The sequence below is a fragment of the Microcebus murinus genome, chromosome 12 (genome assembly GCF_040939455.1).
Source record: "Microcebus murinus isolate Inina chromosome 12, M.murinus_Inina_mat1.0, whole genome shotgun sequence".
Lineage (NCBI taxonomy): Eukaryota > Metazoa > Chordata > Mammalia > Primates > Cheirogaleidae > Microcebus > Microcebus murinus.
The window spans coordinates 4,448,662-4,732,865 of NC_134115.1; the positions used below are offsets into that span (position 1 = coordinate 4,448,662).

The window sequence follows — 284,204 nt, forward strand, 5'->3', positions numbered from 1 at the left end:
CTTGAGCCCAGGAGTTTGAGGTTGCTGTGAGCTAGGCTGCCACCACAACACTCTAGCCCCGCCCACAGAGTGAGACTCTGTCTCAAAATAAAATAAAATAAAATAATAAAATAAAGCAGGAACATGAGACTTTCACGGACACTATAGATGAATGTTTAAACTTTTTAAAAAGGGTAAGAACTTATTCTAAAATTACTCTGTGGAGCTTGTAGGGCTCGCTAACCCATCTGCCTGGACCCACTGTCTGCACAGCCATCCCAACCCGGCGCAAACTCTTCTCCCTGCGCCTGTCTGGAATCTGGCTCGCTCAGCCTTCTGTGAGGACAGGGCGGCGCGGTGCAGGCGAGGGCCAGGCGACACTCAGTGGGGGCTCAGAACTCCCAAGAGCCCTCGGTCTGGGAGGCCATGGACACCGAGGCACAGATGCCACTGCAGGGCTTCCCAGGCTCTGCCACAGGGAGGGCTCGTTCCTGGGCCAGGTCCTTCGCCCGAGCCCGGCTGGCTCCTGCCATGTGGGCCTAAAGTGGCCCAGCAGGTTCTCCAGGTGGCTGGGGAGCTGAGCTCCGTGCAGGTCGGGAACAGCTAGTTCCTAGCAGTGTCCTGGAGGGCTGTGCTCACGGTCCAGGCTCAGCAAGCGGTGGGAACCTGGCAAGGTGGGCTTGTCCTTCCTGTGTCCCCAGGTGTGACCTAGAGCATGCCAGAGGAAAAGGAAAGTCACCCTCTCCCTGCAAGACAAGGAGAAGCTCGAGGAAAAGCCAGAGGCTCTCTCCTTCTGCCCTTCTCAGGAGGGGAGGCGCTTCAGAGGGACCCCACCTGAGGAGGAGTCTGGACAGGTGAGACACCCCAGTAGTACCCCTACAATTACATTTGGAGGGAAGACTGCCTCGCCCAGTTGTTTGCGTGGCTGTCTGAGGCAGGGCCCCCCCAACCAGGATCTCTGCAGGGGGTCGCAGGAACCTGTGGTCCTGATGGTCCTGCCCGTGGCCTCGTGTCCAGGTGCTATGACCCACACTCCCGGGACTCCTGGACTACCCACTCCCCAGTGCTGAGATAATAAATCCTGATGAGTCTTTAACATTTCCAGTCAGCTGGTCAAATTTCACGCCTGGTCATTACGCTAAAATTCAGCTGTGTCCTAGAGCAAAATTCAGAGTCGGTGCAGTTTCCATCGCCTGCTTTTCAACAGCCTTGGCTCCTCCCCCGAGGCCCGTGCCATCGCCGTGTGTCTCGCCCCTGCCTGCAAGGGCTGCCCGTGTGCGGTGGCTCATGTGGGTCCTGCCCCGGCTTTCTGAGCCCGGCCATTGGCACTTGTGCCCAACAAGCCACGCGTGCTGGGGAACAGTAATCGGGCTCAATTCACAGCCCTTCCCATTCCCACATCTGGAAATCAGAAATCAGCCAAACGAACTCCCCAACTGGAAGGCGACTCTGGAAGAAGGGCTCCGGTTGGGCTCTGCAGCCCGGCGCAGCACCCAAGGGTGCAGGAAGGACAGCGTGCTCTCCCTCTTACTCCTGGCTGCTGGCTGTGTCAGAGGATGGCAGCAGTCTCCAGCCCCCACGCCCTCTCCTCTTCTCCCAGCTGCTAACCCTAAAAGCCGCTTTCCCTTGCTTGCCTTCCTCAGTAGGAAGAAAGAACCAACAGTGGTTGACATGTCCTGTGCTTTCAGGCTTGCTGTCACTCACAACGTCCTGTTTCCCAGAGCAACCTATGAAGGAGGTGATAGTGCCATCCTGGTGAGCAGGTGGGGCCCAGAGAAGGTAGCTGCCCTCCCAAGGCCACACAGCTTGTCTCCCAGTGAGCGTTCAGTCTCCAGCCAGCCTGATGCAAGCTGGGCCTTAAGCCAAGGCCCTTGGAATTCAGGGCAAATGCTCTTGTTTTGGAAACTGGCATCTCTACAGGGCTGTGTGCCACGGGGCAGGGGAACAGCACTGCGGCTCCCCGAGGCCCACGAGCAGAGCCCCACGTGGGGTACCACACGGGAGGGGCACACACGGAAGCCACCCCACATCGGCCTGGGGCCCTGACGAAGCTGCCCAGCCTGCTCGTCCCTGCAGCCCACCCTGGGGAGCCAGCAGTGGGCAGGCTCGTGGAGAGGGCGGGGGGAGGACCTCCGACGCTCCTCAGGCGCCCAGATGTCCCACGGAAGCACCAGGAGGGCGAGCTGCCGCAGCTGCTGGTGACCACAGGCGTCAGAGCCCCGTTCTGGGGATTCTTGGGCACCCCCCGCCCTGTTTTCTTCGTGCACTGTCAGCAGGAAGGGGAGGGGTCAGCTCCTCTTAAAGCCTTTCAAAAGTCTGCTCAAGAATCCCCTCTGTCCATATCAAGTTCCTCTCCCAACCCCCACTCCCAACACCTTGGGGTGCAAGTAAGTGGCAGTTTCATGGGCAATACCTCAGAGGGACATTTGTACTTGGACTTGCAGAGTCTTAAGGCCAAGCAATGGCGCCTGGACCACAGTGCTGGAGGTGTTTGTTGGCTGTGCAGGGACAGGTCCCTGGGGTCTGGGCGCCACTAAAGAACAGTGTGAAAGCAAGAAGAAAGCCACTCGGCGTCCTCCTTTCCAGACACTGCAGGGAGCTCTGCTAGCAGCTGCGAGACAAAGGAGAGGGCCTGGCCTGGGCAGTGCAGGTGGACGGTCACAAAGCCCCCACTTCTTACCAGGTGGCCTGCAGGACACCATGCTCAACTGCCCCACTCGGACACAGCCACCACTCCCCTCGTTGCAGCCCTGGCGGGGCCAGCGCAGCCATGGGGGGAGCAGGGTCGCCGGCCAACCCGCTGCTCTCCCATTGGCAGCATGAGCTGAGAGTGAGACTCCAAAACTGCAGGACACAGCGCAGAAGCTGCCCAACAGAGGGCTCTGGGTGGCTGCTAATCACTGCATGCTGATCATCTCACGCCCCCCCAACCCCCACACACGAATGGGGAACCTAAGGCTGGCAGCAGCAAATGACACTGTCAGTGCCCAGATAGCAGCTCTAAGCCCGGCGGACACACCCCGGCCCACTGGGCCCCTGAGGGTGGCTTCCAGATGGCCCCCCACCAGGTGTCAGCTGCCTCTGCTTTCCTGAGGATCTTCAGCAAAGGGGGCAGATGACCAGGCTGTGTTGTACGGCCTGTGGAGTGCTCAGGGCCTCCCTCTCTCAGGCTGCAGTCTGCTGCCCTTGACTCCTCTCCTGGCCAAGCAGCGTGAACAACAGCGAGGGCTCAGGGCCCTGCAGGAGGCGATGCTGGCAGCTCGGGCTGAATGCCACAATTGCATCCCTTTGTGCTCTCAATTAGCTGAGGAAGTGGCTGCCTCCAGAGGGCAGGAGGCGAGGAGGAGGAGCTGTTTTCCCTCTTGTTTTTGTGGTTGGTTGAGAGCAAGCTGCCCTGGGAGGAAGCCACGCCACAGACAGGCACCATGTCCCTCCTGGGAGAGCTACTGCTTCTGGGCTGCCCTCCATCCCAAACCTCGACACCAGGCCCCAGCCCGTCCATACTTTGCGGGACCCCAGCGGCACTCCAGGACTGTCCTAGGGCCAGACAAGACGGCGTCCTCTGCCGAACGCGGGGGCGGTTCCCCGTTAGCACGCTGTCCAGATGTGCGAATACAGCTCTGAGAGCCCTTTGCTGATGCGACAAACATCAGGCTTGGTGTAAGGAAGTGATAAATGGGGACGATGACAAGGAGAGGCCCCTCCAGGTCTGCTGCAGCTGTGCCATGGTGTCTGACCTCGAGGCAGGGCAGCGCCTCTTGCTGGCCCGCCCAGACCAAGGGGAGAAGCCGCACCTTCCTCGTGCGTGCCGCCGGCCGTAGAGGAAAGAGAACAGCCAGAAGGAGCACTGGCTTCTCTCTGAGCTGCAAGCCGTCTCCCGGGAGGTGGCCTGTCTGCACGCTGGCCCTGGGCAGTGTGCACCCAGGTCTTCTGCCCTTCACACGTCCCCCGGGCTGTGTCCTCTGGTCCCCGCCATCGGTGGAATGCTGTGTGCAAAGCACCTTGGCGTGCACCAGGGGAAGAGCACCAACTTGACTCTCAAAGGAAATGCTCGTGAGAGCATTTTGGATTTCGAATTTTTGGATTAGGGATGCTCAGCCAGTAAGTATAGTGCAAATATTTCAAAATCCAAAAAAAATTCAAAATCGGATCCCTAAACATTTTGGATAGGAGAGGCTTAACCTGTAGCAGGGCATTTATATTATGATCCAAAATATGGGTTTTTCAAAAACATAGTATATGAATATGAGGTTATTTATATGTATGTATGTAAGCCCACCTTAACCAACCCATACTCACAGATACACATAATTTAAAATTATTTTAAAATACCTGTAGGAATCCATACCAGTTAAATCCTGACAACAGAGGGAGAATGATCCAAATAGGTATGAATGAATTTGGACTTCTCTTTGATTATATTTTTCTGCATTGTATCAGCTTGTAATAAAAAAATAAGAAAAATAATAAAGTAAAATAATAATAATAAAATCGAATAAAACAATGCCTATAAAGAATGAGAGAAAGAGAATGCAGAATAGGTGGGCCTGGGGACCTGTGAACCTTCAAAGTTATCTGCAAAATCTCACATATTTATACATACACATATTTTTCTTTTTTCAGAAGAGGTTCTGGTAGCTTTTATCAATTCTTAAGAGTGATCCAAGGACCAAAAAAGATTAGAAACACTAATGTATACTATGTTTTCTAGAAGTTTGACCACAGAGAAAAATAGACACAGGAACTTACTTGAAGGGAAGAGCACATCTGAAAGCTATATGTAAAATTGGGATAAATACCAGATGAGGCTGCAGTTCCTTCCTGAAAAATTCTGTATTAATCTAAATCAAGGAAACTGGGCATTTTCATATGCAATCGACCATGTTTTCTAGCAGCAAATCTGATTTGAGTCTCACATCTCACTGATAGTTTTGCTGAGTATGGAATTGTAGGATGCAGATCTTTTCCCCTCACTGTATGGAAGACATAATTCCACTGGTGTCTGATTCCCAGTCCTGTTGTGCAAGAGTCTGAGTTTATGCTTATCTTAAATGCTTTGCATATGACTTATTTTTTCTCTCTCTTTTTATGGATGTCTTTAGTATCTTCTTTTAATCCCTGGTATTCCGAGTTTCCTGATAATATGCATTAAGGTGGGTCTTTTTGTCCACCATTGTGCTAAACACTTGGTGGCTCTCTCAATCTGGAATCTTCTGTCCTTCCATTGTGGTAAATGTCTGCAATAACTTCCTCACCTCTCTGTTTTCTCTTTCTGAAACCCCTCTTTTGTCAGATATATCTCCTTGATTAGTCCTTTAATTTTCTTCTTATATATTCTTTGTCTTTCTGTTCCGTTTTCTGGAAAATTTCCTTGACACGATTTTCCAAACTCTTATTGAGTTGTTTGACTTCTGCCACATATTTTTGATTTCCAAGAGCTCTTTCACATATTCTAAAAGTTCTCTTTTTAATATCTCATTATCATCTCATGGATATTTCTTTGATTTTTTATCATGTTTGAGTTGTTCTTTGTTTTCTGCATTGTACTTCTTTCCCTGAGTTCCTTTTTTTCTGTTGGTTGTGGCTTGTTTGTTTGTTTGCTTGTTCACTTCTGGTTTTCCTGATAGAGGCTTTCCTCAGCTGTCCGGTGTCTGGGGCCCTCCGTCTCACTTCAGGCCCTGATGGCAGGGTGGTCGCTCAGTGCGGGGCAGTGGAGCTTGTCATCGGGTGCTTTGCCAGAGGCTGATGAGCGGGTACCCGGATCTCACTGGGCTCCCACCAATGTCAATGTGTAGGCCTTTTCTCTTTAGTTTCTCAGTTTCACAAAAGAAGAGTCCTTTAGCACTCTGCCTAAAAGGGCATAACCTAGCGGCAGCATTCCCAAAGTGAGCGGGCACAGAGGGCTGAGTGGGAGGAGTCTCACTATTTGCAGAGCTGATTCTACTTACTTTGCCTGCTCTCAGTCTGGGTTCTCTGTCCTCAGCTCTGACTACAATCTCCAAGTTCAGAGGTTCCCGTGTCAATCTCCCCGGAGTAACTCCCCTGCTTTCTACAGGGTGGGTGTGTCATACCTGCCCTTAGGGTTCCCTGGTGCTTCTGATTCCAGGTCCCCTGCGGTTCTGTGTGATCAGTGTTGCAGCTATAAACTGTGTCTCCAAAGGTCTCTGACCCTTTCCCGTTGAGAAGTGAGGACCTATGGACCCTTCAATCTGGCAGCCTTGTGACCGTCTCAACCAATAAACTATGGTAAAAGTGAGGCAGTGTGACTCCTGGGGCAAGGGCCAGAAAAGGCCATGTGGCTGCACCTGGCTTGGCGCGCTCCCTCCGAGCTCTCAGCACCGCGCTGTGAGGAAGCCCACCACGCGGAGAGGCCACGTGGAACAAGTGCTCTGGCTGGCAGTTCCAGCCGAGCCCAGCCTTTGCATCTCCCAGCTGGGGCTCCCGACACGGTGGCGCAGACACACGCCAGCCCTGCTCTGCCCTGCCTGAATTCCTGACCCACAGAAGCCGTGAGGATGATAAAATGACTGTGACGCCCTTCTCATTTGGGTTGGTTTGCTGTGCAGCAACAGTAACTGGAACAACTATGGTTTCCTTTTCGTTATACCATTACTCATACCAACCTCCCCCCCACACACACACACTTGCTGGCACACAGGTTTTAGTTAGTACCTGGCTCTGCTAAGCCATGTACTTTCTTTTTTTTTTTTTTTTTTGAGACAGAGTCTCACTCTGTCACCCAGGCTAGAGTGAGTGCTATGGCGTCAGCCTAGCTCACAGCAACCTCAAACTCCTGGGCTCAAGCAATCCTCCTGCCTCAGCCTCCCAAGTAGCTGGGACTACAGGCATGCGCCACCAGGCCTGGCTAATTTTTTCTATATATATATTAGTTGGCCAATTAATTTCTTTCTACTTATAGTAGAGACGGGGTCTCACTGCTGCTCAGGCTGGTTTTGAACTCCTGACCTTGAGCAATCCACCCACCTCGGCCTCCCAGAGAGCTAGGATTACAGGCGTGAGCCACCACACCCAGCCGCCAAGTACTTTCTATTGATATTTTTTTCCAAAATTTTGTTGACATGTCTGACCTGCTGTTGTCCACATCTCATTGCACTGATACCTCATTTTCTCCTCACTTGCTATAACTTTATGAAGATTCAGAGGAGGAGCCAAATTAAAATGTTCCAAATTAAAATCACCTCAGGTAAACTGAGGCAATAACTGTGAAACACCAGGGCTGTCCTTGGCCTCAGTGGAGCACTGCCACATCTGTGCAGTCATCCTGAGCCCAGGGTGAGGGGCGGGATTCGCCTTCTGTGGCTTCGTGTGCAGGGGTAGTATCAAGAACAAGGGGGAGGCTGGGCACGGTGGCTCAGGCCTGTAATCCTAGCTCTCTGGGAGGCTGAGGAGGGCGGATTGCTCAAGGTCAGGAGTTCGAAACCAGCCTGAGCAAGAGCGAGACCCCGTCTCTACTATAAATAGAAAGAACTTAATTGGCCAACTAATATATAGAGAAAAAATTAGCCAGGCATGGTGGCACATGCCTGTAGTCCCAGTTACTCTGGAGGATGAGGCAGGAGGATCGCTTGAGCCCAAGAGATTGAGGTTGCTGTGAGCTAGGCTGATGCCACAGTACTCGCTCTAGCCTGGGCAACAGAGTGAGACTCTGTCTCAAAAAAAAAGAACAAGGGGGAGGCTTTCTGCATTCATCTCCACGGCGCTTGGAGCTCACCACTCATTTAAAATGATAGCCTGATCCAAAATGAGGCAAGTAAGCCCTCCAAAGAAAAAGATCTCTTAGAGGAAAGTCACTCAGTCCCCCAAGAGGCAGGGCTGGGTCCTGCTGTGGTGGGGCAGCTGGGCCCGCGGAGACTCACACCTGCCGTGGGAAGCAGTGCTCCCGGTGCAGCCATGGTGCAGCCCACGCATGCCCCAAGAAGTGTGGGTGCTTATGGTGGCTTTCCACCAATGGCGAATCTGGTCAACTGGTTGCAGTTGCGAGCTCAGGCTAGGAACAGGTCAAGCCCCAGGTTTGATACTGCTTAGCTGCGTCCACCAACCTGGCAGCCCGTCAGATTCTGCTCTGCTGTGCGTGAGTCAGCAAGACCTGTCAGGGCTCCTGGGAAAACAAGTCCGCACACATCCCCTCCAACAGTGCCAGCACCTTGCAGAAGAGAGAAAGCACATCCACAGTGGTTTGCAGTCACTTAGGGTGCCCAGTGCAAAGAACTGCTACATGCCCTCAACGACTGGCTTGAGCACCATGCACAGTCCCCTAGGAAGCAAGAGAATAAAGACAAAGCCCAGCCAAGGACAAAGGCCTCCGGGCTCTCAGCTGCTGCAGCCACTCCCATGCTGGGTAGAAGAAGGTAGTGCCCTTCCGGGGACAGGCTGCCCTCTCTGGGCCTCCAAGAGCTAGAATAGTGCTTGACGACCTAAGGTGGCACTACCCTACCCACCCTGTCTGGGCTTACCTCCCAGGAGTCAGCGCCTGGGGTCCAGGGCTGCTGTCTGCCCTGGGAGATGCGGCCAGCCCTCCACCACGGGGCGTTCTTCCCAAGAACATGCATCACATGCCTTTCCCAAGGGCAGGCGTGGGTCTCCAGTATAGTGCTCTGATAATGGAATCAGTACGGCATGAAGAGATGAGTGGGTGACCCACTCTAAGATCGCCCAGTATTTCATTGTGAATATTTCTAATGTCTAGAAAAGTGGAAAGAATTGCACAGTGAACCCTATAACCTGGATGCCACTGTGAACATTTTGCTATACCTGTTTTCTCTCAAATCTATCTATCCACCCATCAGTCAACCATGCTTTGTACTCATTTGAAAGAGACAGACAGACAGACATACGGGCCTCCAGCCTTCAGCACATGGGCATAATCATCATTAACTCAGCTCAACATTTCCTTATGATTCTTTTTTATCTTTGATAACACGTACGTAGCACAGCAGGACCATGTTATGATCTGTGTATGTCCAGGAGATCTGCTCCACCCTTCCTGCCGCCATGAACAGGTGAGCCCTGCATCCCCCCGGGGGAGCCCTGAAACCCCAGGAGTGGTGCTGAGTAGAATAGCACAGCCCAGTGGTCTGTGGAGGGGGATGCCACACCTCCCTCGGGGCCAGGCCTGGAACACAGGGTCATGTGACGCAGGAAGGCACCACTTTCCCAGCCTCTACATTCTCATCTTTAAGGAGGAGCTGAGGACATTCCACCAGCTTGTCTGTGTCGTCGAAGGTGGCTACGAGACCTCATGAGCTAGCACAGGTGGAAGTGCTTTAAACTGTGCAGTCCTAAGGGATTAATAACCAGAATTTATAAGGAGCTCAAACAATTCAATAGGAAAAAATAAAATAATCCAATTAAAAATGGGCAAAAGATCTGAACAGACATTTCCCAAAAGAAATCATACAGATGGCCAACAGGTATTAATATGTGAAAAATACTCAACATCATTAGTCATCAGAGAAATGCAAATCAAAACTACAATGAGATAACCAGGGTGAGATCATCTCACCCTGGTTAAAATACAAAAGATAGGCAATACTGAGTGCTAGTGAGGATGTGGAAAAAGGGGAGTCCTTGTACACTGTTGGTGAGAATGTAAATTAGAATGTAAACCAGTATGGAAAACAGGATTGAGGTTCTTTAAAAAACTGAAAATAGAACTACCATATGGCCCAGCAAAAACAAAGGACATCAGCATATCAAAAAGACATCTATACTCCCATGTTTATCGCAGCACTATTCCCAATAGCCAAAATATGGAATCAACCTAAGCACCCATCAATGGATGAATGGATAAAGAATGATAGACAGTGGAATATTATTCAGCCATAAAAAAGAATAAAATCCTGTCATTTGCAACAACGTGGATGGAACTGGAGAATATTATTGTAAGTGAAATAAGCCAAGCACAGAAAGACAAATTTCACATGTTCTCATTCATGTGTGGGAGGTAAAAATTAAAACAATTGATTTCATGGAGACAGAGGGTAGAATTATGGTTACCCGAGGCTGGGAAGGGTAGCAGGTTGGGAGGAGGATAAAGTGGGGATGGTTAATGGGTGCAAAAATATAGTTAGATTGTTAGAATGAACAACATTTGACAGCATAACAAAGCAACTATAGTCAATAATAAATTATGACATACTTTAAAATAACTTAAGAAATGGAATTGTAATGTTTTTAATACAAAGAAATGATAAATGCTTGAGGTGACAGATACCCCAATTACCCTTATTTGATCATTACACATTGTATGCCTGTATCAAAACATCACATGTACCCCATAAATATATACAACTATTACATACCCATAATAATTAAACATTTTAAATTTAAAAATAAAATAAACTGTGCAGGGTCCTATAAATGGCAATTTCTGAAATAGAAAACTGGGCTGTTACCCATCAAGGCCAGAGAAGGACTCTTGGATGGGTGGGCCGAGGCCAAATGACACCCCGAGCCTGTTGCGAGGCTAGTGGACAGAAGGGGAAGGAGTGCTTGGAGGGAGAGGCTGCGTGTCCGAGGCAAAGCTGCCTCCAGCCTACAAGGGGCTGCACCCACCATGCTGACAGCTGACATCCGGAACCCACTGAGGCTCTGGGCTGTGCCCAGGCAGGGCTGGCTTCATCCTGCCGAAACCCAAGGAGCCATGGATGTGCCCCAGGGGACGGTGGGGCAGAAGGGTAATCAAGGGTATGTTCCTGCCTCCTCGGCTGCAGAGGGGGAAGAGGGTGCCTCCACCCACAAAGTCCCTTCTCTCTTCCTTACAAGACTGAGCCATGTAGGCAAGACATGGTCTCCCCATCTTGGCTCTAAGGGGGCTTTCTGGTTGTAATGAGTCCCCCAGGAGCAGCCACTGTGGGTGCCTGGCCACATCAGTCCTGACACTGCCTCCATGGCCCATCACTCTCATTTGGAAGGGAGCTGACACCTGGAGAAGCCACCCTTGGCAAGCAGTGGACGGGCCAAGAGGGCCAACATGGCAGCTGCCCTCGGCTCAGCTCCCACACCCCGCACCCCGGTGCCAAAGCTGCAACCTGCTGTGTTCTTCCTTCCCCCTCCCTCCCTGGCCAGGACTTTCTGGGGCGAGCTCCCAAATAAACCATTTGCAGCCATGTTCTTTCTCTGGTTCTGCTTTGGGGAGAGTCCACGCAAGATGCACATGCTGAGCTACCAGGGGAAGCACCTTCTGCGCACAGGAGGCTGCCCTTGGTCCCCGCCTTTCCCTGAGCACACTCTCAGAGCTCCAGCCAGTCCGGTATGGCATGTCATCCCTGAATGTCAGAAACTAGGGTGGACAGTGTGGACAGGCTCACTTGACAGCCATCCCTGACCCTCCAGCCAGCCCCCAGGACTGCAGAGACCCAGAGCTCTCCTGCCCCAGCTCTGACCATGGCTCGTGTCTTCCCAGTCAGAGAGGTGCACACGGGCTTGATTCAAAGCTAAGTGACACGAGAAGAGACATGGCCAATGTGCCCACTCTGCTGGGACCTTGGGTCTGCCATCCACAGCTCCAGATGGGTGGCCTCCTGCACCCACGACATAGGTGGGGTGACCACAGGGACACAGGGACACGTGGCCACAGCTGTTCCTGGAAGTTCAGCCACTCACTGTTGCCTGATTGGGCAAGTGAGTAAATCTCTCTATGAGCCAAAGTTTTCTCATCTGACACGGTGGGAAAGGCAATGCTAAGTTCACGGGGGTAATCGGGGATCAAGTTCCCTAGCACAGGCTTCCTGATTAGTTAGTGATGTCCAAATGCCAGCCCCTGTTTCTCTACATGATGGATTCTCCTTTTCCACCCTCTTTTGAATTGCTTCTCGTCTGTGTTTTCTGGCTTCACACTGCTGTTAGGAGGTGTCACCGCTTCCTGTGCAACGCCTGGGCACATGCACTGGCAGGCGGCCTCAGGCTCACAGCAGCCGGCCCTGCGGGTGCAGTCAGACACCGTCCTGCCTCCTCCCCAAGCGATGCCTGTAGGACTCTGGGCGTGGGGGGCTGCTCCCTCTCCAGTGGCCTCTGGAAAGCAGCACTCCCCTCCACCCTCCAGACCAGGGAGAAAGACGCCCCGCTGGCCTTGTTTTGGAGGGAGTAATTAGCTCACCATTGTAAGAGCCTTGAAAGTGAACCACTCTGTGGGTGTTGACAGTCTGGACACTGGGACCACGGAGCAGAGGCAGTGGGCTCCCCAAAAGCTCACTCCCCTGGAACCTCCTGCAGCTCTCCCAGCTTCACTCCGCTGCTGCGGGAAAAGGTCTCAGACTAGCGTCTGTGCCCACAGAGGTGCAGCGTGAAGGGCCGCCACACTCACAAGGGACCAGCGCCAGGAGGGGCTCCCAGGTACTCCCCACCGGGAAGTGCCCACCGTGAGATTTCGGTCTCTAAGCCTGCATTTCCACGCGGGCCACAGTGGAGAAGGCGCCGGCACGGTGCATCCCGCCTTCGCCCCGCACGGAGCTCTGCCTGCCTGGGCCCTGTGGCGGGTCTTCCGCTCTGCGCCTCCTCAGACTCGGGCTTCGGCCCCACGCCGGGATGGATGGGACCTCCTGCCTCCCTCTTGTGGGACGGTCTGCTCCTTTCTTCCTCACAGGCGGCCTGCCGCTCCGTGCTCCCTGCTCCCTGCTCCCGAGCCCCAGGATGCAGATGCTGAGCCGAGGCCACCCAGGGCCCTGAACTTGGGCCTCCTTTTCCTTAGGAGAAGCCCCGAAGCCCCGCCCTGCTGCCCTCTGTCCCTCCACAGCCTGCGCAGGCTCCGCTGGGCCACCGCCTCGCACCGCAGGGCTGGGCTTCCAGGAGCTGAGACCACGGGAGGGCAAACCGGCCCTGCAGCCCTGCCTGGATGTGCTGCCCTGCCGGCACACGGGAGCAGGCCGAGCTGGGACGGCGAGCCTAAGGTGAACGGGACAAGGACACTGGGCTGAGTGGACTCTTCCCCTGGGCTGTCCTCCCCTGTCTCTTCCTTCCCTCACCTGAGAAGTGCCCGTGACCTTCACACCCCTGATGACAGACAGAACCATTGGCCTCCAGCAAGTGGGGTTTTAACCAAGCACTGGGGGCTTCCCAGTGGGGAGTGCCGCCAGGCAGTGGTCCCCAGAGCCAGCCCCCACCCCAGCTCAGCCCACCCAGCTCAGGCTGCTGTGAGGCATAGGGGCTTAACAGCAGTCCAGGGCTTAGACAGGGAGCCCCCACCTCCCAGCTGGAGGAGCAAATCAGAATTGGGGCCACATTAAAGCCATCCCCCACAGGGGCCCTATAATCGCAGCCCTGCGGCTGCTGCCTAGTGACACCTCAGGCCCACTGCTCAGAATTGTCTGGCCAAGGCTACAAGTTTGCATATTTACTCAGTTTAACTCCGGTTTTATGATTCCCACATCTTGGGAGAAGACAGAAGGGAAGAAAAGTAGGCACAATCCAACCTCCCAACACCACCAGCATTGCCGGCCAGAGCTTGAGAAAGCGCGTCCGTTCTCCTGGAAGGGGCAGAGCGCCTTCCACAGCCGGCTGGCTCTGCACGGGCGCAGCTGTAGAAGGAATTTGTTTTCCATGAAAGACGTTAGCCAATGCCATCATAAATGTGGAATCCATAGTCCCACAACATGTCAAAGGATTCTGAAGAAAACCTTCACTCCTGTGAGCCACGTTGAAGTCTAATTTCCTAAACATTCGAATGAAGCTGGCTGGCTGGGAGCCCCTCTGTCCTGCGCAGATTCAAACATCCCAACATGGTGTTTGTGCAATAGAAACTGAGAACCAACCCCACACACGGAGCAGATAAAAGGATGTGCCCAAGATTTTCTTGTAGCTCAAAATAAATCCACAGGCATGCTTTCGGATTCCATCTCTAGAGGATTTTAGCCCAATTTTTCAAAGAGCCTCCTAATCTATTTATGAAAATTGGGTATTTGTAGCCACCAAATTTAGTAAAATCCATCTAAGTATGGCAGGTACAAATATGCGGATCACAGCACACAGCCAGGCCGACGGTTAAGCAAATGTGGAGCCTGTCGATGCCTCAATTTCAAATCCCCTCTTGGACATGAAGACCCATAATAAAGTCATGGAAGATGTCAGAAATCTAATTGGTGGATTCCAATGTCAGGTATGACTACTTCTAAAATCATACTCCAGTCATTGTGTACCCTCTGGCGTTTTGCGTGTTTCTCTTCCTGTTGTTTTGCAGTGAAAGCGTGGCCATCTGCTGCCTGTGATGTCTGCGTGGGCGTGCCAGAGCTGAATGTGGTGGGTCCATCAGCCGTCCGATCCTGACCAGGCTGGAGTCACATTTTCACGCGTGGAGGGGGGAGACGTGGCCCCTCTGTGGAAATACATACACAAAACATTCCATGACATGTCTTCACTTCAAGTTTGCAAGTTTAACACTAATATGAAAATTCATCTTGACTTTGGCCTTCTCCTGGGGTGATCTGATTTTTCTCTGTAGCTCTAAATAACCACATTCCCCAAGAACACAGGCAACTAAATTATTAATTGTATGAAACTTCCTGGCTCATTTATTCTCTTCCTGCAGGTATGATCATTGATGAAAACAAACATAACTGCTGAAGTGACACTGCTCCGGCCACCAGATGCAGGACAGAGCAGGTTTAAAGAAGGACAAACACATGGAAAACAGGCCCCGTTGCCTCCCCCTCCCCCCCGCACTCCCCCAGTGCAGAGCGCCGGCTTGGCATCAGCAGCTCTTGAGAACTTTTTTCTTCTAAGAATGAGTAAGAAGATGCTAAGAGCTTGGAAGCTAAGAGCTGCTCTACTCAGAGTGTTTGTAGAGTCTGTTCAGGCTGCTATGACAAAATCCCACAGACTCAGTGGCTTATAAACAACAGAAAGTGTTTTTTACAGTTCTAGAAGCTGGGAAGTCCCAGATCAAGGCACTGGTGAACTCAGTGTCTGGTGAGGGCCCCTTCCTCGTAGACGATATCTTTTCACTGAGTCCTCACAGGATGGAAGGGCTGAAGCAACTTTCTGGGGTCTCTTTTATAAAGGAACTAATCCCATTCATGAGAGTTCCACCCTCATGACTTAACTAACCACTTCCCAGAGGGCCACCTCCCAGCACCATCACTTTGTGGGTGAAGATTCCATCATATGAATTGGGGGGCACAGTCATACTACTGCAGCAGTTGGTCTCAGCCCTGTCTTCTTCTGTCATCTTGTGAAAACAGAAAGAAATGCATAGCACCATGTTACTCCAAGTAAAGACACATGTCTCTCCCACTCACTTATTATACCAGCTAGACTCTGCAAAGACAAGGAAAATGAACAGGCAGACCTGTCTCCAAGGTGTCCATAGGCATATCAGCCAAGACAAGTTAACACCTATGAAAACAATTCTCAACTCTCTGTGAATTAATAGGATAAAAGTCTGCTTCCCCCCATCCCAGTAGAGAGTGTCTGCTCTGTGCAGATACTCAGGGACCCAAGCTCTGCCTTTCCAGTGGCTTTGCCCCACTGGGGGCCTCAGAGATCCCCAGGCCTTCTTTTGCCTGTCCAACAGACAAGGGTAGGAGAAACCTGAAGGAAGACACTGAAGATTTAGGGACCAGTCTCTTCCACCCACATTCCATGACTCTATGCCAGGACCACAGTGAGCAGTAGCAGAGGCTGGGCACCGTGGTGCCCATGAGGGAAGGAGTAAACACAGATGCTCGTGATGTGTAGGGCTCACACACTCACAGGGTTCTAGCCACCCCCAGATCAGGAAACAGAAGTCATTTTTCTACTTAGAGTGCTCCAAGTTAGGACCTGGTCTTATCACCAAAGTCCCCTTCATGACCAGAGAGGAGCCCACAGCTGGAGGTTTGCAGCCAACATTTATGTTCTTTCATTAGAACTCCAAATCCAAGGACATCTTTCAACCACTTAGTTTTATTCTGAAAATTTTCTTTAGCAAATACAATTTTTTTCAAACACACTTAACCAGAACAGAACAAAGTTAAAGCACCCCCCTCAGGTAGACCTAATCATTTAGTAATTGAAGCTCTTTGTGGCTAATGTGTAATCTTTTGCAGACCAAATGTAAATAGTCAAAATTACTTCCCAGATGTCCAGACGACCCTGTAGGTCCTTAGCCCCTTTTCTCTTATTTATACTGCTTTCTGGTTGGAAGGGGAGAAAAATAAACGAGGAGTCCAGATGTCCCTGTGTGCTGAGCAGTGGGTGAGGGGCCATGGGACGTGTCTCAGCCCTGCTTTCAGTGTTACCAGAAACAAGAGAGCCACATCCAAAACCCTCAGAAGTTGACACCTAAATGGCAGTGAGCACAACAGATACTTAATTTATAAAGTAAGGTACATGGTCCAATCTTTGGAAGAACCATCATTGAGCTAGGAAGTCTCTGCCTGCAGTCTGAGATTCAATAACACAACAACGGTCTCCTCTTTATTCCTGTGGACCTGTGCAGGGTGCAATGACTAAGTAAAAAAAAAAAAAATCCCAAAACTCAGTGGCTGAAAACAACAACAATCACTTTTCATCTCTTATGGTTCCAGTGGGTTATGAATTCCAGCAAGGCTCACCTGGCATTTCTGGCCGGGATCCCTGGGGGGCCGGGGCTGCAGTCTCTCCTGCCGGCCACTCGGTGCTGGCTGGCGGCCACCCCTCGAGGCTGCCTGAGTGTGCTCACAGCATGTCAGTGGCTGCCCCCAAAGTGAGCAAACCAAGAGAGAGCAGCCCAGTGACATCTATGACCTCTGTCACCTTCCATGACACAGCTTCAAGCCATACAATGTGGCCTCCATCACAGTCTGCTGGGAGAGGCAGGTCTCAGGGGAGGGGACAGGGACCCCCACCTCTCAGTGGAGGAGTGTCGAGCCACACTGGGAGAGAAGCTGGTGAGAGGGTTTGTATTCTGGAATGCTGTCTTTTGAAAGCACAATCTTCCCCAGGGCCAAGCACGCAAATGTTGGCCCCCAAACTCATCAAAGCCTGAAAGAATCTCAGCTGGGAAAGGCGACCTCACCGGCTAGCTCACAAGCCAGAGGGTACGGGAAAGGAGACAGGGACTGAGCCTGGCTGCTTCCGGGACCCCTTGCCCACCACTCTGCTAGAGAGTTCTCAGCTCTCATGCTGCTGTCTCAGCTGACCCCTGAATGTCAGCCCTCGCTGAGCAGGGGCAACAACCCCTGGCCCCCCGGGACCCACCCAACACCCTCATCCCACCTGCAGCTGGGGTCGGGTACCCGAGGCACAGTGCTGGGTGCCCATAGGGCACCTTTAAAGGAAGAGAAAAAATGAACTGCAGAGACTTAGAGAGTTGAAACTTTTGCAGGGCAGAGAGAGGCTGCAACACAGCAGCAGGCTCAGGGCCAGCTGGAAGCAAGTGTGCACGTCCACCGAGGCCCTTTGGCCCTCAATCAGGCCCAGGTGCCTCCCCCATGACTGAGACTGCCCACAGGGACGGTGGAGAAATTACTTCCCGAAACAGATCTCTGACCATGGGCCTCTGAAGACCTTTGGAGCAATTTCAGGACTGTGGTGGCCAAGAACCCACCCCACCTCTGCCCCAGGAAGAGGGCTCTGCTCTTGGCTGTAAGAATGCCACCCAAGCATTTATGAAGTCTTGAAAGACAGCAGGCTCCTGCCACCAGCTCCCCCCTCGCTCCCCCTCCTTCCCCCTCTTCCTCCACCATCCCACTGCACTTATGAAATATATTATGGATGGGGCCACCGGGTATGGCACCAAGAGTCTAAGGACCTGCAGCCGGGGTAACTATCATTAACATGAAGATCATGGACATCAAGACAAGCCCTCTGCTCTCTGACCCCACCCTGCAATAAGAGTTGCAAGCCTGTCTGGGTCAGGAGGGGAGGGGAGTCTCGTCCTGATACAGTGAACGGCAGGAGCCCTGGGTAGAGACTTGCTCAGTCTCTTCTCGCTGCAATGCCTCATGGGCCCTCAAGACCAGGCGCTCCCACTGATGGGCTGCTGTCCAGCAGTGAGGCGCAGGCATGTGCTGGCTGACCAGAGCTTGCTCTGGGAACACTGTGTCAGGGAGTCCCCATCCTGGGCCAGGGAGCCAGGACGGGCAGCTCCCCTCCACCCCTGCCTCGTGCCCTGCTCTTTGCTGCTCGCTGACCTGGTCACAGGCCCTTCTGTACCAAGGGGACCCACAGTGTCTCAGGAACTCTGCCCCAAGCAGGCCCCTGCCACTGAGGAGGCTGTGGAATGGGTCCCCACTCTCAAAGCATCCTGATACTGGCTATCAACACTGAGTCTGGCTTTTTCATACAAATTGAACCCAGGCTCACGTTCCTGCAATGCCAGATTGAAGGCACAGCCACCGAGCCCTTCAAACTCACCTCCTGGGGGGCCAGGAATGTTCTCCATCCTGTGATCCTGGCACAGAGGCAGGGCCACCCCCAGGCTATGACCCAGAGACTCTTCCTGCTATGGCTGGGAAGGCTCCTCCGGCCACCAGGACCCAGGGCCGGAGAGGGCTGGACCACCTGCCTGTTCACACTTGGTGGCTGGGGTCGTGGAGGCCGGTCGTGGAGGCCAGCCGCAGGCCTGTGGGGAGCACTTGGGGGGCGAGGTCCTAGGGAGGGTCTGGATGTGAGGTGGCCGGCCACTGACTGTCCTTGCGGCCCTGCAGAGACTCCCCCCTCAGACTCGCATCCGTCTCCAATCCCCTCCTCCTGTTCCTCCTGGAGACCACGCCGGAGAGGGCCGGACACCCTGCTGCCCTAGCATCCCGTCACCCACACGGAGCCAGAGCCTGTCGGTCGAGGGAGGAGGCAGAGGACGGGAGACAGAAGTGAGGGTTTGCACCCCACCAGGACAGCAGATCCGGCACCTTCCAGGAAGGCAGCTGACCGTAGTGGGTGCTGGCATTTCAACAATGGGCCTTTGGTGCTTCCCAGAAGCCCAGGGTGGCAATGGTGGCACAGAGTGGCCCCAGAAAGCATCTGTCTGTGAGGGGGTCCCCACTGGGCAGGCCCCAGGGGCCAAGGCGTATGGTCTGTGCTCCTCCATGTGAAGTGATGTTGCCTGTTGGATGTGTTCCCTCCCAGCCCCCACGCTCACCAAAGCCTGAAGAAGTAGAAGCCTGACGTCCCTTGTCACCCACACACAGCCATGGTCAGAAGGCAGGGCCCTGGGGCCAGCAGGGGCAAAGCTGGGTTCCCTCAGGGCTCCCGGGGCAGAGGCTGCAGCCACTGTGGAGGGGGCAGGCCTGGGTCTCAGGGTGCTCCAGGCCCATCCTCACTCCTCCAGAGCCAGGATGGGGACCAAAAGAGCCAGGATAGCAGGGACAGGGGAGCGGCTGGGGAGGAGGAAGGAAAAGACAGAGGGGCGGACAGCAGCAGCTGCTCTTTGACTGAAGCCTCCAGAGAAAGCATCTCAGGCAGCCAGATGGAATGTCCGCAGCCGGCCTCAGAAGCAATTCTCCCCCACCCAGGCTTGGACGGGTCCCCTGTGCAGCAGGCACGGGCCAGGCCGACCTAGGACATTCAGTACAAATGTAGGGCTGCTGGCTCGTCCTAAAAAAAGACTCCAGCTGTTGGCCACAGGGCTGCTTAGAAAGCAAGGCTTGCCTGGGACAGGAAAGGAGCCCCAGGCTGCGGGGAACCAAGCGGACGTCCAGCAAGGCCTGTTTCCCGGTGAGAGCTGCCTGCACCAGCCAGGACAGCTGCCGGAAGGCAGCCCCACCACCCCGGAGCAGTTGTTTCTGAAACCCCCATTTCCTTTCCCCATATCTTGACCCCCTTCTGGTCCTGACAAGGGTCCTTGGGCCACACAGGCAGGGTAGCATGGGGCACCTTCCCTCATTCTTAAAGCGAGAGTCACAGGCCTTGAGGAGTGGGCTGAGGCCCGGAGCTGCGCTGCAGGGACCAGGCAGGCAGGGACAGAAAGGCATTCCCCAGCACAGCTGCGGACGCTGCTGCGCAAGGCAGGGAGCTCACGCTCCCGGCCAGCATGAGTGCAGCACTGTGAGAGGACAGGAGGAAGGGCTGAAGACACTTCAGAAAGCAAAACCAGCTAACTCGAGACTTCCTGTTCCGCGCTGCCATCCCGTGATGAGGATGCGCCTGTGGGTGCTCCCGGGTCCTCCCGAGGACTGTCCCGGTGGACGTCGTTCCTCTGGCCCACGCTGTCTGTGCACAATGTACAAAGCACTGACGCGCTCACTGGGCAACGATGGATGCTCGCGGAGTCGCCGGCAGGGCAGCACTGTCCTAAGCAATCGCGCCGCATTCTCTTCTTGAAACCACGCAGTGACCCTAGGAGGTGAGCACAGCTCTTGTTGTCCCCCCTACTCACAGGAGGACACTGAGGCACAGAGAAGTGACATAGCTTGTCCCAGGCCAGGTGGCCTGGCTCAAGACCCTGTGTCCTGCACCTTACTGTTGTGGGCCAGCCAGTGAGCTCTTGAGGCCCAGGGCTCCTCACCTTTCAGATGGCCACGGGGTGAGGTGGGCCTAGGCCTGGCGCTGCGCCTGGCGCAGGACTCACCCCGCAGGGCAGGGATTCCTTCTGGACGGCGAGAGCCTGTCCTGGGAGTCTGCACGCCAGTCGGGGAGGACAGATCTGCAGACAGCAAACTATAGAGTCCTGCAAGACGCAGGCTGTGAGGACGAAAGCGCCAGTAGGGCGGGGCCTTGGGCAGGAGGCAGGTCTCATGGGTGGCTGCCTGGAGAGGTGAGATGTGAGGCTGACCAGAGGCCGCCGGGCGACTGGCAGACACGGAGAAGGGAGGGCAGAGGGCACAGCAGGGGCCTGGGCTTCTGGGGCCAACTCCCAGGGGCACCTCTGCTAGAGGGCTGTCTGAGGCTTGGGCAGCACCCAGGGCCAGTGGGTGAGTCACCTGGATTGTCAGTAACAGAGCTGAAGAGTTGACACACAGCCCACAGAAGGAGACACAAAGGAAGCCCCCCTGAGGCACGTACCTGTGGGGAAGAGGCCTCTGGTCCCACCCCAGGTGGCCCCTGGTGCCTGCCTGGCCACAGGCCGTGGTTAAGACTGGCCTGGACTCTCGGTGTCCACCCAGGCAGATGCAGAGCTGACACCTCCAGGGCTCCGCGGCTGCACCTGAGTGCAGGAAGCCCGTGTGTGCGCAGGCAGGTGTCGAGGCAGGGACACTGGAGGCTGCAGGCCCCTCTGAAGACATTGCACAGAACAAGCCTGAAACACAGCGCTGATTTTTAATCTCATCTGGAGCTGAGTCATGTCCCCATCCTCCAGTGAGAATCCCAGCCTCGTGGAAGAACAATATCGCCCAGTCCAAACCATCTCTACTGGAGCTGAAGGAAGACTGAGTGGCCAGTGAAGGCCAAGGTACACCTGAGACAGGCTTCACCCAGGGGTGCTGGCCCAGCCACACGGATAGGTCTCGTAAGATCTGTGCTAACCCAGGGGAGGACAGGGCAGACACCTGGCCCTCAACACAAACACACCCAGACGCAGCCCCAGACACTCAACCCCAGACAGGCACACCCTAGACACACAGCCCCTAGACAAACATACTTCCAGACCACAGCCTCGAGACAGCCTGGTGCACAGCGGTCAGAGGCAGGGCAGGAACCCACAGGCTGCCCATGGAGAATTTTCCCACTATGTTCAGGGAGCGTCGAAAAGCACTGGAATCCCCTCCCCAGCTCCTAGGGCTGCCACAGGTACAACAGAACCTCTAGATGATCAAGAGTGAGCATCTGCCAGTGCAGACCTGACTTCCTCCAAATCTTGATCATTTATTGTTAATATGTGTTTAAACTCTGAGGAAAAAAAGCCTGTTTTCTCTAATGAAGAGTATTGGCACTAACTAGGGATTTAAAAATATCTACCTCGGGGACCTATCTGGATTAGGGAGCTAATTAGCATAAAGGTAACAGCCAGATACTTGCTGGGAAGGCAGAGACATCCTGTCACTCAGGGAAGAGGCCACAGATTCCAGGAGCCCCACAGCTGGGCATGCCCAGCAAGTCTCTCCGGATGGAGTAGGGGACTTCTGGAGCCCAGGAGAAGTTTGGTTCCCAGAGGGCAGGAAGGACCCTCTGCCCTTGCCCAGGAGGGTTGTGGCAAGTGTCTGTGGAATGAGAGCGGGGCCCTGATGGCAGAAGTGGAGCCGTTCCCAGAAGGCCAGCGTGGGTTTTCAAGCTCCAATAAGGTGCTGGGGCTCCACAGAGCAGGTGAGTGATTGCCAAGAGCCGACGGATAGTTAGAAATCTATCATTGTGTTTCTTTAATTCTTGGTCCAAAATGTGTATCATTTGTCATCTAGGGTCATCAGAGTTTAGTTTGTTGTTGATTTAAAGAACGCACATCCAAGGGTGGGGAAGCATGTTAAATTTCTCTGCCTGGGTGAGTCAGATAAAAGAATATCTGAGTGGGCCCCCCATTGTGCATCCAGGGGCCACGGTTCACCCTTGGACAGCTCGTGCACACTCCACGCACGGCCATGCAGCTACTGGGTGAGAAACAGTCGATGCAGAGCACTGGCCACGGAGATCCAAGTCTATAAACAAAAGGTGGCTGGCGGGGGTGGAGGACTGCCTTGGTTCCTGCACGGGGTAGCTGGTGCTGTTTACAGACCATCAGAGGGGAGCGGCGGTTGGTTGACATTGGAACCAAGCCACAGTGGCCTTGCAGAACTTCTCTGGACACACGTGGTCTGCATGTCAAATGCACAGTGGAACGAGGGCACTGCAGAGGGCTCGAGCCATGGCTGGACCTTGAAATGCTTGGCGCTGATCAAAATCCCAGAACCTTTCTTTCTGATGGTGTTCTTTCAAAAGACACTGCCCACAAACACCAGTTCCCTCCAGCCTCAGGCCCTCCTGGGGTAGATGCAGAGGAAAAGCGAAGCTGAGACCCTCTGGCCACCCACAGGCACCCTCGCCTGGCATGAGCCACCTGCATTTTATCTTACCCCAAAGTGGTGGGTAGACTGGACATCTGGGCAGGACCCAGGCCACGGTGGGCCGTGTCCAAGCCGCCCGTTCAAGCCAGCCCCGCCGGCTCCGTTGCGCCTGCCCTGCAGCGGGCTCTGGTGGCGCCCCTCCTGCTTCTCCATGGAGTTGCAGTCCTTAGGTTGTTTTCTGAAGAAAGTTCTATCTGTTCTATCCAGCAAGGTGCCGTCTGAATATCGACCCCAGCAACTTCTCCCACACTCTTCTTTCCCACAACAAATAGTAACAAAGGAAACAATTTCTTTTCTGGGCTGAGAATGGAAAAGGGAGATATCGTCTCCTGAGCTTGTTTAAATTTATTTCCTTTGTTCTATTCATAACATGCCAAGTGACTAACGACAAGGTAGAGCCCAGCTTTAATGGGAAATTAAGGTGGGGCGGGAGAGTTTCCCAGTGTAATTGTGGCATTTGGGCATTATACAGCTTTTAAAGAAGTTGAGGCTGCTGGAAAGTTTGTTGCTATTTTGGTAAGTGGCTTTGTGGCCTGGCTCGCCATGGGACAGTGCTCACCCCGCTGTGAGCATAATTCCCAAGGCTGCTCTGGAACACTCTGGGCTTTGTCCTCCCATTTCTTAGCATGTGATCAAAGGAAGATTTGACCTTGAGTTTGCAAACCCACTGTCTATATCAGTGCTCAGCTTTAAGTTCTGTCTTTGCAAACTCTCCCCATAGACTAGATAAAGACAAATTTATGTTACTATTTCGCTGCTGGTATATCTTATGTATGATTCAACCCACTTTTTTCTATTAGAACTGTTGTTGCAAAAGATGAATTAGAAAATATTTGCAATGTCCTCTGATCTTGATGAGCAGTGCAGTATCTCAGAGATTGAATACTATAGCATTTCATTTTGTCTTAAAGAATAATGGCCAACAAACATATGAAAAAATACTCAACATCTCTAATCATCAGGGAAATGCGAATCAAAATTACAATGAGATATCACTTAACTCCAGTGAGAATGGCCCTTATCAGAAAGTCCCCAAACAATAAATGTTGTTTGGCTTGAATGCGGAGAGAGAGGAACACTCCTACACTGCTGGAGGGACTGCAAACTAGTGCAACCTCTGTGGAAAGCAATATGGAGATACCTCAAAGGGATACAAGTAGATCTACCATTTGATCCAGCAATTCCACTACTGGGCATCTACCCAAAAGATCAAAAGTCGCTTTATGAAAAAGACACCTGTACTCGAATGTTTATAGCAGCACAATTCACAATTGCAAAACTGTGGAAACAATCCAAGTGCCCATCAATTCATGAGTGGATTAATAAAATGTGGTATATGTATACCATGGAGTACCACTCAGCTTGAAGAAACAGTGGTGATACAGCACCTCTTGTATTTTCCTGGATAGAGCTGGAACCCATTCTACTAAGTGAAGTATCTCAAGAATGGAAAAACCATCACCACATGTACTCACCAGCAAATTGGTATTAACAGATTAACACCTAAGTGGACACATAGGAGTAACATTTATTGGGGGTTGGGCAGGTGGGAGGGGGGAGGAGGGGATGGGTGTATACAAACATAATGAGTGAGATGTGCAACATTTGGGGGATGGACACACTTGAAGCTCTTACTCAAGGAGGGAGGGAGGGCATGGGCAATATTATGTAACTTTAACACTTGTACCCCCATAATATGTTAAAATTATGGCAGTGATGCACACAGCCAGTGATCCACAACACGCACAGCCAGGCTGGGAGAGCCCAAGGACGTGCCCTATCTTAGGGGGGCTTGCAAAGGCTGTGGCAACACAGTGCCACATTGGCCCCTGCAACCACAGACATGGCTGACCCCGCAGTCCTAGAGGCCTGAAGTTGGAAGTCCAGGGGTCACAGGCCGAGCTCCCTCGGACTAGGGCAGACTTTTCCCTGCCTCCTCGGCCTCTGCTGTGGCCGGCGGCCTGGCACTGCCTGGCTGGTAGGTGCCTCCCTGCAGGCTCTGCCTTTCTGCCCGCGGCCGCTTCCCTGCACGTCTGCCTTTTTCTTTTCTTATAAAGGCACCAGTCATTGGATTAGGGGCCACGCCAACGACCTCGACTTAACTTGATTACCTCTGCTGACACCCTATTTCCAAACAAGGTCGTATGCGCTGGCCCCTGGGATGCCAGCACATCTTTGGAAGGGGCACAATTCGACCCCTAACCACAGGGAGCCCGCTGGCACTACCTGGCCAAGGAGGTGATTGGCTTCCAAGACCCGCTGGGCGGCATGGGGTCCACACCAGTCTCTGAGACAAAGGCCGCCTCCTGAGGGTGTGACGGAGAGCAGGCGTGCAAGTTCCCATGGAAGGGCCTCTCAGCCCTGCCCATGGACGCAACTCCGAGCAGAAGGGAGGCCCTTCCAAAGCCTCCTCGCCTGGCGTCAGGTGCACCCCTCTGGGGCTGGGCCTGCTCCAAGTCCTCCCGCAGCATCACGCACAACCCTGGAGATATGGGTGCTCCGTCCTCACAGCCATTCTGGGCCTGATGAGGTCTCCGGGTGTCACCTGTCAGTGGCCAGAGAGGCCTGGGTGTGGCCAAGGCTGCCCTGCTGCGTGTCTGGGGGGAGGGGGCTGGGCCTGGGCGGGCCCTCCACTGCAGCACGGCCCCCAGGCGCTTAGTTCAGGAATGGAGCCACTGCCCATGTCCTCAGGGGCCCACTTCACCAGCGACCTTCTTTGTCTGGCTTCCTCCAGAAACAACTCCGGTGCCACACAGCGGTGAAGCGGTGACCCAGGAGGCCTGGGAAGGAGAGGGAGCCCACGAGGGCCGCTGCGGGGCGCCTCCTGTGTGGGCAACTCTGCTCTGTCCTGCGGGCAGCTGGGGTAGATGCTGCCTCAGAGCCATCCCACAGAGGGGAGAGGCGGGATCGATCCGCCCCCCACCGCTCTCCTGCAAGCAAGGCAGCTCTCCAGGTGCTACTTCCAGCACTGCAGGCAGGCACAGCCAAGGTGTGTCCTCCGGAGAAAGGGAGCCACGGGCGACAGGTGAGCGCCCAGGAGGCACAGGCAGGGAGGTCCCGCCTGGCCATTACCACACCCCAAATCAGCCTGCAGCCTGGGCTTGCCTGGACCATTACTGCACCCCAGTAATGCAGTGTTGATTTGGGGTGCAGTGATGTTCCAGGCAAGACCTCCCTGCCTGTGCCCCCTGGGCACTCACCTGCCTCCCTGCGGCTCCATCTCCCTGCGGAACGCCCTGGCTGTGCCTGCGAGAGCTGCCTCAGTCACAGAGGGCTGGGTGGTGGACAAATGCCCTCCTCTCGTCTCAGCCCACTGCAGCCCGGGCTTGCCTGGACCTCACTGCATCCCAAACCACCCGCAGCCTGCTGTGCTTCCACCAGGTGACAGGCTGAGCTGACCCCTCACAGAGCACTCTAGGGAATAAAGGACTAAAGGCCCCACTGCTGGGAGCCCTCTCCCCCAGCGCACTGTCCTGGCCCCTCCCAGGCAGCCTGCACCCAGGACTGGTCCACCTGGGGGTGGAAAGGCCTGTTCTCTCAGCCCAGCTCTGGACACTTCTGCAGGACCACCCAGGCTCCGGTACCCATGAGGCCGGTTGTGGCTCCACATCTCCCTGGGCTGCCCTGCCCCCTCCTCCTCCCTTCCACAGGCGTTAATCCCAAGAGTGCCCCCAGCCCAAGCATCTCCCCATCAGGGTAGGTGTCCCCGGGAATGCCGCCCACAAGATACTGCTGCATCACGTTCCCCAGGCCAGAGTGCTTGCCAAGCATTTCACTGCTCGTGCCACCCCCTCCCCCAGCCCTTTCTGCGATAGAGGTTTACACAAATCTTTAAACAAACTTTGCATGGGATCAACATGGTTGGAATTCTCTCAAGGTTTGCCGGTGTTCTGCTTGCAATTCCGAAAGGCTTCTAGCAGAAAACATTCCATTTCCTTGTAAAACAGAATGATTTCCCTTTCTACGAGCTGCTAATAAGCACATGCAGACCTGGATGTCAGCCACGAATTAGGGGGACAGAGGAGTTTGCTCGCAAAGCCCCACTCAGCTGGGCCTTGGAGACCTGCATGCTGTGGGGTTTCCAAGCTTGGACTCTCAAAGACCTTGAAGCAAATGCCACCTCTACCAGGTACAAACCAGAAGTCATATCCTGAGCAAGTGAGGAGTCCAGAGTGTCCAAGGGCTGCATGTCCAATCAGGCACCAGTGCAGGTCTGTGAGTGGTCACTTGCTGCTAGCCAGCACCTCCCTGTTCTCATTCCGACTCCTCTGTGCCAGGCCAACGAGACATTTTCAGAGGGTTCTGGAAGCCCCAGTCACAGGCTGCCCAGCCCAGCAGCCTCTCAGGTGCACTTGGAGATTCTGGCACATGAACTCTGTCCCAGCCTCCTCAGGAGGGTGGTGACCCAGGGTCCCTGGCTGAGAGGTGGAGCCATCAGCTATGCCCCTGGAGCTGGCCAAGGGGGAGGGTGCCCACAGCCGCTCAGAGAAAGCAGCCCTCGTCCCCTCCGTTCAGGCACACTGCCACTGGGCTGCCCCAGCCCTGGGCTGTGAGCTCCCTGGTTTGACACCCTGCTGTTTCAAAGGGGGGGGGGAGGAGCACAGTGGGAGGAGGAGCCCGGCCCTGCTGGGAATAGCCCTCCCTTCCAGGAAATTCTCATTCACCCAGTTAGGGGCAAGAGCACCCCAAATGTATAAAGATGTTAAAATTCATACGTGTGGGGAAAGGCAGCTGGCTTCGGGCCCCTTCACATGGCCTGCACGCCTGTCGCAGGCCACGTCACGCCCCGAGTCTCACTTGGCATCACAGCCCAGCAGCCGCACAGCCGCTGACGGGAGAGCTGAAGGCAGCCCCTCCTGCCCCGGCTCAGCCTGTGGCTCGCTTCCCAGCTGAGCAGACACAGGGACGTGTGGGCAAGGACACCACGTGGAGGCCCAGGAGCATGGTAGAGGGCATGTGCTCCTGGCCAGGCTCCTCCTCCCTCCCCTGGCTGGACGGTTGGTCCTTCAGGTTAGCTTAGGAGAGCAGTAGGGTCCTAGTCGACAAAGCAACATTGTTTCTGAGATCTGGCACATGGGACAAGGATCCCCTCCGTAGGACACTCTCAGTAGCTGCATTTTCCATCAGTTTGCAGTTTGAGGTTTGCCTGGTCAACACGTCAGAGACCTTCTTCTTTCCAGTATCTTGATACTGCCTGTAACTTGGGACAGTGGCACCAAGCCGAGAGCCATTTCTGCAGAATGGGCATGGGAACCAGTAAGTTAGAGCTTCTTCAAAGGGCCACACACAACCTGGCCACCCAAGAATGCTCTGAGTAAGCAAAATAGTGAGTACAAATGTCAATGCCTCAAAACTGCCGTGTGCCGGGGAGTCGCTAAGGGACCATTGCACACCTTCCTCCCTGCCTGAGTCCATTAACGCAGACAGAACCAAATACCGTAGACTGGGTGCCGCATACACAGCAGAAATGCATCTCTCACAGATCTGGAGGCTGCGAGGTCCAAGATCAAGGCCTCCGTGCGTTCCGTGTCTGGTAGGGCCACTCTCTGCTCCTACAGTGGCACCTGGCTGCTGTATTCTCTGGGGAGCAAATGAGGCTGCATGAAGCCTCTTTCAGGAAGGCCTAATCCCATGCCCTCATGACCTAATTGCCTGCTAAGGGCCCCGCCTCGTACTACCTTTGCATTGGGGACTGAGATTCAACATGGACTTTTGGAGGTGACAGAGGCATTCAGACCACAGGATACAACTAGGGAAAGGAATGCCCAGTGGAGGCAGGGTGGCCACTGCAGACCCCCCGTGGGGACAGCGCTCAGCTGAGCTGTGAGGGCAAGGCCACCTTCAAAACTCCAGAACTGCGAGAAATAACCGTTCTTTACAAATTCCCTAGTCTCCGGTATTTTGTTACAGCAGCACAAGAAAACTAAGACACTCACCAAACATCCATTGTTTTCGACCACTGCCCCGCCTGACCCTGTGTTTGTCCTAGCCTCTGGAGGGCTTTCCCCGCGAATGCTTTCCAACAACCTGGCAAACTTTACCCGCTGGGAGGGGAAAGTGGGGAATCCCACCTTGGGCCCTGCCCCTCTTAGTGCAAGGAGCCCTGGGCCCCAGGCTCTCTGCCCTGGGAAACGAGGCGGAAAGCAGGGTGTCTCTGCGGACACAGGCCTGTCTGCCTCACACTGCACATGGCACGGGTGGAGAAGGGGCGCATTCATTCTCCTGCGCCAGACGGGAAAGTCAGTGCATTCTCCCTTTCTTCCACATGCTGGCTTTGGAGAGCTTTGTTACTTAAAACAACAACAAGGACAAAAACAGATGCAAAAGATTGAATTGCAGATTAGCCAGCCTTAGCTGGCGCACTGCTCGTCCAGCTTGGGTAGAGCAGTTTTGTTTGAGGAATTTAGACTTTAAAAGATGTTTTCACAGAAGGGAACCTTCTTTATCTACTAGATGGTCAGTGATTTTTCTAGAGCTGAGAGCTTAGAGGGAAAAAAACCAGAAACAGAGCCAAGTCCAAGAGCAGGAGCAACAGGAGGCTGTCCCAGAAGGTAGTCTCGGCCCTTTGCCTGCTGCCATCTGGTTCCTTATTGTTGACTCTTAAAATTACAAAAACAATGCCTGTTGCTGGAACAACTGACATGGTACCCATGCATGGGGAGCACTTCTGAGTCGCATGCGCCTGGCCCACCCGTCCTGCAGCATCCTGCCCTCTGTTATGTGCACTTGCACAGCTCAGAGGTCATCTTAGGGACAGGCCACCATGGGCACTGGTTGGGAACCTGCTGTGTCTTTGTAACTTAACATTTCCCGGGCATTCCTCCAGATCAATACTCACAGATCTAGCTCATTCCCGTTGGAAGCTACAGAATGGGTGAATATTCCACAGAACTGATGTCCCATCATTTTTCCAGCTATTCTCCTGCCTGGGAACATTCAAAGTGCCCTGTTGTATGCCACCTTTATACAGAGCTGCGGCACACGCGCTGTGCTTATATTCCTACACACCCCATCAGTGCGCTTATTTCTAAAGGATACATTGCTGCTGAGTCAAAGTGTCCAGGCATTTTACATCACCACAAAACCAGCCAGGGCACCTGCTGCTGCCTTCTCTGTGGCTCACAGTCCCAGCAGTGATGCGGGAGTGTGGTGTTCCCTTGCAAGCTGACACCGCTGAGTGTGTCAATCTGTAAACACTGGACCAATCTCACAGGTAGAAAATATACTTCATTGTGACTTAGATCCTCATTTCCCTGATTCCTAGTGGAATTGAGCATATTTTTATATAATCCTAGCAACTGAAGTGGCCTCTCCTTCCACTTTTGTAATCTTTGCCCATTTTTCTTTTTATATTTTGTATTTATTTGTAAAACTATTTGAGTATTGTAGACACCAACCTTCTGTCTCTCACAGGGGTTGCAAAATGTTTTCTCCAGTTTTTCCTTATTCATTTCACTTCTTGCCAAACAGAAACATTTAATTTTTATGTAGCAAATTTGTCATTTGCACAAGTCAAAATTTGTCACCTTTCAAGATGTCCTTTCTACTTTCTGGTCTATGTTGAAGGGCAACTCCCCACCCAAATCACACAAATAGATGCCTAAAATTGCACCTATCATTGCCAGAGCTGCGTGTTTGTATAGGTGGGTCCCCAGGCTTCCTAATGCTCCTTGTCCCCATGAAAAAGCTGCCGCAGGGCTGACCTGGGCAAGGCAGCAGACCTTGGGCCACTCTGGATGCACATTCAGCATTTTTCTTTTTCTTGGTCTTAATTCCAACAGTGGGGTTCACCGATCCTTGGCCTGAGAACACTTCTATCTGTGTCCAAAGAGTCCAAGGGATGCCGCTCTTCTTTCTGGCAAATTTCTGAATTTGAAAAAGAAACTGCCTAAAAGGGAAAAGCTAAGTCTGGGGACACTCATCCCCCAAGGAAAGCTGCCGGAGACCTTGGGGAAGCCAGTGTGTTGGCGGGCACCAGCGCGGGTGCCTCGGTCCACGCCCCCGCCCCTCTGACCACACCCAGTGCTCACCATGACCCCACAGGACAGCAGCTCTCTGCAGGACAGAAGACGGGGACAGGGACGCAGAAGGAAGTTCATGTGGACTGAGCTCACTCTGTGCCAGACAGCGCAAGTCAGATAAGATGCTCCACTGGGCTGTTCTCAGAATAACCCAACACCCGGGTGACTCCATCCCAATTTCACAAGCAGAAATCAAGGTTAGTGAGCTCACCCAGCTGGTTAGCAGACCCTGGTTAGCTCACCCAGGTGGCAGAGACTCTCAGTTTCCCCTGACCCCAAGGTCCTGGTACCCAGCCTCCTATACTCTGGCCCTGCCCTGGTCTCTACCTCTCCCTGGGACGCCGGGTTACTGCATGGCAGCATTCAGACCCAGGGAAGGACTCGCTCTATGTGCCCAAGCCGGTCAGCTCGGAGGAATGTAGCAGGCCCCTCATACTGCACCTGCCCTGCAGGGAAGGCAGAGCAGGGCAGGGCAGGTGCTACCCAGAGAGCTGGGCCTGTGGCCAGCGGGGCCGGTGCTCCTCCCTGGGTTTCTTACGTGTGAGGTGTGAGGTCCAGATGCCGACTCTCCCAAGCTCTGATCTCCTTCAGGACAGCTTGCCCCAGTGGGCACGGCATATGTCACCCCAAACCTTCCATCCGATGATGGCTCAGCCCGCCTCTAGGCAACTGAATCCAGGTGCATATTCCAAGTGTTGGCTGCTCTGGCCCCAGAACGAGCTCAACGTCCCCTTCCTGGAGGAGCCGTCCCTGCCTCCACGGTGTGTGTTCTTGCACTGTGGCCGGAGACTCTTTCCCATACTGGGGGCATTTTGTAATTATGAGCTTACTTCTAGGGTCACCTGGCAAGGGTGCTATTCTCAGCCCACAGGTCCGTCCCCCACGAAGGCAGCCTCTGCCCCTTGCAGTGGGCACATGTAACGCCAGGGACACCTTCACTGAAGCCCCAACCTGCACCACCGCCAAAGCCCAGGCTACTCGGACCACGGTCAGCAGGACATCAAATGCCAACACCCAGGCCTGTCGGTGTCCCTGGCACCTAGAGGACGCTGTCTGCTCTGAGAGGCAATGGAAGGAGGACGGTTTCCCTTTCAGGGCTCCACAGTCAGCAGCTGATCCAAAAGATAACACCGGGAGCTGTTTTCCTTCCCTGGGTGTGTCACAGCTCACTCTCTACCCTCGCTCTCTACTCCTGACACCTTGCAGTTCTCCTCGGGCAGAGTCAGAGCTGGGGTCCACGCTCTGCTTCTCCACTCCTCAGGGAGGGTCTGTTGGCCTACAGGTCACACCCTATGGCCGCAGGCACCTCCACACCCACCTGAGCAGAATGTTCCCAGATTTCACAAGCAACGTGAGTGAGCTGAGAAGTCAGCGCTGGTGGCAGCAGCCCGACTGGCACTAGCGGTGCAGTCCTGCAGGAAGCTGGGGCCGCACTGCCTGCAGCGGGAGCCCTGCCCATCAGTGAGGCTGAAGGCATTGCTTGTCCAAGAGGGGAGCCCCTCGTGAGCCAGAAATGTCCCAGCAAGGGAGAGACAGGGGACCCGGTCAGCAGGGGACAGAGCCTTCCTGCTGCTGACCTTGGCCGGGGAGCAGCCCCTGGGCTCCCTCTCTCCTCCAGCCAGGGACTCTCTGACTCGGGCTGCGCTGGGAGCTGCCTGAGGCCATGCCCCTTCCTCCAAGCCTGATGGAAATGCAGGGCTTCCGGCCGTGCTTGCTGAAGGCCGGCTGGGGAGATGGCGCCTGGGCAGGCACAGCACAGAGCTACGTGGATGCCACGAGAGCAGAGAGTCCGTGGAAGACAGGCACACCAGGCAGGCCCAGCCTGGAGGCCACCTGCACTCCTCGGGCTACCCAGTGGTCTGGTTAGTACCAGAGACATCAGCACAAGGCCAGGCCCAGACGTAACCTGGAAGGTGCCCAGGAGAGGGTCCCACCCCCCTGAGGGAGGCACCAGCCTTCACTGCACAGACCCTGGGGGAGGCCACAGCACCCATCTGGTCTCCGTGCAGCCGTCGGCAGCCCTGTGCTCACACGTGGGCCCCAGTGGCCCTCGTCAAAGATACTAAGAGCTTCCAGACAGCAATAAGCAAACATCACACCACACACAGGCTGCAGGCAGGAAGACTCCCTGGACATCCATGACGCAGTCAGCTCCATGAGAACCCCATCGGGGACACCTGGCGGCCTGGCGCTGAGGGGGGTGCTCGTGCCTGTCTTTTCAATGACGCCAGAAGGACACGGTCCAACGGCCCACCCGCTCTCGTTGCCATGGGCCTTCCTGGCCTCTCTCCCGTCACCTCTGTCTCCCTCCGGCCCTCCCAGGGCCTGCTTCAGGCCTCCCTCCACCCTCAACTTTTGGTTCTTTGCTCTAGAGAATCTGACAACTTTAGAAAGAAGGAGAAACCTGTCCCCAAACTAAGCCCTTCTGTGCAGCTCCCGTGCGGCACCGAGAGGAACGTGCCAGGCCTACGCAGGCACTCTCAGGAGCTCCAACGCCGGAGCAGCAAAGCCAGGGAGCCCTGCAGCGCCGGGGCTGACACAGAGCAGAGGCGGCAGCCCTTTGTCTCTAGCGGCCTGGCAGCTGCACAGCGGGACGGGCCCATCAGCCGGGCCACACACTCACCACATCCAGCAAGGCTCTGCTGGAAGCTGGCAGGGGCTGCAGCCAAGCAGGTAGGAAGTGTGGGCCTGCAACAGCCCCTGAACTGTCGAAAGGCGAATAGAAAACCAGTGAGTGGTGGAATTAGGCAGAAAAGCCAACATTTTGCTTTAAGCTAAAACAACGCCTATTAATGACAACCCTAGAAAAGGCCGATTTATTATTGTTCTCTGTGTTCCGGTTTGAACCACAGTGGGAAGGCAGTCGGAGATAGGCGCAGAATCTCTGTTGCTCTGGGCTCCACTGGCCACGCAGTGGCAACGTCTCAGAACCTCCAAGTCAACCAGACTTCAAAGGAGGTGGCCTGCTGCACCCGCCTAAGGCCTGGCTCTGGTGGCCAAGGGCCTTCCCAGCCAAACCGATCACAGCACAAGCCTGCTCCAGTGCACTCCAGCCAGACCCATCTCCTCGCCTAGCCCAGAAGAGAGTGGCTGTGCAGGCAGCGCCAGGTCCAGTTCCGGAGCAGCACTCGCATCCAGCCAGAGGGACGCCATGACCTGCACGCCGCCTCTGGGCGTTCCTGAGCCCCTCCGCCCTGGGCCCCTCCGCCCTGGACCACGGCCACAGACAGGCACCCGCCTCCTCGGCTAGACTCAGCACCCTGAGGGCGGAGCCCCGCTGGTCCATCTCGGACCCCACATTGCCAGCCCCATCCCAGCCTGGCGAGTCTGCAGGGTGACTGCATCGGCCCATCTGCAGCCCCCAGAGGGATCCCGGAAAACAAGTCTGAGTCGCCCTTGAGAACGTTCATTCCAGAATGTTTCAAGGAGGTTGTCTGTGCTCCCGCTCTGTAAATGGAAAGCCTCTCAACAACTACAAAGGAATGCAGTTGCACTCGAGCCCAGCAGCGCCCCCTAGAGACAGGCCTGCTGCACCTCGAGGCTGCACTCTGCTCAGCCCGCATCCTGCCTCGCCCCTCCTCCACCTCCTTGCAGAGCACTAACTCCTCCACCAGGGGCATTAGGGGAGGTGACCCTCAGATTCATCCCTTTTCAGCCTAGGAAGCATTCCTCAACATCTGAAAAACAAGAAGATAGAATGAGATTTCTGCATTGCCCGTTTGGTTTTTTTAAATTTATCTCCATAGCATTTGGGGAACTGGGCTCTGGATGCACCCCACAGAACATGTCAGCTTGAATGGGGCACAGCCTCCTCCCACAGGGATTCTTAGTCCCGATGAAGAAATGTCCATGGGCCATCAGAACCCAGGTCACAAAACCCCTCAGGTAGGTTCGGGTCACAGAAAATGGGAGCTGAATGGCTGGAGAGTGTGAGGCTAGGGTCACAGAGTGACCTAGAGTGCTTGGTGAAGACTAGGACCAGGTGAGCTCTGAGGTCTCCTCTGCACCCCGAAACCACAGTTATCAGGAGCCATGCCACAGGTTGCTCACCTTTGAACCCCCAAGCGTTGGCAACTCTATGCCTTGAGCGAGGCAGCCTAGGGCAAACGCAGAGCAGGGTCCCCAAACCTGTCCATCAGACTGTGCAGCGTGGCCCCTCCTGCCTGGCGGGCGTGGTCAGCCCCCCAGCCCAGGGCTCCCCGGCGAGGCACTCTCTGGTGAGTAATGCCACTAGGGCAGCGGCCCCACGGGAGGCCCACGGGCAGGGGACTAACTAAGCACCTCTTGCTGGGAGCCGCCTTCTTTACTTTTCTGGAGGGCAGGCAGGGCCTTGGAGGAGGGCAGGCTGGCAGGCAGCGCAGCCCTTACCGCCACAGGCTGCGGCAGCACACTCTGTCCAGAAGTAGTAACAGCTCTAGGGAAGAGGGAGTCACTGCCGCTAAGAAACCAAGGGCGCTCAGTGCTCCCTGCCCCAGACCAGCTGGCCGCGGGGAGCCGAGGGCCTGCTGAAGCGGCCTTCAGTGGGGATCCCTTCAGTGGGGATCCCAGCTGCTCCCCCTCCCACCACCCCACCCCCACCCCTGCCGTTCCAGCCAGTCTGCTGCTTTACTGGGCAGAGCAAGGCGGCTCTGGAGACAGGGGCTGAGGGGCTAAGAGCCCAGTGGGCCACATATGGTTTTCCGGCACTTTCTCAACCCCGTCCACTGCTGGAAAGAGCTTCCCAATGTTGCTGAGCCTGCCAGAAAGTGCTGAAATGCAGGAGGGAGGGAGTCCTAAACACCAAGACAGAGGCAGCCGGGAAGGCTGCAAGCTGTGTTTACGGGGAACAAGAACAGCAAGGTAAACTGCGACCCAGAGCAGAGATAAAAATAACAGCAGTACAGCAGGTCCTGCCAAAACAAGCCTAATCGCCACCAAGCCCTGGGGCCAGAACCCAGGCAGGGAGGACAGGGCAGCTCATACAATCTCTCTCCCTCTCCCTCCCCCTGGCCCTGCAGACATCTGAGAAGTTCAGTCCGGACACACAACTCCCCAAGCCCTGTAGACAGTTCCAGATGAGCTTTAGAACTGCAACAAAGCAATGCCCCAGGACCCTTGCCGATGCCTGGAGGTGTGCACCAGCTGGCGACCTTGAGCCAGTCACTTCACCATGGGCCCCTCAGTATCCTGTCCTTCCCTGGATGGAAAATGACACCCAACCCTTGGGGTCCTGGCAAGTGAGAAACACCCATGTCAGGGCGTCCAACTCTTAGCTCTGCTTCTGAGCTGCCCTTTGCTTACGGAGACGCTCAGGGTGCGAGGCCAGGCTCAGCCCCACCCAGCTCTGTTGGCGCAGCCCCACCCTACCAGCGAGTGCATGCAGGGCATGACAACACCCGCAGCCGAGGCCGGTGCTGTTGCAAAGCCTGGGTCAGCTGCCCTGAGGGCCACGGATTCTCATTCCAGTTGCCAAGTAGAACCTTGGTAGAATACTTGGTAGAACCAAGTGTTGGTTCTACCATTGGTTCTACGAGAGGATTTAGCAGAATTAGGGCTCGTGTTTCAACAGCTATATATGTGTACGTATATTTAGTTGCTTTCTGGCTCACAACACAGTTTTCCCAAAGCCACTTGTAACTGGCTGAAGAGCAAGGCCACCCATGTGTCTAGAATACTCAGAGAGGTCCCTTGACTATTTGGGGACAGGCTCTCCTTTTGTTTTCCAACGTAAAAAAAATGACACCTTGCCATGTACCCAGAAAACCCAGAAGATGGAGCTTCCCTGTCACCTGGCAGAAGCCAGCAATGGCTCTGCTTCCCCACCCTCGACCACACTGCCCAGGGCTGCCTGGAGCCCCTGAGGCCACTTGCTGTGCTTCCTGGCAACCCTCAGACCCTTCTCCCAGGAGACTTGCGGGTGATCGTGCTCAGAAACGCACGTTCCCCTGAGAGCCAGTGGGGAGAGAAACGGGTCCACGTGGCCTCCAGATTGCCACCCCACTGTGGGCCTGGGTGGTCAGTGCCGCTGCAGGACTCCCAGGCTGGTGGGGAGCACAGGCGCGAGTCCCGCAGGGGCTGGGAGGGGAAACCCTCCGGTGAAGCTGCAGCCGAAGGCCCAGCCATGAGGCAGGAAACAGAACATGGTGCACCTTCCAAGTGGGGGAAGAAACTCCGTCACTAAGCATCTCCCTGGGCAAGGCCCTTTGCTGTGCGCACAGCCTTCACGTGTCTCGTCTCAGTCCCTGCAACGGCCGGAGCGCATCGTCTCGTGCACCGAAGAGCGGGCGCCACGGCCGCTTAGCGGGCAGCAGGGGGAGCGGGGTGCCAGGGCGCCGCCTTCCCACAGGTGAGGCCTGGAGCCCGTCCCTGCTCCGCGAGGGCAGACCCCAGCCGGGGAGGTGTCCTCCTGTGCAGCTGCTGGCACCTGCGCGGACGACGGTGTTCCCGCTGAGGCCCGTGGGGCGGCACCCCAGAGTCTGCGCTCCGCTGCCAGACCCTGGCCCCGGGCAGGTGAGAGAGGCTTCCAGAGAACACTGAGAGCTGAGGTTCTCCTTCAGGAACGGCTAACCTGTGCAAGACCAAGCAAGAGAATGGAAGTCACCAACTCGCAGCTCAGAGCAGAACATGCTGAGCACGGCTGCTCGTCCACCACCTCACACGGGGCCGCGAGGCCGACGCGCCCATGAGCAGCCGTTTAGCAGGGACCAGGCATTCCGGCCACTACCCTTTGGGTACTAGTTTGTTTATTTGAAGTAATTTGCAGACCTGAAAAAATAAATAAATAAGGTAAGTGCTAGGGACAGAGAATGCTTGCAGAAAAATAGTTGTGTTCAATACTTACCCATGGATAAAGCAGCAGCCGTGTGGATCCTTCACCTTTGAAGCAGGGTCCTCTCCTCGCGTCTTTTTCAGGCCGAGGCCGGCCTCTGTGTAAGGGACAGAAGCAAGTGAAAGGGCTTGGGCCTCCTTTGCCTCTGCGCCAAAACCAGAGGGAGAGATTCAGAGGCAGGTGTCACCGGCATCATCCAGGCGCTCCAGGGCCCCTCAGGCCATGCGGGGAAGGGGCGGGGAGCCAGCCCGCCCGGTTTCTCCGCGCTCACTCTCAAGGCGGCTGCAGGCTTGCTAGGGTGTTTGCGCAGGACACGCAGGGCCATCAGCACTGCACGCTGCCCTCCCCCCGACACCTCCCCACTCTCCGGAAGAGCAAAGCGGCTCCCGTTTTTTCACACATTCTTGACCTTCTGAGGCTGAGGCAGCCCTGGGAGTCCAGCAACACAGAGAGCTCGGGCTCACAGCAGCAGGCGCGAACGTGTGTGCGTGCGCTCGTCTGCCTGTTGCAGGGAGCAGCTGCTGGAACAGGGACCTTGGGAAACTGGTGTCCCACAGTTTCCCTCTCCCAGCCTGGGAGAGGCTTTAAGGGCCCATTGGCTTCAATCCTCAGTTCACAAGCAAGAACGCCTCTGGCCGGTCTCTGGAAGCTCTGAGCACCACAGCAGGGCCGGCCAACGAGCCGTCAGATCTGAGTCGACAGTGCGCTGGGCACCTTTGGCCATGCCGGCACTGTGTGAGGGCAGTCTTCCTAAGGACACGGACACTAGAGCTCAGAGAGGCGTTGAAGAGCTGAGATCACAGCGGGAAGCGGGGAAGGTCGGGAACTCAAAATACAGTCCCCACCCCCATGCTGGCTCTTACTCAGAGCTCTGGCCAAGGCCAGAGGCCAGCGAGGTCCTGTCTCATCGTGCAGTGGCACCCACCACTCCACCACTGCAGGTCCAATCCACAGCGGACAGACCCCTCTCCTCCCAGGGTCAGCCTGCAACTAGAGCTCAAGCTTCCGTTGGGTTCGGTGTGAGTTCAGGATGAGTCCCAGGCTCCAGAGAGCAGGAATTTCCCACAGAGCTGCACCTGAGTGGAAGCGCACTCAGGGGTCGCAGTTCCTCTGTCCCCCGGATGCCCCAGGGGACTCACTGGAAAGGCCGTGGCCACAGCCTCCCACGTGTGCAGGCAGCTCCCGGCAATCTGTGGGCACATTAGAGGCGGACCCTGAGGTCGAGGTCTCTGGTCAAAGTTCCCTAGGAAGACCTGCCCACCTCAGGCACCCTGGCTTTCTCTCTGGTAGGTTCTTCCCCAGCCCCAGGAGGAAGCCCTGGAAGACCCCAGGCTTAGCCCCGCCCCACTGCCACTCTCGCTAGGCTGCACCTGTCCCTGCCACAGCTGGGTAAAGGGGCTTGCTGCAGGGGAAGGTACCTGCTGGCGGCCCTGCAGGGGCCAATGCTCTGCGTGTTCGGAGAACTGCTTGGCTGGTTGCAGGGGCCTGGGACCTCTCCTCTTCCTTTTGAGTAAAAAAAGAAAGAAAGAAATTCGTGTTGCTTCTCATAAAATATAAAGTCTTCAAACTGCGCAGTGTCTATGCCCCATTCCCACCTGGGCCTCGGCAAAGGTGTTGATGAGGGTGTTGGTGGCACAGGCGGGGCGGCGAGGAAAGGGCAAGTCCTACCCAGTTCTCATAACATGGATCAAGCCCATCTTGTTACTCCCACAGTTCTGCCTCTGACTCTTCCTCTGAGTGCTCAGCATGCAACCACTGGGGACTGAGTGGCAGGAAGCTCCGAATGTAAGCCCAATATGCACGATGCTCCAAAGAACATGGCATTCTTCCACCAGCTGGGCACCAGCGTGAGCCCGCCCCAGGAACCGTGTCAGGTGCAAGGTATTCCAAGTTAAACTCTGTCTCTCTCCTTGCAGAGCTGTCAGGCTGGTACAGATATCCCTAATGTATAATAAGAGTTGTGAGGGAGATGGGGAGGGGGCACATGGAGACATGGGAAGGATGCTTGGATCCCCAGTGACACAACAGGGACATGCCAGTCCAAGCCATCCGAAAGCAAAAGGGGCAGGGGTGTTGACCAGGTACGAAACATCATGGTGCCAGAGTCATGGGCGTGGTACAGAAGACAGGACAGTGACAGCAGGACCAATGGGAAGCCCCAGGCCAGCACTCAGGAGCAGGAGCGCCCGCATCGTAGGTGTGGAGGAGAGAGGGGGGTCTTGGAGACACCACTGCAGCAGTGAAGGCAGGGTTGAGGATGGCAGAGCGGCTAGGGACAGCTCTGCGAACCCCCAGCCTGCCCCTCCCCTCTCCCTCTCTCTCTGTCTCACTCTTCCCATGTCCCCCACTCCACTCAGCCATGGAAGACTCTCGCCTGCAGCCCCTCCTACTGCAGGAGTGTGCGAGCATAGGTTCCGGGCTGGGCAGCGCAAAGGCAACGCCATGGAGGCTCAGCATCGGTGCCCCACACCTGGGCTCCCTGCAGACCCACCCTTCGGAGAGGACTGAGGTGACTAGGAGCAGACCTAGAGGATGTCCCCAGGTGGTAACAGTCCTCGAGCCTGTTTATGAGCTCCAACTGCCTGCGTTCTGCACTATTTTTAAAGCTCTAAGCTCCGTCCTAGCCAATCACCCCCATCCTGCCTGTGCCCTGGGACACTCAAGCCTCTCAACACGACGTCGGTCCATTTGTGCTGCTGTACCTGAAACTGCGTAATTTACAAAGAATAGAAATGTATTTCTGGATGTTCTGGAGGCAGGTCTGGCGCCTGATGAGGGCTGCTCTCTGCTTCCAAAAGAGCGCCTTGTTGCGGCCCCTCGCATGGCGGGAGCAGGGAAAGGCAGCGCAGGGACGAACGGTGGCCAAGCTCTCCCGTAGCTGCATTTGCTCACTCACAACAGCAGAGCCCTCACCCCCGACACCTCCCGCAGGGCCTCCTCCCAGCGCTGCTGCACTGGGGGCTAAGCGTCCCACACATGGCTGTTAGGGGACGCGTTCAGACCACCGCCCAGGCCCATCTAGTAGCTCAGCAGCTGTCCTCTGAGCTGCAGTGACCGCTGTCTAGTGCCTACGATGACAGCTCCACGGAGGATGAGGCGGGGCACACCCCCGGCTCCCATTTTAATCCCTGCCCCCCCTCCTGCACCTCATTCCATTTGCGCTGCATGCTGATGCTGACCTCGGATAGACAGCACAGGGGCTGGGGACCAGACAGGCAGCAAGCAGGGCTTCCCCAGGCCTCACCCCAGCCGCCAGTCCTGAAGCTGAGGAATGGGCTTGCCTATTTGGGAGGCGGTCCGCTTCCCCATCACCATAATCGGGATGCGGGTGGGGGCTCAGGGTGGACAGGGGGCTCCAGGTGGTCAAGCTTTTGCTCCGGCAGAGGCTGTTGCTTCTCCGGCTGCCACAGGCCTCTCCAGCCTCTGAAGCCCCACGGGTGGGGAGTTGTTTCTCTCCACTCTTCCTTGTGCCTTTGCAGAGGCTGCGCGTGCCTGGGGGCTTGGGGCCACATGAAAAGAGAAGTGCTGCCTGGCCTGCTCAACTTTGACCTGTGAGGGCACTGTGGGTGTCCACACCACCTACTGGGACCCCACACCCTTGGTCAGCCCGAGCTAACGGTTTGATGACATGTGGGCCAACCACCAAGTCCCTGGACTTTACCTTGGTCATTGTTTTGGGCTTGCAGAGCTAGGACAAATCACTCAAGTGATTTGTGGAAATCCGAGGACAGAAAATGAGGACACCATGGTTTTAAGTGGGTCTTCTGATAGCTGAGCCTAACCCACAATCTTTCCTCCTTCCTGGAATGTTAGCATCAAATTCCTGCTCAGTGCGAGGAGTTCCATGAATTGCTTTGCTGCCATGAATCACTCTAGGGAAATTTAATATTGCTGCAAACGAGGGTATTTTCTCCAAAGTGTGTCTGTTTGTTTCTTTCTTTTCTTTTAATTTTGCTTTTAACTGTTGTACTGGTGTTGTTCCTTAGAATTCTATTTTCCTGAAGCTTATCATAATAAAAATTCAACAAATTTTAAATTATTCTCCTGAATCTTCCCACTCAGGGAAGACTGGATGTGAGCGAGTGTCCCTAGACCATCATTACAGGGTGGGGACGGCAAAAGACACAGTGTCAAAAGTCAGAATCAATTCAAACAACCATGTTGCATCACTGCTGGGCTTGCAAACCTCAAACCAAAGCAAACTCTGAATGCTGAAAAAACGAACCATGAAACGCGGCAGCAAATCCCACCTCCTCTCAAGGCAACAAAGAAAAGCCACATCAATGGCTTGGCATGAGAGAAAGACGGCCAGTGGCTATGGGTTCAGAGACCCACTTTGAAAGGGAAAAGCTTTGACGTCCTTTTGGCAAGTGCTCCCATAACTGACTACCTGTCGGCCTCGGCTTCCAGACAGCAGGCACAGGCTTTTCCTGGATCTCATCGATCTGCGGCCCCATCCAGAGGCCAGAGAGACCAGCAAATGCGTCTGCTCCTTATAACAGGAAGCCATGACCAGCAATGACAAAAAGAGCTGCGCCTGAAACAAAAGATTGTATTACAGGAAAATTAGGCCAAGGTCCAGACGTCACAGGCAGGTAGAGAGCCCTCTTCCCCACCCGTCCTCCCTGCTGCTTCCTTCCTCTGAAGAATTCCAGACTCCGGGGCCAACCTGCCTTAGTCTGGCCCCGGCAGGGCCTCTGCTGGACCACTGCTGGGGGCAGCCCAGGGCCCAGACGGTCCTTGCTCTCCGTGGGAATGAGGATCCTGTGGTTGTGGGGAGAAACCCAGTCCTGACTAGACCTGGGCCTCCTGGCAAAAAGCGACTTCACCCCTCTGAGCCCATTTTCTCATCTGCAAAATGAAGAATAAGTAACAACTATTCTTCCTTCCCACTAAGAATCTGTGAGTTGACTGAACTTGGGAAATGTCATTGAAGGGGAAGGCTTTATGGACAAAAATCAATGATTCAGTGGCCTTTGGGGTTTTACTCCACAGCTGCCTGTGGGGATGGAAGACTGCCAGTATTCTAAAGGGACAAGGCTCCAGACCAAGCAGGGGACTGGACCGGACACAAAGCCAGCCCACCACCCCTGTTCACATTGGAAGGACCCCCCTCCAGACACTGCCACCCTCTGTGTGTAGGGTCACCCCCAGGAATGCTAAGATGGGACCCAGCCCAGGGCCCACAGGTTGACCCCTCTGGCACCTCCATGCCCAGCCCCCAAGCCCCCTCCAGGCAGATGCCCATGCACTAAGATGTTCCCCTGTAAGCAGAGCCACAGACTCAGAAGTTCCGAACAATACCTATTTATGAGCTCACAGTTCTGGGGGTCAGAAGTCAGGCTGGCTCCACCAGCTCCTCTGCTTATTGGGGTCTCCAAAGCCTGAACCCGGCTGCCGGCGGCAGGGTTCTCTTATCTGAGGCTCTGGGGAAGAATTCACTTCCAAGCTCGTGCATGCTGCTGACAGAATTCAGTTCCTTGCACCTTTGGAAATTGGGTCCCTGTTCCCTTACCAGCTATCAGCAGAGGGCCATGCTCAGTTGCTACAGACCACCCTCATTCCTTGCTTAGAGGCCCCTCTCTCTGCAGAGCCAGCAGTGGCGTGTTCAGTCCTTCAAACATCTGGAATCTCTCTCTATCCCTCTTCCCCAAGCCTCCAGTCTCTGCTTTCCAAATGTCCAAGTGATCAGATTTGGCCCGTGCTGAGCAACTCTGTATTTTCAGGCCAAGTGATCAGTAACCTGAATAACATCTACAAAATCCCACAGTCCCATAATCCAGTGAGCAACACCAGGTGGTGGTGTTCAGGGGCCCACAGTAGAATTCTGCCTTCTGATGAGATGCCTGCTGGGACGCCACCAGGAAGAGTCTGACAGTTGCACCTGTCAGCTGTACTTCCAGGTGAGAGGCCAGCAGACGGCAACACGTGCAGGTCTGACCAGCTGCTGCGGCCCTGCTCAGAGGGGGGTGCCTGTCCCAGATCAGGACGGGGAAGGGGCTTGAGGGCTTGGGGGGGTCCTCCCGAGATATGTACAGGATTTCTACCACTGGAAAATTGTTCATCGCTTGCATGGCTTTGTGGAGTCCCCATGCCCTTCATGTAACCTTCACAAGTTTGCAGCCTGACAGCTCAGTCTCAAGGTCCAAACACCCCTCCTTTTCACTGAGAAGACAATTCTGCCACACAATTCGGCACTCCCTGAAAGACACAGAAAACACATAGGTTGTCTCCTTTCTGCAGCACATTCTGCCACCCACCTCTGGTCATGTTTCTCAGGATGATGCAGCTTCTGAGATGTTAGTTATAACTCATTTTCCTCCTTCTGAGAAAGAGCCCAAGAGGCCTGGGCCCATTCTGTTCTCCTGGAAACACTGTGTTCTGTTCCGAAGCTGAGACGAGACTGCTCGGGGGAATTGCCTTATCGAAGGGCCTTATCCCAGCTACCTGACTGTTTCAGGCACATACAGCCTTGCGCCAGCCTTTTACTGTGCCACTTGCCTGAGGACTGTCTCAGGGTGGTGGCAGGTGACCCCACCTCCTCCCGCCCTGCCCCTCCACCTGCCCCAGTGAGTGCACAGCTGGGGCACTTGTCCTTTCCACCTGAGAGGAACACGCAGCTGGCCTCTGTCAGATACGCGGGGATTCCGGGAGAAGCAGGAAGGTGGAAAAGGAAGCCCAGAGAAGCCCCTGCCAGTGCTCTCTCCTGGCCAAGGCCCGGGACACAGCCGTGGCCTGGGGCGAGCCCAAAGCAGCCATCTCTCCAGGATGCCTCCAATCAGGGGCCTTCCTGTCACCCTGAAGCCTAGACCAGACATCCCTAAAAGTGGGGGTCTCAGCAGGTGAAGGTGTAGGACTGCCTGAGGAAAGGGATGTGGGGCTCAGGAGCAAGAGTTGGGGGAGGACAGAGCACAGGACCCTGATGGAGAGAGTGCCACGTCCCACCTTGGCCACGGGCTGTGATGCACCCTTGCTGACATCCTGCCTCGTCATCGCCCACACCACAGCTGTGGCTGCTCGGCCACACGCCCGCTTCAGAGGTGAGGACCCGACGCCTGGGCAGGGACATGTAGCAAGCAAAGGCACACTTGGCTCTGCCCTGGGCCAGGTGGCTCGACCTGCACAAGCAGTCAGGCCTGGGGCTCCCGGAGACAGCCCTCTGCCCGGAGCGCAGCAGTGCGAGCAGGAGCTCCCCCACAGTGGCAGGGAGGGAGCGCAGGAGCTCGCTCCGTCTCTTGGTGGCTTGCTGGCCTGGCTGTTTGGCTCCTTGCTTGGAAATTCACAAGCAGGGCAGATGCGACGGAGTGACCGCAGACAGAAAGCAATTCCACACAAACAGCTTTTATTGCAGAAGAGAAGGGAGCTCTACAAAGCGAGAGTGTGTTCCAGAGAGGAACCGGTCAGTCTCCACAAGTGGAGAAAGACGCTGAGAAAGTCCTCCTCACGTTCCTGCTCTTTGCCGTTGTTAGCTTTGTTGTCCTGGATTTCCTGCAGTCTCTTCCCCAGCCTCTCCACCCCTAGGAACCGGCCTGCCTCTGCCACCTGCAGATTTGGTCCCTGCCTAACAGGAGAGGGAGGAGGGAGAGGCAAGGCAAGGAAGGGGGGCAGGATGTGGGTGGGGGAAGTGGACTTTGGCACACGGTTGGAAGCCACTGGAGTGTCCAGGAGGGAAGCACAGCCACAGTCTGGGACGGCGTGGACTGGAGAGAAATCAGAAAAATGGAAACAAATGGGAGATGGAGAGAAGGAGAAAGGCAGAGGACACTTATGATGCTAAAATGTCACTGAATGCAATCTGCAACATATTTCTAAGTTTGCTTGTGGGAATCTTATAAAATTAGTCATTGGAATGGGAAATCGTGTCCCTGGCATTCAGCTTTTTCATTTCAATCCTCATTGTGTTTTTTAGGTGGGATGAGAGGTGAGGATGGGCCTGAGGATTCGGAGCCCTGGGCCTCATCCCAGCACTGTCGGGACCTTCCAGGCAGGCAAGGGCCAGTGGGGACTGTGTGCCTGCCACTGCACCTGGCACAGCATGGGCTCTCGGGGATTGTCAGCTGAATTAATGAGTGATGAATAAACACATGTTTGAACCATGAGGGAGCAACTTGTGTCCCATCCCTGAAGCCCAGCAGCCCAAGCAGTGCCTTCCTCAACCACCGTGAGCTTACAGAGCTTTGAAGGTGCAAAGCCATGCACTCTGGTACAGCCACCGCCCCCAGAATCCAGACTGCTCCAAGCAGCCTTCACCTGTGCAGGAGATCTTGCACACTCTTATTTGCCAACAGAAGTGAAATTATCTGGCAATTTTATCCTAGATGATAAAGAAAAACAAATTGAGCTAGACTTAAACATAGGGCTACTTAAAAGACCAAGTGCAAGTTTGCCCTATAATAGAAATCAAAGCCATGTCACCACTCCAGACATCCGTGGTCCCCAGCTGGTCCCACATGCCAGCTCAGCCACCTGGTCAGCAGCTGCTGGCAGCTCAGGCACGCCTGCAGGCTCATGCCTCACTGCCCCAGTTGAGTATAGTCTCTCCACGGTGGTGTGGAAGGACAGCTCCCTTCTGACCTCTATGGGGACACACCCAAGCGAGGAGCACAGGGGCTGATATCTGGGAAAACCAACAGAAAACCACAAGAATCTCAAAAAAAAAAAAAAAAAGCAGAAATGCATATCTGCTCATGGAGCTGTGCTCACACGCCTTGCCACGTCTAACAGCCTTGCTTTTCCTCTGGAAAATTCACTTTCCACTTTTTCTCAAGTGGCTCCTTGTAAGCCTCAAGAGCAATACACATTGTGCTATTGAGGCTAATGGTTTAATAAAATGTATAACACAGAGAATTACTGCCTTAAAAACAAAATAGATCTCAGATCATTTTGTCCTGTCATCTTACCAGGCGAGGAACAAGGAGACCTCAGCTCCCCGTGTGGGCAAGGTGGGGCGAGACGGGGACCGCCTGACCCTCCAAGCTGCTCCCATTGTCATTTCTGTATTCACTTCATCTTCACAAACAGTTGCTTTGCCAGTGTAAATTTCTATAGCAATGATCAAATGCAAAACTTCTTCAAGTAAAAAGCAAACATGCTTGACTTTGATGGCTCTGAGGTGGCATAGGCTTGTTTTAGACATGTGACACTTACACTTAAAATCCTAAAAACAGCAGGCATCTATCTTGTTTGGTGAAGTGCACAAGAGTCCCTAACTGGACCACAGGCTAGAATGTGCATTGTCACCCTGGCCCCGGAGCTTGATGAGGCAGTGAAAAGCCCTGTCCTTCAAGGTCATTCAGTTACATGGGAGCTACCATAGCATACAATGCAAAGGAGCAGGAAACTAACCCTAATTCAGGGTGTGGCCAATACAGCTTCATACAGACTGCTGTATGTGTATGTATCTTACACAATATTTACACCCCAGAGTGAAAACAAAAGGTGGTTAAGAAATACACCAAAAGATGCCCATGGTCAGTTACAGATGCTTTTACTTTCTTCTTTAATGTTTTTGTATTTTACAAGTTTTCTACAACAAAAGCATATAACTTATAAATATAAAAGTTATCTTATGAAAGTAGCCTTCTTTCCAAAATAACCCTGCAAGCACAGCAATACCTGGGAGCGCCCGGCAATAGGTGTTGGCCCTGGAACCAGACTGCCCAGGTCCAAATCCACTAGTTCGCTTGGAGTTCTGTGGTCTTGAGCAAATGCTTTCATTAGCTTTTAAGTGTTATTGTCATTTATTAACATTCATTCAGCACTTTCTAGATGCAGGGCACTGGGCTCAACAGTCTGCATGGGTCACCTCAACACAGGTGTAGTAATAATTAGCATGTACTCAGGGCTTAGATATGCATTATCACAGAGAATTGTTGAAAGTATCAAATGCCATAATGTGTTCATAAATACTGTACATTTTATTACCTGCTCTCCAGGTTAGTCCATTTTAATAGCATTAAATATCCATTCATCAAAAAAAATTTTTTTGCACAACCTTTGGGCCTGGCGCTGTGTCCAAGCATGCATGTTTTCACCCCATGAATTCTCTTAGCCCCTGGGGCTCCAACAGGTGGCCTCACAGCAAGCTCTAATCAGAGGAAGGCAAAGGCTGCCAACTTAATGTTCTACAAAGGCCACCCGGCCGGCAGGAAGGTCTGCCTGCTGCTCTGTGCAATGTTCTGCTGAATTTATTCATTTAAGGGTACATTTTAAAGTAATTATGCCCTCTTTGTGTTTATAATAGCATGTTGTGGCAAACGGTCATTTTGCCAGTGGCAGACTGGTATAGCTAGGCCCACCCCAAGACTCCACCTTAATCAGAAAACCTCAAGGTTTTGAGCAACTAATAGGCAAAACTTGGGTACAAACACAGCTGAATTATTTCACTGGGTTTCTGTCTCATCAAGGGGTAGATGTTTTTAAGAGCTGATAAATGGGAAACAGGATGCTTTCATTGCAAGAAGAGTAATTAAGCTCTTACAGTTTTCCTGTTGTCTTGTGAAAGCTTCCACAATTTGGAGACAATTTAAAAAGTGGCACTCAAAGCAAATCAGCCACCCCCAGGACGGCTGACAAATCTGCAGAATGTTACTTAGAAAAACTGTACCCCATCCCTCTTTTGCCAGAAGGCTCTTGGTGTACTTAGCAGCTTAGCTGACAGCACAAGGGCCCACGTGCGTGTGTGCTGCAGAAAGCAGCTACCGTCAGGCACAGGGAGTGAAAGCAAGACATATTGGTCTAATAAAAAAAGATGGATTCCCTTGGATGTTTTTATCTAGACCATTCTTAAAGAAAGTCTGAGCTTAAAAGATTTTAAATCATTTCCTTCTACAAGCTATAAGTCTTTAAATGGCATTGTGAATAGCAACGGTCCTCGTAACTGATGTGGGCAGAGAACACTCGAAACAGTAGATAGCAGATGCCAGGCCCCCACAATTGCTCACGCCTATTTATATAGACGCTGTCTTCCAATCTCTACTCAGATCTTCCAAGTTCTATCTCTGCCATGACAGAATGATGACTCACACTTAACTGCAGTCATCAGTGTCATATTTGATATTAATACCTTTGTAACATTGCTTTGTGTCAGAGCATTGAAGAGGAAAAAGTTCCTGAGAGCAGGAGCAGCCTGCCACCACCCTCAGGGACCACAAAGGGCAGGGCCTGCAGAAGGCAGCTCATTGTGCAGGACTGCACTGTGGCCTCCTGCAAGCTGTTCAGATAAGCAGCTGTCAGAGAAGGGAAACCAAGGGAAGGGAGGGGCTGGGGCTACGGGGGGAGGGGAGGCAGAGGTCACTGTTACTGGCTGGAGAGCAAGCCTGTAGCTGCTGCACTGAAGTCTTATCTCAAGTATGCTCCCGTTTTGCAAGTATGAAATCCTCCTAAAAGGAGAGAACTGGAGCTGGCCTCAAGTTCTACCCTACCACTGCCGCTGCCCTCCCCCTCTGCCCGCGCAGAGGAGCCTGTAATTCTTGCTCAACAGGAAGAGGGAACAGGTGCCATCAGTTCCACAGAGTTCCCGCAGTCCTCTGAAACCCTGCTCTCCACCTCCCCTGAAACAAGGATCCCCTACCCTCAATAAAGAGCCTAAGTTTGTTTCAAAAAGTTTATTGTAAAAGTCAAAGCTTCGACAGCAGCATCCTTTAGAAAACGAAGCATTGCCCAGATCCATTTTGAAAAAGCAGCGCAGTCTGCTGAGTGCGTCTCGGCTCCTGCAACTGTTCCAAGTCCAGGCGCTGCGCCTTTCCCCTCCTTCCTGCCGGCGCAGGCTGCTGAGTCACGCCTGCCTGCCGACACTCTGAGCTTCCCGGCCCTGCGGCCAATGTCCCGCCTCAGCCTTCCGGGCCGAGCAGCCGCTCCGGACACTTGCGAGTCCTCAGTTCCGGCCAGCCGGGCCCTGCCGCCGCCAGCCCCCTCCGTGGAAGGCCGCACCACCTCGCTCCAGGCGCCCCTCGCCTGCCAGTCTCCACGCCGCGCGGGCGCCCTCCGAGGGCCCCTCCATAGAGCCAGCCGCGCACTAGGCGCCCGAGCGCCACCACGTCGATCAGACCAAGGTCCCCGCAGGGCTGTCACTCGGGGAGGGTGATGCTAGGCACCCAGTCGTTGACGCTGCGACTCTCCTCACAGAACAGGCTGAGCTTCTCCAAGGCTGGGTCCTTCCACGTGTCCTCATTGGGGTTCTGAGGGGAGAGAGCAGGGGTCAGTCTGGCTGGCTGCGGGCCAGGCAGGGACGACTCCAGGGCGGAGGCCGGGGCGGGGAGGCACTCACCGAGATGAGGATGCAGTGCAGGTCGCCGGGCGCGCCTGCCTCGTCGCCAGCGTCCACGATGGCAGCCAGCCGCTGCACATCGCCCACGCGCACGATGTCGATGTCGTTCTCACAGCAGAACGCCTGGATCAGGGTGAAATGGATCTGCAGCGCAATGTCGCCCTCGTCCTCCTCGTCGGCGGCCAGCACGCAGAAGGTCACGTTGTCAGGGTCCCTGAGCAGGCGGGAGTGGGCCAAGGTCAGAACCAGCAAGCTGAGGTCTGCTGCCACCACCGCCTGGTCTCCCCGTCGTTCTCCCCGCCCCAATCGCCCAGCTCAGGCCGCGTCTATACTCACACGTTCAGGACTTTGGCTGACTCGTACACGCCGGCGGTGAGGCAACCCTGGCGCTGTGCTGACAGCAGCAGCTCGTGCAGCGCTTTACCGGCACCCTGCATCCTGCGGACGAGCCAGCGTCAGGTGGGGGCCGGCCGGGCGGCGCGGCGGAGACCCCAGCCCCAACGACCGGGACGCACCCTCGACTCCCCAACTCCAACCCGCACCCCAGCTCCAACACACCGCCCGCAGCGCTGGCTCCCCAACCCGACCTGCCGCCCGCACCCCCGGGCTCTGCTCGCACCCTGCGGGCTCCCCCTTCGGGGGCCTGCGGGCTCCGAAGCCGCCGCCGGACCAGCCGCACTGTCCCCGCCGGCAGACCCACCTGGCAGTGCTTTCCGGAACTGTATCCTGGCTGCGGACTTCTTCCAGAGTCATGGTGCGGTAGGCGAGCGGCAAGTTATCCACGAGCGGAGAGCGCGGAGCGGCGGCGAGCGCACGCGGACGAACGGAGAGCGGCCCGGCGCGCCCACCACCTGCGAGTGCACTCGGGCGCCGCCGCGCGCCCTTATATAGGCCGGCGGGCGCGGCGCCGCCAGCTGGCGCGAGCTGCCAGCCCATTGGCCGGCACCCGCTTTCTGATGCAAATGAGAGGGAGAGCCGCGGCTCGTGCCAGAAGGCCGCGTGGGGCGGGGTGCGGGGGATCACAATGCCTCAAATCTGCCGCTTTGTCGGGGCGTTGCCAGGCAGACTGGGGCCTGCAGATTTCATCTAGCCTTTCTTTTTTTTGAAGTCCGTAAAAGGAAAAAGTTAAAAAAAAGAAAGAAAGAAAAAGACCTTGTTTTCTAATACGCTGCGGCAATTTGTGAAATGCACCTTTAGAGAATCTAAAAAATTGTTTCTGCATTTATTTTTATTGCTATATTTCTATTTTTTCTTTTCCTTCTAATTTAAAGTCTATGAGACTGTTGCATTGAAGCCGGAAACTCAAGTAAAAACAGGCAGCCCCACTTTGGGGCTTGCAAAAGGCAGTGGACACAGCCCCAGCGCACGGGGCTCCTGCCCTGCACACCCAACGCCCTTCGGGTCGGCGCGGGACCGTCCTAGCCCTGCTCCCCGCGGCGGGCGCCGGGGCGGGTGGCGGGGCGAGCAGATTGCGGCCGGCTCGCGCGGCTCGTTTGCATTTCTATGGAGGGCGCACAATAGCGGAGGTCTGGCGTGTGGCGGTTTGCTGCAGGGACAATCGAGGCTTTCTCTTCATAGCAACACTGTCCACCTGCCGCGGGGAGGGGCGGGCAGGGCTCCCAGCGCCTGGGGGTCGCCAGGTTGCGCGACGCGTGGGGTCGGGGCGGCGCGCGGCCCCTGGGGCGCGCCCCTGCACTGGCCCGCTACGCAGTTCGGTTCCGCCGGTTCCTCGCACCAGTGCCGAACAGCCGCTCGAGCTGGGAGGCAGAGGGGCTGGGGCACTGTCTGCGCGGCGGGTGCCCTCCCGCCCGGCCCCCGGGCTTTGGCACGGAGCTTGGGGACGCGGCCGGGAATCCCTCTCCCCGCGCGCCACCTACGGGCCGGCTGGAAAGGTCCTGGCCCCTCTCCACCCCCGCCTGGCACACACCTTCCATTGGGCTGGCGGGGCGGGGTCAGGTCGGCGGCGGCCCGGCGGGACCCGAGCCGGTCGAGCCGCGGGTCAGTGGGAACCCGGGCAAGCGCCGCGAGACGCGCCGGAGCCTCCCGGGAGGGGAGGAGACCCCTGCCCGAGCTGATGAAGTGAGCCCGGGTGTCTCGCGCTGGTCCGCACACGCTAACCACCCAAGTGCGCGCGCAGAGCGCTCGTCTCCAGCAGAACGGCGGTCTGGGAGAGCTCCGGGGCCTGCGGACTCCAGGCTGCCGCAGTCCGCGACGGCCGGCACTTTCCGAGGCTCGCTCACCGAGCGCGGCACTTTGGCGACGGCCTCTTTCTGTGCTAGGCGGAAACGCTCGCTGGGGACACTTTATCGCTCCCTGTTCTGGGCGAAGCCTGGGAGGCGGCCAGGCCGTGGGCCGGCGGGTTCGCGGGGAGCCCGGCCCTGCCGCGAGGCTGGAGCGTCAGTGCGAAAGCAGACAGACGGCTTGTTTCCCCTCCGGCCTTCTGCAGGTGCGTGCTGCACGTACCTGCACTTCTGCGCTCGTCGAGGGGACGTTTCGCTCCACCGCGCTTGCAGGCGCACGTCTGCCCCAGTGAGGACCGGGCGCCTCGCCCTCGGCGGCCCCAGCTGGCCCGACTCCGGAGGCCTTGCGGCTGCGAACGACCCCGAAACCCCAGGTGCGTCGCGGGGCCAGGCGGCAGTATGCCCCGCTGGTTTGCTAGTTTCCTTCCTTCCTTTCTCGGTGTGTAAAATGATGCGGTGCCTTGATTGGATGAAATATGTTCATTTTTAAGTGATTGAGACTTAGGTATTGCTGCTTTTAAAGTATTAAATATTTCTTAAAATGGATGAGTTCCAGGTCCCCAGGAAATGTTGGGAATTAGACTTGTTAGAGGGTACCGTGTGTGCTGCCTCAGTGGTGCACGCAGGGAAGCTCCTGACTTCACCACAATGCAGTATTTCAATGTAACAAAGTTGCACGTGTCCCCCCTGAATATACACCAATAAAAAATAAATGAGGAAAAAATACGAGACATCTTAGCACCCTGTCCTCTCCAATTTATAACACTAGTAATCTGTTCACACACTAGGCCACAGAGCACAGGGTCCAGGTCTAATGCCTCAGCCCTCCTCCCAGAGGAAGGCCGCCACTGGGTAGTCCTGGCTTGGGGGTGAGGGTCATTTCCAGTCCCCTCTGAATCAGCCTAGACCAGGAGGGATGGTTGGCAGCCCCTGGGGCTGTTTCACTTTGCTCACATGGTTACGGCATTCAGTCTCAGGAAAGCTCGTCTCTGACTTAAGACATGGCCTCACGTGGCTTTGTCAGGTCATTGCCAACAGCCCCAAGCCCACAGCTCTGTCACGGAGAGCTGCTTTATCCGGAGGCAGGGCAGGCCTGCCAGACCTACCACCACCCTGAAGTCCAGACAAATGCCAAAGCTGCTGGGTCTGGAAGACCCCTGTCAAGGAGTGGGCCATGCCCCTCTGAAAGACATTTGACAACACGGAATGCCCCACTGCCAGAGCTGTCCCAGCTCTCCCAAACTGCATTCAGCAAGGGACCTGGCCTGCTTTGTGCCACAAGCCACAGGTGGCTATGATATGGCCCTGAGCTCCCTGTGACTGCACCCTTAAACCTTCCCCTGATCCTTCATAATGCAGGTGACAATGACTTTCTTAAAGGGCAATTCTCAGATATGCTCTATTTTAAAACCTTTTGGAAATGTTTATAGTTTAACTGGTTTTTAGCACATGATCTGAAATGTACTTCTCACTCACTCTCATGGCTTGGCTAGGACATTGGTGGGGATATACCCTTCATTTGAGTATGGAAGGAAATAGGTTTTAAGTAAGCTATAAGCTTTATGACACATTCCTTGTTGCAGTTTCTCAAATTATTTACATCTGGAGAGTGCACAGACATCGCCATCCAATAGCAGGTGCGTACCCCGTCATGGCCACACAAGCAGTGTGCACTATGTACATACGTACAATCCACTAGGACCAACCTGAGGCTACAGGATGCAAACAGGTAGCGCACGAGCCCCATACTCATTGCAGGTGGGGTTTCTTTAGCCTATAAAGCATCTTAAGAAAAGCCATATCCATTGCTACCTTTCAAAATCAGCAAAGTTCATATAAAAATCTAGATTTCCAGCTTCTCTGGGGAAATGGGAAGATTTGGCCAACGTGTGCCTACAGTTTCCTGCCACAGTAACCATCAGCGGGGGTGGGGGGCTTGGTAACCCACACTGGAACTGCTCTTCCCTTCATCACAGTCCCCACCAAACCCAACTGAGGACACTTGGCTGCTCTGCTCATTTACTGAAGTAAGCTGAAGTTTGAAACACAAAATAAAGGGGCCAGGCTCCTAATGATGAGATGGAAGAGGCTAAGCACCGTTTGCCTCCCAGATTGAGCTGGACAGCCTCTCCTATGTCAGCAAGGGCTCTCGGAGCAGTCGGGCCAGCCCCTTCCCAGATGACCCCATGTTGTGTCACTACTGCCCACTTTGTCCAGCACCTTGTCAAGGCAGAGCAAGTCTCCTCAGGGTCCTGTGTTTCAAGAAGAGTGTTAGGGTTGGGTTTGTTTTCTTTTTTTCCAAAAAACTCATGGATGATGGGTGGGCATCGAAGAGTCAGTGACAATGGTACATTAACTCAAAAAAGAAACTAAATCTTGATTCAGGACACAAACGTATCACTTAAAATCCAGCAAGGGAATCTCAAATGCCAAGGGCACCGTCCCATTGGCCGTCACCACCACCGTGCCCTCCCCGTCCCCCAGGGTGAAAGGCGGCTCTATCGGTGGGGAGGCTTCACATGACAGGAACAGCAAGCTCATGAAGGGCCCGCCCGGTAGCAAAAGCCAGACGTCTGTGGTCAGACCCCTCGTGAAGAGACTTTCTAGAAGGCACAGTTATTCCTGGGTGAGCACTTACATAGCATGAGAGAGGGGAATGTTATCTCAGGGAAAGTAATGGGAGGGCACACGCTGTTCATACACTTGGTTCTTTCTCCATCAACAGTAGGAAAGGATTTGTGGCACCTGTCACAGTCTAGATAGTGACAGGCGACAGCCCTCACTATAGCTGAAAACCCGTGACAAATCAAAGATGTGCTGTTTTCAAAGATGTGCAGCCTGACCATGTACCCAAGTCTCCTGGGCCTTGGTTTCCCTACTTAGGAAATGAAGACACTGCCCTTTGCCCCTCATGAACCTCATAGGGGTTTTCTGAAGGTTGCTCCTGGTCACCATGTGTCCCACAGATGGGGTTTGGCTTGGTGGGCAGTGTCTTAAACCACTTACAAATTCAGGTCTGACTTGTTTCTGTGTGTGAGGGAGAATGGATGACATCCATTCTGCATGTCACCCTAGGCACGTCCCAAATGTCACACCAGGCTTTCTGGCACGTGCATCCTGTGCATGGTCACTGCAGGCATTTGAGTTTGGAGTAAATGTTCTTTTTCTTGTGCAGAGGTGCTGTGGCTGCCCTTCTGAAAATGTTAACGTGCAGCATATCACAGAGTAACAGACCCATAGAACTTCCAAACTGAAGCCTTTCTTTTATGTTCTGAAAGATAAATTAAACTGAGTATATTAAACCCCGCCTGCCGAAAAAGAAAATATGACGTGGGAGGTTGAACTTAGCAGGGCAGGGCTCAAAGCTGGATTTAGCTGCTTGCTAACTTTGACCTTTAGAAAAAAGTTAGTGCATGATTTAAAGCATGAGATAAAAAGAATCCATGCTTTTCAACCACTTAAATCCACATTAATTAAGCTCTCTAAAGGAAGGGCATTTAAAACTGTATATGACAAGGAAATATTTATTGCAGCACTTCTTATAATAGTGAAAAACTAGAAACCATAAAAGGAACTAAGGTTAACTCATGGTGTAGCCACGATGGAACATGCCACCAGAGCGGAGGTTTTGAAGAGTGTCATGGCATGGTGATGCCTCATGACATAATGTGAAAAAAGCAACATACAAAACTGTGGAATTCTAGTTTTGCAAAACCTTTTAGTGCACATGAATGTCACTATATAAAGTAACAAAATAGAAACAGTGATTACATCTTGAAATGATGAGATTATAGATGCTGTTTTATTTTCTTCACTATGCTTTTCTGCAATTAAACATTCTCTGATTCAATTGTATATAACACAAACTGAAACTCCTTAAGTATAGTAACCTCAGTGCCAGAAGTCCTCGATCTGATTGCCATTTAGTGCACTGTGCCGAGCAATTTTTGACCATATGGTAAGAGATCCAGAAGCCAGACGCCTGTGGGGCTTCCTCTGGGAGAGGGAGTAGCCAGAGTTTGACCTTTGGTTCCTGAGCTCACATCTTGCCTTGGACGCTAGGCTGTTCCCGTGACTGAGTGAAAATCGTCATAACTGCTCTCGGAAGTCAGCTCTGGCATGACTGGGATCGAGTCGCAGGCAGCGTGCTGGAGGCACTGAAGGAAGGCCAGGGGCCAAGAGCGAGGGCCCAGCCCCTGGAGCGAGCGCACTTGTGCACAGACAGAGGCTGGCCGAGCCCGAGGGGATGCGCGTACACCCCAGCCTGTAGCAGCGGGAATTCTCTTTCACTCGCTTCTTGGTGAAAATTCCAACTTTCCAGAAATGAATTACAGCAATAATGCAGGAAAATTATTTCCATTGTCTACATAATCCATCAGGGAATTCTAAAATTTCAAAATACTTAAATATACTCAACCGATTTTTGAGACTTGTAGATGTGATTTGGTTTTTCAGTGTTCAAATTTCGTCCATTTGAGAAGGCTGGGGCAACGATTGAGTGCCCCAATGTTGGCAGTATTATTGTTATTATTTCATTTACCAGACTTTTCTAGGGCTTGTCGTGTGCCGGCACTAGTCCAGGCGCTTTGAAAACGTTGTCTAATCCTCCTAGCAGCCCTGTTAGGTGGGTGCAGATGGAAACTTGGGCATGGAGGGGCTAAAACCCCACCCAGGGTGGGGTTCTGAACTCCTCCCAGGGCCAAGAGCGAAGGCATGACTTCACTGTAAAGCCTTTCCTACAGCCTTGGGGACAAACCAGTTGGCCACTAAGGACAAGGAGGTCATCCAAATGAAAAGAAGATTTGAAACCCTTTGGTTTCTCCTCAGGGGCCCTGACGCCGGTGCGGTCCCGGATAGCATGGTTGCAGGGCGACATCTGGTGGCCACGAGAATATCACCTCCAGATGTAAACAGCCCCTGCAAGGTGGCTGGCATCCTCAACTCTCCAAGGCCTCTGAGTGCTGCCCCTTCGGCCTGTTCCTAGTGAGCCTGAGGCCCTCGTCACAGCGTGTTGGTACACGGAAGCAGCAGGCAGTGGCCTCAGACCCCATTCTGCAGTTGAGCCAGCCTCTGGGAAGTCAGGCAGGGTTTGGCAGTCACAGGGCAGTGTGAACTACCAACAACACGGGACAGTTATGTGCCGGCTGTATTCCCCAGGCCCACTTTAAAGATGAGAATGCTGAGTTTCCCTCTAACATCAGGATTACAAAGTGGGCGTGGGCAGATGGGCTCGGCCAGGCAGCAGCACCAGGACCAGGACGAGCCAGAGCGGGGAGCAGGGCTGCCCCCGAGCCGGGCCACGGGGACACAGACATTGCCCTGCACACGGCACGCCCAGCGGGCTTTCTGATGGCACTTTTATGGCTGCAAATTGGGCCAGATTCAGCAGAAGTAGCACAGTGACCCCTGCAGGAGACTTTTGTGGCAGGTGCTCAGGTCATGTGAGGCGGCAATCTGAGGCTGAGGCCAGCTGGCAGCTGCGACAAGCCCTGGCCACCCCCGAGGAGGCCAGCCTGCCAGCCCCCGGCTTCACTAGCAGGGCAGTGGGCGGGACAGTCTGCAGCCCTGGTGGAGGTAAAAGCCAGAGTCCCATCCACAACTTCTTGGTCATTTCCTGAATACCGGAAGGTTTCCCTTGGGAACACGGGGCCTCCCCACTTGGAATTGTGTGGCTCACTCAGGAAGTCTCCTTGTAACTCAGGGGTATGACATTGTGAGGGGACTCTCCCATGATGTTGGTCTGAATACACACATTTACATTTCACACAGTAGCGTTAACTCAAAGTTCTGGAAGCCTGTCGGGAAGTACCAATTTCTACCCTGACACCCACAGACATACCTGGCCTGACCATGCCCCTCTGTCTGCGTCAGGGCAGAGCACAGCAACGGGAGCGTGAGCCCGCCACCTCCCGCCGAGGCCTCTGTGGGCAGCACCGTCCCGGCACCCCCAGCTCAGCCTGGGGCCCCAAGGACCACGCTGCCAGGCAGAGCCTCCCAGGCAGCGCTAAAACCACCCACCCAAGCAGGGTGTGGGACGCACAGGCAGAACAGCCTATATTTCTGGAACTACAGAGAAGATGAGATCAAGTTTTAAATTATACATTCCAGGTCATTTTTGTAAAACGTGGAAATATTCCAGAAACAGCAGAAACACCGTGTGTGAACCACACACACCTGACCCTGATTCAATCCCCACCCCTCCCCGACACCCTGCCTCTGAGGAGCCAGGGACAGCTGCGGGTCAGGGGCACCACCTTCTGGTCACTTCGTGGTTTGTGGGCTGAGCAGGTGAGTCTGGGCCTCCCCTTTGTGTGCGGGCGCGTGAGCCGCGCCGCCCCGACTGCGTGCAAACCCGCAGGCCACAGCTCAGTGGAGCTGCAGTGGAGCACGAGGGACAGTGTCCCTGTCACAGCCTTCCTCCTTGAGCAACAGTGTGGGCTGTAATTTTCCACCCGAATGCAGACTGGGACCAAGGTTCCCTGGGTCGAGCAGGTCCTTTTCTGACGCCATTTTCTTTCTTTGTGCCATTGAAAACACTGAAACATTTGACAATAAAAATGACGCCAACTGAGCACTTCTGCGCAGTGCCTGCACACTCTCACCTCACTGTCACAGCAGCCCCGTGAGGTGGCACTCACGTCATTACATTTCGGCTAATGGGGAAACCGAGGCTCACAGGGCAAGCAGTTTGCCAAGGTCCCAGCAAGCAGGGTCAGGACAGTCCTGCATGCTCACTGCCCAGGCCCCCCCCACTGCAGCATGGCCAAACCTCAAAGGCAGAAGAACCTGTGTGAGTGGACAAGCTGGGCGCCCGTTGGCTCGCTCACCAGACGAGCACGCCATGCCGGTCGGCGTCACGCCACGCGGGGCCTTGTGCTGTGACACGCTGACCCAAGGCTGCAGTGCCGGGAGACGGCCGAGCTGACGATTCGTGCGGCAGGCCCGAGGCTGGCAGTCCAGTGGCCTGTGCAGGTGCCAGGTGCGGGGCTCCCTGGGGTCACTGCTCCCTCAGTCCCAGCTGAGACACTTTGTTATGGCAGCCCTAGGAGACAAGTACAGCCCCTAAGAGACTTTATGGTCATTTTAAAACATGCCCAGAATTTCTTGACATGATTTCCAACAAAAGGCGGAGTTGAGTTCTCCTCCCCTTAAACTTGCGCCTGAGCACTGGGGTGCAAGTGGTGCCGCCTGCCTTCCGAGGCCAGGTCAAAGGGCAGCAGGCTGGCTCTCTCAGGCCTCACCTGGGATCCAGCCACCATGTTCTGAGGAAGCCCAGGCCACATGGGGAGGCCACGTGTTCAGACCAACAGCTCAGCTCAAGTTCTGCCAAAGGCAGCTCTGACCCCCACATGGGAGTGGGGAAGCGTGGCGGGGACTCACCTGCTACGGGAGGGCCCCAAAGCCCGCACAGGTCACAAGCAAATCACAGCACTGGGTTTGGCGATGTTTGTTATGCAGCCGTGGAGCCATGGAGAGCTTTTTAGTCTTTTTACCCGAATTTTAGTCTTTTTTCCCCTGACTTTTATTTTTATTTCTGCATATTATGGGGCTACAAATTTTAAGGTTTCAATAAATGTCCTTTCCCCCCCTCCTCCCACAAGTCTGAATTTCCCCTGACTTTTTAAACATAGGGGATACAGTTATAATAACTATTTTAATGCTTTTGCCTGCTAACTCCAACATAGGGGTCAGTTCTGGGTCAGATTCCATTGATTGGCTATTCACCTTGTTATGGGTCATATTTTCTACTTCTTCGCATGCTGGTAATTTTCTACTCAATGTCAAAAATTTGAATTTTACCTCACTGGGTGCTGGATTATTTCTGTATTCTTACAAATATTTTTTAACTTTGTTCTGGAATTAAGATTCTTATAAACAGTTCAATCCTTTCAGGTCTTGTTAGGGACCAGAACAGACTGCATCCTGAGACTAACTGCTCCCTGCCCCTGGGCCAAGGCCCTTCTAAGTAGTCAGGGCCCCACAGATGACTTTGGCCAGCCTGGCTGGTGGGAACGGGTGCGATTCCAGCCCTCTGTGAGTCCCCAGTACTGCTGCCTCTAACCCTCTGGTGGTTCCTTCACAGCCCTGGGTGGTCCCCACACACAGGCACTGATGGGCCCTGCTTCATACTGGGGGGCCTCTGAGGGGCCCCGGCTCTCCTCTCTCTGCAGCCCTGTTCTCTGTGGTGCTCTGCCCTGGGCAGTGCACCGCCTGGGACTCTCAGGCACTCAGCACCAGCACCCCAATCCCAGCAGAGGACCCCGCTCCACTGGGCTCCCCTTTGTGCCACAGCCTGGAAAGTCTGCCGATAGTCAGCTGGGGCTTTGTAGGCCCAGTCTCAGTTGTCCCTGCCCCTCTCAGGGGTCACTGTCCTTCCCTCTCTGATGTCCAATGTCAGGAAAACCGTTAATTCATATAGACTGGTTTGGGTTTGTAGTGGCTCCAAGTGGAAAGGCAAATACGGTCTCTGTTACACCTTCTTGGCTAAAAGTGGGAGTATTGGACAAGGGCTTACCTCCAGCCGCCCTCTTCTAACACGTCTTCTCCAGAAGCACAGGGTGTGTCTGCTTCGCGTGTGCAGCCCCCGTAGAGCCTGCGCCCGTCCGTGCGGCCCCCGGAGAGCCTGCGCCCGTCTGTGCGGCCCCCGGAGAGCCTGCGCCCGTCCGTGCGGCCCCGTAGAGCCTGCGCCCGTCCGTGCGGCCCCCGGAGAGCCTGCGCCCGTCCGTGCGGCCCCCGGAGAGCCTGCGCCCGTCCGTGCGGCCCCCGGAGAGCCTGCGCCCGTCCGTGCGGCCCCCGGAGAGCCTGCGCCCGTCCGTGCGGCCCCCGGAGAGCCTGCGCCCGTCTGTGCAGCCCCGGAGAGCCTGCGCCCATGCTTTGCACAAACGCTGTGATCAGTAAGTGCTTGTAATTAATTCACTCACTGAGTGGAAAGAAATGGTGTCTCTTTGCTGAAGACTGGGGAAATAAGGAAGATGAAATATTTTCCAGCTTTTCCAACAGTAGACCATTGAAATATGGCTTTTATAAATAAAACAGTGCATAATTTTGTTTTAGACCCTTTTTTATTTTTGAGACAGAGTCTCACTCTGTCACCTGGGTAGAGCACAGTGGTATCACCATAGCTCACAGCAACCTCAAACTCCTGGGCTGAGCCTCCTGAGGAGCTGGCACTACAGGCGCCACCACAACGCCCTGCTAATTTTTCTGGTTTTAGTAGAGGTGAGGTCTCTTTCTTGCTCAGGCTGGTCTCGAATTCCGGTACTCAAGAAGTCCTCCTGGCTCAGGCTCCAAAATGCTAGGAATACAGGCGTGAGCCACCATGTCCGACCTATTTTAGAACTTTTTAATGTTTTTAACAGTGAGTGCATGTTAAACATTAAAAAAAGCAAACGTTGTCTAACCACTTATGCTATAGGACTGGATAGGTCAGACTACCTAAAATGCTACTTCAACCTAGGAATTCATTTCTAAGGAAACGGGATATTGTATTCATTAATAAATTTGTGTATTTATCTGACACCTATTTGGTGAGGACATCCACGTGCCCAGCCACCATTAGCACTAGCATTTGCCACAGCATGCTGGCTCCCTCTGGGGCCTGGGACCTGCTGCCATGACCCAGCAGGTGCGCCAATGCCACGGCCAGGGCAGCCCGCTCTGGGGTGGGCTGACGGTGCAAGGCCCAGCACACGCCTGCCCCACTGAAGATGGTCCGGATGGGGGCAAGGAAGGCTTCCACTCAACACCCAAGGCACCAATATCCAATGCACACAAACACACAGGCCAACGCAGACCTTAATTCTCAGAAACCCCATCAATTCAATGGGTAAATGATCATTTTTGAACAAATGGTGTTAAAACAATTGGTTGCAAACTAATTTCTGCTACCTGAGAAACAGAAAAAGCCAACACAGTAGTTTCTCAGCTGTCTTCTGCTGATTGGGCTGCAGTCATAACCCCCACCCCTCCCCAGCCCCCCGGATGGAGGGAGTGGGTAGGCCTCAGGGCCTGCCTCGCCTTGCCTTCTGGTGCCGGCCGCTCTCTCCAGAGAGGGAGTAAATGCACTTTGCACTTCTTTCTGTCCTAAACTCCGAGATCTCAGCTTCGTCCGACTTCAAACCCTAACAATTACAGCTATGGCCATGGTGACTAGACTATATACAGTCGTTAGAATTCTCTGCATTGTATGCTTAAAATTGTTGAGTTTTATTGTGTATTATACCCCAGTAAAACAGACCAAATATATGCAAGAAAATAAGTATTTTTAAAGCATATTCCTAATTTAGGAGCACTAAATTGAAACTTGAAAGGAGGGTGATACTTTGTGGATCATATTAAATTTCAAATGTTCAAGTGTTAAGGAATCAGTAATTTAGGGCTGCTGCGCTACAGACACAAACACAAATGAGGGCACAGCACCATCTAGTGGTCAAATTACACATTTACACTGTCATTCTGGCTCAACCACAACCAAGTGGCATTTACCCTACAAGTCCCAAACATAGTCTGTTTAACCACTTCTGTAAGAGCGTTGACTGTAGTCGACAGCCACAGAAGAACGCGCACAGCGACTTTAGCTGACAGCCGTGATATGACTTTTCTAATTTGTCATTTATTAAAATAGAATTGCGAACATTTAAACATAACGTAATGAAAACATATGTGTATATGTTACCTGTTCTGATTTACATGACAAGTAAAGCTGCCTGTAAAGTGAAACAAGCTGTCAGTGCTTTCAAGCCTTCCTCATCACACAGGAGCAAACCGGACCCGTCGTCAACGCAGAGCACAAGCTACCGCGGACGGTGAGCGCCGGCTGTGGGCGAGGTGTCGGCCTGCGAGCGCCGCACGGAAGTGGTCAAAGATATTAATGTGATACACAGCATGAAAGGCCAGAGGAAAAAATTCACTCAATCACTAAAAGTAATTTTATAACATTTAATACCTATTCGTGATAAAAATTTGAGAAACCTAAAAAGGAGACAGTGTTATCCACCTTTGAACAACAACCAAAATCTACTTTAAAAACATTTCCAAAGCCGGGCGCGGTGGCTCACGCCTGTAATCCTAGCTCTCTGGGAGGCCGAGGCGGGCGGATTGCTCGAGGTCAGGAGTTCGAAACCAGCCTGAGCAAGAGCGAGACCCCGTCTCTACTATAAATAGAAACAAATTAATTGGCCAACTAATATATATATAAAATTAGCCGGGCATGGTGGTGCATGCCTGTAGTCCTAGCTACTCAGGAGACTGAGGCAGCAGGATCGCTTGAGCCCAGGAGTTTGAGGTTGCTGTGAGCTAGGCTGACGCCACGGCACTCACTCTAGCCTGGGCAACAAGTGAGACTCTGTCTCAAAAAAAAAAAAAAAAAAACATTTCCAGTTTAGCTAGAAACAAACAAAAAAATTGCTTGCTGTCAGCATTATTATTTAACACTTTTCTGGAAGTTTCATCTGATTCAAATGATTAATCACAGGGCATACATACATTCAGCTTTCCAAAGAGGCAGTGCCCCTTTCAAAACTCTCTTGAAAGATAAAACATATGCATGGACTGAATTGTGTCCCCTCCCGAAACTCATATGCTGAAGCCTTACCTCCAGTGGAATGGCTTTTGGAGTGATTAGCGTTAGATGAGGTCGTGACGGTGGGGCACCCTGATGGGACCAGTGCCCTTGTAAGAAGACGAAGAGATGAGGGCTCAGGCGGGCTCTCCACTCTACCCTCCACACGGGGACACAGTGAGACGGCAGCTGTCTGCGACCCAGGAGGAGGGCCCTCACCAGGAACCAGCCCGGCAACCCTGCCGGCACCTTGATCTTGGACTTCCGGCCTCCAGAATTAAGAAATCAATTTCTGTTGTTTAAGCCACCCAATGTGGTATTTTGTTGTGGCAGTGTGAGCAGGCTAATTCAAAATACTGCAGCTGTGAAACTATGTATCCCATTCATGATGGCTAAAATTTTACTGTCTTAATTCAGAAATTTTTCCCAAAATTGTTTTCTTATTTTAATCAGATACATGTTTTACAAGTTGATTCCATAAATTTAGATTGTGTTGATATGTCCATATCAATATTATTTTTAAAGTTCTACTAATATGCCATGTCTGAAAATGTTCAACTATTTATAACTATACAGTAAAAACAAGTACAGATTCTGATGGCATTTTCTAATGTTTTTTTCATTTCTATTATCAATACCCTTCAAGAAATTTTCCCCACGAGTATATGTCAAATGCTTTATTATATGTAACTGACTCATAATGTTATTTTAAGTTTTCTCATTGATAAGTACAAATTTTTTATATTTGAACTGTGAATGTTACCAGAGTAAAATATGTATTCAGTATTTTCAACTGTTAATGACTACTAAGGTTTGAATACTTTTCCCCTCCAAAACTCATGTGGAAATTTAATCCCCAATGTGGCAGTACTAAAAGATGAGGACTTTAAGAGTTGGTTGGGTCATAAGGACTCTGTCTTTAATAGATTAATCCATTCATGAATTAATTAATTCATTCATGGATTAACAGGTTATCATGGGAATGGGTTTTGTGGTTTTATAAGAAGAGAAAGAGAGACCTCAGCTAACACACTCAGCCCCTGGCCATGTGATGCTCTGCAGTCCCCGCCAGTAAGAAGGCTTTTACCAGATTTAGCCCCTGGACCTTGGACTTCTCAGCCTCCATAAGTGTAAGATATAAATTCCTTTTCTTTATAAGCTATACAGTTTCAGGTATTCTGTTATAAGCAACAGAAAATGGACTAAGATAAGACTTTAAAGTAACATTTGTATCCAACATTTATGTCATTAACAACAAAAATAAGCCACTCGTCCTTCTTGAAATTAGCAAGTTATTAACATTTCATTCTAGAAATAGATATCTGTTTCATTGTAAGGTATTGCAGCTTATCATTTTTTGTACTTATTAAAAATTCGTTGAAAACTCTCCTTTAGAAACATAAATCTTTTCTCGAAGCATTCAAAAATGTCAAGTATTCTATCAGTTGCATTTTTTTTTCTTAAAAAGAGGCCTTCTGAAACCCTCTTCCTGTTACTCCCTTTGGGCCAACTGCTCTCCAGGCTGCTGCCCGTGCAACCTCAGGGTACCAGGTGATTGGGGGCATGCTTTTTACCTTGATCTAATGTCCATCCCTTCCTTGGTTTATTCCTTTATTTTGCTGGAGCACATTCAATAGCAGCTTTTTAGGAAAAGGTACAAAGTTCCCTTTGTAAAGAACTCCTCAGGAACTCACATGACCGGAAATATATTTCCGCCCCACACACACCCCCCACTGAGGTGCTCACCTTTCTAGGTCTAGGGTCTAAGTGAGACATCAACTTCCCGTAGTCCTAGGAAGGCATTTCCTCATTGCCTTCCAGCTTCCTGTGTTGCTGTTAGGAAGATATTTAGTCTTTAGCTTGGGTCCCATTTTTCTTACTGCACGATCTTAGGATCTTTCTCTATCTCAATGTTTTGACAATTCACGATTGTGCTTTAGTGAGGGTCTTTTGTCTTTCATTTTGTGGGAGACTCAGTGGATTCTTTCAAACTGGAAACTCAAGTCCTTCTATTCTAGGAATTTTAAAGTGTAATTTTTTTGGTGATTTCCTCTTCTCTGTTGCCTCTGATTTCTACTAGCAGGGTTCCTTTGTCAAGATGTCAAACTTCCTAAATTAAACCTCTTATGTTCTTCTCTTTCTCTGCTAGTTTCTATCTCATCTTCTTTTAAAGTCTGTTTTCTGGGGAGTATCTCTTGCTCTTCTTCCAGTATTTCCACTAATATTTTCATTTCTACATTCATATTTTTTTGGTTTCCAAAACCTGTTTTCATCCTAAGAATATTCTTTTTTGTATTTCCCTGCTTTTATTTCCTAGGGCAATATCTCCCTTTATTTCTTTAAGGCTACAAATCATAGTTATCAGGAAATTTTTATTTTTATTTTTTTTCTCCTTTTTCCCTTTTTTCTCTTTCTCTTGAGTTTGATGTCTGTTTCTTTTGTTAGAAGCTTGCTTTCTTTGAATGCCTGGATCTTGGCTGTCTGGGTTCCGAAAGGGAAACTGAAGCGCTGACAGGGTCTGGGGACTGGTCAGGTGCCTCCAGGGTGGGCGTCCCTGAGGGTGCCTGGCAGCCACCGGGCGGTTTCACCCGGAACGGTCTTTTCTCTTGGGTTTCTCTGGAGAAAGCCAAGGGTCTGCCCCGCAGGCCGAGCTGCCGAGCCTTGCCCGGACGCGGCCTGTCCCGCCCTTCCTCAGAGCGTGGGTTTAGTTTCCCTTCCCCTCTCAGTCTTCTGTGACTGTGGGTAGAAACGGAGGCCAGTCTGCCCCTTTGAGTCCATGCTTTGAATAACTTGCAGCACTTTACAATGAAATAATTCGTCTTTCCTGAAATGAAAATTTCTTAATTTCAAGAAAAGAGAATGGCTTACTTTTGTTGTTAGTAAGCCAATGTTGGATGCAAGGGTTACTCAAAAGCTGTATCATAAAAGGTTGAAAGTGGTAAATACTTATTTTATCAGAATGGGCAGTGGTAAAGTTCATGGTTGAAATAAAGAAAATTCATAATCATCCATGAGAAATCATGACAATATTGTTACTCAGTTACATACAATAAAGCATTTGGAAAAACGCTTATCAAATGATATTAATAAATGAAGTTTGCATTTAGAAGATACTTTCACAACTTAAGTTTTACTGTGTAGTTAAAATAATTTGGAATTTTCATGCATAATACATTTAATAGAACTTTAAAATAATAGTATTTATATGAGCATATCACTATAGTCCAAATTTATGGAATCAGTTTGTTATAAAATATATATCTGACTAAAATAAGAAAACAATTCTGGATAAATATATACAGGAAGACAGTAAAAGTTCAGTTAAAACTAATGAATCTTTAACTCTTTAGCATAAAAATTGTAAGAATTTACTTAAAACGTGAAATCCAAGATTTTTAAGATAAGTTAATCATTTCCTGATACTATAACATATCTGATATTATCACATTGGGGATTAAATGAAAAAAAATAAGATATCTGAAACAATATAGCACACTTTATTGTCAGTGCACGTAAAACATGGGTTTCCGTGAGAAATATTTACATGCATACATTGTGTGGTTTTGTCCAGGTGGTGCAGCCTAATATTCCAGAGGAAACATGGCTTTCCATCCAGAAGGTGGAAAAATTTAGTTTGGCTTGTTCCCAGCCACAACACTGGATTTATTTATTTATGAAAAATGCAATAAAACCTATAAATCAGCTAACTTTATTTCTTTTCTCAATAAACTTTATTTTTTCAACCACATATAAAATAAGCCTCAGAGAGGATTAAACAGTATGTGCAGAAAAAAGAAATCAATATAAAGAAAAATTGAAAACTCTTTGGGTGACAGGGTGGTTCTGCAAGGGCAGTTTGGGAGCCTGGGCTTTGCAGACAGAACGTGGGAAGTGGGAGTCATTAAATGTTGGAAAATGAAAACTTTTCTAGAGATTGGGCTTTACTTGAAGAAAATTTAAATTGTTAGAGCTAATAATAGATTAATAGAGGAATGGCAAAAGTGGCTGAACATAAAAGGCAAAGTGAAGATATTCATGAAAATGACAGAAGCTATCACAGCACTAAAGGACTATGATATTCCAGTTGAAACAAAGCAAAGTGAAATATCAACCCCAAGAGAAAAACAGTTAGGTTGTCTGAATAAATTTTACAAAAACTGTATGTGTTGTATGACATTAATAATAAAAGTAGAGAATACATTGAACTAAAAGTTCTTTCCAGTAACTGAATCATAAAATTTGGCCAAATGACATATTGTCTGTTGGATGTGAAGACAAATTAATAAAATTAAGCTAACTTCATAAACCTTTTATTCCAAAAAGCAATCTCCACTGACCTGGCCGGTCAGCTGGGAGCAGGGTCAGAAGAGCTGAGCTTTGTTGGACCCACCGCAGCTAGTCCAACAGAATCTGGGCGCGGTCCCGCCTCGTGAGCAGCGCCTCACAGTCAGAAGTCTCTCCAACGGCCATCTGTTTAATGGGTGCCATGGCCATCTGGTAAGGCCACAGTCATGACAAAGTACCTGAAGTTTCCTACTTTCAATCAGGGCTCAGACGTGGGCCCCATTTAGGATTACCTGGAGCAAACCACAGATCGCGCCAATCATTTCAAAACTTCATCTGATGACTCAAACATTCTCAGAATGTTTTGCTGAATGATTTACACTACTGATTTCATCACTCAACACAATTTTTTATGTAGAGTTTAGTTTATTTAGAAGATAAAAAGGAATATGCTTTTACCTTTGCATTTCTGTATTGATCTATGCATCCTGCGTTTCCGTGAGGGTCATCATACGTGGCAAACACCAGACTTCTGTAGTCCTGTCTCCTGCCAGCCCCTTGCAGTTGGAGGTGGCCAAGAACCATCTCCTAATACCTCCTCCGGAGGAAATGCTGATGGCAGGAAGAGCATGTGAGTGTGGCTCTTTAGTTGTAAGCCAGAGAAATGAATCTGTTGAACTTAGAACAAACAAAAAATATAGGAAGACTATTCAGTAGAGCATAGTGATGGAATAGCAGGCAGCTAGGCCTTGAGAAGCTTGGAACCCCCAGCAGAGTGGCCACTTCAGCCGGCTCTTCAGAACCTCCTGCAGGGCAGCTCGCTTCTTGCCCCTTTGCATTTGGCTGTCTCAGCTCAGGAAGCAAATTCCTGAGAAAGACTCAGACTGGCCAGCTGAATGCGGTGCCCACTCCCATGGTTAGAGGGCCTGAGTGCTCTGAGCCTGTGCTGGCAACAGGGTGCTTCTCTTGCCCAAGGAAGGGTAAAGGGATGCTGAGCTTGCAGTCCAGGGAAGGCCCAAGTTTGCATGGCCCTGGGGGAACAGAGTCAGGGCTTGGCCCACAGATGGTCGAGAATTGTGGCCGGGACTATCATATAAACCCAGGACCCTAGAAAGGCTACACATTCAGTGGCAGCAGATACCATTAATAGAAAAATTCACTCACTGCTAAAAGGTGATGGCAAGAAAACATGGCACAGATCAGCGGAGGTAACAAGGCCCTCAGGCCAACAGAGCCTGCTGTCGGCCACCCCGAGGCTGGCTGGTGGCTTGTCCCTGCTGTCGCTGAGAGCTCCTTCTGACCATGGCGTCCAAGGTAACAGATGAGAAGTTCCTTCCTTGGTCCTCTGTGAGTGGCTGGCTGTCAGCGCGTGGCCCCTACCACTCTCTCTTCCCTCGGCCTCCCAGATGCCCCACTTCTCAGAAGCCACCGTTCCCTGTGTGATCATCACCCAGGAGGTGCTGCGTGGGGCAGAGGCCTGGTGCCTGCCAAGGACAGAGTCCTGTGGGGACACCCAGCACTCCGGGAGGGCCAGGGCTGCCTGGGACAGACCAGAGGCTATTCTGCCAGAGGCTTCTCCGCACATGCGCAAAGGTGTGTTAAGGGGAGGGAGTGTGGGTGGTGGGCCTGCCTTGGGGACCCTGACAGTGCGTGGTGCCAATAATCCGATTGCCATGTCTTGTCATCACCAGTGCTCGTCCCAACATCCCTTTCTACATCAAGGTGTGATGTGGCCGACATCCATTGCATCAGGACTGAGCAATGTCAGAAGACAAGTTAGACAACAAATATATAATACTTCTAATAATTAAACTATTCACTTTTTGGAGGAATAAGAACCTAATTTCATATATTAAATGAAAGGCAGCAGGCCCATGAATAATGCAACACAGGTGATAATGAACAACAGGATTTCACTGGAGAGGTGGCAGAGTCCCTGATTGTTCTGTTTAGCTGTGTAACTAACATTTTCATGCTTTCTAAAAATGTTGATTATTGTAACAGCCCTTAAGCAAGTAACTACAGTGGAAAGAAACTGTCCCAGAAGAGGCTGTCAGAAATATGAGCAAGTTGATCTGGAATTTAAACATGGTGGCAGACAACAGTGTGGTCAGTCCTTAGCCAGCCTCCTTTCTGGGGAACAAAACAGAATTTAGTCAAGTGGAAAAGACAATTTATTAAAGTGATACCTGTGAACTGAAAGAATTCTGTAACTGTGACACCCAAGTCCTACCCAGCCCTTCTCAAAGCCTGCGTCTGGCTCCCAAGGCCCTTTGCAGTTTCCCTGTAACTCTCAGCAGGCCGGCCATGTTGGAAGGGCAAGAGCTACGCTGCACGTTCGCATTTGAGGCCGGCCGACATGAGAGCTCTGGGGATGCTGAATTTCCTCAGGAGAGGAGGCCAGAGGGAGAAAAAGTCCTCCCGGGGAGGGTTAATGGAGCCACTTCCTCGTGGCCGCGGCCTTGGCGACAGCCGTGGGAGCCGGGCTGGGAGGAAGGTGCACCTCTGGACCCGGCCCTGGCAGGCCTGGCCATGAAAAACATGGAAACAAGCCAACGTTCACACCCAGTAAATGCGTAAGCAGATTGCAGGGCATCCCCACAGCCAAAGCCTGTTTGGCAGAGTGCCAGAGATACCACACTAAAGTGACATGTGCTGGACCATTCAGTATGTGGAATGTGTCTGTTAGCAAGTCGAGAGTTTTAGTCTCGATTTCGTAAGAGCATCAGATAGAGCCTTTACACCTGATTTTCAACTGTGTGCACACGCTGCATGTACAGGACTCCAGGAAACAGAAAGGAAGTTTGGGGTTTATTGGGCACTTGTTTCTAATGCTCATGTTGCATCTGTATACTGATGCATTAGAACTGACGTGTCCTCGCTTTCTCACAAATCTTGGTGGCCCAGTCCTCACTCACCACCACCGTTGTCCCAGAGTCCCTTCCACCTCAGGGCCTTTGCACATGCTGTTCCCTCCACCAGAGCCCCGCCTCTGCCCCCACTCTCTTCCACACACACCTCGTCTAGCCAATGCCTCTCCTCCCTCTAGAATTCAGAATTCACTGGCTCAGAGTTTTCCCTGCCTTCCCAGATGAGGTCAAACCCCTTGCAGAACAATCTCATGGCCCCCCGTACTTTTCTTTCAAAGCACTCTAGTGATGACAGCATCATGTGACTTAAATAATGAATCGCATTGCTCGGTGTGCCCTTCCCTCACAAGAACGGAAGCTCCAGATGGCAGGTGTCTCGCCTGTCTTGCTCACCCAGAGCCAGCACAGTGCCTGGGACACAGTAGGAAATAAGTAAATAATGTTGGATAAATGAGTGAGTTAACTGGCTGACTTGAACAGCAAAAGCATTACGGGGTACTAACACCTGGTAAAGGGAGCACTCCTCAGTTCTAAACTCAGAGTAGCTGAAGCTGTGAATTTGACAGTGTTTTGACTATTTGGTGCCCACTTCATGTGGGATTTACTCCAAGGACAGGGGAGGGGCCAGAGATAACAAACTCAGGTAGAGAAAACCTGCCAAGTGCTGCCTGTGGATTGGAAGGATGCAGCCAGCCCAACTCTCCTCCCCAAAGCCCAGAGGCTGCGGGAGGTTTCACTGTTAGCACCAGAGGCCAGAGCATGCCTCTACTGAGGGCAGGCTGTGCCCACAGGCTTTTAGTGAGGTTGCATTCCATTGAATCTATGTCCATGCATGTTATCACAACGGTCTGAATGTTTGTGCCCACCCTCAGATCATATGTTGAAACCCTACCCCTCAATGTGGTGGTATTAGGCAGAGGCCACTGGGGGGAGGGCTATTGGGTCATAAGGGTGGATAGAATCAGTGTCCTTATAAGGAGGCCCCAGAGAGCTAGCTAGCTCCCCACTCTCTGCTGTGCAAGGACGCGGCAAGAGGGCAAAGTCCGGACACCAGGTCGTGGCCCTCACCAGGCACCAAATCTGCCAACACCTGCATCTTGGAATTCCCAGCATCCAGAACTGGGAGAAATGAATTTTTGTTGTTTAAGCCACCTGGTCTATGCTATTCTATTATAGCAGCCCAAAGTGACTAATACATACCGAACTACATGAGGGCAAAATGATGGGATGCCGGGCGCCGCTTCAATGTGAACAGATACCCGCAGGAAAAAATGAATTTCGACTCCTGCCCCACACACGGAGACAGGTATGGGATGAATTATAGACCCCAAATAAAAACTAAAGCTATAAAACTTCTAGAGGAGAACATAGACTGCATTCATTATTTTGGTGTAGACAAAGACTTCTTAGGGAAAAGCAAAAACCACAAAAGAAAAAATTGTTAAATTAGCCTTCATCAAAATGTAAAATTACTGTCTGTTAAAAGACATCACTAAGAGAATGAGCAGGCACCACCTACTGGGAGAAAACATCTGCAAGAGTTGAGTCTCATTATTTCTGGTAGTTATGTTCTATAAAGTACCTCAAACGCCAATTTCGTGAACACTGAACCGTTGTCCTTAGGGGAGCTAAGGTTCTTACGAGCCTCTGGTGATAACTTTGTCATCAGCCATCAACACATAACCTTGTTTCATGTGTGTTTCTGTTTGCAGACACTTCATTTACTCTTCCTTGCTGACGCACTGCCATCACGCACACGGCCCACAGCACCGTCTAGGGCTCACACCTGAACACAGTGCCTGTGGCGCCCGTGTTTTCTCCAGAAGGCTCGTGACAGCCTTCTTGCACTTCGGAAGCCCGGACCGCACGCCAGCACAACGCTGCAGCTACTGCAGACTGTGAAATCCCCACACCGCGCACCGACACACGAAAGGCGCCACGCTAACCAGGCCGTGTAAAGGACACTTGCTTTCCGTGTGACAGCCGAAAGAAGGCAGTCGCCCGCCCAGCTTCAGCTGGGGACTCACGCGTGTCAGCTGACCCACATTGTTTTGGCTCCGTGTATGTCCACAAATGCCCACTAAATTGCCAGAGCATCGATTGGGGGCTACAAATAAACTGCATCAAGTAGGCAAATCTGGAAATACGGCATACACGGTAATGAGGACCAACTGCATATGACAAAGGGTGGGCATCAAGAACATGTAAAGAAATTGTACAACTCTAAGGAAAGACACCAATTTTTTAAGTGGACAAAAGATTTCAACAACATGATTTCTCATCAGGAAAATGCAAATTTAACCATATCACGGTACTACCACACACCCACTAGAGTGGCCAAGATGTAAATGACTGACAACACGAACTGTTGGTGGGTTTGCTGAGTATGCCTAGAACTCTCATACGCTGTTAGCAGGGATGGGAAATGGCCATTGCTCTCAGAAAATGTTCCAGTAATTTCTTACACAAGTAAATATTGCTTGGAGTAAATCCCACTCCTAGGTCTTTACCCAAGAAACGTGAAAGCACTCACACACACACACACGCACGCACACACGCACGAACACACGCGCACACATGCGCACACACACGTGCACACACACGTACACACATGCACACGCGCACACACGCACACAGACTTATACTAGAAAGTTCACAGCACCTTTATGCACAGTAGCCCCAAACTGGAAACAGCCCAGGTTGGGAACAACTTGTGATTCCATGACCTGGTGCCCTGGCAACTCACGTGTGGCCCAGTTTAAGCACATAGGAGGACAAAGTGGGGAAATCCTGGGTCACAACAGGAGTCTGATCTGAGGGGACACATCCCTCCGTAGAGTCAGAAGGCCCCGCACCAACGCAGCACCCTCTATGTTTGGACAATACCCCACATCCGCCTGCCTCCCGCTGGCCTTCCTGGGTTGGGATGCCCACCTGCCCCTGGTCCTGGAGCCCTCTGCCTCAGTCACTCCTCAAATCCCAGACATCCTTCCACGACCACCAGCAACCTGCTGACCCTAGGCCACCTCTGACTCACCGGTCAAAGTCCATGCAGGGTGGCTTGTCCTAATCACGTCTGTCCGCACAGTTGTTGTTTCCTTGGTTCTGTTTTGCTTCCTTTTAACTAACAGTCACTGAGCACATTGCAGGCCGCACACTCCAATCTAAACACTTCAAGTGTATTTCCTTGTTTAATCCTCCCACCACCTGCAACTTGGTGTTAGGGTTCTTATCTTACAAAGGAGGAAACTGAGGCAAAGAGAGGAGAGGCACCTGCCACCAGGTCGCCAGCGGTTTCGCGAAGATTCACAGCTAAGTCGGGGAGGGAGGAGCAGCAGGTGCCTGAAGGGAAGGGAGAAGGTGCTGCCGTGCCCGGGTGGGGCAGAAGCCAGCCCACCTGGAAGGCTTGCCAGGAGCAGAGCAGGTGACGTGCCCGAGTGGAGGAGGAACAACACAGAATGAACCATTCCATTCTGCGCTGTGGAAACCCCAGCGTTTTCCGGGGCGCTGTGACCAAGCGCGCCAAGGCGCTAAGCAGAAGCAAAGAGCCAGGAACGGCGGTGGCTGGAGCGGCCAGATCTGAGTGCTCACTGAGTACTCACAGCCAGAACACACGTCCCTGGAAGTAGCTGGAAGCAGTTCCAAAGCAGGGGTGAAGGTCGCAGAGCAAAGTACTCAGTGAAAAACCTCCTGAATGATTAACATGGAGAAAGCCTTGCTCAGCCCGCCACATCCCAAACCCCAAACGACTTGCAACGGTTCCATGCTGTTTCACCATCTCCAAAGACCAAAGAAGGGAGCAGCCTCAAGGCTCAAAGAACAAAGCCAAAATTTACTTGGCCCTGAGTTCCAATTATTTTTCAGGCATTGAGCAGGGGAGGGGAAATAAATACACTTAACTTCCCTTTATATTTTAGAGGAAATAAGCTTTCGAGGAAGTTACTAAGGCCTGAGATAGGAGCGCATCAAGTAGGGAAACAGCTGTTTAGGTCCCATGCTATAGAAAGAACTGAAATCCTTTAAAAGGAAATCCTTTTAAAGTAATAACCCTTAAAAAGACTTGCATCTATTCCAATTTAAAATATAGAAAAGAACATGTAACTTTTTTAAAAAACACACAATAACAAGCGTTGGCGACGATGTAGAGTAGCTGGAACCTTCATACAACACTGATAGGAATGTTAAATAGTGCAGCCACTTTGGAAAACAGCTTGGTAGTTTCTTTAAAAAGTTAAATATAAACTTATCACATGACCCAGGAATCTCACTCTTAGGAATTCACCCCAGACAAATGAAAACATTCATCCACACAAAGATTTGTACATGTATGTTCAGAGCAACATTATTTATACTATTATTTATAATAGCCAAAATGTGGAAACAGCCTAATGTTCATCAAACTGATGAATGGATAAGTAAAATCTGTCATATTCCAATAACTGAATATTATTCAATAATAAAAAGAAATAGAACTACTGGCACATGTGACCACAAAGACGAACGACAAAACACTGCCTAAGTGAAAGAAGCCAGGTGCAAACGGCACGTGCGCACTCATACCCCACGTCCAGAGACAGGTGTCCGCAGAGACCCAGCGCCGGAGCGCCGGGCGGCGCGTGGCGTGGAGGTGGCAGCTGCAGCAAGAGGGCGAGCTGTGTTTGGCGTGATGGAAGCGTTCTCAAGCTGAACTGTGGTGACAGTCGTCCAGCTCCATATATTTACTAAAATGTATTTAATTGTACACATTAATGGATGTATTTTACGGTACATAAATTATAACTCAGTAAAGCTGTTTTTGAGAGAAAGAAGCGACTGCACAGAGGACCGAGGAGTGAGGAATGGAGCACTCAGCAAGCAGTGTTGGGGAGATTGACTGTTGAGGGGACGAAATCATCGTCAATTCTGACTGATACTGCACAGGCTAAAATAGACCCGGCTTCATATTAGCCAAACCATAACCACCACCAAGAAAAAATGGTTCATAGGTAACGAATTCCAATGCCAGGAAAAGACTCTAAGTACAAAAGCAATGAGAAAAACCACAAAGGAAAGGTTGTGCTGATATTTGACCATGGAAAAGGCCCATACTTATCTGTACACCAAAAAAAAAAATCAATTAAAGTTAGAAGATAAAGAACAAACCAAAAATATATTTTTGCTACAAATGTGCGGGCCTCACGTCTTTGAAGTCTGTCTGTAGGGCTCAGCGAGGACAATGCTGACACTGGCCAGCTTCCCGGCCCAGCCCTCGGGTCCCGCAGGGACTGACTTCCTCAGCTCCTGTTTCGCGCAGGGGCCCCTGTTGTGCCCAGTGTCCTGAGAAGGGCGCTGGTGGTGGCTCAGTGGCTGCGACTGCACAGCCCGAGTGCAGGGGCGAAACTAGCCTGGCCCAGCAGGGCCACCGCCTCATGGAGGGACGCAGACAGACACGTGCCCAGCAGCCGTGCAGGCAGAACCAGCTTCGGGGTAGGGAGCTGTCTCCCCGATAGGGAAGGGCTCGAGCAAATACCAGTTTTTACTTTAGCTTGAATTTGTTTTTAATATTCTATCTAAGAGCAGGGAAGAGAAGGAAGGGAGCCGGCGAGCCGTGGAGAGGCGCGAGGGCCAGCACGCGGGGCTAAGGCAGAAGCCAAGAGGCGCCAGCAGGCCCAGCTGGCACAAAAGCGCGTCACTGAGACCTGCGGGAGCGCTCCTACTCCCCTGCCGTCCCCAGAGCCGCTGGGGTCTGCTGTCCTTCCCGGCCACGGAAGCGCCATCTCCCTCCCGCTGCACGGCCCGGGACCCACACAGCCCAGCGCCCGCCCAGCGCCGCACCCCAACCCAGCGGCCAGCACCGGACACCAGGCCACTCCCCCTGCCCCAGGGGCCATCCCCAGACCACGCCACGCAGGGCCGCGCCCCGACCCAGCGGCCAGCACCGGGCACCAGGCCACTCCGCCGGCCCCGGGCGCCATCCCCAGACCACGCCACGCAGGGCCGCGCCCCGACCCAGCGGCCAGCACCGGACACCAGGCCACTCCCCCTGCCCCAGGGGCCATCCCCAGACCACGCCACGCAGGGCCGCGCCCCGACCCAGCGGCCAGCACCGGGCACCAGGCCACTCCCCCTGCCCCAGGCGCCGACCCCAGACCACGCCACGCAGGGCCGCGCCCCGACCCAGCGGCCAGCACCGGACACCAGGCCACTCCCCCTGCCCCAGGCACCATCCCCAGACCACGCCACGCAGGGCCGCGCCCCGACCCAGCGGCCAGCACCGGACACCAGGCCACTCCCCCTGCCCCAGGCACCATCCCCAGACCACGCCACGCAGGGCCGCGCCCCGACCCAGCGGCCAGCACCGGACACCAGGCCACTCCGCCTGCCCCAGGCACCATCCCCAGACCACGCCACGCAGGGCCGCGCCCCGACCCAGCGGCCAGCACCGGACACCAGGCCACTCCCCCTGCCCCAGGCACCATCCCCAGACCACGCCACGCAGGGCCGCGCCCCGACCCAGCGGCCAGCACCGGGCACCAGGCCACTCCCCCTGCCCCAGGCGCCGACCCCAGACCACGCCACGCAGGGCCGCGCCCCGACCCAGCGGCCAGCACCGGACACCAGGCCACTCCCCCTGCCCCAGGCACCATCCCCAGACCACGCCACGCAGGGCCGCGCCCCGACCCAGCGGCCAGCACCGGGCACCAGGCCACTCCCCCTGCCCCAGGGGCCATCCCCAGACCACGCCACGCAGGGCTCTGTCCATCCACGGACACCAGCCCACCTTTCCTGGCACCCAGGTCCTCGCACCGCACGCCTTCCTGCAGTCTCGCCCGGTCGCGGGGTCCTCCTGCGTGACCCCGGATTAACACAGACACTGCCCCACACTCACTCACCCCACACTCACCCCACACTCACCCCACACTTACTCACCCCACACTCACCCCACACTCACTCACCACACACTCACCACACACTCACCCCACACTCACTCACCCCACACTCACTCACCCCACACTCACCCCACACTCACTCACCCCACACTCACCCCACACTCACTCACCACACACTCACCACACACTCACCCCACACTCACCCCACACTCACCGCACACTCACTCACCACACACTCACCCCACACTCACCCCACACTCACCCCACACTCACTCACCCCACACTCACCCCACACTCACCCCACACTCACCCCACACTCACTCACCACACACTCACCCCACACTCACCCCACACTCACCCCACACTCACTCACCCCACACTCACCCCACACTCACCCCACACTCACCCCACACTCACCGCACACTCACTCACCACACACTCACCCCACACTCACCCCACACTCACCCCACACTCACTCACCCCACACTCACCCCACACTCACCGCACACTCACTCACCACACACTCACCCCACACTCACCCCACACTCACCCCACACTCACCCCACACTCACTCACCACACACTCACCCCACACTCACCCCACACTCACCCCACACTCACTCACCACACACTCACCCCACACTCACCCCACACTCACCCCACACTCACTCACCACACACTCACCCCACACTCACTCACCACACACTCACCCCACACTCACCCCACACTCACCCCACACTCACTCACCTCACACTCACCCCACACTCACCCCACACTCACCCCACACTCACTCACCACACACTCACTGCACACTCACTCACCACACACTCACCCCACACTCACCCCACACTCACCCCACACTCACTCACCCCACACTCACCCCACACTCACCCCACACTCACCCCACACTCACTCACCACACACTCACCCCACACTCACTCACCACACACTCACCCCACACTCACCCCACACTCACCCCACACTCACTCACCACACACTCACCCCACACTCACCCCACACTCACCCCACACTCACTCACCACACACTCACCCCACACTCACTCACCACACACTCACCCCACACTCACCCCACACTCACCCCACACTCACTCACCTCACACTCACCCCACACTCACCCCACACTCACCCCACACTCACTCACCACACACTCACCCCACACTCACCCCACACTCACCCCACACTCACTCACCACACACTCACCCCACACTCACTCACCACACACTCACCCCACACTCACCCCACACTCACCCCACACTCACTCACCACACACTCACCCCACACTCACCCCACACTCACCCCACACTCACTCACCACACACTCACCCCACACTCACTCACCACACACTCACCCCACACTCACCCCACACTCACCCCACACTCACTCACCTCACACTCACCCCACACTCACCCCACACTCACCCCACACTCACTCACCACACACTCACCCCACACTCACCGCACACTCACTCACCACACACTCACCGCACACTCACCCCACACTCACTCACCTCACACTCACCCCACACTCACTCACCCCACACTCACCCCACACTCACCCCACACTCACTCACCACACACTCACCGCACACTCACCCCACACTCACTCACCACACACTCACCACACACTCACCGCACACTCACTCACCACACACTCACCCCACACTCACCCCACACTCACCGCACACTCACTCACCACACACTCACCCCACACTCACCCCACACTCACCCCACACTCACCCCACACTCACCCCACACTCACCCCACACTCACTCACCACACACTCACCCCACACTCACTCACCACACACTCACCCCACACTCACCCCACACTCACCCCACACTCACTCACCTCACACTCACCCCACACTCACCCCACACTCACCCCACACTCACTCACCACACACTCACCACACACTCACTCACCACACACTCACCCCACACTCACCCCACACTCACTCACCACACACTCACCCCACACTCACCCCACACTCACTCACCCCACACTCACCACACACTCACCCCACACTCACTCACCACACACTCACCCCACACTCACTCACCACACACTCACCCCACACTCACTCACCACACACCCCACACTCACTCACCACACACCCCACACTCACTCACCACACACTCACCCCACACTCACTCACCCCACACTCACTCACCACACACTCACCACACACTCACCCCACACTCACCCCACACTCACCCCACACTCACTCACCACACACTCACCCCACACTCACCCCACACTCACTCACCACACACTCACCCCACACTCACCCCACACTCACTCACCCCACACTCACCCCACACTCACCCCACACTCACTCACCCCACAGTCACTCACCCCACACTCACCCCACACTCACTCACCCCACACTCACCCCACACTCACTCACCACACACTCACCCCACACTCACTCACCCCACACTCACCCCACACCCCACACTCACTCACCCCACACTCACCCCACACTCACTCACCCCACACCCCACACTCACTCACCCCACACTCACCCCACACTCACTCACCCCACACTCACCCTACACTCATAACCCACACTCACCACTCCCACCACACACACTGCACTCACCCCACACTCACCCCACACTCACTCACCCCACACTCACCCCACACTCATAACCCACACCTCACCACTCCCACCACACACACTGCACTCACGACTCCACCACACACACTCCACTCACCACTCACACCACCCACACTGCACTCACCACTCACACCACACACACTGCACTCACGACTCCCACCACACACACTCCACTCACCACTCACACCACACACACTGCATTCACCACTCACACCACACACACTGCACTCACCACTCACACCACCCACACTGCACTCACCACTCACACCACACACATTCCACTCACCACTCACACCACACACTCCACTCACCACTCACACCACACACACTGCACTCACCACTCACACCACACATACTCCACTCACCACTCACACCACACACACTGCACTCACCACTCACACCACACAGACTCCACTCACCACTCACACCACACACACTGCACTCACCACTCACACCACACACACTGCACTCACCACTCACACCACACACACTCCACTCACCACTCACACCACACACACTCCACTCACCACTCACACCACACACACTGCACTCACCACTCACACCACACATACTCCACTCACCACTCACACCACACACACTGCACTCACCACTCACACCACACACACTCCACTCACCACTCACACCACACACACTGCACTCACCACTCACACCACACACACTGCACTCACCACTCACACCACACACACTCCACTCACCACTCACACCACCCACACTCCACTCACCACTCACACCACCCACACTGCACTCACCACTCACACCACACACACTCCACTCACCACTCACACCACACACACTGCACTCACCACTCACACCACACACACTGCACTCACCACTCACACCACACACACTCCACTCACCACTCACACCACACACACTCCACTCACCACTCACACCACCCACACTGCACTCACCACTCACACCACACACACTGCACTCACGACTCCCACCACACACACTCCACTCACCACTCACACCACACACACTGCATTCACCACTCACACCACACACACTGCACTCACCACTCACACCACCCACACTGCACTCACCACTCACACCACACACATTCCACTCACCACTCACACCACACACTCCACTCACCACTCACACCACACACACTGCACTCACCACTCACACCACACATACTCCACTCACCACTCACACCACACACACTGCACTCACCACTCACACCACACAGACTCCACTCACCACTCACACCACACACACTGCACTCACCACTCACACCACACACACTGCACTCACCACTCACACCACACACACTGCACTCACCACTCACACCACACACATTCCACTCACCACTCACACCACACACACTCCACTCACCACTCACACCACACACACTGCACTCACCACTCACACCACACACACTGCACTCACCACTCACACCACACACACTGCACTCACCACTCACACCACACACACTCCACTCACCACTCACACCACACACACTGCACTCACCACTCACACCACACACACTGCACTCACCACTCACACCACACACACTCCACTCACCACTCACACCACACACACTCCACTCACCACTCACACCACCCACACTGCACTCACCACTCACACCACACACACTCCACTCACCACTCACACCACACACACTGCACTCACCACTCACACCACACACACTGCACTCACCACTCACACCACACACACTGCACTCACCACTCACACCACACACACTCCACTCACCACTCACACCACACACACTGCACTCACCACTCACACCACACACACTCCACTCACCACTCACACCACCCACACTGCACTCACCACTCACACCACACACTGTACTCACCACTCACACCACACACACTGCACTCACCACTCACACCACACACACTCCACTCACCACTCACACCACACATACTCCACTCACACCACACACACTGCACTCACCACTCACACCCCACACACTCCACTCACCACTCACACCACACACTGCACTCATCACTCACACCACACACTGTACTCACCACTCACACCACACACACTCCACTCACCACTCACACCACACACACTGCACTCACCACTCACACCACACACACATCACGTACTCCACTATATCATATAGGCATACCATGTCCACAAACACACATCACATACCATACATACCACATCACCACTCCACACACATTATAGGCACATTACAATTACCACACACCTCACACACAACCACACACCATACATACCATATAATCCATGCCAGACACATACCACACACCTGCCACACACACACACACACCACGCCACACACTCCAGCACAGACATTCACACACACACACACACCACACCACGCAACACACTCCAGCACAGACATTCACACACACACACACACACACACACCCACACCATGCCACACACTCCAGCACAGACATTCACACACACACACACACACCACGCCACGCCACACACTCCAGCACAGACATTCACACACACACACACACCACACACCACGCCACACACTCCAGCACAGACATTCACACACACACACACACCACACCACACACCACGCCACACACTCCAGCACAGACATTCACACACACACACACACACACACACCACACACCACGCCACACACTCCAGCACAGACATTCACACACACACACACACACCACACACCACGCCACACACTCCAGCACAGACATTCACACACACACACACACACCACACACCACGCCACACACTCCAGCACAGACATTCACACACACACACACACACCACGCCACACACTCCAGCACACACATACACACGCGCACACACACACTAGCCCACGCACTGACTCAGCGGTACCTGCTTTCCACCTTGCCAACGGTGTCGGGAAGCCGCGCGACTAGCGTGTGCCTGGAACGGGGGGCGTGGAGCGGATGAACCACGCGTCCGCTCCGGCCCGGCCCTGTGCCTCACACGCCGGCGCCAGCCCCAGGGCTCCACTCCCCACCCTGGGGCGGGAACAGCAGCAGCGTTTGGTGCCTTCGTCTTGGGTTTGAGACAGAGGGAAGAAGTGTCTTACGGGCCGGGGGGATCAAGGGCTTGGTGGAAAAGCTGTAGGCGAGTGCTGGCAGGTCCCGTAAGTCCAGAAGGCCTGTGCCTGAGAGAAATGTCCAGGACGCGGCACGCTGTCTAAGATCCAGTTCGCTTACTTATAGCGGTTAACGCTGCCCCAGGAAGCTGTGGTCCTCAAACTTGGGCACACTTGGAGGGCTCGTGAAAACATGTTTGCAGGCCCTCCCCAGAGTGTGTGACCCAGCGGGGCTGGGGCAGGCCTGAGCATGTGCGTCTCTCGGGGCTCTCAGGTGGCGCTGCAGCCCCTGGCCATGTAGCCAGAGTGAGCCGCTGCTCTAGTGCACGCTGCCCTTGCAGTCAGCAATCAAAATGTTCTCATTCAACCTGACATTCCTGAAATTTCAAACATTGATTGCAAACTCAAACTCTTCTAAATAGTTCCTTAAAATTACAAAACTAATATACCAATTATTCTTGAATGTTTTAAACAATTTAAACAGCAGGTAAAACACTTCTACGCAGCATTATAAGGATTATAAATATAATCAGTACGTGCAAAGTAAATATTTACAGAAGTGTCAATACTGTAGATCTCAACTGGCTTTTCATGGTCACTGTTCCGATTCTGATTTCTATTTCTATTATCCTTACTCTCATTTACTCCCAGGGGCACAATTTCACTACCCTGATGAGAGGGACTGGTCACAGGGTCAGAGGACAAAGCTGGAAGAAGCTGCGATTGTTCCCTGAAGCTCAGCAACTCAAGATCAGGACGCACATGGGTGCACCCTCCTGAGCAGATCCCGAGTCATTGCCCAGCTGCACAAATGGATTCCCACGGCTCTGCTTAGTGTGCGACGGCAGGAACTATCGAAGTCATAAACCCTGACCAGTTGGATTAGTGTAGAATTTTGTGACCTAGTCTTTTCTCCTACATATGTTTTTGTGGGCATCTTGTCCAGTAGTATGCCGGAGCAGCCAGCACATGCTGATTTACAAGAGCCAGTTGCTGAATTATTAGGGATCTCACAAGCTGATTATTAAACACAGCCATTATTAAAAATTAAATTATCTAAACTTAGAATTGAATGCATTGTATTAAGAACAAAGGGAAAAAATACTCAAAACGAATTGCTTCCTATTTATTTTACTAATATCTGTGCTGTTGATAGCATTGTCCTCCATTGCCTCTGCAGGATCGAAGTGCCATGTAGTGGTGCTGCTAGCCACCTGTTCCTCACTCCGAGAATGTCCAGTGACATCACTTCAGTCAGTTGGAATCAGCCACAGTGGGAGTATTTACACCACAGCAATCAGTAGGCTCTGCAAATCAGTTTCCCTCACCCAGGCAATAAGGAAACCATTACGAGTACATTAATCCTATCTTCACAAAAGAACATGCCAATAAGTCAACTTTAAAACTACAGGTCCAGAGAGTCTTTTTTGCCAAGTTGTTTTGTTTCGGTTTGTTTGCAAATGCTTGCTCAGAGTGGGAACCACCCTTGTTCTGGGTGGGTCAGTTAGAGTTACAGTCGGGGATCAGTTTGATTCACTGAAGCTGGGCCTTTTCTTCCTTGACACCATAAACACCTGCAGGAGAGACAGACAGGCCCCGAGACTGGCTTTCCATCCCACTCCACCACCGAGCAGTGGGGCAGCCTGACACAGTCTCTGCATACGTCCAAGCCTCACTTTTCCCATCTTTAAGGCGAGGATGATGCCACCCCTCGCACAGCATGCTTGGCCAGCTCGAACGCAAGAAAGAATGTGCACATTATAAGATGCTACTTAAAGTGATGATGATCTATTTAAAATCAGTGTTTTAATAGGAAAACAGATATGGGAAAGGAAAGTGCCCATTGATCACTACTGCAGTGATACTCCAGGAGGCACTGCCTGAATATGGCCAGCAAAATCATACTTAGGAATAGAGATCTGAGTGAGAAAATCAGACAGGAAATATAAAACAAACATGCAGTAATCCACCCAGGAATAAATAATCCGAGAGCTGACATTCCATGCACATGCTTGGGAACTGGCCAGGCCAATGACATCTTGCAACCACAGTAGCTATGGGTGACATGATTGGCTAAGGTTATAGAGAAGAATGAAGAGTAGACTGACATATTAAGACAGAGAAGAAGAAGGGAGAAAAGGATGAGAAAGAAAGAAAAAGAAGGTTAAAAAGGAAGAAAGAAAAATAAAGGAGGAGAAAGAGAAAGTAAAAAAATAAAAATAAAATAGCCCCATACAGAAGTTTGTGGCAGCAGTTAATACGATTGCAGTGGCATGAGAGACAGGAGGGAAATGGCAAACGGAATCACGTGTATGAGTCTCCTGAGTCCTGCGTGGCTTGGCACGCTGTTAATTTATGTAGAGCAGCTCCCGGCTGCCCCACGCAGGTGTACAAAGCACCTGCTTGAAGTTAAGGATGCGTATTCTACTTCTAATCTCTGGGTCTCCTGTGGGTCTATTTTCATCATTGGTTACTTATGTTTGTTCTTATTAGTGTTATTAATATCTTATCCCTTCCTGTGTCAGACTAAATTTGTTTACCAGACATTATATTTGAAATTATTTGTACAAATTTGAGGCCTAAAAGATTTTCATGATTTCTGTGACACTCCTGGCCAACTAGCAATCTGGAAATACTTAACTCTGCTTTCAAAAATTGAGAGTTTCTGAGCCCCTTCACGTCTCAACACCAGGATGTAGTCTATTCAAGACGGGCTTTTGTTTGTTATCTTTTGTTCCACCTTGTTTTGTCTTTGCCTCTGATTCACTATTACTCCAAGAGGAAAGCCTTTTGGGGTCCCAGTCACACACACAGGAGGTCACCACGGGCACTCCAGCTGTCCCCACATCCCTCCAGGGTGTCAAATGCACTGCTAGACTTATCAGCCACCTCCATGGCAAAGGTGACCCAAATTTCAGTCCCATGTCTTTGAATTTCTGTCTCCTCTTGCATCTCTATCCTGAAATTCCTCACTTCCAGGTAGCTCTCTGATGCTTTCAAACTAACTTTAAAAAATATTTTTTCCAGCTTTTCAACTTATCTTCAGCAAAAGAACTGAATTGAATTACCTAGCCTAACATTGCTGGAAAGTTTTAATGTTTTAAATGTCAAGGGACTATTATGAGGGAAACTCACCTACATAAAGAGATAATAAAGTTTAATTAATAAATATGTTTCATTAGTGAATATAAGTATAAATAAACTTAGTAAATGTATATAATCTGGGCTGATGGCCGAGATGTATTTATTCATTGATGCATTCATCTGGTCATTAATTAATTTATTCAACAAAAACTGTTAACCACTGCTCCATGTCACCGGGCGGGACGTGACCGTACAGCTCCTTGCCGACGCGCCTGGGGCGTTCTCCAGGGCGCAGGCTCCGGGCGCGCCGCAGCGTGCACTGAGCCCGGCGTGGCTGAGCACAGGTGTCTGTGCTAGGGTGAGCCGCCGAGGTCAGGAGAGGGGCGGGCGGGGCGGCGGGGCTGGGGCCAGGCCAGGCTCTGTCCCTGCAGGCCACGGCGGTCCCTCCTGCACTGGCGAGGGCTGCCCTGGCCTGTCCTTCCCCCACCTCAGCTAACACGCTGATGTGCCCCTGTGTGCTGGGAGCCCCTCACGGGCTCCGGGAGCACCCTCAGCTCTGCTTTCGGGATGGAGAAGGCAGCTGTCACACAGACCGGGGAGCGTGGCCGCACCGCCTTGCTCCTGGGGCCCCAAGGCTCACCTACACCGAGGACGGCAGAGCTCTCGCTTCGCTTGGGACGGCCTGTGCCCGTTTCTCTCCCATCATCGAACTCCGGGGCCAGTCAGGCCTCTGTCCCCGTCTCGAGACTGAAAGAGCTTTTCAGCCGCATCTTGTTTAATGCTGTGCTGTCACGTACTGTGCTGTCACACACACGCAGTCACGCGCTTCCACAGACACTAGAGATATGACGGCCGTATGTAGCTATGATTTGGGAGGATATAAAAACACAAATCCAGGGTTTTCTCTCCATCGCCTCATGACAAATTATATGTCACATATTTTGTGAACTGCCTTAGGCCCTTCCTGGAACGGGCAGGAGTCTTGGTCTAAGTTCCTCCAAACGCAGGCCCTGAGGCCAGGCAGGTGCTGCCAGTGTTCTGCGAGACGGTCCCGAGAGCACGCGTGAGAGACGGAGTGCTGAGCAGGCTGGACAGACACGCAGGCCGGCCGGGCTGGCCCCTGCGGCAGCTGGCCTCGGGCCCGCCACGGTGCTCTGAGGAGCTGCGTGGAGAACACCATGGCATCGTGGCGTGGGCAGTGAGCGGTGTCACTGAGTCCCCTGCCCTGTGTGTCACACCAACCTGCAGGGAAGCTCCCCAGGGGCAGGAAAAGCTCTCAAGCAAAGAGGAGTGCTTCGGGCTAGAGCCGCAGGGCTCGGGGATCAGAGGATTCGGGCGGAGCACCGACAGCCTCCGGCCTCTGGGCGCGTGAAAATAAGTGAAGGAACAAACGGTGGTGTCTAGAAATGAGCAGTTTGTTTTCAGTATGTAAGTAATGGACCGTGGTCTCCTGTCACTGCACAGCAGGCATTCCTGAGCCCCGGGCCACACCGTGCTGAGACTCCGGCTCCCAGCACAGCCGCTGTGCCAGCAGGAGCCTCGCGTGCCAGGCCGGGTTCCAGGAGCACAGGCGGCAGTCACCCTGCATGTGGCAAGCAGCGGCAAAGGGTGATGACCTCCCACAAGAGAAGACAGCTCTACCCAAGCAGGCACGGTGCCCTCCCTTCCGCTTGGCAAGGGGCGGCATGAAGAGTGGCTTTCAAAGCCTTAGAGGGTCGGGACAGGCTTCCAGTTAAAGTGGTGGGATGATCATTGGCTGCTTCTCCAAATACCCATAAAATAAGCATAAAGGACATTTATATTAGGTAAATTATATATCATTAATTCTATATTAGCCATGTGTATAAATTATGCATAATAAATACATGAATAAATTATATGTTGTATAGAATATATGTGATATACATGATATATGTCACACATTACATAGCTATGTCATTACATTACATATTATATAATAGGTGGGTATATTGTTATACTTATTTTTTGACATCTGTATTACCTGTGTGGTGCACACATGACACTAGGGATCCCATGCACCAGTGAGAAGGGACGCATTCAGTTGTGCCCACGAGCATGGGTGACTTTCACAGTGTGGTGCTGGCTGAGGGAGTGAGACACCGAGGGAGCACCGGGCCCAGGGACAGACTCGGGGACGGGCCACATGGAGCCCGGTGCCTCACACGCTCTGCCGCCCTGAGGGAGCTGCGCGGCTCATTCCCAGGAGAAACCAGAGGCAGGGACAGGCCAGGGGCTGCTTGTTCTTCTCCCAGGACTCTGGTGCTATTTGGCTTTTCAGCTTAGTACATCCATTACTTTGGTGAAAATAAACCCTGGTTTTTTAAAAAACCTAAACAAATCAACTCAGGAAGTCAAACACCAAGAGCAGGATGCCCAGGGGCAGGTGGGCCGAACTGTCTGTGTCCAGGAAGGACCCCTCAACCTCAAGAAAGGCCCAGGGAAGGCAGCCCTTGTGGGTGGGGCTAGGGTGGGGAACACCTTCCCAGGTGTGACACCAGAGCTGCAGTGGCCTGGAGGTTGTGAGGACACGAGGGCTATGTTTTCACAGGAGAGGGAGAATGATTCGAGCTCCCCCAACACACACACGAACACATATGTGAGCATGCATTTGCAGGTGCACACACACAGGGAAATGCACATAGATATGCATGTACATGTGTACACACGGGCACACACGGGCAGAGGCTCACATATGCACACATGCATACACAAGTGCACAAACACACAGACACACGCAGGCACAGGCACGTGCACATCCTGGCTGCACGGTGCTGTGCTCCAAGGAAAGCATGATGGGGAGGGGTTACAGTGACTGTGGAGAGCAAGAAGGAGGACGAGGAACTATGACCCAGGTCCCAAGGTGGGCGGGCACGGTGTGGCCCTGCCTTTCCTTCCAAGACATCATTCTTTCTGGTTCACTGAGAGGCAGCGGGGGCTCGGCGAAGGCCCAACAGCTGCAAGGGCTGCAGACCACACGGCATTTCCCTGTGGCCCTCCCCACAGGCCGTCCAGCCAACCTCAGGCCCCCTGACACCCACCCCTGCAATCCAGGAGTGCAAGGATGGAGGGGACCAGGATGGGCTGATGCCACCCTGCCCTAGCCACCTGACTTTCAGCCCCAGGTGGAGTCCTCCTTGCTCGACAGCCCACTTGACCTCAACAGCCATGAGGCCCTGAGAGTCCCGAGAAGCCTGGGCCCTGCGAGGAAAAGGCCTTGTAGCCACAGAGCCCCTCCCTCTGCCGCGGCCCACAGACACGGGTGGTCCCCACACCACCCCTGCCCACTCAGGGAAGCCCTCGGCCCCACACCCATCACCTTCCTGCAAATGCCACGCCCGGGCTCCCCACTCACACACAAGGGAGTCGCCCATTGGTGAACAGAGGAGCTGAGCCCCAAACAGTCCCCACCAGGCCACGCAGCCATCTCCCACCGCAGCTCTTCACTGAGGGCCCGTCCCTCGGGCTTTCCCCAGCACGGAGGGCCCCTTCCTGGGACGCTGCTCTCAGCCTTTGCACTGCGGAAGGGACCAAGCATGGCTGGAGAGTCTGCACAGCAGAGCCCCTAGCCAGCCAGCGTCCCCCAGGAGGGCCCGCCGGACACAGCCACGCAGTGCCTGGCCTCTGTGCAGCAAGCACGGCAGCAGCTCCGTTTACAGACGTGGAAATGGAAGGCGCAGAGGGTCAGGAATTTACCAAGAGACTGAAAAGGAGACCCTCGCCCCACTCTGCCCGCGAAGCACGCCGTCCCCCGGGGTGGGCGGGGCAGTGCCACCGGCTTGCTGCGGGCTCCGGACACCATTTCCCCTTGTTTCACGGGTGCCTCTGCTGCGGAGCACACAGCTGTCAGAGGCCAGGGGCACAGTGCTTTGCACGCTTACTGCTGGGTCCTGGCACACGGGCCTGCAGCCTGAGCCCAGTGGGCGGCTGCGCACGCGTGGGCGGGATTGCTTTGAAAGGACAGGCGAGTGCAGGGAGCAGGGCGAGTGGAGGCATTTCTGCACGCCTGCTATGCTCAGGAGCGGGGCCCTGTGAAGAGACAGGGACACCCGAGATTCCTGCTTTAGAGGAGCTTCAAGTCTTGGAGAAGGCAAGGCCTTGAGGCATGAGATAACAGCAGAAGTCACCTGACAAAAACACACCCCAACGGGACAGCTCTGCTGCCCGGTGCTCACTCCCAGGCGGGGGAGGGGCTGCCCCGTCCGCCCGCGGCTACTTGCACAGGGCCCTGTGCGTCCTGGTGCGCCCAGTTGGCTGAATCTAACCAGAAAGGCTCACCTTGTTCCAAACGGCCACATCTCTTCTAATGACCTCTCTCCAGAGGGCTCTGGGCGCTACAACTAACCACAGAACTCACGAATCGAGGGAAAACAGGCGTCCGTGTGGACCGCTCCGCCCAGGCAGGCTGCCAGTGGTTTCCATCCTGGACGTGGCCCACTGCTGTCCCAGGTGCCAGGTGAAAACGTGTGCCCAAGCCCTCTTTCCTCCCACGCACTGTGGAGGACCTTAGCACGGAAGCATGCTGTGTGCTTTCAGAGAGCAGGAATGGAATTTGTTTTTTCCTCAGTGATGAACCCTAGCCTGGAGGAATCTGCCATCTCGCACAGCCCGGCAGCCCGGCCTTTCTGGTCTCGATCACAAGCGTGCACACTCTCAGCAGAAGTCTCTGGCTGCTCCTTTGCTCTGAACACAGGAAGCAGATGCGTGTCGCGACCACGGTCAGCACGCTGCAGAGGCGCGTCCGCCCTCGGCACAGCGCGTCTTCACAGCGCGTTCCTGGTTTGGAACCTCACTGGGAACAGCCCCACCCACCAAGGCCCTGCAGCCCTCCTCCCTCCCCGCCGACCTCTGCCGGGACTCGGTGAGCCCCTGCAGCCTGCGTGGGGAGGCACACCCGCCCGGGGATCAGGCAGGCCGGGCTGGGAAATGCCCCTCCTGCTGGGGGCAGCTCAGTCTCTGCACCCCAACCTACAGGCAGACAGGAACGGGCGCCGGTACGTCGGCACTGTGCACAAGCGGAGGTAACAGGTGCAGCCCCAGGACCGGGCCCGCACAAGTCAGCCTGCAGTGGAAGTTTCTAACCGTTTTTTCTTAAACTGTTTTCCCTACTTAAAACATATATACATATACACACACACGTATATGTATGTGTTGTATACATACATGTTTATTGTGAAAAAAAGCAAAAGATAAATAAAAGAAGAGAAAGAACACTGTGTTGCCACCTCCCCTGTCTGACCACTTCTAGCAATTTGTCCACTCCCTCCTGTCTTTTCTCTGCACACAGACACACCTACATATGTGAGGGGTGTGTATGTGTCTGTCACCTTCCACATTGTCATATATAGTTACAGGTGCTATGGACATTTTTTGATCCATTAGGTCTTATTCTCCAGGGTTATTTCAAATGCCTGTAGTTTTAAGTCTACTTGGTATGAATGTGCCATCATTCATCAGCTACTCTCGAATTCCACAGCCCCTACTCCCCTCCTGGTCGTCACTCTGAGCCTCCGCCTTATGAACTCACACGGCGCCCTTGTGACTGCACCCACGACTAAGTAGTTTGCTTTGTTCTGCTCAGGACTTTTTGTTCCTTCCTCCGAAACTGCAACACCAAATTGGAAGCACAGTGCTGTCTCGAAATATTATGTACGGTCTCCTCTTCAAACCAAGCTCCTTCTCCTTCCTGTGCACTCCTCAGGGCCCGTGTGGGGGCCCGGTGACATCCCAGAGCCCCCCTCCCACTCTCTCTCCTCTGACCCCTGCATGTCAGCCCTCCTCAGAAGCCCGCATCTGTCCATGGGTTCTTCGAAGTCACCCACTGAATGACATCTCAGCCCCAGGAGGGGGAGGCCCCTTCAAGGACTTCTTTCCTTTTGTGCTGAGGAGCAATTAGCGTCTCCTCTGATGCTTCGCCTCCCCTGACATGCCAGCCATGCGAGGACTCCCTGCCAGGTGTGTGTGGGCATCGTAGGGCTGAGAGAACGAGGGGTCCCTAGGGCTCCCAGGGTCCTCCCTGCCAGCACCAAGAGTGCTTCCTCTACCTGGGGCCAAGGGAGGGTGTGGCCAGAACGCACCTCAACTCCCTAGGGACAGAAATGCGCCAGATAAGGACCATGATACCTGTCAACAGCATAACAATAGCTCGACAGAAATTGAGACATTTCAATAAAAAAATAAAAATTTTTAAAAAATTAAAAAAAGAAATTGAGACATATATCACATTTCCATTGGCCTAACAAAGATTGCAACTTTTCATCTAAAAGGAAAATTAAAACTCAGTATCTTGATTAAACATTCTGCACTTATTTCTACTCACATCCTCAATAAAACTCAGACACACACAGGGTCCTACACACACGCACACACACAGCCCTACACATATGTATGCTCAGTGTCACATACGCTGCACGCGTGAAGATGCACATGAACACCCGGAGTTGTTTCAGCAGGAGCTTAGCATGAAGAAGGTAATGCTTTGCAATCTCCAGTGTTGTTTTTAGTGCTGTCCATGTAAACTATCACAAGTTATAACCTGAGCTAACATATGCAAAATATTATGTTAACATACGTGCATATATGCCCTGTGAGAGCCGAAACCAGCCGCCCACCACGCAGGCAGGCCACACCCGTCTACAGTAGCAGGGCTTGGCTCCCCAGCTGCTGGCTTCATTAGCAGCACTCCATTATCCAAGGAGACTCCGGCCCAAGCACACAGCTTCATTATTTATGGCAGGACCTTCCCCAAAGACCTGTCAACTCTTCCAGGGGAAACACCATGAACAGTTTGCACCCCAGGATCCCAGGAACTGCTCACCTCAAACCCTGCCTTGCTGTTCTGCCAGCCAGCCCCAGCACAGCCCTACTCAGCCCTGCCTCGCATCAGATACGCAGTCCTCAACAGAGTCCGTCCTGCCGCCCCATGCACACACGCTGGGCTGGGCCCTTCCCACGCGGGCAGGAAACGCGGCTTTTCCTCCTCCCCGGTGGCGGTGGTGATATCTGGGATCTGGCATCTGTCGCCTGGATGGAACTCATGAGAGTTTACAATTATTTACAAGTTTCTTATTTTCTAATTGATAAAAATTACTTTTTAAACCATTAAACCACAATGCATAAACATTAGTTTATTAATCATAAGACAATCACCTAATGAAAATTAGGAAATTGAGTTCCTAAAACCATTAAAGAGGAGAGCTAGAAAAGAAAAATAATATAGCTATGGCATCAAAAATAAGAGAAAAAGAGACCCCATTAACTGGTAGAAAGCAATTTTTATAACTAGCTCTAAAGGCATACAGTGTGGGTGAGTCCCCGACAGCTGTTGGTAAACTCTGGACTGAGTCATTCCCAAGGCCTATTCTGCCCTCTGAGGTCACTTTCCATCTCTTCGCCCTCATAAGTTGTGTGGATTTTCCACTGTCACAACAGCTGCTGTTCCTGGAGGACCCGCGATGTACCGTGATGGCATCAGCCTCACCTCTAATCATCACGGACTGCCCCGGCAGTGCCACTGTCGTCCCAGTACACGTGCCCGGGGCCTTCTGGGTCTGACTGGCACATCTCGGAGGCAAGGCTGTCTGCATGGGCCCTGGGGTCCTCACCACCCCCAGAATGACCTCTTCAAGCCCACCGCGCAGGTTCCAAGCCACGGCTCCTCACTGAGTCAGAAGATACTGGCCTAGAGCATGCTGTGCCCATGATAGCATCGGACTTGTGACTTGTCAGCCACCTGAGATCACTGCTCTGCTATCAGCATGGCAACTGGAAAGTTCTGGGGAAACTGGCCTTAAGGTATTTCCCAGGGTAAACCATCAACCTCCTGACCAGCAGTCATGTCTCCTGCTAACGAGTCGGGCTGAGGATCTCCGCGCACGCCGGAGCCGGCGCTGCCTCGTGCTGATGGTGAAGCCACAGGGGACTTCCCGGGAATGAAGGTGAGATGATGTCACTTACATCAGGAGCAAGGAATGTGCCTGTGACACGCTGGCTCCAGCAAGCCTTTGTGCCATCGCTGTGGACTACTGGGCTTGGAGCCACAGTCCTCCCAACACCAGGGAGCCCACCCCTGTGCAGTGTGGACGGGACAGAGCCACCTCCTGGGGCTGATAAAGGAGCTCTAGTCGGACAGTAACTTTGGACCAAATGGCACTGCCAGGGCCGTGGAGGCCAGAGAGCTGGTGGGGGCAGTGACAAAGTGGACAGCACCCAGCACTGGCGGAGGGCGGTTGTGTGCCGAACGGGAAACCCTAGACAGGACTTCCAAGTACAAATGGCAACCTTCGATACCAGCATGGCTACAGGCCATCCTTATGCTGCCTGTCCTTGCCCGTGGAGACGGCGGTTGTAGTCCCCTGCCCAGGAGAGGAGACAGGCGGACCAGGACCCCCGCCACTCAGCTAGAAGGCTCTCATGAGTCTGGTGTGGTGTCTCGAAGACAGCTCAGAGGGACGGCACTGTCCTTTCCATTTTACAGACTGAGTCTCAGGGAGGTCAGACAGCTCTCAGGCCATTAGATGGAAGAATCCAGATTCAAAGGCCTTGTCTTGGATAAAATATGGACCACCCAGTTACATTCAAATTTCAGATAAACCTCAAATAAACTTTAGTGTAAATATATCCCTGAAATTTGTGCCCCAGGTCTGGCAACCCTGTTGTAGTTGATGCGTGCCCCCACCACATTTAGAGCAGGTGACCACTTAGGGTCGAGGACACCTGTGCTGGGTGCTGGCTGGGGCCAAGCTATGGGGATTCAGAGGCCCTGATTCCTGGCTACTCCCGGGACATCTGCACTCCCATGGAAAACCTGCAAAGCTCCAGCTCAGAGACAGCACTTGACAGAGAGGCTGGGAGCCCACCCCAGGAACAGCTGCCCCTCCTGGGCACCAGGTCCTGCCATATCTCAAGCATGGGCTGTGGAATCAGTTTACCATGCCTGCAGCCACTTTGGGCCCCGGAGTCATGTAGGGGACTCTGAACACTTGTGAGGATGCTGCCCCAGAGCTAATTGGAGGATGATCCTTCTTCTGACTCAACTCTGATCCAGGCATGTTCAGACACATAAGCCTGCTGTGTCCAGCAGGAAACATGGCCCCTGAGATGAAGAGAGTTGAGCCACTGGTTCTATGTACATGTATTTTTGTGTCTTGTGCTCTGATAGTAGAAGAAGCTCGGACCCACGAGGGTAAGGATGGCTCCCAGCCAGGATCAGCAGCCTGCCCAGGGGCTCCTGGAGCTGCTTTTCTGTTTCATGGATTTCCTGCTCAGTCCCATTCCTAGTAGGAGAAATTTTTTAAGAGCTAGTTACTATAGGAAGGTTTTCACTGTGTCCCCTGCCAGTGAAAATTTCAATTCCACAAAGCCCCTAACCAAAGAGATGAGCAGAAAAAAATCAAACTCTCCAGAACAACCTGTCCAGTGCAAAAAAGAACACAGAGCTGGCTTTTAGGGTCCCGGCGGTACAGGAGTGGCCTCCTGGCCGCATCTCACGGTGCCCTCAGCCCATGCTCTGGAGGAGGCAGAAAAGTGCAGTGGCCTCAGAGGCCAGCAAGACAATGGGCAGCTGTCCACGTGGCCATTCAACCCGACACTAGGAGACAGAATGGCCACCCTCTGCACCACGTCATGTCTTCTGAACCATCAGTGAAAAAATGCCAACATACATATATGTGTGTATTTATTACATACATGTAACTACTCTATGTATTATTAACATATACATCACAAAATATACATGAACATTTTTAAAGGATGAGATAACGCTGAAAGAATATTTTTAAATGTTCTGCTAAAAATCCTGGTTTAACTATTCACAATAGTCAAGATATAGAATCAACCTAAGTGCCCATCAGTAGATGAGAAAATGTGGATAAAGAACATGTGGAAATCCTGTCACTTGCAGCAACACAGGTGAACCTGGAGGTCATTACGTCAAGTGAAATAAGCCCAGCACAGAAGGACAACCCTGTGTGTCTCTCGGCGGCGGGAGCCAGGCCGCTGAGCTCCGGCGGTTGGAGAGTGGAGTGGTGGCTCCGGCGGGCCGGAGAGCGGCAGGAGGGTGGGGGAGGTCGCAGCGGGAAAGGAAGAGGAGTTCTGGGTTCTAGTGTACCTGGGGCAGCTCTAGGTGATGATAATGTTTTGTGTGTCTCAAAACAGCTAGAAGAGGGCACTGTGAACGTTCCCACCACAAAGAAATGATAAAGGTTTGAGGCAGTAGACATGCTAATCACCCTGCTTTGATCCCTACACTATATATGGGTATCAAATCGCATTTATCCCACAAATATGAACCGTTATTATGTGTCAATCAAAAATAAAAACAATACAGGTTTGAAATGCTGGTAACACGCGCTAGCTGGCTGTCCTTGAGCAGCGCGCCTGGGGCGAGATTGGGGGGAAGGCCGCAGGCCGGGCCCTCCTTCGGTTTCTTGCTCCTGCCAGGTGGGGAGGGGCCTCAGTGAGAGCCATGGACGGTGGCAGCTCTGCCGCACGCGCTGTCCCCTTGCCCCGGGAAGGGCTCGTACAGTCTGTATTCTGTGGTCCTGGTGGGGGTCTTCATAGCCCATCTGTCCCCTACATGAGGCTGGGCGTGGTCACAGGGTCGGGAAGCAAACAGGTGCTGCCTGCGGCCAGGTGTGCACACTCAGCATCAACAGAGGCCGAGCTCTGTATTTTTAGACAAAAATGAAAATGGACATGCTGACGTTTCCTCTGACCCAGCCCGCGGGGTGTGCGAAGCGCAGCGCGGGCAGCCGCGGGTCTCTGCAGCCTGGAGGACGCCGCCGCAACCCGCACGGTCAGAAGAGAAGGCAGCCTCGCCCTGGTTCCCGTGCTCCAGGGCGAGACCCCAGCGTCCTCCCCACAAACGCACCATTGACCTCCGCTCTGCCCCCTCCAAGTGACGGGAGGGAGATTTCCACATCGCTGGCGGGTGGCGGGCGCGCCCTGCGCCCCGCGCCCCGCGCCAGGCCCGGCTCCCACTGCTGCAAGGCCAACTCCCATCCTGGCTGCACAGCCCCGAGGCCCACCCTGTGGCCACAGCCACAAACATCCCTCCACAGCCTCACTGGCCTCCTCAACCCTCCGCCGTGCTCCTCCTGGCTTCTCTTCCTGTGGACAAAGCCTGCATCCCTGCTCTCAGCAGCAGCAGTGGGGCCTCTTCTTTTACGTCGTTGATTTTGCTTAAGCTCCTTGGCTTTCGTGCCCCCGCTTAGGCGCGCATCAGGGCGTTTCCTACTGTGCCGTTCCAGTGGCAGCCTGCCTCTCCCTCTTCCTGTCCTGCACGGTTGCCTCCCACACTGAGAGGGCTAACCTGTGTCACCAACGGGACATCACGAACACGGTTGTGCATGACTTCCCAGGCTAGCTCATGAAAGACGTGAAGTCTTCTGCCTCCTTCTCCCCGGGAGTCCTCAGTCCGGGGGTGCCGGCTGCCGTGCCGTGAGGGTGCTCAGGCAGCTCTGTGAGGATCTGCACACCCTACGCCACAAGCAGCACCAACTGCCCGGCGTGTGTGGGCCACTTGGGAAGTGGCCCCTCCAGCCCCATCCGCCTTCAGGTGAGGTGGCAGCCCCAGCCAGCCAGCTCACTGCCCCCAGCCTCCTGTGAGAAATCGTGAGTGCTCATTGTTTGCGATTCTAAGTTTTGGAGTTCTTGTTATACAGACACATATTGAATAATTCTGGCTTCCCAAATAAAAGGATGAAAAGTTCATATTGCAACATACATACCTACACACACCAGACATAGATTTTTGAATTGGATAGTACTAAGCGGCACGTATAAGGCACACTAGCTGCTGCGGCGACTAAAGCCTAACCCGCACACTGGACAGCTGGACAAGATGGAACTTTACTTCCCGGGCGCGTCTCCATCCATGGGGATGTCCCTGTGGCTGATGCCCCTCCAACGGGGTTCACGGCCCGCACTCCCCTGACTCGGCGCTCCGTGTCTTCAGTGCGGCTCTCTTCAAGTCAATGGGCAGATGGCAGAGACTGTGGGGAGGTCACACCCACTTCTAACCCTCTGGACCCCACTGGTCACATTCCACTGCTGAGAACCAGACACCCAGCCCCTCCCGGGTCACAGTCGGTGGGTGTGGAGGGGCGGGTGCTGGCTGGGGGCCACTGCCCAGCGAAAACTCAGTGCCACAGCATCCTTGGTGGGCAGCTACCCATGTCCACTATGTTCTGATTCTCTTGCTTTTGTCCAGTCAAAAATATATTTTGGGTGATGTGATGACAGACTTTGGAGAGGTCCTGTGACCCCTGCCTCCTGGTGTCTACTTCCTTGCACAATCCCTTCCCCTGGGATGCAGACAGCACCGGGGACTTGCTTCTAACCAACAAACCGTGGCAGAGGTGATGTGATCATACGTGATGATGTCACATAAGATTATAACTTCAGTCTTGCTGGAAGACACTCTAGCCAGCACTGAGGAAGCAAGTGGAGAAGGCCCCTGTCAACGAGCTGTGTGAGGTCTCTGGACAGCAGCCAACAGGAAACCACGGCCCTCAGCCCACCGGTGCATGGAGAGCTGAACGTTGCCAACAGCCATGTGAGTGAGGAAGCAGGTCCTTCCTCGGTCGTCCTCAGATGAGACTGCAGCCCCAGCTGACACCGTGACTGTGGAGGGCCCAGTTATGCTGTACCCAAACTCCAGACCCACAGCAAGTGTGAGCCAATAAATGTGGGTTGTTTCAGGCTGCTAAGCTGGCAGTAATATTGTTATGTATCCACCAATTACTAATACAGGCATCTTCCTGTGTCTGAGCATATCTTAGACCATTTTGTGCTGACATAAAGGAATGCCGAAGACTGAATAACTTATGAAAAAAAAGAGGTGTACTTGGCTCACGGTTCTGCAGGCTGTACAAGCATGGCACCTTCTACTGAGGGCTTTTGTGCTTCGTTGAAACACGGCAGAGAAGGTCAAAGGGAAAGTGGTTCATGGGAGGGGAGTCTTGGTTTTATAACAGCCCACTCTTGTGGAAACTAATCCAGTCCTCTAAGAACCAGTCCAGTCTCCTGAGAGCAAGGACTCACTACTGCAAAAGCGGTGCCAAGTCATTCATGAGGGTGACCCACGACCCAAACCCCTCCCACCAGGCCCACGTCCAGCACCACCACCCTGAGTAGCAGATTTGGTGGGGACAAACAAACCATATCCAAACCACAGCAGGCCATATATACCCTTCTCTAAAGCCACATGTGTCTCAGTGTAGTGGTGCCACGCCGTACCTAACTGGTGCCTGCTGATGGACATGGTGACAGCCTTTGTTATTTCCTGCCATTATAGACAACATGATGGGTGCGTTCTCGTGTGGATCTTGCAGTCCTGTGTGTGAATGTAGGAATGACTCACAGAAAGTGCCAGCCAACCGGGCTGAGCCTATAGAATTGTGACATGCAACTGCCTGAATGTCTCCCATGAGGGGCATTGCTGTGGTGGGCGGGGTTTCAGCCGTGGAGATGCTGAGGACATCCCAGATGGAGGGAGTGAGGCTGGGGCACCCAGGCCCCTCTGGGAGAAGACAGCTCAGGGCTGTCTCCGTGAGGAGGGGGATGTGCAGCTGAGCTCCACTTGGGCCCTGAACAGTTGGAAGAGGAACTGGAAACCGGAGGCCATGAGGGGTTGGAGGAAATTTTCTCAAAGTCAGAAAATTAAGAGTTAACAATCTCCCCCAGGCTCTTAACAGGTTCGGCAGGCTCAGATCCCTGTCCCTGGAGTTTGTAGAGAGGGTAGAAGCCCTCAAATGAGTCTTCTGATTTGTTTTCCTTTTATGTTCTCTCTGAAGGGATGGCCTAGGTGTATAAAAATGAAATTATTGGGTCAAAACATACATTGATACATAAAATTTCATATAAAATTCAAGTAGTACATCCACACGAGTATATATATTCAAGGAATTTTGTGAAAGGTTTTGGAACAGGAATTTTGTGAAAGGTTTTTCTTCTTGGTCGAATCCTCCGGGCGCTACACCAGTGGAGGGGCCAGTAACCCACCTGGGCGAGGGCGACACAGCCCTGGGGCCAGGGCGGCCGCGCGCGCTCCCAGCCCTGCCAGGCCCGCGCCCCGCTCCCTCTCCGGCTCTGCTCCCTCGGTGACCTGGAAGCCTGAGAAAGGGAGAAATGGTTGTGTCTTTGAACCAGCCACTTCTGCTTTTGTCTTTCAGTCTCCTCAAAAGTTACAGGTAGAAATCCTGACGGTGAATGTGTCAGCCAAAGGAAATGCCGCAGGAGCCCACACCGGCTGCGGCGAGTCACCAGCCAGTCACAGCGTGGCGGCTGGCGGAGTGGGGCCCCTAACAAAACAGACGCTGAATGGCCACTTTCCACAGGGACCCACATCTCAGCTCTGAAGTGGCGCTCCACGGGACGAGTGGGGAAACAGCCCGCCAGCGCCTGCGCGGCCCGAGCAGGAGGCCACTGGGGAGGGACGCTCAGAGACGCCGGTGCCCACTTGTGCTTCCAGCAGCGCTGCGCCCACTGCGGCACCTGCGAGCCCGTCTTTTCGCTGCCCTGTTTCTCCTTCGCTCTGCCCCTTCCCCTGCAGCTGTCCTGCACCTCCTCTGAGAGCCCTGGGCAGCCACGCCTGTGCCAGGACCCGGGCCACACCCGCTGAGACTCAGCAGATGCGGGCATTTCCTCCCAGGCCGGAAAGGGAGCCTGGCTTCCTAGACGCGCCACGGCTGACGTGAGGGCCCTGCTACACTTCACTGGACTATTTGGGGTGCAGGCGGACAGTCCCAGGTGTGGCTCCAGCACGTCTCGAGCACGCCGCCAGAGTGGATGGCCAGGGACTGTGGATCCCACCCGAACGGCACTGTTTCCTCCCTCTAGTGACTAGACAACCACATAGACACCAGCAGCCCAATGGGCTGAGATCCAAACACAAAAGCGGGGTCTTCCTTCCCAAAATAAATGTACCCCCTGCCCGGGGTCCTCTGCCCGTGGGCTCAGTGAGGTGTCCTCTCTGGCAGCTGCAGCCAAGACCGAGGCCAGGGCCAGGGTGCCTCAGTGACCCCCTCCCCGCCAGGTGCAGCCCTGGGGTGGGGAAGACTGAACAGCTAGAACAGCGCTCGCTCCTTCTCATCCGGCTCCCTCTCTCCCCTCTCTCCCGTCTGTCTCTCTATCTCCCTCTCTCTATCTCTGACTCTCTCTCCATCTCCCTCTCTCTCCCCTCCTCGTCACGTGCTCTTTTGCTCCCTGTCTCTGTCTCTCTCCCTCTCTGTCTCTGATCCCTCCACGAGGTTTCTCTGCTTGGTGCCCCAGAGTCCAGCCTTGCGCGTGGAAGCCCCAGAGCGAGTGTCCGGGGCAGGACGCAGCCTCAGAGCTCACGCAGGCCTGCGCAGGTCCAAGGGGAAGCAGCATAGGCTGCACTTCATGGTCAAAGGGATGTTGAAGAATTTGCACACGTTTTGTCCACCCTCCCAGCCGGCCCAGGGAGTTGCGGGTCCCTGGGGAGGACGTATCTTTCTGAGCCCCAAGACGTTGACATTCAAAAGCCCCCACAGCCTTCTGCTCGTGGCTGCCAGACAGAGCCCAGACTTGAGAGGACAGAACACAGCAGTCCTGCCACCACCGGCCCTCTGCAGCCCACAGAGCCCAGCAGGCAGCTTTCAACCTCCAATCTATCTGCCTGAGACCTGCGTGGAGGTGACACCCTCCAGCTGGTCTCCCCATCCTTGTCTGCTGACAGACAAGACCTTCAGGGAAAGGAATGAAAACCACATGGGTTTAGGTTGGCTGAAAAATAATGAATATGACTATGTGAAATAACACCTTTTCAGGCTGAAAGTTTGTAAAACTGTTTCCAAAAAAGTGGTTTTGCCTGCAAATATGACAACACCCTTCTCAGAGGGTCTTAACCATGACACTTAGTGGTGTCACAGAAGTGGTCTGGACACGGAGAGTCATAGCTAGTGCCGTCGCTCAATGATGCTGTCTGAGCCAGGTAAGACCTGCCCTTCAATTTCCACTCTCAGCACTAGGGCTTTTTATCCACATGCTGCTCACCTCTTAGTGACAAAATAGCTGCCAGAGCTCCAGGTATCAAACAGCATCCTAAACTGTGAGGAAGCAATAGGGAAAAGGCTTCAGGATGCTCCAGCTGATGTCTCCATGTGCAGAAAAGAATTTCCGTGGCATCCCTAGAATAATCAATGGCAAAAGAAAGGGGACTGCTACAGCTTGTTCAGACCGAGGGACTGTGGGAAGCCTACGTTCTCTGAGATCAAGAGCAGGAAAGGAAATGAGGAAAAGCCATTGAGTAGGAAGAGGACAGTGTCTTTCATGAGTGTGATCAGGGGTGGGAAGGTTCCAAATATCCAACCTGCTTCCTACTCCAGGCAGGGTCTGTGTTTGGAGTTTCTAAATAAGGTGAAATCCCAATTATCTTCAGAATTAAAGAAAGGAAGACCATGAATAAGTGAGCAACAAAGCTAATTGTAGCCCATCATTCATCCTGTATCCCATTACCTCCACTAAAATCCCAATCCCTTGCCCTATTCTTTTTAAGATCTGGTAACATAAAGAAAAATGATCTGATGAATTTCCACCCAGTAGCTACTCAACAGAACCTTGCTGATTCATCGGCTGCCCCCAGGCCTGCGTGGGGGCTGTCAGGTAGGCGGCCCCAGGCCTGCGTGGGGGCTGCCGGGTAGGCGGCCTGTGCCCCAGGCCCGCGTGGGGGCTGCCGGGTAGGCGGCCTGTGCCCCAGGCCCGAGTGGGGGCTGTCAGGTAGGCGGCCCCAGGCCTGCATGGGGGCTGCCGGGTAGGCGGCCTGTGCCCCAGGCCCGAGTGGGGGCTGCCGGGTAGGCGGCCTGTGCCCCAGGCCCGCTTGGGGGCTGCCGGGTAGGCGGCCTGTGCCCCAGGCCCGCGTGGGGGCTGTCAGGTAGGCGGCCCCAGGCCTGCGTGGGGGCTGCCGGGTAGGCGGCCCCAGGCCTGCGTGGGGGCTGCCGGGTAGGCGATCCCAGGCCCGCGTGGGGGCTGTCAGGTAGGCGGCCCCAGGCCCGCGTGGGGGCTGCCGGGTAGGCAGCCTGTGCCCCAGGCCCGCGTGGGGGCTGCCGGGTAGGCGGCCCCAGGCCTGCGTGGGGGCTGCCGGGTAGGCGGCCCCAGGCCTGTGTGGGGGCTGTCGGGTAGGCGGCCCCAGGCCTGCGTGGGGGCTGCCGGGTAGGCGATCCCAGGCCCGCGTGGGGGCTGTCAGGTAGGCGGCCCCAGGCCCGCGTGGGGGCTGCCGGGTAGGCAGCCTGTGCCCCAGGCCCGCTTGGGGGCTGCCGGGTAGGCGGCCTGTGCCCCAGGCCCGCGTGGGGGCTGCCGGGTAGGCGGCCTGTGCCCCAGGCCCGAGTGGGGGCTGTCAGGTAGGCGGCCCCAGGCCTGCGTGGGGGCTGCCGGGTAGGCGGTCCCAGGCCCGCGTGGGGGCTGTCAGGTAGGCGGCCCCAGGCCCGCGTGGGGGCTGCCGGGTAGGCAGCCTGTGCCCCAGGCCCGCGTGGGGGCTGCCGGGTAGGCGGCCCCAGGCCCGCGTGGGGGCTGTCGGGTAGGCAGCCTGTGCCCCAGGCCCGCGTGGGGGCTGCTGGGTAGGCGGCCCCAGGCCCGCGTGGGGGCTGTCGGGTAGGCAGCCTGTGCCCCAGGCCCGCGTGGGGGCTGCCGGGTAGGCGGCCTGTGCCCCAGGCCCGCGTGGGGGCTGCCGGGTAGGCGGCCCCAGGCCGGCGGCGGGCAGACAGGAAGGCAAGCCAAGGCTGACTGACCAACCTCTCCAGGAGCTCAGAGCTCGTATTTTCAGCCTCTGGTGCTGGACAAAAATTGTGCTCACTGAGTCTGTGAGTTTCACAAGCTTCGGATTTCTTTTGACCGGCAGGAGAATTTCACAACACGGTCCTGTCGGTTCCATTTCTCTGGAGAACCTTGACTGTGCAGCCCGACGCCCAGAGGCTCTGCGGTGCCGGCGGGCGTCTTCGACTCTGCCAGCCGGTGGGTCCCGCTCTGCTCTGGCCTTCGCTCCTGCCCGCACAGGGCTCAGGGCAGCCGGGGTCACGCTCAGGGCCTTCTCAGGTCTTTCTGGGCACGCGCACAGCCTCAGGCACGCGTGGCCGATGGCTCCACACTAGTAGCTTAGAACAGCACCTTCGTGTCACACGCACGTCACGATCCTCAGGTGCAGGTGGGAGGGCACGGCTGGGCGGGCTCCTGCGGGTCTCACTCCTGTGCCATCTCACGCAGCGACGGCCAGACGCCAGCGGGGGCTCCAGAGAGCCTCTCCCTGCAGCCCGGCCCCGGCACAGCGGCCTCAGGGCGCTCAGGCCTCTCGTATGGTGGCCAAGAGCGCTGGGCATGAAGGCACCACTAGGGCTGCGCTCTGGGTCGGTGCAGCCTGGAAACCTTCTGCTTCTCATGCCGCGTCCTGGGCACTTTCCTGGGACACGCCCCGGGGGCACGGAGACTGGACTGTCCGCTGGTGAGGAGAGGAGCTTCTCTTCCAGGAGGGCAGGGGCTTCTAGAGTTTGCTTCCAGGCCAGCCGCAGACGGCGTGGCCACGCCCGCCCAGGTCTGGTGAAGGGAACGAAACCCATTCCTGCCACAAGTTCCTGTTCCAGCCACGTTCCCTGCACCCTTGAGGCCACAGTTTCCAAGATGTCTTGCTTCCAAGACAGACCCAAGGCTGATTTCTCCCCCAAGGGCTTTCAATTATTTCTGTACGTTTGATAATCCAGGGAGCCCCTCCCCGCCCCTTCCTAGGTAGGACTCAGGTTAAGTTTCGCCGAGACTCAGCCAAGCACACAAAGGGGTGGCGTTCTCAGTCAAGGTCTCACTCTGGTCCCAGGTTGTGCCGTCTCCCAGCCCCACCGCACCCGTCACCACCTACAGACAATGGGGGCAGTGGCCATGCCTCAACCTGGGGACGGATGAGCCAGGACCTCACCCGTCACCCTCTCTGGGGGTCACCACCCTTCCTTGCCATCTTCTAAGCTGAGAGAGAGCCATGCCCACTTTCCAGAGGTGTAGCATTTTATCACAGCAGATATGCAGACATCGATCACACTCTCATGAGAAACAGGCGGCATTTCATGCTGTCAAGGGCAAAAAGACGTTTCTCCCCAGCGGCTGGCGTCTGGATGTAGGAGGCGCACCCATCCCTCCACTGGCACGCCCAAGGCAGGAGTTTGCTGCACGCCACCCCTTTTCCTGGGTGGCACAGAGGCTGAGGCCCCAATGGATGTCAGCACACCTTCAGTATCTTGATGATAGTCTGTTACCATGGTGATGTGTCTGTTGTCACAACAATGCCACAGAGAGCAGCCCTGCAAGGTGTGTGGGTAGGTGCTCCTGCCCAGGACAAATGGACACACGGTTCATGGGACCAGTCTACTTTTGCTTGTTTTAAATGTTGGGATACACATATGCTTTTGTTTGTTTAAAAAAAAAAAAAAAACTAGCTGAAAAGCTTTGAAAACATACCCAGATAACCAGCAGGCATTCCAGCAGGGACCGCCAGGGGGCACAATCCCTTCCCCAGGCTTGGCCTCAGCGCCCGGGCGTTCCAGCACTTGAGGCTGGAGAAGGGTGGTTCTAGATGGAACCAAGGCCCCAGCTCAGCTGGCTCTGAGCTTGCTCCCTGGGCCTCTCCCCGGCGGCCCCTCCCTCATCTGTTCACCCCACTGTCCTTCACCCCTGCAGCGTCAAAGCCTCTCTGAGCATTTGGCCCGGAGACTGAGAGCAGCCCGAGGCTGGGAAGGAGGAGGTCCGGCCCAGCGCGCAGGCCCGCTCTCCGCTGCGCCTCTCAGCCGCGAGACAGGAGGCAGCCTCCGTGCAGCCACGCGCCTTCCCCTGAGGCTCCGGGACACCCCGTCGTCCCCACCCTGCCCCCTGGCATTCTCTCCTCACATCTGGCCACCTGCGAGTGAGGAGGGAGGCGGTGAGACTCAGGCGCAGACACTCCTAGAAGTGCCAGCATCACTAAAGGCTGAGCCCTAAAGACAGGAGCCTCTCACGGGGAATGCCAGGCACCCCTGTGGGGAGGAGGCCCTCCTGGCACCATAAAAGCCGCTGTCCCAAAGCTGGCTCCGCCCTTGAGACCGACCCTGTGGCCCTTCTCAGCCCGCTCCCTGCAGAGGGACGGAGGGACGAAGAGGAAACATTCTTCCAGACCAGGTCGCGCTGTAGCAAGCAGCTAGACCGCGGGCACCAGGGCACTACAGCCCGCCGCCCGCCCAGCGCTTGGGGAGCAGCAGGTGCCTCTGGAGACTGGGGGCGGGACAGAGGGCCGCTCTCTAACATGCTGGCTGCCGCTTCACACGATCAGGCGCAAGCGAGAGCTGATAACTGCACAAGGAAAATAAAAGTGTAGAACACCTGAATACTTAGCCACAAAAAGGTGTGTTTTTTACAAACCGCCAATGGACCTATTTTCTGCTCTGAAAGCCAAAGCAATAAACTACTTCAAACTGTCATTGACAAAGGGGACAACGCCACACGTGGGAGCACCCTGGGATCTCCTCAGCCTCCAGGACTGAAGTGGGGGCACACAGAAATGGGGGCATCCAGCCAACGCCAGGGAGCGACGCTGCAATGGAGGCCCACCCTTTGTCTTTTCTGGAAGACACATGTAGAAAGTTGAGTTCTGTCTTTCTCTGTCCACTGGGTTTGTTCCAGAGCAATCTTCTGCATTCTGTCTTCGTCCGCTGCAGTGAACAGAGACGCTGCTGCCTCCAGAATAAAAAATATAGTAGGCTTTGCCACCACCCCTTCTCCCCAGGCTCCGCTTCACTCTCCTGACCTTGTCTGCCAATGGCCCCTGGCCCTAATGCCATTAGCACTCTATGAAGACACCACGGCTTTGCAAGCCACTTTACTTAATGAGGAAGGAACGCAGCTCTCTGTGTAACAAGAGCAGCTCTGCGGAACGAGCCACTCTGCTCTCGTGAAACGCTTTCAAGAACAGGCCTTTCCATTCCAATTCATTTATAGCTTTTGAAAAGTAATATAAGGACTTCAATTTTCTCTCCGAGCTAAGGCTCTCTGTGGTTGAAGAGGGAAGGGCTGGGGGTGGACAGACTGTTTGCGAAACATTGTTATACCATGGGGCAAGAATATTGGGAGGGTTTCCTGCTTGTGTCTCACTGTTGCTTTTGTGTCACCCGCCTCCAGCACCAGAGAAAACAGCAATTTTCCTGCACTGGGCATTAAAAAAAGCTTTCAAATACAGTGTTCCATACTGAAACCCTGTCCATATTAAGTCTGGTTGATGCACATTCGTTCTTCTTTTTGGCTGCTACAGTCTCCTGTGAGTTCACTGAATGTGATGGTTTGAACAGATTGTGGCAACAGATGGAAAAAGTAACCACCTGATTTTGACATGACACTGAGGAATAGCTTTGATGAACAATAATTAGAAGAAGCCATACACAGCCAGAGAAGATACTATCAAAACAGGGAGAATTACTGTAGGTCAGAAGAGGCTCAAACACAGAATGGGGGAAAAATAAAACTCCCATAAAAAGGTGTGGAAAATGAATTCTAAAATAGAAAAGGCACCTGTTTCAAAGGCTGGCTGTCCTTCTACGAGACTGCCTGTTAATTTTCAACCTTGAGGTTCCCGAGGAATCTTTGGGTTAGGCATAGTAACCATTCCTGTAAAGCCGAAACCCTATAAGATGATGCAGGCGGCGGGTCAGGCACATCCGCGTGCCGTCACAATGCCGGCAGCGCGGAGACTGAGGACGCCCAGAGTGTCGCAGTCCTCGCGGGCGGCGGGCGGCGGGTGCTTCGCTGCACTAGTCACCTCTGTCCTCAGGTGGTGCTTGCTGGATTCGTTTTGCTTCTTTTGAATCCTTTCAACGCAGCACGGTGAAATCTGAACCCGTGAATGGTGTTTAGCCCAGTGCATGGCCCGCAGCGAGCACTCGGCTGAAATAAAGTGTCCTTTAGTCGTCATTAGGGACCTGCAGTGGGGTGACTGCCCTGGCAACCGTCAGTGAAGGGATGTAGGGCATCCAAAACCCTGGCAGACCCCGGGAAAGCCCGCTGCCTCGGTGCTCGTGGCGCGAGGGTCTGGACCGAGGCTGGGGGGAGGCGCCGGGCGCAGGGAGAGGACGCCTCCCGGCAGAAGCTGCCGTGCCTCTGGACCTGGGTGAGCTGGGAGCCCGCACTCTGGTTTTCAAAGCGCGATGGAGGCTTATAGCTAAGAAAACAGACCTCCAGTTTCCCTAGCAGGCAAACGGTTTCGGTCATTAAGTAGTATTAGGTGCATTTAATTTATTTAATTATAAACACAACAGGAATGAGACCACGTTATATCTAAAGGAGAACACATGGAAGACAAGAAAACATGTGGAGGCACCCTTCTTCCCAAGTGGTCCAGCTGCTCTGGTGGGTGCGTGGGGCTGGCATGGGCTCCCTCAGGGACACAGGACCACGAGGCGCGGTGTCCACCGTGACTCTGAGCCGTGGCAGCTGCTGTCTCGGAAGCCCAGGGGCAGCCAGGGGAAGGGGACAGGCGTGTGAGGCGTGTGCAGCCGGGCCGGGAGGGGCTTGCTCCCGGCTCCAAGCAGCCAGCCTCCATGACATGAGTACCCCGTGGGACGAGGGGACGCCTCATCTCAGAGCAAAGTGCACACCCGGCCCAGGGACAAAGAAGCTAAGGGAGACCTGGTTGTTGCTGGGGCGGCCGCAGGCCTGGCCACTACCCACCCCAGCAGGCCAGCAGGCCAGCAGGACGTGAGAGCTGCAGCAGCTGGAGGGCCTGCCCCGCCTCCGAGCATAAAAGGAAGGTTCCTGTGCTTCACCTCTGCCTCCCAAATGGCATGGTCCCTGCCACCCCTGAACAGCGTGGGGGTTCCATCGCAGCCCACCAGACCACCCTTCCACAGTGCAGCGGTGCCCAGCCTGGGGCCAGTCCTGGCACACCGACAGCAAGCCCGCGGTCTTCAGCCCGCACGGTGCTCCCTCACACAGCCAGGGCCGGGAGCATTCCCCAGGCGAAACACACCTGCAGCCTCCAAGGCAGAGGGAGGTTGCCCTAGACCATTTGTGCTGCTATAACAGAATACCTGAGACCGGGTAATGTGTAAATAACAGAAATTCCCTCTCACAGTTCTGGAGGCTGGAAAGTTCAAGATCAAGCATCTGCCAGTTTCCCTGTGTGGCGAGGGCTGCTCTCTTTCTTCCAAGGCGGTGCCTTTTTGCTGCCTCCTCTATAGCGGAAGGCAGAACGGCAAAAGGGACGAACACTGCGTCCTCCCACGGCAGGGATGCAGGGAGTGAACCCGCTACTTCAAGCCTTATTTTAAGGGCCCGAATCCACCCATGAGAGCTTGGCCCTCATGCACTTGATCACCCCTTGATGTCTACATCTCTTCATACTATCACATTGGCAATTAAGTTTCAACATATAAATCTGGGGACACATTCAGACCATAGTACAGGCCAAGCTCTGTTAATTTAGCCACCTAAATAAGTCAATTCAGATCTTCATTCTTAAAAATGAACAGACAACAAAGAATTCCTGGACAATTGGGAGAATTGTCCATAAGGAAAGAGAAGAACAGCTGACCATGAAGAAAACTTTGATAATGTGAGGAACAGAAGAGAATGTCATGGAAATTCTAACTCATTTCCTTAGACATCAGAGAAGGTATTGAAGCCATACAAAGAACCAACCACTATTTAAAATATTAAGCCTTTAAGGGCATGTGTGCTGATGTCTGCAGTCAGAACGTGCTTTTAAAAATGAGATGAATTAATGGCTGGCTGCACAGATGGCCAGAGGAACAGATGTGATAAAGCAAGTGTGACAACATGCTAGGGGTGGAATTAGCGTTGTCCAAGTGCTAACCCTCCGATCCTTGCAACATTCTGTTTGGAAATTTTCATAGTAAAATGTTGGGGAGGGAGGGATAAGCGATTAGGAGAATGGGAGAAGAGATGACAGCAGTTAAAAAAGTTTCAACAACATTTTGTGGTTCTGACTTAGCAGGCCCCAGGGAGCTAAGAGGCTGCAGGGCAGAAGTCAGGCACAAAGATGGTCTTGCACAGCACCCAGGGAAGGCTCAGGAACTGGAGCCTATGATGGTGGAGGTGAGGTGGAGACCAAAAAGGGGGAACAGGATGGAAATCTATGCAGCCATACACTTCCTTGTCCACCCCTTATCTTGTACAGCCAAGTGTGGGCTGTTGCTTTCTGTCCTCAAAGATGTCAGGGACAAGGGAGAACAGGGACAGGGGTCTGGAAGGAAAAGTCTATCTCAGTGGACAAAGAAACCCTCTAGGCCCAGCCCCAACTCAGCCTGAGGACGGGGTGGCCAGGCTAATCCCCACTCCCACTACCGTCTCCAGAAAGGAGATCAGAGAGCTGTTTCCCAGGGAAAAGTTCAGTCAGGGAGAGAAGACTTATTGATACAGAAGGTCAAGGTCCCAAAGAATTACGTGGTCCCTATTCAAGCACTCTGCAGTGGTGTTAGCAATGACCAAGCGGTCATCAGTGGCTCCTGCTTGGTTTTGCGTGTGCAGCCTCAGGTCACCATGAAGGAAACCTCATAGCTGAAAGGGAGAAACAAACCAATCCATTCAGAAGAAATACAGAAAACCAGAGAACTAAAAAATTTCCCAAAAACTAAAATCAAGATCCTCAGAGGAAAGAGATACTACTGTTTCCATGAAATAAAAGTAAGATACTGTAAATAAGAAAACTTTTGAGAACAACAACAAAAAATCCTGTTGGACATTAAAATTAGCAGAAATAAGGACATTAATGAAAGTATTAGAAGAAGCGAGGGAATCTAAACATTGAACAAAAAGACCAAAAGACAGATAATAGCTAAGAAATAGGCTAGAAAATTAAAGGATCAATTCATGAAGACCAACATCTGAATGACAGACAGGAGTTACAAAAAGAAAAAAATCAGAGAAAAGGAAATTATTAAAGAATGATGAGACCGGGTGTGGTGGCTCACGCCTGTAATCCTAGCACTGTGGGAGCCTGAGGCGGGCGGATTGCTCGAGGTCAGGAGTTCGAAACCAGCCTGAGCAAGAGTGAGACCCTGTCTCTACTATAAATAGAAAGAAATTAATTGGCCAACTGATATATATATATAAAATTAGCCGGGCATGGTGGCGCATGCCTGTAGTCCCAGCTACTTGGGTGGCTGAGGCAGAAGGATTGCTTGAGCCCAGGAGTTTGAGGTTGCTGTGAGCTAGGCTGACGCCACGGCACTCACTCTAGCCTGGGCAACAAAGTGAGATGGAAAGAAAGAGAAAGAAAAGAAAGGAAAGAAAGGAAGGAAGGAAGGAAGGAAGGAAGGAAGGAAGGAAGGAAGGAAGGAAGGAAGGAAGGAAGGAAGAAAGAAAGAAAGAAAGAAAGAAAGAAAGAAAGAAAGAAAGAAAGAAAGAAAGAAAGAAAGAAAGGAGGGAGGGAGGGAGGGAGGGAGGGAGGGAGGGAGGGAGGGAGGGAGGGAGGGAGGGAGGGAGGGAGGCTGAAAAACCACCCATATCAAGGTGTATCCTGAAACTTCAGAGCACCAGAGACAAAGAGAAGATCCTAAAAGATCCGGAGAGGACAGAGGTCACCAGCCAAGGTCTGAGAGCCCAACTGGGCCAGGCTTCTCCACAGCAGCCTGCTGGAGACAAGCAATGCTGTCCCAGCCCCAGCCTGGGACTGTGCGCCATGGAAACGAGGGCGTCAACCAAGAAAGGCAAGAGGGCGAGTCTAGTCCAACCAGGAGGGGACAGCGTCCTGGCCCTGTCAAGAATGCAGCAAGAAGGCAGTCAGCTCTGAGAAGAAACGGGGTCACGGAAGACCTCGGCGTTATGGTGGAGGTTTGTGCCAAGAAGGAAAATGCATTAGAAATCCCAGGAAGACAAACATGAAAACAGCAAAGCTGTGGTCCAACTATGAAGCAAACCAAGCGGCAGCATGATTTTGGGGAAACTGACGAATGATAAGAACAGAGTCTGCTTGTTCTGGCGTTGGGGGCACTGGTCAGTGGCTCAGGACGCACTCCTTCCCTGGAGTTTCTGTCACACTGCTCATTGTGCAGGGAATGACAGTTGTCAAGTTAATATCATGAAAACACTCTCCTGGGTTGTTCTGTTTTTTTAAATCAATCTATGTGGATTACAATATAGAATATTCAAAATGTAAAAAGTAACACCTTGACAAGGGGCTGACGGGAAAGGGGAGGTGGAACCGGCGGTGGGGGGATTTGTTCTCCTGTTACTTGGCGGGTAACTCTGCAGCCCCCTCGACTGGGACGTGGGGCGCCGGGTCCACATTCTCCCGGGTGTGTCTGTCGCTGTCTCCGGATTAGACGAGGGCCGAGCAGAACAAAAAGGGAAAGAAGAGAGGAGCTGGGCCCTCCCCGGCTGCCTGCTTGACTGGGGCGTGGGTCTTGTGCTCAGACTCGGCCAGTCGCGCCCGCCTCCCAGGTCTCCCGCTGGCAGAGGCAGACGTGGGGCTTCTCGGCCCCACAGCCACGTGAGCCGCCCTCATAACACGTCTCTGTCCAGATAGACGGACAGACAGGGCAGACACATGTCGCCTGCTGGCTCTGCTCCCTGGAGAACGCTGCCACAGTGGGGGTGAAGTGAAACTGCCTATAGCGAGGGGGGAAATAAACCCTCAGGCTGGGCATTTGACAGTATACAGGCAGCAACAAAAACCTAACCCCAGCATGACTGACCCTTGAACAACATGGACTTGAATTGTGTGGGTCCGCTTGTATCTGGATCTTTTTCAACCAAGTGGGGATCAGACATCAGTATTCGCCAGGCGCGGCACCGAGTGCGGAACACGCAGCGTCTGCAGGGCGCGAGTACTCGAGGATTTTGTATTCTGGGGGTCCCGGCATCAGTGCCCATATATTAAAAGGGAACATGAGATGTGGGGCCAAGCAGGTGCTCAATCCTGATTTCTCATCTGTCGTCTAATGCTGACAAATCAGGAAATAGAGATATAAGTACCTCATTTTAGAGTTACAGACATGATTGCCAGAATCAAAAATGGTTTCTCTGGGGGTTGGAATAGGAAGTAGGGAGGGAAATATTTTCTTAAATGTACTTCTATACTGTTAGATATTTTTTACCTGTGCACATGGTATTGTAATAATGGCTTAAAATTATTTTTAAAAGAATGAAGTAGAGCTGCATACATGCATAAAGGGTGCCCCTGAGATTGCAGAGTGACATTTAAACTGTACACTGCCACTTTTAAAATGCACAACAGAGAGATGAGAAGGGAGAGAGAGAGGAGGGAGCGACTCTGAGCAACACCTACGGACCCAGCCAGCCGTTAGAAGACTACACGCATATTCACATGTTCCAGGGGACAGTCCTGGAATAAACAGCATCAAGGCACTAAGACTGCCCCAGACGTGGGAGGAACAAATGTCGTTTTGTTTTCTTCTGTTTCTTTTTTTGACTACTTTTGATATGTTTACATAATAATTTTAAAACATAAATAAACTTCCATGTTGTAGAGTGCTTTCTGTTGAAACTGAGGTCTTTACTAGTGTCTCCTTCTGATTAATATTGTCTTTATACTCTTGTATTTTGCCACAATTATAGAAACTATACCTTTATTTTGGTTAAAACTCAATCTTTGCAAACATACTCTGTTTCAAAATGATTTTGGTTCTGTTGAATAAAGGAATAGTTGAGTGCTTTGCAAGCAAGCACAGAGTGCTGGCCTTGAAGAGGGCTGTCCCGGTCCCTGAGGAAGGATGTGGACATGTGTTTTACTTCTGTCAGCAAGCCCAGAGTTCTCAGAACAGAGTCTTTCATTTAGGCTACTCCATACAATAACTTTTCAAAATCGAATCCTATCCAGACAGGAATGATCGTTGTCCATGGGCGTGTTCTCCTTCAAAGCCACCATATCCTTTACCGTGTCCGAGAACACAGCGAGCAAAGCTCAGTGACGCCAGAGACGAAGGCTGCCTCGTGCCAGATGCCTGAGGGTAACAGACAGAGGAAAGAGAAAGCCGTAGGGGCGTAAGAATGGCAATGGGGCCCTTGCATGTCTCTTTAAAGCGTCCAACTCTTCACACTCTCGAATCCCTGAATGATCAAAGGGGAGTCAGAGTCACTGGGTTCCCCCATCCCAGCTCCAAGGCACCCTCCCTGCCAACAAGGAACGTGGTGGCGGAGGCAGGCGGGCCGGCCTGCAGCTCCCAGGGGGCTCCCTCAGAGCCGGGTCAGCATCGCCACTGTGTCTGGGCACAGCCCTGGCACGCTGCACACAGCACAGCCTCTTACTGCATCCTGGAAGTCATGGAAAGCATTAAAACGTATGTAGAGAGACTCTTATGAAGTTCCAACGCTGGGGTCAAAATCCTTCTCAGAAAGGGCACAGCCAGTGAAGAATAAACACAACCGGCCTGACCCTGTTTTCTCCCCTGTGAAACCAGGCAGCACACCTGCCCTGCACATTTCTGTCAGCAAAGGCAAGCCCTGGTGTTGCTGGGGACAGAACTCAGCCTGCAGGCAGCGCCGGCCCATGGGGAATGCTCCCGGGGTAGTTTCGATATGTTCGACACAGCTCGGTGAAGAACGGGCTCTCCCACCCCGGAGCAGGCCTCTGGTGAAAGTTGAACACACCAACATTTTTAATACATATACTTTCCTTTACTTGTTTGCATTTTTGTAGTTTTCAATGGAGGGATAAGTTACACATATTTGCACACAAAGTTCAGAGCTCAGTGAATTTTGACATAAGCTGTGTGGAGTTCATTCTTTGTCACTGCTGAGTAGCATTCCATTGTGTGAATACACCACGACTTATTTACCATTCTACTACTGATGGACACTTGGACTGTTTCTAGTTTGGAGTCACAACAAATGAAGCCGCCAAGAGCATTCTTGCCTATGTCTTTTGGTGAACATACACACTTAATTTTGTGCATTATACCCAGAAGACAAATTGCTAGGGTATACATCAGATCTATATTTAGCTTTAGTAGTACTGCTCTGTATTTTTCTAAAGCAGCTATACCATTTTATACTCCCACAAACAATGTATGAGAATTCTAGTTGCTCTATGTCCTTGCCAACACTTGTTATTTGCAAATGTTAGACATTCTACTGGGTGGACAATTTTCCATTTACATGTATAATAGCACTAGTTACACTAGAGTGTGTATGGCAGTCTCCTAATAGTCTATTAATATCTACTTTTCCCTTCCTTAACATAAAGGACTTTTCCCTGGTTACACAGTCATGCAGCTAGCAACCATATCTCCAAACCTCCCTTGCATGTGGGTCCATGACTAAGTTCTGGTCCATGCTATGAATCAGGAGTGACATGTGCCACTTCCTGGCCTACAGGATCTATTGATCATGCTCTTCCTCTTTCCATCCAGGTGGAGGATGGCAAAGCTGCCTACCAATCCTGGTCTACCTGCCTACATCTGGAATGTTACATAACAAATAAATAAGCTTCTGTCTGCTTGAACCACTGCAGGTGGTTCTTCATTATGGCAGGAACCCTGCCCCGAAAGGAGCACACTGCTATTGCTCGTTTGCCCTCTGGCTCTAACACACCTGGGCATGTGTTGTTTTTGTCTTCTCAGCACCCATCTGTCCATTAGGGAACCCGGTTCTGTGGTTCTGTGAGCTTTGGGACCATTGCCACAGGCACAGACATGTGGCCCAGGTCTGACCAGGCATGGTTCCTCATCCCTGTCTGGAATTATGGATCCACGGATCCATAATTGGCACGATGTTCAATAGAGGCATCAACATCCTCCCGTGAGGCTTGCAACAGGGAGAGAAAGAGTCTTTGTCATCATGGCAGAGTTTGGCTGCCAGCAGCATTATGGCAGAGAGAATGAAACCAATGCCCAAACAGAGCCAGAGCTAACCAGAGAGAAAGAGGGAAGGACAGAGAGAGGAGGGGAGAGGAAGACCTAGCAATGCCATCTGATGCCCTGGATCTAACTGTACCTGGAGCACCTTTAGATGCAAGTGAGCCAATAATTTGAGCTGAATTTCTGTCACTTGCAACCAAGAGTCCTGTCTCTTTCATTAATGCAATAAACCTGTTTGAGGGCAATTTTATATTTGAATACAAGCACTGTGTGAGATGCTGGGGATACGAAATCCCCTTCTTTAAAAATAGTAATTCTTACTCTGATAGACCTTGGAGGGTCCATCCAGATGGAATGGGTGGGAAGAACAGAATTAATTTTTTACCACTAACCTCTGACTGAAATGAAGCATTTCCTTCAAGTATCTACGTAGGCAACAGACACAGCTATGTTAGCAGTACATGTGGACTTGTTCCCAGTAGAAATCGCAGCAACTCTCACACTGCATCTCATTTGTCACCGACCTTAAAATATCAGGTAGCTTATCACGACTTTGAAACAACTAGTTATTAAACTTGCTGCTAGAGTGTATTATTCAATGTGTAAAAAAGCAGCAAATGGATCACATTTTAAAATATCTTGGCAATTGGATTTCAGTATAATTGGTTTCCTTTCTAATCCCATATTTGACTCAAAATGTAGACCAGAGAAGAAAGAAAAATATGAACAAATAATTGCATTATTTCTTCAAAATAGAGTATATTATTCAATGTGTAAAAAAGCAGCAAATGGATCATATTTTAAAATATTTTGGTAATTGGATTTCAATATAATTGGTTTCCTTTCTAATCCCATATTTGACTCAAAATGTAGACCAGAGAAGAAAGAAAACTATGAAGAAATAATTGTAGTGGAAGCTGGTGTAGGCTCCAAAGAAGAGCCGTGTAAGGTGACATCATCATCACAGAGTGGGGAGGGAGGCTCTTGGCTCTGCCCAGGGTACGTGGGTGGGTGAGGGAGGAAACCATGTGTGGGCAGAAACTTACCATGTGAGGGTGTTTGCCAATAAGCCAGGGGTGCAGGGAGATCCCATGGCTCTGGCAGCTGGTGGCAGGTCGGAAAGGTGCCACTGGGGCAGGCCATTCGGGCAGGCACCAGCACGGACTACATCGATGGTCAGACAAGGCAGCACACCAGCGCCCTGTTCTGCTGACAAGCCTGGGCTCTATCTCTGGAATATTTACCCTCTGTCTGACAAGGGGTGGCTTGATAATCCAAGCTGCAGGCTCAGTGACAGGAAATGCTGCAGTAAGAGTGTGCAAGAGGACTAGATTATACCCTTTGCCAGAGCTAGTCAGTACTTAGAGGCTTGACAGCTGAAACACTGTGCAGGGGGCACAGAACAATGATAACAGCTCAGCAAGGCCTTCTGTTATATGCTACTGCCAATGTGACCCCAAATTTCCAAATGCAGCTTTTAGGAAAAGAGCCCTGCGTGCCTCGTGGGGGTCACAGTGACAGCAAGGACACAGGAGAGTGCTGAGGTCAACTGGAGGCCTCAGAGTCCTCAAAATCCTTGGTGTCCTCCCTCTTCCAGCTGAAAGACCATGACAGGGAGGGTGCCTGCTAGAGACCAACTGGGGAAGACCCTTTATTTTGGAGAGGCCAGCCAGGAAGGCGAGCCTGGGTACCCACACTCCTAGCATCCTTTTCCAGGGTGGGGAAGGGACAGGGACGACTGGATGGGGGTGGTAGTCCTGGTGTGGTACCAGCAGTCACTGCACAGTAGGAGTGGAGGTGCCATCCCACCCACACCTCTGCAGAGCACCTTGTAGTCACATTCAAAGGCCATCTCCCTAGACCTCCCCTGGAAGGTTCTGGCAGCCCCCAAGAAGGCCCCATTTCTCCACTCACTGTGCCAACCTCTCTCTAGGGTTAGCCCGGACACCCTACCCACAGCTACACATGAAGAGCAACAGGCCAGCTCTTTCCGAAGCCAGTTCCTTCCTCCACTGCTTACGTGGTCCCCACTGGGATGATCCGGAAAGTGCCCCGGCCCACCACATGCATGTGTTCCTTGCACACTGCCACTGCGGGCAGAAGCCGAGGACCAGCGTCTCTCCCCACGCCTGCCTGGCCTACCTTTGAAGCTGGGTGTTGCTTGCGTCACGTGAGCTGCCACAGGGAGTCTCTTTCCCATGCGGGACTCAGACACTGTCTGCTCAGTCACCAGGCTCACCTGGAGAGGATGTTGGCATTCTGGGCGGGGAAATGTAGAGAATCTTTATAAAACATGACCTCAGTGTCCAAACACTCGGCATTTCTGGGGAAAGATGAAGACAAATCGGTCAATATGATGGATACTTTGATATGCTTGACATTAAAATAGGAGGGGAGTCAGTGGGCGAGACGTGAAGCAAGGTTGGGCTCATTTTGGTGTCTTGCATGTGTGTGTGAAACGTTCCACGATAAGACACAAAACAACCGCAGCAACGAAGAGAGAGAGACCAGGTCACTCTGGCGGGCCTGGGCAATGATGCTTGTTGAGAGGGGGAACAGGGAGAGCAGCTTTTTGGAAGTTTCATTTAATTCTCTCCCACCCCCTTGGTACAAATTAGGAAACAGGCTAGAGAGATTTGGGATTCTTGAAGGTCATGAAGCCAGAAGTGTGGGCTCCAGGACATCTGTGCCTTGTCTCCTCTCTGTCCTGGGCTGCCCTCCACCATGTTCAGAGCTCGTGGCTCTAACAGCCAGTCCCGCTTCTGCTGCTGGTCCCCTCCCGCATGTTCCTGAGGTGGCCCCAGGCCTGTCTAGACACTGGCCCTGGAGGGCATTCTCCTGCAGGGACCGGCTCCTTGGCAGAAAGATCTGTCAGAAAGCGCTCAGAGCAGGCAGAAATCCACTTTCTCATCTAATTTCCACCATTCTGTCCTCCTTCTGCCCTTCATAACCCCACAGGGTAATCCTTCTTCCCTGGACAGCTTTGCAAATATTTGGGTTCTGCCGTCTGGGCTCCCACATCGATTTTCCAGGCTGAAGCTCCAGCATGTCAGCTTCCCTCCCACACCATGCTGGTGGCTGCCTCAGACACCAGCCAAGGGCATGATATTCTAGTTGTGCCTGACTGGTGAGGAATAAAGCAGAGTCCCTCCATCTGGGCGACACTTGTATTTATAGAGCCTGAGTATGTACCCTTCCTCAGGGTATGGGATGCAGTGAAATCAGCCCTGCCCTAATCCCTTTCTGCTACGGTTTAATTCAAATGGGATGTGGAACATGGATTCATGGACTCCTACAGTTGGAAAAGACATCTCCTCCACGCTGTTTCCCGGAATAGTCGCCAGGACTGAACGCGGAGCACACAGCGCTGCAGCTTTACTGCCCATTCTCTCCCGTGCTCCCGAAACTCTGGCCACCCCATGGCCGCCCTGTCCTCACGCTGGGGAGGGCAGGGAGCTGAGGCCCCAGACTACTTCGGAAGAGTCAGAGCCAAGAGCGAAGTGGAGTCTACCAGACTCTAGGCCCAAACCCCTCAGTGGTGAGTCATGACCGCTATGCAGCAGAGGGAGAAGGGGCAAGCTCCACGCCTACCCCCCTTGACACCAGCTTTGCCATCCATCCTTGTTACGCCCAAGCCCTGTTCTCAGAGCCCTGACAGGGAGCTCTGTAGCTCAGGGGCCTTTGATCATTTAGGAACTGCTTCATTTGTAAGCTCAGGCTCTCAGTAGCTAGTGGCAGCAGGGCCCCACCCCTGCCTCCAAGGGCCATCTGTAGCCCAGAGAGCTATCACCTGGCCTGCCAGGGGCTCTGCACATTAGGGGGAATCCTGGCTGGTTCTGTCAGGTACTATGTCCCTTTCTTGGGACTGGCCTGAGGACCTGCCTTGTCACTGCATGAGCCCATCATTCCCCCTCTGGGCAGAAGGGAGGTGGCTTGGATGGAGCAACACCACCTTTGAGAGTCCTCAGCTCCTCTAACCCACCAGACAGTAACAAATATGTCTCACCAGGGGCTGTATTGGGGGATGCTCTGCCATCTACAGTGGAAATGGACAAACATTCAGCAAAGTATTGGCATGGGAGTGCAGAAACATCAGACTGGAAGAGGTGCCTGCCCACCTCATTCTGGGAAAACAGGAGAGGCCTGGATTGGAATGTTCTAGATGTGCCGGACTGGTGTTCCTCACCCATTCGGCAGCCAGTGTCCTGGGTGCCTGCATGCTTTGCCCACTGGTCAGATCTCCAGGGGAGCTGGCTCCAGGGCCTGGGGGTGCAGAAACCTTGGGGATTTGGGGGATGCCTGGAAAGGGTCGGGTGTGTCCAGGCCCCCAGAAGGGGCAGCTGGTCCATTAAGAGGTTGTGAGGGAAGGAGTGGCAGGGCACGTCTTGGTCTTGGGGACCAGTGCTTGACCCAGCCGGGGCAGGGGACAGCCTCCAGGCTCTGCACTCGGGCCTGCTGGAGGGAGAAGGTAGGCAGTGGGGAGAAAACTCGGAAGGAAAAGCGGGGAAGGGAGAGGGAGGCGAGGGGGAGGGGAAGAGGGTTGGGAAGGTGAAAGAAGGGGAGGAAAAAGGGAGGGAAAGCGAGGCTGGGCGAGGGGAGGAGGGAGGTGAGCAGGCGGGGTGGGGGTGAGGAGGAGGGAGAAAGGGGAGGGACCAGGGAAGGGAAGAGCAGGAGGGGAGGCGGAGGGGGAAGAGGAGGAGGCGGGAAGGGAGGGAGCGGAGGAGGGGCCTGCGCGCCCGCCCCGCGCCCTCAGTCCCCGCGCCGGCCTCCGCGCCCTCGCGCGCCGCAGCATCCCCGCCGCCGAGCCTGCCTGCCGCCCCCTCCCCGCGCCGTCCGCCTCTGCCGTCGCCGCCATTCCTGGCGCCCGAGACGCGCTCCAGGTAAGCGGCAGGGCTGGCGCGGCAGGGAGGGCGACGGGGGCTGCAGGTGCTCGTGCGGGGTGGGGGCGGCTGGGGCCCTCCGCGGAGCCCCCTCTGCGCACCCGCGGCCCTACCGGGAGCCCCCTTCTGGGACTCCCCTCAGGACCCCTGGGACTCCTCCCTGGTCCCTCTCTGGACCTTCCCTGGAACGCCTCCGGGAGCCACCTACCCTGGCCTTTCCTCGGACGCCCTGGACTCCTCCCCATCCCTCCCGACCTCCTCGCCTTCCCGGTTCGTGCAGGTGGCTCCTCTGGACGCGGGGGTGTGGGGCGCGCAGCAGGCGCGGCCGGGAGGCGGCGGCGCACTCGGCCAGGCCCCGCCGCGCCCGGCCCGCCCGGTCAGGCTCCGCTAGGTCAGGCCCGGCTAGGTCAGGCCCGGCTCCGGCCAGCCCGCTGCGGCAGGGCCCCGCCGGCTTCTATTTTGGGCGCGGAGGCAGCTGCCCCCGTGCGCTGGACCTGGCGCGGCGCACTCAGACAGGTGGGGCAGGTCGGGCCACAGCAGTCAGGTCGTCGGTCGCCTTGGCTGTGAGTACTACAGTCCTCAGTTTCCTGTAGGGTTTTGGCTGCATCATTCTAGAACAGCCCAGGAGAAGCACAAGCCTTAGCCTGGGCTGCACCTGTTGCAGCCGCCTGGTGAGCTGCAAGGGGCTGGACTACTGGGGCTTTGCCAATAAAAACATGTAAAGGGGAGTTGAATTCGCGGTTGTCCTTTTTGTTTATTTGACTTAGTATTTTGGGGAGTGGGTGGGTGGGTGGGTGAATGGGAGTCTGTAGGTGGGCAGTTCGCTTCAAGTGAGGCCTGTTGTCGAGGGCTGCGGGCCCGGCCCTGCATTTTGGGGCGTTTGCCACATGAAGTTGCTCTGCTTCTGTTTTGAAAACCTGGCTGTGTTGAGCACATCCCAGGCTCCTGGGTGGCCAGGCCTCCGAAGGCCAAGCTGGACCTGGGGCCTGTGGCCAAGCGTCTCACCCTGCTGTCTTTTCAAATCCACCAGACGCCACTGAATGGAAGTTTCCTTTTCAGGGTACGAAGTGACACCTGTGGCCTGTCACCTTATATGTGTCCCAGGCCTGGGGCCTGCCTCCTGGCTGCCCAGGCAAGGTTACTTGGGAATGTTTACTATGTCCCAGAAATGGGTAGCTTTGGCTAGTGCAGGGGCAGGACTTTGGTAGAGATAATAATGCCCGATTGTCATTTTGACGGTTGGTGTCTGTGCATATCATGTCTTGGTGACTGTCTGCGGGAAGAAGAAAGACGCTTGCTCTGAGTACCCTGCCAGGCAGGATGGAATGGAAGGGTGTTGGACACACCAGTGTGTTTCTGTGGGCAAAGACTGCCTTTCCTGAAGGCCAGCCCTTTGGACTGATAAAAGTGTCTGGAGTACACAAAGCAAGCAAAATAAATAGAGAAATAAAATGCATCTCTGGCACCAGGGCAACCCTGGGGTCCCTCCCGCACGTGGTGTTGCAAGACCTCAAGCTGGCATGGGAGCCAGGGTTCGTTCTGCCTCCCTGTGATGGCCTTTTCTGTCTGTCTGCCCATCTGCACTGTGAAAAAAGCCACTGAGTTCCTCTGTCTCCCGACTCGTAACCAGCCCAGCCTCCTGACTAGCACACACAATCTGCTGAAAATGCAACCTTGCACAGACCCCTCCCTGAGTGGCTGGGGTCCTGCCCACCCTGGGCTGAGATTTGGGGCGCAAGGCCAGTGGCTATGTTGCACTAACTGTCCAGGGATCCTGGGGCCACGGAGATGTCCTTGGTGACATCATCCTCCTGTGGACAGTCCACTCAGAGACTGTCCGAGGTAGATGTTATCTGGAGCTGCCTTCCTCATGCCAGGCGGGTGTATCTAGGCAGATGCTTGGGAGTGCATGCTAATGGCCGCCTTTGAGTGAAGAGGGAGGGAACATCTATCTGCTGGTGCCAGTACATCAGCAAAATCAATAATGCATTGCTAAGATCAATGGTTTTCTCCATCTTCTGTGCTTCTGGAGGGAGCCTGCTGAGGCCTCTTGCCTCTCCCTCTGGGTTCCATTTCTGGTGCGGAGGGAGGCATGAGTGGGTCCAGGAGAGAGGCAGCAGACTCCCCTCCTGACTCCCTGGAGCCAGAGCTCCTGAGGCTGGAGCTGGGACACGTGTCCTCTCCCCCTCTGTCTCCGGAGTGTCCCCACTGTCCCTGAATTAGGCCTGCCTAGCCACTGCTAGCTTTGGAAGGGAGTTCTTTTCCTGATTGTTTTGCAATTTACAGGGACCTCCCTGCTGCATGTTAAGAATTTGCTTGCTTAAAAGAACTTTTGGGGAATATATATAGAAAAAATTAGCTGGGCATGGTGTCACATGCCTGTAGTCCCAGCTATTCGGGAGGCTGAGGCAGGAGGATCGCTTGAGCCCAGGAGATTGAGGTTGCTATGAGCTAGGCTGATGCCACGGCACTCACTCTAGCCTGGGCAACAAAGCCAGACTCTGTGTCAAAAAAAAAAAAAAAAAAAAAAGAACTCCTGGGAAGGTGCAGTGGCTCAGGAAAACTGGGGCTTCCTGTATGCCCAGGTCCCCAGTTCACAGGCTCTTCTGGGAATGACAGTGGTGGCCTGTTAGCCATCCAGGCATGAGGGTGCCCATGGGGGTGAAGCTGGCTGAGTAAATATGTAGAAATGACTGTGTCATCGGCTAACTGTCAAGGGTGTTTCTGGGAGAAAGACTGCCTGCAGTTTCCTACTGGAGCAGTTTTAGAAGGGAAGTGGCAGAGGCCCCGGGGAGGCTTCCCTTTGGCCCTGTCCGCCCTATGCTTGGGGGTGTACCTCCTGCAGCTCCCACCGTGCCATCCCCATCCAGGGCCTGGGGCTGTCCCCAGAGAGCTGGGCCGGTGGGGGAGGGCTGGGTCCCCTATGTGCCACGGAGGAGTGTGCTAGGGACTCGGCATGACTCCTCCATTGAGAGGTGACGCAGGAAGGTGGAGATTTATTAGGAGGAAGTATCTGCTGATTCAGTCAGGTTGAATCACCGCCTTCCCTGGAACCTGGGGTGGGGCTTTTCAGCAGGCCAGTTAAAGTGATCTCTGGGGTAAGCAAATGGGCTGCTTTAATTCTCTACCCAGCTTGTCCGCCCCTCCCTGAGTGCATTGCATTTACCTGGAGGTGCTGCACCAGGGGCCACCAGCATCCTGCTGCTGCTCCCAAGGCACGGACAACAGTCTAAGGGTGCAGAACCCGACAGCCACCTTCCTACAGGGCCTGTGTGAGGCGGGGGCGGGGGGCGGTGCATGCGGGCCCTGTTATTTGGTCTAAAAGTCTCAGATGCTGCCCATGAAAGCGATCATTACCCCCCTCCCCTGGGTTTTACTGCGTGGCACCCTGAGATGGTGGGCTTTGGGCAAAGCCTGACCCAGACCTCCCAGTCAGAGCAGCATTTGATCCAACAATCAGTCTTCTCAGAATTATGCTATTTATGAGACAGTTGGACGTTTGTTGAGTAAATTATTTTAAAGAATTCCTTAATCACATCAATGGCGCTATGTTAAAGCGATCTTTGCCCTTTAGTGGTAGATGCTGTGTGTTCGCAGGTGAAGTGGCAAGATGTGTGGGAGCTCCCTCAGATCGGCGTGAGTGGGGGTGTGGGGGTGGGCAGGGGTTGGGATCGTGTGTGAGCGGACAGTTTGGGGCCCGGGTGAGAGTGCCTGGGTTCATTATTCTGTTCTGGCCACTTCTGTGTGCTTGAAATTCTCCATAATAGACATTTAATAATCGTCTAAGAACTCCAATTCTTCCCCCACACACGCTATTGGATCTGTTATCATGAAACAGCACAGAGGTTTATTTTAAAAGCTGTGCCGATATAGTAAGTGAAAACATCACTCCTTAGTGCAGAAAGTATAGAAAGGTCCCATTTACACACACACACACACACACACACACACACACACATGTAAGTGCTCATGCATGGGAACCCGTCTGGGTGGACACACGCCTCGGATCCCCCAGAGCCTTGCGGGGCCGCGCCAGTGGCGGGCGCAGCCCCATGGCGGCAGCAGGGAGGAGGGCGCGGGAGGGCAAGCGCAGGGAACCTGCACTTTTGCTCCCTCTTCTGTATGGTTTGTCTCTGTTACAAAGGAATTATTTTTGTAATTTTGAAGTTAATTTTTAAAAAGGGATCTCCATTAAGTAATATAATATCCTGAGGCATTTTAAATAGAATCTGATTAGAGAAAGTCTTGTTCCTAGACAATAACGAATGAATCGGCTCACATGAGGCGACCGCCAAGTCAATAGTTATTTTTTTATTTTTTTATTTTTTTTTGAGACAGAGTCTCGCTTGTTGCCCAGGCTAGAGTGAGTGCCGTGGCGTCAGCCTAGCTCACAGCAACCTCAAACTCCTGGGCTCAAGCAATCCTTCTGCCTCAGCCTCCCGAGTAGCTGGGACTACAGGCATGTGCCACCATGCCCGGCTAATTTTACATATATATATTAGTTGGCCAATTAATTTGTTTCTATTTATAGTAGAGACGGGGTCTTGCTCTTGCTCAGGCTGGTTTCGAACTCCTGACCTCGAGCAATCCACCCGCCTCGGCCTCCCAGAGTGCTAGGATTACAGGCTTGAGCCACCGCGCCCGGCCCAAGTCAATAGTTATTGACCCGCTGAACGTGTGCTTTGTGACCACGGAAAGACAGAAATCGGCACCTGCCCTCAGCCACAGAGGGAGACCCCGGAGACGGGGTCGCTGCACAGTCCGGCGACAGAAGGCCAACCCGGAGGCTCATGCGCTGAGGCAGGCACAGCCTGGGCTGAGCAGCCCCTTCGCCCTGACCTAGGCTGGGGCTCGGTCCATGCGTTTTTAGGGGTGCCTTTGTTTTCTCTTCCCGTTTAGAACAGGACGTGTTAAGTAACTGGTGCTATGATAACAAAAAAGCATAAAAATGGTATATAGCATAGAAGTCTGCAAAGTAAAAAATTGCCTAGAATTATAATTTTCTTTTTGTATTTTCCTGACCAAAACAATAGAGTTGCTAGGACAGAATATGACTTGCTTGGATCTAGAGCTTGAGTGTGTGGCGCTTGGATGTGTGAGTGTTTTGATTTGGGGTGAGGGACAGTGAGCATGCGCCTGGCCTCCCCACCCCCTCTGTGCGTGGGACCTTCCGTTCCCAGTGTGCCCCGGACGTGGCGAGGGCACAGCCTGGCACGGCTCTGCCCCCCACGTCCGCAAGGGCGGCGGTGTGTGCTGGTGCCGCAGTGCTGCCGCCGCCTGCCTCGCCCGGCCCAGAGCTGCGTGAGTGCGTCCTGGTCCGGTCCGCTCCTCGCACCCGCTCCCCAGCCGCCTTCCTGCAGGGCCTCAGGGCTCTGCTCCTGGGTGTCCCGCGTCCTGGCTTCTTGACCTGAAGGAACTGGTTACCTAAAGGGCCCTTTCACCTCTCAACTCCGTCCACTTGGTGGCGTGTCACGGATTTCCCCTGAGAATGTTTGTTGAGTGGCTGTGAAGGCTGAAGGCAGGGACGGGGGACAGAGGCCTGCCCTCGGGGGGCTGCGGTGGCGGAGGTGTGTGGGGAGGTGGTGCTGCTCCACTCAGGGCTTCTGGAGGCAGGTGGCCTGTGCACGCACGTGGACAGTGGCGGGGGGGAGGTGGGCAGCCCGTTCTGGGCAGATGGAGCCTTTGAGGACTGTCGGAGCAATAGGTGTCTGGGATGGCCCCAGGTTCTTGGCTCAGGCAACGGGAGGGTGGAGGCACCGTCACCCCAAGATGGGGTATGGCAGGGGTGCAGTCTGCGGGTACAGGGGTGGCATGGCTGTCAAGGTGGTACAGCCAGACGGACGTCCCTGGGGAGGAGGCCGGATAAATGAGTCTGGATGGCGGGGCGGGGGCGGGGCAGTCGGGCTGAGGCTCTAAACCTGGCAGTTGTCAGTGTAGAGGAGACATTTTGAAGGGTGGAGTTGGGTCTCCCAGGGCACCTGGGAGATGGAGAACAGAAGAGGCCCGAGGACTGGGCCAAGGGACCAAGAAGATTCGGAGCGAGGTGGGAGGAAGGCTGGGGCGTCCTGGGGGCGGCACTGGACATGCATCGGAGGGCAGGGCGTTGGGGAGGCCACGTGGGTGAGGACGGAGGCTGCCCTTGAGTCCAGGCGAGGCCACGCAAGGTCCCCGGTGACTTCTCCGGCCGCTAGCCAGCGGTGGGCCAGGTCGAAGCAGAGGAGGAGGCCTCTGAGGGAAGGAAGGAGAGGAACCTGGGGCAGCAGGAACTGATAACTTTTTCGAGAATTTTGCTATGAAGAGACGTGGAGAGGTGTGGGGGCTCGAGGGCAGACGGGCTGGGAGAGGCCGGTGTTTCGGGTTTGCTCGGAGAGAAGGGCAGAGCTCGAGGGCGGGAGCTGGAGGTGAGGAGGAGGAGCCTGCCCCGCCCCTGTGGGTAGTGGGCTTCTGCCCCTGCCCGCAGGTCCCTGGAGGGCTTTTGTTCACGGGCAGTGTGTGCTGTCTCCGCTTGGCCCAGGCTGGCTCAACATTCCTTCCTACACCTCAGTGCTCCAACCCCTCCTGGCAGTCACTGATCTGTTTAGATCAGGTTATTATAGATTAAATTTGTTTCTTTAAGAGTTTCAGAGTGGAAGCCTATTTTACATTTGCTCCTCAACTTACGATGGGGTCACATCCCAATAAACCCGTTGTTAAGTTGAAAATATCCTAAGTCAAAAATACATTTAATACACCTACCTACCTAACATCACAGCTTAGCCTAGCCTACTTTAAACATGCTCAGAACATTATATTAGCCTGCAGCTGGGCAAAGTCAACTAAGACAAAGCCTGTTTTATAACAAAGTGTTGAATATTGTTTAATTTATTGAATACTGAAGTGAAAAACAGAATGGTTGTATGGGTACTGGGAGTACGATTTATACTGGATTCGTATTTGTCCTCATACCACGGTAAAGTCAAAACATTGTAAGTTGAACCATTGCAAACCGGGACCGTCTGTATACTCTTGTTGTGTCTGGCTTCTTTCACTCTGCATAGTGTTTTTGAGAGTCTTACATTTAGGTGTGTATATTAGTACTTCCTGTCTTTTTATTGCTGAATGGTATTTCATTGTATGGATGAATCATGGTTTATGTATCCATTCATCTGTTGGTGGATGTTTGGGTTGTTTCCTCTTCGTGGTTACTGTGAATTAGGGTGCTGCGAGCTAAAACCAAACAACAAAAAGACAAACAACCAGCTAAAACAGAGGTAAGTATATCACCAGATAAAATATACAGACTGCCAGCAAGCATGTGAATAGATGCTCAAGATCATTAGTCATTAGGGAAATGCAAATCAAAACCACCTCACACCCCAATAGAGTGGCTTTAATCCAAAAAATGGAAAATAACATGTGTTGGTCAGGATTTGAGAGATTGGAACCCTCATACTCTGCTGATGGAAATGTAAAATGGTGCAGCTGTTTTGGAAAATAGTTTGGAGATTCCTCAAAAAGTTAAACATAGAATTATCATATGACCCAACAAGTCCACTCCTAGGTATAAAAGAATTGAAAGCAGGGACTTAAAAACTTATGCACAACTATTCATAGTAGCACTATTCACAGTAGCCAAAAGGTGACCCAAATGTCCACGTATGGATGAATGAGTAAGCAAAATGTGGAATATCCATACATTGAATATTATTCAGCCATAAAAAGAAACAAAGCACCGATACCTGCTACAGTGTAGACGAACCTTAGAAACGTTATGCCAGGTGGAGATAGCCAGGCACAAGGACCACCTTTCGCATGACTGTTCATAGGAAAAGTTTGGGATAGGCAAATCCTTACTGACAGCTAGCACACTAGTGGTTGCCAAGGGCTTGGGAGATGGGGGGATGGGATGTGACTTGATACCTATGGGGTTTGCTTTTGAAGTGGCGAAAGTGTTCTGGAACTAGATAGTGGTGGTGGTTGCATAACATTGAGAATGTACAAATGCCATAGAATTGTACACTTTAAAATGGTAAGTTTTATCTTACGAGTATTTTACCACAATAAAAAATGATATAAAAGTGTTATGCACATTCATAGGCAAATCTTAGTGTGGGCCTATGTTTTTGTTTCTCATGGGTAACTACAAGTGGAATTGCAGGGTTTTATGGTAAGTATGTGTAACTTCATAAAAAACTGGCAAGCTGATTTTTAGAGCAGTCGTATCATTTTACATTGCCACTACTAACGCATGAGAATTGCGGTTGGTTCACATCCATGCCAGCACTTGCTGTTGTCAGTCTATTTAATTTTAGCTATTCTAGTAGGAATGTTGTAGTGCTGTTATTGAGGTTCTAGTTGAGAATTTTTTCATGTTCTTATTAGCTGTGTGTATAGTCTTTTGTATATATTCATTTGTAAAATATCTGTTCAAATTTTTTTTCACTTTTTACTTGGGTTATTTATCTTATATTTGAGTTGTCAGCGTTCTTTACATATTCTGGATTCTGATCTTTTGTCAAATATTTGTATTGCAAATATTTTCTCTCAATCTATAGCTTGCCTTTTAATTTTATTAATTATATTATTCAAAGGGCAACTTTGTAATTTTGAATATTTCCAGTTCATCAGTTGTCTTAATGGTTTATGCTTTTTGTGTCCTATTTAAAAAATCTTTGTCTAACCCATAGTCATAAAGATTTTCTCCTATGTTTTTCTCTGAAAATGTTATAGTTGTAGCTTCTTTGTCAAGATCTATTATCCATTTTGAGTTAATTTTTAACTGGAAAGAGCGAAGGATTGAGGTTGATTGTTTTGCATGAGGCTATCCAATTGTTACAACATCATTTAAAAAAAAAAGAGCCTATTCTTTCCATTGACTTATCTTGCACCATGTTTGTAAAGTAATTGGCCATGTCTGTGTGGCTTTGTTTTGGATTCTGTTGAGTTCGATTATGGCTCATTCCTTTATGGGCTATTCCCAGTGCTTGATGACGTGCTGTGTAGTAACTCTTGAAGTCAGGTAGTGTGACAGTTTTGCTGCACTTTCAAAATCATATTGTCGATTCTAGATCCTTTGCATTTTCATATATACTTAAAATCAATTTGTCAGTTTCTACACAAAGCCTGCTTGCATTTTGACTGAGATTATGTTAATTCATAGATCACTTTGAGGAAAATTGAGATAACAATATTGAGTCTCTTGACCAATGAACATGGAATATATCTCCATCTATTTTCATTTTCCTTAATTTCTTTTAGCAGTGTTTTATAGTTTGAGTGTGCAGGTCTTGTACATATTTTATCAAATTTATTCATAAGTATTTCCTATTTTGAATGTTATGATAAATAGATTCTTAAAAATTTTACTTTCCAATTGTTTATTGCTAGGATATAGAAATACACATAATTTTTTATATTTTTTGTTTACCCTGTGAATTTTCTAAAGTTACTTACCTGACTGGCTTATTTTGTAGAACCTTGAGATCCACATACATAATTCTGGTGATTATGAATAAAGACCACTTTACATCTTTCTTTCCAATTAGAATGGCTTTTATTTCTTTTTCTTTTTCTATTTCCCTGTCTCAGACTTTGAGTGTAATTTTTAACAGAAGTGGTGAAAGTGGAAATTCTTGCCTATTTTCAATCTTAGTAAGGAAGAATTTAAAGTTTTTAAATTAAGTATGATGTTAGGTGAAGATTTTATGTGGATGCTCTTTATCAGGTCAAGGAAGTTTTCTAATTTGCTGAGATTTTTTATCATTATGGCTGTTGAATTTCCTCATGTACTTTTCTGTATCTATTAGGATGATCATGTGGATTTTTCTTTTTTGTTTGTAAATACAGTGAATTATACTGACTAACTTTTGCATGTTAAATCAGCCTTGCATTTCTGGCATGGATCCCACTTGGTCATGATGTATCCTCCCTTTTATGTATTGCTGGATTCGATTTGCTGTGATTTTAAGGATATTTGTAACTCTATTCATGAGGGCTATTGTTTTCTTGTAATAATTTTGGTTTTGGTATCAAGAGTAATGTTAGCCCCACACAATGATTTGGGAGGTATTTCCTCTTCATTTATTATTATTTTAAAAGTTTGTGTAGGATTTGTATTTTTTTTTTCTTAAATGTTTCTTAGAATTTACTATTAAAGCTATCTGGGCCTGGAGTTTTCTTAATGGGAAGACTTTTACTTATGATTTCAATTTCTTTTTTTTTTTTTTTTTTGAGACAGAGTCTCACTTTGTTGTCCAGGCTAGAGTGAGTGCCGTGGCGTCAGCCTAGCTCACAGCAACCTCAAACTCCTGGGCTCAAGCAATCCTTCTGCCTCAGCCTCCCGAGTAACCGGGACTACAGACATGTGCCACCATGCCTGGCTAATTTTTTCTATATATATATATATTAGTTGGCCAATTAATTTCTTTCTATTTATACTAGAGATGGGGTCTTGCTCTTGCTCAGGCTGGTTTCGAACTCCTGACCTAGAGCAATCCACCCACTTTGGCCTCCCAGAGTGCTAGGATTACAGGTGTGAGCCACTGTGCCCGGCCTACTTATGAATTCAATTTCTTAACATAAGGTTAAGATTTTGTTCGTTTGTTTTTTAGTGACAGGGTCTTGCTGTGTTGCCCGGGCTGGAGCACAATGCCACAGTCATAGCTTACTGCAGCCTCAAATTCCTGGCTTCAAGCCATCCTCCCACCTCAGCCTCCCAGACAGGCGTGAGCCACTGTGACTGGCCAAGATTTTCTATTTCTGCTTGAGTCAGTTCTGGTAATTTATGTGATTTATTGAGGTATAATTTATATACAGTAGAATCCACCCTGTTAAATGTACTCTTCTGTGAGTTTTGGTAAATGTGTTGTAAAGGAAAATAAAAATCTCAGGTGCACCCCCGGACCAGCATTGGTCCACAGCCTGTTAGGGGACTGGGCCATGGAACTCCCCACCCCATCAAACCAGTTCCTAGTGCCAATAGGCTGGCGTCCCATACAATCCCCCTTCCAGATGAACAGCTGTTCCTAACGCTGTGCATCCGCTGATCCCCGGGAAAGGGTAGCAGGCCCTAGGCATCGGCAAGGACTGCCCACAGATAAGGAAATTCCTTACTGTCCATAAAGAAGGACCTGCAAATTGTAACTTTACTTTCTAGGCTAAGTCTTCCCTAAACTAAAGTCTGTTCAATTCCCCACTAATAATGTTGATTACTAGTTTAGTATCCCAGGTGCAGAACAGACAAGACAGGATCAATCGTTCTTCCACCCACCCAGGGACATCTATTGAATACATAATCGATACTCCTTTCACTCCCTTTTCTTCTTCTAACATTCACCTTATCTTAGGTATGATGCAGAGTTCCAGGGTCTTATAAGAATGCAGCCTGTTTGCCTCACTGCCCACCCCTCCTTTTTCTGTGTGCCTCCTCTTAAAAACCAAAGTTCCCAAATCCCTTTCGAAACAACAGTCACGGACCCACAGATCCCTCTGTGGTTTGTGTTTTTCCCAGGTGTGTCCTCAAAATTTGGACCTCTGTTGATTGAGATCTTAGCCGCCTCAGTCACTAATTTTGGGTTGTCAGCGTATAGGCATGCGACCATCACCAGATCGAGATGTGGAAGATTTTCATAGTGCCAGGAAATCCTCTTGTGCCCTTTGTAGTAAGTCCTTTCCCCCCTACTTGGCAACCATGGATCTGTTTTCCAACCCTATAGGCTTTTTCAGAATGTCATATGAACGGAATTGTGCAGTTTGTAGCTTGAATCTTGCTTCTTCCACTCAGCGGAATTGTGCAGGTGTTTGAGCAGTAAATAAAGCAGTATGTTTAGGGAGAGACTCCAGCACTTCTGGATGATGAATTGGAAAGGAAGATGGAGACGGGGGCAGTTACGGGACAGGAACGCTATGATGATATTCATGGTGGCCTCGTCATGAATGATATGCCAGGCACTTTCCACCCATCTCATGGAACCCTGACTGGGTCAGTTCTTCCCCTGTTACAGCTGAGGACATTGGGGACAGAGAGAATAAGAAACTTATTCTTGGGACCACTCGGGCAGGAAGTGGTTTGAGCCCAGGAGTTGTGGTCTCACGCTCCCTTCCCAGCATTTAGAGCATGCACCGCAGGGTGGCAGATGGTCAGGGTGTTTCAAAGATTTTAAAGATGTGGATACCCTTTGGCCACTAAAGTCCAAATGAACTAGAAATGTAGTTTATCTGAAAGAATCGTGAATGTAATGAAGCATTTATGGAAAAGAGTATTTCTCAGTCTTTATAAATAGAAAATCCATATACAACCTGAGCAACACCTGATGGAGAAGTGGTCAGGTGTGGGTGGCGTAGTGACGTGGATCTCTAACCATACCAGTGTGGAATGTAATGTGCCTGATGAGACGCATGTCTGCAGAGAGCCGTGCGAGAACAAGCCTGGAGCAGTGTGCATGGGAGGAACTTGTAAGTGCCTGGAAAGTACTAGACTGTGTCCCTACCGGCAGTCAGATGTTTAGTTGATGACATGGCTTCTGTTTCCTCGTTGGTGTTTGTTTTCATTTTCCTGATTTTCTGCAGTAATTCTTGTTATGGAAATCATAAAGGAGAAATACAAAGAAAAAGGATGAGAAACGTAGTTTTAGATCGTGCACGGCACACACCTCATGACACACACACACATCGCAGGTCTCGGGAGTCCTCACATGCTTTTCCTGGACTCGTCATGCATGCCTGTTCAAAAAGCAGGCGCGTGTGCACAGCCTGTTCTCCTAAAGTGCGTCAGCGCAGCGGAACCAGCCAGCCCGCGCCTGCCACTCCCGGACACGGCGTGGCAGCAGGTGGACAAGGAGTGTGTGGGTGTGGGTGCCGCTCAGGGGAGGCGGGTCTGCAGGGTTGGCGGGTGGTTGCGTCTGTCCTCTCCTGGGCTCCGGTTCCTGGGAGAGCCAGGAAGCCCTCCCATGCCCGGCACCTGTGTGTGCGGCCTGCCTTCTTCATAAGCAGAGTCAACGTGGCCCTCAGTGGTTCCTGGGGGCTGCGGATTATTAAATGACTCCTATAATATCCCTTCTTGGCAATGTTTGAACTGGGAGGCATGTGGAATTCAGTGTCATGTTTGAAACCAAGCTTCCTTTAGGTTCAGTATGCATATAATATTGCTAAAACATTTAATTAGAATACCAAAACTTCATGAGAATCAGGAAGTCTGGCTGTATTGGTGTCTTATGCCTGGCTGCTTCTATACTCTGACAGTGACCCACACACTTTTATATTGTGCGGCAGCACACAGACACACACACATGCACACATACCACCAAAATCGAAGTTCTGCTCACAGCAGTCACTCTTAACTGTATGCAATGCCTTCTGGTATTTTTATTCACTTGCATTTTATTGAAAACTGAGTGTGCAACTCCCAGATTGAAAAATACTCCCACCTGACATCTGGCCTTATGAGTGACTGCATGGGCATTTTAAAATTTTAGCATTAAGTCGGCATGTGTAAGCCTAGGCATTGTTGTCTCACTTCCCACGTGGACTGACTTCTGAGTGTGGACTCCCTCAGTCCTCAGCTTTCTCTAAGTCGGGGTCATCCACGGGGTCTCTGGGCCAGGCGTGCTCTGGAGCCTTCAGCACATTCCCGAGCTGTGCGTGCTGCCCAGGCCGGCGTCGGAGCGCACGCGCGGGAACAACAGGGCAGGGAAACTGGGTCGCAGCAAAGCTTGAGCAGGCGGAACTGGATCTGTGGGCTGTCTTTGAAAGCTGAGGGCAGTGCTTGGCTCTCAGGTGTGGAGTCCTGCGAGCTGCCCAGCCCGGGCCTCACCTGTGAGAGCGGCCACCTCCCGCGGTGCCGCGTGAAGCCGGGTCTCTGTGGGGACCCGCTGTCCTCACGTTCCACCCACGTGAGCAGGTCGGAGCAGGCTGGGTTTCTCGGCTTGGCAAAATCAGGAGGCGGTGAGGAGCTGCTTTTTAAAATAGACACCAGTCACCGAAGGGCCCAGAAACAAGCCTCCAGGAGGTGCAGAGTCCGTTTGCTCACGTGGCCACTCCGCGACCCACGAGCCGGTGTGTGCAGGCTCTGTGTCAGCTGGCAGAGAGCGTCCTTCACAGTCAGCACATGTGTTTCTGCAGAAGGGAGAGACAGCTTGGCACAGACGTGGCCGTCAGGAAGGAGCGCAGGGTGCAGGCGCCCCACCCCCGGCATGGGCACAGCGCGCAGGGCATAGCAGCCTGCCCTGCAGTCAGCGCGGTGTCCTGGGGACTTCTGTGAGACGCTCCGTGTCAGGACTGCACTTACATTGTAGTTGCTAAAGATGGAAAAACACTTCTGCAAACACAGCCCCATTCATAAACCCTGTTGAGCCACCAGTCTGTCCCTGTTGGTGCCATCCTCCCCAACGTGCTAGGCCAGGGCGCGTTCTTTTTGCTTGAGGAGGCCGGCTCGGCTTCTGCTGCACAGAGACGCATTCTGCAGTGGTTTTCTCGGGCTTGGCAGGCCGTCAGCTGTGCGGTGCTGAGAATGGCTGTGAGGCTCCCAGAGGGCTCAGCGCTGTGGCTGCGGCTCCTGCAATGCCTTCTGGCCTGGCTTGCGTTGTTCTTTGCATTTTGACACTTCCGAGAGCCTGTCTGGTCAGTTGACATGGAGTAGATTTTGTGGCCCGAGACTTTGGCCTCCTGGCCGTCTTCCACCTGGCAGAGTGACCTGAGTGTGGCCCACCCGTGGGCCCTGGCTGGCCAGCATCTATGGATGTGTCCCGGGAGGGCAGCCGCACACAGCGCCAGCCTGTGGGCAGGGAGCACCAGGAGTTCTGTGAGACGGCTGGTCTCCAGCCGGCTTCTTGCTCCTCTCTTCCTCGGGCGGCTGGGTCTCTCCCCTCTGTGGTGGGTCCCCTTGCCCAGCTGGGGGGTCACCCCTGTCTGCTTCCTGTCCCCTGTTGGAACCAAGGGGAGGTTGCCCGCAGTATGACGGCAGCAGCAGTGGTGGTGGCGGTGGCGGTGGCAGCGCCCGCTTTCGTCTCCCCTCCCCGCCGTCCTCCTGCAGTGAGATGCTTGTGGAACTCACTGAGTCGTGCACCTGACTTTTCACAAATGGAGCCAGCGTGTGATGCCCAGGACCAGGCACAGGGCATCGTGGCCCTCAGGGCCCCTGGTCACCACTCCCCCACTGATCCCAGCAGAGCTCAGTTTTGGCTAGTTTGGCTTTGTGCACCTTGGATTTTGCAGCTCATTCTCATGCGTGTCACTCAGCATCCATCTGTGACACCCAGCTCGGGCTCACCCAGCACCTTCTCCTTGCGCCTTGCCACCCAGTCTTCCGTTGTGGGCGTCCACCATGGTCACACGCATCCCTGTACGCCACATATGTACGTGCTGGCTGCTGGGTTTCCCGTCTGGGGCCTTTATGTGTGAGGCGTCAGAGCACCCTTGCACGCAGGCTGTGTTTCAGCTCTTTGCTCTCCTTTCAGGACACCGGGGCCTCCAGTTCTCGTGGCTCCACTTGCCGGGCAGGTGCCTGTGGCAGTGGGGCCTGTGCGTCAGGCTCACCTCAGACCTCGCAGCGGCTCCCTGCCTCCAGCCTGCTCTGAGCCCCTCCCTTTTAGAAGGGTCCCTGAGCTGGCCCCGACCTCCCGCGCCAGCACCCTGTGGAGTGGGGAAGGGTCTCTCGCTGCACCCTCTGTGTCCCGCCCCTTCCACTCCCACCGCAGGCCACGGGACTCTCCCTGTCATTGCCAGCAAGGTGCCTCCCAGCTTCGCAGTTCCGCCTCTGGCTGCACGGCCGCTGCCCAGCCGCCTCCGCCACTCCTCAGCAAGCGTGCGGTGTGCGCCCAGCGCCCCAGCTCTAGGGCTGGGCACAGGTCAGGGCCAGAGGAGGGCAGACAGGGCATGTGACTTCCAGCGGAAGGAGGGCGCGTGGGGTGCCGATGGGGACGCAGGCCGGCGGGCAGGGCCGGGGTGCGGTGCTGAAGGGGCTGAGCCGGGACTGAGAGCAAGCAGGCAGCAGCTGGTAGCTTGGACAGGAGAAAAGTCGGTCCGTGCTAAGCCGTGACGGCAGAGCTTGCCGTTGCCGTCTCCGAGGCTCGAGGTGTCTGCCTCCTCTTGCTGGGTTTGGGTGGCCCCTGACCCCCGAGGGCACAGGTGGGCAGCATGCGGCGCTCAGGGCCGGGTGGCGCCCAGCCGCTCCCCCGTGGCTCGCTGGGAGACCTGCCCTGGGTCCCGCGAGCCGAGCAAGGAAGCGGCCCTGTGGTGGCCGCTCTGTGAGGAAGGCCGCGCTGTGAGGAAGGCCGCGCTGTGAGGAAGGCCACGCTTTGAGGAAGTCCGCGCTGTGAGGAAGGCCTCGCTGTGGGGAGGGCCGGACTGTGAGGAGGGCCGGGCTGTGAGGAGGGCCGTGCCGTGCCGCAGAGGGCTGCGGCTCCGCTGGGCAGGCCCCGTGTCTGGTGCCCCTGCTCAGGGCTCCTGTGTGTGAGGGGCAGGCCTGGCCGTCATGCGTGCTAGCCCTGGGTGTCCTCAGACGTTGGAGCAGAGGCGAGCCGCCCTGGCTGTGGCCCGCGGGGCCCCTTGCCACGGCGCTGTGAGCGCGGTGACTTGCACAGGCTGCCGAGGCAGTGCAAGGTGCTTCCCAGCAGCAGTGGCCAGAATGGAAGTGGTGGCCCCAGGAAGGGGAGGCCTTGGGGACGGGTGGGGATGGCCTCGGTCTCAGGTGCTGGTGGGAGAGTGGAGCGTGCACAGGGGCAAGACCCCTGACCAGGGTAGTTTCATTCCTCCCACACGTGTTCAGGCCTTGTGTTTGGAAGGGCCTTCCTGTCTTCCCTGTGACTGACTGTGAAGGAAGTATGTTTTCCTCATAGAATCACGGGGCTGCGGAGGGACAGGGGTGAGTCCCCGGTGGCTGCCGCTCTGGGCTCGTGGCTGCGTCCAGTCTCTGCTCCGTCCACACGTGCCATCTGTCTTCTCTTCTGTGTGTATCTTTCACACTTGTCACTGTATCTAGGGCCTGCCTGGGTACTCCAGGAAGAGCCCCTCTCAAGATCCTTGAGTTTGGCACATAAGGTCACACATGTGCCCAGGTCCTGGGGCCTTGTCTCTTCAGTGGGCTGCACACAGGGGCCGGCGGGTGACACTCTGCACGGCTGCCCTGGAGGCCCCGCTCGGCGGGGACGGTGCTGGCAGGCGCTCACCTGCTCCAGGGTCTGTTTCAGTGGGATCTGTCACCAGGAAAATGGAAACCATGGCTGCTTTTTGCATCGTGGGAGGCCATAGAAACAAGAGAGTACAGTGGAAACTCGCTGCTTTGTAAAATAACTTCGTGTTGACTCAGAAAGGAAACAGGAAAGGTGCCTTCTATCTGGTTTTTTAATGTGAGTTTTCTCTCGATTGGTGGGGCCTGTGCTTTTAAGGAGTGTTTCTGCAGAAATACTTGTTGAATCTTTAGTGTGAACAGGAAATAAGATGTGCTGACTAACTTTTCCTTTATTTTAATTGCGTTTTTATTGTTCAGAAAACGGAGAAAGCAAAGAGTATAAGCTTCCTCTTTGTGCTGGGTAAATGCCACGAACAGCCTGCCTTTCTGAGTTTTTTTTTCTCTGCCATTTTCAGGTGCACACGTTTTCATACACAAGTACACACATGCACAGCATGCTCATCGAGGGGGTGTTTTCTCAAGCTGTGGTTATACCATGCAGAGGTGTGCGACCTGCTTTATTTGCTCACTGCTGTCATAGGTGTGTGCGTTCTGTGTCGTGCCAGGAGGCTGCGCCTGGCCCTGTTAAGGCTGTGCGTCCTCCACCTCCTGCTGGGCCTGGACCATTTTCCCAGTGTCCGTCACACGTGCTCCAGTGTTGGTCAGCAGACATGTAAGGGCCCTGTGAATGGTGGTGTATGTGTATGGCGAGAGAGAGAGAAAGAGAGGTTTATTATAAGGAATTGGCTCATGTGATTGTGGAGGTACAAGTCCAAAATTTACAGGGCGGAGCAGCAGGCTGCCGACCCGGAAGCAGAATTCCCTCCTGGGGAGGCCGACCTGCAACTGGCTGGGCGAGCCCACTCCAGCATAGGGGTCCTCTGCTCTACTCAAAGTCTCTGCTTTAAATGTGGATCTCATTCAAAATACACCTTCACAGAAGCATCAGGAATGATGTTCGACCAAATGTCTGGGTGCTGTGGCCCAGCCAAGTCGACACACAACATTAGCCATCACTGGGTCAGCGCTCCCAGGTACCTGCCCCGTGCGGGCCACGCCCTGTGGACACGCGTGGGCTTTAGCGAAGTGTTTGAGCTTGCTGGGTGTGTAAAAAGAGGAAATCTGTCCCCATGCGGGGCTTGTAATTCATTCCGAGGTCGTCAGGTGGCCGGGGGTGGACGCAGGATGATGTTTCTTGAGTGCTGATCACGGCCGGAGCCTCGTGCGTGCATGTGGACCTCACGCCTTGGCTACCTTCTCTTCCTGGGGCAGTGGCTTCATGTGTCCCTGCCCACGCTGCTTTCGGGCAGGAACACCTTCGGTGCCTCTGGGATGATTCCTGTCCTCCTCCCACAGACCGCTTCACTTTCCCAGCAGTGCGTGGCAGTGCTTGGCCACATAGAGGTGTTTATTAGCAGAAAGCCTTGGGTCTCTGCCTCTCTGATATTTTTTTTTTCTGGAAAAAAAATGTCTGCAAGCTGCAGTCTGTTCCTCGTTCCCCGCCCCTTCGTGGAAGTCTGCTGACCTTGGCCTTCCATGAGCCTGGCATGCCCTTATCAGACCTTTGGGCCATCCTGTGGACTTGGCGGTAAGTAACCACGGAGCAGCAGAAGCAGCACAGCCTGGTGGCCGGCGGGCCTGGCCTGCTCTGGAAGGAGCCACTGGGCAGGTGTGTAGGTGAGCATGGGCGTGGGAGCTCCAGGGTTGTGGGGTGGGGCTCTTCCTCCTCCATGAGGAGTGATGATGGAGGTGGACGAGAGAGTGGAGCTTGTCATAGGGCACGGAAGGACTCTTGGGCAGTGTGGCGGGAGTGGCCGTTTGCTCTGGGACCGGCAGTGGCATGTGTCCCGTGCCCTGCTTTCTGCTGGCTGAGGCTCGGAGTGATGCCAATGGGAGCTGGGGACCCAAGAGGCCCGTCACACTCCCAGGTGTGTGAGGCACGGCCTCAGCGCTGCTGCTCCTGGGCCCCTGGGGCGTCCTGCCACACCTGGGGGTCACCATCTCTCAGAAAGCCAGGTCTTCGGGGCAGCCCAGGACAGGCTCCAGGCCACTGGCCCTCATCCCGCACCTTGGCCCTCTCTGCTGGAGAGCACCTTCTAGGCTGCAGCAGAGAGAAGGCGGGGCCCGGTGGCCGTAGAAGGCGGGCAGCCTCGCGTTCTGTAGCCAGGGCTGCTGCTCTCAGAAGCGCTTTTCAGATTCTTCAAGGTAGGGCTCCTGGGCCTCCACAGTGGGACCTGGTCATCACAGGGGCCAGCCGGTCACAGACACGAGACCAGACCCTGCGGTCCCGACCCCGGCCTGAAGAAGCGCGTGGTGCAGTGAGGACTCTGCCCGGCTGTTTTCTCTCCCTCGAGGGACGCGTGTCTGTCAGGCGCAGGAGGCTATGGGACGGTGGCTGGTGATATTCCACGTGTCAGCCCTGTCCTCAGCTGGGATGTTCTTGGAATAGTAAGACTTGAAAAAGATAACGAAGTGTATGTACATGTTTAAAAAAGATAGTGCACAGGTTTTGAAGCAAGGTTCGGTCCTGCAAGTAAGGTTAGTGCTTCTAACCAGAGAGAAAGAAAGAGAAACCAGTTGAAGTGAAGTTTATGTGGATTGTTTACTGGGATTTTTCGTTCGTGTATACAAAGGAATATGGCTCACAACAAAGAACCCAGAGACATTCAGATCTGCTTACATTGTTTTTGTCCAGCATAATCTTTGCGATGTTCTTATTTGGATTAAGATGATAGTGATTTCTAAACTCAACCACAGAGTTTAAATGAAGGTTAATTACTGCTGAAATGCTTGCGATGTGCAGGGCTGGGTAAATGAGTCAGATTGTGTTTGTCCCCGGAGTTCATTGGTGCCATGTGTCTAGAAGCTGCATATTGCATTTCTGCATTTGGACGTGTTGAAGTGAGGCTTCTTGGCAACCAGAGCTGGGGTGGGGGTGGGAGAGTGAGCTGGAGCGCGGAACCTGGCGTCCTGTGTCTGCAGAGTAAGTGGCTGGAACTCCTCCACTCTGGGACGGGGACCAGGCAGCATGGCCCCAGGGGACCCACAGCACTGCTGTGGGCACAGTGTCCCCTTCTCTCTGCCCCACTCCTCCAGGTGGTGCTCAGAAGACCCGAGCGGAGTGCGGGCAGCGTAGCGGAAGTCTGGGGTGACTCACAGCAAGCTGTCGACAGTGGCGCGGTCTGGAGAGTGTGGTGGGGAAGAGTTCAGCTTTCTGCTTTTTGAACTTCTTTTGTTTTATCTTTATACAAATACAATTTTGTAAATCTCCCTTTATGATGAAAAAACAAGGTTTTTAAAAATTGTGGTAAAATATGCATAACATTCACATTGTGTGACCATAACCACCATCCTCTCCAGGACTTTTTTTTGAAGAGACAAGGTCTCTCTGTCGCCTAGGCTGGAGTGCAGTGGCCTGATCACAGCTCACTGCAGCCTTGTGCCTCACACTCCTGGGCTCAAGCAATCCTCCTGCCTCAGCCTCCCAGGTAGCTGGGACTACAGCCATGCGCCACCACACCCACTACTTTTTCTTATTTTTTTTTTTTTGTAGAGATGAGTTCTTGAACTCCTGAGGCCTCAAGTGATCCTCCCGCCTCCGCTTCCCAAAGTGCTGGTGAGCCACTGCCCCAGCCTAGATTTTTTTCATCTTCCCCAACTGAAGCTCTGTCCCCATTAACTGCCACCTCCCCAAGCCCCTCCCCAGCCCCCTGGCAACCCCATCCTCCTTTTGTCTCTCTGACTTTGACTACTCTGAGGACCTCACGAGTGGGATCGCTCAGTATTTATCCCTTTGTGTCTGGCTGAAAATAAAGGCATTTACAAAAGACATTTCGATCAAGTTGGCACAGGCATTTTATTCTTTTTCCCTGTCCCTTTATTTTTTAAATTAATATACAGTAAGAATGATTATTTTAGTGTATAGGTATAGACTATGTGGCCACCACTGCAATTAGGGGACAGAGAAGTTCCATCCCCTCCCCAAGAAACCTCCCTGTCCTATCCCTTTATATTCACACTCTCCCCACCCCAGCCTTGACAACGACCTATCTTCTCTCTGTCCCTGTAGTTCATCTTTTCAAGATGTCACGTGATTGAACCATGCAGTAGCCTTTTGCGATTGGCTGCTTTCATCACCATGACTGTATCCCTAGGGTAAATGTCCCGTAGTGGGACCACTGGGCCACATGGTCAGTGCTTGTTCTACTTTATAGAAAACTGCCAAGATCTTTTTGAGAGCAGCTATACCATTTTTCATCCTCACCAACACCTGGTATTGTTAGTTTTTTTGTTAAGCCATTCTAATAGGCGTAGGGTGTATCTCCTTCATTGTGGTGTCAGTTTGCATTCTCTAATGGGTGATGGTGTGAAACGTCTTTTCATGTGCTAATTTTCTGTCTGTATATCCTCTTTGGTGAAGTATCTGTTCAAGTTTTCCTCATGTTTTAATTAGATTATTTTCTTGCTGTTGAGTTTTGAGACTTCTTTATATATTCTTTTTTTTCTGTGCAAGTCACACAGCATTCTTTATAAATTCTAAATACAAGCTCTTTGTCAGCTATGTGATTTGAAATATTTTCCTCCAGTCTGTAGCTTGTCTTTTAATTCTCTTAATGGTATCTTTCACAGGGCCAAACATTTTAATTTTGGAGTTTAGTTTATTGGTTTCCCAAGTGTTGATAGAGTACATAGAAATATGACTAATATTACGTTGTTGACCTTGTATCCTCTGGCTTTGCTAAGCTCACTCACTAGTTCTAAGAGCTTTTTGTATAAAAAAGAAAAAAATTCCTTGGAATTTTCTACATAGGTGATCGTGCTGTCCGTGAACAGGCCATTTCATTTTGTCCTTCCCAGTCTGTGTGCCTGTGGTTTCTTTCTCCCGCCTGTCTCACTAGCCAGGCGCCCAGCGCAGCGCTGGGAAGCAGCGAGAGCATGTCCCTGCCACGCTCCCGAGCGCAGGCGGACACATTCGTTCTCCCACCCTTGAGCATGTTGTTGGCCATGATGCCCCTTTTCCACTGATGCCCCTTTTCAGGTTGAGAGAGTTCCCTTCTAGTCTTGGTTTGCTGAGAGTTTTTATCTTGAATGGATGTTGAATTTTTTCAAATGCTTTTTCTACATAAATTGGTATGCCTGTTTCTTTCTTCTGTTACTAAGAAAATCAATTTATTGATGGCATTTATTGATTTTTAAATGTTGAACCACCTTGCATTCTGGAATAAACTCTGTTTGTGGTGCATTATTTTTGTATATTGCTGGATTCAGTTTGCTGATATTTTGTTGAGGATTTTTGAGTCTGTGATCACGAGGGATATTGGCTTATAATCGTCATGCACTGTCTTTGTCTGGGTTTGCTATCAGGGCAGTGCTGGCCTCATTAAGTTGAGAAATGTTTCTTCCTCCTCTATTTTCTGGAAGAGATTATATGTAATTGCTGTTATTTCTTCCTTAGATGTTTGGTAGAATTTGCCAGTAAAAGTATCTGGGCTTTTCAGATATCATTTTCAGAAGGTTTTAAACTACATATTTGATTTCTTTAGTATTTATAATATTGTTCAGGTATTTATTTCATCTTGGATGAGTTTGGGTAGTTTGTAGTTATTGAGAAATTTGATCATTTCTCTAAGTTGTTGACTCTGTACGGGGAGTTTTTTGCAGTGTTCCCTGTAGTGCCTGTGGGGTCTGTAGTGATAACACTTGTCTCTTTCCTGATACTGGAATTGGGAACGTGTTAACATATTGGGGACCTCAGACGTGGTGTTTTAAACACAGCCTTTGTTTGGAAGCAGTGTGATCACTACTGTAGTCTGTAGGCATTGCCAAGTCCTCTGGGCTGGGTGCCCTTGATTTATGTGCTCTCCCTGGGCAGTTGCAAATGAGGTGCTTTAGGAGGGACATTAAGGCTTTTAAGCCCTGGGGTAGTATTTGCTGCCCAAGGCTGGTAAGTTAATACCAGACACCCCAGTGACCTGCAGGACTTTAATATCTCTTGAAGTTTCAGGTCACTGCCGGGAGTAGTTACACTCTGGGGGGATCTGGCTGGCTTTGTCCCAGAGTGAGAAGAAACCTGCAGCCACCACCTAGAGAGTGGATGAGATTTTTGCCCCTGTTTCTTGGCATTTGGGGTGATTATTCTAGTGATCTGTTAATAGGCACTGATTTACTTATGTTTTTGTCTATTTCCAATAAAGGCCACAAGGTAGCCTGCTTTAAAAACCCACGAAAAATAAGGCTCAGTGTGGAGGTGTGTTTTAATGCTGTGTCTAAGCAGAGAGTGCTTTGCTGTTGCTTTTCATTTGGTGGGTGGAGGATTAAGACAGTTGACAGTGTGTCCTTCTAGATGATCTGTTGTCTGCTTTCAGCTTAAGTGGCAAAGTTGACGTTTTTTCACTGATGGACATTGTGCATTTGGGTTCTTGACCCTGATAGTGTAACATCTTCCTATGTGAGGGAAAGGGTCACTGTTTTTTACTAATTCTTCAAGCAAGATGAATTTTGCATCATTAAAAAATCTGTGTCATGCTGGGCTTTAAAATAGAGCAATTTATGAGCAATGAAAGGGAAATGGGTTTTGCAGGTGCAGAGGGTTTGGGGACACCCGTTGCAGGTAGAGTGAAGCATGGTGCTACGTGTCCCCTAGAGCCATCCTGGGACGCCGAGTTTTCTCAATTATCAGAAGTCCTTTGGATGACCAGGCCCTACCCTGTGACCATCATAGTTTCTCAGTGTTTTCTTGAAAATAGTTTTGTTTGGCTGCTGTCCACATAATTGTCCTGTGACAGCGCAGGCTGCCCTTCTCTCTCTGGTGCAGGCTACGCGGCCAGCATTGCTGCGGGGACGTGTGTCGTGGGCGTACATGCCTGGTTAGGCAAGACAGCCCCGTGGCACTCTGTAACTCGAGCCTTGGCAGTGGGTGGCTGCTCTCCAAGCCTGGGGCTGTGGACGTGCCACCTGCTAGCCTCTCCTGCCTCTCCTGCGGTCACACCCTTACAACAATTGATAAGAACTGTGACTTCCTCAAGTGTGATGTCACTGCGTATTATGCAGATAACACATATTGACTGTCAGAAGTACAGGTAGGTGGAAGGAGGGAAATTAAAATCAGTGCCTCCACCATGTGTATCCTTTTGGAACACACAATCCCAGTCTCCTTGGGGGCTAAATTGTAGGAACTGCATGGCCAAGAGCTCTAAGGATGCTGTGGTGTGGGACGTCAGACATGGATGTTTTCATGAGGTCGTCCCAGTTCTGCGGGACGTCCCAGTTCTGAGCAGGGCGGCTGGGGCCCTGAGCAGAGGGGCAGGCATGTGCCGTACCAAGGTGAGGGTCACGTGTCTGTGTCTGCGCCACTGCTCAGAAGGAGACAGGCGTCACACGTGGGCTGGGAAAGGAGTGCCCGCTTGTAGTCATGGAAACTTTTCAGACTTCACAACAAGGGGGAAACTCCAGTTAATTTTCACATTAGGGTTGTGAATGCTGCAGGTTAATGGTTGAGTGTCTTTCCAGGAGGTTGATGACATTTTGGTTCTGCTCTGATTACTTGTGAAAGAGTAACAAAACCCTCTAAGGGGCCCTGCCTGGTGGCTTAGAACCTTCTAGTTACATAGTAACAAGGGTGCAGCGGAGGTGGAACTGCATCCTTGAAGAAGGTTCTGGTAGTTGACGCCAAGCTCTTACCTGCCATCATCATGTGCACTCACTGATGAATGCTTGTGAGCTGACAGCTGCTTCCTGGCTGCATGCGAGGACAGAACTCACTGGAAAGAGGCTGCGCAGGGCTGCAGGCCTCATCCGCACACGTGGGGTCCGGCGGTAATCCCTGCACGTGGTGTGCGCTGAGTGTGGGGGAAGCGCAGAGCCTGCGTGCCCACGAGCGCTGTTTCTCAGGGCCCGTGCTGCCAGGCTGCATGCTCCCTTGACGCCGTGCCTGTGTGCTCTGGATGGAAGGGACGCTCGCTGAAGTCCCACGCGGCCCCCGGGGCTGTGTGAAGCCCGTGTGGTGGCCATGTGCATACTCTCCCAGTCTCTGGGAGGCGTGGACGCCGGGGCACGCCCGCTGGGGCCACCTAGGGCTGTGGCTTTGCTCAGAGAAGGAAAAGGCCCCAAGGTGAGCCCCTGTCTGACTCATGAGCTCGCAGAGACATTGGGGGAGCTCTGAGAAGAATTCCAGATGGGCAGAAAGAAAAGGTGTTTCTGCAAATGAACGCACACCATCACTAGGGGAGCTCAGATCTGAGCAGTCGCCCTACTTTTTGTTTAAATCAGGGGAAATGTTTTTCATCGTACCATTTAGCGTTTTATGCATCTATTCCCTTGTGCTGCGAAAGACCCCAGCCGGCCTCTCTGCCCTGCGCCTCCACACTGCTGCCACGCCTCGGAGACCTCGGTTTCCCACTCTGTCACACGGCGTGCTGTCTTCTCACACGGTCCCTCTTCCTCAAAAATGCAGGCGTCCCTCCTGACACCATTTCCATGCTGCTCCCTTTCCAAACGTACCTGGTCCCGAACTTCAATTCCCCGTACGTCTCCAGCCCCTCCTCTCTCTCCACCGCGGCGTAGGAGGAAGCAGCCTTCGAGTGGAGTGCTGGGCTCGCCTGCTCGTGCAGGCGCAGTGGGTTGCAGGTGACACCGCGGACGTGCATGGGGCCGGCCCAGCGGAGAGGCGTTGACTGGCTCTCCTCGGGAAAGGCGGGTTTGTGTCCCTTGGAAATTCATTTCGGTTTCCTTTACTCCACACCATTTTTTTCAGGAGGCAAAAATTCACATGGAATAGTTAACCGTATTAACACCGTAATTCGTGGTGTCTAGTACATTCACAGTGTTCTGCAGTCTCTGTGTAGCTCCAAGACATTTTCAGCACCCCAAAAGGAAACCCTCTCATGCATTAAGCAGCCATTCCCCAGCCCTTCTCGAGCCAACTCTGCCATTTTGTGATTCTTTGACCTCTCCTTTGAAGTGGCTGTGGCATCTCCTGAGCAATGAGTTAAACAACATCTTAACACACGGTCAGCTTTTAAAGTGGCCCTTTAACAGCCATCACCCTCAGCCCTCGGCTGAGCCAGCGGCGTTCTCAGCAGGCGGTGGTGCTGCTGCCGGGCCGAGGCCGTTGTCTGCTCTCCGTGGGAATCGGGGCTCTTTAAAGTGAGCGTCCAGTCGTGGAGGCAGGGAGGAGCCTTCCACGGTGGCCTGTCCCAGTCCCGTCTGTGTGCCTGAGCCAGACCAGGGTCTTGAGCGATGTCTTGACACGGGCCTCTTTCTGGGCCGCCCCCCGCTGCCCTGCTGAGTGGTGCGTGAGTGCTCGCTCACGTGCCGTGTCTGGGGGCCGCGAGGCGCTGCGTGGCTTGCGGCTGTGGGAAGGCCTGGCACCGGAACAGATGCATCCAGATACAGAACCCAAGGTAATTTGGAGCCCAGGCCCGTGTTGACAGCGCCCCTGCGAGCTGAGCAGGGAGCAGGACGAGGGTGTGGGTTTGTCTGCTGCTCTGTGACCGCCTGGTGGTGGGGGTGGGTTCACTCAGCGCGAGCGGCATGCTTCTGAACTCGTTCCTCCGTGTGCCTGGCTTCTCCTTTGTTCCCTGTCCCTGCTGCCCCAGCTGGGGTGTTGTGCCCCGCCTCGGAGGGCTCTCCTTCTCCGTGAGTGTCCATCTCTTCCCTGCCGGAGTCCAGGTATTGGGGAAGTGGCCAGAGTCAGCCTGGACGCGTCTTGCTGCCCGAGTTGGGATGTGCTGCACCCTCTGGGTGCAAAACCCAGGACGGGAGCAGGCTTTCTGGCCACTCCTCTTCTCTTCTTTCTCACAGTTAGCATCTCAGCGAACTAATTCAGTTTCCCTTTGCACTGTTTTATTTTGTGTCTCCAATATGATTGTAGCCAGCTGTAATCGGCCTCTGAGCGTGCAGTGCCTATGAGAGAAGAGAGGAAGGAAGGGACACACAGTGTGTCTTGTGAGCCTGTCTGGGGCAGTTTTCCTGGGGGTGTAAGTCACACCCTCCTTTTCTGATTGGCGTTCTGGATCTGAAACTTAGCAAGTTCCTGCAGAGCCCTGAAGCCTGTGTTTAAGGTAGAAAGCGAAGAAAGCATCGCAGGGACCTCAAATCCCAGGATTTGAGGGTGAGCCCTGTGCTCTAGTTGGCTTCATTTGGTTTTTGAAACACAGCACAGAGACCATGGTGTGTAATCTGCTGACACTGGTTGATGCTAGTAGTTTAGCGCCCCCCACCCCCCGAGAAAGTGGAAACCCAGCAGCAACAGAGGGGTGGCCTGGCCGTGATCTGAATTCCCAAGAGAAGGGTTGCGTTGGCCGAGGAGCCCGGGGGCACACCCAGCATCTGGGCGCCCACCCCGTCTGTGAAGAGGACCTGCTGTTGGTGCCGAAGGTGCTGGTGTGAGCTGCAAGTAGAACTTCAACTCAAAAGTGTGTTGCTCTGGTCCTGCTTTTGGTAAATGACCAGGGACAGCTTTAAGTGCGAGGTGTCATGGCTTGTTGTTTTGAGTGGTAGGCTTAGCTCTTTCCTGTAGACAGCTATGGGGCCACTTTTAGTCCTTCAACTTGAAAATGTTCATCTCTTACAAAAATAAAACCCCAAACCCAAAACAACAACGAAAGACACACCGAACCTCCGTCTTGAGGGGGAATGCAGCCTTCCTATGCCGGTGTGCCACAGCGAAAGCTCGTTTCCGGTTTCGCCAGTGCACCGCCGCCGCTCACGGGAGTCCTTACAGGCCAGGCTGTTGGTGGCCCCTTCCCAGAGCCCTCGCGGCAGGGCCGGGCCTTGCGCTGCAGGTTAGCGTACAGGCGGCGATCTTGATTGCTGTGGGCTGGGATAGCGCCATGTCGAAGTTTTGGGCTGAAGGTAGGCAGACGTCCCAACATTACGCGTGTGAGAAATCAAGTTTTAAGGATCTGCAATGCGGTGACACTGAGTGATTTCTGAGCGCTTCTCTTTGGGTGTGCAGACCGGCCGGGCGATCTCAGCGCCACGCCCTGAGTTGGGTTTCAGCAAAGTTTGAGAATTCCCCTTCTTAACCCAAAGCGAGCTTAATGAGTCGCTAGGGAAGGTGAGTAGGCAGAGCTCGCCCTGGCCTTAGAACTATCCTTTCATTCATTCGTTATTCAGGAAGCACACATTGGCCCCGGGACTCCGGGGTTTCTGTCCGTCGTCCTCGGCCAGAGTAAGAGGCCTGCTCTGACGGCTTTCTTGGTGTGCCCACACTTGTCCTGCAGGTGGTGGGCTGCCGCTGCCTCCTCTGTTGTCTGAGCCATGGCTCAGAACCGCAGCCGTCCTCGAGGTAGAGTGGGGTGGTGCACGGCCACAGTTTGGATCCCGTCTGGCACGTTCTGCACTATATTTACTTACTCCTCTCTCTAGGCATTTTCGCTTCATACTATCCGGAGTATACCGGGGTGAGGGGTTTTGTTGTGATTACCTGTCCCTGTCCTTGCCCACAGCTAGGACTGGCCCTTGTGAGGTTCCTGATGCCCTGGTGCTGCTTTCTGGAATAGTCTTCCCACTGACTGCAGGGAGGGCTGCACCCACCTCCCCCACGGAGCCTCATCGTCCTTTTCTCTGTTCATTGTGCAGGGAGAGCGGCATCTTGTTTTCATCTGTTTTCTGATTGCCAGTGAGATGCACGTTCTCTCCTACATGTTTAGTTTTGGAAAAGACTCTTGGGCATTCACAGGAGCACTGCCGAGCACGACTGTGTGTGGGGGTGGGGGTCACCCGTCCTGGGGGCTTTGTGTCCTGGGCCATGACCCGTCGGGCTGCTGTAGGGAGGCAGCTTCAGCACAGCACCCAGCGTGCCAAGCTCCATGTTTGTGGGGACAGCTTCTCCAGGGTGTGTAGGACGCCTGGTGTCTGGAGAGGGTCACTTCTCCCCTCTGTGCCTGCTCCCTGGCCCCCAGGAGCCGCTGTGTGTCTCAGACACTCCTGAGCGACACCCCTGAATTGACGAGACCTGTGTGGACCTGGGAGCACTGGCCCTGCAGGGAGCAGAAATCACAGCTCCTACCTGTGTGGCCAGCATCGTTGCCCTGGTTTGACATATTTTGGAGCTTTGAGTCATTTGTAATCAGTTGTCAAATGAAAAACAAATCCAGACTTGGTAAGAAGAGACTTTCCTAGAAAGACTGGCCTGTCTACGCTCTGCTGCGGGGTCACAGGCATCTCAGGGATGGGGCCCAACGGGTTTCTCTTTGGTGGGAGGCGTAGGCCAGGCTGAGAAGGACCAGGGTGGGAGTGGGACGGGGCGGTGGGACCAGAGGATGCCTGTTCTCAGGAGGGTCTGCACTGGCTCAGGTGTGCCCTGGGGGCTGAGGGGTGGTGGCGGCGGCAGGGATCACATCCTACACACAAGTGAACCGGGGTTTGGTTACGAGGGGCTTTGTTGTGACTGGTCACCATGGGGCGCAGAGTGGGACTCTGCGGGTTCTGTGTCTGGCCGTGTCCTAGGTGGACGGGGCGTGACCAGCTGTAGCTCAGTCTTGTGGGGAAGGGGCTTTTTGGCAGGGACCATTTCTGGAACACAGAGGGTGGAGGATTTCTTACCTGTCACCATTTTCCAGGAGCACAGGGCTTGGGAAAGTCAGCGTCCTCACGGTTGCCAGCCAGAGTTTTGGACAGAACGGGGCCTGGCGCTGCGGCTGACGTTGCTGGCCTAGGTGCTCTTGCTTCAGCCAGGCCCTGGAATCTTAGTGCAGGGCTTTCCCACCTGCTGGGGACCTTGGCCCCTGCTTCTTGGGAGGTGCTTTTGAGCTGCACAGTGACAAGGGAGGTGCCTGCCACACACAGGCCCCAGGGCCTGCGGGAGCAGGAGGGGCAGTGCCCCTTGGGAGCCAGGGCTGGATGGGGGCAGAGTGGGAGGCTGCAGCGGCACGGGGGCCCTGGGGTGCTAGGTAGACCCCACGCACGGCTGCGGGCACTTTCTCACGTGGGTGTTCTGTTTCCACAGTGCGTCTCACTCCCTGAAATCACCTTCTTCAGTGGTTTGCTTCTTTGCACACTAAGGAGGACCAGGGGCTTCGGATGCAACTTGCCTTGTGAAAGGGGCAAAGGCGTTCGCTGAGGCACCAGCAAGCCTGGTCCATTCCCCGACTCCCTGGAGCTGTCCCTTGTGGCCAAATGCCATTCGCTGGACTGCGCTTCTCACGGTGCTGCCCCCCATCAGCAGCGGCACCCAAGAACCTACTAGAGGCCGGGCACGGTGGCTCACGCCTATAATCCCAGCACTTTGGGAGGCTGAGGTGGGAGGATCACTTGAGGCCAGGAGTTCAAGGCTAGCCTGGGCAACAGTGAGATCCCATCTCTATAAAACATTAAAAATTAGCCAGGTATGGTGGCATGCACCAGTAGTCCCAGCTACTTAGGAGGCTGAAGCAGGAGAATTGCTTGAGCCCAGGAGTTCGAAGTTACAATGAGCTGTGATTGTGCCACTGCACTCTAGCCTGGGTGACAGAGGGAGACCCTCTCTCTTAAAAAAACAAAACAAAACAAATCATTAGAAATGAACGTTCTTGAGCCCCACAAAGGACTGGGCGCTCTGACTGGGGCCCAGCCCTCTAGCATGCGTACCCTTGCCAGGGGTTCTGCTGCGGGCTCCGGCGTGGAGCCGCTGCCCAGAGGCATGTGGGGTCTCCAGGAAGTGGCGATGGCGCAGGACCAGGCTCTGGGAGTCGCTGAGGAGTTGGGCAGTGGTTCTTTCTCTGGTGTGTGAATGTGTGTGGGTGCTGGGCTGCATACCCCCTTGGAAAGTGAAGAGGACCACACACATGCACAGTGTGTTCGAATATGTGCATGTATGTGTGTGTGCATGCATGTTTGTGTGTATGTGAGTGTGCATGGGTGTGTATGTATGTGAGTGTGTGGAGTGTGTGTAGCATGTGTGTGGCAGATGTGTCCTCTGGGTGGGCTCAGGAAGGGAGCCTTGTGACCAGCCGTGCGTTGGCCTGCCTCTGTGTGTGTCTGTGGAGAGTTGGCAGGTTGGGGTTTCCCCAAAGACAAGTGGGAACTGCTAAACAGGGACCGTGGCACCTGTCTGTTGCATTGTGAGCAGGACAGAACACCACCAATACAAAGCGTGTAAGCACAGCGACCGGGTTGCCCTCCAACCCTGGACCACTCCACAGCGTGAAAGCCTGTTAGCACGCTCTTGACCGTCCTCCCAGACACCTGCGTGCCCTGTGTAGCTGTTCGCTCCTGCATGGGAGGACACCATGCAACCCTGGCCCACCCTGGCAGGCCCGCCTCCCCATTCAGTCTTGGTGCAGGGCCGTTTCCATGAAAGGTGACCCCTAATTCATTCCTTGTAATAGCTGCATAGGACTCGGCATTTGAACCAACTGTATTTACTGTCTGGGCAGCCTGGACTGCGAGGCTGTGTCCATGGCTTTGCGGGCGAAGCTTTGTGTCTGAGTGGGAGCGTGGCCACAGAAGCACCCTGAGTGTCCTGGCGGGTGGTGCTGTGTCTCCTCCCGACGGCTCATCCTCTAAGTCAGTGCCCGCCTGTGTTTCCTTCGTCGTCACTGAGGTTGACAGCCCTCCCCTGAGGCCACTTGCAGCCGCCGACGTTGGGGTGCTCTGGGAGGCTCGCTGCCTGCCCAGGGCCGCGAGCCTGTGTGCTCTGCCGCCTCCTGTCCTCCCTCCCGTGTGACTCAGTAAGCCCTCCCAGACTTTTAAGGTTATCTAAAACCCTCCTGGATTCTGGTACTTTTTTGGTTTCTTCTTTTATTCTCTCTGTCTCCCCACTCTCCCTCCTCTCCTTCCTCCTCTTCTGATTTTGGTTTTTAAGTATGTAATTAATTTTTAAACTTAAAAGTTGGGCCAGGCACGGTGGCTTATGCCTTAATCCTAGCACTCTGGGAGGTGAGGCGGGCAGATTGCTCGAGGTCAGGAGTTCAAAACCAGCCTGAGCAAGAGCGAGACCCCCGTCTCTACTATAAATAGAAAGAAATTAATTGTCCAACTAATATATAGAGAAAAAATTACCCGGGCATGGTGGCACATGCCTGTAGTCCAGCTACTTGGGAGGCTGAGGCAGGAGGATTGCTTGAGCCCAGGAGTTTGAGGTTGCTGTGAGCTAGGCTGACGCCACGGCACTCACTCTAGCCTGGACAACAGAGTGAGACTCTGACTCAAAATAAATAAATAAATAAATAAAAACAAAAAGTTGTTGGAATTCTGAGTACTAACTAGCATATGAATCTAACTTAGGGGCTGATTCGAAGCTTTGTGCTAAAATACCATTCTTTTTTTTTACATATAACGTATGTCACATTAACATATATATTTGTTACACATACAACAAAGGAAAGGGAAACCTTCATGCTTTTCTTTCAGAAACTCACAGTTCATAGTGAAGGTAAAGAAGCAAATCATGTTAAGCATTCTTTCCTTTCTTTCCAAATAAACTATTAAAAGCCAGTATCTGCAGTGATAGTAAGACAAGTATTTTCACATGTTGATTTTGTTTTGCAGAGCCATCATTTTTTGATCCTAGTAAAGCACTGAGTTACACACAGGGACTAATTTTGTCATTTAACATTTCCAAATAAAGATTATGAAAAATTTAATTGATTTAATAACAGCAGCAACAACAAAATGCCTACATTGGAATTGAGGACAAAATTTGAATTTTTTCAGTCTAAAAAGTGGCTTTTCACAAAGACATTATGTAAATTACAGCTTGGGATAGATAAAATAGTGTTCTCGACGATGGCTTTGTGATGGATCAGACCATTTCTGGATGAGGCCTGGGCCACCTGCTCCGTCCTGCGCTCTGAGGTCCCGCGTTTGCGCCGTACCAAGGGCAGGCTCTGGGCTGCGCTGGCGCCTGCCTGGGGCCAAGGAGCTGGGCAGGGTCAGGGAAGGTGCAGATGCCACCTCCTTCCCAGTTCTTGCTTATGCTTGTCCTTTACCTGTGATGCCTCCCCTGGTCTCACTGGCCAGGCAGGCTGCACCCTGCAACTGACCACTCTCTAGGGTGGCCTCTCCCGCGGTGTCTGGGGCATCTTGAGCACAGCTGGAGTGCCATTTGTATGTGTACGTTGTAAGGGATTCTGGTCCCAAGTTGATTCTGCTAACATGTCTCTTTTGTACACTCTGTTTCAGACTCTGCTCACACCAGACAGTAGGAAGAAACTGTGTGGTGAAATGTTTGATGACACTGATCGCTAGATAAGTGACAAAATCCGCCTGAGAGTGATGGCTCTTTCTAGGATTGGCTCTTCAGAAGGTCTCGCGAGGGTGTTCTGCTGTGTGAGTCAGCAGTGATGTCTGTTTATTGTGTGCCCTGCCCAGGTGGCTGTGCCTGGGAGCAAGGGAGGAAAGTCTGTCTCCAGAAGCCTGGGTGGTCCTGCCTGGAGTGGTCAAGGTCCGTCCAGGGGATGTGGCTGCAGAGGACATCTTCGGATCCAAGTGGGCAGGGCAGGGGAGGTCCCTGTGCGGTGATGCTGGGCTGCGGCTGTAGCCTAGCACCCAGGGGCAGCACTGGCTTCTGGGCTGGGAGGGACAGGGCTGGTTCAGGGAGGTGCCTGTGAGGCCATGCCCTGCCCGGACAGGCATGCTCCGGAGTTCTGCAGGAGCTGGTGGTCAGTTGCTCCTGTTCTGTCTCACAAACTCACAGCCGCTATGCCCGTCTTTGGGGGGCCTGGGGAGACAGTGGCTTGGTGAGTCTTGCTTCCACTCCTGCCCCTCGAGTCTCCAAGGTGGGGCCCTGTGGGAGACCGTGTTGTCGGAGACTGCGGAGCAGTGGCCCACATGGGCCCTGCCACACATGGCATGGGATGGGTGCGTCAGCTGGTCCAGGCAGCCCTGGAGAGACTGGCCAAGGGGGCTGAGGCACAGCATGGGGAAGTGGCATGCTCACCCACTTGTGGAGCCAGGGGCCGTGCCGGTCCTCCACCCCTCCCAGCCACTGGGATCTGGCACCTGCCTCGAGGGGCCTCCTGGCCTCGGCGGGCGCTTCTTGAGCTTCAGTTCCTCACCTGCAGACGTCGGGGGCAGGGGCTCCCCGGCCCATGCTGCGCTCAGGAGTGGGGGGCAGGGGCTCCCCGGCCCATGCTGCGCTCAGGAGTGGGGGGCAGGGGCTCCCCGGCCCATGCTGCGCTCAGGAGTGGGGGGCAGGGGCTCCCCGGCCCATGCTGCGCTCAGGAGTGGGGGGCAGGGGCTCCCCGGCCCATGCTGCGCTCAGGAGTGGGGGGCAGGGGCTCCCCGGCCCATGCTGCGCTCAGGAGTGGGGGGCAGGGGCTCCCCGGCCCATGCTGCGCTCAGGAGTGGGGGGCAGGGGCTCCCCGGCCCATGCTGCGCTCAGGAGTGGGGGGCAGGGGCTCCCCGGCCCATGCTGCGCACAGGAGTGGGGGGCAGGGGCTCCCCGGCCCATGCTGCACTCAGGAGTGGGGGGCAGGGGCTCCCCGGCCCATGCTGCGCACAGGAGTGGGGGGCAGGGGCTCCCTGGCCCATGCTGCGCACAGGAGTGGGCCGGCTGGGGGCTGTGGGGGCCGTGGAGCCTCAGCGAGCGCGTCCCGTACTGTGCAGGATCTTGGCCTCCCTGGGGCTTTGCAGGGTGTGTAGCTGCCGGCGCCTGGGTGTGTGTGAAGGGCAGGAGGATGCTGCCCTCAGCCTCTACCCTGAGGGCCCTATGGGCAGCTGTCAAACTGCAGCCAGGGTTGGCACTCTCACTGCGCCTCCAAAGGGCCCCTGGCAGCTCGGGGTGGGACCACTTCAGCCAGGGGCCACCTGTGCAGTCCTGCATCCGGCTCCTTTATGTGCACGGATGGAGCCAGAGGAGGAGAGGCTATCAGAGGGGTCTTTCTGTTTGATTTTTTGGGGACCAGCACAGACAGGACCCGAGGAGCGGGTGGGAATATGGGGCTGACCCCGTCAGTACACCGAGCGAGGGCAGACACAGCTTCAGACCCTGTGCCCCACCGCCTGTGCCTGGTCCCGGAGACCTGGATCAAAGGTTTACGGAGGCGTGTCTGCGTTAGAAGCCATTTCCAGATGGGAATTTTGTTGTACTGAGCATGGTCTTTTAAGTTCCCAAGTCCCCTTTAGAAAGCCTGGTTGTGACTCCTGCCACCCAGGGGCACCGCAGCTCTCCTGGTCTTGCTGTAGCTTTCACGTCATAAGCAGTCTGCTTACAAAAGGCTGTTTGAAAAGGAAATGCTTAGGAAGATTAAGACATACATTCTAGAACTCGTGTTGAAGAGGAAGCAAAAATAGCTTTTAAGGGGCCTTTCCCAACGTGGAGTGGCCGTGCCGTTCAGACAGCCGTGCTGCTCTTGCTTGCAGACAAGGCAGGCACTGTCCTTCCCGGAGCCACTGTGGGCTGGTTTCTGCGACCCAGGGTCCTGCAGAGAGGACGGCCCCTGCAGGGAGCTGGCCCTCAGGACTGTGCGTCCACCTGGGACTAGACAGTTCTGGGAGGCCGGGCCACTGAGACTGGTTGAGGGTGCAGTGGGCTGTCCAGAGCAGGCCTGCTGGGCGTGGCTGGGAGCACAGCCTGGGGCCATCGCCCTTCAGCTTCCAAGGGCTCCTCAGCCGCTGAGGGTGGAGGGCAGGTCCCCTTAGACATCTGTATGGGGAACCAGGAGCCACAGGATACTATGCTGTGTCTTGCCTGTGGTTTCTTTTCTTAGATATGTGCATATGTTTATGGGGAGAAGATGAGTGCAAAAAGTGAATGACTTTGAGTTTTGTTGCTTTGACATTGCCTGAGTTATAGGCTTTTCTGGTTCTTTTTTCCAATTTAACACAATCCTGTAGTCTTAACAAGCATACTGCGTGGGTGCCGCCCGGCACGCTGGAGTCCAGCTGTGCCCTTATCCCGCACACACTGGAGGCAGGGCCACCGCACCTGCAGCAAGATGGGTCCGGCTTTATTTTAGCAAGTACAGTTCTGTGTCTCTCAGAGCTGAGAGTAGGACTACTGCAGGTTTAATTAAATGACAGTGCAGAGGGAGGTAATCACTTCTGCAAGTGTTAGGAGGCCCCGGAGGTTCTGTCTGGTCCTCCACTGCAGCCCTGTGAGGCCGTCACCTGGAAAAATGCCCAAGACCCTGTCCCCGCTGGGCCCTGGGATCCTGTGGGTGCTGATCTGATTAATGGTGAAAAGTGTGAGCTTTTAATCTCTGAAGCCTAGCTTTGAGGATCTAGACGACCTTACAGGTGTAGCAGGTCACCACCGAGGAAGTATGTGTTATCCTAAAGCTACTTTGACAGGACAGGCCGTGTAGAGAATGAGCACAAACCAGCCACCTCATGCACACATGCGGGGCCAGCCCGCAGCCAGGGTCCATTCACAGTGGCCAGCAGCTACGTCCTCAGCACACTTGGATCCGAGCAGGCCCTCGCAGCAGCAGCCCCACATGGACGGGGCTGCTTCTCCGTGCCCCAGACCTGCACCGTCCGGACTGTAGCTGACACCGGCCCTGTGCCAGGCGCTGTGGGTGCGCCCGGTCCGAGCCGAGTGCACTGGAGTGTGAGACCCACGGCCGGCTGTGGGCACTCAGCACACAGAAGGCAGCTGCGGGGCTTCGTCAAGGATGCGCGGAGCCATCGTGTTTTGGGTGCTTACTGGGTTAGCTACGGCATTGCTAAAGTGAACACAACCTCTGTTTTACTCTTTAGCGTGAGTTCTAGGGAAACTAAAGTCGCACGCGCAGCTCTCCTGGCATGCGTGTGGACAGCTCAGGTCTCGACAGCGTTGGGCGCCCTGGGGCCTGACCCCTGCAGGCACGGCCACGTCTGAGTCCTGGGAGCTGCCGGCTGGTGACCGCTGTGTCGGGCTGTGGGAGTCTTCAGTAGCTTGAAGTGCTGTTGCTGTTGCGTTTCCGCAGGCAGTTACGGTGTGGCCTGTCGGGCCTTTCCACAGAAACACGTTTCACCCCTGAGACCGTGTGCTTCCCGTCCAGGGCGCCCAGGCCGTGCTTCAGGGAGCTCACGCCTCCCCAAAGGCCCCGCACCGCCCAGCCTCCGCCTCCCCCAAAGGCCCCGCGCCGCCCAGCCTCCGCCTCCGTTTTCCGTGGGCACAGAAGCACACAGCGCGCCTGTGGCCGGCTCTCTGTGTCGCGGCTGCGCCCCGAGCTCGTCGCTGGGCGTGCGCAGCGCACTCAGTGGCCAGCCACGGTCGAGTGTGGCGAGCCCTGGGCTGCGTTCTGTGAGAGGAAGGGTCCCCGGGCGCCCTCCCCCGCCCTGACAGGCGCTTGCTTCCGCGGCCCCCGGGTCCGACGCACGGGCTGCCGTTCCTGCCGCTGCGGGTGCTCGCTGGAGTCCTGGGAAAAGACCTCAGGCACGCCCGCATCTGGCCGGGCTATTTATGTCCCTCAAAGGGCCCGTTTTTCTTTGCGGAGAGTGGACACGTGGGCGGGGATGTCACGCTCGCCAGTGCAGCCCTGAAACGAGCCTTTCGTGGAGCAGCTTCCGGGCGCGGCCAGCACGTTCCTGCCCGCGTGCACAGGCCACGCGGCTGTGCGCTGCTCTGCCGCAGTCGTGTGGATGCGTGTCCGCGCGGCGCAGGCAGAGCCGTGGCGTTCCGGCGTGGGGCGGCCTGGGGACAGTGCCAGCTGCCTGTCTCCACCGCAGGTCGCCCGGGGGAGGCTGGTCCTGCAGGTGGTCCCTCCACAGTTCGCTGGGCTCCTGTACCAGGTCCCCGTGCCTGGGCAGTGGGGCCTCAGCAGAGGAAACAGCATTCTGTCGCTGCAGAGACAGGCCCCAAATGAGGTCATAGGTCAGCCCTGAGTGGGTAGGTGGCGATAGGTAAAAAGAAATAAAGAAGAGAAGAGGGGGTGGGCTCTGGAGGGGGACTGGGACGGTTGATGGAGTAGAGGCAGGTGTCATCCCTGTGTGGGGAGAGGGGTGGGTCACGCACCAGGACAATAGTGCAAAGGCCCCGAGGCAGGTGGGAGCGTGTCCAGGTGTTCAGGGAACGCTGGAGGGCCGGGGGTGAGAAGAGAGGTGGTGGACAGCGTGTAGTGGGAGCCAAGGAGGTTGGAGCGGTCCCCAAGCTGCTGGGAGAACAGACTGTGGCAGGGCGGGGCCACACACCCACTTAGGAAGCTGCAAGGTGGTCCAGGAGAGAGGCTGGTGGCTCGGGTCATGGCATAGCAGCGTCAGTGGGGAAAGGCTCCCTTGGGCATTTATTTGGAGGCGGAGCCAGAGGGCTTGCTGCCAGGTTAAGTCTGGGGCAGGGGCAAGCATGCACTGAGGTTTTGGCCTGAGCAATTAGAAAGACAGAGGCTCCACTGCGGCTTCTACCTGGGCTCTCCGGCATAGCATGGGGACTCGTGAAGCTTAGGGTACTTATCAGAGGGCAAGAGACTACAGGGTCAGCTGGGCATGGTGGCTCATGCCTGTAATCCTAGCACTCTGGGAGGCTGAGGCAGGCAGATTGCTCGAGGTCAGGAGTTTGAAACCAGCCTGAGTGAGATCCTGTCTCTACCAAAAATAGAAAGAAATTAATTGACCACTTAAAATATATATACAAAAAAATAATTAGCCGGGCATGGTGGCGCATGCCTGTAGTCCCAGCTACTCTGGAGGCTGAGGCAGGAGGATTGCTTGAGCCCAGGAGTTTGAGGTTGCTGTGAGCTAGGCTGACGCCATGGCATTCACTCTAGCCTGGGCAACAAAGTCAGACTCTGTCTCCAAGAAAAAAAAGAAACTACTGGGTCCCTAAGCCTGTAGTTGGAGAGACGTCTGAGGCCTGGCTCAAGGGGTGGGTCCTGACTGGAGCTGGAGTGTGGAGCGCTGCCAGGGGGCAGGCCCACCTGCAAATGTCCTTGTTTATCCACCTGTCAGGTAGAGATGTGCTGGTACCTGCTCTTGCACCGTGCTGGCCCTCAGAGGGCTGCCATCGAGATTGGGGGCAGACAGGCAGGCGTGCAGATGTGGAGAGGGTCAGGTTCAGAGTGACTGTGTGGGAAAGCTGGTCTGGGGTGGGAGGTCAGATGGACAGACTGGCAGGGATAGGACACAGGGCAGGGTCAGAAGGGCGGAGGTGTGGGGACATTGGCAGCCTTCAGGGACTGAGAGTCTCATCTCGTCTCCTGCACTCTTGGGGTGCAGCACCAGTCCCAGAGGGGCACCTCCAGCTGAGCCTGTGGAGCCTCTTAGCTGGGCGCAGAGGGTGAGGAAGTGGGCAAAGATCCCGCCTGAGGCCCAGACACAGTTTCACTTTCTGACTGGGTACGGCGTGGGCGTGGGCTGGTCCGGGATGGGTGCTCCCTGCCCTGGGCAAGCCTGGCACACCTTAACATGCCTCAATCCCTCTTGCTGCTGCCTTGTTTTAAAAGGTGTGGCCTCCAGGGTCTTGGGCGGCCCACCCCATTGACCTGGTCGAAGGGGGCTGCTCCTTGGGCAGGAAGCCTCAGAGCCCTGAAGAAGTGGCGGGGAGCAGGCAGCCTTTGCCTCGCCGTCCTCCGTGGCACAGAGAGGCCGTGCCGTGCCCGCTGTGCAGACGGCCGCGTCTTCTCTTCCTCCGCGTGTGGGGGCGGGGCCGCGGCCTGGGCTCAGGCCCCAGTCAGAGCCACTCGGCCTCAGGGTTATTTTGCTTTCTTGTGTGCCGTGTAGACTGAACAGTGACCTCGGAGGAAACAAGGTTTAGCCCCTGGCACCTGTGAGCATGACGTGACGCAGGGTGGGTCTTTGCAGGTAGATTGTTCTGGGTCGTCTGGCGGCCCCAAATGCATTCTCGTGTTCCTGCAGAGGCAGGCGGAGGGAGAGTAGATTCGGGATGTGGAGAAGGGCTGTGAAGAGGGCACAGGGCAGCAGTGACGGGCTTGGGGAAGGTTTATGCGCCGCCTGGGCGGCCGCACACGCCTCTGCGAGATGGTGGAGCAGCTGGCCCTGCCCGGCGTGGGCTCACCCGCCACGGCGAGGGCAACGGCACAGAGAGGGCGCCTCCCCGAGCGAGGGCCCCGACGGCACAGAGAGGGCGCCTCCCCGAGCGAGGGCCCCGACGGCACAGAGAGGGCGCCTCCCCGAGCGAGAGAGCCCGTCTGCCCGGGCCACGCCACGCCCGCACCGCGGGGGCCGGCTCCTCACGGCGAACCCCTCCGTGGGCGTCCTGCCGGCTGTTTCCGGGAGAGCCCCAGCTGACCGGGACCGCAGCCCAGAGCGCCTGCCGCCGGAAGCCGGAGGAGGCCGGAAGGGATTCTCCGCGGGCCTCCCGAGGAGCGAGGCTCTGCCTGCACACCCGCGTTCCGGCCAGCGAAGCCGGCGTCAGGCTTCTGGTCTCCAGAGCTGAGAGAGTCCGCGTCTGTTGTTTTAAGCTGCCCGGGTTGTGTTGTTGGTCGGAGCCGCCACGGGAAGACAGTAGCCATGTAAACAGAGCTTCCATAAATGCTCGCGCCACACTCCAGAGCTGGCATTCCGCGGCGCGGGCTTCAGGGAGTGGCACTCGGGCCGAAGGGTGTGTCTCTTTGTTTGGGTAGAGCTGCCAGGCTGGCTTCCTGAAGGGTCTAACAGGCCGTCTTCTCCCAGGGTGCGCCCAGCGCCTCCCGCACCCTCTCTGACACGTGGGTCTGCACGCGCGCAGGGACATTTCGTGCCTTTCGTGTCTCCCGGAGTCCTGGCGAGTTGAATGTCCTCGCTCATGTGTGGCGTCTGGGACCCTTCCGTGAGTCACATGTAGTCTTCCTTCGCCCCGTTTCTCTTGAGGCATTCGTCTTTCTTGCCAGTCTGTGGGAGCTGTTTATTTGTGATAAATACTGATCCTCTTTCTCCTGCTTTGACATTTATTCCCAGTTCTACTGTTTGCTAATTGCTTGTATCATTTGCAATACAGATTAAATCATTTTACGGGGGAGTATACCTCTCTCTTCTCTGTGTCTCAGGGGTACTGGTGTTTGGGAAGATTACATGGGTTGTCTCTTGATTTTCTTGCAGGAGTTTTGTTGTTTTATGTGTTTGAATTAAACTCTTGAGCATGTCTAGAATGCTTTTGTGCATATGGAGTAAGACGCTTGAGGGAGGGAGGAGTCCGTCCTATTTCCTTCCGCTGTGCCTGCGCTGACTGGTCAGTGGTCTGTCCTCCGGCAGTGAATTGACCGTCACGCACGCCCTCACGTGCGCTGGCTCTGACTGGGGGTTCTCCATCCTGTTCCACTGGCCCGTGTTCTTCACACGCCCGGATGCCATTGGCGGCTGCTTTAGAGTGCGTGTTAGCAGCTGGCGAGGATTCTCTGTCACCGAGCTTTGCGTGTGTGAGGAAATGCACTTTAACAGTGGTTGCGGGGTTCCTTGTGTGCATGCGTGTTCACATGCAGAGGATGAGGTGGGTGCACAGCAGCTGCGGGGCCCAGGGAGACGGATGTGGAGTTGCGGAGGGAGGGCCCGGTGAGGAGGAGAACAGACAACCAGGTGGGTGCAGAATTCCATCTGTGTTCGGTAGGATTTCTAAAAGAGTATTGAATAAGTGAAAGTGTAGTGTCCAGGGCAACACATGCAAAGCGAGTCTAGTATGTGGGAGGCTGTGAAAAGATAACCCCTTGTATCAGGGACCTGCCCCCACCTCGGGCTTCCTCTGGGCATGGGTGCCCTGACTGCCCGTGGCGGGTGGGCATGTGTAGGCTCTGACAAGAACACTTGAGAATGCATGTAGGGCCTACTGCGTGATCACAAGATCCCCAACTTAATCTCGTCCACAAAGACCCTGTTTCTACAGCCAGTCACACTCACAGGTTCCAGGGGTTAGAACCTTGTTTATTCAGTCTGCTTACTACAAGGGACGGAGAAAAGCAAACAACCCCGAGTGTGTACCATTGCGCTTGGGTGCGTGAGTGTGGCCGTGAGCAGGCGTGTTGCTGTGTCGGAGGTGCCTGTGCCTGACCCTAGGCCCCCGAGGGTGTACACTGGGCCGCTGCCCAGGCCCCTCTGGTGGCTGGCACCTCACGGTCCCCAAACGTGCTGTGTGCCTGAGCTCTCCTCATGATGCCCAGTCGGCAGGCCCCTCCCGCGTGGAGCCAGTGAGGTTGGGGCCTGCAGTTGCCCTCTAATGGCCCTGCCCTGCCCGGCTGTGGGTAGAGGTGTGGAGAGAGTTTCAGGGACCTGACCCATGCAGGACTAACCTCTGGGAAGAGAGGAAGCCGCTGGTGCAGGTCGGCGTGGGTGGGCGGGGCCAGGGCAGAGCCTCCTTTGGTGGCTGTGGCTGGCCCAGCCTGCATCCCGGGTGGTGGTCACGGGCGGGCGGGGTGCAGGCTTCGCTCTGCAGGGAGGGCTCATAGTCTGTGAGGCACCTGGAGGCTCTGCGGGAACAACCGGGCCCTGGTACAGCTGCTCTAAAGCCAGCGAGAAGTGGGTTGTGGGCTGGGCCCCGTGGGCATCGAGGCAGTCAAGTTCTTTGTTCAGCCTCCCACGAGGCCCGAGGCTGCAGTGTGTCCAGGCAGCCCTGGCACCCGTTCTTCTCCAGGCCCACACACAACCTGGCCTCCGTCCAGGGCGTCGGGTGTGTGGTCTTGATGCTGCTGCCGCACGGGGCCTCACCGTGAAGTCCTGGGAAGTCCTCTGAGGGTGGACAGGGCCAGGCTGTGGCTCTGAGCCACCTCCTGGGGAGAGGAGCTGGCCTTCCACCTGCGTGGCTCGAGTCCTGGGGGGGCAGGAGCCGTGCAGATGTGCTGTAGGCTGTAGGGGGCCCGCCTGCTGCTGAGCACGACCTGCACCACCAGTCCTCATGGGCGTCCTCTGTTGCTCTAGTCCCCGAAGTATCGCAGACCATGTGGCAACAGGCTCGTCCTTGGCCAACCCAGGCACAGGGTTTGCAGACCAACTGGCCTATGTGAGTTGGAGCCCAAGCACTGACTCATGTCTGCCCAGGTCTGGCATTTTCTCCCTCCCTGATGAGGCCGCCGAGTCCTCACGTCTGTGGTGGGCCCAGGGCCTTGTGGGGCCAATCTTCCATGCAGGTGGCAGGTCTGAGTGGGAGGGACTCACTCGGGATGTGATAGTTCAGGATCTGGGTCAGGAAGCAGCAGAGGGCATGAAGCCAGCCTGAGGGCGGTTTGCTGAGGGGCAGTTTGCCCAGGGGAGCGGTTTGTTGTTCTTAGAAGGACTGGCTGGGCGAGCAGGTCAGACGGCTCTGGGAGCTGACAAACAGCTAAGCTACATGCTACTTTGTCTCCTTGGGTGAGAATTTGCTCCGTGGTCAGGTCTGAGCATGCTGTGGGCACTGTTGACTCCTTGCTCAGGTCAGGCTCGGCCGCCTCCCACGCTCAGCCTCTCACCCTGCCGGCCGGCTGGTCTCTGGCAGCTCCCTCCCTGCTTGGGACTTAGCAGAGTGTGTTGTCACATGCACACATGTGCATATATATGCACATGCCATTTGTGTGTCTTGCCCACTGGATGAGTTCCCAGAGGGTAGGTCCAGTCCCACTTTGCTCGCTGGCACTTGGTGGTGCCTGGCACTTAGGAAGTGTTTGCAGAGGGGCGTGAATAGGTTTTGCAGCAGGTGCTGGGGAGCTCAGAGCAGGAGTGGCCTCCTCCTTTCTGGCAGACCAGGGCGCTTTACCCAGAAGCGCCTGGCTGCTTTGGAGATGCAGGGTCTTCCCCACATGGCTGAGGTGGAGAAAAGCAAAGGGCAGGCTCTGGCTCAGGGTGGGTAGGATGGGCCAGCCTACTGTGCGGCTGGGAGGTGGCCAGGCAATGACCTGCATCGACCTACATCGTTTGGGGTAAAGGTTGGGATTTTAATCAAAAGGCAGAAGAAAGCCTTTAAAGGATCTTCCACAGAGCATGTGAAGACCAGATCTGGATTTTGGGAACATTTGTGCAGCTGTACCATAGAGGTGGGGTGGCTGGGGTGGGAGAAAGGCACATCAAGGGAGGGCACTGTGGCCACCAGACGCTGGCGGGGGCAGGGAGGGAGCTGAGGCTGGGTCTGCAGGGGAGAGAAGCCTGCGGGACTCCAGCGCTTGTCCTGCGTGGGCGTGGACAGAGGGCGCAGCCTGGGCGGTTCACTGGCTGAAGGTCAAGTTCAGACACAGGAGACCGAGCCACTCGTCACAGCTCGGTTCTCTGTGTGGCCGGTTCCTGCTGAGACTGTGACCAGCCAGGTCTCCGTGGCCGTGGTCCCAGGCGCAGCCCCTACCCCAGCTGGTGCTCACTCTGGGGTTGTGGCGAGGGTGGGTTGAGGCGCGGTGCAGTGATGTGGAATTGCTAAGTAGAGTGAATTGATACTTTGACACTGAGATGTGGTGGGCTTGGTTGTAGGTCAGCCAGTTTTCACTGGGCCAAAACTTGTACAGTGGGTTCTTACTCGGTTTTTTTTGGTACAAGAGAAAATATAGTGTAGGCTTTTAAAAATAGACACTTGTTCTTGCTGTTCACCGAAAATCAGACTGCCCCGTTGATGCACTCTGGGGTCCGTGGGCCAGGGTGCCCGCAGATCGGTCGCCTGCTGAGCTAGCACTTTGTAGACGGAAACGGAGTCAGACTGTGTGTCACACTGTCGGTGTGGGGGGTGAGTGTTGGTGTTTGAGACCATTAGCCTCTCTTTGTTGAATTGAAAACCTTATTTGTGTGTGTGTGAAGTCTCTAATCATAGAAGAAATATTTTTCTCCAAGCACAAGTATTTCTCTTAAAATTACTATTGCTTTAAGAAAATTGCCTTCGCAGCTCCTTATTCTCTTGGGCAATTTGTGGCCAGCCTGGTCTCCACTCAGCCAGTAGGTAGGTCTTGAAGGTGAAGAGTATTCAAGGAAATCCTACTTTGTAAACCAGGCAATTCATATATTCTAAATCTATAAACAGGTCATAAAATTATAAAGCATATTATAAGGTTTACAGAAGTTCTTAAATGCATAAATTGTATTCCATTCTAGTTAAAGAGAACAAATAATCCTCCAATTTATTGCCTCGAAATGTCTTTGAGTCAGAAACGCTCTTTGTCTCTGGTGAACAGCAGAGTGGGCAGAGTGAGGTGTCCTCGTGGTGTGGTGTGACTGGCACGCTGTTGGGCACTGTCGTGACGGACTGATGCTTTATCTCATCTCACGGTCCCGTCTCTTGCCAGCTGGGAGTCGCGGCTTCCTGGCCCCCGTGTCATTGCCTCCTTGGCCTTTGGTGCAGCTCTCACGAGAGGCGGGCTCTTCTCTGAAAGGCGTCCCCGCCTCAGCTGGGCGCAGCATTTGCAGAGGCACGAGGCCAGCACCGGCAAGGCCCCAGGTCTCCTACTTCTTGTCTCCCCACTTGAAGAAGCTTAGGTGTGTTGTCACCAAAGTCTCCCCAAAAGAGAAAGAGGCTCCCCGGATCAGGCTGCTCTCTGCAGAGCCTGCGTTTGCTGCTCCTGCTCTTCCGACACGGCCTGCAGGCCCGCAGGCTTGCCCTGCCATTGCCACCCCTGGGGGTTAGAGACCACCGAAAAGGGCCAGGAGCTTAGTGCCAGGCACTACCTGGCACTGTTTGCTTTAACAGGCTGGGTGGACTTGTCCTTGGGGTTGGGCATGGACCTTGGTTGCTCAGTTTAAGGAATTTTAGGCTTGGCGCCTGGGGCCTGAGCTTTGGGCCAGAGGGCCCGAACCTTCATATAGCACCCCTACAACTGTCAAATGGATGCAGCCTGTGCTTGCCTTGCTTACCTCCAAGGCTCAGAAACGTAATACGTGTGGCCATCACCTGTGCCTGCTGGGGTCACCTTCCCAACTTCCTTCTAGCACCTGGACATGTCAGCCAGACCTCCCTCCTGGGGACCCCTTGACCAGAGACAGCACCTGGAACCTGCACCCCTTGCTGGTGGCATGCATGGGTCAGTGCTCAGAGTCACTGAGCCCAGCTGTGTCCCAGGCCTGTGTCCCCTCCTCTCCCCTCTCAGGGCCTGCGGCGGTGGTGAGAGTTGCTATCGCTGCTGCCTGCTGGGGAGGAGTGGGGGTCAGAGTTGGTGCTGGGTGGGACGGGGTGCAGAGGCCAGAGGCCCTGTCTGCAGGTTGGAGACTTGGCAAGCCTCACGCCGGCTCTGCTGCGTGTCCTGTAGTTGTTTGCTTATTCAAGACCAGGTGTGGTGGCCACAGTGCTGTTGGGTAATACTCACCTGTAACTCGCTTCCTTACAAGCTGCAGGCAGGTGCCTGCGCTGTGGGAGGGAAAGCTGTCTGTAGAACAACATTAATGGAACAGCCAGAGCTGGGCAAATGACTCTGCACATCGGCGAGACCCCTGCTGGTATCAGGCCACCCACATGGTGGGTGTGCTAGTGGACAGAGCAGCCAGCACCCACGGCCCTAAGGAAGAGGCCATCTTTTCTGGGCACGTGCTTCCCAGTTCAGTGGTCACTCTGCCCAGCTGGGAGCAGGCCGTCACGCTGCGTCGCTGTGTCCAGTAGCTCTGTACACATTGTGTATGACTTTGCCCTCACCGCCGCCTCCTGACCGAGCTGCTTTTTTGATCCCTGTGTCCACGCTGGACCTGGGTACTCAGAGGGCCCAAGGGACTTGCCCAGGGCCAGTGGGATTCTGACCACACCTGCCCCCTCCCCTTCGGCCCCCACTCCCGGGGCCCTATGAAGCGAGAGCCTGGAGGCAGAGCAGCTCACCCACCCTCCCTGGAGCCCTGAGGTGCTTGGATGACCACAGCAGTGGCTGGGCCTGTGTGGACCTCGGGCACCGAGGAGGTTGGCCCTTGGTGGGACCCCTGCCCCTGCCCAGGTTGACATTGGCATGCACACCAGGGGTTCTGGGCTGCAGGGCCCCTTCTCCCTGGGCTGCTCCCCCGGCAGCCTCCCGGCGGCCTTTCTCCTCCCTTGGCCAGGCCGGGCCCTGCCCCACATAGCCCTGAATTAGCCCACACAGGAAAACAATTGGGCCCACATGGCTGAACAGCCCTGCTGTTTAAAGGGAGGAGAATGGGACAGGCTTGTGCCGCAGCCTGCAGGGAAGGCTCACCACAGGGCCTTGTCCTGGACACAGAAGGGCGCCTGTGGCCAGCGGCGCCCCTGCCGACAACAGAGCCCTTGAAACCCGAGGTCAGGACAGACATCCCAGGCGGGCAGAGGCCCCTCGTGAGGGCTGGATGGCGGCCTGAGCACCCATCCTCCCCAGTGGCCAGCTGAAGGTCAGGGATCAGAGCCCAGGAGAGGTGAGGCCCGTTGGGCAGGCGAGGCAAGGGCTTGGCTTTTCCTGGTGTGCACGGACGGGCTTGCTGCCTGTTCACCGGGCTGGTGGGGGAGCTGGGTGGGCAGGCCTGCCTTCTCACCGAGAGGTGGCCCGGGCCCAGATGCCTGCCGCCCTTTGGGAGGACGGAGGGAAACACGTGGGCGGACGTTACAGAATTCACCCCAGAGTTCTGCACTTTGGGGCTTTGATGGCAAAAAAGGGACAGGACACTGTCACAAGGTCTGTCTGTATGTGACTGATTAGCAGGCATCTGAGGCCGGGGCTGTGGCTGTGATGGGGGAGTTCCCTTGACCTAGGGCTGTCCCTGGGCCCTTTTCCTGGGCAGCTGATTCAGCGTTCCCTGGGACACATCATAGCAGATGTGGACGCTGCGTGGCTGGAAGTGTCCATACCTTCCTTTAGTTTATTTAAATTGCATTTACCTCTTCCTTTCTCCATCTCTTTGGGCTCTAAGGAGGATTGTGCCTGGGTGTGGCCTTGGCAGGCTGTCTGGGGCTGGCACAGCAGGGCAGGGCCAGGTGGTGGGACCTGAGGAACTTGCTCTGCATAAAGTCCCCCCCCTTCCCCCTCCCCCCCCCCCCCCCCCCCCCCCCCCGTGTGGCTGCAGTTCAGGTTCTTCGCTGACAGGTAGGCCTGGGGTGGCCTCCTGGTGGCTGGGTTCCATGAGTTGAGGTGCAGGGCAGGCACGCTGTTTAGTGTGGCCCAAGTGGGTGACAGAGCCAGGGACTACAGGCTGGGAGAGGGACAGGGTCAGAAACACATCAGAGCTCTGCCTGCTGGCTCAGAAGCCCCAGGGAAAAACCTGAGAACTCAGAAGCAGAGCAGCCAGAAGGGATTGCTGAGGGCAGGTCCTCAGACTGGAATTTACATAGGAATGGGGGCTGTGAATGGGGGTGCTTGTAATCCTTCCAAAATTGGGGTAAAATTTGCATCTGAATGACTCATTAAGTCAAGATTCCCATGGAATGTGCTGGTCTCCTTCTAATTTTCCTGGTCCTATTAACAGTCATTTGCATTTTTGCTTAACTGGCATTGACTAATATTATTAAAATTAAATAAAATTAATATTGTCTATGGCTGCCTTTATCTCCACTTTCTTTGGGGGGGCTATATTTCCATCTTCCGCGTGCCTTGGGGTGTGCAGCCACAGGGCCCTCCCTGCTATGCTCCCCCCATCCTGCAGGCGGCCCAGTTAGGCTCAGCTCTCATGCCAGTGCTAACTCAGCCCTCAGATAGGCAGACGGGTTTAGTTTGGACTTCTTAGCATTAAAAAGTACATATTAATTACTGCCTAGCATTGGGAGGCCTTACCTTAAAATGTTGTGTTGTTTCTAGAAAATAAGGAATGAGGAGTTGTGCCCAGGATGGGCCACGTTGCCATAGCCTGGAAGGTGCAGCCACCCCTTAAACAGGACCTCTGCTCTCTGGGCCTGGCTGGCTGGCCTGCCCCTTTGCATGTTCACGCCCTGGACTCCGGAGGCTCAGTTCAAAAGTTCGTGGCTGTACTATGCCAGGGGTCTGTGGGAGGCTGTTTAATAGCCCCTCTAGACACCCACTTCCTCATCACTGGAACCGGTGAATATTTTTTTTTACATGGTAAAGGGACTTTGCAGATGTGATTAAGTTAAAGAATGTGAGGCAGGGAGATTATCCTGGATTCTCCAGGTGGGCCCTAAATGTAACACAGTTTCTTAGAGAGGTAGGAGGGCAGAGTGGAGAGATGCCACTGCCCTCCCTGCTGGTGGAAGGAGGAAAAACTTTTACTGTACCCTCTTAGGTTCTGTTTCTGGGGCCTGTGAATTAAACCAACAAAAGACAGATTAACAGGAATAAAGACATACGGACTTTAATATTTCTATATGCATGAGGCGTCACAGAAAAGAAGTAAAAACCGAAGAACCAGTTAGACTCAGGGACTTAATATACCACTGTAACAAAAAGTGATAAATTGTGCAGAAGTAACTAGACAAAGGAAAGGGGTTTGGGTTCCCAGGAGCTATAATTGTGGGAAAGTGACCAGGAAATATAAGGTAGACAGTAGTTGTGTAAGAAGGTTTGTCATGCAGACTTATCTCCTTGTCATCTTCAGCCTTCCTGGTAGGGGAGAGGGGAGCCCCTTTATAAATGGAAATTTATGTCACCTTTATAGAGGGAAACTTATGCTCTGCTTTTAGGCAGAAGGGAAGAGGGCAGAAAGATCTCCCTATGTCTGAAACTGCCTTTGCAAATTGATAAAGGGGGCAAGGCGGGCACTGTGACAAGGGCTTCGCCAACAAGAAGGCACAGGCCTACCTACCTAAAAATAATGATAGCAATTAGCCACTGTCCCGTTTGCTTCTCTGTAACTGCCACTCTGGAGCCACACGGCCGGTGCTCATAAAGATCCGTAGCTTCTCCATGAAAAGCGTTGCCTTTTGGAAACCAGGGGCAGTTTCTGAGACACCTTCCAGGCCCGCATTCCAGCGATGGGCTGACCCACCCAGGCCAGCCGCCCACACCCAGGCCAGCCGCCCACACCGAGGAACTGACGCGACTGGTCTTGTGACCCCCGCCCAAGAACCTGGTCAGCAAAGAAGACAATTTCTGCACCCCTGTGGCTGCGCCCCAAACCCAGCCAATTAGCAGATTCAATTGCCTACGCCACGCTGTCTTTAAAAACCTGTCTCCCAAATTCTCGGGGTGGTGGATTTGAGAAATTTCTCCTGTCTCCCCCTTAGCACTGTGCAGATTAAACTCATCTCTGCTGCAGGCCCTGCTGTCTCCGTGCGTCGGCTTCCTCTCGGGCAGCGGGCAGATGAGCCTGGTGGGTGGCAACGTGTCAGTTGCCTTCAGCTCAGAATATTCCTATGCCAAAGTGGCATATTTTGGGGAAGCATATTCTGGTCCCTCTCACTGGTGTGAAGATGGAGGAAGGGACCACAGGCCCAGGAGTTCAGGCAACCTCTATAAGGTACTACTAGTAAAGGCAAAGAAACAGATTCTCCCCAGAACCCCTCAAGGAGCACAGCCAACCCCTGGATTGTAGCCCCACCCTATGTGGGATGTCTAACCTCCAGAGCTGTAAGGGAATACATTTTGTTGTTTGAGCCATTAGGTTTGTAGTAACTTTTTGCAGCAGCCATAGGAAACCAATACAGCTCCCTTAAGACATGGTCTTATCTTTAAAGGAACTTCACAGCTAATTAGATAAGGAAGACAAAACACTTAATGAGCAGCAGAGAAAGTGTGGAATCTGGGGTGAAATTGCTTTGTACAGATGGGTGGTATTCCAACTTTGGTGTGCCTAAGGCCTCCTGGAGGGCTTGTGCAAACTGAGTGGGGCTGCAAGGCCGAGGGCCGAGGTGGGCACACCTGCTGCTGTTTCGGGACAAGCCATGCATGATGTGGTGCTGTCTGCACTGCAGGCGCTGTGTGGCTTCAGCATGGAGAGTGGCCCAGAAGGGGCTGGGAGTCCTGCCCGCGCACAAAGGACAGGTAGGATTTAATGACAGGAAGAAAAGGGAGGTGTGTGACCCCGTAAGGAGGGGACAGGAAGTGTGGCAGGGGCTTTGCTCAGCCCAGCTCACTGAGAGGGAGCACTGCTTGGAAGGGGCAGGTGCAGTGAAAAATTGTTAGGCCAACTGGCCAGATGTCGAAGATGGCGGACCACGCTTAGCTGCTCCCCCTTTGCCCGGCACCCTTCCCTGCCCAGGGGACCTTTCTGGGCTGTGTGCTGAGCACGGTCGTCTCTGCTTTCTGGGCCAGGCGAGGGCCCAGTCCATGAGTGTGCAGAAAGGAGAGGGCCGTGTGAGCAGGCTTAAAAGTAAGCCAGTGTTTCCTGTCTGGTGTTCCCAGGAAGTGGGACGTGCCCAGCGACGCCAGCTTGTGCGGAGGCCCTGCAGCCTTGCCACTGATGGTGCCCTTGAGGGTGGTGAGTGGTTTCAGGTGCAGGATGCTCAAGGCGGGGGGGCATAGCACTGTCAGCACTGGCAGGAATGTGCTTTCTCTGGATCTCTTTGCAAAGTGCTCTAAGAGGACAGGGGCTGAGGGCTGTTGTCAGTTGTCAACCATAGTAATTGCAGGAGCACGCCCTGAGGCCCTGCCCCTGGCCTGCAGCAGCTCGCCCCACCCCACCCCCAGCCCGGGCTCTGCTGTGCCCACGTCATCCTCTGCCCGTGGGATGGTGCAGCACCCACTTGGCCGGCATGCGGGGAAACTCCGGCTGCTCCTCGGGACTCAGGAGCACATCTTTTCCTGCTGCAGTGTTCTTAGCCCCGCCGTGGCAGCGCAGCGCTTCAAGCCGTGCAGCTGTAGATGAGCCTTCTGTGAGCGAGGCCCGTGGGTCTTTTCCCTTTGTAGACGGGTGTTTTGGGCTTGTTCAGAGCAATTCCTGAAAATGCAGTGGTCTGAGTGTTAGGTCAGCACTTCCCTCCTGCTCCTTATCAGGTTGGGTCAGCAGGATGCCATGCCCATGTGAACTTGGTTCTGGGTAGAGATTAGAGTCCAGTGATCAGACTTTATGTGCTAAGAGTGTGTCTGTGTGCTCGTGTGTGTATCGGGGGAGGTTAATGTGAGATCAAACTTCAGAAAAATTGTCACCATTTTGGCCCAAGGCGGTGTTGACAGTGTCCATGTCCGTGTCTCTGGGCCACACCAGACGCTTCCTGGAACCTGTGTGGGGAAAACCTGTCTCCGCACAAGCCAGCAGGCCCGCCGGTCGGGCCAGCCGCAGGCCTCTGGGCAGCGCACGGCAAGCCTGCCCTGGGGCACAGCGTGGTCTTTGTCACTTCTTAATTTATTTTGGAACCTATATGTACACATGTGTATGCACGCCCCATATAAACCACACACACACCGCTCACACGCCACATACACACATACACAACACACCCCTGCAACACGCCACACCCCCCCACATCACATGTCACAGCGTGTACCACCCACACTACATTCCACATACACACATACAACACACCCCCTACACACACCCCTGACACACACACATACACACAACACCACACATAGCAAACATACACCACACGTAGGGCACACCATACACACACACATACACACACCACACATCACACACACACATTGTGTTCCAGCCGGTCTCAGATCCCTGTGGAAGTCAGCCTGGAGTTTGTGGCGGGCAGACCTTTGGGGGGAGAGTGAGTCTTAGCCCAGAAGGCTGCCAAGGAGGCAGCTTCTGTGGATGTCTTCCCTTCTGGAAGTTTCCTGGAGCCTGGCTTGCCCCTGTCCTCCACTCGTTCCTGCAGGCGTGCTGGGGCAGAATGCAGCTGTGGATTGTGGAGCTGGGTGGGCGGGCTGGGCTTAGCTGGCACCAGGTGACCACGTGGACTGTCACAGGTTACTGCTGCTTTGGAGCCACGGTCTGGCTGGTCCTAGAACATGAGCAGCTGGAGACAGTGTCATGTGTGCAGTGCCCTCCGCTCAGCAGTCTGTGGAGTGCTCTGTGTCGGCCAGCAGCTCCGGCAGGGAGACAGTCCAGGCGCACCGAGTGACGTGCAGTTTATGTGCAGATTTCTGCCCACGTTTGCACAGGGGCTCATGCAGCTTGCCATAGTGTCCCATGTCAGACGCAGAGGGGAGCAGCGTGGCTGTGGTTGGAGCTTTAATGGTGTGACACTGGCACCAAGCGCCTTTGAGAGATACAGCCCCACATGGTAGCAGCAGTCTGTCTGTCGTCTGCCTGCTGCTGCCCATGGTTGTCTCTGTGGCTGCGCTCGTGGGGGACTCACAGTAGCCTGGACGTCACTGCCGCAGCCACGCCCCAGCGCAGGGCTGACACCTGCTGGCACTCAGGCCCCACCAGCAGCGAGTGTGGTGTCCCGAGAGGCGCTGGCCTTCATCCTCTGCCCAGGATGTGCCGGGCAACTGGCAAGCTGCGAGCCCACCCTGCCACGGCCCAGCCACCTCGCGCTCCCGACTGCACGCGCTTGCTTGCACTGTGGCAACCGGCGTCCAGGAGTTCCGGTTCTCCGTGTCCTCACTAGCTCTCGTTGTTCTCTGGGTTTTGGTCCTGGCCCCCCTTGAGTACGCGGTGAGTGTTTTTGCGTGTTACCTTCGTTTTCTCGTGGCTGGCAAACATCGTTTCCCTGCAGTACCTAGGCCTGCCTACTGTTGGGATCTGCGAGGCCCCCGAGATGTGCCCCACTGTGCTGTGACGGTACTGGAGGCGGGCAGGGGAGGACGGAGAGCAGGGTGGTCTTAGTGTTGCCGCCAGGGTGCAAGTGCTAGAGGGGCGCCCCCCACGCGACTTCAGGCAGCATTTCGGAGCCTTGCCATCCAGCGGCAATTGCCCTGAACATCACCACCTGTTAACAGCCTCTTGCCCTCAGATCTTGGCTCCTGATTCCCCAGGGGCCTGTCTGCCTCTCCAGGGACGTGGACCAGCCCACAGAACAGCGCAGGGAGCCACCGTGGTCAGTGTTGGCCGCTGCCTGCTCAAGGCCACCTGTTACTGGCCCCGGCCTTGACGCAGCATTTGTGAAAAGCCCCTATGCAGTTTGCACCTGTGTGCTTGTGTGAGGCTGTGGACCCACAATTTCCCTCTAGACTGTCAGTGTCGTGGCAGCAAGGGCCTTGGGGTCGTGGGTTTTGCCTACCACCAAACCCCAGAGCCTGGCGTGGGGCTGGCACCTGGTGGCCCCAAGCATATGTTGGCTGGAGGGCGGGTAGAGCAGGCATGGCAGAAGCTGGAGGCCGCCAGAGGCCGCCCAGCTGCAGGTCGTCGCTCTGCGCTGTTTCCTTTCCCTTTACAGACACCAGTGGTTCTTCGTTTCTTCTGAGGCACCAACCACTCGGCACTTAGTTCTCCAGAGGCAGCCATATGTAAGATTGCGGTTGCAAGGCTGCAGACGGCCTTTTGACTCAGTAATTCTCTGAAAGATAGTGATCTTGGTGATGGCCAGGACTGACTCATACCTAACCATTTTAGTGTTGAATTGATAAAGAGGATTCCTGAGCAAATGCAGATGTGCAGGCCACAGCTGGGAGGTGCTGTGGGAGGCTCCATGCCCTGCAGTGGGCCTGGTTCCTGGTAGCTGGCGGTGATGAGCGGGGAGTTGGGGCAGAGGGCCGGAGCCCTCGGTGTTGGCCCTGGGAAGGCTGTCCCGGCCCCCAGGCATGCATGTGGCGACGGGACCCCCGTCCTGGCTTGTGCAGGCTGGCTCTGTGCAGCCCCTCCTCTGTCCTCCATGCATTTTTTGGTCTTGGTGCTTTGGAATGCAAATTCGGGTCTTCTGCCAGAGACCGTTTTGAGCACAGATTGGGCAGTAGGTCACTCTGGGGGAGTCGGCACTCCTGTGGTCAGGTGCTCTCAGGTGACCGTGCTGCCCTGAAGGACAGGAAGCGAGAGTCAGGCTCAGAGCTGGATTTCCGTAGTGTCTGGGACAGGCTCTTGCCCTGCCTCATCAGCTTCTCCTAGGTAATGTCACTGTAGGAAGAGCAAAATGCCAAGCTGGGGACAGCTGATTTTTAAGGCTGCTGCTCTTAGAAGGGTTAGGCGCGGCTGCAGTGGTGGGGGCTTGATAACCCCAAGCCATTCTGCAGTAGGAAATCTTAATTATATTACTATTAAAATTAGTAGCTAACAGTTACTGTGTCAAGTGGTGTTATAGATAAGCTAGGCACCGTTTGAGGCCAGCTCTTGAGGCCAACTCCGTCACAGGCGGAAACCCAGTGGCAGAGGGTTAAGTGGCTGGTGAGGACGCCTGGGGCTGGCCCGCGAAGTGGGCTGCAGCGCCCTGCTGGCTGCGACGCCCGTGGGGGCCAAACGGAAGGGTGAGAGCTCGCCCAAGAGAGCAGCACACATGGGCTCAGGCACGAGGGGAGGATGGGTGGTGAACCGGAGCCCCGCAAGGGTCTGGGTTGTGCAGATCCCAGGCTGCCTGCGGGAAGGACTGGGAATGTGCCCCTGAGTACGGCAGGGATGAGCCTGGGGGTATGGGGCCACCTCCCATTTGCTGTGGAATGACTGGGGGAAACCAGAACAGAAAATCTGGAGGAAACTACTGTTGTTGGTAAGCAGCATAATTGTTTATAAAAACAATACTAAAAAATGCTTATAGTAAAAACATTAGAAGATACAGGAAAATCCAAAGAAGATATTTAAAATGCCCCTAAAATTCCATGTCCCAGAACACAGCACTGCTGGCATTTTGGTGTCCCTTCTGGAGGTTGCTCCACCTTTGTGTGCAGGTGTGCCTCAGGCACGCCCCGGCAAGCTCACCTGCAAAAGCAGGAGCCAGCAGGAGGAGTCAGCACTGGAGACCTCGCCCTTCCCCTGGCTGTGACCATTCAAGATTATTTGTCTTGTTTTTTTTCCATGAACAAGCTTGCACTTACGTGCTGTTTTATCTTCTCCTCTTTGCATTTAATAATACAGTGTGTTTATCTGTGCTTGTCAGTAAACATGGACTTGCATGGTTGCTGCTGCAGTGTTTGCTGTAATATTATTGTTTACTTAACTAGTTCCTAACTGTATTTGGAGCGTGGATTTTTTTCTGTTATGGCACCGTGGGGTCAACATCTTGGGCAGGCATCCTTTTGAGCTTGTGGGATTGCTGAGGCCAAGGCAATGAGCCTCTCAGACTCCCTCCGGACAGCAGAGGCTGTTCCTGCCTTCCCCGGTGAGCCGTGACTTGGGTCGCTCTTCCCCACCTGGGAAGATGTGACTGTTTGCTCTGCCAGCCCGGCCACTGCCCTGTACTGGCTCCTGCCCTGGGTGGGGCTTTGCAGCTGGCAGCAGCTGGCCCCAGGGAGGCAGTCACAGTTTTGTCCCACTGAAGATTGGGGGTGTCTAGCACCTGGACAGTCAGGTCCACGCCCCTCAGCGCAGGTGTGTGTGGAGGGGCTGTCTGGCTCTGGCAAGATGCTCTTAGCTTTTGGTGTAGAGGAGTGATGGCTGCTGGGGGGTTTCTGACCTGTGCATTAGGAGAGTATTGCTAAAAACTTGCTCTGGTTCTGCAGCTTTGTTGAATGTTTTCTGATCTCCCAGTAATTCTTCTCCCTGTGACTGAAATGTTTCTAGAAACTTCTGTCACCTTTAGACACTTTGAGTGTGATCTGCCATCCCAACCTGGGGCCTGTCCTGCTCAGCCAGGCTTGCAGCTGCTGCCGTGTGCCTGCTGGTCAGGGCAAACCTGCAACTTTGGGAACAGGTTTTACAGGGACAGAGTTTTACTGAGGTTTATCATTATTTGAGCTTTCATACTGCCCTTTTGACACAGCTTGACAGAAACCTGCTGAGCAGAAACCTGCAGGCGCCTTCTTCTGAGCATATAACTAGCCACTCTTAATCCACTGAGTGGGCTTTGGTTTGTGAATTGTTTAATTTCCTTCTTATGATTTTTTTTAAAGCTAGCCATGGACGCACGCGTGCGCTGTCGGGTGGCCTATGCGTGTGCATTACTCCTGCCTCCCGGCGGGGGCAGCCCTCCTGGGGTGGGTGTCCTGCAGCCTGGAGGTTCTGTGCAGCCCAGGTCTGGCCAGAGCCCAGGAACCTGTTCTTTATAAAGTGCCCACTGGATTCCTCCCTTGAGGCAAATTTGAGATGTTGATAATAAACTGGATTTAAATGAGCACAGTTCGGCCCCGGTGTGTTTAGTAACTGGGTTTGGCCGACCTGGGTTCCTCTCTGACTCAGGGTGTGAGCTTTCCCTTTCCAGGTGGGTGGTGGGTTGGGGTGGACCCTGGGTTAGATGCTGAGTGTCAGGTACTGGCTCACCCCTAACACTGGTGTGGCTTCCGGAAGTTTCCAAGCCTTGGTTTTCTTATCTGTGAAAGTGGGATAGAGACAATATGGCCCCGGGTCGCAGAGCTGCTGGAAGGGGCCCTGTGAGGAGTCAGCACATGGTACATGGCTTGTGAAGCCTCACCCACGGCGGTTGTCCGTCTGTGTCATCTCTGGGTGACCTGAATCGCCTTCCCCCGGCCGAGGAGGCACTTGCTGTGCTAGGGAAGCTGATGCTGCCTCAGTGTCGTCTCCTTTGAGCAAAGCTGAGACTGACGGCTCCCTGGCGGCAGGAGCATGCCGGGCAGCCACCAGGGTGGGGAGCCAGGCCCACCAGGCCGTTTCTGCCCACTGCCTGCACCCAGGCCGCCCTGTGGGGACAAGCTGGGCTACGTGGCTGTGTGCAGTCTGGGACATGCATCTGTGACCACGGCCGGGCTGAGTGTGGAAGGGGAGACCCCACCGGGAACTCACGGCTGTCCTGTGTGCAGTCTGGACCTCTGGAGCAGTCACACAGAGCCCGTGGTGACTGCAGGGTCCCCAGCAGCCTCGAGGGCCTTGACGGGCAGAGCCTGGGCAAGCGCTGTACTGACTCTGACAGGGGCCCAGGAGCCTGGCACGTCTGCTTCCCTCTGTACGGCAGCCAGCCTGTGCTGGGACCTCTTTTCTGCTCTTCTGGGTGACATGTCACTTGGGGGTGTGCCCACCCCCCTGCGCCTAGACGTGGCCTGGCTGAGGGCCCTGTCAGGGAGCGTGGTCCCAGTGCAGGGAGGGCATCATCTTGGCAGTGGTCGGCCCGGCTGCATGCAAGTTGGCTGCATGCAAAGGTGGCAGCCGGTCAGTGCTGTGTGACCTTGAGCAGGCTCCCTGCCTGTGCCTCAGTTTCCTCCTTTCTGAGCTGCCAGGGCCAGTTCCTCTTCGGTTCTAAGGATCCAGCGAGTGGGTGTCTGCAGCACCAGGAACTGTGCCGCTGCTGTTGATAGTGCCTTCCTCCCCTCTGCTGCTGCCTGCTGCCGTCTCTGGCAGCTGGGGCATGGCACCTGGCTCTCCACGGGTCTTGCAGGTCTGGCCTGAGTCCTTCAGGCTCAAGTTCCCCTGCAGGGATGGTGTTTGGGCAGCACCAGGTGACATCCAATGTGTGGCCCAGAAAGAAGCCATGTGGGCCATAGCAGGTGCCAGCCAGAATTGGTGGTGGCCAGGGCGCCTCGCTGAACTTGTGACCACTGAGGGAGTCAAGAACAGCTTGCCCAGGAAATTGTGTAGTGCTAGGGCCGCAGCCTCCTGCAGTGGGTCAGCTGGGGTCAGAGGGCAGCAGCACGGACTCGATGACACGTGCAGGAGAGACAGCTGTAGTGTCTGAGCCAGGGCAGATTCTAAGAGCGCACCCGCAGGAACCCCGGCCCTCCGTGAGTGGCCACGCTCGCTCCATGCAGAGGCGGGAGGAGAGGGCCCACTGCAGCCGGGCGGGGGCTGGGGCGGGAACAGCCCCAGAAGGCTCCACCTGCCGAGGCCTTGGGGTCCGGCCAACCGAGAGAGGCCTGGAGCCCTGTTTCTCGTGGCAGCGCATGCTCCTGGCACGGTCTGGGCGCAGGTTGGCATTAGAAGGGAATGACTTCTGCATGGCTCTTGGCAGGAGGATCGTAAGGCCGGCGCTATTTTGAGTCTGAGTAGGCCCCTTGTGCAGCCGGAGCGATAATGGAGCTGCTGCGTACGGAGCGGCTGTTCCGTAGGTAGCAGAAACGCACCGTTTTCTAGCAGCAGAATAAATCCGTGACCAGAAAGCAGGCGAGTGGAGCCTGGTGACTGGACTTTCCACAGCCTTCGAGTGCGCATGCGTCTTACCAAAGAGTCCTGAAACGGGCCTCTGCTCTGGTGCTCGATGTGGAGCCCCTTTTGCTGGCTGGTGCTGCCTCAGCACCCGTGTTTGGGCCCAGCCTCTGCCATGCCGCCTGCATCTGTCCCCCACGCCTGGGGTGCTGGGGGAAGATGGCATGAATGCGGCCGGTGCTGGTCTGCGCCGCCCGGGGTGGGCGTCTCTCCGGCAGCACATCTGGCTATGGTCCGGCTGGCGGCCTGAGCCTCCTGAGGCTCCTTCAGGGCCGTGTCTTCATGCTTGGGCAGGGGCGGGGTGGCAGGGCCATGCATGGGTCCAGCTGCAGGTTCAGCTGCTATGGGGGTGGGCAGCATAGCTTATCTTGGTGTAAGAGTGTAATAGAACTTCTAAGTCTTTTAGTTGATGTGAGTTCCTGAATTGTGAGGTTCAATGCTCCCAACTTGAAATGGGGAGCTAGCTCTGCCCTGTCCATGTGTCCTCCTGCCACATCCACAGTGGTGAGCACAGCTAGTCCCTGGGAGGAAACACGCCTCTGTCATAGGCCCGGAGAGACGGGGCAGTGGCCAGTTAGCCCCTTGCCGAAGCTTTGGACCTGGAAGATGACTGTGCACAGGCGGCAGTGACGAGACTCACCAGCCCTCCCCACGTGTGACCCGCCACGCCTCACACATTCGGAACCGTCTGGAAGGTGGCGTGCAGCTCAGTAAAGAGCCCTGGCCACCGCAGAACAGCTGCTCTATGGAAGGGCCTGCCAGCCCAGCCCCCGAGGCTGGCCTCTTTGGAGTCGGCCTGACCGAAGTTCACGTGGAGGGACACTGACGGGGTCCCAGCCTAACAGGACCAGGTTCCGGTTCTCAGTGCAGTGAGACCTGGGTGAGGTCCTGTCCCTTTTGGAGGCTGCACAGTGAACCCCTGGAATTCGGAGCCCCCTTGGTCACTTCACTGAGTGACCCTACTTGAGCTTCATTTCATGCTACGAGGACAGCAGTGGTGACCCCTGGGCCCTGCCGTCCGGGGGAGCCAGGCGTTGTGTTTCTCCAAGAGAGTCACAGCCCCGGCCGCATCTGCAGTCAGCCTTCTCACAGCATTGCCAGCAATTTGAGGTCAGGCGGGCTCGAGTGGCTGTGTCCTTTTATGTTGTTTCCCCTGGTATGACCCCCAGGTAGGGAGTCGAGGAGCCGCCTCGCTTGGGCTGGACGCACCTGGGAGGAGAGGAAATGTCAGTCCCCTTGAGCTGCGAGGGCGGGTGGGTATTGGGAGTTAGATTAGGGGATTTATTATAATTCACTGTGTTAGAGTGAGTCAACCTCTAACCCAGTACTGCTCTCATAACATTTTGCTGGGGGTGGGGGTCATTTGGTTATTTGGAAACTGGAAACTAATTAAAACTCTTGCCATCAAAATGGAGCCAGTTGTACAGTGAGTGTCTCAGTGGCAAACGGAGAATGCTGATGTGTCCTGTTGGGGACAGGCCTAGGTCTCTCCAGGGCAAGGTGTGGCCCTGTGTGTCTGCTCCTTCCTGTCAGAGCTGCTGTTGTGGTCGACGCTGCTGCTTCATTTGTAGTGCTTTTGTGACACCTGCACTGCCCACGCCATCACCCGGCCCGCTGTTGATGGGACGTGGGTGCTTTGGTTGGAACAGTTAAGAAGCCACAGAATCTCAAAATAACGATCTCTGTTGAGGCCGCTCACCCCGATACTGAGGACGTAGGGACCAGCGCGTTGGACCACAGCTGCCTGCACGTGGCGTCTGTGCACGATGGCGAGACCGGTAAAGGGTTCTCAGTCAGTGCTGACGCGGCAGCGGGCAGCCCCAGATGGTGGGAGGGTGCGTGTCCTTTTGTCCCCTACCAGGAGCGAGACGAGCCTGGGCCCCCGAGGAGCTCCAGCTGCGGCGCATGGACCCTCCCGGGGTGTGCCACGCCGCTGAGGCTGACGACAGCCACAGCCTGGGGAGGGAGCCTCATGTTGACTCAGGCCCCAACCAACTCAATTTTGGTTACAATCTGTGGTCACACTGGCCTAACTTTATAATTTTGGTGTATATTTTTAAGGAATCACTGAAGATGAAAGCAGAGACAGCAGCATTTTGTGGTTTTGAGTCTTAAAAAAGAAATCCTCACTTGGACCTGGGTCTGTCCGGAGGCTCCTGCGCCTGGCGCTGTGGCTGTGGCTCACCACGGCCGGGTGGGGACGCCTCCTCGCCACCTTTGCAGCTGGGCTGGGGACAGGGGCCGTGGGGCAGGGGACCCCAGCCTGGAGGAAGGTCTGGTCCCTGTTGAAACTGAAGTGTCGCCCCGTGGACACTGGGAGGGAACCAGGAGCACCTCTGGGTGCAGGGTGCCAACCCAGGCAGCCCACAATCCTGAACCAGCTCAGGGTTCCGGATGGTTCTGGCAGGTTCTTTGATGCTTTTACCACTAGTGAATGGTGAAGAGAAGGAGCCGTCGTTTCTGAAGCACCTATCTGTGTCCCAGTGTTCCTGCAGGAGGAAGCTGCCCCAGGGCGTATGGGGCATGAGAAGGAGCCGTCGTTTCTGAAGCACCCATCTGTGTCCCAGTGTTCCTGCAGGAGGAAGCTGCCCCAGGGCGTGTGGGGCATCAGCTCAGAGCACCACTGGAGAGCACTGCTCCGTGGTCCATGCAACCCTGAGTCCCTGGAGAGCATGTCCTGGTCCTTGCTGTGCACTGGGGACCACTGTGGGACCGGGAGCAAGTCTCGACGCTCATCAGAGGCTCCAGACCATTGCATTTTTGAGCCTGTTTTTTCTCCTGGCAGCAGGGCCATAAAACCCGTGCCCAGAGAGGCACACTGGGTTGGGGGCGGGGGGAGGTATGTGCAGCCAGCAGGACCACATGGTTGCTATGTCACACTCATGTCCCATTGTTGGATGGCAGGCTTGTGGGCTCTGGTTGCTCAGGTCTCTTGGTCCACCTGGGAGGGATTTGTTTAGATGTCAAATATTGGGGTCAGTAGGTGCACGCCCCAGGGAGTTAACAAATGTGGGAGACAGGAGCAGCCCTTCCCGATTGTCAGTGCTACACAGTGCCCTGCGGGGACTCTCAGCCCAACCCTGGGAGGGCCAGCAGGATGGTCCCTTCCTCACCTTCCCTTTCCTATTCATTTTTCTTCCTCCTTGCATTTTCCCCGGAGACCCGGTGCGTGAAGCCTGTCTGGCTGAGGCCGCTGTTTCCCGGAGGGCAGGTCTGTGGTCATCCTGGCCTGTGAGCTGAGCTAGAGTGGAAGGCCAGGATGTCAGCAGGCAGGTGTTGGTGGCAGGCAGGGACTTGCACAGTGGCAGGACGCGTACAGCAGAGGCAGCAGGGCCTGGTGACACCGGGAAAGGCAGGCCGTTTGGCAGGGTTCAGGCTGGTTCTTGGACCTGGATCCAGTTACATGGGCTGCTCTGAAATCAGACGGGCCCTGGGCTCACCGGGCAGCTGCTAACTCAGAATGTTGGGGGGCTGGGCCTAGGCCACAGGTGTTCTCAAAGCACCACAGAAAGGGTGGAGACATGTGCGTGTAGCAAGCTGTAGGGCTACTTCGGGGGACTCTAGAGTGGGGCTGGGCCTTCCTCTGCGAGTCCCGGAGAGAAACAGAGGCTTTGAGCAAGAGAACAGCATGGTGCAGGCAGCTCCATAGGAAAATGACAGTGACAGCCGCATGCAGGGCGTGGGGAAGGGGCCTTCCTCGTGGTAGTGGGAACCAGGTGGAGGCTGCTCAGGAGGGATTTTGGTGGGAGCTGCCCAGTGGCGCTGAGGGTGTGAAGAAAGGGAGGCAGTGGGGGGACGTTGGGGACAGACGGGGTCAGGACAGGAAGAGGGTGCTGGGCGGGCAGGACGTGGCAAGGAAGGAAGGCAATTAGGAGGGCTGGCCTGGGGTTGCAGTCAGAGAAAGGGGTGCTTAGGCATGGGGCGGCTTCTGAAAGAATGGGCTTGAGTGCGTTTGCAATCAGAGGAGACTTCCTGGACATAAGCTGTTTCAGGCTCATTGAGCTGAGAGTGGTGAGAGGCAGGCTGTGGCCGCAGGTTTGGAGGCGAGCTGTCGGTGCGGGGTGAGCAGCAGGGACTGGCACTGCCTACGAGCCTCCTTCTCCCTCGCTGCCGTCTGTTGGGGTGTGGCGGCGTGGCCGTGGCCGTGGGGTTCCTGTCGGAGCTTCCCCTCGTGGGTGTGCCCCGCCTGCACAGCAGGGCCCTGCTGTTGTGTGGCACGCTGCTCAGACCTGTTGCTGCAGTGTGGGTGCGTGTGCGTGCCACTTGCGTGTGCTTCGCAGTCCTCGTGTGCGCAGCGTCGCCCCTGGAGGTGGGGCTGTGTCCTGCCCCCTTCCAGGGGAGCAGCCGAGGGAGGAGAAGTGCTGGGCAGTGGGCTGTCCCGCCTCACAGCTGGGTGTGGCCGCACTGCAGCCTGACCGGGCAGACGGCCGGGGCCACGCTGCAGCCCCACACAATGGTTAGCGGGCCGGGAAGGAACCACCTAGTCAAGGTGTCTAATTGGCTGGAAAGAAGTGTAAAAATGTTTGCGCCAGGCGACTCATGTTTTATGGCCGAGATTGTATTTGCTTTTCAAAAGTTACTTTAGCTCAACTAACTGGAAAAATTTAGAAGAGTCTAATGGAAATAAGTGGAGGAAGTTATGCGTAGTTATTTCCCAGCCGGTGGAAGCAGAGCTGTCAGTGTATGAGTGGCAGTCCTGAGCCTCTGTCCCCTGCTCCCAGAGTGTGAGCCAGCAGTTGCACCCGTGACCGTCCCCCGTGTCCTCTATGTGGGGCTCAAAGCTCTAAACACCATTTTGAACATTCCAGCTAGAGAAGGTTTTTGGTTAAGTTTTGCTGGCAGTTTAAATTGGTCTTTAAAAAAATGAATTTTAAGTGGAAAATTGGAAACAATAGGAATGCCCAACGTTATCACATCTAATCCGCCATTACAGGCTGCACTGCATGCTGGTAAATAGCATGGGGTGCACACGAGAGACACTGGGTGCATAGGCTCCAGGTGCCCTGTGCACAGGGGCTGCTCGCCCCCACAGGCTCCGCCCTCTCCGGACGCAGGGTCTCTGTGCTGCCACCTGCCTGGAGCCTGCTCGCCCACCTGCTGTGTCCTGCAGCCAGGGCCCAGCTGCCTCCTGTGCAGTCACACGCTGCGCTCCTGGAGGCGGGGCCGGTCCTGCCGTCCCCATCCGACCTGGCGCTGGGCCACCCAGCACACGTGCCGTGCTCCAGAGGTGGCCACTGAGTGAGTGAGTCAGGCATCTTAGAATGAGGAATTCCAACAAAATGTAACAACCAGAAGTGTATGTCGGGTCTGTCTGCTCTTCTTGAAAACTTCCATTTTGTTGAAATTCTTTGGGTTAAACTTGCTTCGGGAGGTGCAAGTCGTGGGGTCTTACCGATAGTCACCATCACCTGCTTTTTAAAATTGTCAGAAATGTTTTCTTCTCTGGCCTTTCCTGAATTCTTCAAATTTTCTACAATTACTATATCTTCCATTTGATATCAGATTAGAAATGTTTCAATTTGAAAACTACATGCTTAAGGTAAGAATTCAAAAAGTTCTAAGGAATCCAAATTGTGAAAAATGAAGTGCACACCTGTGACAGATTTTGGTCACCCACTGCCAGTAGGTCCGTAGTTAAATTGTGATATTGTCCTTTTAACTTACGTGCACACACATGCACACATGAAGACGGTAACACACCATTTGCCTAACAAGTAGGGCACACTGTACATACTGTTGGGAACCTTGCTTTTTTTCTTTCTTTGTTTTTACCTTTCACAGCCTGCAGGCAGGAGGGAATCTTACTGTTTACCAAACAGTGGGTCCGGGGCTCCCTTTCACATCAGTGGTGGCTTTATTCTTTTCATGAGTTGCACAGTATTCCATCAATGGACGTGCCACAATTTGTATGCCAAAAACCTTACATACGAACTCCGTATGCACGTACATATACACGTGGGTACACACACCCATGGGCTCCTGGGTGCCTCCTGAGTCTTCCTGCTGAATAGCCTCATTCCAGGCATCTTACACACATGGGAGAGACCCACACGGGACTCGTGGAGGGCTGCTGAGTCAGAGGACTGGGCCTGGCATCTTGGCACCTGTGGCCCCAGGGTGACAGGAGCATGCTGCCCAGCCCTCACCTGTACTTCGTAGCCAGGCCATCTAATGGTTGCCCTTCTCGGTGATGTTCAGTGGCACTGTGGTACAATGCGTAGACCACCCCATTGCGGCGTGTGCTGGCGTGCCGATGACAGCTGGGGGTGGGTCGTCCCCTGTCGCGCCTGTGTCCCGCGTCCGGCTGGGTGAAGAGGTTGAGCAGAAGGGGCTCACAGCCTCCTCCCCATCCACTGACTGCCACGGTGGCATTGCCTATCACAGTGTTTCAAGTCTTTGCTTCCAGGAGTCTATGGACCTGCACCTGGGCAAGCCCCGCACCAAGCACCCAGCCCCGAAGTGTGCAGGAGGAGGCTGGTGCGGCCCCGGGGGCGGGACAGGTGTGCTCGCAGCCCAGCCTTGTTTGTTATATCTTGCTGAGTCTTCTTAGCGGGGCTTCATTTCACGGGTGGTAAGAGCCATAGTTAGTACTGCCTAGTGCTTTGCCAGGTGCCATATGCTGTTCCAAGTTCAGCACGTGGATTAATTGTGGATCCTTATCACAATCAAATGAGGTGAGTACCATAATATAAGTCTGCCTGCTTTTTGGATGAGGCGACAGAAGCCCAGAGAGGCCCAGTAACTTCCCTAAGAACACACAGCTTGGAGGAGCCAGGCCTGGAACCTGGGTGGTTCTGACTGCAGAGCCCCTGCTCTTGCCCCTCCCACCTGCATCTTCTCCGTGTGCTGAAGGACACTGGCTGCTGCTGAGGGCGACACTCCGAGGGGTCACGTTTGCAGGGTGGAGGCGATGAAGGCTGCTGCCTGCCGCCACACCTCTAAACAAGTGCTCTCCAGGCCGGGCGTCGGAGCCCGCGTGCCGCCGGGGTGTGGGAGGGTCTGGAGGCCAGGCCCCGAGGGAGAGGAACATCTCTCTCCCAGGCTGACCTCATGCCTTTGCTTCTGCACAGGCCTCCGATCCTGGTGAGGAGCTGGGGCGCAGTCAGGGCCGCGGGGCGGGGTGGCGGGAGGGGCCTGTGTCCGGATCTTCGCAGTGGGGGGCTGGTCTTACCTGTGGGCCTTCGTGCCGAGGAAGAGGAGGAAGCGGTGTCTTGGTGAAGGGGGAAGACACTGAGGCTGTGGCACCGGTTTCCTGAGGCCGGAAGTGTGTGTTTTTACTCAGGAACCCGGGGCGGCATCTGCTGGGAGGCTGGACGCGGACGCCGGGCTGGGAGGCGGTGGACGGGGGTGCGGCCCCCGGTTGTCTGAGCCTGCTGAGAACAAGACCCGGCCTGCTGTCGTCTGCTGCTCGGTGAGGGTGCTGCTGTGTGTCTTATCCAAACCACGGAATGAGCAGTCCTGGGTTTTTATTTACTAAAGTGACAAAGGCTTATTTAATATCTGGAGAAGAGAAGTTTTTCTGTTTTAAAGTTCTTGGCATTCGCATTATTCATCCACACCTCTCATTGGTGCGTGACCCTCCTTCTTTCCCTGGAAGTGTTTTTGGCATGATCCCCGGCAGCTGCGTCCCTCCCTGCCGTGGCGACAGGTGGCTGTGGTGCTCGGCGGGTGCTCGCGTAGGCCGCCAGGGCCGGGCCCGAGGGGAGGTGACCATTCCGGGTCCTGGGTGGATGTGGCCTTTCCACGACGCTCCCGTAGCTGCCCACGGGGGAGACTCCACAATCAGCCTCGGGAAGCTCTGCGGTGGGGGAGGGTTAATAAATCGTGATTATCTGGCCGCCCTGGTGGCTCAGTTGCTAACTTTAGGTATCTGCTCAGGGTTCAGAGGCTGTGTCACACATGGCGGGGCTGGCGGACTGCGGGCACGTCCGAGGCCCTGCTTCCCGGGGGCGTGCAGGGCGTCTGCAGAGGAGGCAGCCGGGGAGCGAGGGGCCTGGGTGGGGGAGCCAGGGCCTTCACCTGTGCTCCCAGGGAGAGCCTCCTCCTCCTTCGCCGGCTTTAGAAAAAGAGCAGTGATTGTATAAGCTCCGAAAGCAAAAGGAAAATAAGCCGGAAAACCTCTCGGCACCACGGAATATGCTGGAGTCTAATTCTGAGGGCTAACAATTACGTGGGTCATTTCCAACCCAGGAGGGACCAGTGTCACAGCTCAGCCAGCTTGAACGTCCTCAGTGCTAGTGCCGCTCTGGTTTTGTGACTCTGATTCTCTTGATCCAGTTGTCAGTGATGTCACTGGGCTCAGAGACACCTGCTGGAGGGCTCTGTCCCACGATGGGGGGCACAGATATGTGTTTCTGACTTTTCCTCCTTTGCCTTATGAAGATGAATTTTCAAGGATATATATGATCTGAAGTAAGTAGACAATTAGACGATACTGTTTTAATTCACGGACTCTCTGCTGACCAAGATGGTGGCTCGTGCTTGAATGGCTTATTTTGCAGGACGGCGGCTGCAGTCAGGGCCGGGACCAGCTCCTGCACCGCAGCCGCAGCGGTGACAGACTGGGCTGCACTTCCCTCTGCCTGGCCCTCCCGTCTGCTCCAGCACTCACAAGCCAAGCTTACCTGAGTCGGAGAGTCATCTGCTAGGGAGTCCAGAAATTAAAAAAAAAATTGCAAGAGTTTTTTTCAGTGCCTTTCCAGGAGTGATGCTGAGTTTGTGAGGAGGGACAGTTTAAAAGCTTAAGTGTCCTTGTTTCCTTACTTTCAGAGCAAAGATTTCTGAAGAAAAGAAAAAAGAGTTCTTTGCACAAAAGACTGGAAAGTTTTGAGAGACACAGATACAGGTAAAATCACTTTGTTGCATGATCTATATTCACAGTTTAGAGATGTTGATACCTTTAGAAGCCTCAGGTGGGCAGCTGGCTTGGTTTTTGGTCCCTGCACATTCTCTGGGGCAGAGATGGTGTGGGCTTGGCTGCTTCCCTCGGGGCCAGCACAGGGGGCGGGTGCTGGGCCCCAGGCTGGTCTGCCTTCTTCCTTCTTCTCTCATTGCTGTGCCACACTCTCCTACTTCTTTCCTCTTCGCCCCTCTCTTTGCCCCTCTCCTCCCTGCTGAGCCCTGCGCTTGTTGCATGTCTGCAGCTGTTGGGGTTCAGCCCCTGGTGTAGGCACCAGAACGCTTGTGTTTCTCTTCTGGGGGTGCGGGAGGGAGCTGGTACAGTGCGGTGTGAGAAGAGGCTCTCCATGTTTCCCTGCCCTGATTCGGGCCATTTTGTGATTTTAGTTTTGGTCCACGCCAAGCCATGTATTCTGAGTGTTAGAGGAAAGGGAGATAACCAGGTTAATTTGTTGAAACAAAGGAAAACCCCCATCTTTCCTTCATGCTTTTCGTACTACTCGTGTGTCATGAGTGGGCCCTGAGAGGGAGTCGATTCTGCTGCGGGTGAAGGGTCCCACTGTCCGTGTGCACTTTCCTGGTCCCTGCACGCGGATGGTGATGAAACTCGGCTGCCCTGCCAGGGGGACACGGCATCTGCTATGCTTATTTGCTGGTTGTATGCATCTGTTTTACCAGATTACCTGGTCCACTGAGGTTCTGTTTTCCTTACATTTGTTAGATCACTTTATTAGGAATTCCAAGCATTGGCACTTGCATTACAAGATTTTTTTTCTCCTTTGTCTTTGGATTTTGTCACCTCTTTATTTAAAAGACATACTGTGGAATCTTTAGGTGTACGAAAATTGAAGCAGAGACAATTTGATCCACTCTGTACCATACTAAGTCGGAAGAGAATTCTGGCGAGAGAGCCCAGGACTGGCCCCTCCTGCTGGGTTTCACTTAGCTGTTCTGAAAAGCGTGAAGTGTATCCAGGGAAAAGACACCCAGGGCTCAAAGAAATGGCAGAAAGTGGTTCCCTAAACCGAGAAGGGGTCAGCACAGGGGTCGGCGCGGGAGCGCACGCGTGTGGAGGCTCCCTCCAGCCGCCGACTCCAGTGCGCTCAGCGGCACGCGGTTGCTTTTGTTTTAACACAACGTTTTCAGAGAGACTTAGCTTTTTAATGAATTAAAATTTTGTTTTACAAAGCAACACAAAAGTGTAATTTCTTTTTTCTAAAAACAGAAAAACTGAATTTCCTGGCTATTCTCTTCCTCCCCGAGGCAGTCCGCCTTTGTGTGCGTGCGTGTCTGGCGTGTGTCCCTGTGTGTGTCGGTGTAGACTGCCGTGCCCTGGACGCAGTGCGGGCTGCTCCTCATGAGCTGCCGTGCGCTGCCCGTGGCGTGTGCGTGCATGTCTGGCGTGTGTGTCTGTGCAGACCGCCGTGCCCTGGATGCAGTGTGGGCTGGGCCTTGTGAGCCGCCCTGCACTGCCCGTGGCGTGTGCATGCATGTCTGGCGTGTGTCCCTATGTGTGTCTGTGCAGACCGCCGTGCCCTGGACGCAGTGTGGGCTGGGCCTTGTGAGCCGCCCTGCGCTGCCCGTGGCGTGTGCATGCATGTCTGGCGTGTGTCCCTATGTGTGTCTGTGCAGACCGCCGTGCCCTGGACGCAGTGTGGGCTGGGCCTTGTGAGCCGCCCTGCGCTGCCCGTGGCGTGTGCATGCATGTCTGGCGTGTGTCCCTATGTGTGTCTGTGCAGACCGCCGTGCCCTGGACGCAGTGTGGGCTGGGCCTTGTGAGCCGCCCTGCGCTGCCCGTGGCGTGTGCATGCATGTCTGGCGTGTGTCCCTATGTGTGTCTGTGCAGACCGCCGTGCCCTGGACGCAGTGTGGGCTGCACCTTGTGAGCCGCCCTGCGCTGCCCGTGGCGTGTGCGGGTGTGCACTCTCAGATGGCATGAGGACGCCTGCTTGTCTCTGTCCGAGGGCGGCATCTTCCTAGCGTGCCCGTCCAAGCCCCGCCTGAGGGGCGCCCCTGGCTGTCAGCGTGTGCTGTCATGGCACTGTGGGGCGCTCGCACATGCAGCCTGGGGCAGGGCTGTCTGCGGTTGCTCTTGGGAGCTGCTGGGACGGGCGTGTGCGGGACGCTGGCAGAGCTCAGCCGCCCCAGGCGCCATCCGCGCCTTCCTCAGCACTGGCCAGCAGCAGTCTTTTAAATTTCGGATGGCCTTGTGGCCAATAGACAGGTGTTTTATTTTAATTTACATTCCTTTAGTGGAGTTAAACACCCTTGGAGTATATTTGAAGGTAGGAAAGTTTAAAGTATAGGAAAATTAAGAATGCAAATAAATTCCAATTAAAGCAAAACTTTCCACATAGTATTGTTTACATGGTTTTGCCCACTCTACAGGTCAAACACGGGGGACCAGTTTTAGTGGCATTTCAAAGGCTCTTCCAGTGTAAATGGTGTCCTCCGGCCTTCTGGAAACGTCTCTACGGGGTGTTACGTCTGGTGCTCTGCTCCCCAGCAGCAGCCCCCGAATTGAGCCTCCGTCTTAGTCACCTCGAGCTGCTGAAACAAAACACCATAAACCGGTGGCTTACAGACAGCAGAAATGTATTTCTCAGTTCTTGGGAAGCGGACGCCCAGGGTCAAGGTGCTGGCAGATGTGGTCTGGCGGGCGGGCCTGCAGCCTCCTGGACGGTGCCCGCTCGCTCTCCTCGGCAGGAGGAAGGCGCGGGAGCCCTTCGGGGCCTCTTTGTGAGGGCAGCGATCCCATCTCGAGGGGTCCACCCTCATGACCGCATCACCTCCAAAGGCTCCCAAAACCGTCCCATGGGGCTCAGGATTCCATCCTGCGGTGGGGGACACAAACATTCAGACCGCAGCATCACCACCGAAGGACGGGACGCCAGTCGTTTCTTCGGGGACACAGGCTAGCACAATCCTCCCGGGGAGTTGGCTGCCACTTCCTGGTACAGCCCACACGGTCCCCAGGAGCCGGTGTCCGGCCTGGAGACCGCTTGCTGTCCAGAGTGGGCAGCAGGCCAACGCCAGGCCAGCAGAAGGTTATCTTATTTTTTTCGGGCCTGTCTGGGCCCAAAGACACGTGCGCTGCCACACACCCTCCAGAAAGAGGCAGTGTTGTCTGCATCCTGGTCCTGACGTCACAGGGCAGTGTGACTCGGCCTCTCCCCGAGGGTGACTGCTGCGGGGGGCGCTCCCCTCTGAATGGCCTAGTTCCTGCCTCCTCTGCTTGCGTGCTTCGTGACACTCGCCCCGTTGACGTTGCCGATGGGTGTGTTTGCGCGTCTGTGTTACCTGCAGCCCCCGTCTCCTTCCCTGGAGAGCAGGCCCTCGGCGTGGGGAGTGACCAGGGGTGAGAGCATGTCTGAGACATCCTGGCTGTGGCTCGGGGCAAAGGGGGCGTCTCCGCAGTGGTCCTGCCACCTCCCGTGCAGGCTGTGTCCGTCTCTGTGTGAGGCTCCAGGGCTGAGGGGGTCCCTGCAGAGCCGATGCCAGTCTCTGGGGACCATTTGAATTTCTAGGAAAACTGAAGTTGGAGCAACCAACTGTTACGCTTGTGACTAGGAGGCTCTTGAAACCCATTCCTGATTGCTGATGGGATAAGACCATTTTTCCTCAGTTTGCAAGGCGGTGTCCTCGGCACTATACCTGCGGGTGGGAGGAGCGCTGGGACGGGCTGCCGGTGGCCAGGCAGCAGCGCGGCCTGGGAGGGCTGTGCTGCTTTCTGCCCCCAGCACCTGGCTGCTCACCCCAGCTCAGAGGTGATGGGGGTGACTCCGTGTGCACTGTCCTGGCTGCAGTCATGCTTCCCCCACCCTGTCTGGGCAGACCCACTGAGATTAGAAATAAGAAACCGGAACACGTTCCCTAGTCGGTTGTCAGCTGTGAGGGCGGAGATGTGGGTGCCGAGCACCTGTGTCAGGTCCGCTAGTGTGCGGCTGTGCCCGACATCCCCTTCATGGTTTCCGGGGTGCTGGCAAGGGCGTTTTAATGTCGGCGTAGCATCCTGTTGCCAGTAGGAGTGCTGACACCTTCTGTGTAGTGTGACTAGTGTCCTATCTGTGATCTACCCCAGCTGTCAGACAGCAGATCCCAGGAAGGAGCCGAGACACAGGTGGCTGGACAGACCCCAGAGGGCATTTTTGCCCCTGGTTCCTGCTTTCCAGAACCCTGGCTGCCAGTCACTATTCACGTCTGAGATGCAACACTGGATCAGCATTTATATGCTGCAACAGAGTAGCATGTGCACATACACAGATGCACACACGTGCATGCATGCACACACGGACACAGATGCATGCATGCACACATCACACACATAGATATACACATATGGCATGCACACATACACAGACGCATGTATGATCACACAGACACAGGCACACGTGCACAGATATGTACAGATGCACACGTATATAGGGACATATGCACAGACACACACATTATGCACACATACATACACATGTATACAGACACACGTGCGCACTGGTTGCTGGGTACTCCTTGTTTTCTCTGCTCTGGCCTCCTGCCTCACACCCCTACGCAGAGGGCTGCCGTCTGACAGGTACTGACAGGCGGGAGTGAGGAGTGAGGAGCCCCCTCCGAGTTCCATTCTCCTGATGTTTAAAGTGGGCTAGCACTCTCCGAGAGCAGCACAATTACCGGTAAGTAATGGGAGTGACATTTCATAACCCTGTCTTTCTAATGGGCTCCTGAGTCAAGTCCTCCTGTCTGAGTGTGAAGGGTGACAGTTGCACACTGTCAGCAAAACGCATGTTTGTAAGGTTCTGCTCCCAGCAGGGTATCTTTGCTTCTCAGAAATGCTCAAGAAGGCCAACAAAATGGCATTTTATCTGGTTGTTTTAATTTAAATATTTAGAGTGAGGTCCTTAATGTGACATCCCATCAATGATTATGAAACTGCTATTCCTAGAAGAATGCGCAGGGGGGCAGGGATCTGTGTGGGTGTGGTGTGTGCTTTGCTTAAAGCAATTTCTGAATCCTATGAAACAATGCATGCTTGTTGAAAAAGGAAAAAAAAAGATCAAACCCTTCCAATGTCCTTAAAGCAAACCATGAAGCCTCTGCTCCTCCCTGGGAGGAGCTGTTTGTGGCTTGGACCTTGTCTGGCCTTTGTCTACCCACATGGACAGTTTGAAGACCATTTGGGATGCAAGACAGGGTCTGGCGTAGGCCGTCTAGATTGGGTATCTGCTGATGAGATAAATACACTGCAGACCTGAATGAAAATGCAGCCAGGAAGCTGGGCATCTGATGGCTGTCCTCAGGATGGGGTCTGGAGCCAGGTGCGGGTGGCCCTGCACTGTTGGCTTCATGCTTGCCGTGCTCTTCTGCAGTGTCTGGGTTGGTCCAAGGTGAAGGTGATTAAGAAAAAGGTTTTTTCTTTTCCCCATAACCACTTTGAATAACCCAGTGAACACATTAGAGGTTCCTCCTGACAGCCCTTAGTAATCATTTAGAACCACCTAGAAGGTGCTGCTGGCTTGCACCAAGGCACCTGCTGAACTTCACATGGACATATTGTGTCGGGCACATTCATTCTGGGATGGTGAAGCCATTCTAGGAGGTTTGGTTGTGAATGTTGTCACAAGATTCATGTGGCATCTCTATTCATTCTAGAGATTTTGTTTTGTGGAACTTTCCACTTTGCTGTCTTACCTGGGTTCTCTCCAGCTCTGGCCTCGGTCAGTCTTCTAACTGGGACGTCTGTGTTTGTGTTTCCTGCTGTGCCTGGCATTTTCAGGCCCTCATGCAAGTGCTATGAAAATAGTAGAGCAGGAGGGGGCTGGAGTGTGGGGCCAGGGGAGGCGGCTGGACAAGGGGCAGCCCAGCAGCACCTCCTGGGGGAAGAACATTCTGGAAGAGGGAGCAGCATGTGCAGAGGCCTCCAGGGCCTTAGGAGGAGAGGAGGTGGAGAGGTGAGGCGGGAGAGGCTGGCCAAATCCTACAGCAAGCCCTGTGCTGCTGCTCCGCATGTGTGCACTGTGTGGTGCGTAACCCCATTTCTACTACGTGTTTGAGTCCCCAAATGTGGCTGCTCCCAGGACCGAGGCTGCACACAGATAGATGCACTCACCCGCCTCCTGCCGGCCCTGGAAGGGAGGCTGCCCCCGCTACGTGCCATATGTCTGGGTGCACTGGGCTGCTCTCTCCCAGGCTGCTAGGAACCAGAGCATCCATGTCTTTTTTAAGCTAATTCATTTTATCGGCGTGACTAATGCATGTAGTTTTAAGGTGGAATTGTTCTTGACAATGAGAGAAAGCAGCACTTGCCAGTCCCTTTGCCCCGTTCCTGTTGCCCGAGGCAGAGTTTTGAGTAGTTTAGCCATTTTTGGTATCTTCCTTCAAATTGGTTCCACCTCTACTTCCTGCTTTTCCCTCTCAGATGCTGTATTGTGATGGGAGGTGACAATGGCTATCTTCTGACTCCTGTCCACTCTCCCCACTCCCTGCCCCCATCCTCCCACTGGGGTTATCACAATCTTTGTCACCAGGGCCACACAATGGGCCACAAGTACTCTGATTACATCTCCATTCCTGGACCTCTCTGGCTCCCCTGGGGTGATAACTGCTTCATTTGTGATCTGTGCGTCCGTCAGGAATGCAGTTTCATAATCATTGATGAGATGTCACATTAAGGACCTCACTCTAAATATTTAAATTAAAACAACCCGATAAAATGCCATTTTGTTCCTGACATCCTCAGACTCTGCCAGAGCCCTAGCAGCTGCCTTTGTGGCAACCCCTGGGTGCGGCAGCCTCCCCGGCCTCGCTGTGTGGGCCTCTCCTCTCCTGAGAGGACCTGGGAGCAGCTCCCTTGTCTCGGTGGAGCGAAACAGAGCGTAAGAGAGGCGAGAACCTGGCCCCGCAGGTCTGCGCGTGCTTCCCTCACGGGCTGACGGCAGGGCGGGATGGACGATTCTAGGTGAGAAGCATCTTCCCTTGAGTTTGGCGACACTGATGGGCTGTCTCTGGGCTTTCGGAGGGGCCCTGGAGAGGTGGTTTCTGTGTGGCATGTTTTCTTTCTGGAAGCTTCCACAAGCTTCCCTGACTCTCCCAGGGTCCTCGGGCTTCAGGGCGCCGGGTCTGCTGTGCCAGCGTGGATGGACTACAGGTACCTGGGACTACAGGCATGCACCACCACACCCAGGAGAAAAGAGAAAATAATTTTTCTATTTTTTAGCAGACACAGAGTCTCACTCTTGCTCAGGCTGGTCTTGAACTCCTGACCTCAAGCGATCCTCCCACCTCGAGTGCTAGGATTACAAGTGTAAGCCGCCACGCCCAGCCACCTCCCTCTGTTTTTATCCCCACAGTCTGTGTCCTTTTTGAGTGTCATTTCTTTGGGTTTCAGGAGGGAGCTGAGATGAGTCTCGGGGTTCTAAACACCAGTTTCCAAAGAGAGAAACTCTCCCTTCTCCTGGCTCTGGGTGCTCAGCTGAGCTACAGCATGTCACTGGGACGCCCCAGAGGGTCCACTGCAGTGGGGGGACCTACATAGGACTTGTTGTTTTCCTTTTTTTCCCCCAAAATGGCTCTGGTGGATTGGATGCTCTACAAACCATTTCCCTCCAATAGAGACTCAGCTTTGGGTATTTGACCCAAAATGGGCCACGCCCTGTGGGCCTCATGGCTTGTAGTCAGGGACTGCCTCCTGGGTGACACCCGCATGTCCAGCTGTCCAGCCCAGGGGCCCTCGGATGGGCTCCTTCTGTGATCACAGCGCTGCCTGGGGCTGCTTTTTTGTTGTTGGTTTTATAAGAATTTATTTTTTAGAGCCGTTTTATGTTCACAGCAAAACTGGGAGCTCTCCCATATGTGCCTGTCTCCCCAGCGGTGTCCCCGCTATCAGAACGCCCCAGAGTGGCGCTGCGGTTGCGGCCAGTGAGCCCGCGTGGATCTGCTGCCCTGCGGAGCCACGGCTGGCATCTGCTGTTGGCGTGCGCGCTACGGGCGTGGAGCGGCCGCGACGCCGTGTCCGCTGTCGTGGTGCAGAGTGGTGGCGCTGCCTTGCAGGGTCCCTGTGCTCAGCGCCCTTTGCCCGGCGCTGACAACCGCCGGTCTTTTGAATGTCCACGGCTCTCCCTTCCCAGAGTGCCCTGTAGCTGCAATCCTACAGTACGTAGCTTTCTCAGGTTGGCTTCTTTCATTTTCATAATAAAATTTAAAGTTCCTCCATATCTTTTCAAGGCTTGCGAGCGGGTCGATTTTCAGCACTGCACAATGCTCGCCTGCCTGGCTGCCCCAGGGTCGGCTTGTCCACTCAGCTTCGCCTGGGCCGGCCGCACAGCTCCTTCTGTGTCGTCTCGGCCGACCGGCATGCGTCCTCAGGTTTGCTCCCCGTCTCTGTGCCTGGCTCCTGCTGCCCCTCTCATCCTGCGTCTTCCGTGTGTGTGGCCCTCGGCCCCCTGGGGACACGCCTCCGGGACGCTCCCCGTCTCTGTGCCTGGCTCCTGCTGCCCCTCTCATCCTGCGTCTTCCGTGTGTGTGGCCCTCGGCCCCCTGGGGACACGCCTCCGGGACGTTCCCGGTCTCTGTGCCTGGCTCCTGCTGCCCCTCTCATCCTGCTTCTTCCATGTGTGTGGCCCTCGGCCCCCTGGGGACACGCCTCCGGGACGCCTCTGCTTTGTCCCTCGCTGCACGGCTGGCCCTGGCCGGGCCCAGGACTGGGCGTGCGTCGGCGCGCCAGCGTCAGTTCGCTGGGTTTCACTGGGCCGGGCGCCGGCCTCCGCCACGCGTGTCTGGGACATCGCCACAGCCCCGCCGCCTCCCGCCGTGCCAGTGTGCCGCCTCTGCTGCTGAGAGGGGTGGGCGCGGCAGCGTGAGTCGGTCCCACGGAGTGGGAGAGAGGCCGTGCCCTAAAAGCCAGGGACCTCTGTTCCAGAATGCGGGGTAGTTTGTAGTGGGAACTTCTAAGGGCCCCGACAGCACCCTGTCGTGAATGCCACCATGCTCTCCCCACGCCTGTCATCGCACATGACGGGCGTCAAGAATGACAAGGACAGCAGGGCCCTGTGTGGGATGTCCCCGTGGCCAGGCCCTGGCTGGTGGCTTCCGTGCAGCGCCTCCCCCCTCCGTGGTTCCGCGGGCCAGGCTCCGCCCTGGCTTAGCGGGGCCCTTCGTGTGTTAGGGCAGGAAGCACTGTCGTGGCCAGGCCCTGGCTGGCCAGTTATGCTAACAGACTGCTCTCTGAGCAGTCATCTGACGGTGCTCACTGATCAGCTCATTCTCTGACAGCTTTGCAGGCCGGGCGGGCCTACTTCTCGCACAAGCAGACCGCGGCACCGCCGTGGCAGGGACTGCATGTGTGCCCAGAGTCCAGAAATCTGCCCTGCACTTTAGTGCGCTTTCTGCAGGCGAAACCTGCGTGGGAGCCGCCACCTGCCTGGCGCTCAGCGCAGAGCAGCGTCTGGGAGCCGCCGTTCAAGGGCGACCGGCCACACGGGGCACAGGCCGCAGACTGGCGAGACTGCCTGAGACTCGCTCGGCGGCTTCTGGGGCAGACGTATTTGGACGTGTTCTGAGTGGCCGGGCCGGTGTGATGGAGGAGTGAGAAAGGGAGAGCATGGACGGAGGTGGCGCGGACGGCCCACAGCCCCGCTGGCCATGATGAAAATGCGGGTTTTATTCTGAGTGGTGGCAGGGGTGTTGACACAGTTCATGTGGGGAAAGGACGTATCTAATTTGTGGTGAGAGCATTACTCTAGCCACTGCTCCTGTGTGGTGAATGGATTGTAGGCAGGTTTTATCAGTTTGAAATTGTCTCTGTTGATAACAAAAATCTGAAAACAAGTAATTTAAAGAGATCAACAGTTTATCAATAAGTCTGGAATAGACAGCAGAAAGCAGGTGCAAAGTCTCCACTATGTTGTCAGAGTCACAGAATCTTGTGGGTTTCCACTTGGCTGTTGTTAGAATGAGATCCTTACCATCATGTTCACAAGGTGGCTGCCAGAGCTCTAGCCATCAAATTCTAGTTCCAGGCAGCAAGGAGGAAGAGCTGAGGGCAAAAATGCAATTCCTAGCTGAGTCAGCCTCCTTTAAGGAACTTTCCTGGAACTTCTGTCTAATAAATTCTGCTTGCAGTTCTTTGACCAGAACTGCTACCAGAGAAGCTGGGAGATGTGGTGAGCTGGGCACAAGGCCAACCCAAGTAGCACAGGATTCTTTCTGAGAATGGAGGGCATGGATGCTGGGGCAGGAAGCCAGCTGTCTCCGGCCAGATGGCAAGAACAGGGCCAGGTGAGGGGCTGGGAGGCTGTTGGAGAGGTCAGGATGGAGGGGAGTGTGGCGAGTGTGGCGACGGTGGAGAGGGACAGGCAGAGGCACGTCCCAGAGGTGCCTGTGGCCTTGCCGCAGCACCTCCCAAAAATTCGGTGTGGGGGCTGGAGCTGGGGGAGCCGGGCTCTGACTGCCGGTGCTTTTCGAGGTGGGGACATGGAACCCAGGAGCGGCTGGAAGCAGCACGAGGCTCCGTCCCAGCTGCGCTGGGCTGTGGCACTGGGACAGAGAGTATCAGAACTGGAGCCCAGGGCGCGGCTTCCACGTCCCTCACAGGCCTCCTGGGCAGAAGAGGGGCAGGGACCCAGAGCCCCGCACGGGTGCTCCGGTGACGTCTTGCAGCCCCGTGACGTGAAAGGGCGTGGTCACTAAGGTGCCGCTTGGGGCATCTTCACGACGAACCGAGTGCGGCTGTCCTCAGATCGATGTGGGCCCCGCCCTACAGGGCGGCCTGCCCTGCACCCACAGCGAGGTGCCAGCCCCTGGGCGGCCGCCTGGCGCCACACCGAAGCTCGCCTCCTTCACTGCGCTGTCCGCGCGCTGCGTCCTGGGTGTGGCTGCGGCTCGCCTTGCCGTGGGGATGTCTGGTCTGCCCGTTCACAGGCCGGGGCCCGCGGTGGTCTCCGGACTGGGGCCGTTCTGCCTGAGTGGCGGGAGCGCTCTCCTGCACGGGGTTTGGGCTGCAGGATGCTTTCCCTGCGGTCCGCACCTAGGGCGGCCTTGCCGTGCTATATAGTTCCTGGTTTTTCCACCCAACTCAGTTTTGTTGTGGTTTTCATTTATTTTTTTAAAAAAAACTTTTTCTGACATTTCGTTATAAGATTTTTTTACACATGCCGCAAAGTTGAAAAGAATTTAAAATGAGCACCTACATGCCCACCACTTGGACTCGCCGTCATCCTTGTGCTAGGCTGACTTGGTTGCCTCTTTTATCCATTCTCTGTTCATCCCCCCAAATTGGTTTTTAACTAAGAAGAAGTGTGTCGCTGAGACACTGGCTGCCCAGTTCCCCGGGCGCTGGCCCCGTGTGCCCGTGAGTGTGTCGGCCTGGGCGTGGCAGCTCTGCAGCCGCCGGTCCCAGCTGTTTCCGCGCTGGTGTTGCTGGAACGAGGAAGGCAAAGGCTCTGAGGGAAACTGCAACCGGTTCTCCGTTCCCTTCACGTCCATCTCACTACCAGCTGGACGCGGCAGCCATGCAGGAAGGAAGCTGGGCAGACCTCAGGCGCTCGTGTCTGCTGGGTGCCCCACAGCCCACCCCTGGGTCCCGTCCCTGTGTCTGTCCTTCGTTCCAGCTGGGGGCTGGGAAGCACTGATTCCTGGTGGCTCCTGGCTTTGCTCCTCTGTCCCTCCTAAGAGCCTCCGTGCCCCAGCCAGCGTGTGCTCCCAGCAGGTGGCTCTGCGGGGGAGGTGGCAGGGCAGGGTGGAGGGGGACATTGAGCAACAAGAAGCAGGCCTGTCACCCTCCACATGTCTTGACTGCCTTTTCATTTCCTTCCAGCATTTCTCTGAGGCCGCAAAGCAGCAGCAAGGGGCCTTTGATGTTGCAGTGGTGAGAGTGGCCTCTCCTCACCTACCGAGCGGGAAATGTGGATTCGTGGGGACCCCGCCGCTCACCAGCTGCGGGCCATGCTGCCGGCCCCGGTCCTGGGGTGCTGAGCAGCATCTGTGGGAACACGCACGCTGGCCGCCTGCTGACCCTGAGCCTTCGCTGCTGAAGCCCTGCGTGGCCACCCTCCCCGATAAGGATGTGCGCCCCCGTCGGGGGGCTGCTCACGGCCCTCATGGTGGTGTTTGGGATGGCAGTGGCATTTGCACCCATACCCCGGATCACCTGGGAGCACAGAGGTGAGCACTAAAGCTTGTGCAGGTGCTGGTGGCATGAGGATGGAGCTGGGACCCCACTGGCATTTTATCTGCTGCATTCTCTGCTCCTAGAACTTTGTCTGGGCAGACAGGCCTAGGTGGCTGCTCTAAAAAGAGGTTTTAATAACCAGAAGCATTCAACAAGGCTTGTTCAGGCCCCTAACCTGGTTTCTGCACTGGAGCCCTTGAGAGGAAGCTTACCTCCCTGTACCCGCCGCTGTTTGAGGCGTGCTCTGGCCGCTGTGGAGCGTCCGCCCCCAGTCGTGGAGAAGGACAGTGACTCGCGGCTGAGCTTCGTGCCATGGCTTTACTCGCTGTCTAGTTTTTGCTTCACTTAGTTCCTCTCTTGGGAGGTGTGTCTTGGGACTCCCAGTCTTTCCGGCTCGGTGCTTTGAGAGCTTAAATACTAGGTCCTGAGCAAGGTGTTGCTTGCACAAACAGCCGCGTGCCGCCTTGGGCAGGGAGACAGGCCAGAGGTGCACGGAGAGGACCCGCAGCCCCTGAGTGCATCTCTCCCATGCTGGAAAATTAGTGAGACAGGAAGCATTAATGCCCGGCTCTTAAATAAAGCTGACTCTTGGTGATATATGGAAAGCCAAGTTCAACACGCTCAAATTGATGCCAGGACAGTTGAAAAGCAGAAAATAATGCAGATGCGTTTATGTTATTCCTGAGCATCTATTAGTCAACTCCTCCCATTCCTAAGTAGCTATAGCTATTGAGGCAACTACCTAATAAGCAAAATAATGTCACTTGTTTCTCTGTTCTGTATATTTGTGGTGATCACTGAAAATTGCTTGGTTTGATGCATATATTCTCCAAAATTGATTCTTTGAAAGGTTTTGAAGTAAAACATGTTTTTACTGAGTAAGAAAATGCTAAATCATTATATTCCCCCCCCCCTTTTTTTTTTGAGACAAAGTCTCACTCTCTTGCCTGGGCTAGAGTGTTGTGGTGTCAGCCTCGCTCACTGCAACCTCAAACTCCTGGGCTCAAGCGATCTTCCTGCCTCAACCTCCCAAGTACCTAGGACTACAGGCATGTGCCACCATGCCTGGCTAATTTTTTCTCTATATATTTTTAGTTGGCCAATTAATTTCTTTCTATTTATAGTTGAGACAGGGGTCTCGCTCTTGCTAAGGCTGGTCTTGAACTCCTGAGCTCAAGTATCTTCCCGCCTCGGCCTCCCACTGTGCTAGGATTACAGGCGTGAGCCACCACGCCTGGCCTAAATCATTATGTCCTTGATGCACCTACACTGTGGGTGATTAAAGACACATAAGCCAGAGCCGGGTGGGCAGCTGGTGGGCGCCACTCAGCAGGCATCTGGGAGTGCTGGTCTGGAACTCGGTGGGACCGGAGGCGGTGGGGGGGAGGTCAGGCGCGCGCTCGGGGTTCTGGTGCTCTGGCTGTGAGCGGGTCCCACGCATGCCTGGTGGCTGCGTTGCGGGTCTGCTCCAGGGGTGCCTGGCTCTGGAGTCAACTGGGGCTGGCCTCTGCTGCCCAGCAGGGGACGCGGCGGTGCGCGGCCCTCTAGATGTGGCTGCGCCAGGCGTGCGCGCTGTGACCGAGACGGCGCAGGAGGGGTGCAGCTTAAGAACACTCCTGGCCTGTTCTCTCCCTTTCCGTGCTCTGACCCTGCCCTCATGTCCCGCAGAGGTGCATCTGGCGCAGTTCCATGAGCCGGGCATCTACAACTACTCGGCCCTGCTGCTGAGCGAAGATGCGGACACCCTGTACGTCGGCGCCCGGGAAGCAGTCTTTGCAGTGAGCGCACTCAACGTCTCTGAGAAGCAGCACGAGGTACGCCTGCGTCCCGCTCCCGGGAGCCTGCCGAGGGATCAGCCTCTCCTGCCCGTGCCAGGCCGAGGGCTCGCCCTCTCCTACCCGTGCCAGGCCGAGGGCTCGCCACCTGGCGCCTCCTCGTGGCTCCCGGACCACGCGGCCCCATCTGTCTGCTGGCAGCTCACCAGGACCACTCTCTTTTCATCTTTTATTTTCGAACTTTTTATTATGGAGAAATCTCCAGCATGCCCCTGAGCAGAGACAGTGGCATCGCGAGCCCTGTACCCGCGGCTTCCGTAAGGCCAGGGCCAGGCGTCCAGCCCTGCCCACTGCGTCCGCCACCTCCAGGGGCGCCGAGGCAAATCCTGACCCCTGTCCGTTCAGCCTCCATTTCTAGGAGCCAGCCTCAGTTTACTTTCCGAGAAAACCACTCTGCACAGCCCGTCCGTGTGCCCTGAGTCCTCACGGTGTGTCTCGCCTGTCTTCTGGGCATCCTCCACTGGGTGTCAGGCCCGAGGCTCACCCACTCCGGGTGTGCGAGGCAACTGGCCTTCCTCCTCCTCAGCCTCTGCGGCCCTTGCCCTTCCAAGTCTGGACCACATCCCCTTGCAGCTCGCAAAACGTGAGATCCTGTCCTCGCTGGTGCGCTGGAACCATCCATGAGGGGAGATGCCAGCTGCGGGGGCCCCTTCCCTTGGCAGAGCAGGACAGCTGCTGAAATCTTTGCCTTCGCTACCGATTTTCAGAATGATGAGTTAGCAGCAAGTTAGTTGCCCCTCTACAGGGCAACAGTGAGTGCCTTGATTGTTTGAATTTTAGTATCACAGTGAACTCATGGGTGTAAACATATCTTACGTGCTTTGAGTTGTGAGAGTTAAATACTATTTCATCCTTGGCCAGTGTCAGCTTCTTTGGGTCATGGTGGTTTGGGCAGTTTTCTTGTTCCTTGGAGTCAGTCTGTTCCAAGCTCATGTTGTACGTTTTCTGCCCTGAATCTATTTTTTAATTTCTAGGGTCTAGCTTGTTTCTTAATTTCTGTTTGACACATAGACGAGCTCTGAGCACTTTCCTTTGCAAACAGAATCTTTCACACTGAGGCCTTTGAGCAAAAAGGATGCTGTGGTCTCACCTTGCTCAGCCCTGTGCTCTCCAGTGTCTGTTAAGTCTCCTTCCTGACCGCACAGGCTGGCGCTCTTGGGGACATGTGGGCAGCCTGTTTGTGCGCCGGCCTCGTGGGTGTTCAGGGAGAGCAGCCATTGCTCAATTAATGGCATCACGGTGGTCCCTTGGGGTCGGGGAAGGCTGCAGGGCTCTCATACTAAAAAGAAAAAAGAATAAAGGGACCAGCCAAGGGTGAGTGACCACCCCTGCACACGTGATCAAGGCCTTTAAGTTTCCATTTCCTTGTCCTTATGCATTTCATGTAAGTTGATGATGAAATCGTGTGCATTTTAGTTTCTGGAGGAAATTGTTGTTCTAAACAGGACCTTGTTCTGCTTTCCTGGGTGCTAACCCCGACTTTCGTGTCTGTGAAAGTACACCCCATCGGCGTGCAGTCGGTCTAGAAAGTGCCCACGTGGGCTCCTGAGCCCTCACGGCCCTCACCCAAGTGCTTCCTGGCCTGCTGTGAACCTCTGGGCTGGGAAAGATGGATTTTTCTCAGTTATGGAATGTCACTGACAGGGGTGGGGAGTGTGGGGGAAGCTGAGGCAGGGCTGTGGATGCCTTTGTGGTCTCTCCCTGTAACCTTCTGGCACTTTCCATCCCACGAGGACTTTGGAGGGCCCCTGCCACCTGACGGTTTCTATCCGTGGATCTGCCTGGTTGGAAGGGGGCTGTGGCCGGAGCCTGGCCCTCCAGGCGGAGCTTGACCTCAGCGAGCGTGTCTGCCGCTTCCAGCCCGCGGAGCACGGCTCTCGGGACCGTCCTCTGGCTGAGAGAACGGCGCGACTGATTTTTAAACTGGACTCCACAGTCACTTTTGAATGGATGAAAAAGCCCACTTAGATGTCTGACAGTACTTATGGTTTAGGTTTTTGACCGATAATTTAATTCTCTCAACTTTCAATAGTTTCATTTTTGCTATTCTGTGCTGAATGGTGGGAATTTGGGAGCCGCTCTGGGCCGGCTGGTTCCAGGGTAAGGCCGCGCTGGCACGCGCGGTGCTCCTGTCCCGAGAACCACCTCTGCAGCCTGAGAGCCGGTCATCTCGGGAGGACCCTCCGGGCCATAAACTCTGTCGTGTGCTTTTAAACTGTGTGTGTTCTATGGCAGTGGCTCTTCTTAAAAGGGCGCGTGTGCTGAAATGGACTCATTCCTCCCACAGGTATACTGGAAGGTCTCAGAAGATAAAAAAGCAAAATGCGCGGAAAAGGGGAAATCAAAACAGGTAATTTCTAACCTCCAAAAAATCCCACACGAGTATGTCTTAGCTGTTTTAATCTCCTGAATGCCACGACTTCTGAAGCGCGGGCCAGATTTCGTCCCGGCCCTGTGGGCGCGTCGGCAGCTTCTCCCTTCCGTCCCAGAGAGGCAGGGAGCGGGTCTCTCAGCAAGTGCCACACATAGCAGGCCTTTGAGAAAACAGTGTTTGAGGTTTATACGAATTGAATTTGTCCAAACGTCCTGAACCTTTGACTATAGGAATCAGTTTTCGGCACTCACTGGTAAATGGCCTTAAGGCATAGAGGGGTTGCTGGGGTTTTGGATTTTTGGCAAATGTTCCTCCCTTCCACACCTCAGTGTGGGTGGGGTGCCTTCGGGGAGCCCTGGGTTCGCTGGCCACAGTGAGGTGTCCTGTCCCACCTGGGGCGGGCAGGTTCTCAGACCGCAGGAGCCCAGCGTTCCTGAGACAGCTGGGTTATGGCAATTTCAGCAGTCGCTGGCCACCTTGGCAGGGGCCGAGAGGCAGCGTCTCGCCTGCGTGCCTGTCCGTCGGTGGGAGGCGGGGGCGTCTGCGGGAAGGTAGAGGGACGCCCCTGCCGTGGGCGCCTCCGACAGCCTGGCAGCGAGATGCACGGCCTGCGTGTCGGGGCGGAGTACAGTGGGTTTTCCGTAGGGTGTCCTCAGCAGGGTTCGAGGTAGTTCTCGTGCTCATATCAGCCGCCACACCTGAGCCGAGCATTCGCCAGGCGCCTGCACGGCTTGTGGGCACACAGAGGTAAAATCGCTCAGACAGCGGAGGTTTAGGTCTGCCCAGGGTGCGATCAGGCCTCGCCAGGCCACAGGCGGCAAAGCGGCGTGCCGGGGTGGGGTGACAGCACAGGCCACGAAGGCGCACGGACGTGCGTGGGCAGCGGCCCGGGTGGGAGCTGTGCCGGCGACCGGGGCTGTACTCCAGAAGGGGCGGGCGGCGGTGCCCGGCCGCGCGCTGACTGTGCTCTCCCCTCGCAGACGGAGTGCCTCAACTACATCCGTGTCCTGCAGCCGCTCGGCTCCGAGGCCCTGTACGTGTGTGGGACCAACGCGTTCCAGCCCACCTGCGACCGCCTGGTAAGGCCGGCGGGCCTGTCCGTGGCGAGTGTGCTTGCGCCAGCCTGGGCAGCGGCTGAAGCAGAGAAGCCCCAGGCAGGCACAGAGTGGTCTCCACCCCGAAGGACAGCAGGGCCGTCTCAGGGCCGGCGTGTGAGGGCGGGCGGCCCGGCCTCCCCAGGTCTCTCCGCTGTGCTCAGGAGCACAGGCTCCATTCCGCTGCTCCAGGCCCTGGCGTCCATGGCCGAGCGTAGGGCCTGGGACAGGGCTCCGGGGACCGGTAACCACTGGTGCAGGACACGCGGTGGGAGAACATTCTAGAAAGTGAGGAAGGCCTGGCTGCGATGCGGTCTGGGTCAGGTGGGAAAAGTCAGGACTCAGCGTGGATTGCGTGTGCTTGGCTGGTGCTTCTGTGTGTCTGCACCTGGCCGTGGGCCCCGCCGTTCGGTGTGGCCGCGCCTGCGCAGCTGCCGCCCTGCACCCACGCTGAGGGCCGCAGTGAGTGCGCCGAGCTGCTTGGGGGGTGGGGCCCGCCTGTCCCTCACAGTGTCCCCTCCCTGACTCTGCCCAATGCGTCCAGCGCCTCCCCCGCATGAGGGCCCTTCCCCATGCCTCACAGTCAGACGAAGAGAGGGATTAGATTGCAGCATCCGCTGGGAGAGTTCTTTTTAGCCAGGTCATCTGACGAGCAATTCGGTAACAGAGAGGAGAGTTTTAAATACGTCATGCAGGGATTGAAAACGAAGCACATTTTGTGTTAAGTATCCCTGGGTTTAGTGAGCACCTGACAAATATAAAATATGCTGCAGTGAAAAGCTTAGTTTGAACCCTAAATTAAGCTCGAACCCTAAATTAATTGGAATTAAAAAAATATTTTCCAACCTTGAGTCAGAGATAAATGACATATGATAACGAGCCCGTTAGAAACTTGCTTAGGAAACCTGGCACTGGCACAGGATTTGGGGTGCAGTCTGAGCACGGGCGCTGCTGTGCCGGCGTGTCTGTGTGACGGTGACTCGGGGCTGGTGCCGCCTCTGTCTGCAAAGACAGAGGTTTCTTCTTGCTGCAGTGCAAAAAAAAAAAGAAAAGTGAAGTTATGCCAGAAACATTTTGCACATCAAAGGATTTTTTTAGGCCAGGCGCGGTGGCTCATACCTGTAATCCTAGCTCTCCAGGAGGCCGAGGCGGGCGGATCACTCGAGGTCAGGAGTTCGAAACCAGCCTGAGCAAGAGCGAGACCCCGTCTCTACTATAAATAGAAAGAAATTAATTGGCCAACTAATATATATAGAAAAAATTAGCCGGGCATGGTGGCGCATGCCTGTAGTCCCAGCTACTCGGGAGGCTGAGGCAGGAGGATCGCTTGAGCCCAGGAGTTTGAGGTTGCTGTGAGCTAGGCTGACGCCACGGCACTCACTCTAGCCTGGGCAACAAAGCGAGACTCTGTCTCAAAAAAAATAATAAAATTAAATTTTAACAAAAAGGATTTTTCTAGCTAAATTCTACTTAATAGGAAGCTTCAAGTACTCTCATTTAAACCTGCATTCCATAGGTATGTCCGTTGTTGAGATAAGGGGATTGTATCGTAAAATATATTTGGTTTAAATCTAGACCTGTAATGTTCCCTAATACTTTTTTTTTTTTTTTTTTTGAGACAGAGTCTCACTCTGTTGCCTTGGCTAGAGTGCTGTGGCATCGTCAGCCTAGCTCACAGCAACCTCAAACTCCTGGGCTCAAGTGATCCTCCTGCCTCAGCCTCCGAGTAGCTGGGACTACAGGCATGTGCCACCATGCCTGGCTAATTTTTTCTATATATATTAGTTGGCCAATTAATTTCTTTCTATTTTTAGTAGAGACGGGGTCTCGCTCTTGCTCAGGCTGGTTTGGAACTCCTGACCTTGAGTGATCCTCCTGCCTCAGCCTCCCGGAGTGCTAGGATTACAGGCATGAGCCACCACGCCCGGCCCCCTAATACTGTCAATAAAAATTTTCACACCTACTGAAAATTCAATCACTCACATGTATACTAGCAACCTAGATCACACAGTTGGGAATGTATATGCACATGTGTCTGTGTGTGAATGTGTGTTTGCTTGCTGAACGCTGACCTATGACTCCCAAATGCCTTCCAAGCATTCCCTAAGAACAGTGACATTTTCCTGCATAACTCCAGTCTCATCATGGTGTCTCACATCATGTACAGTAATTCCCCAATACCGTCTGATCCCCAGCCCCTGTTAGATTTGTGCAGTAGCCCCCAGACAGCCTCTTAAGGTATAGTAAGTGGATCATATCAAGTGGGGTCTATTGTCTACCGGTTCATACTCTCTGACCTCACAGGTGACAACCTGTGCAGTGGGCTGTTTAACCCGGCCTGTTAGGGATGTCAGCCATGGCCATCGTCCGCAGTGAGCCCTCCTGCTCTGCCTCTGGGGTGTCCTAGCTAGCCCCCTCATGGCAGCACCCCTCGTGCAGCTCCAGGCTGCTAGATGCAGTGACAGTCCCCCGTCATTCTCCATGTGCTCCCTGGCTTTGCGGCAGGCTTGCCTGTCTTATCTTCCTGTCTGTGCTGTCCTGATGGGCTTCCACTTCTGTCCCTGGCTGGGTTTTGCCCGTCTTTCTGCTGGGAGCCTCTTTCTCACTCATTTGTACACACTTGTCACGTGCTCAGGGACAGAAACACCTCATCTGTCACTTTGTAGGCATTTTTCCCAATTTGCCACCTGCTGTCATGTTGTTTCCCTGGATGAGAGTGTCCTAGTTCTTTCTGCCGGTGGCTCCATGCATTTTTTGCTGACATGGGTTTGGGCTTTCTTGTCAGATGAAGATGCCCTAGGACTGCAACGCTTGCCCACACTTTCCTCTAGCGCCTCGGCTCCATTGTCAGGGTCCAGGTTGTTGATCCACCTGGAATGCTCTTTGGTGGTGGCGGGGTGAGGGATCCTGCTGCCTTTTGCCTTTGTGTTTCTGTTATTGTTTATTGGATCGTCTGGTTCTCCCCACTGCCTGGAACGCCCCTGGATGGCACCAAGATTCTGCACATGGGCTTTGGGTCACTTATGGAGCACGTCCTGCATGCGGCTCACCTGGCTGCAGCCATCAGCACTGCCAGCTCCATTTTATAGATGGGTAAACTGAGGCTTCGAGGTCTTAAAGCTTGGCAAGGGTGTCAAGGGCACCGAGGTGCTGGCATCCAGACCCAAGCTGAGTGACGCCAGGCACAGCTCCGGAGGGCAAGATTCGTGGGACGGGACACCCGTTTGCTCTTGCCCTCAGAGTGGTGCCAAACCCGCAAAATGAATGTTCACAGACGCATGATCCCTGTGGAGATTCAGCCATCTTATGGTGCATGTTCTTTTTATTCAACCGCAGAGCTTAATATCCTTTAAATTTCTGGGGAAAAATGAGGATGGCAAAGGAAGGTGTCCCTTTGACCCAGCGCACAGCTACACGTCCGTCATGGTTGGTGAGTCATGCCCTCAGCTTCCATCAGCCCGAGGATTGGGGGGCATGCCAAAGCGGGACCCTCGGTCGTCTTCCTTCTCAGTGCTGTCTCCATGGCTCTGTTTTGATGCCAGCTGTCCTTGCAAAGGGTGCGTGTGGCTCTGCATGGACCTTCAGCAAGGGCTTTTGGATTCACTCGCACCAGTGCCCAGGCACCACCGGAGATCACTGCTCTACACCCTCCCTGGTGCACGCCGTCGGGGTGACCAGGCGTGTCGAGTGGATGCTCCTGCTTGCGGGGGAGGTGTGTGCCCAAGCGTGCGGCCCACGGTGGCCTCGCCCCTCGCCATCCAGGCTGTGGCCTCGGCACGCGCTGCTGTATCCCTTAGCATTTTCCTGGATGCGGGAATTACCTGCTTGTGTTCAGGTATTACCCAGTGGCTCATAAAATGCAGCTGGACGTAGACATAAAATTATCCACATCAAAGGAAAACAGGAGAGTCAGGAAGCAGACGTGTGCACGCCGGAAGTTGGGGTACCGTCGTTGGTGCTCTCTGGTGGCAGGTGGCTTAACTAGGTTATAAAGAACAACATGCTGAGCATTTGTCCCAGTGTTTGTGCCGCATCCTAAGAGGCTGGTTTCCTTTTCCTCTTTCCCCGGGGCCTCTGCAGATGGAGAACTTTATTCTGGGACATCGTATAATTTTCTGGGAAGCGAACCCATCATCTCCCGAAACTCTTCCCACAGTCCCCTGCGAACGGAGTATGCAATCCCCTGGCTCAACGGTAAGCAGAGCGGCTGGCTGGAGGCGTGTCTCTCCTTTTGCTGCCTCCCAGCCCTGCGGGTCCCCGAGCTAGTGTCAGCCCCGGTGTGGTGGGGACGTTTCTGGAACTGCTCAGAGTCCACAGCCGGAGTGGCACCTTGTTTGTTTTCTTCTCTGCTAACAAGGTACCGTTTTAGGACAGCTTCTCCCCAGCCCCAGTCCCACGCCCTCTCTGCAAACGAATCTGAGACTTTCATGGAAGTAGACTCTGATGGTGCACGGTGAACTCAGACTTACTAGATAGGGCCACGATGTCATTTCCAGCGTGATGCTAAAGTGTGACGTGACATGGGTGTCGGTACCTCCTTTGTGTCCAGCCTCCAGCACATGGGTGGCTGGGATCTGGGTCCCGTGTCACTGCCGGACAGCACATGTCTGACGCCCGACTCCTGCATGCAGAGGGCTTGTGGCTGTTCATGGGGGCTTTTCTTGTGGGTGGGCGCCAACCAGCAGAGCCCTGGGGTTTAGAGCCTCTTCATCTGGGGGCAGATCCCGAGGCCTGGGATTCAGGACAGCTGGCGCCTCAGGGTGGGGCAGCCAAGAGCTAGAGTCTCGGGGCACCAAAATCTGATGGTTTATTTATTTCAGGCACGTCGTTTAAACCAGCAAGCGCCTATCCTACAGTAGGTTTCCAAGGCTGGTATGCCTGGTTCCCTGCATTCCCAGAGTGCTTGCCAGTCGGGAGGCCCAGCATGGGTGCTCAGGGTGGGCCTGTGGTGGACGTGCAGCAGAACCACCCATCAGATGCACCTCTTTGAGCGGGGGGGAGGAAGGGCAGGCACTGTTCGGGCTCAGAGTAGCCATCGTCCCTGGACCCTAGAGTTTGTGGTTGAGGTGTGGCACATGCACACATCAGACATCCTTGCAGGGAAGCCGCCAGGCCCCCAAGGCAGTGCTGGCCGGCCTGGTGACCCTGTGGGTAACGGGCAGCCACACAGCGCTGTGCACAGGGATAATCTGGTGTCCTTTCCCCACAGAGCCTAGCTTCGTCTTTGCCGATGTGATCCGAAAAAGCTCAGACGGTGCCGATGGAGAGGATGACAAGGTCTACTTCTTCTTCACGGAGGTGTCTGTGGAGTACGAGTTTGTGTTCCGGCTGGTGCTGCCACGGATAGCAAGGGTGTGCAAGGTGGGCGCCGCGCCTCTGCCTCCACTCGGCTCTGCCATGCCACGGTGTGCTCGGAAGATTGGTCACCTCTGACCTTCCTCTGAAATGTCACTTCGCCTTGCACCTCACTGCCCTGTGCCACAGATATCACTCTCCATGGGCCTGTGTGGCGCCTAGCCTTCCTTTCTGGGGGATTCTGGTGGCTTTTTTGAGGACCAAGGGGATGCTGGACCTTCTATGTGTAAACCACTGGCTCGATGTTCTTAGGAGATTTGGTTTTGTTTGTTCCTCAAACCTCCCCTAGATTATAAAAAGCTAGATTTTGTGAAAGGTTTTCATCAGGTTCTAGCAGAGTTGGAGTTTTCACTTTTGGCTGTCTTAACCTAAGAGTGAAACATTAACTGATTGCTTAAGGGTAAGAGAGAGAACTGGCACTACACTTTGTCAGAGCAGTTTGAAGTGCATAATAGGGGAAGGAGGATGCTTTTAAAATAACCAACTGTAGGCACAGTGCTCAGCACAGGAGAATGGCTTTGGGGGTTGATTTTAGGAAATCTTAAGGTGGCCCAGGTGGCAGTTTCTCTATGAGATGGGACAGGCCTTAGGTAAACCATGGGAAACCACATGAGACAGAACAGCTGTTGCCACACTGGCTGCTCAGCGTGGAGCCAGTGGACACACGTCCCTCATAGAAATTGTCAGACGTGCAGTTGCTGCGTGGCCTTCTTGTGTAGTGGTCACCACGAGGACATTACAGAAGCAAGAATACCCTGCCTACGGCACATGAAGCAGGTGCTTTGGACATCTCTCCTTTAACAGCCGAGGGAGAAAGTGGGTGCTTTGCACCCACCAGATCTTCTCTAGCCAGGGTCACTGACCGACTCCTCCACGTGCCCCCTGACCCGTGGCTGCCACACTCCCTGTCTTGCAGACCAGGAGAGCGTCTCAGCAAAGTGCAGACGTGCAGGGCAGGCTGGTGCTGGGCGCGGTGGGGTGGGCACTGCAGGCCGGGGCTCTGTGCAGGCAGGAAGCTCCCTCAGGGCAGTGCTGGGCAGCGGGGCTCAAGCTCTCCTCTGCTTCTGCAGCTGTGCAGCCACCAGGAAGCCGGGCTCAGACCTGCCTTGATCTTGGCGTGTTACCTGGCTCTGGGCGTTTCTGTGAGCAGGGTCAGGGAGGCCCAGCGCAGCATGCCTCTCGCCCCCTAAGGCTCCGCAGGTCTTAGGCGCACGTCAGGCCTCCCTTCGAATCCTCGTCCTTTCTTTCTCACAGTTGTTAGAATTCCTGGGCAGAGGCCATTTGAGCACAGCCCCCATCTGCCCCATGAGTAGGGCCCTTCCTCTGCCCCCTGACACCCGAAAGCCAGATGGGACAAATGACCAGAGACATGCTAGAAACTATTCTTTGGTAAAGCATCGAGGAAGAAAACGAAGTCATTTATGTAAAAAGGACTGTGATCACAGTAGAGACAAGGAGGAGGCATTTTCATTATGCCCAAAATAAGTAAGGACTTCGATGTTACTAATATATTCTTCTACGTTCAGATTTCATAGTTCAATGTTTCTCTCGACCACACACAGCCGTCTCTTATGATTGTCTCTCAACTGTCAGGTCACTGGCGAGTGTGAAGGAAGAACCTCGTAGGTCCAAGGCACTGCAGAGGTCATCTGGGTGGAAGGGCGTGAGGACTCAGTCCCTGAGGGGAGGTCCATGCGCTTGCCCAAGATGGGCTGCAGGGCCGGTTGCCGTCCGGTGGGAGGGGGCTGCCCACTGCCCACCCAGCCCAAGTGTGTTCATTGTCCCGGCAAGTGTCCGGCAAGCCCCACGCACCGCAGGGCGGAGGGCAGAAACGTGGGCATGGAGGCTCACCTCTGCACTGTGGGGCCGAGGTGAGCCATGCTGTTTTAGTGGAATCGACTGAGCTTTCAGCGAGAGAGTTTTTGTCTGTTTTGTTTTGTGTTTTAATCTGGGGAAGTTCTCTGTCCCCAGCTGGAACTGGGAAGTAGGCTGGGGCCCAGTGTATGCACCCTGTCCTAGCTGGCTCGGGCAGTGCTGTGCCGGGGAGGTGGGCCTGCACCGCTGTGTTTAGGGCCTGCTCACGGGTTCTCTCTCCTCACACCACATCTTGTCACTGGGGCTTCAGGGGGACCAGGGAGGCCTGAGGACCTTACAGAAGAAGTGGACCTCTTTCCTGAAGGCCAGACTGATCTGCTCCCAGCCGGACAGCAGCCTGATCTTCAACGTGCTACAGGACGTCTTTGTGCTCAGGGCCCCGGGCCTGAAGGTGCCTGTGTTCTATGCACTCTTCACCCCACAGCTGTAAGTGTCTGGGCGGGGGCTGTGCCCCACCGCTCTCGCGCCCGCCTGGCAGTCACGATGCCTCCCTCCCCCGCCAGGAACAACGTGGGGCTGTCGGCGGTGTGCGCCTACAGCCTGTCCAGGGTGGAGGAGGTCTTCTCCCAAGGGAAGTACATGCAGAGTGCCACGGTGGAGCAGTCCCACACCAAGTGGGTGCGCTACAGCGGCCCGGTGCCCAGGCCGCGGCCCGGAGCGGTGAGTGGGGCCCGGGGCCTGGGGTGGTGATCATTCTGCCCCTCCAAGGCCCAGAGCATGAGACTTGGTTCAGGGGCTGGAGCCTCCTCACAGCCTGGGTGCCTGGCCATGCCGGGCCTCTTGCGCTGGGCGGGTGCCGGGGCTTCTCCACGGTGAGCTGGTGTCTGTGGGGCTGGGGGAGCCAGTGAGCACAGCTCGCCCTTTTTCTGTGTTCTTCTCTCTTGCGTGTTATGGAACAGTCACGCTGCCTGCTGCCCAGACAGGAAGGCATGCCGCTGGCACGGACTGTTGCGGAATTGACTTTGCGTAGCACAGTTTGGTCTATTTCCTTTTTAGTTTTCCGCTGAGGAACACACGACTCCTCGGCCGAGCCCTCTGCCCACCGGTCAACAGGAGTCATGTTTCTTCCTCCTGGAAATAATGAATTTTGTGTTGCAGTTAGTGCAGGTTTCTAGGCTGCTTCGTGCCCACTCATGAGGCAGCCTGCGAGACTGTCAGAGGAGTGTCCTGGTCCCCTCTGTGGGGCATCTGTCCCCGACACGTCATTGCTCCTTCTGTGCATTCTCTTAAGTTACGTGTTCACTTCTGGCCACGGATTTTGGTTTAAGCACGTCAGGGAGCTGGGACAGAAAAGGAATCCTGCACACTCTATCTTTTTTCTATTTATAATTGGACTGTTTTTAGCAGTGTTTAGCATTCTTCTCTTCTCATGGAAACACTACAAGTAAGTGATCTGTTTTTCAATTTCAGAAGCTTGATCAGAAGTTTTCGTTTATAAGTAGATAAAAATTCCTCCACTGATTATGTATAATGAAATGTAATTCTGTCTTATGGATACACTCTATAACAGTGTCTTCGGTCCTGGGGAAAAGACCACCTCTGTTATCCACTGGTGGCCCTCCTTTCAAGAAGTCCCTGTGTGGCTCCCAGGTTTCACACCTTGGGAAGGCCCGAGGTGTGTGTGGCGGCGCCGTGCTGGGTTGGTGGGGGACATGCACACAGCAGCCGGTGGCTTTGTTCCCTGCAGTGCATCGACAGTGAGGCACGGGCAGCCAACTACACCAGCTCTTTGCATTTACCGGACAAAACGCTGCAGTTTGTCAAAGACCACCCTCTGATGGATGACTCAGTAACCCCTATAGACAACAGGCCCAGGCTAATCAAAAAAGATGTCAACTACACTCAGATCGTGGTGGACAGGACCCAGGCCCTGGACGGGACCATCTATGATGTCATGTTCGTCAGCACAGGTGGGTTCTGAAGGCTCGACAGAGGTCATGTGTCTGTGTCTTGCTAGGAAAATAAGAAAGTCCAAATAATCTTTTAGAAGTGGATTGGAAGTCTCCCTTGAGGTGACCCAAGCAGATTGTTCAGAGTATGAAAGGGATTCTGAGAGGTCATCACATGTGGTGGCTTTCAGGTCTGGGTGACCACCAGGCCACCTGGACTCTTGTGAGAAGCGCAAGTGCCGGCCCAGGGCTGGGCTGGGCTGGGCTGGGCTGGCGGGTGATAGCCCATGCAGGGCGGGTGTGAGAGCTGGCCTGGGAGGGCTGCAGCAGCCCGGTGTTTCCTACCCACTGGCAGAGACCACATCCCTGGTCCCCTGCCGAGGAGCTGGGTTTGAGATGTGCCCTGACATGCCATATGGGCATGTCTCCCCTTGGCCGGAGGACTCTGAGACAAGCACTTCTGAAACAGAGAATGGGGACCAGGAGCCACGGTGGCTAGCAAGGCCCCATGGCCTGCCTCCCAGCTGACCTCGCTTGTGCTTGCCCCCTGTCCGCCTGGGCCCTCCTGGATGACACCCCCAGGGCTGGCAGAACTTGGGAGTCACCTTATGCATGATGTTCAAATGCTGTAATGTCGACTGTGTTGATGAAGGGCTGTTGTGGAGTCAACAGTGGAATGTTTTTCATAAAAAAAGTGAAATAGCCCATAACACTTGAGTGTCTGATTGTTTTCTTCAGTTGTTTATTTTTCCAAAGGCTTTTTCTTTTGATTTCGGGTTGCAAGACCATCATCTTTTTCCAAATGTCTTGTTGAGGGATGACTAGAGAATGAAGAAAGGAGAATGTTGGCCTCCACGGTCATGGTCCTCGGCTTCTCCTTCGGGGCTGCACTGTTGACCTGTACCTTTGACCTCGCAGACCGAGGAGCCCTGCACAAAGCTGTCAGCCTGGACAGCGACGTGCACATCATCGAGGAGACCCAGCTTTTCCAGGACAAAGAGCCAGTGCAGACCCTGCTGCTGTCTTCCAAGAAGGTAAAGTGACCTGGCGGCTGGGCCAGGGGCCTGCCTTGCTTGGCAGCTGCGAGTCGCAGTGATCCAGTGATCCAGGAGTCACCGAGCTGGAGTCAGGCACCCGCAGGCCCCTCTGTCTGGCCCTGATGAGCTGACCTTGGGGTCTCACACAAAGCTGTCCCATGTGCTGTGGGATCTAAAGTTTGGGAAGGAGGGAAGGCAGGCCTGGGTAACAACTTTCTTCTCCGAGTTGCTAGAACGTCAGAGAGTGGTCATTGCATGTGTGTGGGCTGAGTGAGGTGGGCTTGTGCCCTCCAGAAACACATTCTGGTGTCCTGAGCTTGGCAAGATTGCAGGCCGCGTCATGGGGTGTGATGTGGCTGCAGCTGAGTCATCAACATGGACACTCCGTAAGATGGCACATCACGTCTGTGGAGCTCTCTCCGCTTTGACGGGGTGCTTTCCCTGCATGGGGTGGCAAGCCTTTCTCGTAGAGGCAGTGAGTTTTTGAGGCTGTGAGGTCTGGGCCGTGGTTGCTAACTGCTGCTGTAGCCCTAGTGAGCGTGGCCAGGGCATACTTACGTGACCGTGCCTGATTGCAGACACTGTACTTTGCACCTCCTAAAGGTTTCATTTGTCACAAAATATTATTTGGCTTTTTTTCAACCATTTATAACTGCGAACCCCATTCATGGTTGGCCAGAGGTATGGAAATGGCCAGGGGCCTGGATTTGGCCACCAGGCCATAGTTCGTGATCCCATCTCAGGTCGGTGGCCTTGGGACGTGCCATAGCTGGGGACAGAGTACGGAGGAGCAGAGCGCAGGTGGCCCTAATCCCCAGCTCCACCATTGGTGGCTGCGAGCTTGAGCAGGCCAACCTTGTTCTGTGCCTCAGTTTCTTCATCTATGCAAAGCTCCCAGGAGGGCCTGGCCCCCCACCCAGAGGTGTCCTGCTGAGGGCTCACTACTGGGAGTTAGCCAGCCTGGGGAGGGCCCCGCCCTGTGACTGGCAGAGGACGCTTGCCTGTCGGTGTTGGGGTCTCCCCCTCTGGGCCTCACGGGCCCCGCGCTGTGACCGGCTGAGCTAACGGCCCTCAGCTGTGCTTGCAGTTTCTGGCGCTGGCCCTGGGACTGCCAAGCCCCCAGCGCCAGCCGCCGCCTGTCACTGCCTCTCCTGCCTGCAGTTCCTAAAGCCTTGCTCCAGCACGTCAGCCTGGGCGCGTTGCCCCACTGGGCCACGTCCTCGGTGGCGGGGAGTCTCTGGCTTGACCTGCAGTCCTCTCCAGCGCCCCTGGGCAGGGGCGGGTGGACATCTGCGCTGACCCTTCAGAGGGCTGCCTCCTGCAGCTGGCTGTTGCTGGGGCCCCCACCTACCTCGTGGGGTCCCCAGGCAGCAGACAGAGGAAGAGGCCCCTGCCTGGCCAAGCAAGAACAGAGTTGCCCTCTCGTGCTGGCGCATATTCGCAAAAATCCCTTGAGACTCTTCCATCCTCTCCCCTCCTTGTATCCACAAACTTTTGGCAAAGTCCTGGTACATGGTTACCTTCCCTCTCTTCAGTGTTTCCTCCCTCCATCCGGAAAGAGAAAGGAAATGACATTGCTTGAGTCAGGTACAAGCTGCCAGGTACTAGGCGTCTGTGCTGGTTCTGCCTCTCAGTCTCCAGACGTTTGGGGAGCCCTGGAGATTTGAAGGGTCGGTGCTTTAGCAGCTCCCCGGGCCCCACCTGGCCTCATTGTTGAAAGAATCCGACCCAGATGCCCTTCGGGGGCTGCCATGTTGCTCAGTCACCTCAGCCAGACTGGGGCAGACATCCAGAAGGTCTCCAAAATGTGCAGTACCTGTTAGAGCAACAGTAGGTCCCAGTATGGACACTGGTGAGAATGAGGCTTTGCTCCACATGGTCTCTCAGGGGCCCAGGCTGATGGAGGCTTCCAGACATGTAGGGACTGGACTGATCCTCAAAGGTGGAAGGAGGTGAGGAAGGGAGTCCCTGTGTAGGAGGCAGTTACAGGTCAGTCCTGTGCTCACCTGCTTGGCCAGAGCTCAGTCGCCTGGCCACACCAGGCAGCTGGTCAGACAGGGACCTCAGGCCCAGGAAGGAGAGCTGATGGGTTTGGGGAAGCGCTTGCTGGTCCTGCTGGACCACCCACCTTGCCTGTCCTCACAAGAGCCTCTGCTTCATGGGGACAGGACTGAGTTGCCTGGGAGAGGGGGGAACGCATCCTGTTGCTGAGGGTTCCACGGCTTCCCCTGGGGCTGCGTAGGCTTGGAATGTCTGGCTGTGTGGCCGTGGCAGCAGGAGTGGCTGTTCAGCGCTGTCCTGGGTGTGTGGTCACTTGGGCCTCCAGCCACGACCTTCTTGGCGCCGGAGTCCGCGTTGCATCTGGGCGTCACGTCTCTTAAGTGTCTCAGTCTGTCCCTGCATCCTGTGAGCCCAGTGCTCCTGGATGGCACCCGGCAGTGTCTGGGGCTATCTGGTGCTTTTGCCTGAGCAAGCCGGGGCTGTGGGTTTGGGGGAGCCTCTCAGAGGGTGCCTGCTGGGGTGTAGTGTCTGCATGGCACAGTGCTGGTGCCATGACCTTGGGCCGTAATCTGAGTCAGCCCCGTCGTTTCCCACCCACTGTGTGCCTGGGGTCTGGCCCACGCGGGGCTGGGTGTGTGGGTGTGTGTGAAAGCCCCACAGTCGTTTCCCTCGCCCTGTGTGCCTGGGGTCTGGCCCACTCGGGGCTGGGTGTGTGGGCGTGTGTGAAAGCCCCACAGTCGTTTCCCTCGCCCTGTGTGCCTGGGGTCTGGCCCACGCGGGGCTGGGTGTGTGGGTGTGTGTGAAAGCCCCACAGTCGTTTCCCTCGCCCTGTGTGCCTGGGGTCTGGCCCACGCGGGGCTGGGTGTGTGGGTGTGTGTGAAAGCCCCACAGTCGTTTCCCTCGCCCTGTGTGCCTGGGGTCTGGCCCACGCGGGGCTGGGTGTGTGGGTGTGTGTGAAAGCCCCACAGTCGTTTCCCTCGCCCTGTGTGCCTGGGGTCTGGCCCACGCGGGGCTGGGTGTGTGGGCGTGTGTGAAAGCCCCACAGTCGTTCCCACTGGAGGACCTGCCTGGGGCAGGCGGGGCGGGCTGAGCCTCCTGCAGGCAGGGTGGGTGGGAGGCCTGGGGGAGTCCTGCCCATCCCCGCAGCCTCTGCCTGCCTCTCGCTGGGGTGAGGGGTCAGGTGGGCTCCCCTTGGCTGCCCAGGGACCCCTGTCCTGCCCTGCGTGAGTGTCCACAGCACCTGCAGTGTCCCTGGCAGGGCCCAGCGGGCCCTTTGAAGGTGCCCAGCACAGCCTTTGTCGCCAAGGAACATTCCACACCTCCACACACGTGCCATGCCCTGAACTGTGACCTGCACATCAGCCTCGACCCTCCTCAGGAACATGGTGGGTGGTGGCCTTGTGTGCCCACATCCCTGCTGCTGGGATGGGCTGGCATGGGGCCGGTCCCCTCTGCCGTTGAAGGTGCCACCCGTGGGGGCCCTTTCATGCGCCTGCACTCACACAGGCTGATCTGGGCCTCAGACGCCTTGCGCCTGTGGTCTGGGTCAGCACCAGCGACTGTAACCTCAGCTAGACCCTGAAGCTGACCCAGTTGTGCCGTGAGAGGAGGGTGTGCTCGTCTGACTCCAGAACACCAAGTGTGTGAACGTGGGAGGCTTGCCATATCAACCAGAAGGCTTGTCTGGGACGTCGAGGTGAGACAGATGATGCCAGGCAGAGTGAAGAGGGGTCCTCGTGCCTGCGGCCAGCCTGTACCGGGCCCTGAGCTCCAGGCGGGTGCCCCGTCCAGCTGAGTTCGGTTCCAGCGAGGCTGACAGTGCCGACTGCCTGTGTCCGGCACGGCGGTGCCGGTGGGCTGAGGGCTGGACCCGAAGCCAGTGCCATCTGAGCCAGGCGACCCCGGAATGGAGGCCGGGTCTGCTCTCGCTCCGAGTGTGGGCACGGGGGCCCATCGGTTGCGCTCCCCTCTGTGTGTGCCTCCCTCCCGCACATCCGGGTGTGGCAAGGCGAGTTTCCTTCACACAGCACCGCCTGGTATCCCCAGCCGGCCAGTCCCCGGCTAGATCCACTGTAGTGACACACTCTGTCCAGGGGCGCACACGGCCTGGCGGGAGGAGGTCAGGCTTCGCAGGTGGTGCCCTGCAGCCCGCCTTGCCTGTGGCATCAGGCTAGTGCACCCCCTCGCTTGGAGGGGACCGGAGTGGGGACAGAACAGTCTCCTCCCCAGAGAAAGTATGTGCAGGGAGGTGGTGGGGCAGGGGGCTCGGGCCCAAGGCCCAGTGAGCCTGCACCGAGCCTGAGGGTTCTGCTCCAGGGTCACGCCCACACTCACCTGCGTCCTCCCAGGTGTCCAGCTTGCTCAGACCTCACCTAGAGGGAGGCCTTTCTCCCATCCCTGGAAGTGCCGCCGTGGCTTCCATGCGCTGGGGGAGAGGCGCAGAGCCCGCCAGGCTGTGACCGCCTGACATCATTTCTGTCTCCGAGCAGGGCAGGAGGTTTATCTACGCCGGCTCCAACTTGGGCGTGGTCCAGGCCCCTGTGGCTTTCTGCGCGAAGCATGGCACCTGCGAGGACTGCGTGCTGGCTCGGGACCCCTACTGCGCCTGGAGCCCACCGGCAGCCGCCTGCGTCGCCCTGCACCAGGCCGAGGGCCCCAGCAGGTACGGGGCGGGGCGCCTGCACGCGATGCCCCTGCGCGCGACGCCCCTGTGTGCGTTGAGTGACGAGTGCCGCTTGTCTTGCAGTGGCCTGATCCAGGACATGAGTGGCGACGCCTCCGCGTGCCCTGGTGAGTGGCTCCTCCCCCTCACGCCTGCCTCGGGGGCAGCGAGGCCTCCCGGCCATTTCACGGGGCTTCGGTTCTGTGACACTGTGCGCATCTTGCTTTTGTCTCTCCTCTCGGAAGAGGGGTCCCATGTTGTTTGGCGGGCTCCGCAGTCTGTCTCCACGCCTTCCTTGTGGGGAGTGTGCAGTGCCGCTGGGAGCGTGTCTGTTTACTGGGAGCGCCCCAGCCCTCCTGTTCTCTGCTCTTTCTGCTCAGCTCGGGGTTGCGAAACAAAACCCAGGCCTGCCGTGCCTGGGGAGAAAGGAGCCGGGAGACAGTGGTCCGCAGGCAGCTGGGGACCAGGATGGCATTTCCTCGGGGCTCCCCCTGGGGTGCCCATGCCTGTGGCCATCTGGAAACGGCGCCATGACCAGAGGAAGGGTGGAATCAGGCCAGGACGCCCCATCCTCGGCGCTGCCAGTGGTCTTGGTGCTGCAGGCAGACCTGCCCCTGGGTTCTGTGCCTCCCCTCCCAGCACGACAGCTGTCTTCAGACTAAGGAGTGTAGGCGGAGGGTGCTGCGGTGCACTGAGAGGTTGACTCTCCGCGTAGCCAGTAACAGAAGCTTTTCACGTCTGACTCAAAGTGCCGCCACCAGACACCAGCCTGCCCTGGGTGCCCAGCCTCCTCCCGCCTGGCATGTTTTCTCCCTGGACTCGGGGGTGAGAAACGGGATTCTGCTGCTCAGAGGTGCCTCCGATTTCTTTGTCCCCATGGGCTGCCATCCAGGGCTCATCTTTTTGCTTCTTGGTCACGCATGTCTTTATCTCCTTAGTTGTTCTGGAACAGTCCGTTTTGCTCCGGTGGGTGAAGCTCTTGTGTCATCTTGTGGGTATTAACTTATTTTTTAAAGAAGTCAGGTAGCAAACAGGGTTGTTGATGCTGTGCACATTTATTTTAATGTTCCAGATAAAGTTAAAGAAAGTTACCGGCAGCATTTTTTCAAGCACGGCGGCACAGCGGAACTACAGTGCGCCCAGAAGTCCAACCTGGCCCGGGTGTTCTGGAAGTTCCAGAATGGCGTGTTGAAGGCCGAGAGCCCCAAGTACGGTCTTGTGGGCAGAAAAAGCTTGCTCATCTTCAACCTGTCGGAGGGGGACAGTGGGGTGTACCAGTGCCTGTCAGAGGAGCGAGTCAGGAACAAGACGGTCTTCCAGGTGGTCGCCAAGCACGTGCTGGAGGTGAAGCAGGTCTCGCGGACCCTGGCAGTGCCCACCGTGCCGGCTGTTCAGACAGAAGGCAGTCGGCTTGCCCCAAAAGTGTCAGCTGCGTCCACCCCGGGCTTCTCTCCCCGGACCCCAGCCGTGCAGGCCAGCTCCCCCAGGGCTGCCACCGCAGCTCCCAGGCCTGCGCCCACCAGCACGGCCTGCGAACCAAAGATCGTCATCAACACGGTCCCCCAGCTCCACTCGGAGAAGACCATGTACCTCAAGCCCAGCGACAACCGCCTCCTCATGTCCCTCTTCCTCCTATTCTTTGTCCTCTTCCTCTGCCTTTTTTTCTACAACTGCTACCAGGGCTACCTGCCCGGACACTGCTTAAAATTCCGCTCGGCCCTGCTGCTCGGGAAGAAGAAGCCCAAGTCAGATTTTTGTGACCGCGAGCAGAGCCTGAAGGAGACCTTGGTGGAGCCGGGGAGCTTCTCCCAGCAGAACGGGGAGCAGCCTAGGCCGGCACTGGACACGGGCTACGAGACGGAGCAGGACACCATCACCAGCAAGGTGCCCACCGACAGGGAGGACTCGCAGAGGATCGACGAACTCTCCGCCAGGGACAAGCCGTTCGACGTCAAGTGTGAGCTGAAGTTCGCGGACTCGGATGCAGACGGGGACTGAGGCCGGCCGCACGTCCCCACCACGCCTCCGCTGGGACACGCCCACGTGTGGGGAGTTCCGTGTTTCTTCCGTGCGGCAGCCGCGTCTCGCGTAGCCCCGCGTAGGTTAGCCCGCATCGAGCAGCAGCCTCCGTCCCCGTCTGTGTTCTCCTGGGTTGAGCCTGTGACTGGTTTCTGTTGTCCTTCTGGAAGATGACAAGCATCACGCCCCGCGGTCGGCCAGAGCGCTCAAGGGGTCCTGCGGGCTTGCCCGAGCCTTTCTGTAGTGGAGGGGGCAGCTGGACTCCCGCCAGCTGCCAAGAGCGTCCTTGGGCTCCCTCCTCATGGCAGCCACTAAAGACAATCAGTTCCAGATTGGAAATTGCATTTTAGTTTATCAGATTGGTAACTTATCGCCTGTTGTCCAGATTGGCACGAACCTTTTCTTCCACTTAATTATTGTTTTAGGATTTTGCTTTGATTGTGTTCATGTCTTAGGTCATTTTTTTATTACTGAAGCACATTTTAATATTTTGAATATGTGTATCTTCTAGATTTTGTTATATATTAGGTTAAAACATGGCTTATGTTGCTTAAGATTCTCAGGGATAAACTTACTTTTGCTAAATGCATTCTTTCTGATTTTAGAAAGGTAGACCTAAAACCATCTCTTGAGCACACTCACTTTTTTTTTTTTTAACTTTATTCTTCGAGGGAAGTACCGTTTTCAGAGAGATCTTTCTTTCTATGATATTTTTCCCTTCCTTTTTCTTTTTACTCTCTCAAAGAGGTCCGTCCCACGCCCAAGAGGCGGGTGGCCCGGCAGGCTAGGCGGGGCCGGGGCCCAGAGCCCAGAGGAGGGCGTGGCTCGGCCGGTGCCCATGGCTGCCGGTCACGACCTCCTGTCCAGGCAGATGGAACTGTCACGGGACGCCTTTGGTTCTCTGAACATTGCTTTTTCTTTTTGCCTCAATTCCACACCTGCTGCCCGTCCGACTTCTCAGTCGACCTGACCGAGCTGTCCGCATGGGAGGGAGCTGGGCATCGGGCGGTGGACGTGCACCCCTGCACGCCCTGCTCTGCGGGCCGCTGTCGTAAAGATGTGGACGCTGTACGATCTCGACGCTCGTCGATTTTGCACTCCGTCTCCCTGCTGTGTACATACCGGTTGAGAGGAGACTTTTTCCTGTGGCAGAGAGCAATAAACTCTGGACTTTGTGTGCCTGTGTGGACAGTCTCATCTTCCAGCGTGATGTGATTGGACCGTTTTGGTGTAAACATTTGTGTTTTATAAGATTTACCTTGTTTTTATTTTTCTACATTGAATTGTGTACATTTGGAAGGTGCAGGAATAAATGAGAAGCTTCTGTCCTTGATTTGGGCAGGACGTTGCTCAGTGGAGGCCACGCAGCCCTGTCCCCTGTGGCTGCCCTGCATGGCCAGGCTCCTCCTCTGCCGTCCGTGTCTGTCCCTGCTGGTTTGCCCCCTCCCCTGTGACTTGCTCCTGGGCTCCCTCCTCAGCCCCTCTCTTTTCTGTCCTCTGTCTCACAGCCTCATCTCCCAAGCCCTTCTCTCCCGGCTCCTCCTCCCTGTCCTGTCTGGGCCCCGACGCGCCCTCCTCTCCCCGGAGGAGCCTCTGGCCGGCCTCGGGGCCCGACAGCAGCTCGCGGGTCTCCTTGCTGCCGCCCTTCCTGAGTGACCAGGCACAGCAGGTGCATGTGCTGGGGACCTTCCACCTCTTCTGCCAGGCCACAGGTGAGTCCCTGTGCCCGGTCATCTCTTGCCTCCAGAGGCTGGCGGGGTGGGGGTGGGGCAGGGCAGGGCAGGGCCTCCTCCACAGACACCCGGTCTTTTCTCTCTGCCTTTACCATGCACAGCTGTCCTGGCTGTGTCCCTGGGTCGAGCCATCTCATTCTTTCACCGTTCCTTATTCAATCTCCTGAGGGAGACCATAAACAGCATGAGCTATTATTCCCAGTATACAGCAGGGCTCAGCCAACCTTGTAGGTGCAGAGCCCCATGTCAAGTGTTCTGGGCCTTGTGGGCTATGGGCTCTCTGTCACACCTACTCAGCTCTACTCTTGTGCTGTAAAAGCAGCTGTGGATGGTCTGTAATGAGTGGGTGGGGCCATGTGCCAATAAACCTTACTTACAAAAATTGATGGGCCAGGTTTGGCCCAGAGGCCCATTTGCCAACCCATGGCATTCAGGATTGCTTCTGTTTCTGCTAGCAATCTGGAGGGTGATCTATGTGGCATTTGGAAATTCTTTAAAGATTAACTTCAGGACAGGTGCGGTGGCTCACGCCTGTAATCCTAGTACTCTGGGAGGCCGAGGTGGGCGGATCGCTGGAGGTCAGGAGTTCGAAACCAACCTGAGCAAGAGCGAGACCCCATCTCTACTATAAATAGAAAGAAATTAATTGTCCAACTAATATATATAGAAAAAATTAGCCGGGCATGATGGCGCATGCCTGTAGTCCGTTACTCTGGAGGCTGAGGCAGGAGGATTGCTTGAGCCCAGGAGTTTGAGGTTGCTGTGAGCTAGGCTGACGCCACGGCACTCACTCTAGCCTGGGCAACAAAGTGAGACTCTGTCTCAAAAAAAAAAAAAAAAAAAAAAAAGATTAACTTCAGGCTGGGTGTGATGGCTCATATAGTCCCAGCATTTTGGGAGGCTGAGCCAGGAGGATCACTTGAGCCCAGGAGTTGGAGTCTGCAGAGAGCTGTGATCTGCACTCCAGCCGGGCGACAGAGGGAGACCCTGTGTCTAAAAAGAAAAGAATTAACTTCAGAGCTTCAGAACAATAGTTGTTTTAATGACTTATTTCATGATGATTAAAAGCAGAAAAGATTGAGAGTCTAGGTCACTCCCCGGGACACGGGGGCGTCTGCCCTGGACTGGAAAGTATTCAGTGGTGTCTGCTTTTGCGGAAGCTGGTGGAGGCCAGTAGGGCGCTTCAGGAGCCTCCCCGTCCCCAGGCAGCTCCCGTGGTCTTGGTGTCCATGTGTGGTCACCATGATGATCAGGAGACACGGAGAGAAGGGGAGTGCACACTGCAGCCTGCCGGGGGTAGGAGGGAACCACGGGGGCGGGGTGGGGGAAGCAAAGCCAGCTCCTCTAATCAAACTACCAGAAGCTCCAAAGAGTCCTACGCTGTTGCCCATTTCCTGTTAAGCCCCGAGCGCCTCGGGATGGTCTGCATCCATTGTGGATCCAACGTGTCTGGCAGGGGATGCAGGCAGTGGACAGGAGGAGCCGCCCATGACCCCGGAGTGCCGTGGAACTAACCTCAGCTCTTCTGTAGGAGCTGGGTCGCTGTGGCCATGCACACGCCTGAATGCTGCCGCTCTGCCAGCTGCTGGCCTTGCGGCAGGCAGGCCAGGAGTCTGTCACACTCCATGGGCCCGAGGCCCATGGCAGCAAGTGCAGTTCTGCACAAGCTCAGGGTGGGCAGGGTGGGGTAGACTGAGCGCCAGGCCCCTCTGCCCTTCTTCTCACCTGGGCATTACTTTCTCTCCAGAAGTGTTCAGCCCCATCTGGACCCTTCCTTTCCTGTTCCGTCCCATTGAGGCCACAACCTGGAAAGGCTGTGAGCCCTCCTGGAAGGACCTGCTTAGAGGAAGGGGCGGCTTGGGCCAAGGCCGGGGCAGCACAGCTACGTCCTGGACTCAGAGGGGCTGCGGTTCTGCATTTGGCTCTACGGTTGGTCAGGGTCTGCAGATGGTGCTTTCTGCGGCAGAAGCCGCCCTGTGGCTTAGAGCCCCGGAGACTTTTCTGGTAAAGTGGATGCCCTCTTCTGTGTTCAGCTGCCTTGGGGACCATCCCCCGACAAAGGAGTAGATGAGCCGTTCCAGGTGAAGGCCCAGGTTGGGGACTGCACTGCGACTCACTGCAGGCACAGGCGGGGCCCGAGCCTCCCAGGGCAGGGCTGGTCTAGAACCTCGACCTGGGTTTTCTATTTCCTAGAATGCTGTTCTCATGGTGGTTACAGTGGTTTGGGGCTATCTAATTAAAGGCCCAGCAAAGTATTTATAGAATATGAGACTTAAAGAGAGGACATGTGTGGCATCCCCTGTGCCATGCACAGCTCTGCTGGGTCCCCCTGTGTCTCGGGGAGCGTCTCAGCGTCCAGAGAGGGGAGATTGGGGGCTGGGCCTGCCCTACCCAGTTTCCCCGGGGCCAGCCTGTTACCTGGGAGACTTTCCACCTGCCCCGATGTGCTCCTAGCTAGGAGTCAGCAGGTGACCTCATGTGCTCAGCTATTCGGAGAGTTAGAGCCCCTCTGAGGCCATGGCCCTTCCTCAGAGGTCCAGTAGGTCCACATAGGGGACATACCCCGTGGTGTTTGCAGAGGGAGGAGCGGCCAGGGGACAGACTCTAGGCCGAGGGCCTAGCAGCACGTGCAGTGGAGGTGGGAGGTGGACAGAGCAGAGGTGGCCGAGCAGGCTGGCGGCAAGCTGCTTCCCATCCCAGCAGGAGGGGAGGCTGGTGTTCCGTGGGGCGTTGCAGAGAGCTTGAGGCCCAGCCCACCTGTGTGCCCAGAGCACGCGCCTCACTGCCCATTCAAGGGGGGACAGGGTCGTGCCTGTGGGCCCAGCCAGCAGCTGGGGCGGGAGATGGGCCACCTGTGCCCCACCAGCCCTTGACAGACTTGGTCCCTGCTCTGCTCAGTGTTCGCCTCTGGGAAGTGGAATTGTCACAGTGGGTCCCTCCTCAGGGCGATGGAGGATGAGATGGGAAGATCACTGATTGCCCTTGGCACAGGTTAGCCTTGTCCTTGGGGTGGGGGCAGCAAGGTCCTGAGAGAGGAAGTTACAACAGCCAGGGTGGGGAGGTCACAGTGGGAACATCCCTTCTGCAGCACCCAGGTGAGACACAGGGTGGCAGCTTCAGGTGGCTAGTGTGTCCTCTAAGCATGGCATCTGGGAGGGCAAGGCTGGCCGTGGACCAGGCCCCCATGGCCCCCTGAGCTCAGAGACGTGAGGTCCTCAGGGCCTCCACGGCCGGACACTGCCCATGGGAGCCACTTGCCAGCTGCTCCTGAGTCCTGGGGGACCAAGCACACCAGTGGGACCTGGAGTGTCTCCGAGTGGCCACCTGCCCCGCCTTGTGCACCTGCATGTGAGGGACAACAGCCTTCAGTGCGTCCACAGCTGTGGCGCAGGAGCACTGTGCTGTGCAGCCCTGCGTCTCGTTTGCTGTCTAAGCTTTACGTCATTTCCTTCGCCAGGTCCTCTCATCACATGGTATTTCACTGTGCTGTTAGCTGCGATGGCCTGGGCTGCACCCCACACACCAGACACTGGCAGCACACGCACCACACATACTCCATGTACCCCACACTACACACGCACAACCCCCCCCCCAGCAGGTGAGCGGGAAGGTCGTGCTGGAGGTGGCTGGTGGGGGGAGGCAGAGGGCCTGGTGCCCAGCAGCCCCTCTCCCAGGCTCTCTCTGGCTATGGCCCCATCCGCTGGCCCTGCAGAAGTATCCACTTACTATCGCCTGGGCAGCACACAGCACCGGGATGGCCTGCTGGGACCCCAACCCCACCGCCCCTTGGCCGAGCAGGTTTGCAGTCTGCACCCAGCTAGCCGTCTCTTCCTTGTGGGCACCTGCTGTCAAGGGAGAAAGCAAACGAGCTGTCCCTTCTTCCTGTGGCCCGGAACCCTGCAAAGGTCCTGGGTCCGGCCCCAGGAGGGCCCTCCTGCCACAGCGTGCTGTGACCGAGGCCCCAGACCAGTCCAAACTAAGGCATGTGTTGCCCTTTTCCCTTCTAAACTCGCCCAGCCAATGCTGGGCGCAGTCGGTGTTCAGCTGCGTTGTTTCAGACGGCAGCACGTCTGGCCAGCCCTTCCCCTGGGTCCCTGAAGGTGATGGAACTAAAAACTGAGTTTATTTTCAATTGCACAGAAGTGCCGGTTTTCTGCCTCTTTGGCTGCAAGTGTCTCCCTTTCCCAGTCATTCCTCTGCCAAGTCCGAGGGTCCCAGGCCCGTGACACAGCGGGCAGGGTTTGCTAAACCATCTCACAGTGGATGCTGTTATGGATAAAACGCCCCAGGAGTGTCACTCACTGGCTGATGGCCAGGGCTGTCCTCGGGCCCCGGTGACTCTAAGGCCCACTGTTCGCTCTCGCCTCCTGATTTCCCCTGTAGGACTGGGCGTGCAGGTATTTTCTGTCTAAAAGCACATTGCACATTGGACTTCCATTTACAGGGCCTGAGCATGGGAGGGATGTTCTGGAATCTAGACTGATTCCGCAAACTGCTTGCTGCCTTTCATTTGAAAGGTAACCATTTGCGTTATGGAGAGTTAGGGAAACAGATGGTCCCCTCCTGACAGTGCTGGGAAAGCCACGTGCATTCAGTCGAAACCATCCTTCAGGTCCCCTGGCAACCATTCTTCACTTTCAGCACAGTATTTGCTCAATGACATAAGCTATACAACGCTTGCTTACAAAACAGGCTTTGTGTTAGTTGATGTTGCCCAGCTATAGGCTAATCTGAATGTCCTGAGCACATTTAAGGTAGGCTGGGTAAGCTGTGAGGTTTGGTAGGTAGGTGTATTAAATGCATTTTAGACTTAGGACATTTTCAATTTAATAGTGGGCTTATTGGGATATGACCCCGTCATTAAGTGGGGGCACATTCATACTGACGAGAGGAAAGGAGTCCGAAGCAGGAGAGATGGAGTTAGCATGTGGTCACGTGCTGCTCCTCTGCGTAATGAACCCGAGCTCCTGGGGGATCAGTTGGAATAACTGGCAGGCGACACAAAACCCCACCACCCGCACATAGCCACTCACAGTGCATTTGGCATACACAGACACGCATCGATGGAGATGCATGGTGACGTGCACGGATATACACGGCTATGCAAGCTGAGCACATGTAGAATCACACACGCATGCACAGAAATAGATCTGTATCATCTTTTAACAAAAGTGGGGTCTTTCTCTACCCTGTGTACCCCACCTTCCTTTCTGCTAGGACTATCTTCTGTGGCAAGTTGAGGCCTGGGTCATTTTCAAAGCTAATAACGGCTCCTCCATACTTTGGGTAGCACTGGCTGTGCTGATTTGGGATGGCCCTTTGTGTTTTAACTCCGACGTTAGAAGTCAGGGCTCATTAACCCACCGGGGTCAGAGGGCAGCCACTGGCAGAACCAGGTGCTGGAGCCCAGGCTGCGGGGGCCGCCCACGTCTCCTGAGTAGAGCTGTGCAGGGGGTGGTCAGCCGGCCCTGTCGTATTGAGGGCATGGGGACAGGCAGGTCAGGGGCTGGTGTCTGTCCTGGGGGTCTCTACCGCAGACCCTTCCGGGCCAAGACAGTCTCCCGCTTTGAGCATGAGACGAGGATCAGTATCCACTGACTCGATGACGGGAAAAGTATGGCACATCCAGGTTGGCAGCTACTCAGCCACTGCAGGTCCCCAGCCCACAGAGGCCTGTGGGGTGCTGGGGGGAGCAGCCCTGCCTGGCCGCCCTCCGAGAGGGTGGACGAATGGCAGTGGGAGGACGTGGGGCTTTGGCCCAGGGAGGATGGAGTGGTGCTTTTGGAGGCCCTGGGGGCTGGGAGAGAGCAGCCTGGCAGCCTGGGCTGGCGCCACCGCCCGTCCCCACTGAGGGCAGTGCTGGTGGGTAGCCCTGTGGACGGACTTTAACTCTCACTTTCCCTCTCTTTACGCTCCTCTGCCTTCAGAAAGAGTTGGATAGTTTAAGAAAGGATAAATGGAATGTAAGTACTTTAACACTTTAATGTCTTATCATGCCGGAAGTACACACTAATATTTGAATGACACTTAACTGCTGCTGAGGATGGCCGCACGCCGGCCTTGTCCAGGCCTGTTCATGCTCACGCCCCAGGAGTGCAGGGGACGGTCCCTGCCCATGGGGCCTTGGGGATGAGTTTGCTCCAGCTCAGACCACCCAGATTCCCCAACCCCGGGGGCTTGGTCATGACGACCTTCCAGAAGCTCCTGTGACCCTCTCCCAGCTCCAGCGCCGGGTCTTGGCACAGGTCTCCGTTGGGCAGTGTAGCGGGTGAGGGGGACAGGGCTTTTTCAGAACTGACTTCAGTGTCTGTTCAGAGAAGAGTTTCCCGTTACTTGATCATAACAGCTTAGGAGAACAGGTTCTTCAAATGCGAGTCTGCCCGGGTGCCCGTCAGCTGGGGAATGGCCTTGCACTGCCGTGTCATGAAGGCCGTGCAGAGGCACGGGAGGAAATGCATGTCCCCAGCTACGGGCCTCTGAGTGCACGTAGATGTGTGGGAGAGCTGCATTACATGTGTTTGTACATAGATCGATCAAGGTGTCTGTGGCTGGAGTTCAAAACACTTTAGGAAAAACAAATATAGAGTGATAGTATAAAAAACAATTCTGCACAAAAAAACTAAACCCGCCCACAAGGGCTTGTCCCCTAGGCTGGGGCCAGATGGACAAGCCCTGCAAAACACATTTGGAAACTTTCAGAATTCACTTCAGAGCTAATGGCATGTTTCTTTCAAAATAGCCCTTTTCATTATTATAAAAGCAGTACTTGTTTGCTGTAGTGATTTGCGAAACTCCAGGAAAGTATAAAGAAAAAATTTAACCCCAGCTTTAGGTATCTATCTGGAGGTAGCCACCACTGCACTAGCAGTATCTTGGCTATTTTAAGATCTTTTCTCTGTGCAAGCACATGACTATGTCTACACACACAATACACACGTGGCCTGGCCCCAGCCACACTGAGACCAGGAGCCACAGGGACAGGGGCACCTGTTATCCCATCCCCACCCCCTGGGGCCTGCTCACTCCTAGGCAGGAGCTCAGCAGGCCTCCCACAGCCCACAGCGAGCTGCCTGGCCTGCGCCTCCCTGCCGTGAACGGGAGCTGCACAGCCCCAGGAGACTTCACAGCCCAGGAAGGCGGTCCTGACTGGGGAGGGGACCTGCTGACCACACCTGGCTCAGGGTCCCCACCCTGCCTGCCCTGGAGCGGGATACCAGTCTGGGTGGCCCTCAGGGTGTGCCACACAGCCTGTTCTCCTTGAGGCTTGCTGTCCCTGCCCCACCTTCTCTCCTGGTCTCTGTCCTTCAGACAGGCAGAAGCCAGCCACGGTCCAGCCTGGAAGGTCAGATACACAGAGAGTGTGTGACGTAGTTGGCCCCCAGCTTTAGTTTTCAATAGTAATTAAAAGGCCCTGAGTTTGAAGACAACAGAGGTTTGGGGAAGCAGCCACAGCTGTGGGGCTCCGAGTCTGTGTGAGCGAGGCATGAAGCCCAGGTGGGTGTGCTGGGCTTGGTGGCCCCAGCCAGGACCCCAGTGCTCCAGCAGCACTCTGCTCTCCTCTACGCCTGCCCCAAGGTCCCCGCCCCGCGGCGTGGCCCTTCCACACATGCTGGCCGAGGTCTGGGCCTCTTGGCGCCAGAGAGAGAGCAGCTATGGCCCTGGTGACCACAGAGCCTGTGGGGCTTGTCCTCCATGTGGCCGCAGCACCAGGGTGGGACAGGACGCGATTGCAAGGCTGTAGGACAGGCAGTGGCACCATGCTGCCGGAGAGCCAAGGGGCCGGCGGGCCTGCCTGGGCGCGTGGGGCGCGGGCCGAGTCTCCTCCAAGGGAGGCCCAGGGACTTGTCACCACTCCAGGCCCAGCTGGGACAAAAGAGGGCCCCTCACCGGGGTGACCCTCTGCCAGGGCAGCTTCTGTGGGTCTCCTGGGGACTGAGGGACGTGGAGGTGGAGATGGTCTGTGTGCCCCCAGGTCCTGCGGACGTCCGCTTTGTCTGGGAGAAGAATGGGCGAGCCCTGGAGACCTGTGTCCCCGTGCAGACCCACACGCTGCTCAACGGCAAGGCCCACGTGCTCAGCTGGCTGCGGGACGCCATCCGGGAGAGCACCGAGTATCGCTGCTCCGTCTTCTCCTCCGCAGGGAACGAGACCTCAAAGGTGCAGGTCGCTGTGATGAGACCTGGTAAGCGATCCTCACGCCCACCGCGGCCCTTTCTAGGTGACCTTTCACCGCCGGCGAGGGCAGGCATAGTGAGAAGTGCTCTGAAAGCTTGCTCCTGCTCGGTGGCCGTTGGGTTTGGGGATTGATTACCCATTGGCTTTCCACTGAGGAAGATGAGGGTTTAGCTTTTCACTCTGCCTCCGCACACGCTCGCTGCCTGTCTCCCGTCTTCCCGGTGTGGGGAGTCGTGTTCGCGTCAGCAGGACGGCTGGGCCGCCAGGTCTGTGTGGGGAGGCGCTGCCCCGCGCTTCCGGTGCCTGGGGCCAGGTCTCCTCCGAAAGCCTACAGGCGCAGTCGCCCATCAATGCAGACACCAGTGTCCTCTCAGCCTCCCGCAGAGCCCTCTGGCCGCAGGGCCACCGCTGCCCTGGGCCGCCCTTACCTGGTGCTGCAGTGTTCCTCTCCATTTGCTCCTCCGTGTTGCGGTGGAGCGGGTCTGCCGCACGCCTCACCAAGGGTGCGTGGGGAGCGTCTGGAGGGCTTGTGTCTCCTGTCTTCGCGCTGGCGTGGTGCTCGGCGGTCTGCCATTCTGGCTGCGGATGGCGCCGCAGTGGGGAGGCGCTGCCCCGCGCTTCCGGTGCCTGGGGCCAGGTCTCCTCCGAAAGCCTACAGGCCCTCCTGTGTTTTGAGCACTGAAATCTCATGTCATCTTTCTTGGCCTTTTCATGCCTCAGCCAGGCCTGCTACATGTGGAAGGCCTTGCCCTTCAATTCTGGGACTTTTTTGAAAATATTCAGTATTTTCCACTTTATCCTTTCTGGAATAAATATTTTCTAAGAAGTGGGGCTATTAAACTGATACTAGAATTTTCCATTTCTTGTATCATCTTTTCCCCTCATCTTCTTGTTAGTTTTCCTCAACTTTATCCTCCAAGCCTTAATAATTACTGAGTGTTTTCATTTCTACTATCACATTTTTATCTCCAAGAGCTTTTGGGGTTTTTTTAAATTGTATTCTGTTGTTCCATGAACGCATGTCTTTTCTTTGCTCTGAGAATACTGATGATTTCCCAGTTTTCTGCTTTCTCCAAGGCACCCTCTTCTGTTTTGCCTTCTTTCTGCCGGTTGTCTCCTTTAGCTGTCTTGTGGCCTTTGGGTGTCTGTGTGCATCTGAGAGAGGGGCACACAGATCCCTGGGCTCTAGGCCTCTCCCCAAGGTGTGGCAGCTGAGCGCACCAGAAATGCAAAGTGTCTGGCCCTCCCCTCCCTGCAAGGATTCCTGGGCACACTGAGGCCAGGGGAGCTGCTCTAGCCGAGCACTGTAAAGTGGTACAGTGCCCTGCGGTCTTGCTAAAATGCAGATTCCCACTCAGCAGGGCTGGGTGAGGCCTGGAGTGGAGCAAATCTCACCAGCTGCAGCCCACATGCCTGGCAGGGCCTTGCCCTCCAGCATGGACCCAGCAGTGAACCTGACTGCGCCGCATGGACTCCCTGGCAGTCCTTTGTCCTGTGCTCTCCCAAACAGTCAGTTTTCTTCTGGAGCATAAGAGGGTAGTCCTCGGCTGGGCTACCAGGCGATCACCAGCCTGGGAGGCAAGGTGCATCTCAGCACAGTGCCCAAACTGCCGGGCCTTTCTGTGGGTTGTTCCTTGGTTTTCCCAGTGCCAGCCCTGGACTCAGCCTTCTTGCGTCTGCTGAGTCAGTATGCTTGTCTCTGTTTTCCAACGTCAGGTTCTTGCTGTTTCTTCTCCTGGTCTGTCTTTTCAGGCTTATGTATATATATTTTTAACCACTTTAGTATGGTGCTCAAAGGCTGCGACACCTTGCCCACAGCTGGCACTCAAAGTCCAGATAGTCTGTGCTGTGCATTGACGACGACTCTGTTTCGCTCTTGTGTGATGAGGACAGCTTTAAAGCATTGACAGCTTGTTTCACTTTACAGGCAGCTTTACTTGTCATGTAAATCAGAATAGGTGACATATACATGTATGTTTTCATGACATTATGTTTAAATGTTCACGATTCTATTTTGATAAATGAAAAATTAGAAAAGTCGTATCAGCGGCTGTTGGCTAAAGTCGCTGTACGGGTTCATCTGTGGCCATCAACTATAGGCGACACCAGGCTGCGCGCGCCCATCTATGGCTGCAGACTATGGTCGACACTCGTACCGAAGTGGTTAAAAGGATCCCCTTATTCTCATGTTAGTGGAGGTGTAGGAGGGAGAAGAGTAGTTGCAAACATTCACTCCTACCTGAGCTTCAGTTCTCATTTCTGTGAAGTGCCCTGCCTGTTCTGACCCACAGGTTGCTGTCAGGATAAAAGGTGACTTACAAATTGTGAAATCCTTCCCAGGAACTAGGGGGACTGTGCTGTCTGCCATGTAGTCACTAGAAGAGAAGCAGCAGGCCCTGGGCAGTCGGAAGCCCATTGATGTTTTGCCTCATCTAATTCACTTATCTTATGAGATGTAGGTGCTGCTGCTATCCCCACTTCCTAGATGGTGAAACAGAAGCCCAGAAAGGTTAAGTGACTTGCTTGACGTCACACAGCTCAGAAGCCAGGAAAGAGTGGGACCTGACTTTCAACATGGGCAACTGAATGCCTGAATGACTGTAAGGACACTCACACAAAAGAGGCAGGAGTTAAAAGGCATAATTACGGTTCAGACCGTTCAGTATTTCCTCATCCCCTCCCCACAGCGTGGTTTTGAAGGTGTAGGTAGTGCTGCAGCAGGATGTGTTTAGAAAAGATGATTCTCTACTAATGTGCCCCCCCCACACCCCCATGTGTTGTCAGAATCAGAGGCAGACCCCTTTGGAGTTAGGAATTGCCCCTACGCTGGGCACGGTGGCTCACACTTGTAATCCCAGCACTCTGGGAGGCCGTGGAGGGAGGGCTGCTTGAGGCCAGGAGTTTGAGACCAGCCTAGAAAACATAAAGACTCCACCTCTACTAAAAAAAAACCCCAAAACAAAAAGTAGACAAATAAATCAGCTGGGTGTGGTGGCAGGTGCCTGTAGTCTCAGCTACTCAGGAAGCTGAGGTAGGAGGATCACTTGAGCCCAGGAATTCAGGGCTGCAGTGAGCTATGATTGTGCCACTGCACTCCAGCCTGTGTGACAGAGACACTGGCTCTAAACAAAAACAAAAAACAAAAAGAAGATTGGTCCTAGAACACTTGCTTCCCTTCAGGGAGGGCTAGCCACAGGCTGGGTGGGTGCCTAGCACCCGCACAGACCACTGGGGCGTCTACTTAATTCTGTTCGGCACATCAGTCCTGCTTTGTGTCTAGAGGGCTCATATTCTTAGAACGTGTCTGAAATCAGTGACAAGAACGCATCGTATGAAGAAGTATCTTTGTTCTCGTGTTTACAAAAAAAAAAAAGCATGGCTGAGAGGTCTGTGTCATTGTGACAGCCACACAGAGACGGGAATCAGGGTTCAGGATGGAGCACATGGGGAAGGCTGTGGGGAACGAGTGGCAGTGCTATAATGTCCCCAGAACACAGCCATGCTGGCTTCCCAAGATGCCACCAGCCTTGGTGAGAGCCAGCTTCTGCTCTCCAGGGAAAAGGAAGAAGCCACGGGCCCCATCCCTCCCAGACCCAGGGTCTCTGCAATGTCCCACGGCATGGTAGTGAGCCCCTCTGCCAGGCAGGAACACAAGGTGCCAATGCGAGGTCAGAGGGCAGCTGTTGCCGGTACCAACTGTGGAACTGCTGCTTGGAAGCAGCCACAGGTGAGGAAGGTGAGAGGCCTGACACCCCAGATCACACGCTGGCCCCCAAGTGGGCTGGCAGCCTTACCATAGTGTGGCTCAGCCAGTGAAGGGGCCTCACCAGTGGGCTGGGCTCCTGGGAGAGGTCAGTGGGCCTAGAGCTGGGGCTCGCCACGGCAGCCAGTGGCCTCAGCGTTTGGGGTACCCTGGAGGCCTGCAGAGTAGTCACTTCGCCTTGCCTGCCTTCCAGAAGCAACCCACCAGAAGTGGAGCAGAGAGCTTGCCGCTTGGAGGGCTGTGGTCGGGGAGCACGACCAGATGATGCAGAGCTGGAGGAAGGCGTGGGTATGTGGCTGCAGCCAGGCCCCAGGGGGGTGGAGGTCAGCAGGGCAGCCGCCACCTCCGGGCAATCTTTCGGGGCCTCTCCTGCCACGGGCCCCACTCACTTCCTCTCGGCCCCATGGCAGTTCTGCTTTTTGAAACCTGCAGCCCCAGGGGAATCCCAAGTCTTGCCGAGGCTGGAGGGGATCAGGGCCCTGACCCTGGCCCTTAAGACTACAGTGAGGGAGTGGGGGTGCAGGGACAGGGCCTGCTGTCTGGTTACACGGGCCCCCACGGCCACCCCATCCCTGGACAGAGCACTCGGTGAGTCACTGCTTTGACTGAGCATGAAACCTTAGACACGTGGGCTCCCTCTGGGGCGATGCTTGGCAGGGAGCTGTAGCTGGGGCAGGGGGAGATGGCTTCCTGAGCTGAGCCCGGTGGGGCCAGGCCCCAGCACCGAGGCGGCAGGCAGAGGCTCCCCAGGCAGGGCTCCTGCACGGAGGCAGAGGCTGTCCTGCCAAGGTTCCCAAGTTGCCAGCACGGCCTTCTTGACTGCCACCAGAAGGCCAAGCGAGACTGGGCATTGGATGCGCTGCCACACAGCATGGGGGTCTGCAACAGCTCAAACCAAGAGCCTCGGAACACTGGGGGCGACATGGCTGCCACAGGCTGGGCATTTACAATCGATGGCTCCTATGTTAGCATGTGAGAGCACCCTCTCCCCAAAACCCCTCCCTCTCAGCACATCTGGGGCGGGCAGGCTGGCTGCCCTGAGCGCTTGTCTGAGAACACAAGACCCACAGCCGTGCAGATGGGCTGCCTTTGCCTTGCTGCCCGTGTGGAAACCACCCGGTGCACGGCCCGTCAGGCCCAACAGGAAAGGCTCAGCCGTTACGGCTCGGCCTGGGCTTGTCTGTGGGGACAGCGGGAGGCAAAGCGAGAAAGGTCCGTCTGCTCTGTCTAGGGCCCAACACCATGTTGTTCTTCCAGGAAAGCTGTAGCAAGGACACCTCATAGCCACCAAGAGGCAGTTCCTGACCAGACCCTGATGCCACCAGCCACTGCCAACCCTGGAGGACCAGGCATACACGGTAGCGAGCTATCTCACCCCAGCCTGCTCTAGACACAGCCATCGAGCCATCGGGCCATCGCCTGACAGACCCTCCTGGGGGCTGCGCATGCCTGCGACAGGAACCGGACTTTTTAAGAAATGAGATGTCTGGCAGAAGTGCGCAAGCAGGATGGCTAATAGCCTACAGTAGCAGCTCTGGTGACAGCACCGGGTACAGGCTCCTTCTCCAGAAAGTCGTCATGCCTTAAGGGCCACTCGTACAAGATCCCAGTGACCTTTTATGCAGTCCCCTCCACCCGCCGACAGCAGGCAGGGTGAGCACAGCCAGACCAGCGCGTGCTGCTCTGTCTGACGGAAACCAAGCCCACCTGCCACTTCTCCCGCCTTCAGATTTAGCCACAAACTAAGGCACATACCGGGACAGAGGGAGAGACTCCACATAAAAATGCTTTGCCTTAAACCCTGAGTGACTGTGAGGTGGCAGCTGGGAGGGCATCTGTCACGTCTGTGTGTTCTTCGCTGACCTCAGAACCCTGGGCCCTGTTGTGTTCGGGCGCCGCGGTGTCTGCCCTTGAGTGCATGCCCGGTCCGCGCTCAGCTCCAGCGATGGGACGCCGAGCTGTGTGAGGCAGAAAAGCCAAACAGGTCAGTTATGCAAATCTCCTAGTGCCACACTGAGTGTTCTGGACGCTGGGATGGATCTGCTGAGTACTTTGCTATACCTGCTTCTGATTATTAAAGCTGTCTCTCCAAAGACTCTTGTCAGTGTTGTGTGTGAACTTGTCCCAAAGCTGCTCAGCCTTTAACCTTATAGGCCCATCTTTTCTTATCTGTGGAATGAGTTTTCACGTCTACCATAAAAACCACCCAGTTGGCCGGGCGCTGTGGCTCACGCCTGTAATCCTAGCTCTTGGGAGGCCGAGGCGGGCGGATTGCTCAAGGTCAGGAGTTCAAAACCAGCCTGAGCAAGAGCGAGACCCCGTCTCTACTATAAATAGAAAGAAATTAATTGGCCAACTGATATATATATATATATATAATTAGCCGGGCATAGTGGTGCATGCCTGTAGTCCCAGCTACTCGGGAGGCTGAGGCAGAAGGATCACTCGAGCCCAGGAGTTTGAGGTTGCTGTGAGCTAGGCTGACGCCACGGCACTCACTCTAGCCTGGGCAGCAAAGCGAGACTCTGTCTCAAAAAAAAAAAAAAAAAAAAAACCACCCAGTTAAAAATAAAGCTGCACTCCTCCGTGACCCCAGCAAGTAACGGACGTCTTCTCAGCAACGACCACAGCCTGGCCAGCCACTTCCCAGGTGCATGCTGGCCTGTCTGGCCAAGTGACACTACCCTGCCCAGAGAACCGTCACACACTCGCAATGTTTTTCTGTAAAATATCCATCAGCTCTCGCTGTGGTTCTGGCTTGGGGTGTGGCCACATCCGCTACAGACTGCTGAGTGCAACACCGTCAGCCCCAGGCTCATATCCTTGAAGCTGTTTTCTGTACTGTCCCCGGAAATATATATTTAGAGCACTTTCATGCCCAACAATTACACACTTGCAGTTTTTGTAGTATGGTATTCTGTTGGGAAATGTAATTATGAGGATGAAGTTTTGAGTCCTTGCACTGTTGGAAAAAATAAAAGTAAAGAGCTGTCCCTCTGTTCAGTGGAGCGACTGTCTGGCACGCAGCAGCAGGCCATGCCCTGTGCAGCACCATGGCCGCATCTGGGGTCTCCCTGAGCCCCTCCTGCCCCAGAAAGTGATGGCATAACCAGGCAGCTGCCCGTGAGAGCAGTCGGGTCTGAGGAGAAGGAAGCCTCCTGGAAGCTGAACGAGGTGTTAAAAACCCACCTACTCTCCGTGTAAGCTGCTTTTATCCCTAGATTAGCAAAACAAGTGTCAGGGACCTAGAGACCTGTAAGAAGAGGCTTTGATTTATCAAATTTTAAAATTATAGCCGCTGAGTGCAGCTGACAGGCTATTTTTTTCTCCACAAATTAATTTCAGAACTTTTGTTGTCAAATAATCTGTCATTTTCAAATTCATCACATTCGAAAAATTTACCACTACCTGCCGGTGGGGCCGGAGTGCAGGAAAGCTTCCCGCTCCCGCTGCCCTGGCGCGAGGACAGGCACGTGGGGCGGGCTCTGTGTTTGGAATGACGCCTGGCCCAGCCCACTGAAAAAGCTAGCATGGGTAAAGACCATCAGGGCTCGAGTCGGTCACGAGCTCTACAGATGACAGGGCAGATGGTAGTTCTGCTCCGTCAGTCCCAGCCCTGCCCACAGTATACCGCCATTCCAACTTTATTTGCTTGTCATAGGCCACTTCTCAGAGGTACAATATTTGGCATGATTGAACTCAATCAACCGTATTTTCAAAGCCGAAACAATACCCTGCTTGCTTGATGAGCAAAGAGCAGTGAAAACCCTTTCCTGCCACTGGCTCTGGTGCAACAAACACCAGTGCAGGTCGGACCAAGCCAGGACCTGTCAGTCTGCGCAAGGTCAGACCCTACGGCAGTCACTCCTTCCAGACCTAGGTGGGCTGGGCACAGCAGAAACCCTGCTCGGCCCCCTTCGCTTCAGGGCCAGTGTCCAAAAGGAACAGTCAAGTAAGACAGAGACCAGTGATGAGTGATGAGCCTAAGGTCACCAGAGTCTGAAACAAAATTAAATAATTACTCTTTATTCAAAATAAATAAGCCCTCTTACTTTCAAGGAAAATATGAAAGTCAACTCTGTCCTCCTGTCCTCTAAGACAGAAGCCACATTCAGAATATGTGCATTTAAAAAAGAAAAGATTTGTAGATTATTAAACTGAAATCTAGGAACTTCAATACACATTGTTTCTCTGAAAAATAAAGACTGAAAGGAATAGTGTCAAAAAGTCACAGGTTAGAAAACCAATTTTTCTGAGGCTCTTTTTAGTAAATCCTCCAAGTATTTCCAAATCTTGAAGCTGAAAAGCTATATCCCCTGAGAAAGGGCCTTCCCCCACAACCCTCCTGCTCTGACGCCAGCGTCCCTGCAGCCATCTGTGGGTGGCTTCCTGCAGGACCGTGCTCCTTCCCTGGGAGAAAATGGTGCCCTGTAGCCTGTCCCCTGCTGGCAGGAGCATAGCCCCAGCTTTCTACAAACTCACTCACTTGGCTCAGCTATTCTGCAACGGAGAGGAAGTTTCCTTAGCAGTCCAAATACTCTAAGTACCATGTTTTCCAGTAATTTCCAGATCCACAGTGTGCTCGGAAAGCCAAAGCTGTATCACCAGGCTTTTATGAGAAGCTTTTCGCTGGCGTGTCTGAGTGACCACGTGGTAGGTACGAGTGGGCTCTGCAGTCTTGAAGGTCTGAGATGCTGCTTCAAGTGCCCTTTCATGCAGGTTAATTTCCAAATTCAACAGTCATACAAAATACATTAGGTCAATGAAGAACTGAGAAGCAAAAGCCCCAAAGTCTTTTTCAAACCTCCCCCTCCTTACCCCAAAAACACAGACACACAGGAAAGAACTCTCTTCCTATAAATTCAAGTTCATCATCTGAGAGGTAGAAGCCTCCAAGGAGTCATCTAGCTCCAGGGCACATCGACTGTACGCTTCCAGATGTTTTTTCCAGATTTCAACTAAAACAAGAAAACAGATCAACACGTTATCACTCCTCTCTCAGAAAAGCAGTGGTGCGAGTGAGCTTGCGGCCACCGCCCAGTGGCTCCCCGAGCACAGGAGTCCTGTGGGCTCCACCGCTGTCCCCAGCCTGCTGGGCCAGGCTGCCCCTTGTTGAGCTGCATCAGTTTACCCCCCCCAGATAGCACACAACCTTGAGAAACCCCACTTGGCCTTCCAAGCCTGTCTTGGGTACAGCTACCCTTAAGGCCACTCTGTTCGGATGACATGTGACTTGAATTGTAAGATAGTCCCTGACAAACCCTCACAACTTCCAAAGTCTGACAACGCCTCTTAGGCACTGGCCTGGGCTTACCAGGCCTGGTTACGGCCAGTCTGGCTGGACTCACTGGGCCCTGTTACAGCCAGTCTTCCAGTATCAATGGCCGAGCTGCTCTCCTGGGGACACTAGTTAGAGCTGCTAAAGAACTTAGAGGACGCTCAACCCAACACCAAACCCTCCATTGAGCACTCACTGTAGTGTGGCTCTTCTTTCTCAGTGGGGGCTGTGGGGCCGTCTTCCTCAGAGCAGCTGGGGCCCCGAGTGGCAGGGCTGGAAGGGGCCTGAGGCCCGGGCTCGCCCGCCAGCTCCCGCTGAACGTTCTCCAGCATGGTCTTGTACGCCTGCCGGGCCGCCATCGTCAGCTCGACCATCTTGTGGAACTGGTCCTTAGGCACAAGTAAGTAAGAGCACACAGACGATGTCCCCTGACTACTGAGAGGATGTGGGTCCCCTGCAAAGTTGACAGCAGTGCCCACCGCAGGGAAGCAGGGACAACTCAGGGCTGTGAAGGGGGGTGCCAGGGATGCTGCCCCAGAGGGAGAGTGGGCCGGGCTGACGTCTCAGGCCTGCCTGAGGTACCTCTATGTCAGCAGCACGCCCAGACCTAAATTCAAACCAGACACCTGTGCCATCAAGGAGACAAAGGCCACCATTTGATGAGAAGGTTCTGCCTCAATGGTAGCTTCTTCTCAACATCAGCCTGCCGGCGGGCTGGGGCTGCCCTGTGGGTGAGCACACAGACTGCCAGCCCACGTTCTCCCACAGGCAGGGACTGACGCCTGTGCTCTCATCTCACCTGGGCCCCGTCGTAGCTGAAGATCCCCACCACGCTGACAGGGACTGCTTTGTTCAAACTGCGCCCCAGAGCTTTGCGGTTGAGGGCAAACACCAAGGGGATGTTCTGCTCACAGGCGTGATCAATGATGGTGTGCAATGTGTCGTCCAGCCCACCTGGACAAAGATAGTGAAAACCGATAGGGAGGTGTGTCACATGGGGCATGGTGGTGATACTTGTTGCAAAGGGCTTTTTCTTCAGATAGCAACGTGCCTGCTTATGATTTCATACTCAAGTCAGCAGCTCCTGCCAAATTTCACCAAGATGGCAAGTCACAGCCACATGGAAGAATTAACTCTCCAAAAAGAGATACTTCCATAACATCGTAAAACACACAGCTGGCATTATGTTTATGGGAAACGTTAAGTATTAGCTAATATTGTTGAATACTTACCATGTGCCAGGCCACTGACCATTGCTTTACATATATTAGCTCCTATATCCTCCCCCAAATCCAAAAAGCAGACAGATGCTTGTGTCCCTGCTTACAGACGGAAAACCAGAGGCACAGACAGGTTAAGTTCCTTACCCCACATGGTACCTCTAGATGGGGCACAGGGGTTGGGCTCCCAAGGGCTGACCATGCTCTACATTTTGAGCCTGCTTCCACGCGAGGCGCCAGTGCGAGGAAGGAGGTGACAGGATCACCACATGCGGGCCTTTCCTGGCCACTCGGAAACAAATCGCACCTAAGGATGGCTCCTAACCGCGTGAGAAGTGCAGAAGGGGCCTGGCACGAGTCTGTATACACTCACACGGCGGCCGGTTCGCACTACAGTCGGAGAGATGACTCCACGTACAATAGCAACAGAAGATTACAGAAGGTGGGAATGAGTATATCATGAAAATTGTAAGATTTATAGAACATGCTATTAAAGAACATAATAGAAATGTGAACAAATGAAAAAGGCATCTATCTATGCTCTGGGACAGAATGATCCAAAATGATAAAGTGCCAACTCTATATTAACCTAAAACTTTAACATATCATAACTTACTACAGACAAGATTTATCTGAGAAAAAAATATAAAAAACAAGGGAAAATGTCAGGCTAGCACCTCCAGGTGTTAAAGCTTGCTGTAAAGCTTACAAAAGCACAAACAAGGTAACACAAAGTCCAGAAATAACCTGAATTTAATGGCAACTGAGCGTGTGCAGAACTGCATTCCAAGTCAGTGGGGCAGAAGATGCTGGATGACTGGGTAGACCTCTGGAAAGATCCAGCTGGACCAGCATCTATTCTGTCTGCCTAAACATACAGAAATGAAAACATAGAAGGACCAGGAAACAAACAGAAGTTTAAAAACAAATCTGCAACAACACTGTCATGGGAAGGCTGAGAAAGGACATAACACCTAGATGCAATAAAAAAAGATAAGAAATAAAAAATAATATACACAACACCTAAAATTTCTTTCTTTTCTTTTTTTTTTTTCCTTTCTATCTCCGAACACCTAAAATTTCTATACGGCCAAAAAAAGCCCCACAGCCCTTATTTCTCTGCCTACTCTCTGCCCCCGACCCATCTACCTGAAACACATGGAAAGTGATGAGGCGGCAACGTCTTGCGTATAAACTTTGAAGAAAAACAGCAATTATGGACAGGCTAGGAGAAGGGGGAGACAGGGCAGAGGTGGGGTGAGGCGAGTGTTCCTCAGATATAATTACAATGAGATATTTTCAACTTGTCAGGAGAGACTAAAGAAGCCCCCCAACACTGGATGTGCATCTCTCACTTGAGGGTCTCAGCCCAGCGTCCACTCAGCCTCTAGGAATGAATCACAAATGTTATCTAAACAGTGCACAGGCACAACCTAACACAGCAGGCCTGGCCACTGTCCTCTGAAGGCCCATGTGCCAGGCTGGCCCTTGGCTGAAGCTTGTGAATTTGGATTTCAGGAGGGTTCCCACCACCCTAACTGACAAGAGTAGCTCTGTGCCTCAACTGTGTGCAAACACTGTGAGTTAAGCTCAACACCTGCTTTCCTTCTGGAGCCTGAAACTTAGCTGTGTGCTAGGCAGAGGGTGCCTGTGTGCCTGCCCCTGGGCAGAGTCTCTAATGAGCACGCCTGGTAAAGAGTACTTTCCACAGGCTGTCACAGCTCACTGCTGGGGAATTAAGCACATCGCATGTGACTCCACTGGGAGAGATGTTTGGGAGCTTGTGCTTGGCTTCCTTCCCCAGACTCCAGCCCGTGTACCTTTCCTGTTGCTTGCTCTGCACCCTTTCACTATAATCAATCATAGCCACGAGTGCCACTATATGCTGAGTTGTGGCGTCCCCCTGGCATGTCACTGAACCTCGGTACCCCTCATACAAGCAATGCAAGTCTAGACTGTTTTGCTCGAATAACCTCCAACCCACTCTGTCATTAGCAAGAGATGAAAGCTGCACACTCTACAGCTGACTTTCTGAAGCGCCACAAGAGAGCTCAGGTCGAATAAGCAAGATGCTTGGCTCAGATAAGTACTTTTCCACTTAAAAGTTCAGAATTATGAGGTAAAATGCCATTCTGAGCAAGTATCATACTTTAACATAATTCAAGGCTATACTACTAATTTTCAATTTTAAATGAGAGCAAGCCATTGGCTGGCTATCTTACCCAAATGACAAAATATTTACAAGATAAATAATCAAGTTCCTTATGCCTCAAAGCAAAAAAAAAAAAAAAAAAACAATGAACCAACGATTAAACAAACACATTTATCGTGTATAACAAATGCTCACGATGCTGACAAGGACCCAGCCTCCTGCTCTGTCATCACAGAGAGGTGGAATAGTGGTTTCAAAGACATGAATCCACAGCAAAATGTAAGAGACAACAGCAAAGTTTTGAAAGCTGAAATGCAAATGGACAACTGAGCTAGGAAACCTAAGCCAACAGCAGAAAAAAGCCTGGAATAGCCAGACCTGGACCTCAGAATCCCACAAAGCACAATAACTGGCAGCATGAGGGCAAAGTGCAGGTCGGAGAGCCAGCTGGACGCTGGTGAACAGGTGACTCGGTGTCCACCCTGTTGGCCGTAGTACTCTGGGCACAAGTATGTGGGACACGGCGCACCACCTCTAATGGTGGCAAGAGGACAAGTTTGCAAGGTAAAGGCCGAGAGCCAGGCCTGTCCCTCCAAACAGGAGGTGCTATCTTCCCTGCAGATGTGACCAGCCCAAGGGGAGACAGAGATACCCATGGGGCACTTCTGACAGGACAACAGCCAGACAACAGCATCCTACAGCAGCATTTCCCAGAGTGCACTACTCAGAGCAGCAGCAACGCCCGGGAACCCACTGGAAGTGCAAACTCTTTGGGCCCAGTGGACCTACTCAAGCAGAAACTCTGGAATCTGTTTTTACCAGCCCTCTGGGTGATTCTGATGCAGGCTGCAGTTTGAGAACCACCACCCTACAATGCTGCTCACAGCCTTGAACACGAGCCATGCATACAGATTTCGAATTTGCCTCTTAGCAGCTCTTAAATAGGAGCAGACAACTAAGGGGCTACCAGACATGTGTGAAAAGCCTCCACCATGGAGAGACCAAAACAAACAGAGAAAACAACTTGGAGGAAACAGAGGCTATGCAGGGAGGGGAATTTGGCATCATTAAAATTCTCAGAGAGGTAATACATTCATGAGGCAACAGCAATATCATAAAAAAGGAATCTTTAGCAAACAAAAATAGCTTCCGGAAATTAAAAATGTAAGAAGCAAAAAATTCAATGAAAAAGTTTAGAAGATATAGTTGAGGTGTCCTAAAAGAAAATGGAACCAAAAGAAACAGAAGAAAAGCAAAGAACAACCAACAAATGGACAGAGGACACCAGTCCAGAAAGCCCAAACACTGCCATGGTTGCAGGAGGAGCTGGCAGGGGATGGAGGAGGGCATTCAAAGTAAAAATTTGACACCACATCCCAGAGCCAAGGGCATTGGATGCAAACTGCCTCACATCCTATAACCCCAGGAACAAGGAAGTTCCAAGAAACTCCCAGAAAGGAGGTAAAACGTTTTAAAAAATCACAAAGGACCAAGAATCAGAGACTCTGGATTTCAAACAAGACCTTCAAAATGTGCCTCCCATGTACCTTTTTATCATAAACCACTAGAGGATGTGCTCCAGCAAAACAAGGGGGTACTATAAGAAGAACATAAACAGTACACCTTGACAAGGGCAGGGTGAGAGCCAAGGGCATCCCCAGGGTACAGAGAGCCAGAAATCAGGGTTTCTTGAGCAAATGAAACTGCAGAATGCCTGATGTATCCAACTGTCCGAGGGGAGACTGAGGCAGCTGGCCGAGGGCATGGGGCTTGATTAGTGTTAAGTATATAGAAAATTAAGCACCACAAAACAAGAATGATAAGACAAACTATAGATTAGGATAAATAGAGTAAAGCCTGTTTCCTCTATCAGGAAGTTGCCAAATAAATACTTAAAATTGAAAACAACATTATAAGCAGTAGCGCACATGCCTCTTATTTGGAGATGCAGAGAAAAGTATCTCCAAATTTGGCTAGGAGCTGATCAGAAACATCTCTAGGGAAGGTAGAGAGCCCAGGCCTGGCTTTTTCCCTTAATAAACCCCATAGGCCTCCCTGACCCTGTTAGCTGTGTGCATGTACAATGCAGACAGAAACAGCCAGGGAAGCATGTGGCCTATTTTCTCCAGTGACCCAGAAAGGCCTCTGGGCACTCCCAGACATACCACCAGATGGGCAGGTCTCTGAGGTCTCCTCTGTCACATTCTGGTCAGCGCTGACACTGGACCTGCACAGAGCTAGGACAGAGACAAGCTGCCAGGTTGGGCATGAAGAGCCCCAGCTGGTGCTCCTGGGCTGGAAGGAGGGGGCTTCAGACCTGTCAGGAAACCGCCAGGCTGCAGATGTGAAATGGTAGCTGGAAAAGACTGTCTCTAAGGGTTCAGCCCCAGGGTCTGGACTCATAACTTCAAAGTGCAACCCTGGCCAAGTTGACTTTTACACTGAAGGAGGAATGGGGCCAGGGAAGGGCTTGTGAGTGATCCCAGCCCAGACGGACATGCAGGATGGGTGTCCGTGAGCAATGGCGTTCTGTTCCTCTCAGCTCTTCTGGTATTCAATCTGGGGAGGACACAGCATGGATAGGCAAGTTCTTTGGGAGCCAAGATGGCACAAGTGTGGGATAAACAAGATGTCACAGAGGAGAGTTCACTGTCATCTTACCTAGCACATCATATCTGACAAAACAAAGTATACCATCCAGCTGAAGTAATATGGCCAAGTACTCAGACAAACCCACTTCTGTACCAAGTGAACAGATGAGTTAACCACAGACAGAATGACTAAATGTGAAGTAGGCAAGTGTCCTAGGTAGGAATTGCTTGGCTGCCAGGCACAGCACTTCATGGTGTGTGACCAGTGACCATCCTCAGTTCCAGAGCACCCTGCACAATGGAAGGACACCATGCCCCGCTGTCAGAGGCCTGCATGGGTTGGCTGGAAACCTGTCGTCCAAGACCACATGACCCTCCTGTATTACAGAAAGTAAGGCACTCAGTAGTCAGTGCGCTTGAGAAACAATTACTCAATTAAAAAACAAAAACATAAAAGAAAATGAGGTGCCAAGGCCTGTGGCATAGTCTGCTCTAGTGTGTGGCTGACCACGAGGGCAGAGCACTAAGCACTAGTGCACGGGGCCCACATGTCACAGAGCCATTACCTTTCGACTGTATCTTCTCACAGTTGGGAGAAATGATGACACATTTCAACTTTTTGAGCTTCAGGTGTTTGAGAACTTCCCTCAGCCCCAACACAAGTCGGCGTTTGGTCTTGGCCTTGACTGGATCTTTCTGATACATACGGTCTTGGAAACGGACAAGTTCTTTGAGCAGGTCCGTAACACAAGCGTCCACTTCCTTACTAAGCATCTGGCTGCAGTAACTGAAAGAAATGTCATACATCAGGAACTCCGCCACTGGCTGCGACCCTGCGGCATTGCTCCCACCCAACCTCAGGAAGAAGGGATGTAGACAGTATCAGACGAGAAGTCACACTGTGACGAGTAACACCAATCACAACCGAATTCCTCACTAATTCCATTTTATGAAAGGAAAATATTGGGGCACCTTCCCCCACTCCAAACTGGAAGGGACAAAAATCTCTGGGCCCCACCCTCTGCCAGTTTGTCACAGGTCCCTATCTGGGCCACTTCCCCGTGCATCTCCCCATCATGAAAACAAACACCTGGAGAGAGTATCATGGAAGAAAAGTAGGAAGGAGAGAAGGCAGAACAAGCAAACAAGGTTAAAAGAATCCTGCCCTAAGAAATTACATAAAAATTAAACCACCAAGGGGGACCCAATGTCACATGCGATCACCTCCCCACTCATTTCCCAACCTCGAATCTGGACTAAAGGCTCTTCTTCCATAGTCATCAGGACAGAAACCTCAGTGGAAGCAGACTCAGATACAATGATTAGGCTCTCCCTGAACACATGTAGAACTAGGTGCTCGGCCACTTCCAACCATGAGGGTTAAAGTGCAGTGTGGCCCAACCACACGGGTTTATGGTACCCAGCACTGTAAGGGTGAGAAAAATCGAAAATAAGCGCGCCTGCCTTCCCACAGTCCCTGGCAGGCAGGGACTCACTTACTCCCTGAATCTGCGGCTGTGGATCTTGGGGAAGGCAGCTTGGTCGGAAGCAAGGTGGCTGGCCTCTGAGTCCCTCTGGAGCTCCGCGCCTGGTGGCTCTTCTGACTTGTCCTCAACCGCAGGAGTAGAGGAGACCAATTCATCTGTCTCCGCTGGACCTTCAGAGGAAAAAGTCATCCTATGACCTCTGCAGGGCCCCATGCACACTGGAGGGCTGGCCTAGAGCAGCTGCACCGATGCAACCAGAGCCTGCACAGACAACACTGAGAAGCTTACAGAGGACAACGAAAACAGATGGGGATGCCTGGCAAAGCGTGCAGACAGTCATGCCAACATTCTGATGGGCCTGGATGTGTGCCTCCCCTCCAATGTTTACTTGCTAATAATTTTTACTGTGGTAAAATACACATAACATTTACCATTTTACCATTTTTAGGTATGCAATTCAGTGACCAAATTTATTTTTTAGTTTCCTCACCTGGTTTCCTCTACAGGCCACCAAAATGCAAGCCAAGTATCAGATTGCCAAGTGAAGGAATTAAAAACATACACCACACCCACTGTGATGGCAAACATGAAAGACAGTGCCTATGGGCCGGCGGGGATGGGGAGCACCTACAACACCCCCAGGGGTGTAACCAGTAGAACGCTAGGCAACCCACTGGGCAGGAGCTACCAAAGAAACGCACCCCCCAGCAATGGCCAACAGGAGCAAGTGCTTGTGCCAAGACACACACACACTGTCCACAGCGCCTGACTGCTAACAGCTGGCCGCCTTTCACCATATAAAGGTGCAAGGACTGTCCCGGACAGGCTGCTTAGCACAGCTTATCCTTTTCATAGCTGCCCCAGTCAGAAGTACTCTTTCAGGTACAAACAGGAGTCAGTACCTGAGGGGTCCACCTGCTCAGGGGCCTGGTCATCACCACCGCTTTCTCCATCTTGCCCTTTGTCACTGGTGAGAACTGGGCTCATGGCATTATCCTGGAAACGCTGCTGCTTTCTCTCTTGCCGTTCTTTCAAAATAATCTTCAAAATTAAAGCAATGATTAAAACATCTAAATATTTGTACTTACCAGACAATAAGCTCTTCTGCAAAACTAACTGCCCAAGTTCAACATGTTAGCAACTCGCCTGTGTGCCCTGGGAGTGGCCACACGCTCGTCTCGGAAGCTGGCCCAACCCTCACCCAGCCTGGAGCGGCACATTCCTCCCAGTGTGCAGAGCAGACACATGGCAGAGACGTGGGCCTTGAAGCCAGTTCTGCCACTAAGCGGTCTCCCAAGCACGTACACCATGGGGCTGCTGTAAGAATAACCGGAGGCACATGTGCGCTGTCAACGGAAGTGTGCCCCGTTCACTGACTCTAATCAGCGAGGGTGGGATGGGGGTGGAATGTGTGAAGAAAGAAAATGCAACTCCTTCCATTTCTGGTTTTTGGTCTGTGTCACTGCAAAGTTAAACATAAAAAAAAAAAAGATTTTCCTCCTTTCTCAGGTAGACTGAAGCCTTCCCTGTTTCCCTGTGAATTGTTTCACATGCTCCATCACGTGAGGCACCGATGGTTTGAGAATCATTAACACATCTGGAGACAACATATTGGAGTAACATAAACCTTACAATCTAAAAAATCTAAGAGCTGGACAAAGTGCCTACAGATATGTGAAACTGCATGCGCACCTTCTTCAGTGAGGTTGGCTTCTTGGTCTTGGGGACCTCCCTCTGCTTTCCTTTCTTCACCAGCGGGGCACTGGAGTCCAAGGGGTTGTGCGGCGTCTTCAGCTGACTGAAGCGTCGGCCCCTCTCCCCAGACGAGACTTCTTTGGAAAGGACTGGCACTGCTCCAACTGAAACAGAGGGACAAATGCCTCGAGGTCACCTCCCAGTGGCCCTCCCCAGCTCTTGGGCCACAGCTCACCTGGGGCTGTCTCAGGGTATCTGAAGAAATCACCCATGACCCCCCTGGCCTGTCCCCACAACCCTTCTCATCTTCATCAAACAATCTCTTACACATTCTTTTCACTAGCAGTAATTCTCATGAAATTAAATATCTCTTGGAAGGAGTCCCAAAAGTATCAAAAACTTAGGAAGACCTACCTTCCTATCCACATAATCAAATCTCCTGTGTTTCTCAGCAAAGTTCATTCATTTTATGGATTTCATTTTTAACTAAGCATAGTTCTAAGGTGGTTGCTACTCCCTATCACAGCTGTGAACAAGTGCCTCTCCACCACCGTTTCAGTTGGCACTGCCTTTGCAGAAGCTGGCTCTTGGTTTCGGTACGTGTATCTTCTATCTATTAATACCTTACAAGGCCCTTATAAGATGCCCATAATATTTCCAGTTGAGTCTCTTGAGTTTCTAGACATAACATGTTTTCCCAAATCCCACCATGGGCAGCTGGGGGCAATCCCTCCACATACTCAATGAATTATTGTGATTACCACTGAATATTTCAATTTAATTCTCTTGTTCTGCTCAACTTCATACCTTAGTAACTGTTTAAAGGAAATAGTTAATTTTTGTATACTTTTTCCTCAGGAAAATTTCCAAACACATACCAAAGAGAGGAGAATGGTAAACAACAAACCCCCATGAGTCTCACTGTCCATCTTCAACAACCATCAATATTTTTCCAAATGTATTTTACCCAACCTCCTTTAATTGCAGAGTATGTTTTTAAATAATTGGTGTTTTGTCAACTAGATATGCCCATTAAATCTCACCTGTCCAATTCCCTGCTTCCATGCAGAACATTTAACTTGCACAAGTCACCCAAGATGACTCTGCCTGCCTCCTAGGCCACTTCTTGCCCTAGGGGCTTCTCTGCCAGAAGGGGCTTGCAGATTGAGTGTGGTCATTTAAAGTGGCAACTTCGGCAAACAAGGAGGGCGAGACAGCGAGGCCAGCCTAAGGTTGCTGTCTTATGTGGACAAGTAATGGACTGGCAGACCAGCAAGGACTGACAGGGAGGAATTCAGGGAATACTTGCTGTAAAGATGGGCTTTCCACACATCCTGGCTGGCGACAGGGTGCATGCACAGTGCCCTGCAAAAGCAATTCCCAGCCACCCATGCAAGCCAGCCAATGGTGGGGTCTACAAGCAGGCCCAAGGGAGACTGGGCATGAGGCAAACTTGAATTAGGCCTGAGGGCTGAATGCACCCCCAGCTCACACATAGCTATCAACAACAAGTGGGGGCTTGAGCATGGCCTCTTACCCATCTCTACTATGCAGACATAAGGTAATCCTGGAAAGGCAGGCAAAAAATAAGAACAAACAAAATACCCGAGCAGAGACATCAGCAGCTGCACACTGTGGAGAAGGCAGACTTCAGATTTATTAACAGATCACACAAGTTACTTAAAAAAAAAAAAATCACCATCACTCCTCTCCAGGGGAAGAAATCAGAATCCAGGGTTACTCCAAAATATTCAGTATTCAACACAAATTTGAGATATTAAAACAAACAAGAAAAGGTGAACCACACTCAAGAAAAAAGCAGTTAACAGAAACTATCTTTGAATGCCTCCAGATACGGGACTTAGCAGACCAATATGTCAAGGCAATTATCAGAAGAAAAATGAACACAGATTTCAATAAATAGAAATTATTAATATAAAGAAGAGGGGCTTAGCAGAGATGGTAGAAAAATAAGTGAACTTGAAGATAAATCAATAGAAATGATCTAACTTAAAGAAAAGATACAAAAAAATACTGAAAAAAATGGACAGAGCTGAGAAACCTGTAGGATAACATCAAGCATACAAATAAATATAATGGGAGTCCCAGAAGAAGAGAGAAAAAAGACAATAATTTTCAAAATAATGGCCCTAAACTTCCCAAATTTGATGAAACTTAATCTACAGAGCTAAACACAACTACCAAACCCAGGTAAGATAAACATAGACATCCATACCTATACACATCATAGTCATACTAATGAAGGTCAAAACAGAAAACACAGAGCACGGCCTGGGAAAAACAACTTATCACATGAAGCAGAAAGAACAACAGTGTCTGACTTCTCATCAGGAACAAGAGGCCAGGGGGCAGTAGAATAACATTCAAAAACCTGAAAAAAAGATAAACCGAGAATTCTATATCCTGCAAAACTATCCTTCAAAAAATGAATACAAAATAAAGACAGTCCCAGATAAAAACTGAGAAAATTTGTTGCTAGCAGAGCTTGTGTCAACAATACTAAAAGAAATATTTCAGAAGAAATACTAACAGAAGGGACACCAGATGGCAAGTGAATCCAGAGAAATAAAGAACAGCAAAAATCAGTCGGGCACGGTGGTTCACGCCTGTAACCCTAGCACCTCTGGGAGGCCAAGGCAGGAAGATCGCTTGAGCTCAGGAGTTCAGAGACCAGACCCCCATCTCTACTAAAAGCAGAAAAATTAGCTGGGCGTCATGGCGTGTGCCTGTAGCCCAGCTACTCAAGAGGCTAAGGCATGAGGATTGCTTGAGCCCAGGAGTTTGAGGTTGCTGTGAACCATGATGGTGTCACCGCACTCTACCCAGGGCAACAGAGCAAGATTCTGTCTCAAAAAAAAGCAAAAATCATAAATACAAAACTGGTAAATATAAACTTTTCCCTTCATTTCTTCTCTTAACTTCTTTAGAAGACAGGACTATGTAAAGTAATAATTACAACGCTGTATTATTTTTTAACACATTTAGATGTAATATATATTAACAATAGCACAAAGGGGAATTAAAAAATGGAGATATAGTAAAGTTTCTCCAATATATAAACTAAGATATATATTGTAATCCCTGGAGCAACCACTAAGAAAATAATTTTTCAAACTAAAGTAACAACAACAACAAAAAAAGCAACAACAAAGGAGTCAAAAGGGTAGGTAGTTCAAGAATATTTAACACAAAAGGCAGCAGAGGAGGAAGAAAGGAACAAATGACATGAGACAAATAAAAAATAGTGAAATGGCAGATATAATAAATCCAACCATAGGAACAATTATATTAAATACAAATGGATGAAATATCTCACTCAAAAGGCAGATTGTCAGACTGGATTAATAAAAAAGATAGGACCATCTGCTATCTACAAAAGATGCACCTTATAGACTGTTCCCTATGCTGCTGGTAAGCATGCCTCTCCTCCTCCTCCTCCTCATTAACTGACCAGTTGGGAAGACCTGAACTGGGCTCGGGAACAGACAAAAAACCCCTAGGAAGGCTCTGAGTTGGTTCTAGCTAGAAAGATATGTGGCACTGGATCAGCTAAAAATGAAAAACCCTGAATTCTATTTTGTTAATTTTTGCTTTTCCTTGTAAGGATGGTTCCATTAGTGAGTTCAGAAGGGAAGATGATGGGCACATCAGGATTTGGGCATTCCTGGAATCTCTGGCCAAAATCTCATCTCAATACCATCAAAATCCCAGTCTCGCCAACTACCTTGAACTATTCAAAAATCTGTTCTGATTGAGAACCCTCCATCTTGGCTAAACTGCTTATTTCATGTAGACTCCATCTAAAAGGTCTGCATAAAACATCTCAATGGTATAAAACCAGTCTCTGCTTTAGCTCCCTTTTCTTTTTTCTTTTTCTTTTTTTTTTATTTTGGCATATTATGGGGGTACAGATTTTAAGGTTTCAATAAATGCCCATTTCCCCCCCTCCTAGCTCCCTTTTCTATTCCAACACATACTAATGATAAAATCCTATCTCCAGAAGTGACCTAAACATTGTTGACTCTGCCCTTTAGTTATGACTTAACAGAACTGCCCTGCTAGTTACGATTTAATACTAATAGTGTGAGAGCTATTGTCACTGAGAGTGGCAGCCCCTCCTCAATTTTCAACTACTCAACACCAAATACATCTATGAAGTAAGGTGAGAACATCATGCAACTTTCCTACAGGCTCCTCAGGAAGCTATATTCTTCAAAATCTGATTTTGGCACAGTAGTTTCCAGACTTCTCCAAGAGTGATATAGGTTAGTCAAAACACCTGCTCTGAAGTGTCTAGAGCTGTGGATACTCTGCTGTGATCCACAGAGTGAAGCCCAAAGCTACCTGCTGAGGAAAGGCTGCTTTTGCCCACAGCTAACCCACAGATGATAGACTTTCACCAAAGCACCTAGAATGTTGAAAACATTAATACGCGATGACAGCACTCCAGGCCTTTACCAAGCAGAAGACGAGCTAAAAGAGGCAACCTTTAGGGAAGACTATATAAGGGGCAGTAGGCCTAAGCTTTGGTGTATGTAAGAATTACTGACATGTGATGTATGAAACCAGGAATCCTGATCTGAATAAAATTGCCAAAATCGATGAGATAATCAAGGAAATTTTGATACAGACTAGATACCAGATTATGACATAACAAGAAATATATACTTGGTCTCTGTCCCCATTTCCCAGCACAGAGCTCCTAAAACCCTTCACATCACCAAAGTGATGTCTTTTTGTATGTCAATGAGAAGGCTGGTGGCAGGGATAGCCTCAGGATTGGGTGCTGGTTGCCAGGGGAACCAACCAAGTGACAATGGGTTGGAACCTTCAGCCCACCTCTGAGGAAGGGAGAAGGGCTGGTGGTTGCACAATCATTAATGGCTAACAATTTAACCATGCCTACATAATAGATCCTCCATATAGAAAACTGTAACCGGGTTTGGAGAACTTGGGGCTGGGGGGACACGTGGAGATGTTCAGAGGGTGGTGAGCCTGAAGGGACAGGGAAGCTCCATACCCTTCCCATACCTGACCCCATGAGACTCCTCTTCCACCTGGTTGTTTCTGAGTCATATACTTTTATTAAAAAAAAACCCCAGTATTCTAATAAGTAAACTATTTTCCAAAAAGAATTCCATGAAACCATTCCAGCAAATTATCAAACCTAAAGAGAGGGTCCTGGGAACCCCCGATTTATAGCTGGTTGGTCAGAAGCATAGATGACGACCTGGATTTGAAACTGGCATCTGAAGTGGGGGGCAATTTAGTGGGACCAACCTCTTAACCTATGGAGTCTGCATTAACTCTGAACAGTCACTGGCAGACTGAGTTATACTGTAGGACACCCAGTGGATATCTGCCCAAGAACTGTTGTGGGAAAACCCACACAACTGGTGTTAAAAATAAAGTCTGTGAGTGTGTACAGAGAAAAACAAGTTTGTTTTTTCTTTAAAAAGAAATGATTGTTAATGCTGTTAGGATGATGGCAGGGTGAGTAAAAAAAATTCACTATCAGAGATAGAAACTAAGGTGTTTATAGGTGAAATGACATGATGCCTGTGAGTTGCTTTAAAATACTTTAAGGGAAAAAAAGTAGGATAACAGATCAAACAAGACTCAGAAAATGTTAATTGATGAATCTGGGCAATGGACACATAGCATTCTATTTTTTAGGTTTCGAATTTTCCATAATAAAAAGTAAAAAACAAAGACAAAACAAAACATCCTATGACGTGCTTATTAAACTCCTTGATTCCAACCCAAGCGGTTTTCACACAGTAATCCTAGGGTGTGCCTGGAACCTATACAGGAGTGCTCACTGTACACTTTATTTAGCTTTTCTGTATGTTTGAAAATTTTCAAGACCAAAAAAATTCCATCTCCCAAAGAGACAGAGTGAGTTCATCCTTTCTGGGATTAATACCATAAAACTTGGCATATTTCCCTTGTCACTAACTACCAGGAACCTCAAAGACAAAAGTCAAAATCCAATCAAATATAAATAAAAGCCTCTTTACCAATTTCCTTGGGTACCTTTTTTTTTTTTTTTTTTAATGTAGTGCTTTGAAAAAAACTGCTTCAAAAGGAAGAAACATCCTTCTCTAAGAGATGTGTCAGAGGAAAGAGACAGCAACACCAGTGCTGGCACGACAGTGCTCCCGGCGGTGCCCTGTGCACGGGCAGGTAAGTCCTGGCTGCGGACTGCAGCTTTCTAACCCGCAAAGTAGAGATCTTGGGGAACACAGGGCGCTCAGAAAGATAAGGAGATTTTTAGCTACACAATGTCATTACATCAAGTGGAAAACTCCTCATCTTTTATTAAGATCATCTACTTCTTAAAATCACATTTAAATAATTTAAAAAATTTTAAATTATGGTAAAATGCATGACATAAAATTTATCATTTTAACTGTTTTTAAGTGCACAATTCAGTGGCATAAATTACATTCACAATATTGCGTAACCATTACCACTATTTCCAAGGCTTTTTCATGTCCCAAATTGACACCATCCTCTCCATTAAGAATAACTCCCCATTCTTCTTCCCCTCAGTCCTCGGTAACGTCTAATCTGCTTTCTATTAATTTACTTACTCAAGATATTTCATTTATGTGGAATCATATAGTATTTGTGTTTCTGTGTTTGGCTTATTTCATGTAGCATAATGTTTTCAAGTTTCATTCATACTGTAGAATGTATCACAATTCATTCCCTTTTTAAGGCTGAATATTACACTGTACAGATATACCACGAATGTTTATCCATTTATATGTTGATGAGAACATCTGAGTTTCCACCTTTTGGTTATTGTGAATAATGCAATAAACCCTGGCGTACAAGTGTCAGAGTGTTTTTAATTTTGAGGAGTGCAATTGCTGGATCACGTGGTAACTCTGTATTTATCAGCATTTTTTTTTATTATTTCAAGAAAATATGAGAGTGTAAACATTTTCATTGCATTTTATATCTTTGCCTTTCCCTAGCAAGGGTTAGAGGTATGCCCTTCCCTCCACAATGTTCACCACATCCCTCAGATATGGGTCTACACCCCCCACCCCCCAAAGTACCATCATCATTCTTTACAGATCTAGAAAAAATAATTCTTCATTTTGTATGGAACCAGAAAAGACCTTGTATAGCTAAAGCAATCTTAAGTAAAAAGGAAAAACTGGGAGGCATCAGTCTTTGTGACTTCAAGCTGTACTATAAAGCAATAATTAAATCAGCTTGGTACTGGCATAAGAACAGAGGCATTGACCTTTGGAACAGGACTGAGATTCCAGAGGTGAAACCATCTGCATATGGTAACCTGATTTTTGATAAAGCAGACAAAAATATACATTGGGGAAAAGAATCTCTTTTCAATAAATGGTGCTGAGAAAACTGGATAGCTACATGCAGAAGAATGAATCTGGATTCCTACCTCTCACCTCTCACAAAAATCCACTCAAGATGGATAACAGACTTAAACCTAAGGCATGAACCATAAGAATACAAGAAGAAGATGTGGGGAAGACCCTTTCAGACATCAGCCTTGGCAAAGAATTCTTGAAGAAGACCCTGAGAGCAATCACCGCAGCAATAAAAATAAGCAAATGAAATCTGATAAAATTAAAAAGCTTCTGCACAGCCAAGGAAACTATCATTAGAGCAAATAGATAACTTACTGAATGGGAGAAAATATTGCTCTCTACACTTCTAATAAAGGTCTGATAACAAGCAGCTATCTAGAACTCAAAAGAATTAACAAGAAAAAATCAAACAACCCCATCAAGAAATGGGCAACGGAAATGAACAGAAACTTTTCCAAAGAAGACAGAATAATGGCAGCAAACATATAAAAAATGCTCTACATCTCTAATCATTAGAGAAACGCAAATCAAAACCACAATGAGATATTTATCAGCATTTTGAGGAACTATCCATCAAATTGTTTTCCAAAGGGGCTGCCAGTTTATGTTCCCACCAGCAGTGTACAAGGGTTCTTATTACTCCACCTTCCCATCAACACTTGTTACGTGTTTTTGATTATAGTCCATTTAGGTGGGAAGGGGTATGATTAGCATTTCCCTGATAACTGACAATGTTGAGTATTTTTCATGTGCAGATTGGGCATTTGTATGTCGTTTTTAGAGAATGTCTTTTCAACTCCTTTGCCCATTTTTTTAATTGGACTGTTTATCTTTGTTATTGAGTTGTAGGAGTTCTTACATATTTGGATATTAACCTTTGATCAGATATATGATTTGCCCATTCTGTAAGCTGTCTTGTCATTTTCTTGACAACATCAAAACGTACACAAAAGTTTTTAATTTTAATGAGGTCTAAGGTTTATTCATGTTTTTTTGTTGCCCATGCTTTTGGTGTCACATCTAAAAATCCACTGCCTAATCCAATGATGTCAGGAAGATTTGCCCATTTTTTTCCTAAGAGTTTTATCTCTTGTATTTAGCTCATTGATCCATTTTGAGTTCAATTATTTTCTGCGAGGAATAGTTCTGTGGCCTGGGCTAGAGCGCAGTGGCACAATCATAGCTCACTGCAACCTACAACTTCTGGGCTCAAGCGATCCTGCTGGCTCAGCCTCTCAAGCAGCTAGGACTACAGGCGCATGCTGCCATGCCTGGTTAATTTTTCTTTTTTCCTCATTTTTTGTAGAGATAGGATCTCCATATGTTACCCAAGCTGGTCTTGAATTCCCAGTCTCAAACAATTCTCCTGCCTCAGCCCCTCAAAGTGCTAGGATTACAGGCCTGAGCCCCCATGCCTAGCCTTCAGTTCACTTTTATCTATGGTGTGAAGTAGGGGGTATGACTTTATTTTTTTGCATATGGAAATTTCTTTTAATGGACTTTGCACCTTTGTCAAAAATCAGGTGGCCATAGATATATGGGTTTATTTCTGGACTCTCAGTTCTTCTTGATACGTCTATGCCTATGCTTACTTCAGAACCACTCTGGTTTGATTATATATAAATAACTTTCGATTACAAGAGAAAATATTAACAAAATAATCTATCTGAAAAAGACTTTAAACCACTTGCCTGAGATGAAAAGACTCTTTACCTGAGAACACCACTGGTTTGGAGGACTGTTTTGCATGCTGGGAGTGCTGCTGCTTCTCCAGTGCTGTCAGCATTCCCCCCAAATCCAACTGTACTGGAAGCTGGCTCTTCTTTACACTACTTTTAAAATTATCCTAAAAAGTTCAAAAATCATAAGTTTATTAAAGTACTATACAAAATGTGCTTTTCATTTTACAAAAAATTCATATAATTAAAGATAAAACAAAACAGATTTAGAGACTATAAAAATCTTATAATTAAAAAAACTCAAGAAAAAAAGGTCAATCCCACATTATCTGCCAATATTACCATGGTTGTTTATTTCCTTCTTCAGAACACTGGGTTTATATTAAGTCGCCTACATTTCTGTCTACATCTCCATTACAAGTTAACAGTGTACGTCTCTAGACAAGACACCAGGGCTCGTAGTCTTTGACTACAAAAGTCTGTGTGTGAGGCTACTTGGTTAGTGCCATTACTTCATTAGCACCATTCTCTTTTCAACTGCCTCCACGAAGCAACAAACAGCCATGAAATCATAGCAATATGGCCAGAAGTCTACACAAGCCCAGATCATACCCAGCAGATAATACTAACGTAGGCACAAAATTTGAGATACTTGAAACAAGTTATTTTTGAAATAGTTGTGATTTGGGTTTTGAGGCCGTATAAAAAGTTGTACAAGGAGTGGCACACGCCTGGAGTCTCAGCTACTCAGTAGGCTGAGGCAGGAGTATGGTTTGAGTCCAAGAGTTTGAAGTTACAGTAAGCTAAAATCAGCCCACTGCACTCCAGCCTGGGAGGCAGACTGAGACCCCATCTCTTAAAAACAAGTGTACACGGAAGCCTGTGGTACACCCTAAGGCATGGTGTCCCGTTTGCTTCAGCACCTCCATTCCACTCTTCTGTCGAGTGCTCTCTTCCCTGACACCAAAAACCCTACAGGCTGAGGGCTCACGTCAGGGCAGGGCACCTAGTACAACAAAGGCAGGCAAGGAGACCTGCTGCAGGCGCGGAAGGTAAGTACATCATTACAGGTGAGTTGAAAGTTAATTCACACAAAGATTTAGAATTTTATTTTTCATAAATGTGAAAATAATCTCGCTCCTTTAAAAGGCAAGATGACGATGAAGACGTTAAAAGAATACATGGTTAAAAGTATGGAAATTCACCAACTAAATTATGAATCACAAGCTCCCTCCTGAATCTCCAGGGAGGGGAGAGGGTGCAAGGAGAAATCCCCTCCCCTTTGGCTTCTGTTTTGATTGCACAGAATAAAATTCTGGTGCTTGTCTTATTTTTCTTCTGTCAGACATTACTGCCTTGCAAAGAAATTCTGTTCCCTAAATAAACTAACTCAACTTTTTTTCCCTTTCAGTTAGTTTCATAAGGCAATCTGTCCCCTTTCTTTCTGGCTTACCAACTGCAGTTACCAGTAGTTTTATTACCAAAGTGACAACACTTTATAGCATAAGAGCAATTGTATTTCAACACAATGGATGAAGTTCTCCCATGAAGGAATGAATCAAAACAAAACCACCTGTCTCGGTACATAAAGAAGTCTGGAAAGGAGGTTTTTTTTTTTTCCCAAGAGTTTAGTTAAGCAAGAAAAGTTAAGCCTAAAGCAATTGTGGTTTCAATCTAAAAATTACCTGTGGCTGCTGTTTAGATTGAAATTTCGGTGACTCTACTCTGTCTCTTCTTTCAGATGCAACTGCCAGGTTGGGAAACTCCTCGGCATCCTAAGTAAACCACATACCCCTTTAGCTCTTTATTAATCATGAGAATGCAAACATGCCAAGTGCAACCTTTCTCTTGGTTATATTTCCTGTCTTTAATAAGATCCCACAAAGGTTCTCAAAGGTGATACGAAATAGCTGTGAAGCTCTCACATAAGAGCTTCTGCTTTGTTTAACTTTAAACACCAATGTTCTAATACAGCCACACCTAAAAGAGAGATGGCACCACCAAGGATCTTGGTACATTTGAAGGGTCTACAGAACTGACCTAGGACCACCTTGGCATGAGAGTATTCAAGTACCTGTTCTTCAAAACACTCTGTTTTTCACTAGAGAAACCATCAGATCTGGATGCAGCAGATTCATATGTTATGTAATTTGTGCTGAACCCATGCTAGTAAACAGAGACAAAGGCAAGAGGCCTGCTAAAAACAATTTTAAATCATTTTAAAACATTGAGGCAAATTTGTCAGTATTTTAGGTGCTCTGGAAAAAAGAATTATGTGGGAAACATGAAGTAGAAATATGAATTATTCATTGGCCCAAACCATAATGCTCTGCCATGGTAGTAGGTCTTCAACATGTAACCCAGCTGCTCTGAAATGGATGTTCCAAGAGCCCTGGGAACTGTACTCTTCACCCCAAGTTTGCGGGAATGCCCTGGGCTTGACCCCAAGCTGGGCACCTGGGCAGCACCTCTGAAAACCTTCTGCCTGTACAGTGGCCTGGACAGGCCACTGGGGCTGGTTTAGAACATGAAGAAAACAAGCAGGCCCATGAGAAACAGTCAGAAGCCAGGCTGGCTGCTCAGAGGACACAACACTCTTGGAGTATCATGAGACAGCAATTAAAGGGCACTTTTACAAGTTCATGAAATTCTCCTGAATAGGGCCCACAATGGATCTATGGTATTCTATGTTTTTCTCTATAGTAAAGCACTTTATAAGATTTCTGGATAGAATAGGAGGCCCTGCAAAAGGCAACATTTTAAAGCAAGGAAAAAAACAGGTACCAAGGGGAAATATTAGTAATATGGCACACAAAGTATTAGATTCCGATACAAGTAGTTTTGTCCCCAGATCATTCATTCATTCAAACGTTTACTGAATGCCTGCTCTGGGACAGCTGGGAAGCTAAATGAGAGGTGAGGAGAGTGGGTGGCTACTGTTTTCTCTAGCACTAAGAAAATGATGACTAAAAATAAATGTTAGAGATATTCACTTAGGAAACCAGTATGAACCCATGTTTCTATTAAGAAAGACCCATTTATTATATCACACAACATGAGTAATAAATATAAATGTACTTCAATCCTTGGTGGCTCTTGAACTGTCAGGATTTCATATTTTGATTTAGACTTTTCTTTCTTTTTCTTATTCTTCCTTGAGGCTTCATTTTGTTCAAGGTTGCCACCTTGTGATGCTTTGGACTAGAACAAAAAACAGCAAAAATCAGCAGTTTTTAGGGCATTCAATAGACTATTTAAAACCATGTGCCAGCAAAATTAAAATAAAAAACTGTTTAATCACATGGCAATTTTATTCAGAGTTAGGCTCCTCATTCCCCATTTTCTAAAGAGCCAGCACTCAGTAGCATAATTCTGAAGGGAAAAAAAAATATCTGTTAAAATAACAGTAACAAGCCTAATTCCTTTTGAAAACTAGTGGGTTTGGACAGAACCTAGTTTTCAGCTTGAGAAGGTCATGTTAACAATCCTGCTGACACCAACCTGATGTCCCCTCGCAAGTCCTGGTGGCCATCTCTGTCAGCATAGCCCAGCAGTTCCTACTCTGCACATCACCTCTGTCTGCAGAGCAGATCACCTATGGAGCCTTCCAATCATATGTCTGAGCCCATCCCAGACCTGCTGAACGTGACCTCATCACTCCTACAGGCCCTTCAGCCCAAATGTGCTTTGGCTCCCGGACCTTTGCACCCAACACTCACACCTGAATTTGGGTAAGCTCAGACTGCTCCTTCATGTCTATCTAGCCCTCACTCTCTAGCCTCTGGCTTTGCTTGGTTTTCTCATTATAGCACTCATCACTATCTAATATATTCTGGACCTGTCTGCGTAGCTAGTCTCTCCCTACTAGAACGTAGGCTCTTAAAGGGCAAGGAACTTTGTATGTTCTGGGCCCTGCTTTATCCTGAGAGGGATGTTACCATTCAGAAGTAAAAGCCTCAGCTGCTGTTAAAAAGAATGTTTATCTACTGAGCTGGAGGGACTGTCCATATTTTGTTAAGTGAAAATGGCAAGCTTTAAGAGTAATGTGCATACAATACTTATATTTTGTTTTAAAAAAGCAACAGAAATCCCTCTCTACTTGTTTATATTTTCATGAGCCTAAAGCAGGACATATGAGAGATTGTTAGTGCAGGTTTCCCTGAGAGGTTGGACAGAGGACCTTTTCCATAACTAGATCTTTGTAATTTTATTATCTTTATTTTAGGATTTTTCTAAAATGAATTTTCATTACACCTATATTTAAGAAAATAACTTTTAAAAAGATTCTGGGAAAATAAAAATCTGTTAACTCTTAGAATGTTAAACTGGCTCAGTGAGTGACCTGGCAGCTAGACAGTGGACTGTTGTCCAGTCTGTCCCCAGCCACCTGGGAAGCCCTAGAGACAGGCAGGAAGACTCCAAAGAAAGCCAAGTTCAGTGTGTGTGCAAAAGGGAAGGTCTTTCACCTACATGTACTACTCTCTCTCAAATACGTGCCGTGAGGAATTAAGCACACGTCTGCCTTTGCTGTAATTGTCGCTAACAGATCATAAATGCATAGCTACCACTTACATGGAATGGGCTAATGACATTGTGGATATCAAAAAGTATCCTCGCACTCAAAATGATAGGAAACCATTGCACTAAACATGACCACATTTCAACCTAAAATAACCTATCCTTATGCAATGAAAAGCAAGGACAATAAACATACCAGTTTAAAAAAAAAGCTCCTAAAGAAATAGATCTAGGGAGTAATAAAAATGTAACTTAAAATTATTTAAGGGAAAAAATCTATTCTGAAATACTATCTTATAGTAAGTAAATAAATTGCAATTAACCAAAAATCATTAATGTACACCAGATAATCACAAATGTGGAATTCAACTGTAATAATTTGCTACCAGTACTCTAGTACTGGTAAAAGCCATTTAAATTCAACAAAAGACTAGGAGGAAAAGCAGCAGCAACTTTACACACCAGAATATAAACTGAAGCCAATACATCTTTAAAGAATTCAAAATGGTTCACAGATATTTTCAGACCATAGGTCTAAAATGTATATTCTTTCTCATATCTAAAAGCTATCACTTGCATTACTTGACCGACAATCTATTCCTTTTTCAAGATGCTAGTATAACAGACTCAAGACTAGTGACTACAGTAAAGAACCAAATGCTTTCACAGGTAGGATCTGGGGGCAAAAAGAGAACATCCAATGCACAGATCAATATAATCAAAATGTGATGCACACCTTCATTTTTCCAATCTATTTTTACTGTAGTATAATACATATAACATAAAACTTACCACCTTAACTATTTTTAAGCGTATAGTCCAGTGGCATTAAGCACACCCACATTGTGGAACCATCACTATCATCCATCTCTAGAACTCTTCCTTTTGTAAAAACTGAAACTCTCTCCCCATTAATAAATAACTTCTCATTTTCTGTTCCCCGAAGTCCCTGGCAGCCACCATCTTACTATCTGTAGTGATACATACCTTTTTGGTAGGATGAACAATGTGTTTCTCTTTGTTGCAGGAAGGATCCGAAGATAAAACTTCAGAGGACGACATACTAACATTTTTAGGATCTGCTGATGAAGCAATGGTCTTTAAGTTTATCATAGAAGTAACATTTTTAGGGGCTGGTGACAGTTCTGTAGATAATGTCTGCCGAACAACATAACCCATTGGTGTCCAAGATAACTCTGCTCAAAGATAACCAAAATCGTTGAACAATCTCAACAGTAAAATAGAATTTCCTTAGCTACTCAGATATGCATTACATGAGGTAACTGTTCAGAGCATTACTAAATTTAGGCTATCATTCAAAATATCCTCTTGGAAACCACAGTAGTCATTAAACTTGTTTTTCTTCTTGGAGCATGCATGCTGAATTTTTTTTCCTTTTAACTTGTAAGGTTTATTTTCCTAGAAACTGTTTTTTTAACTAGGGGAAATGAGTGGGTAGACAAATAATAATTTTGGTTAAAAAACAATCCACGATAACATCCACGTGGCAAACATACGGAATTAATGAGCTAAAGATCAAATTTGGGCCCTACTAACCTTGATGTGTACCTTTAACATCAGAAGTCAAAGATCACTAGACTGCAGCTATCACAATAACTGGTAATTTATTTCTTTTAGAACACAGGCATAAGAACAGCAACACTACTCCTTAGGTGCCCATGAAACTCTATATGCGGACAAAACAAAAGGACATCCATCAGGACATGGCAGGTGAACACCTGTCAGCTGTCAATGACTACCCCCAAGGGTAAGACAGACTTTTCTCATCACTGCACAGCTACATGTCCTCAAGGCAGCCTCTGAAGTACAGATCTGTACTAAACCACATATATATCACTCATGAGAATGCAAAAGAAAACACCTTATGCATAAATGTGGAATAGTTTTGTAAAAATTTCTTCTGTTAGGACAAGCTACTATAAAAATTTCAAAAGCAGAATCTGCTGAACTCTCCCTGAATATATTACTTCCTGGCCAATCCAGAACAGATCAAAGCCCTCAAAGTGTGGCCTGAGGCTCCCAGGACCCTTTCAGGAGTCTATGAAGTCGAATCTGTTTTCCCAAGAGTACATATGCCATTAGCTGCCTTCCCTACTCTCTCCCTTTCTTGCCAGAGTACTGGGAAGTTCTCCGAAGGCCGCATGACGAGGACAGTAAAGCAGCTAAATACCACAGTAGATCTACAGAGCCACATGTTAAAGAGCTGCATGACTGCAAATCAAGAGTGCTGTCTACTGTAGCTTTTTAATTTTGAAAAATGGTTTTTATAAAAATATGCTATGTTAAAATATAATACATTTGTTATTGTTATTTTTAAGCAAATTAATGCCTTTAAAATTTGTTTTAACTTTGAATAGGGCAAACATTGATAGATTTCGCCCAAATAACAGAAGCTTTTTAAGGCTCTCAATTCTTAATGGTATTAAGGGGTCCTAAGACCAAAAACTATTGAGAATAGGTAATACTGAAGGAAGGAGCCATTTCTGAGTTCGTAAAATTTCTCTCTTAACTGGATATATATTTCATTTAGCATTCTTGTCTCTTATTTTACATTCCTTGTGCGTGGATGGGAGATCTCGTTTAATTACTTTAATTTTCTAAATTAACATTAATGTTAAGCTACTAATAATTCATTTAGCTGTCTTCAAGAAGGCTTTCAAACAAAAACCATTTTGATTGCACTGGAGTTAAAAATGTTCATTTTTAACTCCAGAGGCTGGTCCAAAGGCAGTGAGTAATCTCAATTGTTCACAGTGAGTTACAGATCAAACTCCTTGTTCTACTCTTTCCCCTCTTCTCACTATGGCACTTGACTAGTCTTTAAAAAAATGAACTTAGAAAATATAAAACTCATTTTTAAAAATTATGTTTTGTAGCTACTCTTACCTCTTGTACAAGGGGAATTGGAGGCAGCATTAGTAGTCATACATCCATCTGGATTATTTTTCACCACCATTTCACCCTAAAAAGCAAATACATTAGATGTCATCAGGGAAGTACAAATTAAAGCAAGATACTAGTACACACCTATTAGAATGGCCAAAATCCAGAACACTCACAACAGGAACTCTCATTCACTGCAGGTAAGAATGAAAAATGGTATAGCCACTTAGGAAGATAGTTTAGCAATTTCTTACAAAACTAAACATACTCTTACTATATGGTCTAGTCATGGCACATCCTGGTAATTACCCAAAAGAGTTAAAAATTTATGTCCATACAAAAACCTGCACACTGATGTTTATTAGCAGCTTTATCCATTACTACCACAACTTGGAAGAATCCAAGATGACCTTCAGTAGATGAATGGATAAACACATGGTACAGCCATACAATGGAATACTATTGAGCACTATAAAGAAACGAGCTATCAAGCATGACAAAACATAGATGAAACTTAAATGCACATTACTAAGTGAAAGAAACCAATCTGAAAAGGCTATATACTGTATGATTCCAACTATATGACATTCTAGAAAAGGCAAAACTGTGGAGACAATAGAAAGATCAGTAGTTGGCAGGGGATGTGGGGAAGGAAGGATAAACAGGCAGAGCACAGAGGATTTTTAGGGCAGTGAAACTATTTTGTAACCATACTATGATGGCAGACACATGTCATTATACATTTGTCCAAACCTATAGAAGATACAACACCAAGAGTGAACCCCAATGCCAACTATGGACTTAGGGTGATGATGATGTGTCAATGTAGGTTCATCATTTCTAACAAATGCACCACTCGGGTGCAGGATGTTGATAATGAGGGAGGCTGTTCATGTCAGGGGGGAGGGGATATATGGGAAATCTCTGTCCCTTCCTCTCAATTTTGCTGTGAACCTAAAATTGCTCTAAAAAATAAAGTCTATTTAACTAAAAAAAAGCCAAAGCAGTTATTTTCTTATTATTTCAAATTGAAAGTAACCATTTAATTTTAAAATATAGCTTCCCTTGCCATTCTTAAAATCTGCAAAATATATGCTAAAAATTCAAATATGTAAATATAGAATGTGAAAAGTTAAATTACTTCCTTCTACCAAATCTTAGTCCTTAGAGGAAAAAAATCATCCACTGTCCATAGTTTAGTATCCTTCTATTTCTTTGCCTACAATATAAACATTTGTGCATCCTTTTCATATGGCTTCCCAATAAAGGGATCATACCATATATAATATTGTACAACTTTTTTTAAAAACTTAATATGCCACTGACAACCTTCCATGCCAGTACAGTTGCACCACACAATTTTTAAAGCTGCAGTCTTCCTATATGAATCAGAAAGCCATCATTCACTAGGCCCACATACCAAAGTTCAAAACAGCCCATCAAAATGTCCACAAAGTAAACAAATGTAAGCCTGTAACGCATGCCCCCTTTTATAGACAGAAAGCTGTCTCATACATTGAACATAGGCATAAAATGTATGTATATGAAGAGGGAATGTGAGTATATCAAAAGATGACTCAGTGACCAATGCCAGTCAACTGATAAATTCAAATTTGAATCCATTAAGCACACAAAGGATTTAAAATAATTTTTAAAATTCATATGCTTCATATTTTCCCATTGCCATTTCATTACATCTGAGTCCACTAAAAAAAAAAAATATTAAAACATACCTTGTTCTTTTAGTAAATATAACTATTATGCTCACCAAGGCCAATAAAAAAATAGAAATGGCTTACCTGTTCAAGAATGGTTAAATAAAATATACATATCAATATGAGAGATCAAATACAACACAGGTGTTTTCAAAAAATATTCAATGACATGGGAAAAATGCCCAAAAAAAGTTCTTTCAAATTCAAATAAAGGGCTGTATATGCTTATAATCCCAAGTTGAGGAAAAACCTCTTCAATCCCACAACAGACCATCAAAAAAAAAAAAAAAAGATTAAGTGCTAAGCATGGTTTTCTCTTGATTGTGTAATTTTGGACAATTATATTTTCTTTTTTCCTTAATTTTCTGTCATTCATGGACACTGTTAATATCAGGAAAAAATTGTTGTTACAAGGGAAATTAAAACAAAAAGCAGACACATAATTCCAGTGTGTGAATGTATAATAGAATGTAACAGTAGACCTTGATATAAAGCATCAGCCATGCTCCCACACACGCCATGCGCCTACCCTGAGGCTCACACAGCACCCTGCACTATGTCTGTGCGGCGCTCACAAGGCTCTGCATGTGACGAAGATGGGGACCCCCATGACTATTCAGCCACTGCACACACCCACTCCGGGCCCAGGAGGCAGGCACACATCTGCCTGGTGCCACTGTGATTGTTAGCCAGCCATCGGTCTGGCTGACTTTTCACATCTCTTTAATGGGAAAGCACTGTGGTGAAAGTGTGTGGGTCCTGCAGGGGAAATGCCACCGATGGTGTATACCTGCACTACTACTGAGTCTTTCCAAGGCACCTAAAAGAAGTCCAAGGATAGGAAATAGAAGCCCTTTCTCAGTTCAAGATGTAAGCAAATTGGTGAGCTCAGTTTTGCTATCCTTCTTCTCCTTGCCTTCCTACCAGCATGTACCCCACCTCTCCCTTCAGTGGAAATTTGTCAGAAGCCATTTTAGGAATGATACTAATCCAGTGTCATTTTTTCCCAGAAGTCTCAAATCAACCCATTTGAGGAAAATGCCTCAATGTGGGGAACTAAAACTTTGAGACCAAATGCTGAATACAGTGTAACTTAAAATTATTAGACAAACTGAAAGCACCTACTGTAATAACTTTTGCTGAATTTGCTGTATCATTAGCAAGACAGGCATGTTGATAAAAAGCCTGGAAAAGTCGTAAGATACACTATGCAGTTTTAAATATTACTATTCCATTTTTCAAAAAGTCTTTCTCTGTATTGGAAAATGTGCTGTCAGAACGCAATGCCAAGGCCGGGCGCGGGGGCTCACGCCTGTAATCCTAGCTCTCTGGGAGGCCGAGGTGGGCGGATTGCTCAAGGTCAGGAGTTCAAAACCAGCCTGAGCAAGAGCGAGACCCCGTCTCTACTATAAATAGAAAGAAATTAATTGGCCAACTGATAGGTATATAAAAAATTAGCCGGGCATGGTGGCGCATGCCTGTAGTCCCAGCTACTCGGGAGGCTGAGGCAGGAGGATAGCTGGAGCCCAGGAGTTTGAGGTTGCTGTGAGCTAGGCTGACGCCACGGCACTCACTCTAGCCTGGACAACAAAGCGAGACTCTGTCTCAAAAAAAAAAAAAAAAAAAAAAGAATGCAATGCCAAGACTAACATGTTCAGAATGGGCTGTCAGACAAATCGACATTTGAGGAAAAAAAAAAAAAGGAAAAGAAATTAAGATTTTTTTAATGAAAATTAAAAAGAAAAGAAAAGACAAAAAAAAACCCAGAATGGGCTGTGAAAGCAGCTAGACTTTGCTAGAATCTTTTCCTTCTGAGGCACAATATCTTTTATAATTCCAAATGAAAAACAAGTTTACTAGATGACTCTTTAATTTTTAATTTTTATTTTTTTGAGATAGTCTTGCTCAGTCACCTGGGCTAGCGTGCTGTGGTGTCAGCCTAGTGCACTGCAACCTCAAACTCCTGGGCTCAAGTGATCCTCCTGCCTCAGCCTCCTGAGTAGCTGGGACTACAGGTGTGCACCATCATGCCCAGCTAATTTTTTCTATTTTTAGTAGAGATGGGGTCTTGCTCTTGCTCAGGCTGGTCTCTAAGTCCTGGCCTCAAGCAATCCTCCCATCTCAGCCTCCCAGAGTGCTAGGATTACAGGCGTGAGCCACCATGCCTGGCCTAGGTGATTCTTTTAAAGGAATAGCTATGCTAGGTGCGACAGCCTCACTGTAAACAGTTCAAACAGAGAAAGTGATCTACATGCATGATAAAAGGCAGCCCCCCAATACCTCCCCCCCAGCTCCATGAACTTCACAGCCCACATCAAGATTTAAAGTGTACTGTGTGAACTGATATAACTGAAAAGGTGTTTACTGACTAGAAACAGAGAGTGAAAGAAAACAATCTTCAACTCACCTCTGATAACACTGTAGCTGGTTTTACCACTTCTCTTAGAAGAGAAATGTCCCTCGAGGTAGAGCAGACAGGTCCCCACTTGGGTTGCTTTTGCACTGCTGACATATTATTGTTCTCTGGACCCTGCAGTTCAGGGAAATCCAACCTGGTAAATTCAAACTCAGGTTTGGAGGTAGATCCACCCTTTGCAATGATTCTGGATTTCCTGTCTGTTCGTTTATGATAACCATCTGTAATTACAGAATTAAAAGCAGGGGTAAAGCATAAATTACCAGAAGTATCAATCACTCTGGTTGGTTCATCATTGAGAGAAACCAAAATGCACTGCAAATTTTAGGAGTATGGTCATGAACCCCATCAACGACATTTCAGTCAATGATGGACTACACACACAATAGTGGTATAATGGAGCTAAAGAATTCCTATTACCTAGTGATGTCACAGCCTTTGTAACAATGCAATGCAACGAATGCATTACAGCATGTTTGTGGTCACCCTGTGTAAACAAACCTACTTCAGTGCCAGTCATATAAAACTATATCACATGCACATATATCTATGTACAGTATGTAATACCTGATAATGATAATAAACTACTATGTTACTGGTTTATTACATATCTATTACACTATACTTTTTTATCATTCTAGAGTGTACTCCTTCTAGTTATTAAAAAAAAAGTTAACTGTAAAACAGACTATTGCTCCTAGGCTACACACCTATTTAAGGACATGTTTTAAAGCTCGTGGTCAGCACCCACAGGCAGGTCCTTCAAGAGGGTATTCCAGAAAAAGGCACTATTACCATAGAAGATGACAACTCCATGAGTGTTACTGCCCCTGAAGACATTCCAGTGGGACAGGATGTGGAGGGGGAGAAGACAATAATACTGATAATCCTGACCCTGTGTAGACGCAGGCTAATGTGTATGTTTTTGTGTCTTAGTTTTGAACAAAAAGTTTAAAAAGTTAAAAAAATTAAGCTTTTTAAATAGAAAAAAGTTATAGAATAAGGATATAAAGAATTTTTTATATAGCTGTACATTCATATTTGTAAGAGTCAAAAATTTAAAAAATTCAAAAGTTTATAAAGTAAAAAGGTCACAGTAAACTAAGGTTAATTTACTATTGAAGAAAAAAACTTTTTTTTTTTTTTGAGACAGAGTCTTGCTTTGTTGCCTAGGCTAGAGTGAGTGCCGTGGCGTCAGCCTAGCTCACAGCAACCTCAAACTCCTGGGCTCAAGCGATCCTTCTGTCTCAGCCTCCCAAGTAGCTGGGACTACAGGCATGAGCCACCATGCCCGGCTAATTTTTTCTATATATATTAGTTGGCCAATTAGTTTCTTTCTATTTATAGTAGAGACGGGGTCTCGCTCTTGCTCAGGCTGGTTTCAAACTCCCGACCTTGAGCGATCCGCCCTCCTCGGCCTCCCAGAGAGCTAGGATTACAGGCGTGAGCCACCGCGCCCGGCGAAAAAAACTTTTTAATAAATTTAGTGTAGCCTATGTATACAGTGTCGTTCAAGTCTACAGCAGTGTACAGTAATGTCCTAGGCCTTCACACCCATTCACCACCCTCGCGCCGAGAGTAACTTCCAAGCTCATGGTAAGTACCCCACACAGGTGTACCATTTTTTATCTTTTATACTGTATTCTTACTTACCTTTTCTATGCTGATACATTTAGATACATAAATACTTACCCCACTGTGTTATAAGTGCCTACGGCACAACTCAAAATGGTGTCCTCTAAGTAACCACAATGCCCAGGTTCAGTTATTATTTAGGATGGGACTGAACCTATAGTCAGATTCTCCCACCTATTAAAAGTCTTCCAACAGAACATCAGAGAAGCTACTTCAGGAATGAACATGGTCAAATAAAGTACAAAGGATGTGGCTGTAATGTGCTTTTATTTAAGGACACTTTTTGAGGCTTATGGTCATCACCTACTTACTATGTGATCTCAGACAAATTTTTTTGTCTGTAAAACAAAGTCATGACACCTTTAGAGCCCACAATGCAACAGGTACCACATTATAATCCCTTCCCTGGGTTGAAAGGCCTCCAGAATTTCAAGAATTTCTGATACCCTCAAGCTGTGTCAGGCTCCAGGTCTCACGTCAATGACAGTCACAGTGAACAACCCCACAGCAACAGCCACACAGAGAATAGCAGGATTTCTGGGGTAGGTGGGTAGGCTGGCATACTATAAAGATGGTGACTTTTACCTGATTTCAAACTATTCTCAGCATGAACAGACAAATGACGTGAATCTTTGGTTGATTTGCTCTCAGATGATAGAGTTCCATCTGCCCTTTTACCATCCAACTTTTGCTCATCATACGTTTTTTTCTCATCATAGGTTTTTTTCTGCAGGAAAGTTTAAAAATCAACGTGAAATAAGAAAACCACCACTACAAAAAATGGTTTAAAGTAGCAAATTATTAAGTATTCACAATTCAGTCATTTTTAAAAAGATCAGACCAAATCATTCTTTTTTTAAATTTTTAATCAATTAATTAATTAATTTTGAGAGAGAGTCTCACTCTGTTGCCCTAGCTAGAGTGCTGTGGCGTCAGCCTAGCTCACAGCAACCTCAATCTCATGCGCTCAAGCGATCCTTCTGCCTCAGCCTCTCGAGTAGCTGGGACTACAGGCATGTGCCACCATGCCCGGCTAATTTTTCTATATATTTTTAGTTAGCTAATTAATTTCTTTCTATTTTTAGGGGAGACAAGGTCTTGTCCTTGCTCAGGCTGGTTTCAAACTCCTGACCTTGAGTGATCTGCCTGCCTTGGCCCCCCAGAGTGCTAGGATTACAGGCGTGAGCCACTGCACCAGTTCTTAAAAAGGTTAAATACCACAAAAAGATATACAATGCTTAAATATGCAAAAATTTACCAAAATTCTTTACATTTTAAACGCTAAACTCAAGAACACAGTGAAAGCATAGCATTTACTCACCTTAAACAGAGCTTTCGTTTCTTGTGGGAGAGGGCACATGTGCTCATTTCGGGGTTTTACCGTCTGAAAACCTCGGTAACAACTGGGTTGGTTATAGTCATATTGGGAGCCGGGCACCGAGCAGACACTTCGCGTAGAGTCAAGGGTGTAAGGAGAGCAAGCATACGGATGAAGAGCTATCTCATTAGAGAAATACTGAGGTGGAAGAGTTGAAGCTCCAAAGGCCATATCTTCAGTATATATTTTCTGTCTAAACAAAAGTGTAAATTTTAGTTGCAAATTTCATACTATAAACCAAAAGGTTTAATATTTTATAATAAACAAATTCTAACTTTTTAATATTTAATATTTTTGAGATCATTCACTTTATCATTGAAATGTCCCTATTAAAAGCCAAATAAAACCTCTGAGCATTTCTTTTCTCACCTTGCAAAGAAAGATGCTGACCAGTTTCTATCTTTTCACTACCGAGCCGCAAGCCGGTAAGAAACATCAGCAGAGCCAGAGGATGTTCCAGCAGCTTTCACACTCCTGCTTGTCAAGTATTGGGAAGGCCTCTCTCAGCAACCTGGCCAAAATGGCCCACAAGACCATCCTCTCTGCGGAGAGAGTGCCCAACAGCCCCGAGCCTTCCTTCAGGGCCTTTGGGGCCTACAGACAGTCTTCTCCAGCTCTTCCCTGCTCCAAGTCCAAGACAACATCCTAGTGCCACCATCTCTACCTATAACACGCTAATGAGAATGTTTACTGCTTTCACTTCTATCCAGTACTTAATTATCCATTGCCTTGTATCACTGTGTGCTAGTTCATATTTCGTAATAAATTTAGATCTTGTAAGATCTTTTACTTACGGGCAATTCTTTCAAACAATGAAATATTCCTAATCAAAAACCAAACCTTTTCCAATGACATTTTTCCAGCCTCCAGAACACCTGGCCTAGTGCTGCCCCAAACAGAGCACTGAGCACTAGTTCTTCATAGAGAAAGGGAGATTCAAAGCTTCACCTACTGCCTACATATTCCTGTAAATTCTGTGCCTTACTTTGCTTGTGGCTCAGAAAATCTACTGGAGGGCAGGTTTCAGGTGAAAGTGAACAACCTGTTCTTCATAACAGAAGATGGGTAAAGAAGATGGGTTGATAGCAGGAGAAAAAAAAAGGCAGGGTCCAGTGGTGGTTCTGAAGGCTGTTGTCATCCAGAAAATTTTCATCCATGCGTCAGAAGATGTTGGTTGGGGTTCTGACTCTATCACCATCTAGCTTTCCACTCTTCACAAGTTATTTGGGTTTCCGTCCCCTCACTGGTCCTTCTTTCTCTGGAAAGTTGGTATTTTTCATTTCCATCCAATGCAAACACAACAACATGCAGAGAACACACAATACAAAATATCAAAGAGACAACTCACAGCATCTGGTGAGGCTTCAAATGGCTTGTCTGGAAAATTCCAGATGTCACGAGCTGTTCAGATGACCCTGAACAACACACCTGTTTTACAAGCACTGTAAAAGCTAACCTAACTACTATCTGTGCAATACATGCCTCCAACAGTCTTCAAGTCTCTCAGGACCTGCTTCTCAACTCTTCCTCCCGCCAGCAGTTGGGGCTGGCCTTTCTATCATGTGACTTGGAAAGCTCCCCTGGCCTGGACTGTGAACTCTACCCTCTCCTGGTTCTCACCCACCCTCCAAGGCCCCTCCTCTGTCTCCTTCCCTAGTGCAGTCTCCTCTGCACACCTCCATCTCACCCTTCAGACTCATTCTGAGTTGGAATCTCTCATCATTCTGTTCAGGACTTCACATAAATACAAACTATCCAGAACCTTCACCATCTTTTGGCCTCCACCTCCAACTAACAGGTCATTTCCACTTTTTTATTTCACTTTTTTCCCAATTTAGCACATATAAATCCCAAACCTACTCTCTAGTCCCCTAACCGGCACTATTTCCAACTTCTGTGCTCATGAATGATCCCACAATTCTTTGAATGTATTCAACTGGAGACCTTTATAATATCTTTCCCAACAAAACCTGTATGGACCATCGTGGAGCCTTTTTTCCTTGTAGCAGGTCTCTCGTGTATTTTCTTTGCTATTTCTAGTGCCTGGAACCTGGTCAAAACCTACAAGCCCCACTTCCTTAACAGAACCAGAATTCAGGAGTGATTATCATGACTCCATTCAAAATACCACCAAAAGGTCCCCATTTCCTACCCAGTAGACTGACCTAAATTTTTCAGCTGTACTATGTAGGCTTCCAATCTACTGACAGCTTCCCCTACCAATTTCCCCTCCTCCCTCTACTGTCTTCCAAACACACTGTGCACATGGTCCCTTCAGTCAAGCCAGGACCCCAGGGGATCTAGAATCTCCTCCACCCACCAAATTGACTGGAGCCATGTACTCAGCCTTGCAATGTTGTACACTGCTAGGCTATGTGCTAGCTCTTCTCACAGCTGATGTTTTAACGTAAAAGCATCAACTGCTGCTTTCTGAAATTTCCACAATATATTGCAAGATACTAATACTCAACTACCTCTTGTCAAAAGCAGCAGTTTTGGAGAACACTACAATTAAACTCAGGGCAAAAGAACTAAATGCTAATTCTGGTTCTGACACTACCTATTTGAATTAGTATGGACAAACTTTTCTAGCCTCAGTTTCTCAAAGTAAATAACATTATTCTCTCTGCCAACCTCACTGATTGTAGCAAGCATGAAAGAAGTGAAAGTATACAATAATTCCCAAACAAAATGCACACATCCTCATGCACACGTTGCACAGGATTTGTCATAAAGGATATATTATATTATTAAGCATGAAATGTCCAACTTCTTTAAGTACTAAGTTTGACGGTTGATATCTCTGACATTTCACTTTGACACTTCTTGTTTTATCTTTATTGTGAAGGTATATCCTCAGTCTCTCAGACACACGTTGTGGCTTGTGATTATCTTTCACATTTCTTTTTACAGCAATTTTTGTGAAACCATGATTAAGTCAAAAATTCATGTTATTTTCAAATGTTCTATTGTGGAACCAATGCTGTGCAGACAGCTGGAAACCTCAACATTTTTCGGAAGGATGTGGCTAATCGACGCACAGTATGTGGATGGTTTGAGAAGTTCCATTCTGGTGATTTTAATCCTGAAAATAAGCCATGTGAGCGACCTGAGACCAAGGTAGATAATGATGAGTAGAATGCTGTAATGGAAGTGAATCCATCTCAACCTAAGTGTGAACTAGCAGCAAGGTCTGATATTACTATTCCAACAATATTGGACCACTTGAAACAAATCAGCAAGGTAAAAGAAGCTGGATAGATGGGTTCCATGTGAATTAAATGAATGTCAGAAGAGAAATCACCTTGGCTTGCCTTTCTGTGCTGTCATGACACAAAGGCAAACCAGTTCTACACCATATTGTTACGTGCGATAAAAAATGGATTCTTTTTGACAATTGCAAGCATTTGGCACAATTGTTAGATAAAGATGAAGTACTGAAACACAATCCAAAACCAAATATTCATCAAAAAAAGCTAATGGTGTCTGTTTGGTCTAGTGCTGGTATTACCCACTACAGCTTCATGAAACCTGGTCCATCCATTACAGCAGATATCTACTGCAACCAATTGGATGAAATAATGAGGATGCTTGTAATGAAGCAGTCGAGACTGGTCAATAGAGACAGGCCAGTCCTCTTGTAAGACATACTTGACCATGTATCACACAAACAACGCTGCTCAAACTAGAGGAAATGGACATGGAAACTCTCTGACGTCCCCCGTATTCACCAGACCTTGCACCAACTACCTACCACTTCTTCCAGGCCACTTTCTTGCAAGGAAAAATGTCAAATTCTCAACAAGCTGTGGAAAACACCTTTCATGATTTCATTACCACTCGCTCTCCAGGCTCCTTCGCTGCTGGCATGAACAAGTGACAATTTAGGTGCATACTGTGATTAAGTGTACTGCTTCCTGTTTGAGATTCAATAAACTACACTTTTGATTTGAAATTAGACATTTCATATTCCATGACCTAATACTATGATAATCAATAAAGTCATCACCTCTGGACATCACTTGGAGCAGAGAACTTACTTTGCTTGCATAGGCTTTTATTTGTTCATTACATCAGTAAATAACCAGTATTTTCCAAGGCCAATGCTATATATCAGATGACTTCTATTGATATTTGTCTGTTCTATAAGATAAATGTGGAGGAGACTGGTATATTTGTTTTCATCTCCATCAGTTCAAGTCTATGTAAGACTGACAAAAAGAGGAGCACAGCCCATGAGGAGTCTTTTTCTCCTTTAGGACATAGTGCTTTCCATACAGTAGCCTTTCAATAATTAATTCCAAATGAATAAATGAAGTATCTTCCAGTGCAGTTAAAGGTACTGGAGGAGGACAGATTCTGTGAAAGGTTACTACACCTCCTTTAAGGAAAGATGAAAGAAGGTGATATATAAAGATGATTTAGGTTGCTATGTGACAGAACAAGTAAGAAAGAGGACATAGTTTTGGTTCAGAAAATTCTAGTCCTCTTTCACAGAGGGAAAAGACATAATACATAATCTGACTATAGCAATGTAATTTTTAATCTATATTAGAACTCACTAGGTAATTGATTCTCAACTATGTGAACTCTAATCATTTCATTTCTACTTTAAAGGCTCTTTTCCTTTCTAACCCTTACCGTTTGGTTTAATACATCCTTTATCCTTAGTTGTTTTCTCGCCAGTAGTGAAAATTGTAAGCCTATCTTTTCCTTGGTGATAAACAAGTTTTAGAAAAGTCAAATCTAAAAAGGACAAGGGGTTAAGAAGCTTAATTTTGAAATTCTGCACTATATATCCTTGAGTCTTTGATTAGAGTCCACTCATGTTGCTTCAGCCATATGAATGTTTTCTAGCACCACTGTGACTGGAATGCCACCTAGCAGATGGCTTTTAGTTCTTCTCAGTGTGTGAGACATATTTTTGTATTTTTTAATGGGAGACACCCAAACCAGGGAACAACTTAAATGAGACCCATGCCAATCTCCCCTTTATATAGGATTAGACTATAGTGGAAAAATTGGAAATTCCTACCAACTACCAAATTCCAGCACGTAAAGGTAGGATTTCAACTATTGTCAAAAAATACAACTTTCAATATTTCCTAAATACACCAGACATTTCAATAATTTTCTTATTCATTCTAACTTTCATTCTTGCAAATATAATTATAGAATTTATGAGCAGTACAAACTATTTTTGATCACACCATGCACACACACAAAAAGGAAACAAGTCGGAACCATATCCAAGGAACATAAACCAGGATTCTTACATAAGAACTAAAACTGATGCAGACAGCATAATAGATCTACAAATAAATCTACACAATTACATGAAAGATTAACACTTGTTTTTCTAAATTCAGCAAAAATGGAAACCAGTTTGTACATATCTAGAGAACGAATCTTGAAAAGGAAAAAGAAAATTTAAAGAAAAACTTAAACCTTCCTTCAACTCAAATTTAATTTAGAAGAATTTAAACCCAAAAATTTGTGAAAGCCATCTACATAGTATATGAAGCAAAATGGCTGAAAGCAAAAGCCAGCAATTTCCAAGGAATTATACACAGAGGAAGCCAATGGTTGCTAGTACCCATCCCTTCCCTGAACAAGCTTTTAAAATGTCAAACCTTAAATATGAGGAGTATGTTTATTTGGTCCTTCCTGCCATTTCATCTCTCATTAAATACACGATACACTGTATGAACAAATAAACGCTGAAAACTGCATTTCCTACTAATAAATATAATGCAGCCTCCCTTTTCTTTGCCCAAAATAACAGAATGAGTATGGAGGAAGAAAGGAGTAAAAGTTCCAGTTTTGGGCACAGGATACAATTAAGCTGTGATACTACTGGCTCAGACCCTTCTTAGCTGAAGAGCATTCTCTTGCCATCTGCAGAATTTTACTGTTAGCATATTTGAAAGCCTAATCTCCATTAACCCAAGAAATAAGCCCCCTGATAAGGTAAGACGTTTTGAAAGATACATACTCTGTCATTGGTGGTTCCTGAACAAACGGATAGTATGTGGCTGCACAGCTAGGAAAGACGCATGCTTCTGAGGACTCTGACCATGCCACATTGAGCCCAGCAAATTTAGGGACAAACGGTTTGACATCTGCTGATAACTTGATGCCCTGAGGGGAAAAAAATGGGGTTTTGGCTCCACTCTGAAATCAACCAAAATTAACAAGACAAAAAACCCAAAGAGAGGTGCTCCTTCCTAATAGCCCCAGAAATGCTAATCCCAATGCTGTGGTTTAAAAACTTCTGCCTAGTAGTGAAGAGAATTTGTTTGCTAACAATTTCTTTCAAATGCTTTTGTCAGAAAAACCAGTTGTCCAAATAGTGACAGTGAAAAATATGGACAACCCATTAAAGTAACAATAAAATTCAAGCCAGATTATACAGTTAGGATCACAACTGCCATTTCCACAACTTTAAATTTGGAATAAGGATATTTCACCTCTGTCAGTTTTACTTAGGGATAACTAAGTAACTGTAGAATTACTGTAGGTAACTGTAGAATTACTGTAGTCAAATACAGATGTGGAATGTTTATAGCACCCAAAACACACTGCAAAGTTTATTTCACTAAATTTCTCAAAAGAAAGTTGCACAAAAACATTTGCTTTTTACTCATGAACCACCGTCTTGTTTTATTGAAAAAGCAAAAACTTGCTTTGATAAAAAAATCATCCTGTGTCTATGAGCCTCTGAGATTTGAATTTTTTTTAAGTTTTTAAGATATGTAATAGAAGATTTACTTTCACTGAGAATTTTACAACCATGGACTTTAAGTCTAAAACTAAGAGATGCGATTGCCAGGGCTCCATCTAGTGGTAACGTGGAGTATGCAGCGCGGAGACGACGTTTAAGAAAACTCAGAACGCTTCAAACAAGCTTCTCCGTCCCAAGAGCGCCACAAGCTTGCCGAGTCCCGCGCCGTGACCCTGCGTGCGGGACAGGCCCCGTCACCCGCACGTGCGGCGCCACACCCGACGCTGCCCGTGGGCGGGGTCTGCGCCCCCGACCGCGGCGCCCAGGCGGGCCCGGGGCGGGCGCAGGGATCCCGGCCGCCCACTCCGCGCTCCCGCGCCGGCACAAGCCTCGGCCCACGCCCGCCGGCCGGCCCCGTCACCGCACGACCGGGAACCCGGGGCAAGCCGGGCCGACGGGCTGAGGCCGCCGAGGGAGCGCCGGCCGGCCCTTACCTCGCCTTTGGGCTCTCGCGGCCCCTCCGACGCCATGGCGGGCTGCTCGGAGGAGGCCGCGCGGGGTGCGGCCCGCAGCCAGCCCGCCGGCTGACCCGACAGACGACGCGGCGTTTCCCCTTTCGCAGGGGACGCCAGGAAGTGCGTCACAGAAACGCGACGGGGTCCACCCCTCCTACCAGCCGGAAGTACGGGGCCTGTGCTCCACACCTCCGCGAGCAGCACGTGGGGGTTACTGGGGACTGACCCCTAAGAGCCCTGTGGGCTGGGGCTTCCGTGTAGATGACAGGCGCCTCACGTGTGCCCTGCAGTGCTGGGCTGTCTGCCATGGATTCTGCCCAGACAGTAGCAAAGAGAAACTTAGCATGAGGCCGTGGTTTACTCGTGTTCTCTGGGCCTGGCTTCAGATAGGAAAGTTCTTTGGATAAGGTGACCTGGAAAGGCCTCTGGATGAGGTGAGCAGTCACCTTAAGAACGTTTACTAGTAAGGGAACTGTGGGGAGAACTTGACAATACTTGACCCCCAATCCACGACTGCATTTCCCTAAGATTTCATAAGGTGACTTGGAATTGTACACCCTACCCTGTAAGTTCTACAAATCTGGAAAGCTTACAAGACTGCTGGCATCCTGAATTCCCAGAAACCTAAGGTTTGGGTAGCCACGGAAAGGAATTTAATTCCAAAATCGGTTTCATTCCTACATTAAAAAATGTGCTAGAACATGGTAAAGAAATGGAAAAGTAATTTGTCTTTCAGTATATGGGGGAAGAACTTCCTTTTTGCTCTGAAGCTTAATGCAGGCCATTTATCTGTAGAGGGCTTATTAGGTTGAGAAAGTTATAGGTTTTCTCTGTCTGACTCAGTGCAGACTGAATAACTACCAAGTATATTTTACACGGGAAATGCAAGCAGCAGCTCAGTTCTTTACCTCATTTCAGGCCTAGTGGGTTCCAACGTTTACAGCCAACCTCTAGGAGAGAAGCCTAGGGTCTGGCAGGAATCTGTACTGGAGGTAGAGGGGTGGCTGTCACCCCTCCGTCTCAGCAGTACTGTGTTTACCCTAAGAGCGTGATGAAGTTGGCTTAATTTTGGCATTTTTGTCTTTGTCATCCTGGAGCTCTCCAGATGAGGTGTCCTGTGGTGGTAACAGTAGTAGATTCTAGGCTGCTGCTCATTACCACCTTCAATATTTATTGTGCTGATTACATATAAGGACACCCTTTCTAAACAGAGGGGGTCTTATGTTTTCTCTAGTATAGCAACCACATAAGGTAACTAGCCTGTGTTGGCATTTAACTCAACATTTTCCTAGCAGCTAACTAAATAGGCAATCTAAATAGATGCAAAATACATATGGCATATGAAGGTGTTTTACAGCACTTTTTAACTCTTAAAAAATGCTGTAGGAAGGCTGGGCATGGTGGCTCATACCTATAATCCTATCACTCTGAGAGGACGAAGTGGGAGGGTTGCTTGAGCTCAGGAGTTCAAGACCAGCCTAAGCAAGAGGGAGGGAGACCTGTCTCAAAAAAAAAAAAAAAGCTATAGGAAACACCATCCCCACCTAGGAAATGAAGAAAAGGATAAACGGGGTTAAGGGTTTCTCCCAAGACTGTGAGAAGTTGGTAGTGGCAGTTCTCAGGTAAGTAGAAGTAACCAGACAGTATTAAGTTGGGTTTTTCTGTTCAACTGAAGATTGTAGATAATTCTCTAGGAACAAAACAATAAAGTGGTAAAATCTGCTTTGGCTCTAGTTTTAAACATATCCCTGGTTTCTTAGTTTCTTCCTAAGTGAATTAAATGGTGCCTCCACCATACCAAGCTATTACAAACTCATTCAACATTTTATTTCCTCAGGGCTAAAATTATAAAACTAAAATCAAACAATCTCGATAATCACAAACTAACCATAAGAAAACATTCCTCAATAACTTCAAAATGGTGGTAAATGCAACATACAAACTTTATTTAACAAAAGTAACAGGTAAAGTCAAACAGGC

General features: G+C 52.6%; 5 protein-coding genes and 1 long non-coding RNA gene across 22 annotated transcripts in view; 2 read left to right on the top strand and 4 right to left on the bottom strand.

Moving 5' to 3' along the window:
- Positions 1–49,285: 49,285 nt before the first annotated feature.
- GADD45G (growth arrest and DNA damage inducible gamma) lies at positions 49,286–50,823 on the bottom strand. The gene is made up of 4 exons (XM_012773804.2): positions 50,663–50,823; positions 50,299–50,400; positions 49,963–50,176; positions 49,286–49,873 (listed from the first exon to the last, which is right to left on the bottom strand). The coding sequence occupies exons 1-4, from the start codon at positions 50,713–50,715 to the stop codon at positions 49,763–49,765; spliced, it is 480 nt and encodes a 159-aa protein (XP_012629258.1). The 5' UTR covers positions 50,716–50,823; the 3' UTR covers positions 49,286–49,762.
- Positions 50,714–56,836, top strand: LOC142874350 (uncharacterized). The gene is made up of 4 exons (XM_076009213.1): positions 50,714–50,721; positions 50,854–50,971; positions 51,541–52,576; positions 56,265–56,836. The coding sequence occupies exons 1-4, from the start codon at positions 50,714–50,716 to the stop codon at positions 56,279–56,281; spliced, it is 1,179 nt and encodes a 392-aa protein (XP_075865328.1). The 3' UTR covers positions 56,282–56,836.
- Positions 56,837–114,060: 57,224 nt separating this feature from the next.
- Positions 114,061–121,820, bottom strand: LOC109731151 (uncharacterized). Of its 2 annotated transcripts, none has more exons than XR_012922050.1 (4): positions 121,479–121,820; positions 120,577–120,845; positions 118,630–118,713; positions 114,061–114,536 (listed from the first exon to the last, which is right to left on the bottom strand). It is a non-coding gene; the product is annotated as an uncharacterized LOC109731151 (long non-coding RNA). The 2 variants fall into 2 exon arrangements; XR_012922049.1 differs by having other exon boundaries at positions 118,533–118,713.
- On the top strand, positions 121,139–239,153 carry SEMA4D (semaphorin 4D). Of its 8 annotated transcripts, none has more exons than XR_012922048.1 (19): positions 187,228–187,482; positions 188,841–188,916; positions 200,776–201,122; positions 202,798–202,943; positions 205,252–205,314; positions 206,319–206,417; positions 209,769–209,862; positions 210,513–210,626; positions 211,642–211,793; positions 213,913–214,088; positions 214,166–214,322; positions 215,350–215,572; positions 216,470–216,585; positions 221,079–221,251; positions 221,336–221,379; positions 224,779–224,982; positions 232,976–233,185; positions 237,135–237,529; positions 238,199–239,153. XR_012922048.1 is itself a non-coding variant. In XM_076008468.1 (19 exons), exons 3-19 carry the CDS (start codon positions 201,023–201,025, stop codon positions 238,223–238,225), a joined length of 2,193 nt encoding a protein of 730 aa, XP_075864583.1. In that variant the 5' UTR covers positions 187,229–187,482; positions 188,841–188,916; positions 200,776–201,022; the 3' UTR covers positions 238,226–239,153. The 8 variants fall into 8 exon arrangements, 7 of the variants coding, with proteins under 7 accessions (XP_012629244.1, XP_012629246.1, XP_075864580.1 ...); XM_076008468.1 differs by having other exon boundaries at positions 187,229–187,482; positions 237,135–237,229; XM_076008467.1 differs by having other exon boundaries at positions 237,135–239,153.
- A 1,777-nt stretch (positions 239,154–240,930) lies between these two features.
- Positions 240,931–282,342, bottom strand: SECISBP2 (SECIS binding protein 2). Of its 9 annotated transcripts, none has more exons than XM_012773800.3 (17): positions 282,204–282,328; positions 280,981–281,126; positions 274,929–275,178; positions 274,193–274,334; positions 271,964–272,193; positions 267,845–267,920; positions 265,925–266,016; positions 263,498–263,620; positions 262,105–262,194; positions 260,454–260,586; positions 251,362–251,528; positions 250,572–250,710; positions 249,683–249,839; positions 248,749–248,969; positions 243,019–243,173; positions 242,416–242,608; positions 240,931–241,899 (listed from the first exon to the last, which is right to left on the bottom strand). In XM_012773800.3, exons 1-17 carry the CDS (start codon positions 282,237–282,239, stop codon positions 241,796–241,798), a joined length of 2,454 nt encoding a protein of 817 aa, XP_012629254.1. In that variant the 5' UTR covers positions 282,240–282,328; the 3' UTR covers positions 240,931–241,795. The 9 variants fall into 9 exon arrangements, with proteins under 9 accessions (XP_012629254.1, XP_012629253.1, XP_012629250.1 ...); XM_012773799.3 differs by having other exon boundaries at positions 265,925–266,019; XM_012773796.3 differs by having other exon boundaries at positions 265,925–266,133.
- A 1,801-nt stretch (positions 282,343–284,143) lies between these two features.
- The window catches only part of CKS2 (CDC28 protein kinase regulatory subunit 2), a 4,704-nt gene continuing 4,643 nt past the window's right edge, over positions 284,144–284,204 (bottom strand). Inside the window, exon 3 of the mRNA XM_012773788.3 lies at positions 284,144–284,204. This exon is cut by the window's right edge and continues 286 nt beyond it. The gene's annotated coding sequence lies outside the window, so the exon portion shown is untranslated.

Excerpts from the sequence above, each read along its gene's own strand:
- LOC142874350 (XM_076009213.1), top strand. Across the intron at positions 50,972-51,540 it reads AGAAGGCCGCGTGGGGCGGG|CAACACTGTCCACCTGCCGC; the intron begins GTGCGGGGGATC and ends TTCTCTTCATAG.
- GADD45G (XM_012773804.2), bottom strand. The coding sequence starts at position 50,715 with ATGACTCTGGAAGAAGTCCGCAGCCAGGATACAGTTCCGGAAAGCACT. Across the intron at positions 50,401-50,662 it reads GTTCCGGAAAGCACTGCCAG|GATGCAGGGTGCCGGTAAAG; the intron begins GTGGGTCTGCCG and ends GCTCGTCCGCAG. Across the intron at positions 50,177-50,298 it reads TCAGCCAAAGTCCTGAACGT|GGACCCTGACAACGTGACCT; the intron begins GTGAGTATAGAC and ends CCGCCTGCTCAG.
- SEMA4D (XM_012773790.2), top strand. The coding sequence starts at position 201,023 with ATGTGCGCCCCCGTCGGGGGGCTGCTCACGGCCCTCATGGTGGTGTTT. Across the intron at positions 201,123-202,797 it reads GATCACCTGGGAGCACAGAG|AGGTGCATCTGGCGCAGTTC; the intron begins GTGAGCACTAAA and ends CATGTCCCGCAG. Across the intron at positions 221,380-222,323 it reads CGACGCCTCCGCGTGCCCTG|ATAAAGTTAAAGAAAGTTAC; the intron begins GTGAGTGGCTCC and ends TTAATGTTCCAG.
- SECISBP2 (XM_012773796.3), bottom strand. The coding sequence starts at position 282,239 with ATGGCGTCGGAGGGGCCGCGAGAGCCCAAAGGCGAG. Across the intron at positions 272,194-274,192 it reads TGAGAATAGTTTGAAATCAG|ATGGTTATCATAAACGAACA; the intron begins GTAAAAGTCACC and ends CTGTAATTACAG. Across the intron at positions 260,587-262,104 it reads AATCTAAACAGCAGCCACAG|GATAATTTTAAAAGTAGTGT; the intron begins GTAATTTTTAGA and ends TGAACTTTTTAG.